The sequence below is a fragment of the Chroicocephalus ridibundus genome, chromosome 3, assembly GCF_963924245.1.
Source record: "Chroicocephalus ridibundus chromosome 3, bChrRid1.1, whole genome shotgun sequence".
NCBI lineage: Eukaryota > Metazoa > Chordata > Aves > Charadriiformes > Laridae > Chroicocephalus > Chroicocephalus ridibundus.
Genome location: NC_086286.1, coordinates 50,013,680 through 50,302,037, shown reverse-complemented (window position 1 = coordinate 50,302,037; position 288,358 = coordinate 50,013,680). Strand labels below are relative to the sequence as shown.

At 39.1% G+C, this 288,358-nt stretch overlaps 5 protein-coding genes across 8 annotated transcripts; 2 read left to right on the top strand and 3 right to left on the bottom strand.

Annotated features, from left to right (window-relative positions):
- Positions 1-93,989: 93,989 nt before the first annotated feature.
- On the bottom strand, positions 93,990-217,628 carry WDR27 (WD repeat domain 27). Its single transcript, XM_063331032.1, has 24 exons — positions 217,446-217,628; positions 216,429-216,570; positions 213,957-214,081; positions 213,338-213,451; positions 211,267-211,318; positions 210,383-210,456; positions 209,380-209,494; positions 208,954-209,086; positions 205,237-205,340; positions 204,727-204,794; positions 203,649-203,782; positions 201,551-201,627; positions 199,881-199,959; positions 199,272-199,343; positions 197,951-198,054; positions 194,964-195,053; positions 189,032-189,153; positions 188,304-188,437; positions 182,112-182,209; positions 181,689-181,810; positions 177,914-178,011; positions 165,012-165,114; positions 149,226-149,324; positions 93,990-94,637 (listed from the first exon to the last, which is right to left on the bottom strand). The coding sequence occupies exons 1-24, from the start codon at positions 217,626-217,628 to the stop codon at positions 94,590-94,592; spliced, it is 2,490 nt and encodes an 829-aa protein (XP_063187102.1). The 3' UTR covers positions 93,990-94,589.
- Positions 217,629-222,873: 5,245 nt separating this feature from the next.
- C3H6orf120 (chromosome 3 C6orf120 homolog) lies at positions 222,874-226,742 on the top strand. Of its 2 annotated transcripts, none has more exons than XM_063329111.1 (2): positions 222,874-222,956; positions 224,950-226,742. In XM_063329111.1, exon 2 carries the CDS (start codon positions 224,995-224,997, stop codon positions 225,550-225,552), a length of 558 nt encoding a protein of 185 aa, XP_063185181.1. In that variant the 5' UTR covers positions 222,874-222,956; positions 224,950-224,994; the 3' UTR covers positions 225,553-226,742. The 2 variants fall into 2 exon arrangements, with proteins under 2 accessions (XP_063185181.1, XP_063185182.1); XM_063329112.1 differs by lacking the exon at positions 222,874-222,956 and adding an exon at positions 223,015-223,264.
- Positions 226,743-226,831: 89 nt separating this feature from the next.
- PHF10 (PHD finger protein 10) lies at positions 226,832-246,099 on the bottom strand. 3 transcript variants are annotated; one of them, XM_063329108.1, is made up of 12 exons: positions 245,432-246,099; positions 242,973-243,079; positions 242,273-242,403; positions 241,410-241,487; positions 239,903-240,036; positions 239,645-239,794; positions 238,325-238,434; positions 236,358-236,511; positions 233,770-233,925; positions 228,916-229,024; positions 228,443-228,631; positions 226,832-226,965 (listed from the first exon to the last, which is right to left on the bottom strand). In XM_063329108.1, the coding sequence occupies exons 1-12, from the start codon at positions 245,930-245,932 to the stop codon at positions 226,880-226,882; spliced, it is 1,905 nt and encodes a 634-aa protein (XP_063185178.1). In that variant the 5' UTR covers positions 245,933-246,099; the 3' UTR covers positions 226,832-226,879. The 3 variants fall into 3 exon arrangements, with proteins under 3 accessions (XP_063185178.1, XP_063185177.1, XP_063185179.1); XM_063329107.1 differs by having other exon boundaries at positions 241,410-241,493; positions 245,432-246,095; XM_063329109.1 differs by lacking the exon at positions 233,770-233,925 and having other exon boundaries at positions 241,410-241,493; positions 245,432-246,096.
- A 684-nt stretch (positions 246,100-246,783) lies between these two features.
- On the bottom strand, positions 246,784-250,705 carry DYNLT2 (dynein light chain Tctex-type 2). Its single transcript, XM_063329110.1, has 4 exons — positions 250,447-250,705; positions 249,669-249,875; positions 248,682-248,840; positions 246,784-247,359 (listed from the first exon to the last, which is right to left on the bottom strand). Exons 1-4 carry the CDS (start codon positions 250,531-250,533, stop codon positions 247,249-247,251), a joined length of 564 nt encoding a protein of 187 aa, XP_063185180.1. The 5' UTR covers positions 250,534-250,705; the 3' UTR covers positions 246,784-247,248.
- Positions 250,706-250,851: 146 nt separating this feature from the next.
- Positions 250,852-269,255, top strand: ERMARD (ER membrane associated RNA degradation). Its single transcript, XM_063329106.1, is given in 18 exon segments — positions 250,852-251,061; positions 251,999-252,167; positions 253,286-253,425; positions 253,932-254,033; positions 255,861-255,950; positions 256,441-256,538; positions 257,133-257,269; positions 258,581-258,695; positions 259,281-259,383; positions 259,832-259,861; positions 260,380-260,448; positions 261,260-261,430; positions 262,345-262,428; positions 263,876-263,955; positions 264,756-264,884; positions 266,348-266,557; positions 267,113-267,226; positions 267,901-269,255. Coding segments are annotated over 17 exon segments (2,001 nt in total). The 5' UTR covers positions 250,852-251,061; the 3' UTR covers positions 268,061-269,255.
- Positions 269,256-288,358: the final 19,103 nt, after the last annotated feature.

Below are 288,358 nucleotides of genomic sequence, written 5' to 3'. Positions count from 1 at the left end.
TCTCCACAAACATTTGTTGCAGACTTTACAGTTCTTGCAAGTTGTTAGCTTTTTATTTATTTACTTATTTAGTTCTTTGTAATTAGTTCTATGTTTCACTCTATTCAAGAACTAATTGACTTCACATCAGTCAAAAGACTATAAGGAAACTGTAATTTGTTCCCCTTCCTACAAAACATACTTTTCCTATTTCGATCCATGTTTTCTGGCAATCACTAATCAAGGGTGATATAATTCAATCTATGTATGGTTTACTGATATAAAAAGTCATGCTTATTTATTTACCTTACAGCAGTTAACTGCATTTCTCCCTAGTGATACTATTTTCTTAACATTTCTTCATTTTCCTTTCCATGAATGCTCACAATGATATCCTGGAAATGGGTGCACAGGAATGGACTGATATTCACCAAACGAAGAGGGACATTAATATTTATTATTGTCTTGCAGTTTTTTAGTTAGTTATTTTATGTTTTGAGAAGATTCATTTCTAGGAAACCACACGAGAACAAAGCTGGTTCTACTTCAAGAAAAGTTCTGCTGACCAGAAGCTGTCTTATTTTTCTCTCAGCTAACCACATAAGGCATCTTAAATTTGCATGGCAATTTGCATGGTTCATAACATTAAGGAAGAAAAAAGTGAAGTTGATGGTTGTGGCAGTTTTGCAATTCGGTACATTTTTTGCAGAGGTGGGGATGAGTCTGTGTTCATGTCACTGGTGGTGGATGTGTTGCCTGCATGTTGCTGAGGTTTGCATGGTGTTCTATTGATGCATTTCTGTAAGCATAAGCGTGTGACTGTTCAAAGATGTGTCCCTCACTACAATATCCCGGGAAGCTACCTCTACCTGCTTGATTAGAGGCGCTGAAGTTCAGACCCAGCTTGGGTAAAAATGTGTAGCTTTACTTCTATTTGTTTTGGTTAATCATATAATGCATGTTAATCCTGTTATCAGACACCCCTTGTTCAAATACAGCAGAATGCCTTTCATTTGTCTTTTCATTTGGATTAAATACATTTTTCTCAAAACTAAAAAAGCAAACAAGCAATTCTTCAATTAATTTGAATTGTACTTATTCCTCACTCTTCTGCCCCCCAAATCCCCAATGAAGGTGACATTTAACAGTTGCTAGAAAAATACAGAAAATCTGGATTCAAGTCTTGATATCCCTTACAGGTGTAATCCCTTGCATAATTATCAAACTCCATTCAGAAAACATCTAGAAACCAGGTCAATAATGACCTTCGGACAATGTCATGTCCAAGGTAGCTTGCAACCTACTTATCTGCCAGCCTGGATGGCTCTTCATTCAAAAGTCCAGCTCTTGTAGCACTCCTCGTTTCCTGCAGGTTAACTAATAATTCTCCATTTGCCACTGGGCTTAATGTTTTGCTAACAACTACAGAATTAGATATTTTGCATTTTCCTTCTCTACAAGGTCTATCTTAGCATAAAAGGTACCATGAGCTTCCTTTGGTAAATCCACCTTGCTTTTATCCAGTTTTTCTCCGGATCTTCACTTATTCTTGCTTCAATATTTACTCTAATGTCTTTGAGCATTATTGAGATATGATTTGTTCTGTCTTCTCCTTTATGAAATATATTTATATTAATTTTCCCCAGATCTGTCCCAGATCTTTCCCCTCATCTGTCCCAGATGAGACAGATTCACTCAAATTACTTGCTACTGTGTTTGGAGCCTCCCATGCCAGTTCCTTCAGGGTCCTAGTACAGAGCTTATTTGATGACGTATATTTTGAGCATGTCTGAGTCTGGGAGTCTGAGCTTTTCTTCCTCCTCGGGTATTCTCATCCTTTTTCAATACATTTTATCCCTTTTTCCTTTTCCTTTGCTTATATTATTTTATTTCTTTTTTTTATTCCTTGTATTCAAAATCGATGTATATTTTTTGAAATATGAACACCAGAAATGATACAGCTTTCCAGTCAAATGAGTGATAAAAGTATCTTCCCTGTTCTACTAAGTATTTGCCTATGTATGTGTGCCCAAGCTTTACATGCTTTTTCATAATCCTAATGTAGTCTTGGATGCGTTGTTCAAGTAATTATCAAGAGTTATTAATACCTATTTTCTCACATTTCATTGAATTAAAATACATGTTCTTAAGGGAGGCCACCTCAAATTTTTGTGTAATCTGAAAACCTCAGCAGTTTTAGTATATTGTTTCAGGTACATACAACTACAGAACATAGCTGTATTGAGAAAGCCCCTTGTAGGACCTCTCTGCATTGCTGACTCTTCAGCCACCCACAGTGAAGAACTTTCACTTACAACTATTACTACAACTACAACAGTTACTATGCTCTATTTACAATGGCTTTGTATCTATGACGGATCTATGTTGAAAATATTCTAGGGAAAATAACTGACAAACATTTGATATACATGCCAGCAGAAGACTTTAAATTTTGCTCAGAAAAACATTTCATTATTTTCTTGATCCTGCTGTCAAGGAAAATTAAATTTCTGTCCTTGAGCTAATGAAAAAAGTCTAAAACATACAACATTGCTGAAAGTATATGTTATGATCTGAAAGAAAATCAGGAAAAAACAAAAACCTTTTTCATTAAAGATCTTCCTAGTGTTTGGCAAGATCCACTCCTTTCTACCACATCTGTAATATTTCTTACTTCCTCATGGAACTATTTATTTCATAGATTAGTCATGCCTGAGGGTGGTTTTATATTTTGAGGTGCAAGATGCCCTGAAAATCTAAATAATTTTAATCATGTACTGTTACACCTGTTACACACTTATCAAGAGGAGGTGCTGATGGCTCTGTGTACACATAGATATTCTTGTCTCTGGCTAAAATGGAACTTGCTGTATAAGGAAAGCTATAGGCTTGAATAAGAAATGCCCATATAGAAAATAAGAAGAGAACATCTTTTCGTACTAGCTTTCCTACTAAATTTCTGATTAAGTGCTCTCAGTACTGAGATAGAAAAAGTCAACCATGTTTTTCTTTCGAAGTAAATACTGTAACTTTGGTAAATACTTCTGTTCAATTTTACAAATGCTTTTTTAGATTAGCTGTTGTTCAGCTTCTTCCTTCCTTTGGGCCCCAGAATTACTATGGCAGATTGATGTACTTAAGGATGGCAGAGGGAGGTATCCAACTATCACCCTGTGCATCCCGACAGAACTGAAGACCTTTTTACATAAAGCTGGCTATGTATCTTTATTTATTCTTTCAAACATCCAAAATCATACTAAAATGTCATTGTCTCACACATTCAAAAGCAACTAGCAATTGGGCCTCTGCTTTTTAATCAACTCAACACACCTTCAGAATTGTTAGTTCCTAAAGAATAAGTCTATGGAGATGTAATTACATAATTTGTGAGAAACAGGCTTTTATGTGGGGTTATTTTTCAATTTCTTTATAGAACTTGGGAGGGCAAGTGATATTCCTGCCACTGAATGTTCCCTGCGTCAACCTCTTTGACTAAGAACTGTAGCTATAACTTTCATTAAGTTATACCCATGTGAGTCCCTTGAGGCCACATTCTTATGTATAATGAGAAGCCTTTTTCAATATAATAAACAAAGTTTGTGTTTTCAAATTCGGTGAAAGGTTATTAGATGTTTACAAGTTGTTTCTTTTTTGCACCATCACAGATAGTTAACTAAGTCCTGATTTGTGTCCTTTATTAAATTCCTCAGTGCTCTCTTGTTATGATTTTCTCAGATTCATTTCCAGTATATGTAAATTAGTGGAATATTTGGAGCTTGAATAGCTGCGTGTACATTTTGTGTGCCAAAATTAGATTGAGGTTCTTTGTTTGCTGGAAATCAAGTTTTTAGTAATTAACAAAAACCTAACTGCCTGGCCTTTGTTTAGAATTACCATTTCAGCCTCTTGGATTGTAAAGTAAAGCTACACACCACCTATAAAAGAGTGGATTTCACTCTGTAAATGGAAATGGTGCAATCTCTTTAGCCAACCTGGGGTTCCTTGTAGGGGTATATGGACTATGGAGTAGGATACATTCAGTGAATTACTGCTTCCAGTCTCTTAAACCACCTTCTGAAGGGAGCTGATGCGTGGCACATAACCAGAGGACGAGGTTATTTGCACCACATGGCCTAAGTGGCTCTTACAGAGTTGCTTTTTAATGCTGAAGTGTAAGCTTGCCTTTTCACCCTGCTTTCTCCTCAGAGGTGTGCATCAGTCCAGTGTGAACAGGATGTAAATTTGGGTTATGTGTCTGTTGTTGTGTGTCACTTAAAAGACTGCTATGAGATGATTTGCAGATTGACAGCTGTAACATGTCACAGAGAAACAGTAACAATTGAGCTTACAGGGGTTGTAGTTCAAATAAATTTGAAGGACATCTGGTTAATGATGTCAGTGGTGTAGCCATAGGTATACAAGTTGTTCAGTGACCGTTGCTACTATCTCAGTTATGAGGGCGTCTGTCATCTTTCTTTTAAACATACAATAGCTGGATGTTCTGCTCCTGGTAGGCCACAGTCTGACCTTATCATATAAATCTGCAGTGATTAGTTCTGCCAGGAAAATCAGTAGCTTCCAACTGCCTTAGACATATGGCTTCCAAAAGTCAGATCTATGTAAGAATGGCTGTGGTGCCGCAGAAGAAAATGATCTCAGATTATTGTTGGAAAAAAGAGAATGAAAACTCTTTTCTGAGGTTTGGCCTGGTTAGAATGCTGATTTTCTTAGAAATTCAGTCCCAGTTATAATTAAAACGTCATCAGACTTCTGCATCATAGAAGTCTGTGTAAGGTTGAACACACAGCCAAAAGGAAATGTGTTTAAAAGCTTTCATAACACAAAGCCAGCCCAAGACCTTCTTTGATCTTTACTGGATTGCTTTATAGACAACCTATTTCACAACTACATTTAGTCATCTGCCTTTATGATAGAAAGCAGATTTGGTGTACGGTTCTGCATTGTAAAAGTAGTAAGCAGGTCATGGCACAGGATCATGGAACAGTGTCATCTTATGGACATTCCCTGTTTAGGTCCATTCTGCACCGTCATGACAACTTACAAAGATGTGAAAGAGCACCCTTTCCCAGGTAAATTTTAAAAAAGTGGTGGTGGTGGGTTTTTTTCTTATTTCCACAGGGAAAAGGAGAAGGTCCACAAGGAGAATTTTAAAACTAATAGGATTGTGCTTGCTAAGAAAGAAAAAACGTCAAGTAGGAAAGTGAGTTTCCTACTTGAATTTTGGAATTTTGGAAAATTCCAGTTGTGATGGGTTGAGAGCCAACTATAAAAATATGTATTTTTCTCACTTAACTCAGAAGCTGGTTATACAAGTCTTTCTGTGGTCAACACAGAGACACAGGCATTTCCAGAGGATGACTCTTCCCCTCCTAAAAGCAAGTCTAAAATGAACAAGATCCAGAGGTGCTTACCAAAGACCAAAATGAACAAAACATGCCTTTAAAGGTTACAGTGACAGTAAATGACTGAGATGTCAGAGTTCACACATTGTTCTGATAAGCCTGAACATTTTTTCCTTAAGTGTTACTATCTATCTAACCTTTCCAAGGTCCCTTTGGCCTTTCCTGCTTAAAGTCTCTATGAGTCCACAATTTGTTCTTTGACTAGGAAGTTGTTACCTGGCCTCACAATCCAATGTGTAGCCAAATGTGGAAAATGCAGATACGGAAAAGTAACAGTGAAGACAAAGAAAAGTGAGTACTTGAAGTCTCACAGTGAATGAATGAGGACATTGAGCCCATTACACAGAAACAGGGGAAGGTAGAATGTGCTGAATTCACATATAGAACTGGATGTTAAGTCAATGCTGGACTCATAAAAACCAGATTCTGAAAGGGAGTTAATTTCTTATTGAACTTCCAAGCTCTATAACAGCAAGACAAACCCATGAGATAGTCAAGCTGGTAGGGTAAAAAGAACAAATTATTCTAGCTCTTGTACCATGCTTCATTATTTAGAGGTTCCCAAAGTGATATAAGACCTATTGAAAATACCCAGAAATTCCTTCATGTCAAACAACATTTACCCACAGGCTGGATCATCAGAACAGACTTCTGCCAGACATTGCAGAGACAGTGGGAAAAGCAGTGGCTGAATAATGACTCAGGCTTTGGACAAGGATGGTCCAACACTTTCCTACAGGTTTCACATGTACCTCTTGGGAGCCATGGACTCGGACATTTAAAAGTTCAGTTCTGCAGTGAGGGTGTTAAATTATCTGTAAGTATTCTCTATCAAGGCAGCTTCTCTCTTAGGTTAGATAATATGAAGAAATTCTTTACTGTCAGGGTGGTGAGGCACTGGAACAGGTTGCCCAGAGAAGCTGTGGATGCTCCATCCCTGGAAGTGTTCAAGGCCAGGCTGGATGAGGCTTTGAGCAACCTGGTCTAGCGGGAGGTGTCCCTGCCCATGGCAGGGCGGTTGGAACTAGATGATCTTTAAGGTCCCTTCCAACCCAAGTTGGAACTTCTGTGATCCTATGATTCTATTATTTCTTCTTCTCTTGCTACTATACTTCTCTGTCTTTCTTCTGTCTAGCCCTCTCCCCTTATTTGACCCCTATATGTGACACAAATCACAAGGTGTCCTTTCTGCCTTCATCTCTCTTGTCTAGTCCCCAGATCCCCTTTCTTGCTATCTCCTGACCAACGCTGCTTTCCCACACTCCTGACTCCCCTGATCTGCTCTTCAAAGTAACTCCCAAACTGCATTTTTGACATTTCCAAGTTGAGCTACTTCCTGTTTTAATTGAATTTTGAAATTTTATTCCAAAAATGAAGACACAAATTCCTCTAAATTACTTTTATGTATGAGTTGGGGATATCAGATGTAAGATGTCCTCATTCCAACCTCAGAAACAACCTTCCTAACTATTTTTTCTGAAAATCCCTAAAAAATGAGCTCTGAGACAGCCTCAAAACCAGAAAATTTTAGTTTAGAGTATTAGCATGGGAAAAACTTGAAAGCTAATAAAAAGAGAATCAGATAGCCTTAACACAGAGATGTTGATATCTGCACTGCCTGTAACATTCCTGTCATGTATATAGCAGTTGTTACTGGATGCCTTGGGATAATCCACAAGTATCAGATTAACTACGCTACCAAATATTAAGCAAACAGAAGAGATTTATGTCAGTAGGAAATACAAGTTGACCCTCACCATGTAGGAATGTTCTTAGGATGGGAGGATCAAGGAATTTTTCCTAGTCTGACCAAGATCTGTTGAGTGATTATTCTAATAAGAAATTTCTCTCTAAATCTCTGACTAGTCCAAAGGGTTTGAAGTTAAGTATGGTTGAACAGAGAAAAAAATCTTTTAATTCTGTACTGATTAAAAAATTAATTTGAATTCACTTTATGGACATATACAAACTGAAATGGCATCACTACAGTTTTCTGAAATTTAAAGCAAGAAAGAAAAATCTCAATAAATATACAGTTCATGTTTCAAGCAGGCAACAGGAAGATAAAATGTGATGCTCACTGTATAAACTTCTAAAAGTAGAAGGGAGTCTTGTGGGAAAACTGGAATATTCCAGAGAAGTGGCATGCAAAATAAAAAAAAAAAATTCTCACAAAGTGTAGCTGATCCTTTATATTTTTCAGGAAAATTTTGCATGTCTGACATTTTCATGTCAGTTCGATGTATCCAATTTATGTTAAGAATGTTGGGCTAAGAGTAAAATCTATGGGGAAATGCCTGATGCTTCTTGCACCACAAACATATAAGATTTTTTTGTTAGTTCTTTCACCCATGAAACTTGAGGACTCTCAAATGGCAACTGCTGAATTGTATCCTAGAGACACGCATGAAAAGAACTCCTCAACTTAAACGAATGGCCATAAGTAACTCCTCATTACATCTGCATTTGGAAAGGATTGTGAAGAGGTCACTAAACTGTACATCAAACTGGGAAGTCTTGCCAGGAAAACATGCATTTCTGGAGTTGACATGGCAGCATGCAGTGTCTCAGCATTATAGTAAATGGAACAAATTCTGATGTCCATACTCAGTTTTTAATCATTCTTTACTCAAAAATGTCGCAGAATTAAATGGGAACAGTGCCAGAATAAAGACTGAGTTACAGCTGGGATTGACAGCGGTTTACTGTTTCAAAGATGACTATTCCAAGTACTCCCAAATTCACATATAACCCTGACTGTTTGGAAAAATGTTGGTCTCCTGAGGCTGCAAGGCAGGGTTGGTGTCCCAGGTTCAAGGCTATTTAAACAATCGATTCCAGAGTGTCTCCTTCCTGTACCCATGAAGAAGCACGCAAAGCCACTTGATCCTTTGTTTTATACATACAACTAAGGCTCAAACTTTGGCTCAACCTTTTCCAAAATGAACAAAGAGCTTTTGGATACGTCTCAAGCATATAACAGCCATGGCCTTTTAGGCAAACAGGTAGTGGGAAGGGGTTCACATACAAAATTTCTCAAGGTTTAAGTTAGAAGCTCAAAGCCAGCCAGGAAAATGAGCTGAAAGAAGCATCACGTAAATGTTGAGGCTTAGTGTCTGTTGAGGAACAAAGGAGCTCCACATATGCTCTAACTCAGAGCCTGCGAGGCTGAGAGAGACATGTTGCTCCCTGTGACGTTAAGATAAATTTCATGTCTGGGGCCTCTGGAGAACCTGTGCTATTCCTGCCTCCTGCCTAATGGGGTTCCTCCGGCAAGTTTCATGTAGGCATGTACAACTGCACATGAAGTGTGTACATCTGTGTCCTGAGCCACGGGTCACCCAGACTGGGCAATGACCGAAATGTGTGATGCCTAATTTCTGGCCTGCAAGCTGGATTTCTCTTCCAAGGAAATGAGAAAATTAGAATGCAGGAGGTCATAAGGAAGGGCCTAGAACTTGCATGGATCTCGTCCTGATGCTGTGTTCAATTATATGTGCACTCAGAGCTGAAAGCTTGGAGCATACAAAGATCTCATACTGTAGCTATAACCCCAGACATCAATAATTTTGGATGTAAAAGACAATTTCAACGTGCTTGAGAAACCATATACAGGTTCCAGTTTTATTTTAGGAATACTTTCCAAGGAAATTAATGCTGACATAGTAGCTAGGATTATACTGGCATACTTCCTGACCAACAGAGCTGAGTATAAACAAAGCACAGCAAATCACCAGGTTGTGTGGGTATGGGGTCCCTCATACCGATCCTGTACAATGAGCTCTTCATAACGCTTCCAGATGCTTTCTTGGGTCAGAGTGAATGTATAGGGGACATCAGTATGAGCAGGGTGCTCAGGAGCAGGGACAGAGAAGGTGTACAGGGCAAGAGGGTGCTCCAGAGGCTGAAGAGAAGGTGGGTAGCTTGATTGCATTTCCTTGCTTTCAGAAGGTGAAGTTTGTATTACACTGAGTAGTAGCTTTTGTGTTCTAAGCTCTGTATTAACAAAGTTCATAGAAATTTCCTGAAAATGTAGGTAAGACCATGAAAATTTAACACTGTACCTCCTCCATGGTTTTTTAGAAGTCTCTTGGAGGAAGTTTGATATTCTAAGACATTTCCAGAAAAGCGTATCATTCGTTTCTGAATTCTAACCAGTCACACAGCCACTGAAGAAAATTCATATTCAGACTCCCATGGCTCTTTCAAGTCCACCTCATTTAAAAATTACAAACAATGGAAAGTTAAAAGTCTGCAAATAGTCAGACTACAGCAACCCCCTGGGTGTTATGTAATGCATATTTTAATTGAGAAAAAAATGGTATTGATATTTATCATAACTCTATGTTTATATATTGTGGTTAGCCAACTGTGAAAAATATCTCCATCAGCTATTTCCTTTCTCTGTCACGGTTTGTAAAAAGCCTTCTGGAATATTTTAGAGAAGAAATATGAAACTACTTTTTTACGTATTCCATTAGAACTATTATTCCAGTCCAAGAAGGTGGTGGGGTATAAGTTGAATGGGGAGTAAGCTTAGCTAGTCAAATGTTGGTTGGTTTGTGTCAGATATCTTGGACAAAATCTTGACAGCTTTGCAGAAAAAAACCATGCATATACGAAAAAACAGACTGGTGGAGGAATTAAAGATTTGAAGCATTCTCCATAGTACATAGGAGCTCTACTACCGGTGGTGCAGCCATCTTTGGCTGATGAAGAAGAAAGTGCATAATGCAAGCAGATTTTTTTCATTGACTAGCTTTTTGGATTTAGCACAAAGAACAGTCTTGACTGACATGCGGTGATTGATACTATACATGACGGCAATAAAACTCCCTTCACTTTCTCCTCTCTCTCTGCATGAGTGATGACTGTAATGACTCTGTCTTTGTTCTTTTGTTCACTCCTTGAATTGCTACTTGCAGTTGCCAAGTTGCTTTGCACCTGATTTGTCAAAAGAAAATCTTCTCCTCTACCACTCACTCAAACCTAGCAAAGGAAATTATCTGAGATTGGTTTCCAGAGGAACACAGAGTCCTCACAGCCTGTGTGTTATTTCCTTGCCCTCTTCCCTTACCTGTTATATTTTTCATATTGCTCCTGATCCCATTTCCTCTCCCAGTTCACCATGTCATGGTGGTGGATCTAATTAAATGTTCGGACTGAGAGGGGTGTGCCTGGCATGAAATAAAATAATGCTTTTGGATCTGCACATCTGCAACATAGCATTTATTTTACTTCTCATTAAATATGTCAGAGTCTGTAAAGCGCTTTTTTTGACTTTGAGAGGACTCCCCTGTTGGGAAAATGACAATATGCAGAAATGACACTTGCAGCTTCTCAGCTCTCCCCAGATGAGATCCTTCTCATAGTAACGTGAGAGGCAGGGTTTCCAGATGTCACTGTCTCCGAAGGAAATAAGAGCTTCCGCTTTACATGACCCGCACAATGTGTTTCACTTCAATGCACACGACTATGCCAGGAGTGCAGTATCACATCAGCTGTGTATCCCACAGCCTTGGGGATGACAAAATATAGGACTATAAAGAAAATCTGTAGTGGGTGAAGTACAGTTCAGTGGTTCAATTCATGTTATACTGAATCTCAGCATTTGAAATCAATTAAGGAATGACTGATTATATCTAAACCCTGGATACCCTTTCCAAGAAAAACCAAAATAGTTCATTAAAAAAATACCTGTGCTCTCTAAAGCTGGCAAGTGAAGAAATGTTCCCTGCTACAGCAAATGCAGATATGCACAAAGATATGTGACTGCCGTCTACTAGGTGACCTGAAGAGTGTACAGAAAAAGCGCAATTTGTGCTTAGGATGAACTCAGCTAAAACTGTCCACATCAACTTACATGTCAAATGGGGCATTTGCACATTTAAGTGCTACATTTAGTTGTAAAATTACAGTAAATACATGCAGGCGTTTTTTGTTCAAGTCACTGAATTTGCAAACAGCTAGGAGAAGGTGAATCTTCCCGATTCAGACCTTCAGTACAACTTGATTTGACTTTTCTCTGGTGACTGTTGGTTTACTGCAACTGAGGAATAGACCTGATGTGCATTTCAGCAAAAAGTACAGATTTGTTTCCTACAAAGCAGTACATAGTTTCAATTACGGCACAATCGTATCTCCATATTCTACTTAGCATGATCTAAATATTTACTCAGCACATCCCTCTGAGCCCATTTGGAGAGTTAGCCCACAAGCATGGTCTTCAGAGGGCAGATTTTCTCCATTTCGTGCCCAGATTCAAGGGTACTTTCGTCACTTAACAAAAGGTTTCCTGGCTTTTGAAAAGACTGGAGGTTTAAATGTGTCCAAAACCCTTTTTGCTCTCCTTTTGGGTCAGTCACTGAAATGAGATTGAGCCCACGACGTTGGCATGCACTTGCATAGTGAATATTGAGGTCCCTATGGGACATAAACAGGAACCAGCAGTTATTGATATATAAACCAGCATGCTACAGGTGCCTAGAGTAACTGCAGTAGCCTTCTGTGATACTGGATAAAGTTACTTCTATATTTCCAGCTGTTTACTCTGTCAAAGTTTTGTGCATAGAATAATTTTAAAGGGTATACAGAGCTGTGGAAAGTACATTAAGAAAGCAGCATCTTCTCAAGTACCCTCCTGCCTATGCACTAGTGAAAAGACCATTGCAATACTTTCCTCCATTTTCCTTTCTTCGTCTGTTCTTGGTTCTTCTATCTGTAGTTACCACATTGCCCTGTATGTGATTTACACCCAAATTCTGTCTTTTCCAAACACACAAAAGGAAAACGTTACAGGTTGGGGCTGTTATTTGAGGAGGACTTGAACATGCTGATAATTGGAGCAGTTTTCAGACACTTGCAAAGGGAGAGGAGTATGCAGGGGAGAAGGAGGGATAAAGTAACGAGAAGGCTATATAGGATAGAAATGTACAGGGACAAAAGAGGAACTATTTTCAAAAACAGGACAAAATATGTCGTTCTTCACCAGCCACAGAAATTTCCCTGTCACTTTCCCAAAGAAGCTGTTCTGGCTCCTGCAATCCTGAGATTCAGCTGGTTGTGACCTAGGAGTTTCCTTCCCAGCCATCTGGAAAGGCTGGGACTTGGGTTCCTCTATAGTGCTGATGGTGACTGAAAGGGAAGGTGGGTTATACAAACTTATCTCTTTATATAATTATAAGATTTGCAGCACAAAAAACACCGGGTGCTCTGTGCAGATTGAATTCAGCACAAAGAGCATGATGTTTCCCTAAAGTGATGATCTACACCAGAAATCCAAAAAGTTGTGCAGAAAAGGAAAGGTTTAGGAACTGGAGAAAGAAAAATGCAGAGAGGAGAGAAAAAGTAAGCCACTAGAAGTGGAAAAAAACATTAATAAAATAAGTGCTGTAAAGAGATTTATTTGCTATGCATTACTCAAGAAATGTATTTCTCTGGCCTACTGGAAAAGCAATGTCATTTTTGGATGGCGGTGATGTTCTACCTGAGTCAACCTGGTATGTACTATAACCCCCTATTTTGAGAAATGCCATGTGAGGAAGTGAAGACTTCGTCATTTATGTAGACTTGGAAAGGAAGTTATAAAAACCATTCTTTCCACTCAGATTTTTGTTAAATGGAATAAGGCTCCCTGTCTCTTACTGGCTCAGTCAGATAAGCATTCAGCTGAAATCACATTATTTCACAGACCTCCATCTCAACAGAAGCCAATCTCCTCATGGGCCGTTTGCCATACTGTTGACCATATAATTCAAATAAGGCACAAGCACCAAACAGCGATGAAACAGAGAAAGAGGATTCAATGAAAGACAATGAAATAACTAACCATGTCCTATTTGAGGAATTATCAGCAAGGAGTTTCTCGGCATGGTGCTAGGGACATTGCTGTGCTACAGAAGATACTTTCTACCAGGTGAAGAGCCTAGACTGGTATTTTAGTAATTACATGGTAGCAGCACTACCAAATTTCAGTGGAAAGGACAGAGGAAAAACATGGATCCAATTTTCCACTTAGATGCAGAAAGGTGGACTTACAGAGGTCCTTCACTTCCAGGTATGATGGACAGACAGAAACTGTCTTTACTGTCATAATAGGAAATGCCTCTAGAACCAAAACAGTCTTTCACGCAAAAGAAATGGTCATTATTATATGCCAACTTAAATTTCGCCGCAGGTGTATTTAACTTACTAGTTTAGTTTTTTCTCTGCTGTATTAAGAGATCCAGTTCCTAGGGCTTTTCGGAAGAGAGGAGAGAGATTCTTATTTCTTCTTTTCCTACTGTTTCTCTTTTTCAACAGTTCATGAGGGAATAGAAAAGAGCTACTTCCGTGGGAAGCAGGGGGCAGTAGCTGTTTCTGAGAACATTTCTGTGTTTTATAGAAACCGATAAATGAAACAACTCAATCAAATAAATAAACAAATAAACTCTCCCTCACAACTCTGCTAGATTATACTGAGTGGCAGTCATGCAGAGGGTAAAGGCATGTCTTTATAAAGGGGTTAGTCTTTTATAAAATATACAAAATATACAAATGAATTGAGACCTGCTTGTGGAATTTGTTATTGTTTAAAAAAAATAAAAATAAAGTCCTTGTGCTTGAGGGAAAGAAGTAATTAGACGCAGCTTTTCACAGCAACAGCCACATAGATCAAATACCCATGTAGATCAGGGCCACTGCACATTGCTAGAATGCTCAAGTCAGCAGTACAGTGCCTGTGGCTTCCCTCATGTGTCTACCAAGAAATAGGGGGACCGTGAATGGTGTCATAAAGTGAGTAAAGTGAAGAAATGAAAAGCAAGTATTTCCAGTTTTGAGAAGTAAATTCTGGAGAGACAAAATAAAGATTTCTTGCACAACTGTAATATGTCTTGGGGAAAAAATCCTCTTGAAACCACAGGTTTTTTCCCCTCAGAAACCTTTTACTAAAAATAAAAAAAAAAAAAAAGAACATTCCTAAGTCTGGAAAAAAACATTTAACCTTTCTAAACATAAATCATCATCTCCCCCCACCTCGTTCCTCCAGCGCAGAGCACCTGCTTTTGCTTTGTCCGGCTCTGGCTGCATATTAAAGCTACTGAGTTTTCCTAGAGAAGGAATGTGTCTTCTCTGCAAACTGCCCTGCAGTCAGCAGTGGGTTTGGAAGAGAAACCTAATCTCTGAGAATCTCCAGAGGGCAAACCGATTTCCTAAATCGCATACGTCTAAGTAGTGGAATTGCTATAAAAACCAAGTTGGTTTTTGTGTTTGGTTTGGTTGTGGTTTCGGTTGGTTTTTTTTATTATTCTACTGTAAGTTGCATTGAGGAACCCCCTCACCCCCTCACTGTGAGTTTGCGGAAGGGAGGCACCGCTGGAAGTGGAGCAGCAATGGCGAGGCCAGTGGGGTGCGCAGTGCCGTGATAAAATGTCTCACTGCCACGTGGATGCCTCTCTTCCCATCTAAGCCAAGCACAGGGACAGGCAAGACAGGCAAAGGTACAAAACAGAGAAGCACCTCAGGGTGGTGACTGAAAACTGCCCATTCGTCTCCCAAAGCATTGAAACTTCAGATGCCGCCTGCACCACAGCAGTCCTCTCCCAGCCCTGCTTTTAAATAAAGTGTAAAACTGGAGCATGCTGCCATCACCAATGGCCCAATTCTGCTGCCTATAAGACCAGAGGGGAGCTTGATGAATTTTGTTATTCCTATGGCTGTCTATAAAATCTGTCTGCATCCAGGCTAAAGGCGCTTTTTTGTGTAGCTATTGCAGAATAGCCATGGTGCTTAAATATCACAGGTTTTCTCATCCCCCATACCCTACAGACAATCCTGAGTCCCCACACCTTTCCAGTTCATCTGTCTTCCAGAGAGGAAGACATGGCAACAAACACAGAGCCTGGGAAGCAGAGTTTGCTCATTTCTTTCTTGCTGTTTATGAGGATCTGCTCATAAACTTCTCCAGTACTTTTTAATTTGTAGTATTTAATTACAGAAAGGAGAAACACCAGCTCTTTTTCACTCTGTTGTACTGTGTGCCCTTTTGTACGCACAATTTCATAATTCAAAGCAAGAGGAGAGCTCTGGAGCACAACTCTCTCCATCCTCCTTCAGCTTTGTAATGGACGTGTGTTTTTTGCTCTTCACTTCCTAAGTCACTCTTCTTTAATATGACTGTCATGCTCCACCCCAGAGTTGCATGCTAGCAATACCTGGAGTGCAGATGCCCCAATATGAACAATATTTCATGATTTTGCCTACGAAGTGCACATTTAAATGATGTGATAGGCTACAGTAACTTTAAATGATGAATTTCTGTTAGTTTAATTACACTAGATCTCCATTTTTTTTTTCCTTTTTTTCCTCCCACCTTATATTCCACTTCAGGAAAGCACATAAGCCAATAAATAACAACCTGACTAGATTTATTGTTTTCAACAGGGCTACACATGTGCATGACATTTAACATATGCCCAAGCACTTAGCTAAAGCAGCTTTAACAGCAAAATCATAATTACTGTCAAAACCCTGTGTTTCACTTAGAATTGTGTATTTTTAACTGTGATTCTTTTAGTTGAGGGTTAGCATTTTCTAGGGGAAAGGACAAATATCTGTGTAATTTCTAAGCACATCTCCTGTCTGTCCAGCAACAAAATACAGAGTTTGATTGGAGAAAATTCTTTTAAGTAGGTGTTTCCACACTTCCAACCTCTCAAATTGCAGCCCTACAAGGGAGGCAGAGACCTGCCAGCTCAGCACGTTCATGCATCCACCTTTGTCCACTGCTTTGTAGTATCAAGATATGTTGTCCCATCAGATGTGCACCTGCCAAGTCGGATACAGCACCCCAGTGCCAACTGATATTGTGATCAAGGAAAGGTCTACAAAAAATGCAGATTGATGAAATACCAAAAGCATATAGTGTCAGGTACAGAAGCACACACACTCCCTTATGTCCCTACTGTTTATTTAAAAGAAAAGTTAAAGTTCTAAGAAAATCCCTTGTTCTACGTATCTTTTTCTTTATGACACTGTTCAGTGTGTCGGTGCTCAGGTTTCCTTGTATGTATAAAATAAATACAAAAGAGGGGAGAAGCTGGCGTAGCTAAAGTTAATGAAAGAACGGCCAAACTGCCATGCATTTCAGTACAGTGAGGAATGCAAGCAATGTTTATAATATGAATGCAAAATACTTTCCAAAGTTGATAGCGCTATTCTACTGTTACAACTTAAAAGACATAAGCCACACCATGGGTTCTTCAGCGCTTTTAAGCAATAGTATTAGAAAAGAGAATTGCTAAAACCAAAAAGAAGATTAAAGGCATCTGACTGAATATTTTTGTCATTTGCTTTCCTTGATGCATATGCTTTATCAAGCTTTCAAGGTCAATGTGTTAATTTACGCTGCACTGTGTAGTACATTTATACTATCTGAACTTTAGTTCTCATATTCTGCAAGCTAATAGAAATTATGCCATTACACATTTCCACTGTGCTTTTATATACCGATTGCAAAAAGATCTGCTCTATTCTTCTGTTTCAGTCGGTGACATAATTATCTTGTCCCATAGTCTCTTTAAATACTTAGAAATTGAAATAGCAGATTAAGGTTTCTCATACTGTAAGGTCTTCTGAGTCTTATTTACCATGAGCATTTTCAAGAAAAGAAAGAAAGGGAGAACAAACTATTGTTTGATCTTTTCCCCAGACGTATTTTTTCCCAACCAGACTCCAAATGTTTTATGGCTATTGTGTCAGCCCATCACTTTGCTTTGTGGGTAATTAAGTCATTACAATAACACGTTATGTTACCGTACACCAAGGCAAAAATGCCTGCCTTCTATCAGGAAACTGTAAAAGGCCAGATGTTTCTAAGAGTTCAAGCAGAATCACGGAGCTATCACTAATCACTGGGTTTGTTTGTGTAGGAGAAAGTGAACCCATGAAGTCAATGTGAAACTTCCTATATGGTTAATCCAACTCCATAAATTAAGCTACAGCTTATCTTTCGAACCTAAAGTGACAGTTTTCTGGTGGGGAGGGGCGGGGGAGGGTGGGGGGGGGGGGGGAGGAAAGAAAGAAAAAAAGAAGCTAGGCAGAGATCAGAAGTATCTGTGGCTTTCAAGTCAATCCTATCAGATCTGTGTACTGCCAGATCACTCAGACATATATATTCAATGAAAAATCAGTCCTGGGCACACAATCAATTGTATTTCAGCCCAAGTACTCAGGACACAGGATACAGACTGCATGCCAGCTTTATGTTTTTAAGCCAACAGTGTGCCAGCTGTGGGAGACGGATGATATTTGTTTTGGCATAAAACTTGAATGATTTAGACAGGCAACAGTTGATATAACATTATACATGGAAGGACAAAGTTAAATGACTGAATTTTTTTTGATTCATTTGAATCAGAAAAATGAACCCATACCAGGTTATTACTTTGCATCCTGTGGTCTCAGCATTTATTAATTAGAAACCCTAGAGGCAGTTTATCGCTGGCGAGAAAGCTCATGGATTCTAAAGGGAGTGAAACAGCTGAGCTTTGGAGCACTGGTTGCTTACCACCTAGGAGGTAGAAGTCAGCAAGGCTTTTTGGAAACTTCTAAGAAATGAGCTCTCACTCATCTCCACTGTAGTTTAGGATGAATATTACAACACAAACTCCAGCTTCGAACTACCATTTGTGTTCCTTTTTAATTAATTTATCTTTTAAATGATACGTTACGATGTTGGGCAAAGAACAGCAAGGATACAGTAGCATGAATTCAAAGTGTCGTAGGGAAATATCACAAAAAGAATTGGTTTCTACATTGCTGTTAACAGATACGTGTGTTTACCCTAGGGAAACAATTTAGATCCTCAAGGACTTTGGATTAAGTTCTGCAGAATTTATAGAACAAACTAACAAGGTACATGCATATAAGTAAATATCTTGAATATACACATTTATCAGAAGAAGAAAAGAAAAAGGAAGGCTTACTCTGAAAGCAGCTGCTTCTCAAAAAGTTGCAAGATAGTTCCCTAGTATCCCTTCCCTAGCCAGAGCTCCAAAATAGTTGCTCAAAAGCCATTTCTCTTCATACATGTGTATCTGATTACTAATGCACAGTATTTTCCTGTGACTAAAATATATGAATTACTTTATTTTATGCAGTAAATAATTCCACGTGTACCAAAATATTACATTTCCAAGCATGCAGTTGAGTCAATACTGTAATTAATTCAAGAATAAAGGATGTTAAGGTTACAAACATTCTCATTTTTCCCAAACGTGTTTTTTGTTGATTAGTGGAAGGAAGAGATGTTTTGCTTTCAGTCAGATAACATGAAAATGACAGTGACACCTGGATCGCAGTAGCTCCTCTGATTTCAGATAGAAGAGTGTTTTTCAGTCTATCAATTGCTGCTCTTCTCAGTCGCAAATTAAATTTTGATGATAGGCAAAAGCTCTTGAATGACAGCTGCCTTTGGATATGAACGTAGCAGAAACTGGTAGTCACTGCTACCTGTGGGGAAAATGTCTTTTCCCTAGTAGCTGTATTGCTGTTTCTGATTTCTGACCAAATCAAAGACTCCTGTAATCTAGCAGTAGATGCCATATGGGGAGCTCAGATTTTGTCTTCTCATGTGGTAGGATGTCCCAGTTTCACAAACATTAGACTGGAGCAGGAGCTGTGAATTCTGAGCCCAGTTCCTGGTGAGCTCAGAAGCATAACTTCATTTTTTTCCTTTCTCGTGTTATACACTGGACTCAACAATACCATTAGTGGAACCATAATGTTCAAGCAAGGCAGTGGGTTTTGCTTTGTATGCAGATGATTTCAGTGGTGAGGTGTCCCTCTTGTTCCCACTTCATGTTGGCATCTTCCCCTTAATACCTGAAACCTTGTCCCAATGGGTTGCCAATGCTGCAAGGCAGTTAGCAATGGCTGGAGTAAGAAGCTAAGGACCAAGCAAGCCCCCCAAGTGCACAGGGGCCAGAAGCCTTGGTCAACACTTATGGAGAAAATTAAAAGGCACGTGGAGGATGTTACCTCCAGCCTCCTCTGTCCATCGGTATGAGATGCTCCCAGGTTTTCCTGCATGTCCGCATATCCTGGCTCTCCAGCTAGTGTCTTAAGAGAAGAAAGACAGAGTAAGTCAGCAAATTGGTACCAGATTCAGATGAGACAATAGCACAGGAACTTCCCGAGTCTTGACCTTAAGTGGCCAGCAGCCTTTTCTTTCCCACACTCATTTGGTGGCTACTGTGGCTGCGCCTTGTGGATGGAGCTTGGCCACAGAGCACTGCTTGAGGAGCCCTGCCCATGGCACTCAGCTATCTGAAACCGCCTGCCTTGCACATTGCACCTAAATTTATCTCACTCTTTGCCAATAAAATGCCTCACACACCTAAGGCATTGTAGAAGCAGTAATACTATATATGTTCCTGTTGATAGAAAGATTGCTATTACCTGTTCAAGGGGAGTCCTTGTTGGGACTTGTCCTGAGCATACTCCTACCAGGGGTTCAGCTTGTAGAGACAGGGCTGGCTGGCCCATGGCAGGAGCTGCTGCAAGGAAAGAGCTGGAAAATGCCTTGGCCTGAGCTGGACCCCCTTCCTCTGGGTACTGCCCCATCTGAGATTCCCACCCTCAGCCGAGATTCCCACCCTCAGCCTTACTGGGACTTCCTGCAGCCATGTCTGACCCTGGTTCACCTCACTGGGCCCAAATCCTGACACCCTCCCACCCGCAGACCAATGTCTTGGCCCAGCCTCAGTCTGTCCCCATGGAGGTGCCTGATGCCCAGGGCTGGGGCTGCCACGGTGCCCCCATGGCTGTCCAGCTCCTGGCTGGGGGTGGGATGGGCCCCGGCTGCCGGATCCTGCCCTCATGGACCCCCATGGGCAGCCCCCACCGCCCCCGGGACTGTCCTCTCTTGCTCAGCTGTGCTCCTGCTTTGGCTCTGGATGTTGCCTAGTCCCTTACTGGCAATTTCAGACCATTTTTCACTGGCATCCATTATAATTCTGCCAGGCCATATTAAATAGCACATGCTTGCCTGACTCTCCCAAAGGAAACAATAGCATTATTTATTCATCTTAATACAGAGATATCTTTAAGGAAAGAAATACAAACCCCAAAATGATCACAAGTGAAATACTTGGCAGTGACAGAGATAACCCTGTACTTATCAGAGAGTAGTTTCAAGATGTGCTTTTCAAAGTAGAGACAGCCAGCAGAAATCAGGAAGGGGACTGCCATGTTTCTCAGCAAATAGATGATGAGTGGAACTGGACGGGGCTCAGAAAACGAGAAGTGTTGACTGCTTACAAAGCACACTTCGTTCGCTGTGACTGATTGCACAGTGTCATCGTTTGGATTAGGTGAGCAGGAATGCGAGACTGGCCTAAAAACTTTTTTAGTCATGTTGGAAAAAATGCACATAACGATGAATATTAACCACACATCTCTGGAAACTTTTTTCAGCATCCTCAGATTACTTGAATTGCAGGCTTTTGAGCAACTTGTGGTCCTCCTATGATTCTTCTAAAACATTCCAGGCAATGCTTGCATTTATAATTTATTGTTAGATAAAAAGGCAGCTACAGATTCAGATCAACTGTCTTGAAATCCTGTAGCAGTAGGGAAGAAGGACTTTAGAAAGCAGAATTGGTGTCGCAGGTCTCATTAAACACCAGCAGTATCCATGCTTATTCTGAGTTCTCCTGTTGTTCAACTACTTTGTGGGCCTAAAATGGGACATAAATTCAAAACTGTGATTGCAAAAACCTCTGCTCCAGTTGCTACCCAACCTTCTAGGCAGGCAAACTACAGAAGCTAACTCTAAAACTTCCTAGGGAGCTCAGATGTCCCTTAGGAAGTGTGTAAGACTGTTGGGGTATCTCAGTGCCTGGCTCACTGGGATGAGAATAAAAATAATAGATGTTTCTTTGTTTAAAAAGCTTAAGAACCTTAAGGGCTCAACTCTTTTACTTTGGTAAAGCATGCATACCAAAATTCTCCTTAAAATACGCAACAGGGGTTGCTACTTTCTTTTAAAACCAATCTCTTTTATATAATATCCTGGGTATTTAAAAAAAAAAACAAACCAAACAACCAAACAACAAAAAAAAATACAATCCCAAAAGCAAAAACAAGGTACATGGAAGATTTGGGTTTAGTCTCTTCCACTACATATAAAGATTGAAATCCTGCAGCGAGGATCCTAACCGCTGACCTAGGACAGTAGGTGGGCAAGAGGTGGAGTGCTGTGGCTGTGGAGGGGAGAGGAATCCTCCACTACCCACTACCGTCCCACCATTTCCTTCAGAACCTGTTCCCCAAACAATCTGAATCTTCATGCTGAAAACAAACCATGCAAAAGGGACATAGTTCTGCACTCCAGTGAACTGGGAACTGATCAGTGGAAAAGGACCTGTGGTTTGGTTCTTATTGCAATAACTGTTTATTAAGCATTTGAAAAGATGATTATTGGATGACATGAACAAATAAATGGCTCTCAGCACAGGAGGACAAAGCACTTCGGGGACTCCACTGTGGGTCAGTGTGACATTTTGTCATTTAACTTTTGTTAAGAGTCTCTCTTTAAGGCTGATTAGAGATCTACCTTTTAAGTAAGAGCTGACGTAATGTTCCAGGCAAAAGAATATCAAAGTTTCTATAAATATAACAAATGACCAGGACCTCAGTCTATCTCCTGATACAGTAGCATTGGCACAGTAGGAGCTGAGGGGATACCACACTGACTTGTTCTTGGGATAATATCAAGTAATGAAATGCTGACAGATCTATGAGGGATAAAAGTGAGCCTGTTTCATCTATTTTCATTGCCCAAACTATTAAAATTCCACAGAGTGAATGACTAGTATTAATGGAGCAATTATAAGTGATAAATGGAACAATAAGGCTGACGTCAATGCTCGTACCACAGTTTATATATTCAACTTCACAAGAAATGTTGCGGTACTGTTCTTTTCCAATGGGAAAAATAAATAATAATAATAATAATAATAATAATACCAAAAAACATTCAAAAATAAAACAAAATAGAAGAAAGCAGAGAAAAACAAGCAAAGGAACCTTATGTCCTTTCTCGCAGAGCATGCCAACATGACAGGTGTAATGTGTCATGCAGCACCTACCAGAGAGCTGTATTTTAGAGTTGAAGAAGAAAAGGGGTAATGGTTTCCTTAGAAAAAGATTCTTGTAGAGAACATATTATAAATTATAAAAAACCCTATAAAACTGAATTCTTAGTCTACTTGTTGAACTTGTCTGAAGTTATTGTGCAAACTCTTTCTAATGAAGTTTGTGGCTTGCTGACTAATTTCCCAACATTGCTTTTTATTGCTGTTACTGAAGTCTCCACAAAAGAAAAGTTAAAAACGTATTTTCTCTGTGATTGTAACAAATCCTTAACAGATACTGACAACCACACAAATCTTTCACTTAAGGAAAGATGAGTGTTACAAGGTCTGTTAATGTAGACTGAGAGAGTGGAATTCATCTCCTGCCTTAACTGTCTAAAAGTGAATGCTTAGACTCTGCCTATATGCAAGAGATAAACAGTGAAATCTCCAAAGGGTAACTCTCTCACCTATTTCAGACATCAAACTCAGGACAGGTTGAATCATCCTCTGGAGATATTTATCTGTTGCACTGAGAGTATGGAGAGCCTATACAAGTAGTCTGGGCCAGATGTTTAATTTTTAAATGGCTAAAGTTATATTCAACTAATCCCATCCAGAATGTCTATCAGTTTTGTTTGGCATCAGATTAGGGTCATGCTAGTGTATCTGTAAAAACAGTATCCATATAACATTCCAATATATCTATCACACAGAAATCTTTTCTTTATCAAAACTGAAGTGAAATAACTTCTCAAAGTAATTTAAGCGCTTCCAGTCACACCTCTTTTTTTGCTATGTCTGCCATGACTTCCACTATGAATCAAATTCAAAGAACACAAGTCAGGAGAGGTCTTTGCTGATTTCAAAATAATCTCAGTCAAAGGTCACCTCAAGTTTTCAATGCTGTTCTGATTTTTTTTCCCTTGAATTATTTTTTTTCTTGACTTCCTCTGCGCTGAGTATATTCGTTTCATATGTTCCATACTCCACGCTGTCCTCTCTTGTTGAATCATAGTTGAATATTCTGCCCCATCTTTAGCTTTTCCTGTCTTCAAGGATCTTAAATCATAGCTAAAGTCAGTGCAGTAGCTCCTTACCCAACAGCTCTGATCCCTATGTGTGTCCCAAATTATATTTGCTTACTTTACTGAAAAATACATGTTTTAACACTCTGGGAAAGATTGCTTAAAGATTTTATAGGTCTATAAGAGTAGTGAACCAATTTTCCAGTAGTAATCCATGGAGTTGCTATAAAAGATAGTATGAAAGGAATTCTTTAAGATTTTTTTTCCCCAGAAACTATGAAACAGAAATTAATAGAAGCCAAAGAGGAATAAAGAGCTGTAAAGTAGCAATTCAAAATGTAATTTTTCTCTCAGCAGCAGAAAACAGGAAAAGGAGCAAACAAGGGTTCTTCAACTTTGCTCATAAGTTTTGTCTTATTTGGACCTCAGTGCAAGTTTGCATGTCTTTAAGAATTTACATACCCTCCTTGAGGTCAATAAAACTATTCATGTTCCTGCATTCACATATATACTGTGGAATGGATGATTTTGTTCTGTGTTTTTATTAACGCTCAGCACAAGTTGCTCTGATCTCTTCAAGGATTGCCATGTGATGAGATAATGAATGTATCATTCACAAATATTTTTTGGTTCCACAATAACTGGTTGATAGATTTGATTTGCATATTTGACTTGTGGTGGTTATCATTTTGGAAAACATCACAAACATATGAAGGCTCTTGGTAGTAACTACATACTTGGAAAGCTAGAAGTGCAAGCCAGCTAGTGTCACAAAGAAGTGAAAAGACTTTTCAAATGGTTCCAGTCACAGATAACCAAATTTTTTTATTGTAACTTTTCAATCCACTAATCCGTGACAGATGTCAGCTACGCTGCTTAATTTTGCTGTCAGCCAAGATAAATATTTTTGGGATGAGCTTCGCAGAACAGAGGAACAGAAAATTGTTTGGAAATATTATGAAACTAGAAAATAAAAGATGATTAAACAAATCTCGGTCTTTTGAAACATGTTCAAAGATAAGATCCAAAAATAAGCATGTAAGAACACAAATTATCATTGATGTCCTTAGCTCCAAGATAAAGAAATAAGCACCCTCCCTAGCTTCCTGAGGTGCCTAAAGGCCACAGACGCCTACATTTTTTTCCACAGATGTTCCTTAAGTACCTCAGTGGTGCTGCTTTCCCTGTGCAGAAGGGCTGCCGCCTTTGCCTGGGCTGAGCATTGAGGCAGCTCACCCGCTGTAGAGACTATGGCACACTAGCAAAGTGTCCTACCTCCTACCTCCCCAGACCTTCCTCATCCAATGCACAATGACAGAACCAAATCCAGAGAAACACATTGGAGATGGGGTGGTAGCCATGGACATTTTGACCATAAAAGATGGCTGGAAGAGGAAAGCACGGATATTCTTATGATTCACAAGGGACAGGGAAGCCCGGCCTAAGTTTCCTCCCCAGGAATTCAGATTAACATCTCCTGCTGCTCTGAGGAGTGCTCTAACTAGCTGGGCACACACTGAGAGAACACTTCCCAGAGCTGCTGTCAAAACCTGTGAGCACAAGATTTACGGGGTAAGAAGGAGAGCAGTCAGAAGGGAACCCTATCCCAAAGCCTAGCATGGCCAGAGTACTCAAATAGGATGGCAAGACTGGGGTGGAAACACACGGTTGTAAGTTTTAAAAATGGAGGCAGGGAGGACAGACAAAATTCTACCTTTAGCTGGATTGTTGTAAAGCCAGATTGTTACTGGCATGTCTAAGATGTTTTTTTCCACTGCACTTAGTCCAGATGATCATTTTCAAAGAGGAAGAACACATAAGTAAAATTAATGAAATCACAAAGTAACATCACAAGATTGCCAGTGAGAACTGGGAGGAAGCTGGTAGTGTGTGGATCTACAATTAACTTGTGCAGTGACGCAGAACAAATACTTAGTTGACATGTTACAAATAATGAATGCATTTTGCATTACTGGTCTGGCTTTGAAGAATTTTTCCTGACTATATTTTGGCCTAAGAGTATCAGCTGATATATCATTTGTTTTCTTTGGCTCTAATGATGCTGTTGATTACATCATGGTGGAACTCGGACTATATTATGCTTATGAAGTTGAATGTTACGGCACTCGGGTGCATTGGCTTAGTATTTGATGTGCGTACACATACAACTGCTCATAGGGAAACGGTTATGAGGCATGACTGAAATGTCAGCAATAAATAAAAATACCGGTGACTTATCTGGCTCCTTTAGTGATAAGGAACATGGGAAAAGAAAACCATACAGTTAACATGAGGGCTTACTCATACCTGTTTAGAATTATTATTCTGTTTTGATCATTAGTTCTTTGTATTTCTCCTGCTTCCATCCTATAAGATCTGGCACAGTCTGCACTTGCAAATGCAAATCATTTAAATCATAGTCTCATGAACCTTCCATTTCAAGTCTGCAAAGCTGATGCTGCTGGGTACGTTCTCAGCATTGAAATTTCTCAGGTCCGATTCAAAATCAAACTTCTAAGGCTTGCAGAAATGCTGATAAATTCCTATGTGTAAAAGGGGATGTGTGTGTTTGAGTATTCCATTCATGTTTTATAATTTCCTTGCTTATTTCTGTCTATTTTTGAAGTGCTAAAGGGTCTTGATCATAGCCAGTTAACCAGAAACAGAACAAGACGAATCCTATGCCAAAGATATATATATAATGTTTAATATTGCAATGAAAGATAAGATAGATATAGAAGAGCTTAAGCGAAGAACCGGATGATATTAATCACCCTGTTGGCTGAGGACATGTCAAGTTTTTTGCAGGTATTGTCAAAGGAGAATCCGAGGGAAACACTTAAAGGAAAGCAACAATTTGGCTTTTAGAGAGGTCCTCCCAAGGGAAAGCACTAACATGCAAAAAGGAAGAACTAACATCCTCTGTGAAATAAACCTAACAGGGGAAGAGGCCAGGCTTCATTAGAAGCAGGAATAGAACTTTACAGCAATGATCTTCATTGCTGTCAAAAATGACAATGGGAAAGAAGATTGGCCATGAAGGGCCTGAAAAGGGAAGATACGAAGGCTACATTTGATAGAAAATGGAAACAGAAGCCAGTAAAGGGACGGATTCCATTTGTCTAGGTTGGGAAAGAAAAGAAAAAAAAAAAAAAAGGATATTGTATTAATTTAGGTGGGAAACGAAGTTTTAATTTGAGGGTTAGGCAAGCTTATAAAAGAGCAGTATCCTAGAGAAGATAAACAGAAAGAAACTGCAAGGCTTAGATGTAATCTGTGTACAAGGAACCAGTAAGGGGTCTGAATAAAGACAATGAGCTGGCTACATACCCCAGTAACCAGCGGTGTCGTGATGCTGTCCACAGGCTACGGAAGAGGCAGCGGGAGAGGACAGAGGGCACGACTGACTCCTTGGTCTTGTAACAGTTTTATTCTGTCATTCCATCCATTCTTCTAGTACAATAACTAGATAAAGCTTAGTAGATTAAAATCTGATGTTTGGGAAATGGCAAGAAAAGTATAGCTTTTACATGAAGCGTTCCAGTTAAACGGTTCTATTTCTGCTTTCTGAAAGCTCACAGGTATGTGATTAACAGAAGCTAGAAGTCATCTATTCCTGGAAGTACTTTTCTACTAAAACAATAAATGGCAAGATGATATTTTATGGCAGTATTAATCAAAATAAAAAACTGCATAATTTTGGTTTATAGTCTGGTCATTCCAAACCTATTAATCTCCTGTTCTGTTGTTAAATGCAATTATTATCTGAAGAGAAGTAATTTGAACAAAATGTTCTGACAGATTTCTGCTAATCATGTCCAGAAATCTCACAATGTTCCAAAAAGGTGTTTTCCATAATGCTGGTGAAAATGTCACGTGTTCTTCAATGTTCCTATAATTTTGTTTCACAGAGTCACCTTCTCTGATGCGGCCTGCAGGAGAATTCATTTGTGCCTCATCTCACCTGCATTTCTGTACAGGTGTTTTTGAACCTAGTAAGCACATTGCCAATGTTTGGACCATGAACATAAAAGCTATATTTAAACTTTGTCTTGTTTAAGGACATTTCAGAACACATGTTTAGTCTAATTTTAAACATGAATATTCAAACTCTTCCAAAGCCTTTTGAGATCAGTTCCAGTCTTTTTCCTCACTTTCTAAATCAGTGCAAGCAAAACATTGCACATTTTTTGCTTTCCTCTTTCAGTAGTGTCTCTTCAATAAGATATTGAAATAAAGCATAGTAGACTGACATTTGTCAGCCTTCATACTGGTGCGCTTAGGGTGAAAATGTATTATTTTCCCCAAAGCTGCTACAGAATGCCAGACAGCTACAACCTTGAAGCTACCTCCTAGCCTCAAGTGTTGCTCATGAAGGAGAATGTTGACCTCCTGAATTAGTCCAAGCCTGAGACAAATTTATGACAGGACAATCAACATAATATGCTTTACAATGCTCAGACTCACTGCTTTGTATACTACCTGCCACATTTGTCACATAAAAAAACACCCCAAAACACAAAAGCAAAAGTGGCATCTTATCCTCTACTCCATATATCAAATATTCAAATGCATTCATGTATCTTTTACGTCCAGCCAAACTGAAACTTAAGAAAATCATGGTTGTTTCTTATACTGAATTTTGAATTTATATGTAAACAAACTATTCTTGGATTACAATTACTTTAGAAGGAATCTGACAAAAAATGTATACAGTTTTTACTCATTAAGTGTGATACTGAATAACAGATTCTAAACCTAAGGATAAAAACTAAATGGTAGAGTTACTTTCGAGTTAAATATGTACTGTATAATTTTGAGTTAAATATGTATTATATACTACAGAATTTTTTGGGTTGATTTCTAGGAGGAACCTAGTCACACAATTTTTTGAAAGCAAGTATCAGGTAAAAAAGGTCCCAACAAAAATCTTCAACTAGGAACACCTACTTAGTTGCAGATGAATCGAGGGCAGTGTAAAACAACTGAAAAATCCAAAGCAATCTCTCTTTAGAAATTTTATTTCCACCACATTCAGTCTGAAGTCAGTGCTGAAGACGTACATGCACTTTGAAAGGATGCTGTGAAAAAAATTGTGTAATGATGTGATATGTCTAGCATGAGGTAAGGAAAAATATGGCATAGGAAAATTATAGAAGCCAGGGTCTTCAAGCATCTGGCCAGTTCGCTATTCTGCATTCTCTGAGAATGAGCTGAGCATTTTCCATTTTTAAAATGTTAAGTCTACAAGTTAATTGAGTAAGTAACTTTCAAGTACTATAAAACAAAATTAATAATTCCACCTTTCTGTTCCAAGTCCCAGTAGAGATCAGGTAGTTAAGTATTCATGTAAGCTGAAGGTGTCATTCAGCCACTAAAAGTTTCAACCAGCTTGCTTACACTCACTTCACAAAAACATACAGTTAATAATAACAGCACATTATGTAGGTTTATGATATATAATTTATCTAGAGCTCAACTCCTAAATAATTAGCATCTATTATTATCTGTGCACAAAGTTCCTTATTGAAATATTTTAGTGTAATTCTACAGACTGAATCATCTGTTTTACAACCACAGCTCTCCATAGCTGCAAAATCTGTTCTATGATCAACTTTTCATTATTCAGTTGCTTAAAATGCTGAATCTTATATCATTTGGTGTCCACTCAGCTATATGTGTATGCGTAGTGGGAAAATAGTGAGCAGTTCTGAATTTGAACTCAGTCTTGCCTCATTAAGTATAGATAGTTCCAGGTCTTAACAATCATTTTGCTCACATTGCACATACAAGCTACAGCTGCCAAGTCTTTGGACAATGCTAATTTTTATCTGGAATGCTTTTAGAAGCTTCACCAACCAAACAGAGCATATAGTGCAACCCTCATGTCATGGTTTAGCCCCAGCCGACAGCAAAGAACCACGTGGCTGCTCGCTCGCTCCTGCCTGCCCTGGTGGGATGGGGAGGAGAATCGGAAGGAAAAAGGCAAAATTCGTGGGTTGGGATAAAGACAGTTTAACGGAACAGCAAAGGAAGAAAAAACCCCCAACAATAATATTGATAAAAGAATATACAAAAATGTGATTAATGCACAACTATCATCAACCGGAACCCAAAATGCCCAGACCACTCCTGAGCACTGACTTCTTGTCCCCTGGCCAGCTACCCCAGCTGTATACTGAGCGTGGCATCTCACAGTATCAAAATACCCCTTTGGCTAGTTTGGGACAGCCATTCCAGCTGTGTCTTGTCCCAACTTCTTGTGAAAATTAACCCTATACCCGCTGGAACGAGGACACCCCACTTCAGGCATTTATTAAAGGATTCATTTAATTGACTATTAATTTTCTGCTATAAAGCCACTTGGTGTTTGCTGTAATGCCTGCTTCAACAAACTGCTGTTTTAGCAGAGCAGTGACATAATTCAAAGGTCCAAGTTTCTGTGTTAACAGTAGGAAAAAAGAGGAATTGACAAATTTTACTAAAACCACCAAGCTGGAGGCTCTGGGAAGGAATTCTAGAAGTGTGTTTATTTCGCGGCGTTAATTATTGACAATTCTTTCTGTAGAATTGCTAGCCTTGCTTAGAAATCAGTTATTTCTCATTTGCAAAACCATTCAGATACCAGATAGTGCCTTCATTAAGTAGCTACAGATTCCATGGTACTTTTTCTGGGTTTTGTTTTGGAGATTTTTTGCAAATAGTTTAAATTCTTGTGGTACCACTGATAAGCATTGATGAATTGGAGTAGTGCCACCTATAGAAAATCAGGAAAATGTCAGAAGGCAGCTACAGTGACTAACCTGAGGCACATCTGTTCAAGGCAATGGTAGTCTCGTTGCTTTCATGGGAGGCAGTGCTTAGATTTGTGCAAGGAAAAAAGAAAATTAAGACCTACTTTCTTCCAGGAAAATAAAAGGAGGGGGGAGGCAAAGTCAAAAGACTCAAAGCTTGGTGCAGGGCAAGAACCAACAATGCTCTTAAGCAGTTGAGATGTGAAAAAAACCAAACCTTTTTGTGTGATGTATGCTGTGCTTTTGAGAATACTTAGATCCTCTCTCTGAGCCTCAGTGACTAGATTGGCTGGATCTGTGCACAAGTCAGCTAGAGAGTTGTGAATTCTACACAAGTTTCCTACATCACTCCAAAGAAAAACAACTTCCTCTAGAATTATTTTTATTTTGGCCTGGGTTTCAGTTAATTACTGAACATTATGAAAAACATTCCTTTAGCAAGCTAACACAATGAAGAGGGCACACGCGCTGTAAATCAGTGGTGTCAGGTTATATGCACATGAGGCCTAGGGGAAGTCAAACACACAGAAATGAGCGTGAGTTCTCATAATGTTAAGATCTGGCATGCTTAGTTTGCTTTTGTTTTCAAAAAAAAGAGCCCAGCTAATAAATGCCATGGATAGTTTTTTTTCTTTACAGCCACTAAGTACATATTGGGGACTGAGTTTCATCTTGCAGAGAAGACAGCATTGCTTTGAACAAATAAGAAGGAACACCTAATCCTTAGTGGTCTAGACAACAGTATCTTTATACATATGCTGTGCTTTATTTGCAGCATTCCCTGGTATTCTTCCAAGAAATGTAATTTCGTGAAGATTCATCTCAGAAGACTGGCTACTCCCTCCTCCCCATGCATTCCATATGGTGTTTTCTGGGCTGCCTAGGATATGTTAGTCCTTAAATACCAAAACAAAACACAAATATAAACCTCTGTGTGGCCTCCACTAGCATTTTTTGACTGTTGGTTGAAACTGCTGATAAGTACAGCTAGTTGACCTAATTGGCTCACAAGATGTGCTTTTACTCTGGTGGAACGACAGTGAAATTGCTGCATAAGTTAATTAATTCATCTTGCAATTTAGAAGCTTTCCAAAAGAAAGTACGTAAAATCCTGGGCAGATTCAAATATAGTCATAAGAAGAAGGGACCCCTGGAGGTCGTCTTGTCCAACCCTCCCTGCTCAAGCAGGGGCACCTAGAGCCAGTTGCCCAGATGGCTTCTGAATATCTCCAAGGATGGAGACTCCACAACCCCTCTCTCAGCAACCCGCGCCAGTGCTCAGTCACCCTCATGGTGAAAAAGCCTTTCCTAATGTTCTCCTTTTTCTTATTCTCCTTTTTCTTCTTTTTTAAAAAGAGGCTTTTAATGACACTTAGCTAAGTTGTGTGGGCAAAAAAACCCCGGAGAATCAAAGTTTTTCCAATAGATTGAATTTAAAAGTGCTCATGAATTTCCAACAGAGCTGTGATCAATAAATGTCACCAGTTAAATATATCCTGTGGGTCTTGGACATACATTACCTCTGACAAGGCAATTAATCATTTTTCCTTTACAGTATTACTACACTGAAGTAGGATCTGCTGCTTCATTTGCATAAATGGTGGAGGAAACCAAGAAACAAAGTGACTGAAAGCAGTAACAGAAGAGCCCTTCCCGGATCCCCAGGTGAAGTTAAGAAACAGTCTTCATATTGCATTTTGGTGCATTTGAATTTAAGTGAAGTAAGTAATTTATGCTAGCAATTTTACTAACCTCAATAAATTTCTCTTCAAATAGAATGCAAATTTTGTGGCATTAATAGGTGAGCTAGAGATACAGAGTCCTAGAAACACATGGAAGTCAGAGTAGAAGAAAAAGCCACACAGTGTACTGTACTCCTTCAAGTAGGTTTTTACTTGAGAAGACATTTCTTTATTAATAAAATGCATTTGATGTGTGGGCCTTTAACAGATGTACACTTTTCAAAACTTAATAAATCATAGACTGTGGTTTTCCAAAAATGCCGTTCCACCCACTCTCCTGTTCAGAGAAGACTGCAACAAATGACAGGCCTTTCCTTTAAGGTTCTCTGATTCATGGTCTGTCAAAACAACGGGTAAAAAAATTCCACAGCTGAGGATCTTTCTTTGAGACTCCTCAGGTCCCTCTGATTTTCCTTGAGAAGACTCAGATGTAGTGACACAGGAAGAAAGAGGTGCACATTCAGCAAGGAGCAGGTTTTATAGGCCAACATCAACTACTTGAATTGGGCACAGAAATGAATGAAAGGTCATACAGCTAGTAAGGCAATTGACTAAAAAACAGCTAAAGTTTGTTGGAAGCTGTTTTTCTTTATAGAAGCTGTAAGTGTTGAACGTTTTCCTCATCAAATGAAAAGATGATGCCTTTGCTTTATTCAATGTACTATTTGTAGACGTGAAATTATAAGTGTATATAGAAACTATGGCAGAGGCATGTGGTATAAAAGATCCTCTAGGACTATTCATACACATATCCAGGACCATGCACAATTACTGTAATTAGTTTTAACACAATATTAATAAAAGACTATTTAACATATGACTATAATACAGTGCAGTACATAAGAAACAAATGTTTCACCATAGCTTTGAGCATCTTAGACTGAGAAGACTGACTAGAGAAGGGTTTACCTGAGGGCCAAAGAGGTGCAGGAAAGATATTGAGATTCTCGAGTGACTTCAAAGAAGGGCAACGAAGCTGGTGAAGGGTCTAGAGCACAAGTTTTATGAGGAGCAGCTGAGGGAGCTGGGGTTGTTTAGCCTGGAGAAAAGGAGGCTGAGGGGAGACCTTCTCGCTCTCTACAACTACCTGAAAGGAGGTTGTAGCGAGGTGGAGGTCGGTCTCTTCTCCCAAGTGACAAGCAATAGGACAAGAGGAAATGGCCTCAAATTGTGCCAGGGGAGGTTTAGATTGGATATTAGGAAAAATTTCTACACTGAAAGGGTTATTAAGCATTGGAACAGACTGCCCAGGGAAGTGGTGGAATCATCATCCCTGGAGGCATTTAAAAGATGGGTAGACGTAGTACTTAGAGATATAGTTTAGTGATATTTTTTGTAAGTGTTAGGTTGATAGTTGGACTCAATCATCTGAAAGGTCCCTTCCAACCAAGGCAATTCTATGATTCTATAAGCCTTCAAAGCAAATGGCTTCCATATGATGCATGTGCCTGTACCACTTGGTGGGGAAAATACTGCTGCTGCCTGTCCTGAGCAGCACTCCAACTACATCCTGCCCTGACTCATTTTTGGGTCTTTGTTCCAGCCCCTCTAGATGTATTAGGAGAAAATAATATTGCTGCTGGGGATGAACCCCACATTCTGCAGGGCCTCTGCTTCACAGTCATTCATGAATGCTAACTGGCAAGCACGGAAAAAATCAGTACTAAAGGTCAAAAAAGTCATTTGGGAAAGTATGGTATTATGTGGCATTCTAAAATGATTTGTGTTAGCTTTCTTATTTTTGCCATGAAGTGTTTTTACTAGTACTGCCACTAACAACAGCAACAAAGCCTTAGTCTTTTAAATCTGCACTTCCCCCATAGTGTTTTTTTTCTTTGTGGAATAGAATCTCCCTCAGCTTTAGTGAACCATCCTGATATACAGAGCAATCATGTCATTTTGAATCGATATCAATGTAATTCAGACCAGAATGTGGCACGTAACATAAATATTTAACCTGTCCCAAACCAAGACACCTCTAAACAGTCCTGCTGGCCTTGCATACAAATACCAAAAAAAAAAAAAAAAAAAAAAAAGAGTTTTCGGGTAAAAACTCAATTCAAGCCTCATTTCAACATTTCAAGTGTCATTCCTTGCAGAAAATATTGCTGGGAGAGAATAAGGCCAGAAGATCTGTGCACAATGTATGGTCCTCAGCTGCCCTAATGGCAGCACAGAGAACACGCCGGGGTCACACTCCCGGCAGTAACCCCAAAAGCAAGTGTCCCTTGAACAGTCAGTTACTCAGCCTTATTATGAAGGGTGAGTGTTGCCAGGTCTCGCTACCTAAACTTGTTTCGACCAGAAGAGCCCGGTGAAGCAGATAATGAATGAGGAGCAGGAGCAGGTACGAGCTGTTATTACAGAGAATTAAAGAGTCCCTTGGAAGTGATGGGCCAGCAAGAAGAATTCTGCTTGAATCCAAAGTTCAATAGAGGACCTGGTTCAAGTACCAGAAGTTCTCAGTATGCAGGACTTGTTGTTACTAGGGTAACAGGGTCTCTGTACTATTCCAATTTGGCTGCCTCCACACTGTCTTTAATTTCTTCTCAGAAAGGCAGTTTCCCTCCAAACATTTTTGTCTCCAGATGTAAGCTAAGGCTGCTGATTTAATTTTTCCAGAGGTGGCATATCGTCTTAGTCACTCATATGAACTCCTATTTCAACAGACATTTTTGGGGACAAAGTGCACCCTGTACTGACTTTCTGTAGAAAAATGTCAAAAAGCATGGAAAAATTAAAGTACAACCATAGAGCTTATAAAAACACAGTCCAAAGAGTCAGACTGATGGAGGGGCGGGTAGTAAATTCACAGGATTTTTGGGTCTGCTCAGCTACAAAAGGAGAAAGCATGAAAAGAAGATTAATCATGCTGCACAAAATGGGTAGTTCTTGGATCAGTGTAAGACAGGAACAAAGGTAGCAGCAGCCTCATGGCCCAACACTTCAGGCAGAAACGCACGGAAGTTTGGCAGGAAACTGAGGCAATTTCCACTTAATGCCTAACAGAAGCCATCTCTGGCTACGTCCAGAAAGCCTTCAGCTTCTGAGGGACTCTCCTTTCAGTGGCTTCATGAAATGCATCAACAGTTTTCAGTGTTGGACTTCATTGCAAGTCCAATTTATTTTTAGCTAGCACTTATTTTCTTTGCCTTACATTCCTTTTATAAAGTAAGTTATATGGAGGTACAGTCACTGGCGTCCTTTAGAGTGTTAAAATAAGAGTTACTATGAAAAGCAGGCTGTATATTTCTAATCATACAACTGCTTTACATTATAAGGATGTATATCAGGGAATATTTGGCATTTTTAAACACCAGGCTTCCATAACATCTGAAATAATTTCATTTTATGGTGACTAACAAATTAAGAGACCACGATAAAAAACTTTCTTGATTGAATGTTTTCTTTTTATTCTTATTAGAAGAATTAGACTTGAAAAAAAAGTAAATTGCACCACATGCAAAAATAATTGTGTGCAGACTTGATCTAAATATATCAATGCACAGGTAGGTATAGACAGAACTGTGCACTTTCGTGTCTACGAACATCTGCTTTGCAAACATGTGCGGTTGCTAATGTACATGTAAGCAAGTGACAGCATATTTCTCCATCTCTGTTGCAGCAAAATGAGTCTCTGCTAATTGTACATGCTGTGCTAGCTTCACAGCCTCTATATAGCTTTTATTTCCCTCACTCGCACACAGTACACATAATTTCATATGGTGTCAAGACATGCAGGTTTGTCAACTATATATTACACATCCACCTGCAATTTCTCAGTAAGGAAAATTTTCCTAAAAATGCCTAGAGTCTAAAAGCAAAGCAGTAGAAAAGCTCAATACATAAAAATAAAAAGTTGCTGCTAAATCAGCAAATTTGAGCCAGTAATCTTTTAAAAATAAGAACAATTCTGGGATATCAAAATGGCATATGCCTAATCTGCTAGGCACTGGTGGAGGTTGCTGACACAATACTTGAAGTATGGTTATGGACATTTTCTTTCCTCTTTCCTGTAGACTACACCATTATGGAGATAATAAATTTCAAAAATATTTGCTGTCATGAGAATGTCTCTCTCCCACTGTTCCTTTGGCAAACTAGAAGTGGCAGAAAGAAAATAGCTTGCTGGCAGTATAAGTGCAGTCTTCATTTATAGAAGAATAATTTGGAACATTTGTCAAAAAATCTGTAAGAGGCAATACTTAAGGGCAACTTGATGATGAGCTGAGTTATGCTCTCAGTTGCACTGATGGAAGTCAGGAGAATTTTTTTTCTGTAATGAAGTTACTCCCTCTTTACACGAGTAGAGATTGCTGAAGTGGGTGTAAGCAGAGTGGCAGGCAGCAGTCTCTGCATCAGCCCGTCTTGTGTATTTGGGCTATGGCACATGCAAATCTGGCCAGTTTCAATTACATGGCTTCATCTACCGAAGTCGTGGCAAAGGATTAGAACATGGCTGTACTGCCTGGCAACAGCAAAAAGAAAATAAATAAAAAAATAGAAATCATGCCAAAGTAAAGAGTAGGTAGTCCCAGTGTTTAGCTTCTAGTGCAAGGCCCTTGGCCCCTGCAATTGTCTCATAACCAGCCCACTGTACTGTCAGAAAATCTGGATAAGTAACTGAGAGCAGCAGATTTTATCTGTTTCTACCATTTTACCATTTTAATAAAGGTATGTTTTTTTAAAAAAATCTAATTATAATTTCTCCAGAAGATATGTTGATCAAAATGCTAATTTTAACTGGTTATAGTCAGGAAACTGCTGAAATCTAGATAAATAATGGAAGGACAAATAATCTCACTGTAGTAATTGTTCTGATTTGAGAAGGGTTTTGCTTTTATTTCATTAAGTCAGAGAAGTCTCCATTTGAAAATTTATATGCCTCCCTCTCCCTTCCTTTCACTCCACACACTGTATGTGGCCAATCTCGTATTCCTCAGAAAATCTAGCAGACTGCAAGTGCTAGCGCTGTGCCAGTATTTGCAGAGGAGCAAGAAAAATGGTCAGCTAATGTGACAACTATCTTAGACACAAAAAAAGGAAGAAGCTTATAAAACACACCTGAAAAGGACCTCAGGTGGTCTATTCCCCTGCCTTGAGGCAAGATGAACGTTAGCGAGGCCAGCTAGTATCAACTTTCATGCACAAGGCCGAATACATCAAAAGCGTATGCAAAGGTCTGGGTTTCTACTGACATTTTTCTCAAGTCTAGGGCTAGGAACCCAGGTGAGCAGTTTTAAAAAAGGTGTTTTCTTCCTAACACAATCCATCTTAAAATGCGGCTCATAGGTGCAGAAAGCTGGTACCCTGAATTTCCAGAAGACTTGGTCACAGTACAATCCAAAAAGATCTAAAGGACAGGAACTGAATCCAAACTGTGGTCAGTACTGAGAAGAGGCAGTTCAGATAAAAGTCACAAAAAAAGGTTAAGGGATAGAAAAGGGGATTTGTTATGAGAGATGAGAAACATTTCATAAATTTGTCTTTGCAAAAGAAACTCGACAGGTGCCTTGTTTGTCCTAGGTATAAAGTCTATATAAGGAGAAAATATGAAGTACAAGAATATAACACAGGAGAGAAAGCAATGACAGAAAAACAATGCCTGATGACTGAGGTCAGCCAAGTGCAATTGAGAAAGAAGTCGTAATTGCTCTGGTTTTAGCAACCGGAATAAAGCACCAAGGAATTCTCGACTCTTCATGCTTCCAGCTTCAAACTTTCCATCTTTCTAAAAGCTGCTTTCACCAAACAGAAATTATTAGACTCACTTCAAGGCCAGCAGAAAGTGATACAGTGAAATTTGATCTACCGTGATCTTATGCTTAAGACCTAATTGTTCAGCTTCCATTAAATTTTGTGGCTCTCAGGCATAACATAAGGAATGGATAGCATTTAGATTGAATGCCTCCATAGGAAACCAGATGCCACAGACAATATTGCTGGTAATCCTTTCTGGTGCTAAAACAACTCCTACTGCACACCCTGCCCTCCTGGGATGTGCTATCCTTAAGACAGTAATTTTATGAAATAGAACTTTGATCTATGTTGTGTCTGACATTATTCCAATTATCTTGCCAAATTCCAAGTGTGAGTAAACGCAGTCTTCACCTTTAGCCTCACAGCTTCTGCTGGAAAAGACTTCCTCACTTCTTGTCCTATGCAGCATTCTATGAGGAAATGCATTTGTAAAACAGTGCAAAATACAGTAAAAAATATAAGTTTTATATATAGCATAGATCTATTCTGAGCAGGAGAGGTATCATTCTGACCTTAAATTATTTTTCAAATACAAATATGCCCTTTAAATAGATAGCTAAATGTTGACTTAAAAACAGCGGAAAGATTCTCATTAGCTTTCCTGAGCACGGTATCGAACTTAAATACAGGCCAGGTAGCCAGTGAAGTGCTGTATATGCTAGGTACCCACAGGCAGATATTTAGATTTTGGCTTTCTATTCAACTATTAACACTATCTAGAGATTTTCTTCACGGCTGACTCATACTGATAAAAAGCCATCTACTGGATTTAAGGGCAGTCATCCACTGCTGTTTATGCACACTGCTTTAACCCAAAGTGGACATTATATGGATTACAGAAATACAAATAACACCTGATTAAACAAATTCAAAGAATATGGAGTGTTGATGGATAGAGACAGAGTTGCAATCATATGTGACCTCAGCTGAGAAGGCGTATGAGGATCAGAAACCCAGTTCCTGCAACATGTCTAGGGTGAGGATCAGCTTTGAGACCACTTGGAATAGACTTCTTTTCCACATCACGCCAGTGAAATATTCCCCAGGGGAATGGGAGGGGAAGAAAGAGGGGATGGAGAAGCTAATACGTCAGCATTTTGGGTCGTTCACTTTCAAACACCACCACCACAAACACACCACCAATCCAAAATCAGAGTGATGGTTTCTACTCTGTACTAGTAAACTACTGAGAGAAATGGGAGACCAGTGGTGTAAAATTTACTGCAACTCCTAGGTCTTGCACAGCAGTATCTTAATAGCGTTCTTGATTGTTAATAACCCCCTTTTCCAACTTTCAGCTCCCTCATCCTACCCTACCACCATCTTCGTTACGAACACATTAAAGCAGCTGTACAGAAATAGGCAAGGTTGCAGCTGGAGGTGCAGGCAGGTGAGAGTAGCCAGCCAGGGAAAGCAGTGGAATTGATGTAACTTTTGTTTGCTTAAAAGTTTCAAGCACTGTAATGCTAATTGTGTGGTAACAAGATGTGCTAAGTCCTTACTCACCCACAGCTGTTAATATGCTGGAGACATTTTTCTCCCCGCTGAAACCGCTGAGAGGTATGCTGGGCACGAGGCTCCAGAGCCAGGAACAATTCTCATCGCTGATGTAGTTACAGCCAGGTGCCACAGACCTGCCCCCAGCAAGATGCTAGCTGGGTTTGAATTTTTGGGATTCTTTTTTGTTAGTACACATACGATCTCCTGTCCTGAGCCTCATAACAGAGAGGAAATAATTGGCATACTCTTGCCAATGGTAGCCGATTTTCAAAAACACCAGTGAGGGAAAGAAAGTGTTTTGAAGCTCTCTTCAATCATGATGCTTGATCCAGTTGCTGCTGTTCAAAGAACTGTAAAAAGCACAATATAAGATGCTCCAGAATTTCCCAGGGCTAGACAATGCAATAAAAAGCAATTCCACAGGTAATAGAAATCTTAACCAGAGCATTTCAGAGCTGTAGTGCTCAGATTCCCTTCCCTTTCTGTTTAGCTGTGTAGAACAGACCTTTTTTTCTCTTGAAGATCAGGGTTAAAGTATGAAAATGTTCAGAACCACTGGTAACATTGGTTTACAGAGCTGCTTACATTTAAACAAAAAGGGAGAAAGTGATTCAGCAAACCGTTTGGGACAGCCCTGAGTATTGCCTGCTGCAGATCTTAGGGCTGGTTGAACTGATGAGCTATTCTTTTCTGCCTTCAAACACTGCTAGTGAAATTCTTTGCCTAAGGGAGGAAAAAAAGGTTTCACTTATTTTTACAGTAGAGATTTAGAGGTGTTCCTGACGTGAGGAAGCTGCCAATTTTAGACAGAAGTGCCCTAAATCTGGCAAGAGTTGTGCAAATTTCTCTGCACGCAGCAGGGCCCTAACACCTCTCTCCTGACCTCTACAAGACCCCTCTGAACCTGTTCTCAAGGCGTTCCTGAGGAGACAGGCAAACGTGATGTATTACGTGCATTTGCAAAGGACCAGATTGATGTGACCACCAAAGGAATGTTTCCTTTGCTGGAAGAACTGTCTTTCACAAGAGATTTTCTGTTCCTTTTCAAGTTGTTTTTCAAGTATTATTATTATCATTAGTATGTAATGAATGTTCTACATAGAATCATAGAATCATGTTCAAATATGCACCATATTTATTAGTTTCTGGCTGAGGTTATCATGAATTCTTTGAATTTCCTGTTACGTTTCATCTATTCATTAGAAAAAGGCAGATGCAGGTTTCTTATGTCTAGTATGCACAGGAAAATCCTAAAGTTATTTCCCCAGAGCAAAGGATTTTTCATTCATGGGATAAAACACAGGTAGAAAAGTGTAACTTTTTGTTCAGTCTGTCTCAAAAACCTGTAAAATTAAATCACTAGATACTATATTATCCTCATATGAAGATATAAGCCATTACCATTACTCTGGAGAAACTGAGTCATGAGACCTGCACTGTTCTGTCCCCCCACATAAACCTCCAAATATAGAGGCATAAGAAATTAAAACTATTTCAAATTAATATTTAAACAAAAGTTTTCAAGGTTTCTTTATAAAAAACTAAGTACCAAAAAAGAACACAAACGCAATTTTCATCTGTATTTACATTAACGATTAGCACATGGTATACTCCACCCTTGTCTTGCTCACACGAGTCCCATTGTCAGTCCCTTGATTCTCAGTTTACATTAGATGTAGCTAAAACCCAAGGTGGGGCTGCAAATCTGGCTCTAGTCCCATAGATCTTTCCTGTTGTGCTTTTCGTATTTTGAAAATTAAGCAACTGCACATATTTTCCCTTTAATTTTAAATATATTTAATTTTGTGCTTAAATGGACAAAGGGGGTTTGTGCAATTAAGTTGTGTTTGAAGGGAGCTTGATACATCATCAGTACCAAAGATCAGGCCCATAAATACTGCAGCAAAGATGGCATCCTCCAGCCAATTAGCAAGTCATTGCAGCTGGTTTGATTTAGAGTCTTCCAGAGGAAGAGATCCTGGCTCCTTGTAAAAGGAGATGTGAACAAAGTGAAGGAACTGGCATCCACTGACCTCCATGAATACCCATTTCTGTGCAACAACAACAAAAAAAATTATGGGACTCATTCTCTGAAGCTACCAGCTGAGCATTAAAAATAATTAATTCCTGACTTTATTTTTCCACAAAGAAACTGCAAATCTCAAAGAGGAATGGAAACACACAAGTAAGAAAAGGAAGTGTTTGCAGAGCAACTTTTCCAAAATTGCCCGCCATTGGAGAAAAAAAATGCAAACTTAAAAATGCAAACAAGTTTATCTAGAAAGGAAAAGAATAAAATAAATTCTGAAGTGAATACTAGGAGCTTGGATTTTCATCCACTTAAAATTATTCATAACATTTTTTTTAATTCTCTATGCCTATAGTGCAGTCCCGTTGAGCATATTCCTGTTAGCATTATATTTTCATGTGCTCCCTAGCATTTCTAGGTGCCATATAGACAAATAACAGGCACATATCCTTTCACTTTCCTCTGTTGCAGCTTTTTCCCCTACTCAACCAGAGAAGCGAATAGGACCAGGTCATAAATAGAAAGTGATGGAGCATGAATGTTTTGCAGAAAGCTGATTGGAAAAGGACGTTTTCCTTCTAACAATATTCATACCTCTGGGTAATTTGGAACAACACTTTTTTTTTTTTTTTGGCATACCACGTTAGACATTTTGTTTTTTATTATATTTTTCACTGAAACTAGAAACAGCTGCTGTCTGATGTCGGCTGGTATATGTGGTAGTAGTGTGGGTGGAGGAAGAGATTTCTTTTCCCTCATGAGAAAGACACAACTTTGGAAAGTATGAGGTTACGGAAAAGTGTTAGCAGGTGATATAAAACATTTCTATGGTTTACATACGTTAAAGAACATAGATCCAAATTGCCTCTGAATGATTCCAGTTGTCGCATCTTTAAAGTACAAAGGTTTGATAACCACAACAGTGATTAGCAGAGCAAAAGAATCTATTTTCTTTGAAATTATAATCCCCGGGGAAGGATGCTTGGCAAACACTTTTTTGGGCTACGGCAACCAACACTTGCCCCTCTGACATTCCAAAGCCACCGAGTGGAACAGGAGAATAAAAGCAGCAAGGGCCTAGCTGTCCATCACTCCCTTGTAATTATACCTCTGGCTTTTTCATTTCTCTTCTCAAAGCAGGAGTATTTTTGGAAGTACCACTTAGTTATTTTCAAGTATTTTTGAGCATTGTACCACAACACAAGCTTTCCCTGAGTTAGTTAATCATATATAATGTTCCTTCAGAAGCTCCCTGAAAATCATAAATGGAAGTTTACCCATCTAAGTGTAAACAGGCGACGTGCCTTCCAAACACACACTCATCAGTTCCTATGTCCCCACACTCAAGTGCACAGCCCCAGCGATTCAGGCTGAGACCTTACAATACCTGGGCAGTCAGGCAGCTGCACCCCAGCCAGCAGCCCGGACACGTGCCACAGTAAAGCCATGACAAGGAGCAGTGGGCAGGGAGCAACTGCTCACTCCTTCTTCCACTACAAGAAACTCTAAGTGACAGGTCCAGAAAGCCAAAGAAAGGGTTGGTGGGGTTTTTTTCACACAGTGTGTAATTTTACTGTGGAACTGTTGGTTGTTGCAAAGTCTACATGTGTTCAAAGTTGATCAAAGTAATGAAAGAAAAAGCTATCAAGGGTCATCAAATACAAAGCCTCCATCTACAAGTGAGGAAGTTTGTAAGACACAGGCTACTGGGGGCTAGAAGAGCATTTGGGGGAAATATGGATGCATTTATATTTTATATTCTTCGCTCCACTTCTGCTTTCAGCCGCTGTCAGAGACAGCTTACAGGATACTGATGAGCCTTTGCTTGGACCCAGTACGTAACATCCTTATGGTCTTATGTCATTTAATACGGCACAGAACCTGGAAAGGCCTTTGTAGACCAACATAGGATGGGCCATGGGGACAGCTATCCTAACAAGGTCTAAGACCTCAAATATTGAAAGTTCTCTTAAAGAAGGAAGCATGTTTGGGATGAGAGAGCTGGTGGATACTCTCTTTCATTATTTCTTTCTTTGCCTTTGGAGGGATAGGCTTCCTGTGTTATTCTCTCCTTGCCATTTCTCCATGTGCCTTGGCAGACAGACCTCAATCTTCTTTTGCAAGGCAGCCTTGCAGGACAGACTAGACTGTGGCCTTTTCATGCTAATTAGAGCCAAATGTTACAAGCATGGAGGGACAGGAAATTTAGAGAGCTTCTGTGGAAGTGTCAGCACGGGCTTTCTTGATGTTTCTTGTCTTTTGCTGGGTCTTTGCCCAAGTCTGCAGGCAGCCTAGGTCTAATTCCCAGTCTCAGAGCACCTAGTTTCAGAGCATTGCAAGTGCACCAAAACAGGTTCCCTTCAGTATGAGTCCTGGATGTTTTTACATGGCACCACAGACACAGGAATGCTGCTCTCTGGGTTGAATATGAGGACCTGTTCTTTTCATGTGTAGGTAAAGAAAGCAAATTACTATTTCTCTGTCTTGAACAATGTAAAAGTCTGACTCCTGCTGGGACTGGAGTTATGCACTGCAGGCTGTTATACATCCTATATGACCTGATTAATTGCCCTTAGGGACCTCTGCTATGGTGCCTCTCCATGGACATCCACAAAAGCCTTCAAACGGGCTGGCATTATGCCCCCTGAGTGCAGCTGAGTTCAACTGGGATCACCCCAGGCTTGTGACCTCCCTCGGAAAGAGAAGCCCCTGCTTCAGTGCCAGGGAATAACGTTAAGGAGACCAGGGACACACTCCTCTGTGCAAGCCTCCAGGCAGGTGTGCACCACCAGGCGGGCTGTGAAATACAGGTTGTAGCCCAGATTGGCCTTGGAGAAACAGCATGGAGGACTGCAGAAACTCAGCCCCTGGCCAGCCTTCCCTCCTGCATTTTGCCAAAAGTTGTGGAAAGCGCAAGGCAGTCCGTTCACTTTGTGTAGAGCTACACAACGTGGCCGTGAGGTCAGCGAGAAGTAAGCAAAGGGCATCTCCGTGAGCCGTTTAGAAAACCTGGGTGATTGCACAACCTCAGTTCAACAGACGTATATCTCACAAATATTTGTATATTTATTCTAGTTAGTTTTCCCTTAAGGAAATGCAATCTTCCTTTAATCCGTACCCTATAATTTCTCATGCCGAGCTCTCCTGAAGTGAACATACAGCTGTGTGCCAGTGACTAAAGACTAAGTAGAAACTAATTTCAGGGTTTGGCCCATGGTGATTTTAAGAAGTCACACCTGGGCTGGGACTTTGGGTGCCAAGATTTTATCCTGGAGCAAATTTTTACAGCCAAGTTTGAAAGCCCTGAAAATGAGAAGAGAGGGGAATGTTATAATGGAAAGGCTGGCATAACATCAACTGCTGTAGAGCAGCCCAAGAAGTTGATGAGGCCGAGAGTTAGAAGTGAATCTGCCAACTTTCACTCTGTTCAAATAAGGTAAGTTGTGCTAAAACGTTTGACTGCTTTAAAAAAAATAAAATAAAGTTGCCTTCACCTCTTCAGAAAGCTACCAGTTATAAAAAAAAACAGTCCAAAATGATGCAAATACGCTTTCAATTAAACTCTGCTTTGTTTTCTTTGTGCCACGTGCTTTTTCTGATCAGTAGAATGGGATGTGGGAAACTACCTTTAAAATGAATTTAACTGTTCCTGGCTTGAAATTCGGGCTCTACCTATCCAGAAAAAGGCGGTATCGTCTGGGCCATTCCCCAACAATAGAGTGGCGGCAGGCTAAATATAACCACGCTTACAGTCCCAGAACTGGCATCTAACACCAGGGGCTTACAATAACACTGGAGCTGCTGCTGCTCCAGCAACAGCCGAGGCAAGGGGAGGGAAAGCTCTGTTTGTTTTTCAGCCGGGACCTCATTCTTCGCTCAGCTGTTTGCTATTAGGGCTGGAGCAGTAGCAGTGAGAAATTCATTGCTGCTTGGTCTCTGAATCCTGACACAGTAACAGCACAGATCCAACTAGCCAAATCCACAAAGGATCAAGGGAAGGGGAAAAAGAGAGCAACAAACTTTTGAGTGCTTGCCGTCTCGCTTTCATAGCACCTTTCATCCCCAAGGAACCTATTTACTGAGGGTCAGACTCTGCCCCATTCCTGCAGAGGTGCGTATTAGTGAGTGCTGGAAGCGGTACAAGGAATTTCCTCTCACCCTGCTCCTCCACCCTGCTGGTGCAACCTGTGTGATTGGGAGGTATTCCCATCAGCACGAGGGCCGCGGTGTCCCTCCAGCTGTCACCTGCGCTGCGCCTCATGCCAGATCCCCTCCCCTGCCTGGCTGGGAGGAGAGAAGAGGGACAAAGCGGAGTGAAATGATGGGGAAGCAGGAGTGTTCCCAGCATGGACTTGCAGCTCTCTGCTCCTTAGAAGGGCACAAAATTAAGCACTAACTTGGTTAAACTCATCCTGATACTCCGGCAGCTTCGGACCCAATTCTGCTTGCGCTGACGCAAGTGTAAATGGAGGTGAATTAAACTGGAAATATCTTTTGATATCTTGTTTTGGCTGAACAAAGGGAGAATTGGGCTCATCTTACCAGCACATGTCTATTTAGATTAGTGGCATCACTAACATGCCCCAGTGCTGGGGGTGAGGACTCAGCCCCTCTGGCATTTAGTGGAGAACACAGACTCCGTAAGGGCGACACAGGCTGGGTGAAATGCAGAGGGTCCTTTCCGAGACAACTGCTCCAGACCATTTGCTACTTTGGAAAACTAAAATTGCTATCTGCGACTTGCTTTTGTGCAGTAGGTAAGTGCTGCCACAGCGAATTGCTATGTTTCAGAGCAGGCTTCCCTGCCGCTGCGGAGAGCAGTGAGAGCTTTCGGCTTCTCACAGAGGAGAGCGCTGGAGGAGGAGCCTTGGCTTGGGGTCCCTGGGTACAAAGGGTGATTTCTGCTAGTCCCGCTCTAAAGCACTGCAGATGAATGACGGCTGCTGGATGCAGACAGCATGGACGAGAGTTCGTGCTTAGAAGCCAGTCACAGCAGTGGAGCTGATTTGCTTTCATTCTTCTGCAGCCTATTTATGTTTGAAAATAAAAATGGTATGTAAGAACACAGGCGCTTTTCTGCCAGTATAGCTGCTTCCCCTTCTGGGGACTCCGTGCTGTCTGGCTTGTGAGCTAAGCGATAAGATTCCCAGGGCTGGGAATTTTGTTTTGCATTTCATTGCCTCCTCGTCCTGTTGACATAATGATCTCATATGCAAAAACAAATCACCCCCTGACCTCAGCGTAACAAACTGAATGCGATACTTGACACGTGGGCTCTGAGACTGTCTGCCTGCTTTCTCCTGCCGCCCTACAGTAAAAGGGTCTGTTTCCTGCTATCTGCAGCCTGCAAACTCCAGTACAGTTGGGGCTATTGCCAACTGTCACCTGTGAGCCTATCCCTCCCAGCCGTGCTTTCTGATTACACCAAATGAATCAAGTATGTCCCCATAGGCTGATGAACTAGACACAGAGGAATTCTTGAGTACATTAAAAAAAAAAAAAACCAGGCAGCAAATGATTGCCTTTGTACAGAGAAAATCTGTATTACTCACTAAGAAGCAAAGCCATCACAAGATCTGTGTCAGTATACATAACCAAGGCTGACTGTAAAGGGCACACGTGCAGTGTAAGCAGTATGAACAGAAACTCCTTGATACTCAACACACTTGGGAGAGAACCCCGCGTGCTCTGCCACACCACCTTAGATCAGGTCTTGTGCTTACACCAAAACCCGAACTCCCTGCTAAGTCAAACTGTGCATGCTATGTGTTGGCTTGCATCCTAGCCCAGATCTGGATGGATCTAGCTGGCTTAGCTCTTGACGAAAATCAGGTGGGGACCACCTTCAGCTTGAGCGTTTCCCCTCCCAGGCAGGAGAGCCGATGCCTCTTTCAGTGATATGAAAGAAGCAGCAAAAAAGAAAGATTCACAGCTGTCGAAGCATCAGTCACTCACCCCATGGGACCTCATGGCACACCATGTTTACTTCTTCTTCTTTGTTAAGTATCTGCTAAACATGTAGCTGTTCAGGACTGGCTGTTCTCAGAAGCATACCCAGTACATACAGGAAAACTAGTACATCCAACTGGACCAGTTGAAACCATGAGGTTTTGATCTGATTTTTGGTAGTGCCTGAAGACCATTTGCAATGGGTACCTGAAAAGTAATTAAGAAATGCATGGCTGCTCACAGGTTTACACTACATTGCACTGGCGGTCAGGGACTCTACTTACAGCAGAAAACTTCAGTAGCACATCTGCTGAAGAACCGGGAACCACGGCTGTACAGGGCCGCACTCCCAACCTGTGGACATGCAAGTCTTGAGCTGCGCCTGTAGCTACCTCATTGAACGGACCGGTGTCAGCCTGGATTGTGACACCCTTATTCACTTTAAAGAAAGAAACAACTCGACCAGTGAGAAAGGGGAACAGAAGAGAGACCACACCCTGTGTCACACTCTATATAGAGCATTACTACAATAATATAATGAATAAGAACCCTAGCTAATCAGTTATTCCATCCCTATCAGAAACAGTTACATTTGAATCTCTGATAACAAGTCCAGTGTGCATCTATGAAGTTCAGATCATCTGACGCTCTTTTAATGCTAACACCTGTCCGGAGTCCTGTGTGACTTTTTGGCATGAAATCATGAAAACTCCCAACAATGGATGATGGTCAGGTGACTCAGGGCTTTCTTGCAGAGTTACTCACCTTTATTTTGCCCTCGACACCTGAATTGCTCAGTACTGAATTAGCTTTTCAATAGACTTTTATTCCAACAGTTACAGTATTCATTTCACCCCTGAGAAATAACTGGAGCTTACTGTGCTAAGGCACATCTGGTATGAACCTCATTAATCTTGAAGCAGTATGGTGTATGCCTAGCACAATTTTGGCACTGTGAAAGAAGGAAATAAGAACGTTCCTTCAGAAGCTGTGAACACCTGGTATTCTACACAGGTTGCTATAGAAAGCATAGGCCACCTTAGCAGTACACTTACAGATCGAGCATCATAGCAGCCATCTTGACTTATTTTGCAGGGGAAAAAAAAGAAAAGACTTCTCCATCTGCTGAGTGATGTGTCTTCACTGGTCCTCAGTTGCTTCTGCATGGTATCTACAAGTCCACTGTCTTCTATGAAGGCTTTGTCTGAGTTACAAATTACTTACCCCATAAAATCAGCTGCAAACACTGAAGAAGAATTCATTTCAAATACATAAAGACTTCACAGGACCTCCGAGGACATTCATTGAATTTTCTTTCAGCAGCTTCTGTAACTGACACAACCATACAACCATATGCCAGCATTCCTCACTTGCTCACTCCGTAACGAAAATCAAATCTTGTATTCATCCTTCCACTACTATATTTGGTGTGGTAAAAAGTAGTTTCCACCTTGTTAGAATATGAAAACCAGAGAAAGAAAATGCCTTTGTAAACACTTGAAACTATCACTGCCTTCACTAGAGAGAGCGAGCAAAATCTGTGCTTTTGAAAACACCGCTTGAATCTTTGAATTTCTTCAAAACCATTAACTAATTAATTCCTCTGAAGGTCTTTATGCTGATACTCATCACCTCTAGTTTATACCTGAGCAAGTGAAGCTAGAGAGATTTGCCCAGTCACATCTGAGCTGCTCACCTCAGCTTTGTCCTCTTAGCCTACTTCCTCCTTCCATTCCCTATTTCAATATGCATGAGTTGAATACAACCCTAAATCACGGTGACAGTGACTTTCTTCAATGTTTTGGAGGCAGGGTTCAGTTGTGCCAACTAATCGTCTCTTACAACCTAAGAGTGCCATTTAAACGTATAGTACCATGTGTGAGTAAAGATGGCACAGTGTGATTTAAAGTTTAGCTTAAGGAACATGCCAAATTCTTGAACTCCAAGCATGTGCTTACATGAAATAGTCCCTTACTTTTTGATTTCAGTGGGATGTGTCAAAGGTGAAGGTACTATGACTAAAGTCAGACAAAAATCCAGTCACGTGTAACTGGATTTTAAAGAAAAGATTGCCTACTGTTCTGATGACATTACCTCTGGTGTTGCTGCACATGCTTAGAGGTTCTTAGCACTCAGCTGCTGTTCAGTATTTGAGGAAATACTGCAATTTATTCCCCCAGTGACCACATGCGTATATCTGAAGCAGCAATATTTTGGCAAGACCAAGCTATGCTTTGGGAATCAGGCAGTAGTGTTCTACCTCAGGTGCCTGAGCTAGAGAGGTTTATGTGTCTGCCCTTTTATTGCCTCTCTTCAAGAATACGAACACACAATACAATTAACACTAGTTCTATCAGTTAAAATAAAAGTGCTGCTAAACTGGTTTAGCCCTCAAGGGGAAATCAAGCTGCAATCCCCCCCAAATGTGCTAGTATTTTGTGCTTATTACATCAAATAATGTTAGGAAATGCATAATCCAAGGGAAATAAAAAGCAAAGCTGATAAATTAACCTATATTTTGGATTATGTCAATGAGTTTCAACAACAAAAAGAAAGAACTCCAGAGCAGCCCTACCTGCATCACTCTCAGACTCCCTTTCAATTTTTCCTTGCCTCAGGCACCTACTGTCTGGCCACAGTAGACTTGGTCAGCAATGTTTTGGCTCCTGCACCAAACCAGCTGATGTAGCCATGTCTTAGCATCAGACAATTTACACAGCTTTGGGTATGGGCCTGCTTACTCCGGGCTTGGTGGGCAGCAGTAAGCAGAGGGCAACTTAATTGCTCCTGAGGGAAAGCAGCCACATGCTGTTCTTCCTCTGACAAGCAGGCAGCTTTACCAACTCTTAGCCTTTTATTCTGAGTCAAGGAACTTTTCTTGCATTTCACAAATGTTGGTGTTTATTTCAAGCCTTACAGACAAGGATGGTATGAATTTATTTTTCCCACAAAGCTTCTCACTCTTATAGCTGCAGAGAAAAGCTGAAGAGTTTGACGTAGTTAAAACTTAAATTCCAAAAGACGAAAGGGCAATAAAGCAAACCCAAATGGGTTTATTTGAAGCTCAAGGTTTTTAGGACAGTCACATCATTTTTGGGAAGCTTAACTTAATGCAGGGAAAGGGAGGACATTTGCATGCTTGGGATTGGAGGTCATAGAGCAATGGTCTACAGCAGAGCAGCACACGCATGGTACCGCTCCTTTCTGCCCCAGGGCTCCCACGGCAGCACACCGACCACACACAGCCCAGACAGTGCTTGTCAGGGGCCAACAAACAACAGCCCAAGAGCAAGACTTCCCTCTGCCTTCAGCTGCTAGACCAGAGACGGAGGAGCAAGTAGGAACTGTTTCCTACTGTCACCTTCCCTTCAAGGAGACAGCTGCAATGCCTGCTGAGATGGGAACAAGGCCTGGGGAGCCAGCACACCCTCCCCACGCCCAGTAAGCTTCCCAGTAATGTGGCACACAGTGTGCGGGGAAAGTCTTGACTAGTGCAATCTGTTCGTTCACAGCATTATTAAGCCTAAAGGCCATACGAAGTCTCCAGTTCCTGGTACTTTAGTGAGACTACAAATAAAGGGAAACGATCTTACTTACCACCTGGTAAATCAGCTGTCCTTTCCTTTCGGGAAAAAAAAAAAAAAAAAAAAAGAAAGAAAAAAAGCTGCTGTTCGCTTTACTGTAGCAATAGGCAAAGTTAATTTACTGTCTTCCTCCCTCCAGGGCACTGTCTGCCAGAGAGCAGATCTGAGAGGGTCCCTAAGCAGAGCTGCTATGTGAGGAATCCCGACCAGCAGAAAAAAGAAAAACAGGACACAGAAAGTGCCTTATTCCAGGGCAACACTCTCCTGGTTCCTGTTGCTGGTGAAACCACCTCCTCTGCCCAAAACCAGCGTGGCTCACAGGCCGTTTTGATGCAGGTCACTTCATAAACTCCCCCAGACCACCATTAAATACGGGTTGCTTTATTTAGTGCTGTGTGTGTTTGTGACTGAGAATGGCAGTGGGTTCACAGCCACGGAGCCAGAATACGACCCTGCCCATGAGAGCAGGAGGTATTCTTGAAACGCAGTTTTGTGTAGCAGCTTTGCAGCACACGGACAGATGCACAAGATGATCAGGCCACCAAGGAAGGAGCTGATGCTCATTCCTTGGTCTGCAACAAGGATCAATAAGAAAATAAAAATAATCGAGCTCTCTTCACTGTCTCCCTTGTTCCTCCACTTGGATCCTGTGGAGCCTCAAAGGTTTCCGCACTTGTTCAGGACCCAGACACGTACTGCAAACCCAGCCCCTTCGGTTGCATGTTTGGAGGGGGAAGTACTTTGTGCTTCCTTTTAGTCCCAGGGGAGAGATCTTTCCTATTTTATGGTTCCGTTTCAGTCTACATATATATAAGCTCTCTAGCTCTCACCCTTCAAAGGTGAATTCATCCTCAGCTCCACAGTGAAAATCTGGGAGATGTCCTTGGCCCCTGGCCATTTACCAGCAGAAGAGAATTGGGAATTACAAGGGCTTTTAAGAGCCCATACTAAAGTATTTCCTGTAGCCAGAATGCAGAGATTATTATCAGGATGCTCAGCCCCTTTCTTGGCCCCAAAGACCCTCTGAAATTTCACTTCGTCCTCTTTCAGGACCATCAGATCCCAAAGTTGGAAAACCTTTTGGAAATTTCTCTTTCAAATTTCAGTTAGGGATGATAGAAACCCACTCCCTGCTCCCAGACACATCTCCCTCTGTGCAGAGAAAATGTCTAAGCTGCTCAGACTTCACCCAGACCCCTTCATGGATTAAACAGGATGCTTCCCCTTCGCACATACAGCCTCCTTTGATCTTTCTCCCTGGCAAACGGCTGCCAAACTGTTCTGCAGTGCCATCTAGTGAGACAGACACATTTTCACAGAGCTTCTCACTGAGCGTGGGCACATCAATCATTCCTACCATGCTTTTTATTTTTTCACTAAGGCTTCTCTTTCCTTCCCGTACAAACCCACTCCTGCATGTTTTGGTGTTCAGAGTCCAGCCAGACCAGCTCTTTCCTTCTAATATGAGGCCAAAGTCTTGACAGAGCAGTTTTCCAGCCTACCAAGAGTGACACTGCCGAAAGTGAATGGCAGCTTTGCAGTCTGCAACAGATTAAATGGGTGTAGATGGCATCTCCTGCCCTTCAAGAAAACCTGGAAATGGGAAGTTAAGAAAGATATGTGTGAACGCAGTCTTCCATGCTGGGGATGGTGCGCAGGTGGTAAGGAGACAGACATTGGTTGCACGAAGAGAATGACCAGCTAGGTAAGGGAATTGAGCAGGGAGGTGGGAAGAAGGCAAGGGATCATTTGGGGAAGGGAAAACTGGGATTGCAAAGAGGATGGAGCTGAGGAGCAAGAGGACAGGAGGTGTTGCAGAAGAGGACATGGAGACACAGCAAAGCAAGACGCGAACACCATGTTATGGGTGCCTGCTCAGGGAGGCAGGATGAAGAAGAAGGAATGAAATTAGCAGAAGAGCCGAATGAAGGAGAGTAAGACTGGAAACAGTAGGCATAGACAATATAGTGAGGCAATGGGAGACAAAAGCAGTGGAGACACACAAATCTGCTGTGGCTCAGCTAGGAAGTTGTAACAGAAAGTGGAAATGGCCAGGCCTGAGCAGCAGCACTGAGAAGCTAACAGCAAGCTAGGATTGGGCTGGATGTTCAGGGGGATTTGCTGAGGATGGGGCCAAGCATCAAAATTAAGAGTTGAATGATGACTATGCATATGTGCCAATATTTTGGTTTTCAGTTTATTTAGAGACTTAAGAAATTGAATGTATACATGTGAAGTGCATGCATGCACAAACCTTACATTACATTATTAATATATATTATAAATTAATATATAATATAAACGCTATCTTATACTGCAGGCTTAAAGCTCCAGTTCTGAGCTCTCCAAAATTTGTAACTGTTGGATAGGGTTGCCTATAATTCCTAATTCATCACATGCCTTTAAATGACTAGATGTTTTCCCTAGACAGAAGTCAAGACGGTGTAGTAAGAGACTTGTCTATAAAAGACTGTGCCTGCCTTTTTGTAGGCAGAAGATTTCAGGAGAGGATGAGCTCATGGCTAAGGCAGCTGAACGATGCCACAGAGCCGGACTCTATCTCTTCCAATCCCCCAGTACACCCAGGGGACACATCCAGTCTTTTAAGACAGACTTTTCTCAGGTGGTGCTCAATGTGTGCTCTTTGCTTTGGGGGTGCCAGACTGGAGATCTATGAATGTGGTTTGCAGAAAGGCAGAGACATAAAGCCATAAATAACGTCATGAAGAATTCCCACACTGAATCACCGCTCACGACTATACCATAAAACCAGCCTGGCCGGAGGGCACATATACGCCAAGAAAACCATCAGCTTGCACAATGGCAGTTTCTGGCTTTCTCATGTGTTGCCAACCAATTTCCACAAGCCCAAGCACAACTCTACTTTTTCAGAAGGTACATGTCCCTGTGGTCTGATCTGCCATTATTTTTCATGTAGTTTTACGGGGCTAGTAGTCAAAGTACTAATAAATGTAACAGCATGTAAACTGATCTTTTAATAAAACTGCAGTTATTGGGGGGAAAAATCTTTGTCAGATTTCAGAATAGTTGCATTTTCCATTTTGCTTGGACAGAAATGTGAAGTGGTGGCTGCACTGAGGAAGAAGAAAGCAGCCTCTTAGAACCCTTAACTATATCTCCAAGCACCTGAAAGAATACCACAATCACTCCCTGTTTTCAGTTCAGTAAGGGTAGGAACTTAGTGTACTTCTAAGTAGCAAAAGCGAAAAAAAATATGAAAGGAAGAAAAGCCACAATAAACTCATCGGGTATTTTCCATCCTGCAGGGCTGGCTTTTCAGTATTTACATTACAGAATATACAGCTACTAGAATTACTGTGTCCTATTCCAGAGAAGCTTCCGGAAACCAAATTATTTAGTGGCTAGGCATGAACGCTAACCCCATCATTTGAAACACAAGCTAATAATATAGAAGTTTATTCTACCCAAGGGTATGTGTATCCATCATACTTGAGACACATTCTTCTGTAGGATAGATTCAGCTTGATAGGCATGTTTACAAAGGCTTTCTTCCTAGGATAATTGGACGATTTTGGTTTTGGGGAATAGAGACATTTGAAAAGTATTCTAGTATAGTGTAAAACACTCCAGAGATCTGGCTACAAAGAGTTGAGGCCTGAGGAAATGAGCAAAACTCAGAAAGGAGAAATGAAATCATCAGTCTCAAATGGCCAAGAGGCCTGCTTGGGTAGGCTGTGGTTGTCACTAAAAGAACCATGGTGGACATAGCTGGTCCTTCTTGCCTATATTATACAAGGCTCAAGACCACCGGCCATTTGTAATGCATAAGCTCACCAGGCTTCCCTCTGATTTTCCCAAGAAACCCTTCCTGTGGAGCAATAAAGACCTGTCAGTGAAATCCCCAGGGCTTGTAAAGTCTTTACAGCTGACGTGGCAGCCAACAGCCTGGAGGGCAGCGTGAAATCCCTGGATAGTAGACTTTGCTATTGCAATATAACATTTAACTCCTCGGCTCCAAAACATAATTCACCACCAACATACGAGGTCAAGCACGACAGCTAGGTTTACACAACAGTGGAGATACACTGCTTCCTGCATGTTCCTCTCTGCCTACTGCCCGTAATGACAGTCCGAGTTGGTATCTTTAGCAGATACCAACTGATTTGTCCTGTAAAAGTTTTCTTCCCACAGTTTAAAACTATGAAAAGATGCATTCATTTACCATATTTGCCCATGTATTTTTGTGTCTGTATTTTTTTCTCAGAAGTATGCTGAGGGCTTCTATTCACAAACCACCCGTAATCCGTTACTCACAACTAACCAAAACCAGACACGTTACATGTGCTAGTTTTACCAGAAAGTCAGGGGTCAGGTTGGACTGGGTCACCACGCTGCTGCACTGAGCCCTTTTACAAATAAAATAATAATAATAATTTTAAGAAACCCAGCTGTCTAATGTCCATTTGCAGAAGTGGAGAGGCGTCCCAGCTTGCAAGAGCTTCCTTTTATGCTATGTCTGGTTCAGACCGAGTCTTCATGACAGCACAAGGAGTGTCGGAGTGCCATAGCTACATCTCCTGCCTGAGGAGCGCGGCCTGTTTCTAAGGGGTCTGGCCCCCAAACCACCCTCAGCACATCTGAGGAATCTAGGTCAACATGTTTCATATCCAAACTTCTTATACGAAAGTCCCTTTTTTATGTAATCATAAACCTGAGAGCAAGGGAAACAGTGATCAGAGCCAAGTCACAAGAAACAAAAGCATCGTTACAGTGGGAGGAGACAGGGAGGAGGCAGGGGAAGGCAATGGGCAGCACAGGGGGGACTGTAAGGAGTGGCCGCTTGGTTTGGAGGAATAATGCAGGAAGGAAGCTGGAGGGGGTATTAGATCTCTTTCTTTCTGTGCCGAAGTGGCAGGTGTCCTTTCCCTGAGAGGCTCTGGAATAACGATGCTTCCCAGATATTAACGTGTTATGGTTTGGGGGCTCTGAAAACAAAAAGCATTTTTTTCCTTGGTATCAAAAACATCAGTGTCCCTCTGCTTTCTCCTGTGAAGTTCAGAGTAAAATTCATGTTTGCAAAGTTTAAAATAGACGGTCTTTCCCCACACATCTGTTTCTACTTAGGAGAAAATAACATCAGGGGAAAGGATACTTTCCTTGCATTTTCTTTAAATCTTACCCCCATTCCTCCTACCCCAAAGACCACGTTTGCTGGTTTCATCCTTGCAAAGAGATTTTCCGCAGCCCTGACTGTCACAGGAGCAGGCAGCTACTACAGAACTACTGACAAAGTGTGTCACCGGTGTAAGAATGTTTACCCTGGTTAGGAAGAAGTTTGGGGGTTTCATGTTCATTGTGCCAGCAGTCCAAAATATATCTGAGGCAAGGTCACCTAGTAATATGCCCAGGTAATGTCTTTCTTGATGTCTTTGCCTGTTTACCAGGAAGAAATGTGAGCTGGCCCCTAATTTAGCTTTCAAGAGTATCAAAGTTATGTTCAGAGGCCAGCAGGATTGTAAGAAGGCGTCAATCACAGAATCATAGAATGGTGGGGTTGGAAGGGACCTCTGGAGATCATCTAGTCCAACCCGAACTACCCACAGACAAGGTTAGAAACCATTAAGTGCCAAAACCTACAGCTGAAGAGTAACTTAATTGTCTACTACCAGGAACAGGCTATGGCCCTCAGAGTTGACTAACCACAAACAGAAATAACAATGTGAGGATTTACAAAAGTGTGAAGTTGTAAAAAAAGAGGGGGAGCGGTAACCAGTCACACAGCTTAAACTGTACATTATGGGTCTATAAATACCCAATAATCCTTAACAGGTGCTGTACTCTCATTTGGAGCACCCCAAAATCAGTCACTGAACACCAGGGAAACTTTTAAAGAGTTTCTTCCGAGTGGGCAATTGCACCAAACTAATAACAGCTACTAACTCCAGTAGGAGCACAGGACTAGTTCTAGCCAAACATATCCTCCAACTTCACAAGTACATAGATGCAAATATCCACTCTGAAACAAGCCACGGGTAAAACTGTCAAAGAGTGCTACCTCAAGGGCAAGAATCCCCATGGATACAAAGATTCCCGAAAAAATGGTTTGGCACTAAGAAGACGAGTGTTTTTGCAAAGGCAGAACGCCTGTAAGGGCTTGCTTTGTGGTGGAAAGTGTGCCGTACCAGCAGAGAGGGAAAGAGGGGAGACAAGCCTGCTGCAAAACCTCATCCTGCATCTTGTCATACTCTGAAATGTAGATTTTCATATAAAACAAAGATGATGATCCCAGAGTGTGAGTTTAGCAAGTGACTCTCCTACCAGTAAAAAGCTTTTCGGTAAGATCACCTGTCACACAAGGAGTCAAAGGCCTCAAAGTCTGAGAAAGGCAAGGTTAGCAGAGAAAAACACCATCAGTGCTAGAATTCCATCAACTATATTGAAAAAAACCCAACCATTACAGACAGACGGTAGTTTTATTAAGTTACAAGTTGTCTCTTAGCATCACGTTACTATCTTCTGGATGATTTATGTTGTCCTAGGAAAACTCTGGTGTGCAAAATGTTCAATCAAAATGCATGAGTTCAGTCATTTCTCTGAGCCTGGCACAAACAAAGGTGTTTTATGCCAAGTGGACATAACCAGGCAAGTTCTTTGACATTCCTACTGCAATAAGTAATTGTTATTATTCCAGCTTTATATATGACAATAGCTTTCTTGTCTCCTTAGATAAGAAAGAGCCATCATTTGCTAGGCCTGGAAGGGCGCGCATTGTACCTCAGAGAAGAACAACTTAATAGAATTAATTTTAGCACACATGCTTCAGAGTTTGGTCAGCACAACAGTATGTTCACTTCACTTCATGATGTGAATGAATCCTCAATGCAATAAACTTGTTTTAAAGCGAAAATGTTAATCTTTTGAGGCCTTACATTGGGTTTTGTTGCAGTTATTAATGAGTTTTTGTTAAGGCAAAAGCCAGATGCTGCAAGTGACCCCAGCCCGCATTAGATATCCCAATAAACAAGGCAATTGAGAAAAGTGGCAGAGAAGACATTCAGATGGTAAGAAGAGAGCAACGGTAGCCTGGAACAATAATGTCACTTGTCCAAAATTATTTGGCAGGGACAGGTTTCATATATGTTGTTGTATCATTACAGCAGAACCTATTAAAGGCCAATTTCAGTGCGTGGGGAATGAGTCATCACTGAACAGCCTCCATTGCACAGATCCTCGTAACTTTTCTTTAGAGATGCACTAGCAATTGCGTTGCCTAGAGCAGCTCTCTGAATTGCAGCAGGTTTGCCTTTAACTTAGTTTTGTCTTTAACGTAATTTGTGTAGGACTTTTCATATCCACGAAAAGGAAAGAAATATTAGGAGAGAAGGGACTTTTTTTTACTCTTTGAAGATATTGGTTGTCTCAAGCTGGACTGCTGGAACAAGGCCGCAGAAGAAGGATTAACAGGTTTGGTGTTGCAGAGGTAACCACAGATCTGATGTCTCTCACATAGCCAGACCTCCTTTTGTATAATTTTTTAGAACATGCCTTCTTGGGGAAGCAACATTTACATGTTTCTTCCATGTGAACTTATATTTTCAGGACTGTTCTAGCTGGGAGCATCCAGAATTTCCTGCAGTAGTTAATCCTACTCTCAGGGAAGCAAGAGGGAATTCACCCCAATATCTTTGTGAGCAGGAAAGCTGTATTCCTGTAGAAGAATGTTTTCTGGTGACAGAAGAATTTAACAGAGCTCAGATTTTGTCTGATCGCCAATCAGACATTCAAATTAGTTACACGGAATAATTAAAATTACCACCACAAAAAAAAGGCAAAAATTAAAACATAAATCCTTTAGGTCTTAGCCAGCCTTGTAGTACTGTGGATGACACCTGCCTTCATCAAGGCTATTTGTGCCCTTCTCTGGAGCATCTGGTGCTGGCTGTGGACTGAAACTACACATGGGGTCACATGGATTTGGGATGTAGTTCAATTCAGCGACTTCCATGTTACGTTTAGAAAGATGGGTAGTTCCTTTCGCTGTGCAGATATTTGTTAATCAAAGAGGAGAGACATCCCCCTGAAAGAACTACCACAATCCCCATTTAACACTCCTCACTTTTGAAAGCAGAGCATCCCAACACTGGTGATTTGCACCTGGACTCCCCCTGCTATTAAAAGAAGAAATATCAGGACACCAAGTTACCTTATAACCAGAGGCACTGATAACTGTTCTCCAGAGAGCACCTTTGCTACCAAACCCTGCCTGTGAGAGCAGCTGGTACTCTCGTCATCAGGGCCCCAGATGCAAAAGGCGTCCGCTGAAAACAGCAGGCCTTCAGCTTTAATCTGTCCCATCTTTATGCAATGCAAGGGTTTGACCGCCAGAAAGCAAAAAACACTTTAGTCTACCAAAAAGTATCTCTTGCAGTTATAAGGAACAGATAATACCTCTTAGGAAGAAAATGTTTCCTTTCAACAGATCTGGGCATAACTGTCCAAACATGTTTTACCTGGAAGGCATTTTTTCTTTTTTTTTTTTTTTTTACCATTTCTGTCAGAACAATACATTTCGTTTCTTTGGCCTCTTCTTTTAAGAAAATTCCATGTCTGTGGAGAGTGTCTCAACAAGCTGGAAAGATAGATTTGGCATCAGACCAATGGCAGGGTGAGAAGGTCTGCAGTTTGCCTAACAAAAGATTTTTCATTAGACACAAACCATCTTCACCCTCCAAATGCTGTGTCCATCACATATCTTGCAAATTCACATTTCTCTTTCTTTTCTCCTTTCAGGAAAAAAAGCAAAACCAGAATCACAGGCCCAACAACAAAAATACGGCTAAAAGCAGCAGCAATTGAGCAGTGCAATTGAGAAGATCACCCTCCTCCAAGTGAGGCATGAGCACAAGCTGCTGCGACTTCTTTGACAGCTCACCTGCAAGGCTGATCCGTGTTCCTCTTTCCTCGTGCCGCTGGCATGAGACCTGAGCCCAGCATCTCTCCCAAGAAGAAGAGCTGAGGAGGAGGAGATGTGCAGAAGGGGAGGAGGACACTCCTTTGCTGATGGGGCAGAGAGGCTTGTCTGACAGCACTGGAGCCCAGCAGACTCAATGGGCATGCAGGAAACTCCCACAAGTAGCCCCTGGTCTTGTACGCCCAGGGAGGTGCAGGAAAGCCAGAGTCCTCCTGCCATGCAGAGGAGCCACCGCCTCCTGTTTTACAGATCCTGCCATTGCTATGAAGACAGGGTCTGCTTCTTAAGTGCCAGTTTATTCCTGGCTTGTAAAGTTGCATGGCACAATTACAATTTATATACTAGCTGTGTATTTAAATGTTTTCCTATTACCATGTTAAAACTATCATTCTGGAGGATCTTCTTCACTTTTCTCCTCCTCACAAGTGTGATCACTTCTCACGAGCGATCCTAAGCAAAACTGCAATTGTGCGAGAGGGACTTGAGAGCTAACAAAGAGCACGGAGAAGAAAAGCAAGGCCAGAACACTTTGCATCCATCCTCAGCTTCCTCTAGGAAAGCATAAAGCCTAGTGAATGCACAGAGACACTTCCAGCAGCCCCAAGTCCCTCTTATTTAGTCCTACACAGTTACGTGCTAAAAAAAAAAACAAAACAAAACACTTCAGTGGGTGCTTTGCAAATGTTACTTGGGAGGGGAACATCACAGGACAGCTAGTGGAAGACTATGAGCTGTTTGCTACTTCTCTCCTTACAACACACGATGCTGCGTAAGTCTGCCCGAGGCTCAGACCCACACAGCCCTCCTGAGTTTCCCTGGTAGGGACCATGTTTGGTCTCACTTGTGCACAGATGTGGTGCATAAAGGAGCCACTGCAGGTCACCTGGTATTAATTTTTGGTGAGATCAGAATCTGACCTGATACAGCCTTCGTGTGTGTGTGTGTTTATTTCTGTTTGCATCCTTTCAACAGGCGTTTCTAGCTACACCCGCAATGGATGACTGCAAACATTCTTCTCACATGACTGGTGCATTGTAATTTCTGTAGCTCTCTGGTGCAGTATTTTGTTTTTTAGGATTGTAGCCCTTCCCCAGACTTTTACATCCCATTACAAAGGAGAGTAAAGGTTCACTGGCTGGATTTCCAAAAAGGCGGACAAATTTATTACCACTAATAATACTTTCAGCTACAAAATTAAATCAGCTGAGCAGCCAAAGCTTCTGACCGAGGTAGAAGGATCCCACGTTTGGGACTATTCTCTTGCTCTGTGTAACACATCAGCAGTCCCCCAGGCAGAGCTCAGTCTCCTCTGGCCACGAACACGAGAGGGGGAGCGTGCTGATGGCTCAGCAAGCTGGCTCCTTGCAGGCGTTTAGGGCTCCCCTGCCACCTGAGAGCCTAGAAGGACATGGGGACAAGGAGGGCAAGGCAAGGGGGAAAGAACAGTGTGGGAGAAACAAATCTCAGGTCCCTGGACACCATGAGCAATTGCTCCTGGAGGGCAGGGGTGGGGAGGGCTTGGGTCATCTGAAAGGACAACCAGCTGTGTTGGCTCCAGGTGCAAACCAGATGATAATTGGGGGAAAAACGATTTACAGGGAAATAGGTGGCTGTGATGTCACAGCATGCCATTGCCCTTTTTCGTTTGGCATGTCTGTTTCTTCCTCTGCAGCACCGAGTACCGGCAACTGCTGAAAGATGAGGAAGGTTTCCTGCAATGGCAAAAATGGCTTTCTGCCGGGGAGCTTTCTGCTCCCCAGTCCCTCATCCACCACTCACAGCTGTCCCCAGGCTGAAGCTCACCAACCCTCAAGCCTTTCCCCTCCCCCTCTCCTCCCAAAAGAGCTTCTTTTTGGGTAGGGGCATGTCAGTGGTCACAGCCAGAAGGACATCCCACAGGTAGCTTGAGCTGCATGCCTGAAGGGGTGGCAAGCTGTGGCACATGAGCAGGAATGAACCTCCTGTGATGTGGTACAGCCAAGGGATCATCTTATCTTGTCTTCATACCAGCGGAAAATTTAACACATAACACCACCCGGGAAATTCTGGTCTTCTCTACCACACATCGAGCACAGGATCCATTCACAACCTTCAGAAATATCCTCTTTATGCGTATCTTCCTCCAAAAGCCATTTCTGGCAAAGCTTGCCTTGCCTTGCCTTGCCACACCACCAGCTCTGGAAGGACTTTAACCTTACAGAAAATGCGTTCATAAATGTCATTCATTGGCTTTTTTTCTCCCCTCTCAATTTCACTACATTTTATATTGCAGTTAAATACTTTAAAAATTGTGCTTACTGTGTGAGTACATAAGAGTTTTAAACAAAACTTCTGTGATGTTATACAGCATCTGATTGTCCCATTAGAGTATACAAAGTATTATTAATATCTTCTAATTAAACATACCCACTGATGGTTCATCACTTAAGTGAAAAATAAGCTTTAAGCCAAAGAACGTTTGCTGTAAGATTCAGAGTTGCTTTCCTTTCCCTCTTCCTGGAGGGTGAAAGTATTTAAAACCATCTATAGATCAAGTTTATAATGGGAACATTAGAGTTTTATTGTGCTCCTGGAAGGAGATAGGAGCCAGGCTAAATCCAGGGTATCAGTAGCAATTTTGGACTAATTCCAATTTGTGCACATCTTGAGAGTCTATCTGTTAGAGATGGGTAACGTTCATAGCTCAATCGTAGACATTTTCTATTAATATTAATCTGTTTCTGCTTATGACTCAGAGTGCTTTGCTGCCAGAATGCACTGAAAAACCCCAAAAGACAGTGACAATGAGTGCATTCATTACGTTAGCAGAGAAGGCGAGGCGGGGGGGGGGCGCGGGGGGAATGGTAAACTCATTTTACAAATTGAAGTTATAGCTATTTATTGAGTCATTTTATTGTTTGTCTCGCCGCATTACCTCACTGGATTCTCTGCTGAGCTTCATGCTGAGAGACAGTCCATGCCCTCGGGGGCCTTCCCAGCCCAGCCAGGCACCGAGACCCCCCAGGGGAGGACACCCTCAGAGTAACTTCTCCCATGGGGCTCAGACAGGGCGGCAGGGTCTGAGCAGGAGCCCCATCTCAGCCCAGGAGCTCGCAGACAGCGTTCACGTGTCCCACAGGCTGCTTCAAAGGGGTAGGTGTCCCCAGGAGAGGAGCAGGAGCTGCTCTCACCCAGGGTGGTACCTCTCAGAACCAAAAGAAGGGAAAAAGGATGGAGCCTCTGACTCCACCTACAAGCCTCATCGTCCTCCCCGGAGGACCTCTCCCTCATTTACTTGTTAGAGACAATTCCAGACCTGTCCCTGCAGTGAGCATGAAGGGAAAAATGAAAATAAAACTGTTGGACATCAGCAAGTAATGTCTCCTTCGTTTCTGGACACACCTCATCTGAAGGAGCAGGATCTCTCAAGCAAGCCTCAAAGCATTACGGATGTCAGGAGAAGCAAAAGAAATTCGTTTCTACCTTTTAGAGGCAGAGTGGACTGCCTGAGACTCTGTTTCCCATTCTTCTATGGCAGGATTTGTTTTATTCATCCCAAGGGCCCGGGCACAGAGTGGCCCCATGCAGGAAGAGAGATGTCAAGCTCTAACAGGATTTCTATGGTGGGTCTATTTTCCCTGCCCCAATCAGACATTTCTTCCTGCAAGTCCTGAAATAAGAAATCTGTCCCCAGGCCTATACAACAAAAGCTGCCCTCTGCACCTTCTTTCTCATTTACTTTCCCCGCTGGGTTTTATAAACTTGGCACCTTGATCCCTCCTTTAAGCCTTCCACAGTGACAGGTAGACACCTCCCAAGAACTTCCTCAGCTCAACAAATTTTCATAACTTTGAAGATTAAAAATATATATGTAGGAAAGAAGAAAAAAAAAGGGGTCCAAACAAATTCCAAAATACAGCACAGAATCATTCAGATATTAACTGAAATATAAGTAAATAAAGCAAATAAATGTGTCCAATTGACCCGAGAGGCTGGTTGGTTACACAACCTTCAAAACAAAGGACTGGGCTGAGGATTTCAATGTGTTTCTCTGAGTCATAAGTGTATCAGGCTCCCTGAGAAAGGCCAGCCAAAGGAGATCACTCTCAGTCTTCCCTTCTGCTTCATTCCATTGACCATAAACAATTCCCGTACATGTTCTTAACTGGTACAAAATAACAGGAATTGGATCTGGTTCACAGGGAGCACACCAGCGTCCCATAATCCTCATTGCTGCCTCCCTCCTGTCAAGTTCATTTATCTCAGCATGGCTGTTCTGCTGCGTTCTGTTTCTATTTATATGACTTCTTTTTTTCCCCCTAAATCACTCGTTGCATTGATCCAGATATTTGGGAAATAGCAGATTATTTTAAAAATATATAATTACATATATTTTTAAAATGTCCTCTTCAAGATAGCATGACATTTGCAAATGGCTCCCGTCCTCATCTTTTAGCTGACTGACTTGGCTTCCCAGAGAGTACCAGGAAAGGCCAGGCTGGGTACTGGCAGTCTGTCATCCTTGGAGACAGGCCTTTGCACACGTCAGATCCTTACGGCTGCTGGGATGCACTGCACCTAGTTCCCAAACTGTAGCTCATGGACCATCATGCCTTCACCACCAACTTGCTGAAAATTATTTGATCACAAAGATTAGATGAACTTCTCCTTACTTCCAACTTCTAGGTCTCACTGGGAGAAACTAGAAATATCATTATTTATTAAATGCCCAAATATTATTCATTTTCTATGCTAGCTATACTTGTTATATATTATATATATATAAAATATATTTTTTTTTCTATACTAGCTATACTTTTTTAGTAAAAAAGAAACTAAAAAGATTCACATTGCAATTTGCCTGCAGTTCAAAAATTTGGCATGAATGTGTAAGCTGTAAAGATGTCAGTGTGGTACAGCTGTATGTGTTCATCTGCAGGTGAAAACCCAAAGGCTGTCAGACAAGCAGAGAGATAAGCAGTTGAGAACATAATCTGTACATGGTTTTAACTAGATTTGACACTAGTTCTTAGGCTGTAAATTACTTTATGCTACAAACCGCACATACATGAGTTATTTGCTTGGTGATCAGCCTTTTTTTTTTTTTTAGTTGGAAATGTGCAATATGAGGTTGGAGTAATTTTTGTGAAAGAGTCTGTCTTTCTTGATTAAAATCCTTGCTTATTGGAACTTTTCTCACTGGTCCTAGCCACCGACCAAGCTTGGTCTGAACTCTCTGCCTGATGTGCCTTAAAAATTGGAAGAGGCTAAAAAGAAGCCAACAAAGCTGCTTTCTCCATTTCTGCCCTGAAAAAAATAAGCAGCATGTAGTCTCACTACGGTGCTTACACTGTACGAGGCCAACAAAATGCTTCCCTGGTTAACCCCTCTCCCAAAAGCACAGCCAGTCTCATTTTGTGCAAATGCTGCCATCGACAGCAGAGCGTGCCCGGCTGTGCCCGTGCCTCCTGCGGGGCTCAGGGCAAGGCTCTCCTTTCCTTTCCATCTTCTCACGCGATGGAACTCGCACCTGGGCAGTGGGTTTCCTGCAGAAAACGAAATACCCATGTCCCAGGCACTCTGATGCAAAGCCAACCAGGACAAGACTCAGCTCTCAGTGCAGCCTTGGGAACGCAACTCCACTCATTCGCAGCCCCAGTTAAGGTAGGAGGTGGCACTCTTGACTATATCCCCCAAACTGAAATAGATGCCACCTCCCACTTTTAGGATCAGTGCTCCTTCATGACGTGAGGTTGAACTGCAAGGGCAATTGCATCCATTTCCCAGCTTCATCGCGGGCATTGCACGGCTGAGGTGTCTGTGGGTCGTGCGATTCAGTGGAATAATTCCTTAAGCCAGTGTTGAGAGAGTGGGGCTTGTTCGCTGTCTTTCTATACAGCAAATAACGCAGCCTGTCAACAGGCAACAGCACTGTTCAGTGTCCTAGAGATTCCCTTACACTGCTTCGTTTGTATTGACTCTCCCTGGGCTGCAGCAGCAGCACCTGCTGCATTTACAACGTACGCTTTCACTTCCTACCGCAGGGGCAAGAAATCTCACCACAAGGACACACACATCCATCTGCCCCATGTAAATAAATCCCAAGTTCAGATGCAAGTCTTGACTGCAGGGATCTTTGTTCCCTGAGTTCAGCTCTACTTCCGCTTCCACAGAGCATTTCCTAGTGGAGGAAAGTTATCATGCCAGCCCCTTTGGATTTATTTTTATTAGAGCTTATGCAGAGCTACTGATCTGTCAGGCTTCCCCTCTGCTGAGGAGAGGAGAATAGGGATGGCACATACTCACAGTTCGTACAGCAACGGACCCTGAGCAGCAACAGCTAGGCCAGAAATAACTCTTGCTTTCTAGCAAGAGTCTCGGGGACAGACATGCAAGCTGACTGATTAGTTTCCGTTTTTCTTTCTGTCTCCACAGCAAAAAGAAAAGTAGAAACCTTCATCACACACGTATGCAATGAGACCAGAGGTCAGCACGGACACTTGATGTGGTTTCAAAACTGCAGTAGCAGTTCCCCAAGGTCTATCCTACTTGGCAGGCAATATTTTTTTCCTGCATGAAATAAAACCAGATACGAACCCGGGATTTCTACTTGGTACAAAGGAGAAACAGTGTACCACACAGTTCATTATCTGCAGTTGATCAAGACCCACCCACCTGGAGTTCTGACTGACCTTCAGGTGGGTTTTTCCCCCTTGCTGACTGGAAAAAAGAAACATCATAAATCTCTCCTGAAACGGTCTTCTGACAGGATTTACGACCCAATTGCGCCAACTGTAGTGGTCAGTTGAGCATTTAACTTTGTACCTTCCAAATCATGGAGTCTTTCCCCACCACACTGTCACCCAGCATTCCCAATTCTATGATCACATCGAATTACCTACACCACAATGGAGGTATCTGCAGGTGGAGCTGTAAAAATCAGTTCTCAATGGGAAACAATAGCAACTTCTCACTCCAAGCAATATGCAAATAAAAATGACTGTTTTCCACAAGCTTTCTTGAAGGATTTACAACTGGTTTGAATTCTTTTCAGCTTTTCATTTCAGAAAATATTTCTCCTATTTATAAAGAAGAAAATATTTTTGATTCATTTTCCAGTATACTCTAGTTTCAAATATTATATTATTAGGATGGAATTAAGCAGTACAAAAGAAATGTGCACTGACCCCATTTTGGAAATGCAAAATGATACAATAAAAAATACAAAAAATACAAAAAATATAGTGTTTTTTAATGTGGAGCATTTGGATGATTGGCGAAAAGGGACCACTATATCACCACAGTTGACAGAAGGCACTAAACGTTCTGAACAGCTTCTAGGTCTTCAAATACTTTCTTTAGTTGCAGAACAGTCTCAGAGAATGGATTAAAAACATTCATCCCAAATTAAGAAGGCAAATATGAACAACACAGTCCTCTTCAGATTGCCCCAACCTGTTCAGCAATATGTAAGACAGACAGAATCTTGTGCAGATCTCAGAGTCTTTGGCATGTCCCCTAACAGCTATCTGCACTAGATGCGCTCCCATCACCCAAAGTAGAGGAGTTTCAGGACACAGAAACTTCCAGCTTTGCTATTTTCCTGGAAAACACAAGCTTCTATTTGCACTTTTACCAAAGATGAACAAACAAAAGAAATGGCATCTTACACTGAACTGAAAACAATCCATGACCTCTGCCTGAATTTCTTTAGCCTCATCTGCTTTGTGTCTTGCAAATCTTATGAAGTCTTTTTGATTCTGAGCGTGTGGCGGATATCCAGGGTGCCTCTCATCCCAGAACACCCAGTTGTGTGCTCTGAAGGATCAGCCAACGGCAATAGTGATATTGCCTCACTCTTCAGGGAACAGCACAAACATGCCTCTCTAGGATTCTCCTTGCAGAAGTTGCAGCTTGACATTCCTGGTGCATACGAATTGTCAGGGAAACAGAGGTATCTAAACAAATAAGCCAAAGTTTGGATTTTTCACAAATATTTTTAAAAAGATGACAATTATATTTTGAGTGCAAAGGAAAAGATGATAGAATCATAGAATCATAGAATGTGTTGGGTTGGAAGGGACCTTTAAAGGTCATCTAGTCCAACCCCGCTGCAGTGAGCAGGGACATCTTCAACTAGATCAGGTTGCTCAGAGCCCCATCAAGCCTGGCCTTGAATGTCTCCAGGGATGGGGCCTCCAAGATAGCTCCTCCAAAGATAGCTCCTTCCTGACTTCTCCATAGCCCCAGGTCACAGACAACAAGCAGATTCTCTCTTTTGACATTGTATTGACAGATTTCATTCTGGTCTGCAAACAGGAGATTTGACATTGAGGGGAAGGAGGGTCTGTCCCGCAGCCCCACCACATCTGAAGTTGAAATTCGCCTTTTGTTCATCCAGCTCTTACAAAATCAAAGACAACAGATGTAGGGAGTGCTTTGCAACCCAACAATGGTTAAGATGTAAACATCCACAGGTTCTGAACTGTAATATATGTTCTAGCTTGCTTGTGGCCTGGAAAATCAACACATTTGACCACAGTAGTGCTCAGCAGCTGGTTGCTGGATTACAGCTGGAAGCCTACAGCTCAAAAGTGTTATCTAGAACATAGTGGTAAACAGAAGGGTTTGTTATAAATGTATGAGTAGCCAAAAGGTCAAAAAGGAAGTACAAGAACAATGGGAGAGAATAAAAACGTTAATTCAGTTATTTACTCTGCTAAGTCAGAAAGGAAAACTTGAACTAGACATTTGGGTTGCTACTTGCTATAGAGCACATCCAAAGTGAATGAAAGAGCTCTCAGCTTTAGCAGCACAATGTTTATGAGAAAAATACTTTCTTAGACGCTGAGAAAAAGTAATACTTTTCTTTAGAGAGTTCCTTGTCAGGAATCCTCCAGAATTGGTGACAATGTCCAGTGCATCTGTCTCCGCTTAGGGTTGGGTTCATCACACCAAGCTTTGGGTCTCAAAAACACAGACATCCAGTCTAAGTTAGTTATCCACAGACAACGCAGAGTGCTAGACATCTTCCCAGAATAGCTCATTTCACTGGTCTTAGCCATCTACCTCTGTCCAAAAAACTCAAAAAATCATCTTAAAGATGATTTTGAGAGCCATCAGCATATTCAGGTGCTCAACATCTATTTGGGGGCATAGGAATGTTAAATATTCCCTAGGCTATGCCTGGACTACCAGCAGACTCCCTTTGAGCAGGCTGGAGGGAAACAGCAGAGGCTTGTTGCAGAAGAGCATGAAGTCTAAGAAAACAACTGTGACACATCATCAGGCCTGTATATGAGTGTTTGCAGTCATTTTTCTTTAAGCCGAAACAGCGTTTCTTGTACAAAGTAATCTCATGGTATTCTACACAAACTGATCATGTGTCCCCTGTTGTCCCCAAAAGAGAGCTACAAATGCTAACCACCACTCTCTTCCAATACAATACACATATGAGTGATACCAGACTAGAAGAGGTTGGTGGTAGAGTAACTTCAGAGACCTGCCTTATCAACAGCAGAGCAGATATAACAGGGATAAGGGATTCCTTCTCCCATTAAGGCAGGAAGGGAGGGGAAAAAAAGAGAAACTGCTCATTGCTGAATCTTGGGAACCTGTCATTTTCATATAAATTCTGTAAAAAAAATTTTTTGAAATGTAAACACAGGCAATGAAAGCAAGTCATCATATGCCCTCATCTCTAAATAAGCTCTGATCAATCAGTAAGGACAGAACACAGGTGGAGCGAGCTAATGAGGTTATAGTCAAAGGCACCAAAGGGACTTTACTGGTATCTCACAGTATCATAAATGGGTGAAATTGTTCTGTTTGCTAGTTTGCAAACTAAGAGGATTACTAGGCTGTTGTCAGTAAGCAGAGGTCTGAATAATAAATCATTTCACTGAAGACTTCCAACTCATTTTCCTGCATGCTGGGGAGGGAATGGCTCTCAGTGTATTGGATAAAAGCTCTCAATAACGGGTAGGTTTTCTTACCGGGAGGTACGCTGTACAAATCTTCTCCAAATGTAAAGGGAGACAAAACAGAAAGGAGTTGAACAAAGCTGGAGGAAAAAGAAAGGAGAAGACAAACCAGAAGCACAGATTTTTTTTCTTTGATTTGCTATTTGTTTGGCTTTTTCAAATGAATTAAAAGATCGTGAAAATGTCCTACAAGAAAACTATACCAGCATATACACAGCAAACTCATGGAAATATATAAAAGTGAAGGCACATTGTAATAACTGCAACCTTTTAAAGACTCTTTCTATAGAGTCATTTCAGTAGGTACAGAGTTATTTCAGTAGATAAACTGCAGAACCATCTAGTACAGTATATTCAGCTTTATTAACTTATGGAAAAATCCTCTGGAATGTAGTAAGATTGAAGCCCAAATGGTCCAATAGAAATTACTTTCTCCAACACTTGTATCCCTCCTATACAATTCTATAAATTGATTTTTAAATTCTGTAGGAAGACTATTACTCTATTAAAATCTATCATATTTTTTCCATAAGGGCTACGTGCAGGAGTGCTTACAGAAAATATTCCCGCGTTCTCCTGCAGCAAAAAATCTCCAGCAAAACCTGTGACCTTCTATATATCCATTTGTTAATACTCAATTGATTGATACTAGAGAAGAGAGAACTTTCCTTTTCTTTGGACTTAATGGTATTTGGAAAGAGACCCCCTGCAATCCATCCAACAGGGCTCAGTGATGTGAGAAAGGAGACCACTAACACATCGGTGCTCTGTAATATTGGAAGGGAGACCCCCTTTTGCACTGAGTTAGTGCCTGGAAAATCTGCTCCCCTTATGCTTTTTCCATGTGATTTGCTGGAGCTCACTCTTGCTCCATTGCTGGGAAGGCCAGGACATATCCCCTGGCAGTTTTTAAAACTTTTATAAACTGGAAAGTATTTTGCTGGCTTGAACTTTGCTTGCCTAGGATCTATGAAAGATGCTGCTGTTATTGTTGGGGTGTTAGTTGAGTTAAATTGTGTTATTCCCTCCTGTTCAACGGGGTGGTTTGATTTATTTTCAAAGCTGTGTTATTTACCTCAGGATTAATTAATTCAATTCCCAATTGCTTATTTGTGCTTCATCCCTTTGGTTCATTCCGGTATGTGCAGGAAGTTAGTGGTGGGGGGAAGGGGAAAAAAAAGTATTGTTCCAGCTTGGTTTCCAATTTGTTATTTCAGTCTAGGTGAGAGGGCCAACCTGCATTGATTCAAATACCTGCAAGGTGAGAGAGAGATGGGTGTTCTGGTGCCGAGAAAGCAAGACCTTTTGCTGGGCAGAGTTTTTCTTAATAGCAGCTGCATTTTCAGCATCCTTGAAATCTGAGGAAGCCATGTATAGGGATCCTCAACGCTTCAGGTGAAACAAAACTGCGGGGCTGCGATAAGAACGTGCACGTGTTAAATGTTAGTCCAGTGGGACATCATGGTGTTTGTTCTGAGGTGATGAGCTGGGCCTCCCTGAACTTTCACTGGATGAAATATTGACATGAAATCCTGGAAATGCGCGCGTTTGTGTATGCACAGAGAGGATGGGGAAGAGGAAGCATTCTTAAGTATCCTTCCAGTTTACATAAAAATCACGTAAAGATCTGAAAATTAGTATAAAGTTCAGATCTTAGAGTCATTTACCATTCAGTGTGTTTAAAAATTTGCCAACAATTCACTCGCTTACTTATTTGGCTGCTTGCCTATGAAATTCACTGTGGAAGGATTTAAACAAAGATTTTAATGGAAATGGGAGACCAAGTCAAGACTATATTCCTGTGCTGCTGAGGAAATATGTCTTGAATAAAGTGAACATAATATTTAGTGTGCCTGGAATGTTTAGTTTTAAACTATAGTTTTAAGCTGGTGATTTGTGTACTTTGAACTCTATAATGGAAATAATACCAACCACTGGTTTGGGTAAAACTAAATCCTGGGATGGCTTTTGTCTCAATGATTCATTCTTCCATTAAAGACAAAGTTATCCTGTCGGAAAGCAATCACACTGGAAAACCGTATGGGGAGTACAAGCGAGTCTCCCTAAATCAAACTCAAAAGTTTCCTGAAAGCCATAAAGTACTATGAAAACATCAGTTTGGATGTTTTTATTTATCTGCCTACTTATATCACTCTTATTTTATCTGCACTTAGCTGCAGATAGATACACAGAACGTGTTATGAAATACCACGGTTAGTTCCTACCATCAGCATTAACAAAGACTTGAAGTTAGGAAAAAAGCAAACAAACACGTAACACAGGTTGATCTGTGCCAGTAATTGACATGTGAATCTGCTAAGGAGGAGTCACTGGGACCTTACCACACCATTACACAGAAGAGAAAACAGGTGGGAGTAATCCCAGAGTTTTCCTGGCCCAGTCAGGTTGGAAGTACCAATCTGCTCCTGAACAACTCCAATCTGCTCGTCAGCTGCCCTGTGGTCCTCTGCTGCCTCTTCAAAGCATCCAGCCAGTTGATCCCAAGGTTCCACATCAATGACGTGCTCTCCCGGTGTGCTCCATCGGCTGTTGTCTGACACAAGGGCATGATATGTGCTTGGTATCAGTGGCAGCAAAGTACCTTGGGACTGGCATATTAAGAAGAACTTTTGGAAAGGTCATTTTAATCTGTGTCAAAATAGAGTGCTTGGAATAGCCACGGCTTGGACAAAAATAGATTTCAACTGTATTCTTCAACTGTGGCATTTTTAAGAGGCATGGACCCGAGTTATATGATTCTGATCTCTGGGCTCATAAAAACATAGAAAAGGTAGGGTGAATCATGGTGAAATATTCTCTGGCCTGGTCTGAAATAGCTCAGATGATTGCCAATGTAGCTGGAATGGATCTCAACGGTTTTGTTTTTCCTCATCAAAATAAGCACATGTGCTCAGCTCTGTATATAGCACATGGATGGCAAACCCACAGGGCATGGGCAGATGGGCAAGAATACTGGGATGTCTGTGCAGAGAGAAGGCACTCATTGAATTAGCTGGATTTCTGTAGATGTAAACAGACCTTGCTAAGCAACATAAAATAACTAATGAGCCATAGTTCAGTGAGAATCATTGGCAGAATGGCATTGCCTCTGGCTTAATTTTTTGTTATGAAATTATAGTAAGTCAATGAATTTGCAAACTTTATTTTCAGTACCTTCTCTCTGGGCAAAAATTAACTCTTCCTCTTCTCTATGGGTTTTGCTCCCTCCTCATACCACAACGCTCCCTCATTTTTTATCCTGTCTAAAACCAACATTGCCTAACACAGTACTCCTGGAAAACTTTCTCATCAGGTTGAAAGTAGAGCAGAAATTTGGGCGGATGGGGAGAATACAGTTCAGTATTGACCCCCAAAATGTGTTGCTGAGTGCAGTAGTTGTTTATTATTGGCTTTTTGACCGACAGCGAGGAATGAAGGGCTAAGTCTTGAACTATTCCTTTCTTCAGGAATGACCCTCTGAATTGCAGGTACAGCATACTGCATTACAACAGCACCTGCAGGCTTATTGACAGTAAAACGATCCATGTTTCAAAATTAGCCTATTTATTTTTGCATGGGAAACTGTATGATGTGTAACACTCGCTGACTTTGGCACGGGGGCTCTGGCAGACCACCAGCACGCTCTGCTCTATCTCATCCACAGAACAGAAGTAAAGCCCTGCTGAGATCTGAAGTTATTGATCCACTTCTCAGACAGAGATCGTTTTCTGGAGAATGACTAGATTCTCAGTGAAAGAAAGGGTAAATCATGTCTTCACTAGTGTAATTCTGAGCTACAGAACAAATTCCTCAAGGATAAGTTTCATTTTTCACAGAAACAATTTAAACCAGCAGCATGTACTTACTATTTAACAATTCCTTAAAATAAGCCTATCATTAGGAGGTGGCAAACACGGTCTGGTTCTCAATGTTTATTCCCAGTTCTGACCAAAAATGTCCCTGTGGGCATGCTGCACAGAAATCAAAACCCATTAAGTGCCTGTAAAATGGTTGCAACTGGAGAAAAAGCTAACACTCAGCTAAGTTTTTAAAATAACAGCACTTCATGAAAATAGGTTGTAAGTGGCTTTAAGAACTCTGACCATTTCTGTTGTCAAGAGCGCTGTAAAAATTAAATTTACTTTCCAAATACCCAACATAAGAAAAGAATAAAGCAGATGGCACTAGTGTCTCACCTGTGCTAGAAAAAAAAAAAAAAACAGAAACCATGAGCACAAGTCTGGTTTCCAACAGTAACCCAATAAAATCCCAGTATAAGGGCTATTAAAAACTTACCATCCTCCTATGAAGGGCACTGCTCAACAGAGGACCCCCAAAGTAGATATATCAGCATATACTGTACCCATGACATCATAGATTGCAACACCCAGTTTGGAAATTGAAGAGGACCGTGTTTCTCCGCAACTCCAAAACACACACTTGAATATTCAAGGATGCTTTGCACTAAGACAAAACTAATTCAGGCCCAAGGCTCCACAGCAAGTCTGAAGCCTCCCAGGCTCTCAACATTGAAATATATGCACCATCTCCTCTAAAGGGCTTGAAACGCTGGCCATCCCAAACATGTATCTTTCCTCACTTCCCCCAAGGTTCTGCATCCCTTTCTCCTGAATTCACCCCTCCACGTAACTGCAATCTCAAGGAGGAGAATGGACTCCTATTAGGATTGTTTCTTCCAGTATCACCTCCCAAATCCAATTAACATTGCTTGTCCAGGTGGAAAGCCCAGATCTACAATTTCCCCATGAGTTTAAACTCGCTGTCAAGCACAAGTTTGGCATCTGATTCTCTGTTTAAAAGAAAGTGCATAGCATTGATTCAGGAATTACTCAACACTCAATAAATCCTCTACTGCTTGATTTACCTTTAATAATAAATTGGGTCGAGTCATGACTTATGAGGCAACGAACTGCCAACTGCAAAATACCCATCCCAAGGGCACCTCTGGGTTTGAAACACTCGCTAGGCCTCTACTTTATTCAAGCAAACTTTTTGGATGTCTCTGAGCTCCTAACTGACTCTCACAACTCTGTCGCTTTAAGAAATGACCACCTCTGTACCTAAATCAGCCTTTCCAGACCCACCACCCTAGACAGGAATGGTGGATGGGGGCAGAGGAAGACCTCTGGCGTTTTTGCTGGTCCTCTGCAGTCCAGTGGTCTTTTAACTCTTGAATGACAAAAAGATTAAAATGTATGCAGATGGCTCACAACTCCCTTGTCTGTCTTACCTGCTGGACACTTCCCAGGACGTGGAGTTCAGAGTTGGTGACAAATTGTTCCTTATCTACCACTTTGACTATATTAACAGAAGAATGAAGAACAAGTCGGTGGTTATTGTTTAAGGTTTTTTCCAGAGTTTACTAACTGCTTCCTTATGAAGGACCTGAGTGAAGCAACATGGCCAAGCACCTTCCCCACAGCAACAGAGCTAAGCTGCACTTAAACGCAGTCTGGGAGGCAAGTAATTCAGGCCCCATAGTGCTGTTGTGGAGGAGGTCCTTTTCCCCCACTCCTTTCACTTGATTCACCCCTAGTTCTGACAGAGGCATCCCAGCTTGGTGACTCCATGAGATGAAGAACCCACCACTTCCCTTAATAGCTTTCCTGATACACTGTTAAAAAACATATGGCCACAGATTCTTGTTATCTTTTCTTGCATGGATTAAAAAAAAATTTAGTACTTTCTTTCCCCTAGACATAAAGATATTAAAATAGAGCAACCAAGGCCCATTTTCTTTTTTGATAATATAAATAGTTGAAGCACTTTAAATACTTCGATATGAATAATTTCTCCATCTCTTCAATTGTTTCTGGTTTTCTTTTTTACATTATCTCTCTAATTTTTTCCTTTTTCTTGATGACTGGTTGACAGCAGCATTGACTCTTTAATGTCTGACATGTTCAAAGCAAAATGACTCTGCTGCTCTCCTAGGTCTCCTCAGCTGTGTCACAGCTTTGTGTTGCAAGTTAATCATCGTCTATAAGTCCACTATGAGCCATTTTCCAGCTGCCATATTCTCATTTTTGTGTATGACTGCCAGTTCTGCTCCAGTGGCTAATTTTATCTATTGTTATTTTATTTTTCCTCCTTCATGTTACGGTTACATGGAAGATTGCCAGCTCTACAATGGCTCACTGGAGAGCACCCTTTGAAATAATTAATTTGACAATGATTCTCTAGTGACAATTGCTTTTTTCATTGTGTTTTGTGAGATTCACCTCACACATAATCTTCAATCCATTTAAAACGTGCTGTTACTATGCAGTGCTAATTTCAAATATCATGCTATAGTAAGCAAATTTCTTTACAAAGTCTAAATGCACTCTATTGTGCAGCTCTTTTGCATTAGTCATTAGAAAGCTCATCAAAGATATATGCTTTCGCTCAACAATAACTTTTCATGCATTATGCTGTCATGATTTATAACCCCTTTTTTTAACCATCATTTGATATCTGTATCAATTTGTCTGTTATTTTACCCAAAGCCTAATTCAGATCAAGTATTTTTCATCTGAACATGGTGTAGTACTTTTCTTAAATATTGGCAGAACATTAGCACACTTAAATTTTCAGAAATGTCCTCAGTTTTCAAAGATTTATTTAAAGTTAGTATCAGGAAGCCAAAGATATTCTCAGCTTTAGGATTTCTAGACAGAAGTTATCTGGGTCTGATAGTATAAGAATGTAATAAAAACATATTGACTTCTGTCTATTTTCTTCTCTTACAATTACTGCTTATTATATTTTTTCTTTTTAATTGGTGCTGTGAGTTTGCCACTGTACCATGGTTTTAGGCCAGAGACATCGTTTTTTCTCTGATGGCAGAAGTAAGCCTTGTAGTCATCTCAAACCTCTTTAGGGACTACAGACATGTCACTTCTAAAACTACCCTCCTGCTCAGCAACACTCCGTTCATCCCACAGGGGAGCTGGGTGTAGGACGCAATGACCTCAGAGAGCATGTTCCATTGTTTTCGTGACATTAAGGGGACCTTTGCCCGTTCAAATTTGAGGGCTTTAGGATGGAAAAGTTTCATTTTTATTTCTTGCTCCGTTAACATTGGAGCTTTTTGTATGTAAGTATTAGTATTCATCATTGCCCAGCTGATATTTATGTATTGAATGAGTCATGCACCCACTGCAGCTCTTGTATTTGCCTGGTTGAACAGTTTGCTGAGGAGTTAATAGACAGGAGGATCAGCTTTTTTACAGCTCCGACATTCTTAGATAGTCTGATGTTGATAGGAAACAATGGCTTTGTGGATCAAGGCCCCAGTCATTTTATTTATGTTTTCCTTTATTGTTTTTAAATGTAATATAAGATTTTAAATGACATTTAGGCTCTTGAGCCTAATCTGCTATTGCTTTATATAGTATGGCTCATGCAAGAGCAGCCATTAAATAGAACTTTATTCATAATTCAGAGTTCTAATTCCATAATTTTTATCAGTATTATTTTACATACTCGAAAGATGCCGCTACAAGGATGCCGCTTGCGAGATCAGCTTATGCCTTCAATCACAAAAGGACAACAATGAAAATCAGCCTCCTTGTGAAGGCAAACATGCATTTTCAACTGACTATCAACATTAAGAGGAACTCGGCAAAGATGCCTCAGAATGGAACGAAAATTTCTAAAGAGAAGAGAATCATCTCAAACGTGCATTATAGATAAATTCGCTAACCAACACCGTGTCCCTGTAAGGAAACATCCAGCTGCTCCAAGGGAATGCAACAGCATGTATGCTGAGGGTGCTGACCGTCAAGGTTGTCAGAACCACTTAAAACAATGTGGGAAGGAAACCAGCAAGGAAGAAATAATAATCATGGTGAAAAAGTGATAAATAATTGGGAAAAAAATTATTCACACTGAAAACTGCTATATTTCAGGACACCCTTTGCAAAGCAGATTGGTGAGTGCAGTGATTACCATAGTGAAGGAGATATATCGTACCAAAGGGAACCCTGAAGCCCTTTCCCTTGAGCGTCTCCATCTGACTCTGGAATGGTCCCACTCAGCCATGAATAAAACTGGTGCCATCTTTTTCTAGCCCCAACACTAGTCGTCCTCAATGCATATGCATGTCTTTACAGCTAACTTTGACCAATGTTAGCTTGAGCAACGGCTTGACCAATGGCTTGCAAAACAGTCAGACTCTATATTAAGTAACCAGTCAGTGTAGGTCTGCTTAGATTAATGTATTGGGCAAACATAAGCCTGGCACCCTTTCAAAATGTGGCTTCACAACTCCTAATTATCCCTCTTGTAAGTCATGTGGCCTCACAGGCCCTTCTCCATGCATGGCTGCCTGCTCTATGCTTCGCAAAACACCACCGTTTCTCTGCCTTGCTTGACATTTTTGTCCCTCTTTTGGTCCTCTTGGACTCATGCTTTCAACTCCCACTCCTGTCCTTGCATCCCTCAAGCAGAATAAGACTTTTCTCTAAAAAATCAGCACCCGGAGACTGGTGTGGAAAACACCTTCACCCCCTCCCATCACTTCTGGTACCACGGCGCGCCTGTGGCCCATTCCTTTCGCCGAGGCTCGCCCTGGCTCTGAGCCTGCACCAGGAGCATGGCTCTGGGAAGGACCTGGCAGCCACACAGACCTGAGCAGCCTGACAGGGCAAAGCCCCCTTTAGCTTTTGGCTGTAGATGCCATGCTTCGCATGAACACAGACAGAGTTCCTTTGTTTCAGGAGCTAAGGACTTGGCAGACAAGATAAAACCTCTCAGATAAAGAACTCATGTCAGTCTCCACTTGGCTGTTTCTGAGATTTCTGGATGTCTTGGCAAACTTCAGCCCTCTCCTCAGGACCTGGAAAGCAGCTTTTTAACTTTGTAGTACAACCTGCTTTGTTTCCACAGGTTGCCAGTGACCTAATCATGGTGCAGGCTAGTATAAATCTCTGACCTGGCCGGCACGTTACTGCAGCCTGCCAATTACATGTCTGCACTTCATACGCGGCTTTATGCATTTGAACATTTTACACTGAAATGGGGACCTCCAGACTTTACCCAGTGAACTGGAAAGTTCTGGGCAAATTGATCTGCTGCCTCACCTGCAGCCTGGATTTCACTTTCGGAGCCAAAACCCAGAGATGGGTTTCTGTCCATCTGATAACTCTTAATTCAGACCAGGCCCCAGAAGACGCCCAGCAACACTCCTGTGGGTTGCTGACTGCAACCAAGAGCGAAGCAGCCCTTTCAGTGCTTTTTAGACAATCAAATGTTTACAATTACTCAGTTTGATTAACAGCTGCAGCCACGCTCCACCCAGCTCAGCTTACAAAAATTACACAACGTGTCCTGTTTACAGCTTTAGCTGAATGAAGGCGGGAAAGATAAAAGATTTGCTTTATAAACTACTGATACATTGCCTAAATCTGGCTCAGGAATCAAAATATCAACAGCTGTGGCGCGTGGGATTTTTAATTCCTGGACAAACCATCACGGCTGTTTTCACGGTGACATGGCCAATTCACAGCCCGTAGCCCTGCAGCAGAGATACCATTAGAGTAAGGCAGCTTGTGAATCGGCTGGAGGGAGAATAATGAACCTGAGATTCTCCCTCAGCCTCTGCTACAGATTTGCTGTGTAAATGAAATAGCTCTGCTCCTCCGTTTGCACCTCTGTGGAGGAACTAAACCACTAAACCGCCACAGTGAGGTCGAGTAAAGGACTTAATGATTCTCCAGAGCATTTTGAAGGCAGGTACCTGAAAGCATCACAGCAGGCAGATTAATAGAAACATAATTAGAGAATAAGAACAGGATTTGTGAATGATAATACCATAATCAGAAACCGATGAGTATTCCAAAAATATTTTTGTAAACTTCAGGATTTTATTTTGTAGCATCCGTCTTTTTTCGTGGTCAGCCAGCAACAGACTACCACAGAAGCAGCTCTTCATCTAGTACTTGTTTATTCCTGCTAAAACCCATATGTGAATCGGACAGGGAGACTTCTATGTCAGAACAAGAACTCACTATTTGTACTGGAAGACATAAAAGCCACATAAATTTAATTTTTCACCCAATCTAGCGACTGAAATAGCTGCAGGTGACTTGGTTTATCAGTCACACGTGCCGTCCACATAGTCAAACATGTTGTTTACGTACATACACAAGTAATAAAAAAACCCAAAACAACACAAACTTTACAATGCCTATATTTAAATAGAGACACTTGAGAATAAATAATTAACAAAGCGAGGACAAGAGCTTGCGTACAAATTATTGTGTAAATCCTGCTAACCCAGCTTCCATTAGAAAACATGCAGCAAAGCTTCCACACTGTGCTCCGGGTGTTAAATACGCCTGGGGAGACGGCAACCTGCCCTGGAAAGGAGAAGGGTGAGCCTGGGGTTCTGGGCGCAGGCAGGCGCAGAGCAGCGCTCAGCAGCCAGGACTCCTGTGTAGCCATCCAGGCAGTTACTCCCGCCTCGGAGAAGGAAGTCTGATACGCTTTTCCCTCCTGATGGGAGTTTCAGTAGCTTTGTGCGCTTACTAATAGCATGTCTGTCAGACCCTGGCTGCCATCCAGGAGAGATCTTCCCTCCTTCCCTACCCTCTGCCCCACGCCTGTCCCCAGGCACCTCAGAGGACCTGCCTGGACCCCTGTGCCAATCATGTCACTCCTGCCATCGAGCGTCTCCACTCTGGTGGAAAGCAGCAGAGCCCACGCTCCTGCTGGTCCGGACCTGAAAAGAGCTGCCCTAGGCAGAGCAAGCAGGGAAAGAAAACTGCTGGTGACCCCTGCCACCATCCACCCCTACCTGAGCAAATAAAAGGTTTACTAGTTGCCAAGAGTGGGGTCCAAGCAAAGGGGAACAAAGAAACTCCTCACGAAGGAGCCAAAATGGTATGAGGATGCAGGCTTGAAAAGTCTGTGGCTGGCACCAAAGTCTGTGGCGAACACCAACAGTATTTCTGAGGATTTGTACAAACCAAAACAAGCTATTCTTGCCTCATCATTCATTTATTATCTCAGGAAGGAATAAAAAATCAGAATAAAAGTATCATGCAAAACAGAATGAAAAAAAGAAAACATTTTCAATGTTACTTCAATATGTAAAGATCCTGTGCTTCAGTCTGGCTTATTAGATCAGTGATACAAAGTGGAGTTCAATGTTATGAATATATTTATGTATATTTTTGCTAATAAAGATCCTACACACTGCTGTCAGTAACACATTAAGCTGAAAGGAAAAAAAAATCCCATTAGGGCCCTCATATTTGCGTATGTGTCTCTCTGTTCTTGAAGAGACGTTGCCAGAGAACACAACTGGGGAATCACGAGTCAACAATCTTTTATATTCACATAATGTCCTTTGGGATTGTGTACGTTCTAGCACAAAGCCATATGGTATGTGATCATGGAGAATCGTTACTATTATATACGGCCATGATTTTGTTGTGATGGATAAACTGAGCATTGTTTGCATAGCGAGCACCATCGAGTCCACATTTCAAGCCAAGTGGCTAAACAAAGCAGTACCGTTTCCCATATGTTATGTGAACTTCATTATCACCCTTCACATTTGGAACTGGAGGTGACATTCTTTTTTGCATGCATTGCTTTTTTGGCATTTCGTATTTAAATCTTCAAAAAGAATGTCATAGCAAAAAAATTTAGGAGGATCTCTTCTCACCAGCCTCAGAGGGCAGAGTCTCAAGAAACAGGATAATGTCCCAAGCAGAGGGAGCAAAACCCCACTGTTCCAATAAGGTGCAATGCAAGAATATGCGTATGGCAACACTGATCCATTGTGCTTTGCCAAAAATTGCTTTTGGGGCAATTCTTACGTGACCTATCAGGTCCGGCTGTGCTGTGCAGCATGATGCCTTTGAGTTCAGACACAGCGCACCCAGCCAGCCTGACCACTCGGTGTTAGACTGACTGTCAGTACCAAAGTTCAAACAAAACCTTTTAATCATTTTGCTGTCTGGAGCTCCGGCACAGACGCAGTGGAGAATGAGAGGGAGGGGAACAGCAGGCTGTGGGAGAAAGAGCGAGCCAGGGTGTCCCCGTGTTATCCTAATCCATGAATATACTTTGTTCCCTTCTGGTCTTTTGCAGTGGTTTACATCACAGTAGTCCTGAATTTTGCATCAACCAAGTGTACCTGTGCCAGACTGCATGCAGGGGAGTTATGAGCATGACTGTTTTGTTTGCTGAAATGATTCCAAAGCATGCAAGGTGCCTGGAAGAAACACCCACAGGGCTGCTACTGCTGTATAGAACAGTTAAAACGAACGCAGAAGAGTTGACTGGGCTTGGAGGAACAGCCTGTGCCCATTAATATTGTTTGATTCATCAATAAGCCACACACACTTCTGGGTCGTTCACTTAAATACATTTCTCCTCTGTGAGACACAGAGGTGGGTCTTAGTGGCTTCTGTCTTAAGGCAACCTCAGTGAAGTGAAAGAAGTGGCCGGGCAATCCTGAAGCTCCCTGGCACACAGATACCTTTCTGCAAGTTCCCTCTGCCCACCAAAAATCTATTCAGTCTGGAAAGAAAGAATTTAAAGCAATTAAAACTTCCTGGGAGAGAAATTTCAACCAATTTAAAATAGAACCTGACAATAATCAATGCCACAGTATGCCGAGTTCAACACACACAATACATACAGTACCGGCAAGTACCAGTCTCTAGTTAACACTCTGGTTGCCTTGAGGACAGGGAGTTCAACAGACCCAAGAATTTTAACTCTTCTTATCTCTGCATTTGTACCAGTATAAAAATTCACATCACGTGAGTATCTCCGCACTATGAGCATCACTTGCTTGAAAATTATTGAGAAACCCAAACATCAGACTTACGTGTACTCGTCCTGTAGATAAGATTGGAAATAGAAAATCTGTGTGGTTGGAAACTTTAAAAGCTCTCAAGAAGAATATTATTTCATATTTCAGATTGCGTTTGAAAATCATGTCAGTAGAGACCTACTGCTTTTATTTTCCTAACAAAGTAATATTGAACATTTTACCTCTTAATTTGGATTTTCAAAGGTCCTCCAGTGCAAGAAAGTGTCTAAATGGAAGTATAAGGCTGTAGACTAGGACTTGAAATAAGTTTTTTCCTTCCTATTTAAAGATATGGCCAAGGCTATGAATAAATCATTCCTGGATTTGATCGCTACTTACAAACAAAATTGGCTTTTCATCCAAGAAGCGCACACCACAAAAACAATCAAGCCCAAAGAATTAATATTCATACGTAACTTACTCCTCATTTCTGAGGTACAAACAAATCCCTCTCAGCCACCTACTGAGCTACCCAGAAGAAGAAATGGCACCGGAATTTCTTTATTGCACTTGCAGGAAACATGAGCTGCTTTTTTGGGAACTGCATGTGCGTCAGTACTGCCACAACCCTACTCCTTAGGTGGCAGAAGTTGTCAAACCTAACAAATATGAGTCATTTTGAATGTAGCCCTTAACTTAGCTGACAAAGCCCTTAGGTAGCATTTAGGCCAGGGCAACTAAGTCAAGCTGGAGTCTGAAATGTTTTTATCCTTCCAAAAGGCTGTTTTGTCCTCTTAGCTAAGCATTAAAAGCATTTTCCAGACTCCCTGTGACTAGTTATACACAGTAATGCAGTAGTATTTCATGCTTACCTTGCTCATCACAGAATTATAGTGAGCCGAGGGTGGAAGGGACCTCTGGAGATCTAGTCCACCCTCCATGCTCAAGCAGGGTCTCCTAAAGCAGCTTGCACAGGATCTTGACCCATAAGCTCTTGACTGGATCCCGACTCATCCCAAGGCAGAGTTCCATGCATTCCAACTGCCCTCTCATCTGTAAAGCAGGACAAATCTCAGGCCCTAATGCATGAATTGTGTTTTCCAGCCCAGAGGAAGAGCCTTTGTTTTTGCATAGGAGAGATTTCTGAATTGGATCTGAGAGGATGTCCACAGGGGCAGGTCTCCCACCATATTGCCTGGAAACTACATCTGGGTAGAACTGGAGGACTTGGGACACGTAGCAGACATCCCACAGACCTGTCACAGCCTTATCCCAATTAACATTGCAGGCAGAGACCCTGCCCTCTCACAGACCATCAGGGCACCGTGTCAGTGCTATGGCTGATGTTTCCCAAAGGCCTGGCTCTCTGGTGCACGAAGTGTGGCTGAGCAAGCTCTGTAAATCCCTTGGTCTGCGATCTCCTGGTAGAAACACAGGAGCCCCTTACGAGCAGATCCTGGAATAACATCGGTGACAGGTCTTGATGGCAAGCGTTGACTTTAAAACTGCAGCTGGACGCAAGGAAGGCCTCTCCCACCTCCTGCTTTGTTCAGCAAAACAAAGTCAATACAATTTGAAGCTGTGGTTCTGCTATTAAATTCAGGCCGCTCGAACACAAAGTGATCTACCAGGTCTGGCAGCCGTCCAGGGGGTTGCACCGAGCAAATACACTTCTCGTAGTCTGAATGTGCCTGGAGATCCCGTGTGGTTGCTGTGCATTAGGACGCAATCTGAATCTACTACTTTCACTGGGATTTTGCCAGTTGGTCTAGTCGCAACCTCATCTTCTGATTGAAACTTTCATTAAAATGAAAAATGATTTAACAGACAATGATTTATGGGACAAAAATGTGAACAATGCAATCTTTTGCTCTCCTGCAAAATACAACATGGAAGCGAGAACAGGCTGATGAGCGTAGGCTATTCCCAGCCTGGAAATTCAGGATTTCAGTCCATCTAAGAGAACACTAGTGGTAAGGAAGGCAATTAACTTATTAAAATAGCATACGGATCAGCAGGTTTTTTACTCTGAAAGGGCAGGGTGGCAGGAGTTTTTCTAGGCTGGATTTGCAGGCAGGTCCTGTCAGAGCAAATGGGCACTCTAGTTCCTACCCCCTTAACATCCTGTACATTTCTGGAGTTTGTTGATACAGGACAGGTAACTAGACCTGGTGGAAGTTTTTCCATAGAGACAATTTTCCACGGGAAAAGGCCGATACTGTGGCAACTTCAGGAAGAAACTTGACACATTTCTGGCAGAGGACTGGCTGCTTATTTGTCAATTCAGCCCACCTATGCTTCGCACTCCAGGTTTCTCTCTACATGTCCTGGTGGGCTGGCTGTTTGAGGTCTTCACCTCTCTTCTTTTGCTCAGGCTCTCCAAGAAGATGCCAGAGATCTGGAGGCCTTTGGTTTTCCAGATGCTAGAGGCTACTCCAAGCTGAATAAGCAGCTCACCAGTTCCCCAAGCTTTTTTCCCTTATCCTATGGGCCAGCCCAGCAGGCAAGCAACGGGCTCCATGGCAAGTTCTCTCCCCATTCAGCAATTTGGATTCTCAGGTTCCCAGGCTCTGCTGTTTCCTGCCCTGCTTGGGAGCAGGCGTAGCTCTTCACTGGCTCCTAGAGCTCACCTGGGATTTTGTGGGTTCCCTTCCCAGGTATCTGACTTGTCAACTAACCATCTTCCCATGATTTCTCCTATCTTAAAGAGCAAGACAGTGTGGAGGCAGGAGCAGCAAGAAAAGCAGAACATTTCATTTTTTGTCTCATGAAGTAGAATTTCCTGGAAATCCCCCCATGTTGGGAAATAAACCCCAAAGTCTGCCCTTTGACATTTTGTCCTCGTTCAAAACAAAGCCCTTTTTACAACACAGCAACATTTCCCAGGAAGAGAGTCTCATTTTGCCAGCACCACGGATGGGCCATTTGTTAATTTAATGTCAGATGGGAGGCAGATACACATTCCCTCTCCTCTGAAGTGTGCCCACAAAGGAAGGGCGAGGGAAGCAGAGCTAAATGTGGCTGCAACTTTGAATTTCTTCAGAGCTCTATTCCTCAAGGAAAAAATGCCAAGGATGAGTTCTGGGGTCTCAGGCATTTCATTTGTGCCTTTTTTTTTTTTCTTTGCTCAAAATAGAGGCTAGAAGAGGCCTTTTTGCAGTGAATGGCAAATTGCAAAAACAGAGGAGGACAAGCATCTAGAGGAAGGGTTAAGAGACCAAGGAAAGCTCAGAATGTCTTTTTCTGACATTACTTTTGAATCCAGACTTTTATGTTAAGAAGTTTTTCCAACTGAATATTAGTGAAGTGGTTAGGAGTGGAAAGGAAGTGCCTGTAGCAACTAATTTCATTTTATTTATTCCTTTTTATAGAAACATCTCTTTTCTATCACACAGAAGGCCAATTTTATGGGGAAGACTCTTCAGTGGGTTACCTGACATTAGGGATCCGTGAGCCTGGAGTCCGTACCTTTAGCAAAAAATCCTTTCTGATTTGGCTGTGGTTTTTGCTATCATATAAGGCCTTGGTAACGCTAATTAGATCAAAACAAATACCTAAAATTAACCACTTAACCAGGCTCATTTTCTGGGTATCATTTCCTCTGCTCCATTTAGAGAACATACAGGGTGTATATGTTTCTAATGAATCTTAGGGAAGGTTGGAACTTGAAGCTCTTGTATCTTTCACATAATTTGGCAACCTACTGGAAAGGAATTTGGAAAAAGCACTACAAGAGGAAACCTCACCCTTCCTAGAGGTTTCCCTCTGGGAGAAAGCTACTTCCCTTCCTAATTACATTTTGTATAGGTGTCTTCTTAGGTAATGTATTAACTACATACAATCAATATGAAATGCATAGGGATGTTGCTGGGTGTTAGTTACAGTTGTCATTTATTAACTTTAAAATGTTTTTCCAGTCTGCCTGCCAAAGGACTATGTAGGATGATGATGTTGTGCCTATACTATGACATATATAAAGGGTGTGCAACTTCATTACCCTTAGTGAGTGTCCACACTTTGAAGAAAAACGCCTTAAATCTCCAGCCTCCTCCACCCAAACTATATTTGTTTTTACATCATCCTTATAGTCTTCATTTTAATCACTGTATATTAGATTATTCTGATTGTTCTCAGCATGCAGATCATTTTAGAAGGTGCTTAAGAGAGATAACAAAGAGGATTATTTGTATTAAGGTACTGACTGGCAATCTGGAAAGTGCAAAAGCATAAAACATTTCTGAAGAAGAATAATAAAAGCACATTGGTGTGTCTCTTGAATGAAACCTGAAATGATATTTTTACAACTATCTTATTACACGACTTTGTTTTCTTAAGCAATTTCAGTATAGCTTACTATCATGAAATCAAAAAACTGCAGTGGATGAAAAAGCATTGGGATGAGTGAACGAAAAAAAACCTCTACTACTTGGTTAGGACAGAAGAAGGTAATTTGCATTTATTGGATCCCACGGCTCCACATCGTGCTTCACTTGAATATATTCTCTGTTATGACTTCATGGGTGGGAGCAAAGAGGGAAGAATGGGTAAAAGGAAACTCGCCACCATGTCAAACCACTGATCACAGTGGTTTCAGCTAGAGGAGGGAAAAAAGCTCCTTCCAACTGAATTTTTCATAGCCCAGGATCACACATGGTGGAAGGCGTTCAATTCATTTTTTCAGCTTCTATTTCCTTTCCTCAAGACGTCTTTTTATCTACAATTGTGGAGAGCGTGTTTTATACTCATTAGGCCAAGCTCGCCCCTGGTGTAACCCTAGCCAAGTGTGTGGAGTTGGGCCAGGAACACTTTCAGCCTCTGGTCTCCTCCTTTCTGGGATCGTTACCACCTGAAGCCGGCATCCTCCCCCGAGGCATGGCTCTCGGGGCAGCTAGTCAGCGTGCACAGATGTGAGGCAATGCTCTCTGCCCAGGGATTGGTAGCCGCCTGTGAGTCCTGTCTACAAATTGGTAAAATGAGATACCTCTGGGTGTTGTGGGAGAGTAAACTACATACAGACGTCTCTCGCTTCCAAAAGGAGAGCTTAAATGGCAAGTTTAGGGGCAGGTGCTGCCCTGGGAAAGCAAAAAGTGATTAATCCAGGCATTTTGGCAGATCTCTGAGTAATAGCATGGAAGCAGATCCACAGCTACATTACTATGTGCTGTTATTTTTCACAGCTCACGTTGCAAATCGGCTCTAGGATGGGTTTGCCATTACAGACTCCACAAACAAATGGGAAGTACTCAACAAGTACTCCAGTGAACCCTGAATTTGGGCCTGAATTTAAGCTAGAGCTGTCTTTTTTTATTCACTCTCTCACTGCAGCTTAAAATAATGGATGGAATGTGCCACAAAGATTTGGCAGCATGTAAGCTTACTCCCTGTAGGAGGAGAGCACAGCCCGCCTGTCCCATCGCAGTCCTCAAGCAGAAACATGCTGGATGATGCTTTGTAGATGATTAGAAGTCTTCTTTCATGTAGAGACTAAAAAAGTTTTGGATTATACAGGGCTTTAAGACTAATAAGGCTCAGAACTTTGAAATCCTCTCTTTTTTTAAAATTAAAACAAGGCGCAGCAAAATCAGGTTAACTTTTATCCTTCACTTTTATTGCTATTAATTGCCACATGAAAAGCCTGAAACAATGGGGAATATGCTTACTTCAGATAGTCTGCATTTTTCCTCTGGCCTTAAGAAAATTGTATAATTATTTTCTTCTGTCAATTCAAATGCTCAGAGAAATATTTTGCAATAATATCCAAGCTCCCTGTACTTGACACAGCTCATGAGAGAAACAGCAGCCGGGAGCCTCCAGTAGGTCCCCTCAAATGGCCAGTCCTGCAGTGGTACATGGTAGCTTTTACATGAAAGCTGCATTTAAAAAAAAATCAGAAAATGCTACCTTGAAGAATAGAGTAGTAACTCCTTTTTCTTTTTTCCTGTCCCTTTCCAGAAGATGCAAATTCCCTGAGTCTGAATGAACACAGACAAACTGCAGTGTTTGGTGCTACATTAATACAAGGCCTTTGGAGGGAAGAAAAGTCAGAGATTAAACTCATCTTAATAGTGTCAGTGCAAATGAGGAACGGCTCTTTGAAAATGAACGCAGATATTAGATGTAAAACAAAAGTGAAGTCATTGTGGCTAACGTGTCTAGTCCAAGTGTCAATTGCCTTTCTCATGGTAGGAACCTCCTTGAACCTAACAGGAGGGTCAGGCCAACAAATTGTTTCAAAGCTCATGCCTTCGGATAAAACTAAAATCTATGCATATACGTATGAGCATGATTGAGGGTTTATTATGGCAGGGGACTAATGCATTTACACAAAGTCCTGATGAGTGAAGGAACAAGAAATTTGTACTGTGACACAGTAATGATGACATTCACATGTTGTTGACGTTAACAACATCCATGCTTGTAACAATGTTGACACTTTTACATCAGTAAAAGTGCAAGTGCCTTGCCTTCACTGGATTGCTAGAATAAGGCGGTAATTTCAGCTAATTATCTCACTCAATGTCTTCTCCCCCTGCCCCCATCTACAGTAAGTGAAATAAAAATAACACCTTCCTTGGCAGTGAATATATAACCTAGGAGTGAAGTCTGCAGGGAACTGACTTCCTCCACCCTCCAGAATCATTACTTATTCAATTTACAGACAATAATAAATTAGGAGGGGCTGGAGGCACTGGGGAGCACAGGACCAGAATTCAACGTGATGTTGGCCACTTGGAAAAATGAGCTGAAATTATGTTGGATCCAGAAAAGCCGGGGGGTGAACATGAGTCCATGCTACCACACAGCTGTAGGCAAACCCAACACCACAGTGGAACGTCAGATTAGGAGTGCCATATCTAAGATGCACTGAGCCACGTCTTCAGTTTACACAGCACTGACATAGCACGTAGTGGTGTAACCTTCTGGGACCACGGCATTTCCAGAAAGAGGAACCCAGGACTGGAGAAAGTACAGAAAAAAAAAAAAACACACGAAAAATTAAGAGGTCTAGAAAAAAATGACCTATGAAGATGGATTGAAAGACCTGTCTTTGTTTAGACTAGAAAAGAGAAGTCTGAGGGGAGGCATGTTAACAATTGCCAAGTACGTAGAACGTTGCTACCAACAGAAGGTAATGAATTATCCCCTGTGCCTAATGGATTAAGACAGAGAGCAATTGCACCAAGGGGATTTCTGACCTGGGTAAACTGTGGAATCTCTGTCACCAGAGGTTTAGAGGAACAGTTTAGACAAACATCTGTCAAGAATGATTTAAAAGTAGCTGCTTTGGGCTAGTAGGTGGGTCTTCAGAGGTGACTTCTCAAGGGTTCATTTTTCTTCTGTGACTGGAAGACAGGATCAACATAATTGCCACATTATCTTAAATACTTTTCTGCTCAGAACATATTTTTGTCCAGCAACAAACAAAGCAAAACAAACGTCAACAAATCACAAACTCTCTCTTGTTTGAACAGAAGAGAAGGAATGAGTTCATTTGTTTTCATTAACTAAGACAGTGCAAATGTTTCATTGTGGGCCATTTAACTTTGGCCACAACATAAAATTAATCTGGCAATTTTTAATCTGGGAATGGTATTTATATGACTTTATGTTAGATCAAATTAATCATACCTATAATTCTGCTCATTCATTTACTGTGTGTACAGTCCAGTACCTTCCTTTTAGCAACATTCATCTTTCATGAAAATATATATAAGAAAGGCCTTCAGCTAAACACTACCTTTTGGATTAAGGTATTTTTTCAAGTAAAGATACCATATTTACATCAAAACTATAAAGAGTTAACATAGAACTTACTTGCCATCAGTAAATTCTGTAGGCTTCCTCAGGTCTATCCAGCTTTCAGAGTTTACACCATTCCATCACCAAAAATTTCTTATTAATGGAAGTATACCATTCTCCCTTGAAAGTTATTAAAATATGTGAGACAGAGTCTACTCCCAGCAGCACCGTGTTCATAAAAGTAAGCAGAATTACTTGTGCTTCACCAAAGTGCAGAATTCCAAAGAGCAGAATTTAGCTTAAGTGATCATTGGAATACTGGTGGGTAGAAGTCCAATTTAGACAATAACATAAAAAGTAGTATCTCCCAGACCAACATCTTACTATCCTTAAATAAGATTACTCTTTTAAACCTGCAATGATTTCAAGGAAGGTACTATGTTAGTCTTCGATTTCTGTTGGTATGTATTTTAGAACTGTCGCTCATGCACTGAAGCAAAGCATCCTAAATTATATTAATAGGCATTTCATACCACATCACTACATTTTTATTTGTCAGTCACACCCCAACATTTTTTTTTGAAAATTTTTTATGCAATTTTTATTTATATACTTTCTTCCTGCAATGAAATACCATAAGACAAACAGATCTTTTCATTGTTTAAAAGGGAAAATATGATTACAACATGGTTTTGAAAAGATAATTGGGTATGATTAAATGAAGTAATAATGGAAGGGAGAAAAGAATAAATGGCACTAACTACCACTAGATATTCCAGGAGTATTTCACTATATATTTAAATGTCATCATCACGTATAATGGAAAGCAATATAGTCTTGAAGAATGCATCCAAAGAGCACTTCTTTCACGGTGAATTAAGGAAATGGAAAAGGCCAAGGGAAAGCAGAGCTCATTCATGGGTTTGCTCTTCCCCTCCTTCTGACAGTGCAACCCAAACTTGTCCATCTCTCCTTTTATTCTACACAGAAAAATGGGTAGTACCTGATATTTTGCAAACCACTTACTCCCGAACGGTTTTTAACAGGATCCACTTCAGAACAGTGCTGCCAGCCCCCCTGTGCTTTCTGACCTCCAGAGCACCAGACCAAACTGCTGTGTAAAACCATTTTAAGAATTCTGCAACATTTGGTAGATGTTCAGCTGGGAAAGCCCCCCACATAACAGCACACAGAAAGTCACAAAACCACTACTCCTCTCCCCAATATACAGGACATTCGAAGACAAAGACATAATGACACAGCAAATATTTAATGAAACTGCACTATTCTTCTGCCAACTGCTTTCCTCACATATTGCCACATATTCCTTCAAAGCCAGACTTCTAATTTTCATGAGATATTTGAGAGCTATACTATAGTCACTTTTTTCCCAAAACAGTCTGAAAGCATAATTGAAATTCCTCACAATGGCCTATTAAATATTTACACTTACAGTTGTCTGTGTCAATTTTTTATAGCTGAAATAGGCTATCCACCTTAGCTAACCAGGAACTATTCCTATCTGCTTTTAGAACTGTCTCATTTCAAATAGTCTTCCCTTTATGCCAGAAACTGAAAATATAAACTGTCAGGTTTGCCTGTTTAAAACCAAAGGTATAGTGCTTCTGTGGGTACAGCGTGGGTACCCATGTAATCCATAAAAATAACCCACATTATGTACCCCAAGAGTAATCTTTTATGACTCTTCAGTAATTATGTATAGTCTCCTGTGTTCTTTCATCAAACAGATCTCAGAACGAAAGCCTAGTGATTATGAAAATTTTATATATAATATTATAAGATGGTAGCACTACCGACAACTTTTTTTTCTTCCTATTTGCCATTAGAAAACCTGCTTTCAAGCATTTGACTTCACCAAACTTAAAGTATGTCAGCTAAAGTTTTCCATTCTCAAAACCACAAGCATTCAAGCATTTCTGAGGACCTGGGGTGGGGATGGGGTGGAGTGGGGTTTTTTTTTGAACATATGAAAAAATTGTAGGGAATTTCCATTTGAAAAGTTCTAATGCCTGTGTGGTAGGGCAAATTCTCTCACCCCGTGCAGGAAAAAGGGGTTAACAAATTTTTGGGCTACCAAAGAGCTGCACATCTGCAAGTCCAGAACAGATGAAAGTCCCTATTCAGCACGGATTGACGATGCTGTGGTCATGCCCCCAAAGGGCTGTCCAGCAAAAGTCCTTGATGATGAAAGTAACCAGAAAGCACCAGACAGATGAGTCTCACTTTAGGGAAAGAGAGATATAACACTAGATTTGGAAGAAGAGCTCCTCCTTCACAGATCAAACTAGCCCAAGATTAAGAGGGGGATTTGGGATACACGCTGGCTGACTGGGGACTGACAACTGTTAGTCCTTCTAGGACTCCTAGGTAGGAGATCTAGAAAATGGAAGCCTTTCTTTTTTACTTCAGTCCCATGGGGACTGTGCCAACCTCCATGCTTGCAGCAAGGATGCAGAGTTTTTCTGAGTGTATCCTCTGCCTTGACTCTTCAGAATGTTATTATTCTGGTTTTAAAATGTGGCATTTTTAAAAAAAATAATAGTAATAATTACAGTTCACACCTCCTCAGCAGATGTTACAAACTCTACAGAGTTGGTCACTACTAAGCAAGTTGCAACCTAGGGCTCAGGAACACTTTCCTTGAAAATACAGCCATAGGCCATGCTGTTTTTCTGTATTTGAATAGCGACTCTTGGTGTGGAGTTTAGAGCACGCAGATGAGAAAGTTAGCTAAATGAAGTCTGAAGAAGACCATCCTGAAGATCCCTGTGGTGGAGATAAAAATTCCAACCTTGCTGATAATTCATGAGCGTAGTGTACCCGTGTGCGGCCACAGCACAGAAGGTGATCTCTCGGTTAATCTGATCTTGAACTGAAAACGTATTCAGGTGGGTTATTCCACATTTGCTTTGATCATTGCAGGCCCGATTCTGATATTCAGACTCCTGATGAGCATGCTCTAGCTGCACTGCACTCCTACAGTTATTGACGAGACTGTTGTGTTGAGGAAGATATCTGAATTTAATCCATAGAGACAGTATATGATTTTGCATACCAAAACACAGCTAAAGACTTTCCAAAAGAATATTTGCTATGGAAATTAATCAACTTATAGAAGTATCTTGATTTACTCATACTAAATATTATACGTACAAATTGGGGATGCCTATTAAATACAACATTCTTTACAGTACTGAAAGTGATCTGGCCATACTGATTGATGTTAAAGTGGTGGTGGGAATTCCATTTTTTCCATTTATTTTTTTTAAAGCAATCTGATTAATGAAGTTTAGTGATTCTGTTCTGGCAAATTTAACTGAAATGGCAGCGCAATTTTGCAAAGAAAAGAAAAAATACGTCTCCTTCCACGAGCCACATACATGCTCTCTACTCTTATCTAGAGTCAATGAACACTTAGAATGCCTACTTTTATAAAAACAGTTGTCTAACAAATCTTTTCTAAGATCAGGATAAATAAACTAGGAAGAATACAAGAAATTAACATTTTTTCCCATAACTTTATTTTCATACTACTTAACTTTGTTTTGCAAATATTTAAACAGTTATTAAATGACAGAAATAGTTTCTTTACATTTAAAGCTGTTTCAATAGTATCAATAAAGTAGTATTTTAAAGAGAAGATCTTTCTCACGTACTCCCTAAGAAATTTACAGAATGTAGCATAAAGGATAAACCACTAAAATTCTGCCTTCAAACAACATCGATGCTAATTCCAGTAACCCCAAATAAGTATAACAGAAGGACTCTCGTGGCATTTCAGAAAGACATACAATTCTTCTCTCTTTCAGATTAATTTAAATATTTGGCAGACCTGGCTTTAAAAATGGAACAGTTGTTATTTTAACTGCATTTTCAATCTCGAGTAAAGAGGTCCCAGCCTAGCAAAGCACTACAGAATACACCTAACTATGAGCACCCAAAAAGTTCTCTGAAAGCCACTTCTGTGGTAATTTGCCAGAATGAAGTCAGAATGAGTAGTCTCTTTCTTTTCTTGATCTTTTGCCATTATTTTTGCAATACAGGTAACAGAGTGTACAATGGAAGAACTTTGAGAACAGCTTGAGGAACTTTCAGAAAACAAAGTCAGAAGAAAACTGTAGTTCAGAAGGGAATATTATGCTGCTTGCCTGTGGCCAGTTACCAGTCTCCTTTCTCTCAGCAAGTTGTTCTTTCTCAGGGCACCAGGGCCAAAGCTTCACAGGCTGGGAAATATCAGGGTAGAAACAATTGGAGTTTGCCATCCAAGGTGGCTGTGGTGAGCTGCAGTTCAAAAGAAAAGAACATATGGCTTTAATAAAGATCTTTCCAGTGAGTGAAGTTTGCTTTAGCACAACAGACTGAATGAAGATCATTAAGAAGATATTTAAATTACTTCTATGTTAACAGGTCCAGGTTTCATTTCAAATAAGGAACAACTTAACGTATAGGCTCTTCTCAACCAAGCTAATCTGAAAATTCCATTTAACTTAGATTTTTCTTTTCCAACTATTTTTAAATTTGTGTCAACATCTGCTAACACATCAACAGTTTGTAAAGCCAACGCACATATTTAAACCACACAGAAAGTCAAACAGACTTCGCTGTGTGTGATTCAAGAAGGGAGCATGGAAGAAATAAGAAAGACCTGGAATACATGAAGATGGAAAATACTATGAATTGAATCAGGCATACCAACAAATGCAGTTTTCTGATTTTTATTGGTGTTAAATGTAGTATAAGAATTCCCTTTGTAAGAAAGTATGTTAAAGAAGGCCACAAACCTTTAGGAAGAGGCAAGCCTCAAAGACATGCATAAAGAGTCTTCAACTGCATTAGCTTTCTTTTACCAGTCTCACAAAATCTAAATTATAAAACAAAACCAAATACTATTTCCTGCAATTACTTCTACAAACAAGCCCTTCAAAACCTGCTGTAGCTCAGAAACTGATGATCTACAAATGGCATCTTTTATTCATGATGTTTACTCCTTGCATATTAGGATTTACAGTTATTCACACCAGTGACAAAAATCTGAAGAGCTGGAACAAAAAAAAAAAAAAAAAAAAAAAATGTATCTCATGTTCTAACCGATGGATCTGGTTAACTTTTCTCATCCTTATTTTTCTTGATCTGGCCTTTGTTTGACATGTTTACTCATTTGTTTTCTTCCTTTGGATAAAGTGACTCTGTGGTCAATAAATTATCTTCTTGGCTTTATATTCCCTCCTTCAACATCTACAATGGCGAATTCTTTTAATCTCTCACAACCGTTATCTCCCAAGACAGTGAATTTGTTCACTTATTTTCTTCTCTCTCACTATCACTTATGCAATCTTAAAGTACAGACTACCCAGAACTGTCCAATCTAATTCCTCCAACTGTATTTTTTACAGCTATCCAAGATTATTACATCTTTCCAAAGACTTCTATTAGCTCCTTATCTACCTCTGTAACTTATTATTGGAAAGATGATATATCTACGAAATATCTAAGTAAAGTATCTTTTCTAACTTTCCGTAGTCATTTATCGTGTGAGAAGAAAAAGAAAATGCTTTTATTACTATTTCATTTTGTCACAAAACAACTGACCTAACTGAGAAATCAGAGATGGATTCTATTCTAACTGAAGATTGATTAGTATACAGGAGATAATATAGAAACTTTGTTTAGTTTTCAATTGAAAATAAAATAATTTTAAACAAACTGAATTTTTACAAGTCCCAAGGAGGTCATCTGGTCCATCTTCCTGCTCTAGGTGCTACCACAGAAAACATTAGAAGAGATTAGCTATGGCTTTTTCTGGCTAAATCTTGAAAAACTACAAGGAAATTTCACAATTTGTTCCAGTGTTGCACTGCCCTCCTAGTGCCTTTTTTTTCCTAATGGCCAACCTGAACCTCAAAAACTGCAATGTGTGGTCAATCCCTGTCCTGGTTTGAGGTCTTGTCATTGGCCAATCCGGCCCAAACCACGACAATCCCTCTTGTCATATCCTCTGACACTACTGAAACACTGCTTGGCTTCCACCTGCTAAATGTAAATGTATTCCCTACACTACTATTACATTCTTCATCCAGAGTCCTTCTGTTTTTGTTATCCATTAAAAATGATCTTTCTATTCTGTCTAACCACCTTCCACACTTTTGCCAACACTAAACCACAGAATCATTGAAACACTGACTGAATTAAAAATGCCCACCTTCTGGCTTTCAGTTTGCTCCTTGTTGATCATATGCTCTAAACCACTGATTGTCTCACAAGTCCTCCTCCTTCCTTTCTCATGCTTTTTCAAACTGCTTTCCTTGGCAATAGATAAGAGGCTGCCCTTTGATTGCTTCATTCTTCCGAGAAGTGTTACACTTGGTATCTTGCCATGGACAAACGGAATATACCCTATATACAGAGCCAGCATTATTTTTTTTTAGTCCAAACTACGTTTAAAAGGCTAATTGGAATGAAAAACTTATTAGACATTTAAAATGACACTTGTAATCCAAAAATTACCTAAGTATTGCAGAAAATTTCATCAAAAATAGAATTTTTGATAGGTTCAGTGAGTCACTAGCAGCCTGAGTTCTGCCCTTGGAGATCCTGAGTTCTTCCTTGGGAGGAGTACAGTGTTGATGGTAAGGATTTTCTTCCTTCTCAGACTGGGGTTCCCTTGGGTTACATTTAGACATTACAAGGGTTAATGTAGACTAGCTCTACTCTAGTCCCATGAATTGAAAGTGTTGGCACACTGAGTGCATTCCTGGAGTTCATCTTTTGGTTTGAATTGATCAGAGATAAATCCAATTCACATCCTCAGTGAGTGTACAGTAATGAGAAGCAAAGTTGGATAAGTAGAGACAAGGGAGATTCACTTCAAAGGCTCGTTTCTGATCCAAACTGATTTGCTAATACGCATTCACAGGGAGGCCTGTTTAGCCTTCGGGTTTTAAAATAAATTTCTGTGCCTGATTGCTAACAAAGCATTTTCACTTGTAAAAGTGGCATACTTCAGAAGTCACTGAAGATAAATTTTAGTTAATAGCGCATTACTAATACAATAACAGTACAAAGTTAACTGCAATCTGCATCAACATAGATCAAAAGAGCTACTAAAAATCTGACCCGTAGGACCCTTGAAATTATTGAATTTTTACACTTAAGAGCTATCAAAATTGATCAAGAAAGAATGTGCTCAGCTGCACTTAGAATCCATAGAAATTTAAGATTTTAAGGAAAACAATTGTTTCACTTATGCCAATATTACATTTCCAAATAGTGCAAGCATGTAACTTTATTCAAACCCCTCAGCTCCCAAACATGCTACTCCAAAATTGTGTTTTAAATTATATTTGAAATCTCTATAGTAGTCAAGTCAATATACTTCTTAAAATAAAAAAATAATAATAATTCTGTCATACTATTACATATTCAAATTTTGGCATCAGTTCTGTGAATAATGTGAAACCTATGTACAGGTTTCCTATGGGATGAACACTAGAACATTATGGAATATTAGAAGGCATATGAAAGCATGAACTATTTTTCATATCAATGGATATATGAGCAGTGAAGAAAAGACCTTCAAGTAGGGCAGGGAAGAAAGCGTAGGTTTTGTGCATTTTAGAGCTTTTTACAGAAGCTTCAAGATTTAGAAAGCATCTATGACATCTGATCCCAGAAAGGGGTGAGAACAAGTTCTTGAACACAGTCCTCTACTTGATAGATTGCAGAAGATATAAAAGTTTACCGCAACAAAGTTAAAACAGTGACATGCAGTGTTGGAAGGCTGTCAGTTGACTAACAATTAATTTAAAGACATTGCCTACTGAATTTCCTTTTACAACAACACAGTATATATTTTTTTTAGAATTATCTTTTGGGGGTGGGAAATATGCTTCTGTAGTGATGCCACATAAAAAAAAATGTGCTGTAAATTAGAGACCTGGGGTTTTGTAAGCCACAAACACTAACAGTTGGCTTTGAAGAGAAACGCATATAACAAATATTTTGTTCTAATATTTCACACAGCAAGCTTACGTGTATATGGGGCTTCAAGATATATTGTACTTTAGGACACAATAACAATCAAAGGAATTCCAGCTAGTTTCACATTACAGGCACATAATATGATTTTGCTTTCTCTTAATTAGTATAAAGATATACATATGCATAATATGCAAGTAGAGATAAAAATCTTGAAAAGTTCCACTAGCTGCACAGCAAAAAGTATCACCTCACCAAAAATCCCATATCTCAGCAGACCAGATGGGAATGTAGTTTTTAGGGGTTTATTATTTTTAGTTTTCATTATACAAACCATTCTTTGAAAACAGTAGGGCACATGTAGAACCAAAACTGTCAGAAGCAGACAATGTGGACCAATATGTCTCTATAAAGTTATCCCTCGAGCTTCAAAAAGATAAAGAATTCTTCAGTCAAGCTGTTATTTACAATTTATAGGAATTGCTGCCACAAATCGTATTTTCAAAGTAGCAATCACTGTTTTGGGAAGCATTTGTTTACGGTTTGGCTAGTCAGTTACTCTTACTGTTCCCTTCATTTTCTTATGTGGCATATATCGATATGATAGAAAAAGTGATCAAAGCAGAAATCAAAGTATAACATACTGAGTTATTATTTAGTAATACTTGCATATGAGACTGGATAAATATTTATGTATAAATAGCCTAAATGCCGTTGAAGCACCAATTGCAACTACAACTTTTCCACAACAGCCTGCGACTGCTGACTGACCACTATGGAAGCTTAGAGCCTTTCTGCATTCCACCATGTACTTGAGAGGCAAAATAAGCATACCAAGTTAGATGAATACACACATTTTCTAACTTAACTTACACTTTTTTACATCTGCTTTTGAATGTCCTAGTGGCTTCTTTGCATTATAGACTTTAGTTCAAGAACATCTTTTTAGCATTGTTCGGACTCCTCTTCCACTTGTTGCAGAGGCTTGCTATTACCTGTGCTTCAATACACCAAAATCTAACTTCACAAGAAATACACGCTTTCCAAAGGAAATGCTAATTCATTACACAGCTATCAAACAGCACACACAGCACACAGTAAGTTAAGGGTTTAAAATAATTGTCTGTAGCCTTCTGGTCTATTGAATTAGCATGTTTTGAAATTCATCGTATGAAACTGCTTCCCAACCACCACATTTATTGTGCTACGCAGTAATAAACAGTAAACAATGGTGAAATTAAATTAAAAGTGCCTCTTATTTTTTCCCCTCGAGTGATTTTGTATAAATAACTTACATACAAAATCAGTATCTGTAAAAGCTAATCATTGATCTTTCATGGAACCAAGAAGCGCTAAGCCAGAGCCCAACACATACTGAATTGTTCTGATTACAAGCTCACCATTTCTGTCCTTCTAAAAGAAAGATTTAAAAAAAAACAAAACCAAAAACACCTCACCAAATTTATCTGCAATTGCAACTGAGCATCACTCCCATCCTGCAGCACAGTGTCCCACCCACCCCAGTCACCCCTACGCTACTGGCACAGCTGGTGCCACTGTACCACGGTGGGCAGGACTGGGCACAGAAGGTGCACCAGCAAGTGGCACTGCCGGCACTGGCAGCAGCCCCTGCTGGAGGAAGTGGCAGGGACTTCCTCGTGTAGGAACTAGGGATGGATGAGTATCAACAGTCAGAGCAGCAGAGACAGGTCTAAAGAACTAATGGTAAAAGTGAAAGCTGTTTTTCTTTCATTTCAAACCTAAAAAAAATACCTGGTTCATTTATATGTATAATCAACTTGGAGTCACATTGATATAGCAAGTTTTGGAGGTTTTTTGAGACTCTTTAAGCATTTAATTTTATTCATTCTCCATTTTTTTCATATCATCTCCAAAAGCAGAGATTAAACTAAAGACTTCAACCTTCTCTACACTATTCAGAGTGTCACAGACTTCTCTTATCCATGCCTTTTTCACTCCGGATAACCAAACACACGATAACCTCTCAATGTGGCTTCAAGTGTAAACTGCACAGAAGTCAAGATAACCAAATATCATCTCAGCAAGTATTTATTTTGAAAATGAACATGAAATTAGTCACACGGATAAAATATAGATAGAACTCGCTTCTCTCTATTGCCATGCAGCAGTATTATGAGCTAATCAGCTAATTATGAGAATTAGAAAAAAAAGGCACTGCTCAATGCATTTGAAGCGTGGTACACAAGAAACACCATCTTGTATTCCACATATTACAGTAGACAAACATTACTCACTGATACAATAAATCTCAATTCCAGGCCATTGGCAACAAGCCACATTCCAAATCAGTGCTGTAAATCCTTCAGGAGTTTGACCACTGTTATTTTTAAAACTGTAAACTTTAAATGCCAATGGAAATCTTTATGTGCCAAGACCCTTTAAAAACTTACAAATTTGAATTAACTCAGAACTAAATGCAGATCAGAAATAAAACTGTAACTGTAATGATTTTTAAAATCAACTAAGTATACATTTGCATTTATTTTTTATATGATATACATATAAATCCTTATACAGTATTCTAAAACTCCAGATTCTCAATCAATACTGGTCAGACCTAGACTCATATATATTTTAGGAAACAACTCAGATCTCTCTTCAATGGATATAGTCAACGTCTCTTACAATGGATGTTTGTTTTCATCACCTTTGAATGGATAGATACAATCTCTGAATTTACTAGCGGCAAACTCACAGCTGCAATATAAAACTGTCAGAAAGCAAATGATGTGGCTGAAATGAAATTGACAGGAACACCACTAAATGCTAGTGCTTATCAAAGACAATGAAATCACCAATACTGTAGTACTTAGTGGTGCTCCTGAATTTTGCATTGGTTTGACAGCTAGCAACAATCAAGAGCAACAGGAAAAGGAGACATTATGGAACTGATTTTTATTATATTTTTCCTGTTCAGATAGTGGTGTCTAAAGCGATGTAGAATTCACCCCTGAAGCTCTACAGTATATGAAGGCTTTACCAAGTCTGGTTTTGTGGTTTAACTCAAGATCAGAAGACATGTTAGTAGCACTTTGAAAAGATTTGTTTTCTTGAAAGATGATTGCTTAATTTGACAGCTACACTCTAAGCATTCAATCAGTTAGATCAAACCCACATGTTTTTTTGTAGACAGAAGACAGAAGTTTGTATTGTTGAAGATAACTGTCCTATTGCAGAAAAGAAATGACATCTGAGGAGAAAATACAAAAAACAGATTAGCAGCTTTTAATCATAATTCCTTGAGGTGTGGCATACACACACATGATCATATAAGGGGTAAGTACATGTAGTGTCATTCAAGAGCTGAGGACTTTTCTGTCTTCTTAGTACCCATAGATGATACACTCACATTTTCCCTCCCTTTATGCTCAGCGCATGGATAGGGCAGATTGAGTACATTGCTCTATTTCTGTTTCCCTTAAACACAGAATCCATATCTCAGATTTCCAGACAGAAATCACTGAAGAATGGAAGACTGCCAGAAAGTGAATTCAAGCATGTCTAAAAAAAAAAATCCCATGTGGCTTAATCAGAAGGTTTGACACTTTATCTGGAATCCACCTCATGTAACTTTTACTGTCTCTAATATCTATATTTGATATGTCTTGCATATCAGAGATGGCTTGTGTATCTAGAGGAACTCAAGTTCAGAGGCCACCATGAATAAGACATTAAAACAGTTGTTAAACGGGTCACTGATGATGTATATATAGATGTATATATAGACATGTTCTTGATAGGGCTTGGGCCTTAAAAAGGAGAAAGTCTTTTCTAGCATTGGTAGGAAGGATAATTGTAACAAAAGGAAATTATTCAACGCATTGAATAACAGGCAAACAATGCCTCAGAATTGGTAAGCTGGAGCTGTAGGGAGGCCAAAGAATAAATAGATTTTTCCAGAAAATCTATATGTGCAGAACGCCATAAGAAAACATATGAATAATGTAACACCATTTACAGTATTTTCACCAGTCACTCAAGAAAATCAACCAGAAATGTTTAAAGAAAAAGATAATTGAATGCAACATGGAGAGGTCATCTAACTCAGCTTCCTACTGAATCTTCATAGCAAAACCTGATTTTTAAAACCTCTAATTTTAATTTGTAATTTTCTCTCCAAATAAAATATTCCAGAAACACAGATCTGAAAGAAAGGGATCTTAATATTATGGCCTCATCTGGGCTTCTTGTCATTTAAAGTTCTTAAAATTGTTAAAACAAATACATACTTTGGCAAAGCCAAACCATGTGAACATATTTATCTGAAATTTCTGTCCAGATTTCTCAGTGTGTTTATTCAAGTATGTTTATTTGGAGCAGAGGAATATATATACTAGAGCAAAGATCCACCTAGCTAGACTCCATCTTGCAGTCTTCTTCAAGAGTGCTATAAACAAATATCTAGGAGAGAGCGAGATACTCTCACAGCTTGAATGTAGGTGCCCCTACATTCAATGTTAGAGAACCTAACACTAGGACATAACCTAATGTTAGGTGTACAGATGGACTCAGTGATCATAAGGGTCTTTTCCAACCTAAATCATTCTATGACTTCCTGAGACAGATACAATTTCTATATATTTGTTAATGTAGTCCAGAGTTAACTCTAGTGGTCTCCCTCACCATGAAACAGTCATTCTTAGTATGTAAGATCTGATCTCTGCATATAAGGTAATGGACCTTCCTGCCCTCAGCGATTTATCGTTAACACGGACAGTTAACGGACACGGACAGTGCCATCCTGGTCTTGTTAGGATATAAGTCCAATACTCTTTTCTTCCTATACAGGCCGGAAATTTCAGCCTGTGCAGGACTCATTGTTGAGGTTTACCAATTTGTCTCTCTTCTACGCTGTCTTTAACATAAAGCATACCTCCACTGCCAGCAAGGTTTAGTCTATGTTCCCCATACGTTTTGTAACCTTGTACTGGAGTGTTTCACTGATTACCCTTCTTCCACCAAATTTGTGATAGGCCAAACAGATCACCTAGGGCTGCCTTCACCCAGTGCTGACCATTCCATTTTCCCATCTTATTTCTTAGGATTTCTGCAAATGTATCGCTAATTCTGTTCTTGGCAGCCTAAGTTCTACTTTCTACCTGATTATTCCTACCCTCTGACATATCTGTGAGAATACAGAATTTCTGCATCTTGATCTTTCACAGCAGTGTCATCCCAAACCCAACCTGAAGTTTTAAAACCTTTGTTCCCTTATGATTCAGATTAAGTTCATATCTTCTGTACAGATGTTGCTGGAATCTCCTAGAAAATTTACCTAAGATATCATATTTTTAAATGTATTACTCATTTCAGCACGTGCACCTCTCTGCTGTCAGCTTTTAGTATTATTTGCATGCTCAAAAAAAGCAAAATTCTCATCTATATCTAACATGACATTTTTATAGGCAAGTAAAACCAGTAATTCCCAATAAGTATTTTCATCTGTGAAATGCGCTTGACCAAAAAAATAATATTTGAAGCAATCTTAAATCTATCTTCTTGCTTCTATACTGACATTCAGAAATCTTTTTCATTTAGATACGATATAGATGAAGGAATAAGCTACCCCAAATAACTACAAAATCCTGTAACGGATCTCATTTTTTTGACTTTGCCTTCTCAAACGTAGATAAGAATCTGTGTAAGTATAGAAAAATCCTCAATCAGCAAGGTAATAAAAACATATTAAATAGCCTCATCTAAAACAATATAATCCACTTCATATTTTTCTGCCTGTAGAGCTAACGAAGAAACAAATACACGACAGAAGGTAGTAATAATGCTTATACCACGACTGGAAGATAGGTCAACACCACAGCAACGCATATGGTCTGAGGATTGATGCGATGCAGAATAGGATTTTATGGAAAGCTCTGCACATTTTCCAGCTTTAACATATAAGCCAACACTTGTTAAGTCCAGCAAAAGAGTTTCCTCTAACTTCAAGGGGCATTGAATCAAATCTTAATGTTAAAAGCCAATAACTGGAACAACACATTAATTTAGAGTTACTCTTTACAACTCTCAGCGATCAGAAAATCTAGTTTCACTGCTTGCTACTATACTATTAATGACAATTTACATAGGCCCCCAAATGCTGTTTTTCTTTTAATAGGCCATATTAAATATTTCCATTCCAGAAAGCATGCCATTTTGGCAGTAGACCCGCATGTGTGCAGAGAACTAAGACAAATTAGTGGTAAATATTCCTTACACAATTAAATACATATCAATATATCAAATACCAGCTGCTAGAATACAAATGAAAGCAGACAACTTAAAAAATAACTGAAAATAAAAATAAGTCAGACATAATACAAGGATGGGGTAAGCAGTGGCGACATTGGAGAATGGTTCAATAAACATAACATTCATGTTTTAAGCACTCTCATGTATGAAGTGCTGTTTGACAGGAGAACTACTGGGAGAGTGTCTCTCATAAAATTTGTATCATGAACCTAAATAAATTATTTTTTCCCTTCCTTAGACTGAGTTTTGCTCACTACAGATGTTCTCTTTCTCCAAACGTTTTATTTTTTAACGAAATCATTATAGTGGCTTGGGCTTTATGACATCATACCTGTTTTCATGTCAAAAATAATTACCAGTTTTGTTATTGATTTCATAGCAAGCAGAAAGCTGAAGTGTAAAATAGTTACTTTAAAAACCCCAAACATTTTAGCAATAAAAAGTGAACTTAGGAAAGGGGTCATTAAGAACAACTGTATTTTCAGACAATCCTTTATTTATTAAATTTTGTTCCAGCATAAAGTTCTGTCTCAACAGACACTCCATCCTGGTGGTCTAACACCTTGGGGGACTGCTCACAGAATGTATGGAGCCTGACACTTCGAAGCAGCTAATTCTGTTTCAGGTTAGCATTTATCAAACACAGTGTACTACTCACTTCAAAACGGGGGCGGGGGACTCACTCTGCTAATGGGAATGTGTTTGTACTGTGTAAAGAAAAATCACAAATAGCAATAATGAGGAAAGCGATGTGGGATTAGAGGATGAACTACACTCTTCTATTCCAGAAATGATACACCCAAGACAGCGTCAAGGTATTGAAGCACAGCAATAAAGAAAAGTGCAATTCGTTACTCTGTATGTTTCGTGATTAAAAGGGAAAGCTCTCTACAGGCCACATCTCTTGTAACAAGAGAACACCACACTTCCCATACTTAAAGAGGTATTTAAGTTTTAAATATTATCATTTTAGACTCCTAGCTTAGTCCCTTTGGAATTGCTGATATCATTGTTAAACAATTTCCAGAATAAAATATACATTTTTGATTTGTCATTTTTGTAATTACAAGCCAACAGCAACGGAAGTACTTAAATACGCTATATATAAATTCTTAAAGTAGTCTTCCATCAGAATTATCCAGTCCTTTCAAATGCACATCTCAGCTTTTTCACTTTTAATTGAAATCATATATTGAGGTATTGCTCAGTTTATCTACAAGAAAGAAAAAAATATTTTTCTGATAAATTTTCTTCGACTTATTTAGATCCAGAATAAAATAAGGAGAAAGTCTAGACTGGATAGGTCTCACACATTATGAAACTACATACATAGGAGATCAATAAGGAAGAACTAGAAGCAACAAAACACAGGAAAGTCAAAGAAATTTAATCTTTTTCTGGGTTAAGCAACAGAGAAGAGGAGCTGAACATAATAAATATTGATGAGAGTATTCGAGCTAAAAAAATAGAAGAAATTTCCAAACAAGAATGAGCCATTTATGTCTAATCTATGCTCACAACAGTGGTTCAGGCAAACCACTGCTGCTTTCCAATGCATTCAACATTAAATTTCTAAACTGGCCCCCGTGTCTAAGGCAGGCATTTTATCGCTTAGTATAATAAAGGCAAAACTCCAGCAAATTTCCTGGGGACAGGACTGTAATTAAGATCTTTAACTTACAGTACCTATATGTAAGTCACTTCATCAGTTGTTCTGACTTCCTTCACAAGACTACAGATGTACAGAAAGCCAACAGGAACTTCAGAGGACTTAATCTCCCTGGAGGTATTTAAAAGACTGGCAGACGTGGTGCTTAGAGACATGGTTTAGTGACAGTTTTTGTCACTGTTAGGTTGATAGTTGGACTCGATGATCTGAAAGGTCCCTTCCAACCTAGACAATTCTATGATTCTATGAATTATAATATACTTCCACTAGACTAATAGCAAATTTCCTATTATTTTGACTTGTTTGAAAAACAGAGCTGAGGTAGCTTCAGAAGCAAAAGAGGAAACACATCTCAGACAACAAAATCTTATAGTAAGGACATTTCTAATTTCTGCAGACTGCAAGGTTTCAATACAGCTTGGCCAGTATTCCATACAGCTCCCACATCCCTGGGGACCCACGCAGGGGCTCTTGCCCTCCCTCACTGAGATGGTGGGATACCCCATCTTATGGTGTGCCCAGCCCCAAATTGCGTTATAGTCCACACTGATTCTTATAGCAGAGGACAAATGTGCCACCTGGTTTCTGACCATGTGTCTGACTGTAGCACAGCAACACAGCAATCCAGCCTGATCTGGGAATCCACGCACAGTGCGGCTAATTCACGCTTGAGGGACCCACTGGCAAACTTAGCCTAGATCAAGCGTTTCCGGAGGGCATAGAGAAAGTTGCATAGTGATACCGATGCTTGAGACACAGTAGCTGCAGATAGCATAAAAAGAAGCAAAATTGTTTCCCTCATCATGTGAGAATTGACAGGAGTGATGTTTTGGTTTTACTCTCAGTGATGCACTTCGTGACATATTATCCTACACATATTATTTCTAAAATTGCCAGATACAGAAATATGGTTCTTGGCCTCCTTATACACAGATGTTCATCCCTCCTTGGCAAAGACTAGCTTGTGTTTGCATCGAGTCTATTGGAGTCAAATAAGAGACACCTTTTCTTGAGGTCAGTAAAGCATTTTTTGAAATGCAATGCCCAAAACTGGCTACAGTGTCCCATGTGATGACTTCATAGCACTTATGTAGATTGGACAAACTGTAAAAATTCGTTGATGTCTCACATTAATGTGATGTCATTCCTCATTCACTTAGTACAAAACTTGGCAACAGGAGGTATGACTTCACATGCCAATTACATCCATATTCTAAGAAGTTTTCTAATTTACCTTAATTAGGGGTATCGTGCCACTCACTTCAAGATATTTCAATTTTATTTCCAACACAGATAAAGTAATTTCTATTTCTATGCCTCATCACCACTACTAATTCTTCTTTGGCTCCCATCCTCTTTCCATTGTGTCAACATCAATGAGAAATTAACAGAATTCTTTTATTCTTTTTGGTTATACTACGTAATCTTCATCTTGTTGTAATCCTCACAACATCTCACATATTTCCTTGCTTCTTTTCATATTTATAGCTAAATATAATTTTATTTTTGCAATATTGGGACTTTTTTCAAAATCTAATTTACCTTGACTTTTCACAGAACCATAGAATAGTTTGGGTTGGAAGGGACCTTTAAAGGTCAGCTAGTCCAGCTCCCCAGCAATGAGCGGGGACATCTTCAATTAGATCAGGTTGCCCAGAGCCCCACCCAACCTGACCTTGACTATTTTCAGGAATGGGGCACCTACCACTTCTCTGGGAAACCTGTTCCATGCTTCACCACCCTCATTGTAAAAAATTCCTTCCTTCTACCCAGTCTAAATCTAGTCTCTTTTAGTTTAAGACTACTGTTACCCCTTGTCCTATCACAACAGGTCCTGTGAAAAAGTTTGTCCCTGTCTTTCTTGTAAGCCCCCTTTAAGTACTGGAAGGCCGCAATAAGGTCTCCCCAGAGCCTCTTCTTCTCCAGCCTGAACAACCCCACCTCGCTCAGCCTGTTCTCCTAGGAGAGGTGCTCCAGCCCTCTGATCATTTTTGTGGCCCTCCTCTGCACCCGCTCCAACAGGTCCATGTCTTTCATGTGCTGAGGGCTCCAGAGCTGAAGTGGGGTATCACCAGAGTGGAGCAGAAGGACAGAATCACCTCCCTTGAACCTGCTGGCCATGGTTCTTTCGATGCAGCCCAGGATAGGTTGACTTTCTGGGCTGCAAGCACACATTGCCATCTCATGTCCAGCTTTTCATCCACCAGTAGCACCCACGCTTGTCTTTTAAATCCTCTGTATGTTATTAATGTCTTATAGATAAATATGTGCCAACAGGTACTGGTCATTCAGGAAAGATAAAAGTAATTTGTTTGCCTTAGAGGGAGGAGGTCATCAGAGATCTTTGCTGGTCAAAAAGGCAATATTAACCAATAATAATAATAACAACAGCTAGCTGATATGCTCATAAAGACAGGTTGCACAAACTGAGTAAGATTTCAAAGGCTCCTCAAATCCTAAAGAAACATAATGGGTCTTGTTCTGAACAGATTTTCTTAGGCAATTTTACCTCTGGCTTATCCTTTCATTTTGTGGTTGACTTCTGAACAGCAGGTGTTGCCATCAGTCCCGAGGGACACAGCAGTTCTGGTCTTCTTGCACTATCAGCTTGCATCCCCCAGACATGAAATGAAGCTCATAATATACAGTTTAAAAAATATCAGGTTGTTACTACTGCTTTTTTAGGCATGCTGCTTCACTGATCTCAGTTATGGGAGTCTCTAAGATAATCAAAGCAGCGCATAAGCCCATCACCAGCCAATATAAAGCCAGAAGAGGAAAAGTAAATCTTTTAACACCAAAAGCTTTGGTAGTGCCGCCTTGCTCTGTATGATATGATGTCCCCAAGGGAATGGAGTTCGAGAAAAAAGCGAAAAAGGAGAGAAGAGTCTCTCAACAGAGTAACCTGTTGCACTGCACACACAGTTTACAAACAAACATGCGAAGAGAAAGAAGAAAGAGAAAAGAGAGCCAAGATGTGCAGAAAAGAATGGTACTGGCCATGCCCTTGACCCAGGACAATATGTGCCCTTTATTGAAAAGACCAGCTTACAAAGTCTCTGCCCTCAAGTGCTAATGGGACGCCCACCCACCTTGTGAATGTAGTTACATTCTCTCATTGGAAAAAAAGGCAACATACCGTGAACATTTCCTCTTCTATTATAACGTTGCTTTTATAACCTGGTAAAATCATGCCATACACTAACAATGCATGTTTATATGGGCATATATGCATGAGTTCATACCCATGCACATATATAAAGTTTATTTTTACTTTTTTCAGACTTCAGAAGTTTTATGTCCTGACTGTGTTTCACATGAAGAACACCTCAGAGCCTTTCTTACTGAACTCACAAAGGTTCATAAAGCTGCATTTAAACAAGTGTGCTATGTTAATATTACCATGTCTTTATAAATACACATCAATTAACATATAAAAACACACAACACAATGTAAAATACAGCTGGTTTACCTCAGGATATTATGCTAAGGGAATTAAAAATGTCTTACTTCACTGCTTCACGTACATAAAAGCGACAGAATGATTATATCGTTCCATTGTTAAAATAACACAACCTAAAGCTTTTTGCTTTCTGATAAAAAGGTGAAGAATGTCCATGTTCCTGTATGGAACATGGAATAAAAAGTATATTCTAGATCAAGAAATGTTGATCTGTTTCATATACTATCAAGATCCATTCTGTAACTAAAAGCTTTTCTGTCCCTACACCTCCAATTAGAAGCCTGTTCCAGGTCCCCACTCCTTTGATTATTGGTCAGGAAACTAGGAACGAGTTTTTAAGTTTTTCCATGACTGCTGTTTCTAAGGAATCCTTTTATAAAGTGTCATGGCTGGACTAAGAATTCTACTAAGAATTACACATATTCCACATTCCACAGTATGTCACAATTCTGTATAATTCTTCTTTCCTTGTAGTTTCCTTGCTCAAGTTCTGTGCAACAGACACGAATTTGTACAAATCAGAGGACAGCTGCTTATGTGGTGGTTAATTTTTTCAGCCACGCATCCACACGTATCTCTTACCTATTCCACTTTAAATGTAGGGCACTATAATAAAGGGCTTGTCATAATTACAGCATATTGAAGGTAATTTTGAAGCTGTCAGATTGCTGTCAAGTTGCCCAGAGAGACATCATTGGAGATACTCAAAAACTGACTGGACATGGTCCTCCTGAGCAGCCTGCTCTGGGTGGCCCTGCTTGAGCAGGAGTGTTGCACTAGCTGACCTCCAGATGTCGCTTACAACCTCAACCATTCTGTGATTCTCTCATATCAGAATAGCGAAGGGATCTGAAGATACTGCATGATGAACAACAACAAAGAGTGCAATGAAGTAGAGTACGTTATTGGCCTTGATCATTATTATATAAGAAAGAAAGATGCCAAGGTCAGTCAAACTCTTGGGTACATTAAAGCAAAATTCAACTAAATTCAAAAGAAAGAAAATATATAATTAGTGGTATGAATATGTGTAATAAACCATTTTTTAATGTAGAAAACACTTTTACTATATTCTTACAATAGCAATTTTTGAAAGTCTGCAAAATACACCTAGAACTCATATGGCTGGACAAATGATCAGGAATGGTTTCCAGATCATTTTGTTTAATGACAGGTTTGAAACAACTTAAGTGTAATCTCAGACATTCTTCAAAAGACTGCCTTAATCTTTGAGGCTGCTAATGTTTGCATGACATCATTGTCATTACAATCCTGTCTCTTCACTCCATAACGAGAAAAACTGAGGGAAACATGAAAAAGAGTTTTTACTAGCGTCCTACTCAGGTGTATTATTTCAAATTCCACTTCAAAATCTGGACATTAGCTCACAGCAAAATACACTAAAAACCCCAAATTCTTTCATGCAAACCTATCCACACAAGCATAGTCAGGCAGTCCCCTTCGAAGTAGTTGTTTTATACCCCTAATTATCCCTGATACACCAGAGGAATGCATTTTTCTTCCTAAAAATAGAGCATGTATCAGAACTTAACAGGCTCACGTCTTCTTTTATTATTCCACATTCAAGTGAACATGTTATTTAGAGTATATTCCTTTTTTCTTTTTTTTTTCCTCAAAATCCTGACATACTCATATAACTTCTGCATTTAAAATAGTCACTTCATCATGAAACAATGTATCACAAGAGAAAGACAACTATCAAAAGAGTAAACCTTCTGTATGAAGGAACTTCTATGACTTCTCGCATTCAACATTTTCAAAACAAAGTGCAAGAGTGAATGGAAATTTTCAAGATGATTCATCTTGGGTAGTGTTGTTTCTATCCCCACAGGGTATTCACAAAATTTCTGCAACTGGCATAAAGTCCATGTGTTACAAAAGCTGTGAGAAAGAGCAACATTTTTATAAAAAGTACGTGTTAACTACTGGTCACATAAGCACAAAACAGCCTGATGAAGTTATCTGTGACTGGCAGATCTAGACGGATTGAAAATAACTGCAAGTGGATGTACTTCTTCAGGATACCAACATATACAGTTAAAATTGTCACCACAGTTTAAAACATTTTAAAAGATACAAAATCTCTTATTCATATAAAATCATAGAATCGCCTAGGTTGGAAGGGACCTTTCAGATCACCTAGTCCAACCATCAACCTAACTCTGACAAAAACCATCACTAAACCATATCTCTAAGCACTATGTCTACCCGTCTTTTAAATACCTCCAGGGATGGTGACTCAACCACTTCTCTGGGCAGCCTGTTCCAATGCTTAATAACCCTTTCAGTGTGAAAATTTTTCCGAATATCCAGTCCAAACCTCCCCTGGTGCGACTTGAGATCGTTTCCTCTTGTCCTATCACCTGTTAGAATCACCATTCTCTCAGATTACTTTTCAAAATGAAAGGGATATAAAAGCAGACATATCACTAAAACATTTAGCAGTTAACCACAGTGACAAGAGGCATCCTAAATTTTGTCAGGTTTTAGTTTACTTCTGGGTTAACAACTTAAATAAAGAAAATAAACAGTGATTCATTAGTAATCTTATACGCTCATACCAAAAAATTTGCTGAGATGTAGTAAGTCTATTTAAAAACGTAATTTATACTAAAAATAACACTAATGTAATTTTGAAGAACATTAAATTAATGAAAATGTTAATCAATCTCAGTTCTGCCCTGCCTCTACCAAATACAGTATGATATTTTTATGTAAGTTACATTTACTAAAGCCTCTTATATAGTTACTAATGACTTTTAAGCAGACTAAGTAATAGACATGTATTCCAAAATTTGTGAAAGTACAGTGATTAAATAAAAAAATTCCAGATGCCCATTCTTCCGGCCTAAAATGCTAGACGTGAAGGAAATGTATATTTGCATCTTCCATAAACATACGTATACAACACAGTTTAACCTGAGATTAACATGTAACTTTATACATGAACCACAGAATTGTACCTTCCTCATCAAAGTCATGGAAATGTAATTCCATAAAAAAATCATTGCACTAGTATTATACTATCACTTTCCCAAAAAAAGAAACAGAAGGCCCAGGGAGATTCCACTGTGGTCAAAAAATACTTCTGGAAGCAACTACTAAATGTAATTCTTAAAATGAACCTTGAAGGAAAGGAGAAGCCAAATGTGTTTTCCATGTATAATGAAGTACAGTTGTTGGCAGTCAAAAAACATAAAACATATTGAGACTTCACCACACGAAAAAAGTATCTTCCCACTACTTACTGACACATTGCAACAGTTCGTACATGAAAGTGTCCAGGTAGCTCATTAGTAACAGTGTGAACGTGCCTTTATAGTCTCTACAGACAACATTCTCAGAGTCATGGGCTATTGTCACTTGGAATCTAACACGCTAAAAAGCGTGGATGAGCCCTAAATCTGAGTGCTCTCCTGCCTTTAAAATGGGCAAGCCCACTTGTCAAAGAACGGAAGATGATGTTTTACAGTGCAGGCAGCTACAAAAATCTGTGGCAGGATTAGCCATATGGCATGAATTTTCCATTCATGACCACTACAGTATGCATAACCATCTTGTGGCGAGGGAGCACACATTGCACATTTGCCATCCCACAGATTATTATTCTAAAATTTTTGAAACAGACTTATATTTTGAGATCATTATTGTTGACGTTAGTAATTACAAGAAGCATTCCAAAACACAAAGTTTTAATGGTAAAATAGAGCATCAAATATCAAATGAAAAGAAAAACCATGAATACATAAATGTAGATCGTTCTTGTTAAGTCAAATTTCTCAGAGTACAAATGCCATTTATCCGAAGTCAACAAAGGCTGCCTCTGTCTTTTCTGATAGAGTGCAATGTATTCATTTAGCTAGAAAACACTAGAACTTTAGATGAAAGCTCAAATTAATGATTCACAAGTAATTTCAAAATTATGCACACCAGGATGCACTGATTCCTCTTGCTTACAGGCATTCTCTACGTCTGTTATCCTATAAGAGTACAGGTCACGATGCCTCCCTAGCGATCACCGGTATGCTAAGAGGACAAGATAGCTTACCAGCCTGTGCACTGAATTGCCAATGGGACTTGGTCAACCATGTAGTAGCCACATCTTCTCTCTTGTATTGCTTGGGTGAAACAACTGACCCATCTAATGCATTTTCTGGGACCACACATAGCTCTTTTCCTGAAGAGCAGTGAAAAGCAGTTCCATTCTCCAGAACCAGCCTCATGGAACCCTGCCTACCACCAGCTCATGAGTATCTTCAAGCCTGAGCTAAACTAGTCAGATTAGGAGATAGGTCTAAATCCCCTTTTTAATACCACTGTGTGTACTCAGGATACTTTTGGTTTTCATCAGGAAAACCAAAAACTTCATGACCAAGTGCAAACCCAGCCTTTTGGTGCCTTCATTATCCAATTTGAAAACAGGGATAAGACGACCTTTCTACTACCTAAGGCTGCTGTGAAGGCAGGTAGAGTGAAAAAAAATGGTATATCACCCAAAATACCACAAGCAAGCAAGAAGGAGAATTTCCATGTGTTATATAGGTCAAGATATTTTTAAAAGTATTGTTTTCCTAAATTTATAAATACATTCCTAGTTCCATAATATAAAATAGAATATGAAAAAAAAAATTTAGTCTTGTCTTTTGATGAAATTTAATTTTAAAAAGAAATTTTTAAGATTATTGCAACCTTGTGCAGATTCATCTTTAAATCTTTTAAATCCATGCTGTAAATCTGAGTGATATTTAAATATAAATGTCGCTTCAGAAGTCTTCTATTCCTATGCAAAATATGAGATGAGCGTGTACATATTTTTTTTCCTTGTAACCTTGCACTGTTATTAAGAGTGGGTCATCACGTCTGGAATACTCTTCACTTCTTCCCCCACAAAAGAAAGAAGGAATAGAAAGAAAGCATGAACTGATTTTTCTTTTCACTTTACATTTTAACTTTGTTATGTTAGGAAGTTTAATGTTTCTGACAATAAACTGAAATAAAGCCATCAAAGGTGCAATTTCTAGATTCCTCACCATTCTGATTTGACTATGAAACACTAGGCTCTACATGTGGACTTACTTATTTCATAATATGAAGATTATTTATAAACAAATTATTTAATGTTGTTTGCTGCCATTTGGGAAATAAGGACTATATTTCAAGTTCCTACAAATTACACACTTTGTTGTCTGTTGGTTCCTCATTAACTTGATCTTTTGGACCCCATATGAAATATAAATATACCACACTGAAAAACTGCAATGAATGTATCCCAGTTATGCAATTTGAAAAGGGTTCATATGTACGGGGAAGGAGGAAAAGAGGCATGATTAGAAGGCATACTACGTACTGAGTTTATAAACTGCCCTGAAATAAAATTCTCAGAACAGAAGATTGCTACTCAATTGACACATTCCTCAGATGTGACTTCAGTGCACCCAATTCTGGATATCCCAGTACTCGGCACATGAAGGACTGAGTGGCTTGCCAGACTATTACGAACAAATAGCTTTTACTAGCCAGACACTAGATCAACAATCAGAAAGGATAATCTGAACCAAATTCCATGTCAAAAGCCCAGGGACTTAAAATACAAGCATGTACAGAAGTATCACTAAGACAAAGACTCATATATCAAATTTGTTATATTATAAGAGAAAAATCAAATACTTTTTGTAGGGCATATTTCATTTCTAAAAGAAAACTTTATTGTTATACTGTAGTGGGAAAATTAATTATTTAATACAGAAAGCTAAAATCTTACCATCCATAATCCCTCTGAACTAAAAAAAAAAAATATGAATGATCAGTTTGGTTCTCTATACACCTTATTAATTCTTTGATATTTTGTACAGTTTTCTGTTCTTTTCAAACTAAGATGCTACAGACTCACTGAATTACATTTTTCTACTTTAATGTAATTTCTATTATCAATGAATTGTTTATCGTATAGTAACGAGGGAAAGAATATTAATGTGAACATCATGTAAAATATCTGTGTAAAAATTATAAATAAATCAAAATATGATCACTTAAATTTTATGTCATCTATCATTTCATTGGCAAGTACGCAGATTCCTACATATGCTTTTGACTACAATCCTACAAAATATGAAAGCCCCTAAATATGCAACATGGTAAACATTCTCTATAGCTAACAAGTGACACGGTGAACACAAAATATTAATATTATTTTAATTTTCAGAGCACTGAATATTTACCAATTTCTGTTAACTTTTCAAAATTGTAAAGATGGAGAAATATTCTGCAGTCAAAAATGCAATGCCACATTGCAATTTGGAACAAAAAAATTACTAAAATAATATACACTCACAAAATACTCAGAACACTAACAGAAGAAGACTAACCAGGGTTAGTTTCCTGGAAATTCTTAGCTCACAAAAGAAAAACAGAAGAGAAATTAGATTAATAGCTTTCTTAAAATGTGTTTTTCCTAAGTGCATGATTTGTACAGCCAAATGAGAATTTTAAATGTAGCATGTCAAGTAACAAGCTCACTCAGTGTGCTGTACCTCAAATACACATATAAAAACATTTGCATTAAGTAACTCGGGAGGGCGGTTAGAACATACACATTAAATTTAAACGCAAGTTTTAAAACAACTGCAAGTCTTATAAGGAGAAGTCTGTTATTTACATTGTAACAGAAACAAAAACAAAGAACTTCAAGGCATGAAATTTAAGGCATGGCTATACTGTGAAATGGACCATGGTGCTGTTACCTTGTGTCAACAGAAAATCAAAGCAACATGTCCATATGGTTTAGTACAGCACTGTGCAGTCTTACTTGTGTGAGTTCACAGTCCATGTAGCCATGTTAGTTTGGAATCACCTTCCAATAAGACTGACAAGGGTTATTATCTCATCTACAGTGTTGGAATAAAACAGCTAAACCGTCCCAGGCCACAAGCTGGCTTGCCAGGACGCTATTGATGAGTTTAAGTCTGGCGTGAATAAAGCAAGGCTGCATTCTTCATGCACACCTACATAAATATGTCCTTACTGCTATCAGGACTTCAGTCTTTACTGATAAAGGGTGGCCATTTATCAGTAACACTAAAGTGGAGTAGTCTACACAGACATTCACAGTCTGAGTACACACAGTCAAGCATCTTGGACTGGGATATCTGTAAGGTTTGCACTCCCCTGTTCCCCGTCCTGCTGTCTGAACATGAGATAAAAGTCATAGAGAGTGCCCCAGCTTTTTGGTTACAAACACAACCTCTCCCTTTGAAAAATGACTTCAAAACCAAAGGCAAGGAATGTAGCTGTGAATACGTAAAACACTTTGCTAAGAATGCCCCCCAGTTTTTAAGGAAACAATCTTCAGGTGATTATCCTTGCATACTCATGCTCTGGGTGACCCCAAGCAGTATCACTCCTAGCCTAACTGATTAGACAAACTCAGAGATACTAGAAGGACATATTCACTTTAGCAGTGGCATAATTTTTAATAAAAACATGGGTCGATCTGCAGGCAGCAAGTGTACACATCACTAGCTTCGAAACATTTCCAGAATCTTCTTGGGAGTCCCTTTGGCTTGAGCTGACAGTTTTCTCCAGGACCTTCACAGCGAATATGCATAAAGCTGTCACTACTTGGGAGAAGAACTTAGTGAAAGCCTGAAGAATAATCATAGCAGGAAAACAAAATGATATGCAATAGTTCTTTTCAAAAAGCCTGGACCTATGTATTTTTCCAGGGAAGATAATGGTTACCAAAAGGTCATTTTCATTAAAAGATGAAGATACTAGGTTACAGACATAAAGGTTCACAGCAAGTTGATATCCCTTTCTGTGATATGGTCCCTAGAAGGAGAAAAAGTCAATTGCTCAAAGAAGTTAAGGATGTCAGCATATGAAAAAACTAAATACTCTTCCACAAAAGTAGCAAGCAGAGACTGATGCTAAGTGCATCTTCACACAGTTCATGGAATTCCTCATGCTGAAGGGGGAAGAAATGGGTCTTTCGGGATTGAAAAGCATCTGATTACGTGCAACATTAGAATGCCAGTCCACTACACTACACATTTGCAGGATCCTTTCTCTTATTAATTATCTGACAAGTAAACTTGCTTTAACCCTCAGTCATACAATATTTCTGTAGTCTGGAGCAGATTTATCAAGTTTGTGCGGAAGCTTCATTCCAAGCCATTAGACAAGTCTGTCACCAAAGTTGAAGACGCAGCTGGTAAGCGGAATAGGTCCTCAAATCAAGAGTTATCATTCTTGTGAAGTAATTTTCTTGGAAACATTCTGCCTTGCTTTCCTCTGTATTTACAGTACTAGAGGAAAGCAGTTTGAAAAAGCAGAAACAAAAGGACATGTATTAGAGCCTCAGATAAAGACAAAAGATAGATCCAGCAGGATGATGAGACAAACAGTAGAGAGAATGTCAGAGTTTTTTCTGCTACTTCTGTCTAATTCAGGGTTTGGGTATCCAAACACTTAGCTGTATGTGTTCTTCCTTTAAAACCAAAGAGTGGAATCGGATGCCCAAAACAGAGGCACAGGTTAATCTCAAACAGTTCATGTAGGAGATGATAGAAAGACCAATAATGAAAGAAAATGACAAAATTAACACTAAAATGTCAACACAAGCAACATAAACCAAAAACCAGTAACTAATGTAGGAGATGAACATGCAGAACATAACTAAAGCACTACAGCAGAAGAGCTTCGCCTCCACTGGATAGTTAAGAAGAGAGGTGATACATTCTCTGAGAGTTTCGAACGGCAGACAATGGAAGATTAGGAACACGTCCTTTGGTATTGCAGAGGCTACAGAAGTCTGGGGTCTTGTTTGCTGACAAGGTTTGCACACATCTAATTCTGTCAAGTTAATTAGCAGATACTTAGAGGTGCATGAAAATTCCTGGAAATCAGTCCCACTGCACCTGTGTGGATTACTTACACAGAAAATAATTACAAGAATCTTCACACATTCAAGATTTCAACATTTCCTTGAATAAGTTCTGAAAACAACTATTGTACATGCACCTTTCCACAAAGAAAACGGTGTTATTTTTAGTATTTGGGTTCCCCATTTATTATGTTATATAACATCATGACTGTGGCTGTAGGTACTATTCTAGCAGGCTTTGCTACTATTTATTATAATTTCATGACAGCCTCTGGACACGGTACTGCTCCAAATGAAACAGATGGCTGTTTCGACTAATGTCAATCAGAGTAAGGTCTATAGTTTCAATCCTGTACTTTGAGCACACAAAACATGAAAGCACCCTTGCTTGTATTTTGAAATCACTGTAAAATTAAGTACAACTACAATGATTAGCCTTTTAAACAAAGATCTACATTTAGAAAGAGATCCTGTCTCCAAATATCAAGATTTTTCACCATACATATTGTAGAATGTCTGATTTAGGCCAATCAAACCTCAACTCTTGGCCTGAAAAGTAGACTCCACAGCCAAATAAAATAGCACTGTGGATCTGTTATTAACATTTGACAAAAATTTGTCAAACCCAGAGTTTTCAATCCTGTGAGTGTATTTTGTACTCTAAAGGACTGAAATTCCTTGAATAATTAATTAATCTATCTTCCAGTTTTTCTCTAAATTTTAACAAATATTAGAAAATGGCTCTGGTGTAAATTAATAATATGCTATTTCTTTTTAAATTAGAACACTTACTAAAACAATTTCCTCCCCAGAACTCCAAGATTTAAAACTGTATTTTTCAAGTTATAAGTCTGGAAAATTGGATCTGTTCACTGAAGTATGTTTGACACTACTATTACTATTTGTCCATCCTTAGCACAGTAATCCAGATAATCCTTTTCATTTTACATGTAAATAACATGAGAATTCACTGTTCCGTACCACAAACTTTTTCCTATATGGCTATTAGAGCAAAATTCAATTTGTGTTTAATTATTACTATTCTTGGTGAAACGTATTTCCTTTCTAATTTCATTGTCTTGCAAATGCAAGGCATATCTCATTTTTATTCACCTCATATTTACTGGGTATTTGTTAGTATTTTTTCATTACTCTTGCTTGTTTCAAGAATTTTTCACTTTATAAAAATATATATCCGTTCTACCCTTCTCAGCACCTTAAAGCTTTGTAGTAAACTTGTGCGTGAATACAATTTTTCTTTTTTTTTCTTCTAGATTCTCTTATACTTCTGTTTCTTTTTTGTTACATTTGGTGAGTCTAATTGTATACAATTTTGTATTTACTTCTATTATGTTTTACTGATGTGCTAAATTGCTAATATTCCTTTTGAAGAATAATTTTAAGTCAAATCACTGTCAAATATATTCCACTATATTCCAGAGAACAAAACAGGGAGAAATCTTAATCTTATTACATATTTTCCTAGCAGATGTATTTCCTTCAGGAACGAAAGATTTTGCAAATGGAAACAAGTTTTTTGTTTTTTGTTTTTTTTTTTTTTAAATTGCCAGTGTAAAGGTAAGAACATTAAACTGCCAAGGTATGAAAGTACGCACAATGCTAACACCTCACCTTTCAAAAGTACCTTTTGAATAAACACAAGCAACCAGATTAATAATATGTTCCACATAAAAGTGTAGAGTAGGATGGTGCAATCAGCCTTCTGGGAATCTAGTATTTCATACAGGAGAATAAGTATAACTATTTCTATAACCACAACTATACATAAAGTATAACTATTTTGACATGTAATTATCCAAACATTTATTAATGGTATAAGCTAACACTAGTAAGAATTGTATCCATAAAGCAAATCCTTTCCTTTGGTTCTTATTTCATTTGAAAAAGTCAAAACTTAAAGAAGTTGTAAGACTGATGGAACACTTCGGAACAGCATATCCTAGAGTTGCCATCATACCTATACAGTTTAATCCATAAGGAATACTGTAATGCCCTACATAGCAAATAATAAGAAAAACCAAACGTTTTTTAACAGGCTCAAACTGGTTTATGTTAAAATTGTGAGGAAAGCATTCTAGAGACTTTTAAAGAAGATGACTCTACTCCATCCTCTTCCCCAAAAGCATAAATTTCACAGCACTTTGCATAATGATACATAATACCAAAAAAGATTAAATAGAGACCATTTGTAAAGATCTCTGCATATTCCATAAAGGGATACCTCTTCTACCTTTATGAGGACAGATCTCAAACACAAATTCTACTAAAGATAAAATATGGATTACCAGGAATTTCAATAGCACAACCCAAGAAACTCCTGCCCTAATGACAGATAAAGTTTGTTTAGTATGTATACAGGATCTAGGAACGTCAGTCTAACCCAGACCTGGCTAACTGTGCTGCTGCAGTTGAGCAGATGAACAGAACACCTTTAACTGTAGGAACTGTCAACAGGTGTTTCAATTAACATTCTGAGAATTTTCTTTGTTTTTCATGTGGTTACTACCTTGGCTAAATAATTCTACTTTTCTAGCATGAAATTTCATGTCTGTAATCCCCATTGGTTCTTTCTGAACCATTTTTATTCCTCCACAGTACTTTCCAACTTTTGTCTTCCTTTTCTTTTCCCCTACTGCAATGCTTGCCTCCTTGAGACTTGAGAAATTTCTCTTCTGTTCTCCTTCCCTTGCCTCGGAGGCCTAGTCTCACACATTAACTTATTTCCTTTATTCTCTCCATTACTTATTAACATATCAATGTCATCTGGCTCTTCCTCCTTCCAGTGTAAACTTTCCTTAGTTCGTGTGTCCTTAAAAGGCCTGCTGTTGTCCACAGTTGTTTCTCCAGCTACAGATCACTTCTCATTTACTTAATAACAAAGAACATGCTGTTGTAGTCAGGTTTTGCGTGGTTTTTTTTCCAGTCGTCTTCTCTGATGTACCTTTTGCCCTTGAATTTCATTGAAATGATTCCTGACAATCCTTCTAATGACCTGTTCCTAGCCATAACTGAGAATAAATAAGTTTATTGCTTCCATCTATCAAGCTGCCTTCAATACAGCTGACAATGCTTTTCCTGGAGTCTAGATCTCTCTTGGCTTCCTTGATTCTTCCCTGTTCGCATTCTCTTCCTGCTTCATTGGTCCTTCAGAAGAGCATTCTCATTCCCAGTCAATTCCCTATAACATCTCGCAGAAGTCTGCCCTTACTTTTCTCTTTCCCTCCCCCACTTTTTACATCTTAGCTTCAGATAATGTCAAACTACTGTTTCTCTATGCGTGATTCACAGTTAAACCTGTATTCTAGACCTCACCTATCTATCACCTAGATAGCTCTCCTCACCTATCTAATGATTCACCATCATTTCAAGTCCAAAAACATTAGAACACGGATTCTCATTTCTCTTTCACTGGAATTTTTGTTCAAACCTTCTTCGTCATTGTACACAGCAACTTGTTACTGGGACAGATAAACTGGAGATCATCTGCAGTTTCTATTTCCTTCTACATCATCATATCTAGGTTATGTTTCAGTCCTATAAATTCTTTCTGCTTAAGATCTCAAGGATCTGGTCTTCCATATTCTTTTAAACAGATAAAACATTTATTTAAATCTAGGTCTCATTGCTAAAATGAGACCTATTGCTTTTTCCTCAGCTTGCTCATTGCTTTCATCATTCCTTTCCTTCATTATTCTCACCCCTTGATTCAAAACAAAAATGAGAAGTCCATCACTTTGACCATGCCACCACCTTCCCTTTTTAATGCATCAGACTGAAGCTAGTTGTTTTCACTACCAAATTTGCAAAGTCTGCCTCTAAATCAAGCTTTGAGCACCTTGCTTACACAGGAGAACAACTCATCTGTATCAGGCATCTCTACAATGAATAATTCATTAGTCTGCCCTTCTATTTAAAAGAACAAACCAGTTATTGCAGAATGCTGCAAAGAGTTTATTAGTGCTACACTGATATATTTTGACATTCACAGACAGAAATTAATCTGATTTATTCAAAATTCAATTAATACCTAAAAAGGAATAATCAGAAAGATGATTTTGAATGCCAAAGAAAATTACTCCTGAAAAAATATAAACATAATTGTAATAATCTTTGAGGTTTACTCTTATGGTAATACAAAGAAAGAAAAAATATGCATGTAAGGTATACTGTTAGTTTTCCAGAATATTAATTCTTGCAGGTTGTTAATAGAAAATGTCAATGTTGAGTGAAGCTCTTTCACAGCATGACCAAAGACTCCATATAGACTTAGAGACAGAACAGTCTGGAGAAATTCTTATATGTTTACTGTGAGCAGCACAATGAGGACTCACAGACAAATGGAAAAAAATGACTGTGATTTAAAAATACAAAGCGACAGACAGATATTATTCTTTAATATCACAATTCTTTAAATTGAAAAGATTTACTAGTTTCAAAACATTTGATCTACAGCTATATCATTATTCTTTATATAACTTTTCAGTTAAAAAAAAAAAGACCATATTACATCAGCTATAATATATGCCTTGCATGTCTCCAAAAAATAGCCTAAAATGGGCATTCAACACGAATTGCTAATGCCAAACACAGATTAAGTTTCTTTGGAACTTGGAATATTTAGCTTTGGTCATGCTGAATGTGGGTCTGATGTGAAATTCCAATACTCACAGTTGCCACACATTGACCATAGAATCCCTCTATAGCACAATCTACAACAAGGCTTGGTAAGCAATATCTGAATTTTCTTTAACTGCATGCTGTGGCAAGAAACTTTCTGAATCAAGCAGACAAACAATGGACACTCATGAAGTCATTTCTTTAAAAATATATATGTTCTTACCTTGTTGTAAACTCTCTGGCTCATCTGTTGGATGGTTAGAAAATTCCCTATCACCGGTCCCAAAGAAATACGTCTTTAATAAATGTCTGAAATTAACCATCAAAATGGTTATTCTGTCCACCTTTTTCTTATGGCTCCCTTTGTTTTGTTTCCCTTGCTACTCTTTCCTAATCTACACTTAATTCACTCACTCACTTCTCTTCAGGTCCACTGCTGACTCAGCACTCGTGCAGTTTTCAAAGTTCCTTGCAGACCAAATGCTACGCAGAAGCCTAGATGGTGAGTATATTGCTGGCAATCTCACTGCCCTGTCAAAGCTTTTGACAAGCATGCAGCTCTTGACACATAACAATTTCTTGAGAACATCGCAATTCATCAGTTTTCCGTTATTATAATTTTTAGAAAGGAAGTCGTTAAAAACAAAGCAGCAAAGATGGCAGTAACAGTTTGGCATTGTTGCAGATACTTTTATGATTGATCATGTTCTGACACTTGATATAAGGCAAAGAGCAAAAGTAGAGATTGTTGATTACATCAGCCTGCCATTCATTATTCATCCTCAGTATCCATGGTCCATATGAGACACGTGAGCCATTCTGCAGATACTGCGCTTTCTGAAAAACTTGTTAGCATGGTATTTTTTAAAAACCCACTAGTGAACTGAGAAGAGACTTTAAGAACAGTCCTTGAAATATTTAGAATGCTGCACCTCAATGTCACAGGCAAGATTAATATTAAGCTGATTTTCAATAGGGACAGTTATGATCATCAGAAGCTGTATTGATAACTAAGCCAATATATACTTTTCAAACTGTGTTTGACAGCATTCGCAATGACTTACAAAATCGCGTATCAATGCTGAATTTCCAAAGCAAAGCAGCTTTCAAGCCAAAGTTATGCATTGTCCAACAGAGCCATCAACCAATAAGAGACCATTCGAAATTATGATGGAGCAGCTCTGATAAGAACACATCAAAATCAAAAAGTGCTGCCAACAGTTCTGCAAGATTTAATTATCCCCGGACTGTCCACCTCAGCATGGTATCAGATCATATATGGGATCTAGCTGTGTAAAAATATTTTTTCAGCTGTGCTGACAGGAAAAGATTGCTGCCTAAATTAACTTCCCATTTAGAAACGTTAAAATGTAAAAGCACAAATAGATCATTAATTTGCTGTCATTTTCTGCAATCCCATGAAAGATTTCTCTGCCATTACCTATCAGAAAAAAGGTTTTAATTTGCCCAAAGAATTAATTAATTTTTAAAAACTACCTGCATTTCTAAATAGCATGAAGGAATAAATGTCTTCAATGCCAAGTGACAATATTTATAGCACCACAATTATAAGCATGATGTAACTGCAGCCACAAATGGTTAAAGGTACACAACTACACATGATAAACAACAACTTTCCTAACGTGCTTAGATCTATGAGGCTGATTTCACTGTAGATTAGGTCAACGCTTTCAGGATCTGTAATGGAACTGGACCATTAATAAGCTAGATAACAATTTATTAATAATAATACTATAATAAGCTTATTAATAAGTTTATATGCTCGTAATGTGCCTCCTACAAAGAATGTTAGTTAACAAGACTGCATTCTCCCCTCCCCACTTCACCATCTTCAGTCAGAGACATGTATTTTTGCTGAAAAGAAACATTCAAATGCCACGTAAGAACTCTGGACATGCCTGAACATCTTAGTTTGGTAATACTAGTTATACTTGAAGCTTTCTTCAGAATAAGATGGTGAATTCTAGATTTTTTGAAGATCTGTTTGAACATGGATATATACAGAAAGTCTTACTTATTCATGTACCAAAAAACAGTGACACGAATTCAAAAACCGAAAAGGGACAGTTTACGAGGATTGACCATACCATCCAGGAAATCAACTGTGAAATCAATCTGTTGCGAGACTACAGTTGGTTTACGGCTCACATTAGGTATTATGGAATCAAAAGAAACCAAGAGACAATTTTTCTGAATTCTTCATCAAGCAAACTTGCAGTAAATCCAATCATATTGTCAAGTTTGCACTTGCAAAGTCATTGTAGGGATGGCTGCTCGCTTTGACCTTGGAACAATCTTTCATTTTTGCAGCCTCATTAGCTATGGATTTCTCAACCACAAATGACAAAAGAAAACAACCCTAATTACAGCTAAAAGAAAGACTTCGCTAGTCTGTTTCTATTCTCATACTATCAGAGAAGTAGGGGGATAAAAACAAATAGAGACATGTTGTAGATTTCAATAACTAAACAGACTGGCTTATACGTTTGCACAACCAACCATAAAATTATCAACAGCTCATTCCTAACTGACCATTAGGTCACTTTGTGTGCCAGAATTGACTAATACTAATGCAGTAAAGTTTACTGTTTCTTTCTTCATGATCCTTTTTTTCCCCCACAAAATTAAGCAGCATAAAGAATCATAGAATAGTTTGGGTTGGTAGGGACCTTTAAAGGTCAGCTAGTCCAGCGCCCCTGCAATGAGCAGGGACATCTTCATCTAGATCAGGTTGCCCAGAGCACCATCCAACCTCACCTTGAAAGTTTCCAGGGATGAGGCATCTACCACCTCTCTGGGTAACTTGTTCCACTGTTTCACCACCCTCGTAAAAAAATTCTTCTTTTATCTAGTCTAAATCTTCCCTCTTTTAGTTTAAGACCGTTACCCCTTGACCTATTGCAACAGGCCCTACTAAAAAGTTTGTCCCCATCTTTCCTGTAGGCCCCCTTTAAGTACTAGAAGGGGGAGACCACTATAAGGTCTCCTCAGAGCCTTCTCTTCTCCAGGCTGAACAACCCCAACTCTTTCAGCCTGTCCTCACAGGAGATGTGCTCCAGCCCTCTGATCATTTTTGTGGCCCTCCTCTGGACCTGTTCCAACCTGTCTTTCTTGTGCTGAGGGCCCCAGAGCTGGACACAGTACTCCAGACGGGGTCTCAGCAGAGCTGAGGAGGAGAACAGAATCACCTCCCTCAACCTACTGGCCACACTTCTTTTGATGTAGCCGAGGATACAGTTGGCTTTCTGGGCAGCAAGCACACATTGCCAGCTCATGCCCAGCTTTTCAATCACCAGTACTCCCAAGTCCTTCTCAGCAAGGCTGCTCTCAATTCTTTCACCCCCCAGTCTGTATTGATACCAGGGGTTGCCCTAACCCAGGTGTAGGACCCTGCACTCAGCCTCATAAGGTTCACATGGGCCCACTTCTCAAGCCTGTCCAGGTCCCTCTGGATGGCATCCCATCCATCATGCCAAGTTTGTTGTACTTATGCAACATGATGTAGTAGAAACTAAACGTAAAGCATCTATTTCGTGCTGCTGAAGTATTCATATTGTTCAAGACAGGAACAAGCACACAAAAAGTGCAAATAAGTCTTTTTCCTCACTTTTTACTTAAAAAATATCAAAACATATTTTTTTGAGAGTTGAGAAGGAAAACATTTTAGTAATTTGTCCAAAGAACAAAAAATGTCAGAAATTAATAAACTGATGTGCTAAAATGAAAACATTCCCAAACTCTAGCATGATTCAATCCTAATAGTGGTTTATAGCAACACACTTTTTCTGTTTTTCTTCATTTTGTTTCACTTAACATTTTTTTTTTGCTATTGTAGCACTGGCATTTTATAAAAAGACAGACATAAGACTATGTCTTTTTATAAACAGACATAGTTTGTTTGTTTTACAGTCTGCATTAATGCAGAATTTAATGCAGAATAAACATATATTACCCAGACTACTGTAAAGGAAAAAAAATGGCTACTTTGCTGATTTGTAGTGGCTAAAATTTACAGTTTACCGTCTCTGACATAAATATGTTAATATAAACCAGTAAGAATGGATAAATGCACTGACTTATGGGGAATATATGGAAGGCATTGAAACCATTTGCAATAGCACCACTGATATTTTAAACAAAAGGAGCTGTGCTACTGGAGGTAGTGTCATTCTTAAGAAACCGTCAACAAGAAGGAACTCTGCTCTAATAAGAAAGTAATCAAAGTGATTCACTCCCATACTAAGCCCATGTAATTCGAATCAAAGTTTTCCTACAGCAGTTTGGCACACAAATGCCCTTCAACTTCAAGGTCTGGAAAAATTCTGTGGTTTAGCAAGAGAGCAGCACAAGGGTCCAACTGTATACAGTATTACGAAGTGAAACTGTATTCTTTCAGAAGAATGCAACTATATTAATTAATATAAAGAGTTTATCTGTTTTTAAAAATATTACAGGATGTAAAATCAGACATTCTGATCTTTCATTACTCTACCACAATCCAGTAACTATACCTGCCTCTGTAGTTATAAATTTAGAATCATAAACTGATTTTCTTCACTGAAAAATAAAAAGCCAGTTAACCAAAATATGCCTTAAAACGAGACTGTGACCTATCAGACCATTTCATATGGAGTTATTATGCATGTAGAATCTTCTTTTTCTACAATGTCTCTCTCCTTCCCAGTGGAGTGGCTGTCACAAGGTTAGCCATGCTTAGCAGAACTGAATGGAGAGCACATCGAGAAACAGAGAGCACTACTCCCATTCTAGCCACAGTGTCTTCCTGAAATTAAACCTCCCAGGAAACACTTGGACCACCCATGATACATGCTATTTAAGAACTATTTGTTATTGATGGACTCTCCCAGACTGCCAACATATTATGACCACCCATTGTGGGTTTACTTGAGGAATGTGACTCAGGCCATTCCACAAAAACAGTAAGAGCCTCCATGAGTTGAGCTAAAGTACTAAAAGCTCAAACACTGAATAAAAGATTTCACAAATGAATAAATGATACCTAAATAACTGGCTTAAGAGTAGGTTACAGTCCCATCCTCAAAAAGTATCTGTAAGCTCTCAGAAGCCTAAATCACTTGAGTGTTTTTATATCCTGCTATTTAGTCCATAAGCCAACATCTGTAGCAGATACCTTACACTCTTATGTATGAAATCCTGGAAAAGTACAAAAACCTCTGATACATTAATATGGGTTGCATATTCTTGCAATCTACTTAGCTTTCCAGACTCCAGTATTACTATTAATAAAGTGCCACTGTTGTCTTGCGAACATCTCTCTCATGAATAATGCCGTATGACCTACTCTATATCTTCACTCCAAAATTACATTTCCTACAGAATATTGTCCCTAGCACCTACTGTATAAATCTCAGTCACTTTTATATTCTCTTAGTTTTAAGTATAGCAGTATATTTTTACTTTTAAATCGTTCCAATTTTTAAAGTCCAGAAATTTGTTAACTTAGAAGCAGAGTGGAAAAGAACATGTAACAAGAGTATGCACAGTGGATATGGTTTGAATATTGTCCATTAATTACCTGTAAGTTAAGTTTAGCTCTTAGGAAGCCCTTCATTCTAGGTCTTGAGTATAATTCTGATGGACTATCTCATTTGTTCTCCTTTTGAACTGTGAGGCCATACTTTGTGCCGAACAGGCACAAAAGAGCAAACATTTAATATATAAAATAATGTCAGAAAACAAGGTATATATATAGCTAAGTTGAAAGGCACTATGCCATCTAATATATAATATTCTACTAAATTAAAGTAAGTGATTTTCAATACTGCTTTTCATACTCTACTTATTGGCACTACTTCTTTGGAACCACTGCACATTAAAACTCTGAAAATAACTCAATGGAACAGGAAATGTTTACAGAAGTGGGAGCTTAAAAACTATGACTGTTTTTCACTTCAGCCGTAAGCACTATGACAGGCTCGCCAGGTATAGTGATGTCAGTCAAATGGATTCCAGACCTGATATCGTATATTTACAAAATTATTTCATGAAATAAATAAAAATCTCCTGTTTCTTTACAATTTCCCATGTAGCACAACAGGTCACAGAAAAAACCTCTCTCTTTTCTAGTACAAGTTTAATTATGTAATTAAGCGGATGTATTAATATTGGTTTTCTTTAACTTGCTCCTGGAGAATCACAGAACAGCCTCTTTGCCTCCAGATTTGATCATGGTCTCTTTTGCTTGCATTTCCTTTTTGAAGAGGCCAAAAATGCAAGCTCTAGTCCAGGGAATTACATTAGCGTTCCTTGCATGCAAACAGGAGATAATATAGCTCATTTCATGGTTTAAAATTCCCTTACATTGGTCAATTTTTATTGGTTATATAATAAGCATATTTTTATGAAAAGTTAATAGTGATTTGCCTTTTAAAAAAAATGGCAGAAAGAACAATTTCTGCCATTCTAACACACATCCCAGTTCCTTAATACTCAATGTTATCATTCCATCCGAGTGACTTAGATAACAACTGATTTTATTAATTCAGTATTACTTCCTTTCTTCAAGGTTTTATTTTCCTCTGGATGGTGCTCATCCTCTGTGGCTGAGAGATTTATAATGTGTATATGTGCCTGGATGATATAGCCTGGGACTCAAAACAGATTTTGTTTCTGAATTAGTCGTCCCCATATCTGTTTACCCACAGAAAGTAAGTTCATTTTATTATTGGGTAATCCACCTTTTCCTCAGGAAAATATTTTGCAGATCATAGCAAATTCAAAAGCCAAACCATGATCTTAAATGACATACTGCATATTTAAAGATTTTCAAGAGAAAAGGATATTCTGTTTAAAAATAATAAAGGCATATAACTCACACTTACAGAAAGTTGAATCGTATTTATTCCATACAGACCTTTGTATCACTTATAGGAGTATTTAAATAACGTACTTAACTTTCATAAGGGACCTTATTATTTACAAGATATCTTAAAACACTGTGTTTCCATGTCTAAAGTAAAAGTAAGAGGAGCTGTTCAAGTCATGGGATAGCAATGCTTGCATAACACTTGGTAAGTGTTGGGAAAACCAGCTAAACCTGCCAGACTAGCAGCTTCCCAATGGAGAGTGTATCATATTCTGCAGTGCAAACAAAACATTTTGAAGTTGAGTCATTTGTAGAAAGAATTTGTTCCAACTTTCAATTATAGAGTAAATCTGAAATTTGGAAAGAGAATCCACCTAGAAGTGAAAAACACTTCGCTCATAAGTATCATAATATAACTGTGTACGCACATTATTGATGGGAGAACCTCAAAGTTTCATTTCAGAGCAGATATCAACATTTCAGATGCAAGCTGGAATCTATTCAAAACTTTCAGACCAAGTATAGTTTACAAAGAAAACAGAACATACTTCACACTACAAATACAGTATTCTGCAAGGCAGAGAAGGAATTTTGGAAATCCTTATAAATTTTGTAATGAATCACAGCTTAGGTGTCCCTCATTAGGTATTTTTTAACCTCAAGATGATATTTAACTAAAACAGCCCAATGAAAAAGTTCTTTTTCCCAATCAGCATTATTTTGTCATTATTATTACTTGACAGTAAGTAAACTACAAATGACAGATATTTATAGGCACCTATTGTTATCATTAACGTATTCCTCTAGATTTTAGACTGCTTCTTAAGCAAAACCAAAAAATGTATTTCTTAATTTTGTATCAGACTTCGTATTAAAAGAGCCCTGAAAATAAAGTGGAAGGAATGCAACTTCAGCTAGAATCACAGGAGAAAATGTTATGTGCTCCAAATACAATAAAATGCTGCCAGACGTAGTGTGACATTTGGTTTACTGTACAAATTCTTGGAAGTTCTCAAGATTCATCTGCAGGTTCTGTATCCGCTATTCTTAAGAAATTTTAACACAAATACGTACACTTGAAAGAGTAACCTTCATGTCATACTCTCCATACAGTAATCTTACTTTATGCCTTTTCTTAGAATGACAGCTCTACGATTTCCGTTTTCCTTTTGATTATTATATTATTTCTTATATTTGGCATTATACATGTATAAAAAAACCCTTGAACTTAGGAAAGTTAGCTAAAATCTGATAATTGGAATCAGATGTTGCTTTTCACTACTGCAGGCTTCTCACCCCCAGTGTTCTGTCCAAATTCAAATCGGGCAATTAAATGCCAGTTATCCTGTTCTACAAAGGCTCCTATACTACACTCATCATCACATCTCAAACCTAGAATTTTAATTGTAAAAAACATAATCTCCTTCTGCAGTGGCACATGTTACAATTTAATGTGAGCTATTTTAAACCAGTGAAGACCAGGTGGTGGCTTTAGGATGAAAACAGGCAAAGGAGAAATTTTAACAGGCATCTGGAAAGCTTTGGAATAGCCTGCACAAAACGCAGTTATTTTGTTTGGCCAGCAGGTAGGTGAGGAGGGTTCATGAAACAGGTAAGGAGAGAGGAGGTAAGTGCACAAGGCTTGCACTAATAAGCTCTGAGGGACAAGAGCTAGCTCTCTACAGGGTCATTCAGATGACTTTGCACTGCAGTTCTCAGAGACTGAGGTTTTGGAGAAAAATTAGGTTTCAGCGAAGCGCAAGACATGAGTTATCTCTATGCAAATAATAAGCTAATAAGCTAACATGGAGCAATATGGAGTTTTACACAGATTTTGCAGGGCTGCTGCAGAGACAAAGCTAGTAAAGGCTAATGGACTCAAGCTGCCTACATATGATCACTATCTGTACCAGAATCCCCCGCCCATAATAAAAAGTGTCCATATTATATATAGTTTTTCATTGCCTACAGTACACCAGAGCTTACAGAACTAGGGGAGAAACTGGTGTGGAAAGGCTGGCTTTCAAAACTTTTGAACTGCAGTAGATACACAGTAACAATTTTCTCTGTGGAGTCCATCCCTCATCCTGAGTGATATGCTATCAGCATACAAGTAATTTTACTTTGAACGCTTTTACTAGTGAAGGATATTTTCATATTGATAGTAGACCTACTAATTTTCACCTTTCTCATGAAGTTTCTGAATGCTAAAATATCTCCAGCAAATTTCCATGTCCTGAAAGGTCCCACTTAATTTTTTTTCAAATGTTTAAAAGAATAGAAAAACCAAAACACAAAGCAACAAAAAACAAAGTTGAGTGAAAACAGAACAGCATGATGGAAGACAGAAAAGAAGGAGCTTCCTTAAATCCTTGGATCATCTGCATACTTTATGCCTGCAAATACTATAATTTACAGACTTGTGCTGCCACTCAGGAAACTTCATATCACGTAATTGCAAGGTCTATTCCTAACAAATACTGTTGAATTATGATCATGAATTTTGGGTACATACTGTGAGACCATGGATGATTCCTTCTTGTCTATAATCAAGGAAAAAATAAATCTATTTCTACTATATACATACATTTACAATTTGAGATTTAAAACTATGATTAGTTTATCTCTTTTTGGATACACTAATAAAAAGCCTTTGCCTGAAATTTATCTCAGCATGATGCTGAGAAACAAGATTCATATTCCACTAACCAGTTTTTAAGAGATGTGTTATTAAAAGGTGCACAACAAAGTAATTCTATTTCTCATTTGTTTCAAGAATTTGTATTTTATTAGATTAAATTTGAAAGTAAACAACATAACATATTTTAAGCATATGAATTAAACTGTTCAGTCTAATCAAGGCCGAATTTCGTTAAAGTAAAAAAGCCAAGCAATGGGGTTTTTCTAAGGTTTTTCTGGTACTAACAATTAAATTCAACGTAGAATTTCACAGCTTTCACAGTTTAACAGAAAGTGCTTCTTTCATTAATTTTAAATGCATTATTGATGTGTCTAGTTATAAGGGATATGGTGCACATAGATGATATATACACGCATTCAGACGTATATAGATACAGAACAATTCCAGATCCTCCTTCAGGATTTAGTTATCCTTGCCATTTGTCAAAGTCTCTGCCTCACAGCAATTCTACTTCCCTTGACTAAGTTAAGTAATTTTCAAAATGGAAGCTTGAGTTTCAATCTTGTTAAGAATAAGCAAAAGCCTTCACTTTGTCCCAAAAATTCTAGATTTTAAAAAAAAAAAAAAAAAAAATAGTCCTTTCTTCCTTAACTATTTTTGATGCAAAAATGATTCCTCCACTTCAGTAAGACACAAGATACAGGCTTCATGAGAGCAAAATCTATGTAACCAAGCCAACGGAAAAAAAAAGTCTCTCTCGGCTTGTAAGCTAATTTCTATCTTAAATAAATTTGTACTAAGTAATTCATCACAAGGAAAAAATAGATTTTAACACATTATTTGGATTCAGAAAAGACCACTAAAATACAAAGATTTGACGTGTCTGCATTATCTGTAAGAATAATGGAACAATCTGAAGATTAATAGGCTATTTAAGGAATCTAAGCAATAGAAACACGCGTAAGAAAATATGGAAAACTCTCTGTCCTTTTAGTTATTAGGTTCACTGAGTGGACCTAGAAGGCACCTAGTCTAGCAGCCAACTTGGATTTCAGTGAACAGTTAATGAAATTAAAGACCTTTTTTTTTTTTCCAGAATATGACCAACATATTTTTGTGAAGTACGCTGAAATATCAGAAATATTTTCTTGCTCTTTTTTTAGTACTTAATGGACACATCATGATCTCAGAATCCTCTGTGTATAATTCTAGGATTAAGTAAGCAAAAATAAGAAACTTGCCCAAAGATTTTTATATGTATATACCTAATTATTATAAGGTCTAGTAGATTCTTCAGATATAATGTATAGATCATCTGGTGGTGGTGATGACAGCCTACTTGAAAAATAATGAAATCTAGTGGTTTTTCTCCAAAAATCTTGTATGAAACCCACAGGGAGGTGGATTTTTTTGTGTGTCACTGGGATAAAATGCAGACTAAAATGTTATCAAAGGGAAGTTTCTGAGTCATTTAAAACATACTATACACTCATAACAAGACAGGAAAAGACTCCAAGATTTCTGCTTCCGAAAATGAGAACAGAGCAATGATTCAAAATTCCACACTCTGCACAGATACTTTCACTTGCACTCTATAGACAGATAAGTTTCAAATCATACTTTAAGATCATAAGAACTACTGGACTTCAGTTGTTTTTTCTCCAGATTCTGCCTTAAAAAGTATATAATCTCTGGAAGTGGTGATAGTATTGCAAAGGTCTGTAGTTCTTCTTACAACAAGCAGGACACCTAGTTCTAATGCTAAGGTTGTAAAACAGTGGTACAAATGTAGAGTTCTTTCTAGTATTGCTGTTACTGAGAGCATTTCTCCTGTGACAGAAATAATGGGATAACATCTGAATCAAGCTGAGCATTCAAAAAAAAATAAAGGAAAAAAGCTTGAGGTGCAGAATTAACAATATTAGGATACCACAAAGATGATGCTGCTCTTAAGAGAATTAGTTAGATGCTGTCCATACTATCCACTGTTATGACCCATAAAAAAAGCCCTGTTTTCAGGTTTAGAAAAAAAACTAGGGAAAAATTAATAGCTGTAAAATAAGTAAGACAAACTTTGAAAATAAATGGCCGTGTTTCTTAGCAGCATCATAACAGAGTACTTCACTTTTACTCCAATAGATGGTGGAGAATATTAATTGTGGAAAACAATAATGAGTTAATTTTTTTTTTTTTGAAAAGTGGAGCAGAGCCTAATTCTTAGGGAGGCTAGGGTGGAAGGAAGAAATCAGGACAGCAGAAAAAAGAGGGACTCTGGCAATTTTGTATAAAGAGCTCAGGTATCACAGTAACTAGAATAATGAAATTGTTGGCTATATGTGTTGGCTAAACATATGATATAGACATTTTTCAATGACATCATAACCACATATATGAGGTTTCAGTTGTTTTCTTTATGACATAATCAAAGATATGATATAACTTTATTCAGATCACCAGCAAAATATTTATTTAATGTGTAACTGTAAAATAAAAACTAAGCTATTAAATTCAAATATATATGTGACTTTGCCTTTGGGCTGGGGAAAATATGTTAAGTACCTCACCCAGTCTTTTCAGTTTATGGAACTTCTATATCTCATATAATTTCTAAACATCAGAAAGATCACAGAGATTTTCTCTGCATATAGATTATACAAATTACTATACTGGGTCAGACTAGCCCACTGTCCTGCCTCTGACAGTGTTCCAAAATGGATGTCCAGGAAATGAGAATATAGAAAAGAATTAACTTTTTATAATACCAAGATATAATATAAGAATAGACTAAGTATATCATCCCTAACATTCTGCTTGTAGAACTTGAAATGTAGGTAAATTTCATAGAAAAGGGTATCTCTATGTATTTTAATTTACCTTTAACGGATTTCTCAGCCATTAATCGGTCTAGTCTTCCTTTGAAACAAAACAGACTTTCAGCGTTCACAGCATCCCATGGAAAGGTATTCCAAAGATTAATTACATGTTATGGAAAATCATCTTCCATTTCTTTTTAGCCTATGACAGGTTATCTTCACATGACATTCATTAATTCTGTATTGGAAGATGAACAAGCATTCCTTATTCATCCCCTGCAGGCTACAAAATTTACTCATGTTTTTTTAAAAATCTCATATAACACCTCAGAGTTGCTTCTTTTCTGGGCTGAAGAACCTTTACTCTAGTTAGTTGTTTCCTCTGTTAAAGCTATTCCACACCTTTGATCAACTTGGTCAGTCTTTTCTGAAACTTTTTCAATTCTATTAAATGTTTTTTGAGGTTGACAAATCAGACCTTGCACAGAGACTGCCATGTATTTATATAATGACATGATGATATCTCTGTTCTGCTTTCCATTTAATTCTTAACAATTCCTAACACTTTTTCGTTTACTCACTGCTACTGAATACTAAACTGATGCTTACACACATCTATTGAACCCTAGGATCTTGTTCTAGATCTGTAGTAGCTGTCTCGATAAGCCCATCAGTTTATAAAGTTGGGGTGTTTTTCTCCGCACCATGTGCATCACTTTTCTAAAACAGAATATTAGTGAAACCAGCACTCTTTTTTTTTGCCCCAGACTCTAGTAATACTTACTGCCTAGTTGGATTTGTGAGATGTCTGTTGCATCTGTTCTTATTCAGGATATTTACTATCTTATCTATCTGTCCCGGCTTGTAGGTGGAAGACTTACACTAATTTTAAACAAATAATTTGAATGGTGTATATTTCAGAACTTCACTAATTAATAACTTGAGGCTGTAGTTCCCCAGACATATCTGTAGTGCCAATTACCCAATGATAACCATCACCACCTTTCTCCCCTCACCTTAAACATTTGTTCCTATCCCTATGTCGCATGTCATCCTAAAGACTTGGCTGCAAGGTAAATTGGATCAAGGCACTGATCTAGGCGGAAAAACAAAAAATTGCCAAAGGATGGTTTTATGCTGACAGGGCCTCTTCTATGTTCTAAACTCTACACATTTTAGGCTCAGGAATAAAATATGAGAACACTGATATTTATTTCCATGGCTTTAGGCTAAATATTTTTTCTAAATTATTTAAAATATTCACACACAAATCTTTGACAATCAGTTTTTAAATGTTAGCAGTTTTTCAAGTGATAACGTATTTAATATAAAGCAATTCTTTCCTATTTGTGTTTGATTCTTTCAATCTTTCTTAGTTCTGGAATGAATGAATGAATAAATGAATGTTTCCTGAGAATAACATCTAACATATCTCTTTGCTTTTATTTCTCTTTACTGAAGCATTATCTGGAAATGTTCCTTTTAGAGTTAATGTTCCACGATCATTATGTTGTTTTCCAAGCAACTTGCTGAGGACTTGTCTCCAAAATATAATTGCACTAACCTCTGAAATAAATTAAGCATTGGTGAAATACTTAATCAGTGGTTTTTAATGTTTTATAGAATACAATAAAATATTTTCAGCTGGAAGGAACCTATAATGATCACCTAGTCCAACCGCCTGACCACTTCAGGGCTGAACAAAAATTAAAGCATGGTATTAAAGGGCACTGCCCAAATGCCCCTTAAAAACTGACAGGCATGAGGCATTGACCACCTCTCCAGGAAACCTGTTCCAGTGTTTCACCACGCTCTCTGTTGAAGAAATGTTTGCTCATGTCAAGTCCAAAGCTCCCTGACAGGCACAGCTTTGAGCCATTCCCATGCATCCTGCCACTGGATACCAGGGAGAAGAGTTCAGTGCTTCCCTGTCCAGTTCTCCTCCTACCAGTGATAAAAGGCTTGTGATCGCTTCCAATGTCTTTTAAACTGCAAACACTGCACAAAGCGTTCATGTATGAGCTTTGCTATTCTACCTGGCCACTCTCAACACAGAAACTACGGGAATTAGAAAAAAGTTCAAATCTATAGCACAAAGAGTTGCTAAGACGTAATAGATTTCAGGTTGAACATCTGGAGAAAATATTTTCTTTTATCCTTGAGAGATTATTTGGAACACGTAGAAGGTAGCTCCCCTCCAAAGGTATATAACCAAAAAGTGAAAAGCACACTACCAGCTAAGTGATTAAAAGACAGATATACAAGGAAGAAAAACAGAAATTTAGAAAAGAAGTTATTGCACTCTTATATTGACAATCTTGCTGAAAACTTAATTTTTGGTGAACTTCATCCTGTTATCAGCTTCTACATAGAGAAAAATTGCTAGTATTGAGAAACAGTTGAATGGATACAATTCTTGGGCATAACAGAGTCTAATTTCTTCACTCATGGCACTATTGCTTACAACAGTAATTTCACTGATCTCAGTGAAACCATTCACGTAAATAACTACACACAACTGGAGGAGGAAACAATGTTAATGAAACCAGATGTCGTACTGAAAGCTAGTATTAATATAAATTAAAAGTGAAGAGCCAGATTCTTCCCTGAGTCTGATGACCTGAAGTCAGTGTTAGAAAACACGGGAAGACTGCAGGTAGTCAACACGTTGTTATTCTGTTTTGATTTACATTAACTTCAACCCCATTACTCAACCCCATATTGAGTAAATATAAATTAGAATTGCACCTTCTCTCTTGAGAACACAATCTTAGTGAGATTTTATACAGAAAAGTGTCAGAGTAGCGAAGCAAACGGCCTGCCAGACCACCTCCTCAGCATTTTCCATCTGCATTGCCTTCTGCCTAGTACACACACCTTTTTGTCACAGTCATAGAATAATTTACACAGGATCTAGTTTCCCTACCAGATCATCAACAATGTAAGGATAAAGATCTAAGGATATCAAATATCCAACTTTACATCCCATACTTTTTAAAACACAGACGGTATTGTTAATGATTTTCTCCTTCTGTTAATTAAATGTTCTGTAATATGACAGAGGGCAATTAATAAACAAGGAGCAGAAACTCTAGGAAACTGCAAGAGAACACTAGTCAGCTATATGATGCAACGCTTCAAGAATTGTACCCCAGTTTCTTTTACAATGCATTTTTTACTAAGTTCATAGCTTAGATTATTGCATGGCAGATATCAACTAAGCAGAAATGTTTCATATTTTTTTTGTGGGATAAGACAGGATAAAATGAGAACCTTATAAGAAAATAAATGACGGACACTTTCCTGAGATCTTAATAAAATTAACTAAAACATTATCTAATGTAACATCAATCTGACTTATAAAGAATCCTAAATGTACATTTTGTCTCAAGTAATTCCCTTATAATTGGAAGTTATATCACATTTCTGTTTCTTCCACTCTCCCTGCTTCCAGTAATAACACGCAAGGAGCCAGTGTTCTGTTTAGCTTCTCTGGGAAACCAGAAGTGAAACTACTGAAGCCACTGATACAAGCTGGGCTAGAATTTCATGCTACTGCCATCATCCTCTGACGATCCTTCCTTCAGAGTCCTCATCTGAATTAAAAAGTGGTTCACTTGCTTTCAGGTAAAAGAATGACACACATACTGAGGTGACACTTTAAAAGTGCAGCTGCAGCAAACTGCAGCTTTACCATTTATCTTTCTCCAGACCTAACGTCTTTCTTCAATGCACAGTATAGGTCACTCACTACCTGGTCAAAGGCAAAAAAGACAGTGGCAAGAGTCAGTGTGACTCTTTCCAGATCTTCTTAGCAGAGGAGCTGAAATGAAGGTCATAAGTGTTGGAATAAGTCCCGGGGGTGGGGCGGGGCAGGACAGGGCAAGGCATGGCATGGCAGTGGGAAAATGATCTATTTCTTTCAAGAAAGGTTCTTCAATCAGTAAGCAACTAGCTGGACAGAATACAGATACAGTTCCATAAAAAAAAAAAAAAAACATGTCATGGGATGTCTCGGCTACTATGATATTCCGGACAAAAAAGATACATTGTGACTGAATTATGAAAGAGCATAGATCAACCAATCCCTTCAGATTACAATGCCAGCATTTTAATGCGTGAATTACCATAATTGTTAAACATCTCAAGTACTACTTTTCAGAAATACAGTGGCTAGGAACGATGGTGATTCCAGCTGTTGAATTATTTCTACGGCATAAGAAAAAGGATCACAGGATCCCCTTATCAGCATCTACTCTTTCCTGCCTACTCCAGCACCCGTCACAGGCCTGAAGGGAAGAAGGCAAAGCAGAACTCCCCCCCCACCGCTACCAAATCAGCTCACAGGCAAAACTTGTTAGGGTGTACAGAATCGAGCACTTCTGAGCCTGCTGTACTAGTTTATGCAGTGGACTGGAAGAAAAGAAGCATAAAAGGCAGCTTTAAAGAATTTCTCCTTCCCGCCTTCCCCACACTATGCTGTACACAGTTCAGATACAGCCAGGAGCTGGGACAAAATGCTTGGTGGGGCTATATTATACTCCATTGGACAGCTGGAATCATTTTATGTTGCTATTTTAATTTGAGACAGAAGTCGCGTCTGTTTTTCTTTTCATATTTAATCTGTTAGCTAAGACTTAGCTTTCCCTTTTCCAAAAGCTCATCTAGAATGCAGTTTATTCCATACTTCATTTTCCTTGTATTTCATCTAGTTGTATTTTTGCTTTGTTATACATTCCCTACACATTTATATGATAATTGCCAATCAATTTGGCCCTAAGTTTCTTAAAGACCATGTAAGAAGGGAGAATCTTCTTGCAATGCAAATGCTTGACTTTGAATCGAATTGGGGGAAGAAGCTTTGTACACGTTCTACATGAAAGCCCAGGAATTTTAGAACTGAAACCTCCCCCAGAATCATTTCTAGCATCAGAAAATATTCAACTGAATTCTATCAATATTATTTGTTGAGCAAGAGAGATGCACGATAGAGACACTTTTCAAGATGGCAAGAAAAAGAAATGAGATACCTTAAGGACAGCTTCCTAGAGGCCTATGTAAATAATTAAATCTAATTCCCACTTCTATACAAGAAACAGAGTTGAACTCCTAATGATTAGTCCTTCAGTTCTTCCTGTTTGCCAAAGCCTTCTCCGGTTCAGCTTCTCAGGACAGAGGAGGACACTGTATTCAAAGTACACTTCACAAAATATTTTTCTACGTACCCTTTCATGGAGCATGAAAAGTAGATGCTCATGTGCTTATCCCTTTCAATATTGTGTTATTGGCTCCTGGAAGATAGTTGTGTACTGTGTGAAGGCAGCAAGACAGGGTTTGTTATCTGGCAGTGTCTGTTCATGTCCTTTGAAAAGCAGTTTTTTCTGAGGCATTAAGCACACTGATTTTCAGAACCGTTAAGTCAAGAGCAACCTCTGGTTCTCAGCAACTCTGAAAACCCAGCCATGGGCACTCACTTTTGCTATCTTTTTCAGAAAAAAAGGCTTAACTAAAAGTGAAGAAACTGCGATTCTTAACCTTGCAGCTATCTTCTCATACTTTTCTCTGCAGGGCTTTCACTCCCTTCCTCTAGGCACTCTCATCTCTCCAACATCACCACTTCTCTCCACACGTATACTCTTTTCCTCCAGTTCTTACAGTTAGTCTCCACGATTCCCTCTTCACTCTCATTTTCTATCTGATGGTTTCCAAGAAACTGTCTGTTCTCCAAATTATCCCCGTGGCTACAGTTAGTGCTTTTCCTTCCTACTCCCAGCCAATCCTCTCTGTTTCCAGTCCACAAGGGACCCCTGCCCTCCCTGTCTACATAGTTGGTAAACAGAATTCACATTGAACAGCTGAGTAATCAATTGTTTAGTACCCTTTAGTACCCTTTCAACCTAGTAGTGCCATTCAATAAAATATCTGCACTTGTAAGAAGTACAGTACAGGTTTTATGACAAACGTGCTATGAATTGAGAAGCTTGCCACTGCAAGCATATTTATCTAAAATCATGTGGTGTACAGCTGTTGTTTGCTGGCAACGCACTTAGAACCGCTGGAGCATCCCGTGATTAAACTGAATTATATCGTTCTTTCTAGCTCACAAAAAGCTTTTTTTCTTTCTTTTGTAAAACCTGCCATCCTTCTTCAGAGTTGTCATATGTACTTAAAAGAATTTATTTGGTATAAACAATTTTTTCCACTAAAAAACATCCACTTCTATATTAATTGGCACACACCATTACTGGGTTTTGTTAGAAACCGCAGAAGAAATGGCCTTCCTGCTATAGGCAGAAACATGTATGTGCAGTGAGGAACTCCCATTCTGAATTCTCAGGGACTGGAATAAACTCAGTAGGACTATCTGCTGTGTCACACTAAGAGGTTCTCCACAGGCTCAACCACCCTTGTAGCAGGAGTGTGGTACAACCCAAAGCTCTACATTCTTTTCATCAAAGCAGTTTTTAAAAAGGCAAGGGACAAGATTTGCAAGTGTAACCAGTGACTTAAAGGCAGCAGCCAAATAAGGCACTATAAGAAACCAAGTCCAGTTTGAGAATCTCCCAAAGGTGGGTAAAGCTGAAGCCCCTCTTTTCCCCCAAGCCACTTAGACTAGGACTAAATTTATGATAAAAGACAAACTGTATTTCTGTGCTTTGGATGAATTTCTCAATCCATTTAACCGTTCAATGCTGAATGGTTATGCAATCCTCTAAATTTGAAGAGCACCTCATAGATTATTAAGAAGTTATGGGCTTGTAAACTACACAACTGCATTAGTCGGTGACTGCTAACAATTTTTTTAAAAAGCACTGTCTTACATAAAAAAAAACCCCAAAGGTCTCACTCTCTGTTACAGTGATTCATTTGCTCCACAGCACTCAGGGTGCTGTTACCTTTCGCAGAGATCTTTTTACTCTAGTGTTTGGCCCAGTGAATCCAACTTCTTCCTACAAGTCTTAGAGTCCTACAAGAATAAGAAAGGGCACATGCAGCTGCCTTTGCCTACTTTGCATGAATGTCTTGGTTACCATTTACAAGTTGATCAAACTGGAACAGCCGTTAGCTCATGAGAGTTAAGAAAAATTGTATCAACTGCCATCCCATTTTATTTTTTTTTTACAATTAATACCATGATAATAAATCTGTACGCTTAAGGATAAAAGAAAATGGATATTAAACATGATGGTGAATGAAAATAAAATGTTAATAAAATTTAGTCAGACTGCTATTTCAGTAAATTGGATAGAAAAATTAAACTGATATATTCATTAAATTTAAGGGATACCCACTCCAAATCCTCACTCAATTCACTGAGATTACACAAATGAGAGTACACAAATTTGGCTAAGAGTTCAAGGAGAAGACAAGGAGAGAAATACAGTTGTCCTGGTCCGAGTCAACCTCAGAAAGCATGTATATGAGGTCAGCAGCAGGCTTTTTCTTTTTAACGCAGCTGTCTTCTTTGGCTGGATGAGGGTAAAGGAAATAACTTCTCACCAGACACAAACTGCAGTACAGTCTTTGGCAAAGACAATCCTCATACAAAGCCTGCATTTCTGCACACTACTGCTCATAAAGAAAACTGATGAAGTTTCTTCCTCAGCAGCTTAAAGTAGTACGTAGGAAGAGAACGGATTTGTGAAATGAGTGAAGAGTTAAAGACTTGATATTAAGACATACAAGGAAATGCTGGAAAAACATTAAAATGGTCTCCTCTTCACAATCTTCTCTGATTTTAATCACCCAATTTTAATCACATTCTGCAACAGAATGTCCTCAGCCAAGCCAGTTGACTGACTGCATTATATATCCCCAGCTCATTAAAAGAATGAAGTAAAATATGCTAGCTTAAACCACTGCAGTTGCAAACATGCTTTGTTTAACATCTACAATGGCATACAAGAACAAACTTCAAAATAGCAGCACAGCAGATGCTCGAAGGCGTCTACAGTAGAAAGGCCTACAGTAAAAAAGACTTCTACAGTAGAATAAGTGGGTTTGTGAATTCTTGTATTCAATAAAAAAGTAACAATTCAGTAGTCCATTTCTGATCAAAAAGAGCATCTCTTTTCTTCTCCTTTACCAGTAATTCCTAAGCAGGACATTATGGCATTTAGAGAATTCAATTTTTTAAGCAAATTAACTGTAGTTGTTTAACACGCATAGTACAGGTACATTTAGTTCAGCAATCTGTGAATTTCCTAAAATTCCAGGAAAGTGCCTTTTCTGAGATGAATAGTAACCTATTCGCATAAGCCTATTCCTTCTGAAGCTACTTAAAATCCAAAATAAAATAACAAATCTTCAGATTTTTACCAGGTGTCCTTTTCCACAAATATGCTCACATCCCTATTCTCAATGTCTGGCTTTCTCAGGCTTCAGTAAACCATTTCTAGCCTTTATAGATTTAGATTATCTCAGAAAGTACAAGACAATCTCTGTCCATTGGCTGCTACTGAGTTGCCAGATTTTAATTTGTGAGCTATCTGCCTTCAAAATATGTCCTGATTGCCTTCCTCAGACTTCATTCTCAAGCCTTTTCATTGCTGCTTCCTCACTGCTTTATTGTTCATTATGAGAACACTCACACTCCCAGACACACTCTCTCTGAAGTTTTTCTGACGTGACTACAGCTTCCCCTTAGATGTCCAAGCTAGCTTACTTTCCATCTTCTGCTTCTACTTCTTTCATGAGTATTAAAGGCTGTTCCATCCAAGGGCCATAAATAAGACAAAGGATTATACCAAATAATTTTCCAACAAATGTCTATAGAAAACTTTTTAAAATCTTTAAAATTTTTAAAGCTACTCTAGCCTTCCAGCAGAATTCGGAAATTTAAAATACATTTCAGAGAAGCAAAAGAAAAACTAGAATTTTTAGAATTTGATGGCATTTTCTCACCTTTGAATTTGATCTGCTGGAATGGAAGATCAGAAAAGCTGACATCTGGCTGCTTATTCCTCTCAGAGACAAAATCACAGGAGAAAGAAAAAAACCCAACCAAATTCCATTTATGTCTACTTTTGATGTATTTGTGGATTATGAGAGGAAGTAATTGGGCCAAAGAGTACGGTCAAAAGTACCACGTGAAAGAGCTTTCCTGAGTTCAGTGAGATCATATTAGAGGTCAAGCTGGTCACAGGTTTTAAATCCACATGATTTAGTCTATGACAAGATAGTCCTGAGTCCTAAGTAAGACTATTGTGCTGGAAAAAATGTGCTCCAGGTAGCGACGAGACAAGACTAATTAAATACTAAAGCCAAAACTCAGCAAATTTAGTCTGAAGTCTGAAAAAGCAAATTTAGTCTTTTAAGTTTGAAAAAGAATTTTCCATATCACTACAAAAGCTACCTTCATTGTGGAAAACTTTATGATTAATGGTGAACGAAAATCACAAAAGAATGGAGTTTTCATACAAATTGTTCTAAACTGAAATCTCCAGATGTGACCACCAGGAAAAAATATACTTTTTAAGTAGCTGGTAAAACATGATAACTCGTATTTCCAGACATATCCAAAACCACCTGTAGCAAATTCTGACTGAAGTGGTGTGTTTAGTGCTAAACTGTATTACTATCTGAGAGATCCACAAGCAAACTTCCTTACTAGTGACATTAAATATGTCTCCCTTCAAGCAGGTCAGCAGAAAATCAATAGGAAACTTTCAATGGCTCCCACACAAATCTAGCTGTGAAAGAGATTTCCAGACCCCTACTATGCATTTAACTTTCTCCAGCTGCCAAGTAATGCATTTATGGTCAGTTATTGTCTAACCTAATGTGCCACAACATAATAATACCTGAAACTAATACAGCTAATATAGCTGTACTTCTAAACATAAAATCAGACTTATAAATTAATGCAAAAAATATATATTCTATTGAGTAACAACATGAATTAATACCTTCTACACATGTAAATTAGATATTTTACTGATAAAGAGGCCACAAGTTGAACTTACATGGTAATCAAGAGATGTTAATGTTTTCTACGTGACAATTTTAAATTGCTGTGCCTTCAGTGACAAGAGATTTCTGGAGCATGTACATTATCACAAAATCAGAGAATAAATTCAAGTTGCACGGACTCTGGGAAACCTTATCATCCAGCCTACTCGAAGTAAGGTCAACGCTGAACTCAGACCAGGATGCTGAGGACTTTTTCAATTATAGATTAGTTTTGGGTTGTGTTTTTTCCCTCTGTAAGTTATCTCTCAGTATCTCAGTTGGTTGGTCATATCAAACTGTCCTATATTTACTTCCTTTAAATCTATAGACAAACAGAATGGAACAGATTTCACGTATTTCATCCAATGCAAATTACATTTTTTATTTTTTGTCAAATGCCATACATTTACTTATTGAGTATGTGTTTATACATGTGTAACTTTCAGACAGGTAGCCACCTGAGGACTTCAGGAAATCACCTCATCCAACCTTCTACTCAAAATAAGGTCAATGCTGAACTCAGATCAGGTTGCTCAGGGCTTGTTCTATTAAAGTGTAGTTTGGGGTGGGTTTTTTTTTCTCTCTCTAAGCTACCTATCAGTATATCAGTGGAGTGGTAGCAATTTCAAGGTCATGACTCTGGCAGCAAAAATAACTTCCAGTTCAGTATATTGGCTCAGAGCTTAGATCTTTTCTTCTTTTCTGCCCTTTATTTTTTAAGTAACTACCAACGATGACAATAAAATGCTAGAGTGTACTTGGATGGTTTTGCACACAGTGTTCACCCAAGTTGTACAAAGATGAAACCAACTACACTAACGCCACCAAAAACCAACAGATGACAATAGTGTCCCCATTTGCTTTTATCCTACTTCAAAAACATTTAAAAGAGAGATGATTTATTGTCCCCATATTTGGAAGATAAGACTCCCACTGCATTTTAACTGAGATTGACTCAAATGTGTTATAGTTAGTAGTTATTATGGTTAAACACTATAATGTCCCTTAATGTCTATTCCCTAAAACAGACTGAAATTCAATGCATAGTTTTGGTAAGATTAATACTTTTCCCTACATAGGTTTTAAACAAGGAGAGCAAACCAGGAAGTTACAATGAGAAGCTAAAGCTCAGAAATCATCTTTAGAATAAACCTAAGATAAATGTAAAGATTCTATCTTTTATACATCGTTCCAGAATACCATATGATGAAAGCAACAATGCCCCCCGTCAGTAAAAAAAAAAAAAAAAAAAAATCACTATTATACACACACAGGGTTTTTCGCCTCTTTTCTGGAAGAGGAACATCATTTATGCAAGTGAGAGTTATAATAATGGTTGGAAGAAACTACCTCATGGACAGGTGCTGGGCAAGCAACCACTGAACTGGAGTGCTGCCAGTACACCTCACTCTTGGCTGGATCTTTCCACAGCAGAAAGCTTAGCCGTAATGTTTGAATTTCACTCGTCAGCCACTTCCTTTTTTACCCCTTACTCCTTCCCCTGCCAGTGTTTCCCTTTGAATGCAATCAGGCTTTGTGCAGAAGTTATTCAGAACCCAGTATAATTCTTAACTGTATTCATTCAAACTTTGGATGAAACAAGAATAGTATCAACTTCAAATCCCAAACTGATGGTAGCAGTAGGTATAAAAATCTTCCAGTGCTGGAAACTTTAGCTGCCTAATACAAAGTCTTTCTCTCAAGCCCTGGGATTATTCTTTTCTGATTCATTTGTGGTTTTCTTCTTCTCCACTCTATAAGCTTTCCATTGCATTTCTTAGCTTCTTCTCCTAGTGCCTTTGAATGTAACTTCATGCTAAATCCTATATTGGAAAGCCCAGGTTATTATTTTTGGTTCTGCAACTCCCCCAAAAATATTTATTTAGAAAGCATTTTGGAGTGCTTATTATACAGAACAACTTGGTTAACAGAATTTACATTTCAGCCTAATCCTTCAAAGGAGCAGTTTCTGAACATTCCTTGCTTTTAGGTAAACCGTTCCTGATAACATCAGCTCCAAAATCTTCCCCCAGAATCATATCTTTAGGGAAATTTGTCAGATGGTTCAAATCCACAGCTTTTGCTTCTCAGCAAAGAGCTCTTCAAGAATTTGGCTCCTAAACATAATGCTAAATTGACGGTGTGATGTTTCATATAGTTCAATATTAAAGGCTTTGTGCCCTAAGACACACTTTCGGAGTAAAACCAGTCTGGCTTGGATTCACAGCCAATGTTTATTTTACACCATTTACAGATTCTACCCCCTGATCAACAACTGATTTGCCTGAATTTAGTTACTTCAAAGTCTTGATTCATAGTATCTGCATAATATCTAGAAGCAACTGAGCTTCTAGACTTTTAACAACTAAACTCTAATAAGACATTTTTCACCAAAATGCACTCCAACAGCTGGACCACAGATCAAGATGCTGCAAGACTACAGTCAGCTCTACTCTTCAGTATATAACATCTTTTTTGAAGAACTGTGTTCAGTACTAAACCTGTAACTAGTCTTAATCTGGGTGCAAAATTTAATAAACTGTACCATTTCATTGAATTTATCATTGCTGAATCCAAAGAGCAGAAATACATAACAATTTCTCACTTCAAACAACATACACTCAAGGAATAAAACTTCCAGAAATTCTAAAATCACAGAAATTCTAGCGTCTTTGTCTACAAATGGAAGGAGATAAGTAAATATGACAATACTCCCACATGTAAAGAAGTTATACTTACTCCATAAATATTTTTAATAGTAGCAAGTATAACCAGTGTTGAGGAGGTAGTGACTTAAAGATGAGCTACCGTGCACTCTTTTATATATAGTGACCATTGTCATCTCTTTAAAGTATGAAGCGTAGAAAGTAGAAAGATTCAATGCAGTTTCAATGCATGAAAAAAAAGGTTTCAAGAAGGATTTAAAACTGTATACGAAGAATTCAAGTAATAAACTAGCTGTAGGGAAGCTCTGGTTTCAAGATAAAACTTAGAAAACAGACCCCTGTGTATATATTGCTGCATTATAATTAAACCATTACATTGAAACATAATGCTGTTAATTCAGCATAGTATTAATGATTAGTAAAAAAAAAAATAGGAACTGTCATTGCATAATGGCTAACTTCTTTGGAGTACTTTTTACCTATAGATATCTGAAAGGCTCAAAACACAACAGTAACAGTTTTTCAAAACAGTGTCATAAAGCTATTTAATTTTTTATTCTGACACAGCACATTTAAATTAACATTGCTTTTTAAATCTTTCAGGACTTTGAGTAATTATGGCAGGCCTCAGCCCCTTGTTGCTTCCCTGCCCTTACTTATTTCTTTTAAATTCTCTGAATTAGGAGTAGTCTACTCAGGTAATTTGAGGAAGAATGTACATTTTCCCAACATTCAACAAGTACAGGTTCGCAATAGTTCCCATGGCAGAACTCTTCTTGGCAGGCAGTTAGTCAGAGCATTTGTCTCTGTAGCATGCAGCATTTTGCATTAGTTTATAATTGACACAATAACCACAATATAGTTGGAAGAAGGTGAACAGCCTTACAGCTGCACAGCATATTGGCAGGTAAACAGAAGAGCAGTATAAAGCAAGTTTACAGTGAAGAGTTTACATTTTTTAATTACAAAGAGAGAAAAAAGCAATGACTTACCTGTGGAGATGAGGGACTAAAAGTCACATTGATGACAGAGTCTGTGTGTCCTCCCAGTTTATGTGAAAAAGTGCTTGAATGCATTTCATATATGTAAGCCTAAAAAACAATGAGATTGTATTTTCACTTTAAAGAAATACATCACATTCTGGAAGCACTAGGTTATAGTATAGGAGGACTAAAGATTCGGCCTACAGAGAATTTAGAAAATTTCCATAATAGCTAAACAGATATAGAAGTTACCAACATCTTAGAATTTATTTCTATCATTCAGGATAATTTAACAAATGCTTACGTTAACTCAAACAAAAAAAAAATATTTAGAAAGTCATGCAATCTTTTCCCCTTAAACAACTAAACATTAGGTATATTTCAAGTAGGCAAGTAAAAAAATTACCCTTTTCGAAAAATATTTTTAAGGGTGTTCTCCAGAATTTAAACCCTTTAAGTATATATGTTTGTTGCTACATTAAATAAAATTTTTCAGTTTTTAATTTAACAGCATAGAATTCAATAACAAATCAATAATATTACAAGTGATTATGAATGACAAAAAGCATACTGCCTGCCTTTGCTTCTCAAATGAAAAAGGGAGAAGTGCTTTCCAAGCAGTAAAATAAATTTAGTAGCAAAATAATTATATTCTTATTCGTGCAGCCTCAAATAATGAAACAGTTCCAGTGCAAAAGTGCATTAAGAAACCAATCCAAAATCCAGTGAAAGCCATAGACATACTGATATTATGAAAACAGTTAGACTGTGATACTAAATTAGCATTACCTTACATAAACAAAACAGAAAATATTTTAAAATAAATCCTGTAGTATAAATCCTCCACGTAAGAAACACTTGTGAGAGTCACGTGCAGTAATATAGTATTGTTTTAGACTATGCCTTATCTAGTAAAAATAACAATTATTTGCAGGATATAATCAGACAGTATGCATACACAAGGCATATCAGAAAAGACACATAACACATGTAGAAAATATGCAGACTTATTTGGTACATTATAAAGAAAACGTTTATCTCAAAAGAAAGAATAAACTGCAAAGCATGCAAAAAAATAGCCAAAGATGATAATCCAAACTTTACAGTTTCAACAAAACATTAAAATGTTCTATTGCCTTTACTAAATCTCTGCAGTTAAAAGTCTGAACATGAAACTCAGAGCACAGCGTAACATAAACTAAACCAAACTATGCATAGGCACCAATATAAAGATGTACTACTCTGTGGCTTGTCTTAAGTTCTCTGTTGATAGTACCCTAAAATGAGTTCAATGAGTCAGACCCAAGGCAGCAGAGTTTTCCCTAGCGGACAGCAAACTACTACGAGATACAGGTCCCCAAAACTTGTGGACTCAGTTGACAGTCTTCCCAATTTATTAAAAGATTCATGGAATAACGCAGGACCTGAAAAAACTCTTAATGCCTCACTCAGAAAACAATTCTTACCAGCCAACTCCAAAGACTCTCTAGTCCAAACCAGCACTGAAGATACACTGGATAGTCCTCAGTGTAAAATATTCCATTCATGACCATATTCACTGAGAAGCAAACCAAGAGGCCTGCTGTAAATCTACTTAATTGCATCCAGTTTATATACCTCACATATTCTGGATTCAGTCCAGGATATGGAATTAAAACTATCTACCAGCATAAATGAAGTACATAAAATCAGACAGAAACGTAGGCCGTACCACAGCTACTGTGACTTATACCACCTGGGACATGATCAATTTGCAAGGGAACAGATAGGTAAGGGGAACTCAAACAAGATAAAAGTGATATAATGAAGAAGGCATTCTGATGTGTCTGTAGACATGAAATTATTTTCTCTGATGGGAAGTACAAGAACATATATTAGTAAATTCAGCTTAAACACAGGACAACTCGAGTTCTTGCTTTTCCCACACAAAAAGACCACAATTGCTGTTTGTAAGTATCTCCAGCTAGTCATAGAATTCCTCTTTATTGACATAAAAATATTAAAAGGTAGTCTTGGTTATTTACTTTACATTCCAAACAGATTACAATATTGCCAAGTAATTAGGCTTAAACAGAGAAAGTTTCAGAGGTCTAACATAATAGTACCCTTCAAAATTTCCCTTATTCTTTAGGGCTACATCCCTCCGTTTTCCTCCTTCCATACTGGCTCTCCATTTTCACTCTGATGATACTATACCATGACTCAACTGGTATCAAACTTACCAGATGCTGCCACCCATGTGCTGTCACAGTACCCGAAACATTGTGTTTTCTTGATAGCCAAGCTCTGTCACACTGTATATCACCTGGCCCTACTGTCCAGACTTCCCTCAGGACTCTGTTCTAAAAACAGAGCGCTAGCAACAACCTTTTTACTCCAGCAAGGATGAGATGTAGCGACTGCAGTCAGGTTGTACTTCACCACCACAGTGCCAGAGCAGACTACAGTGGCCATGCTCACATTATTACTGGAAATCTGGAAGTCTGAAGAAAACGAGAGAGGAGATGCTGTACAAGTCCATATTCCAAGGAGACTCCAGAAAGGAAGGGACTACGCTGAGAGGAGAGCAAGAAGGAATACAAGCTGTACTGCAGACCCCAGAAGAGGATGCTCCTCTGCATCCAACTGATTGAAGAAAGAGAGTATTCATGATAACAGGAAGAAATCATTCTTACTAAACAGCCCCACAAAATCCTGTGGACCTCTTGTCAAAATGGTTCAATAGTATCTCCAATACTCAGTAACACCATGACACCTGTTAGGCGTTTGTATCATGAAAGATTCAAATCCTATTTCTTGTAGTTATTATATGCATGTCCATACCCTTTGGAACCTTTGGGAATGACCAAAATAGGACAAATACATCACATTTCTTAACACATTACAGAGCTTTATGAGATACAAGAATTTAAACAGAATAAAACTGAATGAGGACAAATACATCACATTTCTTAACACATTACAGAGCTTTGAGATACAAGAATTTAAACAGAATAAAACTGAATGAGGAAAATACTGGAGAGAATAAAATCAATTCTAAAATTAAGGTGTTTGGTATTGGTAGCATAAGTCCTCTGGACTCCGCACAACTGACACACAGGGAACTAGTAAAATAGGTTCACAAAACTCCTATTGCAAACATGTATTTCTCTTCACGAGCGAATTACTCTGCATTTGCAAGTTTTTGGAATGCCTGCATCGGTTCTTCTGCATATACTAAGACCAATCTTTGGCAGAGAGGTATAAGCAGCAGACAGGACTATGCTTTCTGTCACTCACCATCTTTTCTCTTCCTGACCCCAAATTGTCTTACTGTCGCTTTTCTTTTTCTCTTCAAGCCTATTCTCCTCCCTCATGGAAATAGGCACAAAAAAGAGGCAAAGTTAAGGACAGCAAGAGTCAAAAGCACAAAATGCTCCGAATCACAGATCTACAAATGCATTCCAATAATTTCCGAGACAAGAAGAAACATGGCTCCATGTTTTAACAAAGAGAACATAGCACAGAGAGCGATAGTTAGTGAAGCTGAAAATTTTCCATCATAATCTAGTGGTTTACATAACTTTGCCAAACTTACCCAATAAAAATTAATTTTCCATTCCAGGTTCTCAGTTTAATTTGGGGAGGAGCACATTCATTTTTGGCTTAATCTCTACGTCCCAATTCCTCTCTGTAAAATAGGCGTGATAATATTTCACTGCTTTTTTTGAAGACAAATCCAATGTTTGCGAAACCCAGGTATTCTAGCAATTTATGCTCTTCCACGCAGTTCTTAAATCAACTATCTGGCTCATACATTTCTTTCAAAATTGCTATGAAGCAGTTGTGCAGCTTCAGTAGGATCTAGCAAGTGTGTATTCAGTTGTCTAAAAAGAGACGTAAGTTAATCACACTTCTGAACCTAAAAAGCATTCAAACTCTTACCTCCCACCTTTCAAGAAAAGCTTCTACGCCCTAAGCTAGAGGTTAGGCTGGGGACGCATTGCTCTTCTGCATTGTCACATTGTGTAACAAGATTCACTGGGTCAGAGAAAAGCAATGACAAGCAAGTACAGATAGAAGTGCCCCTGTAGCTAACCACGGAAGCATTCATCAGCATGACCTTTACTCTGATCTTTACTACAGAGAATACTTTCATATTGAACAGCTGCTACAGCCAGAACATGGCTAGGAACACAACTTTCCCACTGTACTTCATTCCTACAATTCTATCCTAACAGAAACAGTGCTAAGCTTCCTTCTGATACTGTATTTCTAGCCCAACAAATCTGAAATATTTAGGTGTCATGGTTCAGCTTCAACAGAAAACATGACAGAGTCCCTGACTACATCCCAGAACAGTTTATTATTTTGTGGTAGCTATCATCTTCTCTTCCAATAACTGTGCTTTTAAGGAAAGTAATAGCAAATATTTAAAATCAGAGTGATTTTCACATGTAACACAATAAATTGTGATTAAAAGAAAACCATCACCATAAAGAATGTATAAAAACACCTTCCATTTAAGTAACTCCAGTCACAGATATTTAAGCTAGTCAGTGATAGTCTAAATTCTGAGAATAAAAGTTAACTTGGTGCAAGATTGAAAATAAACTTTTCAGTACATTTATTTTTAACTTGAATAAAAAAAAAAAAACACAGAAAAACCAACAACAACCCAAAGGAAATTGTATTTCAACAGACATGACATTCAGGTATTCCTAAGAAGGGGAACAACTCCAGTATAAACATTCTCCTACTGTAGTCTGCCATCATTCTAGTTTTACTACATTTCTGATGTCATTCAAATTGTTTTTCTACTCTATACTTACTAGATCTTTTTAGCATATTCTTCTCTACAGAAAAAAAGAACAGTAAGTGAATTATAAATGATATCATAATACTAGCCACAGGGAAAAAAAAGGTTTAAAATATGAATTCAATGACAGAGGAAGAACAGATTTTCAGCAAACCAAATGTAATAAAAAAAGAAAGCAAAACAGCCTAGGAAGTACTCAGCAATACCAAAAATGCATATGTGCATATAATCTGTTATAGACTTTAGCCAAAGTCAATCCCTTTTTTTTATATTAAGACCAATTTCTTGTAATAAAAATACTGATTCAGTAGATATTGGTATTTCCTTTCCATTCTTGTCCAAGGGTCAGCCAAAAGTAAAAATCATTTACCTGTACCAATAGCTTCCAAACAAGTTTCCTGCACCCATAAGCACATACTTACTTGTGTTTCCTTTCACTTGAAGTTTGAAGAAAATTTGGAGTAGTCAGTTTTCATTAACCCACAGTTAGAGAGTGTATTTAGTGCCTTATATGTCCATACAAGCTTGTACTTTCTTCTTTAATTTGAAGCAAGAGACAGAGAAGGGTGAAGGTCCTTCCTTGAGGGGAAGAATTTGTATCCAAATGGAAAACTACTTAATTCAACTGCATTGGTAGAGAGAGTGTGCTAAATAAATTGACTCTTTATCTGCAGAGCTTCACTATAAATTCTTTCCTCTGTTTTCTTATACACTGTCTTCAAAGCAAACTTGTTCCCATCTGTTCCCACAGCCCCCTAGCCCAACCCACGGCCATATGCATTAGAGTCAAACTACTTACACTTCTACTCCCTCCTGGGAAGGGAGAGGGAAGAAAATCAGAAAAGGAAACAAAGCATAACAGAAGAATTCTCCTTGCTATCACCTCTTGCACAGGGACCAGAAAAGCAATATCAGTTTCGAGAAAAACCCTTTGTAACTGCTGTGGCTTTAAACTAGAGCACATATTTTAAAAACACATCGGGGGGCGGGGAGAAAAAATACTGCTATATAAAATACCTAGTTTGACCTTATGTAAACAGAGATTTTTGTTCCTCAGAAGTTTTGCATGGATTGGCCAAAGTCATCCCTTTCCAGTAACTATTTTTTCTAATATTTCAAATCAGCTACAGAAGATGGAAGTGTTAAAGCCTCTTGATAGAAAAATAAATAAATATTCTTACTTACACTTTTACGAAAGGTATCTGGATTTATTCCAGACTCCATTAGTCTCCATTTGCCTCCATTAGTGACATGAAATATAATGAATGCTCCCAAACTACATGATAGTACTTTATGCCTGAAATATTTAATGCCTTCTTTGCTTCAGTCTTTAATAGTAAGACCAGTTGTTCTCTGGGTACCCAGCCCCCCCAAGCTGGAAGACAGAGAGAGGGAGCAGAGTGAATCCCCCATAATCCAAGGGGAAATTGTTAGCAACCTGCTAACGACTTAGATACACACACGTCTATGGGGCTGGATGTGATCCACCCGAGGGTACTGAGGGAGCTGGCAGCTGTACTCACCCAGACACTTTCCATCATTTATCAGCAGTCCTGGCTAAATGGGGAGGTCCCAGTTGACCGGAAGATACCAAATGTGAACACCCACCTACAAGAAGGGGCAGAAGGAGGATCTGGGGAACTACAGGCCTGTCAGTCTGACCTCAGCGCCAAGGAAGGTTATGGAACAGACCATCTTGAGGGCCATCACGCGGCACATAAAGCACAACCAGGCAATCGGGCCCAGTCAGCACGGGTTTATGAAATGCAGGTCTGGCCTGACTAACCTGATCTCCTCCTACAACAAGGTGAGCTGTTTAGTGGATGAAGGAAAGGCTGCGGATGTTGTTTACCTAGACTTTAGAAAAGCCTTTGAGACCGTTTCCCACAGCATTCTCCTGGAGAAACTGGCTGCTTATGGCTTAGATGGGTATACGCTTCACTGGGTGAAAAACTGGATGGCTGGTCAGGCCCAAAGAGTTGTGGTGAATGGATTTAAATCCAGTTGGTGGCCAGTCGCAAGTGGTGTTCTCTAGGCCTCAGTTACGTGTAATATCTTTATCAATGATCTGTATGAGGGGATCGAGTGACCCCTCGGTAAGTTTACAGACACCACCAAGTTGAGTGGGAGTGTTGATCTGCTTAAGGGTAGGAAGGCTTTACAGAGGGACCTGGACAAGCTGGATCAATGGACCGAGGCCAACGGTATGAGGTTCAACAAGATGAAGTGCCGGGTCCTACTCTTGGATCACAACAACCCCATGCAACACTACAGGCTTGGGGAAGAGTGGCTGGAAAGCTGCCTGGCAGAAAAGGACCTGGGGGTGTTGGTCAACAGCCAGCTGAATATGAGCCGGCAGTGTGGCCAGGTGGCCAGGAATGTCTGCAGCATCCTGGCTTGTACTAGAAATAGTGTGACCAGCAGGACTAGGGAAGTGATCATCCCCCTGTACTCAGCACTGGTGAGGCCCCACCTTGAGTACAGTGTTCAGTTTTGGGCCTCTCACTCACTACAAGACAGACATTGAGGTGCTGGAGTGTGTTCAAAGAAGGGCAGCAAAGCTGATGAGGGCTCTGAAGCACAAGTCTTATGAGGAGCGGCTGAGGGAACACGTTGTTCAGCCTGAGAAAAGGAGGCTGAGGGGAGACCTTATTGCTCTCTACAACTACCTGAATAGAGGTTGTAGAGAGGTGGGGGCTGGTCTCTTCTCCCAGGTAACAAGCAATAGGACATGAGGAAATGTCTGTAAATTGCACCAGGGGAGGTTTAGATTGGATATTAGGTAAAATTTCTTTACAGAAAGGGCTGTCAAGCATTGGAAGAGGCTGACCAGAGAAGTGGTTGAGTCGCCATCCCTGCATGTATTTTAAGAGCCATGTAGGTCTAGTGCTGAGGGACATGGCTTGGTAGTAGTAGTAGTAACTTGGCAGTGCTAAGTTAACAGTTGGACTTGATGGTCTTAAAAGTCTCTTCCAACAATGAAGATTCTATGATAAAATTCTCTGGTTGGCACTCCACCGTCCCCAGTCTACACTGGGGGACATCTCCCACTCAACCATGTATTTTTCCTCAAGCTGAAAAATCACCTGAACGACTTATGAAAAACAATGACAAAATGAAAAACAATCAGCCTGAAGCAGACACCCAGCACAGAAAGCTTCAGCCAAAAATGTTCTCAATTATAAGGAACTGAAAACAGAATTATAGTGGAAAGTGTTAGACTACCTTGACTATAGGCATCCGTGCCAAATCCACACATAATAAAACAGACTTCACAAGTATCCTAAGCACTGATTAATGCTCTTCAGTCCCAAGGTATCTTATACACTTGCCGCATGGCAGCATGGTAAGTCTATTCACACTGTCATGAAAACGTTGAGTACAACATGCCCTCTCAGAGTCCCTTCCCCTTCTAATACCACTTATGGAGGTCGTCTTTGTGGTAGTCACAGGAAACTGACCACTACAGTAAGATTCCTGTTTCCATCTGAGTTCCTTCAATGTAACTACAAAAGGAGTAACAGTGAAAATTCACAATACTCTATTATTAAAACAGCGAATATTATCAAGATCAGTCATCTTTCAAGATGCAGGGGATACTTTTCAAATGTATCAGCATGCAGTTATAGCTAACACACTTTTGAATTTTTCTCATTAAAAAAGTTTAAATAAACAGATCTTAACCATATCTCAGATTTGCCTCTGTAAACCACCCTTCTTAGAAGCTTTCAATTTATATTTTTCCTGATTCTGGTTTATATTTAATTAGCCAATTTGAAAACCTCACATATACCATTGGTTTTATTTGTCTGCCTGTGGAAATTCTGTTGCACCAAACACTGCCGTAGTTAGGTTGCTTTTAGTATTATAACATACTTAGGTTTGACAGGGTGCAGAATTATTACTTGAAGATTTTGTTCTAAGAAAATTTACCTCACCTCTCATTTTGAAGCAGCATGGTTGGATCACATGCACTCTGGAAATGCCTCTTTTCTGACTGCTGCTAAGACTTTCTTCTGTATTAGCTGTACCAATAATTGCATTCCCTGTTTGTGTATTGGTGTTGACTGTTTGACAGAAATACTGAAAGATTCAGATGATGCAGAGGATCTTCATTCAGATGTTTAGACATAACAGGGAATTTCATTAGCTTTACAACGGATTACCCCATCTTAATAAATTTGCAAGCAGAATGCAATCAACTAGTAGTTTTACAGGCATATGTACAAATACACAAAATTCAACTGCTGTCAGAGTTGTAGACAAAGAAGTACACACATAGAAAACACAAGCCCTGTGGGTAAAAATCTTCACATATCCATTTTAGCACCTCACTGCTGCATGCACACCAAAATGAACTGTCAGTGTTGATATATACTAAAAGATATTGGTTAAAATTTGGTTAAAATATTAAAAGATACTTGGGTGTTCATATCTACATCGGCCTAAAAGCCAACCACACGACCAAAGAATCCAAGAAACTGAGGTTCAAGAGTAACACAAAGTTGTGTTCTTTGGAAAGGAATAGATTTTCTCCAGCAATAGCTGGCAGAGAGGTAGTCGCAGTCCCTATCATTCATTCTCTGCCATGGATTTCCTTCTGCCAAGCAATGTCAGTCCTGTTTTTTCCACAGTAAACATTACTCACGCTGTTTTCTCCAGATGTTTTCTCTTAAAGCCTATCTTAGTTAATCGATATGGACATATAAAATAAAACTTGAACAACATATAATTGGGATACCAATGACACTGAAAATCAAAACACCCCAGATAGTCCCTGCCACTACTTCATATAATTGTCGTAGTGTCGTGGTTTAGCCTCAGACAGCAACAAAGAACCACGTGCCGCTTCCCGGGGCCTTCCCAATACAGGAAGAATTGGAAGAAAAAGGCAAAACTCATGGGTTGAGACAAAGGCAGTTTAACAGAACAGCAAAGGGAACAAGAAAACAACAATAACACGGATAGAGGAATATACAAACACGGTTACGGAACCGCCGCTCCCCGACCGGACCCGGGACCCCCCAGCCCGCTCCAAGCGGCGCCTTCCTGCCCCCTCCCCCGGCAGCTGAGGGTGGGCATGGCTCACATGGCATGGGATACCTCTCCTGGGGAGAATTAACCCTGTCCCCGCCGGAACCAGGACACATAGTTTGGACTGGGTTGGCCAATGACAAGACAACAGATGCTCTCCTCCACCTCTCGCTCCAAAGAGAAGAGAGATAAAGAGAGTTATGAGTTTAGAAAAAAACTAAACTACTTTACTGAAACATTAATAATAAAATTAAAAATGAAATAATGAAATATATACAAATATACACAAAACCACCTCAAGCTCCCAGGGAGATGTCACTGGCAGGCACTGGGGATGTTCCAGACTAGACTCAGTGACAAAAAGGAACTGGCACACACTAACCGGGATCAAAAGGCATATGAGCCGATAGGGTCCTCCTCAGACGCGTGTTATTGAAGAAAGAGGTCCACTGGAGAAGAACCCTTGGAGAAGAGCCAACTAAGAAAAGCCAACCTGATCTGTTTCATTGCTCAGCTTTTATACTGAGCATGGCAGACGGGATGGAACACCCTATTGGTCATTCTGGGTCACCTGACCTGTCCACCGGTGCAACCCCTCCACAGGGTAGACAACCAAGTCAGCTGACCCTGGTTGCCACAGCAACAAGTGTAAGCAACAGCCTCTCTCACTGAACAGAAAATTGCCTCTGCTTCACCCCGAACCAGAACAATAATACATTATGTTCAGCAAACCTTCCGGTACAAAGTGTAGACCAAGACAATAATTACTGGACAACACCACTATCAGACATTTCTAAAAGTAATTTTCCAGTAAAAAGAATATCCTCCTATTTTTCCAAACCCAGTATTAAAAACACTACAGCATACTCTATTGTATCAAAGATAGCTATTTTAAACATCAGTGATACCTCCAAGATACACTTCCATGAGATAATGAATCATAGAATCATCACAGAATGTGTTGGGTTGGAAGGGACCTTTAAAGGTCATCTAGTCCAACCCCAATGAACTAAACATTCTGAACTATTAGTATGTCCTATCTCCTCCATCTACATACATCCATACCAAAACATCTTTCTCAACCCTCTGCCTCTTCTCTCATCTGTAGTCTTTTATCTTCCATTCATTAGTACCTAAAAAGGTCTAGTGAAATTGAGGTCTCAAAGGGAGAGTAGACAATCACATAATTTTGTCATTTATATTTTGGGGTTCTTGGGGTGGTTTTCTCTTTGCTATCTAGATCATTTTATACAATTTTGTACCTAATCAGATACAGTTTTTAAGCTTATCACACTACAGACACACAAGGGTGGAAGTATTTCGTATAAGATCAGAGTAACTGACTACAGTGGTAATAACTTGAGATAGGCCTCATCTAAAGTACTCTTTTAAAGAGAAAAGGACAGAAGAAAGATACCATTGCTAATCTCCACTTTATAAGTTAGAACTGAGCCACAGAAAGACTAATATGACTGATAATGTATTTATGGTAGTTAAGAAATAGATCATAAACTCCTACGGCAATGATTACATTAGGAAGTAGTGCAGAGCAAGAGGAGCAGATGTACAGAACAGTGCTGGCAGCACAACCTCCAAATATGTTTTCATGCTTTACTTCAGGCTATCTTATCTCCGATTCTGTGAACTGAACACTATTAGGATATAGAGAGCATTCAATTTGCTCAAGGAGTTGCTCTTCCACTTCAGCCTCACCTGAAATGAATTGATCTGCATGATCCAAGATGCCTTTGTGTTACAAATCAAAGCATAGTAAATGGGGAGGACCGGGAGATGTGCTTTAAGAAGGGGTGTATACACACCTTATCCAAACTAAAAAGCAGTGCAGAGTGGTGTACTCACTCTGCACTAGTACACTGCAATTCATACACTCGAGGAAATAAGGGTAAAAACTTTAAAAATTTAAACTACTCCAAATTATAGAGCTTCTTTCACTATGGCTTTTCAAAGGCAAAATATATGTGGCCAAGTAGAGTAGATGATGAGTTTAACAGATGTCAGCATTGCATTTTGAATGTATTTATGAGTGGCAAAATAAGAAATGTTTCTAAAGCTACCCATCTTGATGTAAGACCAGATAAAAATAAAACTAAGAGTACTGTTCTGTAATACGTACTTTTCTTGTCCCTATCAAAGAAGTTATGCATCTAATCCAATAGGGAAAGTCATAAAGATATTATGTGATTTGAGACAGTGAATTTTATAACTAAATAAATATCTGGTAGCAAAACATTAAAGTATATTGTTTAGCAGGACTGACATGCTATTTGGAATATCAACCTCTGTAATTATTTAAAAAAGTAAGGTGTCAACTATAAACAAGTTCTACAGTTTGTATTATGTCAGATGCAGAACCTTGTATCTGAAAACAACTGAATCTGCAAGCACCCTCAGGTCCAGGTTTACATCCAGCCGCCACTCACAGGTTGCAGAATTCTTTGGACATGCCCCCTGACCAGTATGTTGCCAGCATCACTTGGATAATGGGAATTTACTCTAAAACCAATTTTGCACAAATGGGATTAACAAGTGGTTAGTACGCTGGTGTTATGTATAAGCATCAAATTGCCTTATCCTGTCTCCAATTACTCTTTTTAGTGTTGATGCTCTCTGGAAAAGAAGAAACAATCTTCCTACTCTATCTGGCTTTGGTGCCTTCACAGTTCGAAGGCATAAATTTAATTCTGGATTTAGAATGTGTTTCAGAAACAACGTTGTAGGCAAAATCCTATACTTTCATAAAAAGCATAAACAAAATGGAAGACAATTTCATACGTTACCCATGGATTTTGGTTATTGATGTAGCAACCTGTTATGCTGAAAAAACTTCTGTGTTGGGCTCACAGTTCCCACTGTCTGACCCAAGGCTTTGGCATTTGACATGGACACAGAGGTTTACGTTAGCAAATACCATTTCAGCACTAGGGTCAAAATGTGCCCCTTAAAGTCTACAGTTCAAAGAGAACTAGCAAGAATGAATCTGAAAACAATTAAAGAGACAAATCTTTATTTCTGCATTCCCTACTTCATTTCTGGAAACTTGGAATTTATTGAGAGCCCTAAGGTCTTCAAAGACAAAAAGAAGAACCTAATTAGACATGAAGTAAAACAGCTAACTAGAACTACATGGAGCACAGGAGAAGATTTGCTATTTCTATTTTAAAAACTAGCGTTTCACACTCTCCAGATATTTTTGTCCTTTTAGACTAAGATTTCTTTGGTCAATAAACGTTTAGGTAAACATTTCTGTACAGAGACCAGGAAAATAGAAATCTAAACCAAATTAGAGTATTTGTCCAACATCCTTAATACTATTGTCTTACAGTCAGAAACCTCAAACTGTCCACTTGTAAAATGATTAGAACTTAAAATATTATGTGTATTCAGTTAAGAAAAAGTCAACCCATGTCTCTTGTACCTTAGGCTATTTAAGGTGAAGAGAAGATCTGATATTAGAAATTATAACTTTCCAGGTTTTCTAATCACAATGAATTATGGTAAGGATAATCACAGCTCATAACGAGGATACTGTGGGTACCTGCTTTGATCAGACTGCCAGATCCTACACACGTCTTGACAAAGGTTCCCTTAAAGAAGTTGGAGTAATCAATTAGGGGAACACTTTCAACCCATGATTTACAGTATTTACAAATCTCATGCTAACACACACAAAAGCAGTTCAAATAAAAACAACTGGCTACGTCAGACACACAGAAGCTATCCCAAGCTGATCTCATATAAAATAGGTCATATGCTTTGTAAGTAGAGAAAAGGCAGACAGAATTTGCATCTCTTTGTTTACAATAACATATTTTGGGTTTCTGATTCTATGCCCTGTAGGATTATGGTTTTGATTTTGCTATTAATCAATGCAGCCAACGTATCCCCCTGTCAAACACTTCAGATATTGTGAAATATAAAAGGCAGTTTAGGATTAATGTCTCTCAACTATATTCCAATTCTGCCTCTTTTGGCTTTAAAATCAATCGTATTTGTCAACCACAGGGTGCAAGCATTGCACTTGATAAATTAAACTCCAAGTTGATTGAAGATGCAGTTGCTGGTCAGTGGAAAATTACATAACTTATTTCCAGAATGTGTTATTCAAGATAACACTTCGTATTCACACTGCTGAATTTTTATGCAGCTTATTGAATTCCAGTGGACATTCACTCATAGAATACAATCTGCAAAAATATGTGGCTTCTTGATACTCCTAAAACTGTTCCAGTTGCACATCAGTCCATCTGTCAGGATATTATTAGTTTAACAATATGAATGGACTATTCAGTGCCATGTTCAATTTTCTTTTTCAAAAGGAAATACAGAACTATATCCAGTCTCAAGATTTCAAAGAGAAGCAGCCTCCTAAAAATGCCCCCAAACTGTATTTTATCCTAGCAGTATAGTTGTAGCAAGAGTCCGAAACTTGACTCAGTTTTCCTGAGGGGACAACAAGAACAATGAAATTTTTCTACAGACATACAATGCAAATTATGTAAAATTCCAACCCAGGAGCCACACTAAAAAATATTGACTGGCACTGTGCCCACCAGGGACCACATGTCAACCGGAGCAGGATGCATTCCAGCTATTCAGCTTCCTGCGATGAGCAACCACGTGCCAGGAATTTGGAGTAAGGGCAAAATTGAGCAACCATGTGCCAAGAATTTAGAATAAGGGCAAAATCATGCTCCGTGCCTTTCTTTTTTCGCATCAGCAGTAATTACAACCAATAGCCTTAATGCAAAAGAGAAGACAAAAGGTCTTGTGACTGCACCTCTTTTTATACTATTCAACCTTAATGGGTAATCTTGACTAAATATATCACATACGTCATGAGCCGAGATCAGTATTAGATGCATTTTGTTTCAAAGACAAAGCAAAAAGCATTTCTTTTGTATTGCAAACTACATTTTGAAATGCAAAGTACCAGAAACTTGAAAAATATATTTTATCATGGAAATGTCAAGAACACATTAGCTACTGCCAAACCTCCAGCAATCTGCCAATAAAATCTCTAACCTTCATACATGATTGCAGTCAGTATTTCAAAACTAGCCACACAACAGTAAATTCCTCTTGTTCTAAATTTGACCAGAAACCCTGCGTCATAGTCCTGATGAGTCACCTAGAAAGACCTAGAAGAAAGTTAAACAACTTTCCTACCCAGCTGTTTTGAAAGCATGTGTTTACAATGAACCCAGCCCAGTTTCAAAGGCCTATACTACAAGCTAGCAATCATCTCTCTCTCAGCAAACACCAAGAAAAACATTGTGCCAACAATGCAGGACTTACTGAATTAAAATTAGGTGCATACTCAAAAAGGTGCTAATACACTTTTTTTCAGGACGCTTTGCTAAGTGTAATAATTTAAATACAGTTGACATTGAATGAGAAGAGAACATGTCTGGGGAGGAAACACACAATCAAATTTACATCATAAATTATGAAAAGTTCTAATTACAGTTGAATGACTTTTCATTTTGTATTCAGCTGACTGGTTCATAAGAAACCAGTAATGAAAGATTCATCACCTTGTATTTAGGAGCTTAAGCAAATTAATGTGTAGTGGCTACATAGTCCTAGTAGTCAGATACGTACACGCTACATAAAGATGTGCTACAGCGGATACTATTCTTCTCATCTTTGATGGCACGTGACAATTCAGAGTCAAGCACTGTGAAATTTTTTAAAAACAAGCTTTTAACAATTACTTTGAGCACTAAGATTTGGTTGTTCAAGGATTTTTCAGGCAAAATGAAGAACATAGAGATCAGGAATCATATGTAACAGCTATATATAAATAAAGTACATGAAAGTATGATAGGCCTCAGTTTTGCACATTAAGCTGAATCCTACAAACACACATAAAAAGATTACTTTGTGTACAATATGAGTAGCTCCTGTAGTTTAGGAGGAAAATAAGAAAAAACATTACTTACACATTTGTCATCTGATCCACTGGCTATAAACCGTCCACAAGGAGATACTGCAATTCCACATGGATAGCAGTGGCTACTGTGCCCTTCAAAACGACGTTCACACCTTCAGGGAAATTTCAGTCTTATTAACAACAACTGAAAACTAGATCTTTTACTGCCATTTTCATTAAATCCTGCTGAAGTCTCATCCTTTTTTCTTAGTCTACAAATTTACTAAGGCAAATCCGCAAATTAAATTTTAAGTATCTCTGCAGTAGGATTTTGACAAAACCGAAAGACATTAAAGAATATTAACAACTAAAAATAAATTGAACACACAAAACTACACCAGGACAATGCCCAAAACCATGCTTTCGCCTTGTTCAGTTTACAAAGATAGAAACATCATTAGTATTTAGAAATGAGGAGCTGTGATGCCTACCATAAAGCTACCCCTAGTCAACCATCTCAGCAGGGAAAACAAACTCCCTTGCATTAAAGGAAGGGCGTTGTGAAAGCCAGTCTGCTTTGTGAAGCTTTAGAAATCTCCCTCAAGCAATTTATATCAAATGAAGATCCGGTATGTGGAATCGTAACATAAATAATTATTGCTTGCTTTTCTTATACCCAAATCTGGATATTTTTTCTGTCTTGCTCTATTTACATTCCTACTCGATGCACTAATTTATTGTATCTTGCAAATTCAAGAAACGCAATATCCAAATGACATTCCAAACTGATTAATCTAGCTCTGTAGATAACTTCTTACCTATCTGTGTTAATACACTCTAAAGGAATTAATTAATTTCCTGCGTTTCATGTTAATAATGCAAGGTGCATTGTGGAGCAAGTTTTTGATAGCTGAGCACAATTGTCCCATTTAAAAATAATTTTTTTTAATGAGATGAAGATTAATATCCACCTAAAATATTCCATGGTTGTAAAGAACTGTGATAGCTTTTTAATCACGGCAAAACTAAGGAAAAAGTAGTATTTAGAATTGCTTCAATGTTAAAAGACATTTTAATACAAGTTTCAACGCCATTCAGAATTATCATTTATATGATAATTTCTCAGCTTCATTTTTGTATTCACGAGGTATCATTTCAAAACAGACAAACCAGAATAATCTGTATTCTTCTTTTGTCTTTATTATGAATGCTATCAACCTGCCCTTCTCCTTACGAAACAAATTCATATACTTAACCATAATACGGCTGTTGCACATTCTTTTTTTTTTTTTTTTTTTGTATGATAGATCCAGGAACAAATTTGGAAGAGTAACATCTCCTGCCAAAACCTGTGATATACACTCTTTCCTGGTCAGTGAAATCACAGACACTGTGTTAATTTGATTGACTGAACGCACATGTGAATCTCTAAATTTTTATACCCCGGTGTTCTGTTTTAGACATTCTTGTATGTGTAAGAATGCACTGAATACCAAGTTGATTTTGTTTACCCAGGTGAAACTGGCATAGTTAAAAACATTACTTCGTGACTGCTCCAATGGCTATCACTTAGTAAATCATAAAAAAGACACTTTTGAATGCATGAAAATACATCATTTTACAGACCCTAACACTGAACTTTCACAGACAGTATATACTTGGCTGAATTTCTATATAAGAAAACTACTGATATCAATGGACATTTTGTGTATACAGTAACCAGACCTTCCACCACAGGCTAGTTCTACCCTAAAACTGTTGTAAAAAATTCAATTTAAGAGAACACTACAGTTCAAAGAGAAGTAACTCATAAACACAGTCAATTACTGTGCCTAAGATGTGAAAACATTCTTCAACTTCAGTTTGCATATAGCTCTTGTATGAGTATTCAGAGACTTCCAATAACCAATGGCCACATTTGGGCCACTGAATAACGTACCTCTATTCAAGCTTCCTATTGACAGTAAAGGAGAACGCTAACTACTTCAGTCTCCTCTCAAATGAGTCATTCTAACATATATGAGTCCAAAGTTTAGGCAATGGGGGACAAGTCACAGAATACATTTATACTTTTAAAATACTTTACTTTTTGCAAGGTAACTTAAAAGAAAACATAAAGGGTAGCACATGCTTCCCATACCATAACATTCATAGAATCATATGACTGAGGTTGGAAGGCACCTCTGGAGGTCATCTTATCCAACTTCTCTGCTTACCTAGAGCTGATTGCCGAGGACCATGTCAAGACAGGTTTTGAATATCTCCAAGGTGCGAAACTTCACAATCTCATTGGGCAACCTGTGCCAGTGGTCAGTTACTAGAAACTGCTTTCCAGAATTAGTTGTTCCACCAACTTCCCAGGGATTAAGGTGAGGCTGACCAGTCTGTAGTTCCCTGAGATCTCCTTCTTGCCCTTTTTGAAGATAGGAGTGATAGGAGTGACATTTCTTTTTCTTCAGTCCTCAGACGCCTCTCCTCATCACCATGACCATTTGAAGATAATTATGAGTGGTCTCACAATGACGTCTGCCATCAATGAGCTGAAGGCAGGCTTTAATGAAGACAGAGCTAGGCTCTTTTCAGTGGTGTCCAGTGAAAGGACAAGAGGCACTGGGCAAAAACTGAAATACAGAAAGGAGGCTCTGTCTGATCAAGAAACACTTTTTTACTGTGAGGTTGACTAAGCACTGGCACAGGCTGCCCAGAGAAGTTGTAGAATCTCCCTCCTTAAAGATATTCAAAAGACATCTGGACGTAGGCATGGACTGTAGGTGACCCTGCTTGAGCACTCCAAAGGTGCCTTCCAACCACGATCACTATGTGATTCTGAGATTAAGCATCAAAGGCATTATTGTAACTTTGGGCAAGCCTTTTCTTCAAATATCTTATGCAGACAGAAATAAAAATGAAGCATGATGTGCTTCATCTGTCTGCTGTTCCTCTTCATAGTCAGATGTGGCATTGCAAGATTTTGCCCTCAGTTAGGCTCCTACCAAACATTTTTTGTAGTGTAGAGTAGATCTCTCCTACAGCTCAGCCTCAATCATGTTTTTTCTTGTCTCTGTCAGAGTCCCAATTGCATTGTTTGTGAATTTCAGAGTTCCCCGAACAATACAGTCCTCCTCAGTGCCTTTTCCCATTGTCACATATGGACAATGTTCATAAAAACGTTTGAAGAAAAAGTTTCTTTATAATCTTATACTTGTAAGATACAACGGCATCCCATGAGAAAAATAAACAAAATTGATATATCCTCTGTCCCTCCTAAATATGCCTTCAGGATCACCATTCTTCCTTAAGTAGAGCACTGGCTATCAGGATTAGTTCTCAGTGCTTAAGACCTTGTTCTCAGGGCCTGTAAAAGTTAACTTCCTCAATGAGGTGTTTCTTCTTCACAGAAAAGTCTCCTAATAAATCACTGCAAACAACTTCCTTTCAAAAGACTTTGACTCCTCTGCATCTGTGAGCAATAACTCAATTACTCCACCTATAAATGGGTGCATAAGAACTAACAGGGTTCCAAGGCTATCACTGATCTTTTCTCTGCTATCCCACAGCAATATAAAGCAATGTCTGAGTCATAGGACAGTGCCACTTTCCCTTGTGCTAATACGGCCACAGTAATAGCTAACATCCTGGATTCTGTTTTCTTATTTGTTTTCCTCTTCATCTTTTCCATTATAATCAGGATGTATGCTCTATTACAAGTACAGCTACTTCTCCACCCCATCAAAATCCTACTCTAAAAAGACATTTTAAAAAACTGATTCTAGTTAAACTTTCCACAGAATCCAGTAGAAACTTTGTTATGTGATCTATTAACTCCAGATATCTCCTGGTATCACAGCAATAGAAAAAAGTGGATAAAAAATCCTAGAATAAATAAATAGGTACTATGTGCATAATTTATCTTATTTTAGGAGTTCTCTTATTTCAGGCTTTTTTTTTCCTCCTGGTTTGTTTTTGTAGGGGTTTTTTTTGTTTTTTTTTTTTTTAAGTAGCAACAGGTGGTGATCAAACTTATTTTGGATATTGCAAGCTTTACGTGGCCAACTGGCATGCTGTCCAGCCTCCTAAGAATTCTTTTCTGGTCAGAGCTTTTCAGGGGTTACCATGACAAACATCTGGTAATTGCATGGGACAGCAAACAGCCAAGTTTTCCCTATGTTCTCCATTGTACAGCTTTTAGTCTACACTCCAAAATATGTATCTTTTTATGTCGCAAACAACTTGCAGAGTATTAGGAAAAAAAAATGCAACAGGTTTTCTGTCTTTGTAAAGAAAGATACCAGAGTGGTGCATGTCTTTATAAATCAGAGAATACTCTCACAAATAAGTATTTTATTGTACTTACTGCATTTTAAAAAAATGTTGACTGCAAACCAAAGTTTGATTTTTTTTAACCACTTTTCCTTGTGTTCTGTTACTTTGTCCCAGTGCTCTGGTATTTGTTCAGAGACCCTTCAGTATCAGCAGATCCATTGAGGATCTACAAAATTCAAGTATAACTTGACTATAGTAGTAGCTACCTTAGATATTCTGTACACATGGGCTTCATTTTAAACACACACCAAACCCTTCACATAGAAGCTCAGCATGTTTTCACCAACAGCGTCCAGCAGGGACCACATGTTCCCCATCCTGTATACTTTCACGCATCCCCAGTCACAAACTTGGAGGAACTCCAACCACTGCTTTATCCCCTCTTGCCTCACAATCCAGATAACAAGACTCAAACCTCCAGGGACAAAAAGATGGCAAATCATAGGATCCTCACATTCAGAAGAGACCAAGAAGTAATGAAATTGTGAGTATGTGTACCTTTGTATCTTGCTCAGGATGATGTAAGTAGTTAGTTCACAGTGGAGATGCAAACTGAAAAGTATCTGGAAATTGAAGGGCCATTCTGACCCTAAGGCTCTCAGAGTGTAATTGTTAGAAAATGTATGAGATGAGTTCCATGTGGCTGCAGGAATTTTACTAAAATATGTTGCCAGGGGAGCTTATGATCTAGTTTCACAGGATCATACTACTAGTTGGAGATACTACCTTAATGTCTAAAACTATCTTTATACAATTGGCAAATCTTTTCAGAGGCTGAAAGAAGGTGAAACTGATTTTTCCCTGGGATCATGCATCAAAGCATTATCATGCATCTGAGTATTCTGCAGAAGAAATTCAGTGTGTCCAAGTAGTCCAATATTCTTCAAATATCTTCACTGTGGTCCAATAAGCACCCACTGACTTTTTTCCAGAGAGAGATGAGGAATGGCTATTTCAGCAGCAAACAGCATTAGAGCAGCTGAACTTCTATTCTTCAACTGTTCAGACTGTGAGTCAGAGGCAGGCTGTTCCTGCCACCAGAGGTGTTAGTGTGGTGGTGGTTGGGAGCTCCCCCCAACACTTTGCCCTGCAATCTCATTACCTGCAACAGTAATCTAGCAGCTGTCACATCTACCTCCCCATACCTACCACAGTAGCAACCCAGACCTCTAAATTGGGCAGTAATAACTTTTCCCTGCTCTCCTCACCTCTGGGTAGATGATGAGCACATCTGACAGCATAGAACAACTGTCCCATTCCTTCCTTTTAAATTAATTCCCAATGTCAGCTGTTATTGTGCATCCTGCTCTCTTATTCAACATTACATCAGTTCTCCCAGCAAGTTGCACATCTCTATATTTCTGTGGCAAGTAGAGAAAAGCAAATACTAATTTCATAGAATCACAGTCACATCATGGTTGAGGTTGGAAGGCAGCTCTGGAGGTCATCTTATCCAACCTCCCTGCTCGCATAGAGCCAGTGTGGCTTCCCCAGTGCTAAACAGAGGGGAAGCATCACCTCCCTCAACCCGCTGGCAACACTCCTCCTGATGCAGCCCAGGACATCATTAGTCTTCTTTCCTACAAGGCCACATTTCTGGCTCAAGTTCAACTTGGTGTCTGCCAGGACCCCCAGATCTTTTCCACAAAGCTGCTTTCCAGCTAATCATCCCCCACTCCCAGCATATATTGGTGCCTGGGGGGTTGCACTTGGTGCCAAGGGCGCTTCGCACTTCCTCGTGTTGAACTTTATGAGGCTTCTGTCAGCCCATTTCTCCAGACTGTTGAGGTCCTTTTGTATGGCAACACAACCCTCAGTTTTGTCTCACCAGTAAACTTGCTACACTTTGCTCCATCATCCAGATAGTTAATGAAGATGCTGAACTGGATTAGAACCAGTACTGATCCCTGGGGTACACTGCTAGTTACTGGCCTCCAACTAGACTTCACGCTACTGATCACCACCCTCTGAGGCTCCCATTCAGACAGTTTTCAATCCACCTCACTGCCTGCTCATCCAGCCCATACTTGAACCTGTAAATAGTTTCCAGGATTAACTGCTCCATCACGTTCCCAGGGATTGAAGTGAGGCTGACCAGCCTGTAGTTCCGTAGTCCTCCTTTTTGCCCTCTCTGAAGGGCCTCGCTCCTCAGAAATTTTTAGAAACTATGTCTTCTTGGTCAGCTAAAGATAGGAACAATTACTGAATAGATATTGTATGACAACATATAAAAATCACCCAACCTGCACCTACCAAGACAATTTGTATCTTGCTTCATCTCATATTCCGCCAACCACTAAGTGTCTCAGATTGAGAAGTCTGCTGTTGATGCAGATATTCTTCCTTCAAAGGGAAGGCAATGGCCGATAGGAGCAGACAGAGAATATTTTTTCATGTCTTCGAAGATGAAAATGCCTATAAAAAGCAGCCTAGGGAGCACTAGCAACCAGGAGCACCATGAACAGAGTAGGCAAACCGAGCATGGCGCATAAGCCAGGGCCTGGCACGGCAGTTTTGCAGAAAGGTGCCTCTTCGAAGGAGGGCCATTCCCCTGTCTGAGTGGGAGACTTGACCAGCAAACAGGCACCATTCTGTGACCATCTGCACAGGTCAAGGGCACTCATCCTACCTGACCCTCAAGGCAGAATGGTGGGCACTCGTCTGAGAGCAAAGGCTGCAGCCCTGGCTTGGGGGTCTGCACCATCTACCCCAGTGGTGGACGATGACTCCACCAAATGGAGCTGCTGAAGTGAGAAGCTGCAGTGCAGACCTCAGATTGCAGGAGGAGCCTAGATCTTTCTCCTGGGGCAGAGATAGGTAGCACACCTGCCTGCAAAAGGTGTGCCCAGGTGGAGGACCTCCTGCCACAGGTGGCTGAGCTGCAGGAGGCAGTGAGGAGGCTGCATCGCATCAGAAAGGCCATGAAGGAGTTAGATAGCTTGTTCCAAGCACAGTCTGCAGTGGATCTACAGCCAAACAACCAGAAACTCCCCCATCGGCACACACAGAAGGGAAGGGGGCCAGTAACGCAGAACAGAAGCTTGCAATAGCAAGGACCAGCAGGAGGAAGAGACTTACTCTGAAGCCTGAGGTGCCCTTGCAGAACTGCTTCACCAGTCACACCAGGAGAGACACTGGAACTGAATAAGGCAGACCAGTCGGCTCTCCATATAACAACCAGCACAACTAAGAAAATGCAGCAGGTGATAGTAGTAGGTGACTCTCTTCTGAAGGGTACGGAGGCATCCATTTGCTGACCTGACCCACTTTCTAGAGCCCCCTGCTGCTTACTAGGGGCTCGTATCAGGGATGTCATCAGGAGACTACCAAGCCTTGTACAGTCCACTGACTATTATTATTAAGTGTCCAGAGGAGGGCCACAAAGATGATCAGAGGGCTGGAGCTCCTATGAAGATGGCCTGGGAGAGCTGGGGCTATTCAGCCTGGAAAGGAGAATAGCGTCTGGGAAGACCTTATTGCAACCTTTCAGTACCTACAGGGGCCTACGGAAAGATGAAGAGGGTCTCTATCATGGAGAACAGTGATAGGATGAAGGGTAATGAGGGGCTTTAAACTGAAAGAAGGTAGATTTAGATTAGATATTAGGAAGAAATTCTTTACTGTGAGGGTGGTGAGGCACTGGAACAGTTTGCCCAGAAAAGGTGTGGATGTCCGATCCCTGTAAGCGTTCAAGGCCAGACTGGATGGGGCTTTGAGTAACCTGGTCTAGTGGGAGGTGTCCCTGCCCATGACAGGGGTTTGGAACTAGGTGGTCTTTAAGGTCCCTTCCAACCCAAACAGTTCTATGATTCTATGAAAAGATCTGAGTGTATGGGATCTGGGATAACCTCTGCAAAATCAGTAAATCTTTATTCAATTATTCACATAGCTTGAATTATGAGCATATTCATATGCTGATTGTGCTCACAATCTAGCAAATTCATCAGTGCATGGCTTCCCTGCACAGAGGGGAATAACCTTGGATTATCTTAATCTGTTTATATAATACATTACAGAGCTGTGTAAGTACTACCTATGTTACTATCCCTTTCAGAAGTGAAAGGAATTACTTTAAAGTTAGGAGTATTGCTTAGAATGTTAATCAGCTTTTGAGTTCCAATTAACTACAAGGATTACATGCTTGATAATTACCAGGACCAACTTATCACTTTTTTTTTTGAGCAGAAAAAAACCCAAAACATCACAAGGCATTCCTTAGTGTACATTTTGCAGGCCTATGCACATTACATGAGAAATAAATATAATGGTGGATATGCAAAAGCAGGGCTGCTATAAAAGGGAAAGTGAGTGAGAAGCCAATGGTGATCATGGTGCAGTGTTCTCATCAACCATGACACCATCCTACCATATCTGAATAGGGTGGTCAGAGTAGCGTGCTGGTAACAAGGCCCATTGACAGTCCCAGAAAAAGTGAGGTCATTAACCAGGTCCAGCATCCGTCCTGGGAGTCCAGTCAGGAGCAGCAAGAGATGGACCCAGATTCAGGGCTGTAGGCAAGACTGCAACATTGGTCTGCCAGAAACAGAACTCAAGGCAAACTACCTAGAAGGTCAGTCAGGGTCCATAAAAAAACAAGGCTGGAGCAGGACTTGAGACAGGTACACCAACAACATAGTTCAGGCAAAGACTAAATGTCCAGGACGGAGTCTAAATGGAGTACCTGAAGCATTTAACAAAGCAAAGAGGGCAATGCTTTGAATTGATAGTTTCCTCCTAACATAATGAATGAAAGGAACTTAATTTCTTCTGGATGCTTTAATGCATCGAATGATCTAATCTACAAGTGGGAGGTAACAAGAAATTGAAGGGATCCAGACTGGTAAAACAGAATTAAAAACTATCATGTGAAGCTTAAGTTACATATGAACATGTTAAAGCAGCTGGTATTTAGTCTAGTATGTTATTTTGGGTTGTTATGCATTTACTGTGTAAGGGAATGGAATTTTCCTTAATTCCTAAGTTTCTACACTCTTTATATGCATTGGTTTTACAGCACTAGGATGCCAAAATATATGTCTTTCACTGCCCTATATGTTCATGAACATAGTCACTAAAACCAGGCAGGACTGACAGATAAAGAGGCTTAGTGTATTGGAATTTTCTGATATATCTAGCCTGAGTGATCTATAAGACTCACCAATTTGTGTTATTCCAATCCAGACTTTCCCAAAAGATTAAAATGGTGGAGACAATAGGTACAGATCCCTATGAATCATTGCTAGATTCCTGACTTCAGAAAGAGTTGTGATGTCTCTAAATTGCATTCAACAGAGAGACAGCAGAATGAGGTAGAATGGTAAAGTTTCTTGTGTTTTACGGACAACTAGGAGTCTACAGTGTTTCATCATTAAGAACACTTAAACTCCTTCAAAAAATGTAAGCATGCATCAGCCTTTGTACCTCCTGATCATTAAATACTTGTCTGACACTTTCTTGGTCATCCTGAAGCTGGTAACTGTATTGTTCTTCTCATTCTGATCCCCATTGCACCTCAGTCTAACTCCTACGTTCACTGCTTCCACCTTGGATCCGAGAGAAAGTATTTTTACTTATTCTCCAAGTAGCCATTCTTTTAGACAAGATAGAATTAAATTGCTCTTCACAATGTATTGGAAGTTGGTCAAAGGTCAGAACCTTACCATGATGCATGTATTCACAAAGCCTCATAGTTTATTATCCAAACCTGGAAGAAGAGTAGCCAGAGTTAGTTCTTCTTCCAGAAAGATTTATTCTCCTTGGTTCTTTATTTGTAAGTCTGCTTTGTAGATTTTCTGGAGCTTTTCTTAGCTACAGTTACAAATGAGGAGAATGCAGGAGAAGTACAAAAATATTCAGAATCTTCAGATGAAACTTTACAAATCCATGCATTTCAAAGCAAATGAAGAAAGAGTCTGAGTAAATCCAAAAGTCACTAGCAGTGTCCAAGATTCCCTCATTTATTGGCAAGATGATCTGGCTGTGTGAGGTTGGCTGACAACATCAGAAAGTTAAAATGCCTTTTCTTGTGCCACCTTCAGAGGAACCCATAAGACTTTCTGGCACTCTCTGAAGCAATCTTGGAATGCCTCCAGATCATCAATAGTGAAACAGACAGACAGATTCACAGCTTTATCTAGTAAGGATGATGAAAATGCAAGTGGCAAAATACTCTCATCAACTTCGAGAACAAAAGTAAAGATAAATTAAAAGAATTTTCACTGGGAAAAATGTAGTTTGATAATACAGACTGAATGGAAAAATTCTTGTGGAACTCAGAGAAAGAAAAATAAATCAGTATATTCAAAAACCTATAAAGCTGCAGGCCAGGATAACCTCTCTGAAGATTTACTCTAAGCAAAGATCAAAAATGAACCTGAGCATTCTGCTATGATACACCAGTCAATTATAAGAAAAGGAATGCATGTCAGAATAATAATAAAAAAAAGAACCATCATCAAAGAAAATGAATAAAAGATATAACTGAGAGTCCCAGAAAAATTGTGCAGAGTTACTCTGAAAATTGTTTCCCATGATTTCAACTGCAGCTTTCAAGAGGACCATGCTGGAGGGTTTTTTTCCTAATTAATTAGAATGTCATACTTTACAGTATTATTAAATAAAGTAACAATGGATAGAACTCAACAAGGGTAACAAGCAGATTAAACAAAAAAGTTTTCACTGTAGATGTCTAGGGCAAATATTTAGAATAAAAACAACAAACCATAAAGTTGAGATCTTGCAGTTAGTGTTACTACTCACAATACTGCAAAGAGTATAAATGAGAAGGTGGACTTACCTTTGCTATATTTCAAGAACACTGGACAAAGATTTCACTAAACAAACCCTATTCTGGCAAACCCAAAGCAGAAATAAAGAGAGGTCATTCCAGAGGGACCATTTGAAACACAGTAATGGCTGATGCACCAACTTTACAAATCAACAACTTTAAGAGATTAAAGGTACTGGCCCATCATAAGATTGTTTAGGAACTAGTCTCTCCTGTAAGCACCCAACAGCGCAAGGGATGGACTGGATTTGATTGGACAAGACCTATGAACAAAAAAAAACAGCAAAAGTTTTCAGTCTGTGTAACTGTATAGTAGACCTAACACTTCAGTGGAGACTTGTTCCAAGTTCAGATAGAGTTTTCCAAACTCAGCCATTTCAAATTTATTTATGTGAAAAACACCTGGTGAACACATTAGGAAAAAGTGAACAGATTTCTTCCTTATGAGAACTCAAGAATAGATTTTAAAATACAGAAGACTCAGTCTCTGGTATGAGCAAAGAGAGAATTTAATTTTTAAAAACAGGATTTTTTTTTCCCCTAAATTCTACTAGCAAGTGAAAAATAATGATATATTTTCTTTATTTCTTCTCCACAGCAGTTACTAACATTGATCACTGTGTAATGTGTAACAAATACATATACATAGTACCTAAGAAGCGCCCTTAAAATATGTGTCAATAAGGACTTGAATTACTTTTTTGAAGTTTGGCTAATAGAACTCAGTGGCCTCTAGAATACAACTACTTTGCCAAATTAAATATAGAGCAAGAACATACATAAATTATTCCCCTCTTCCCAAGACATATTCATTTAATTGATTGCCCAGATTTTACACTTTAACTATTTTACCATTCACCTGCTCTACTTACATTAGTATTTAGAAACAAAGAGACAGATAAGTGATCTGTGAAAAGCTTTCTACTTTTTCATTACTCCTCAGCAACACAGTTTGAGCAGCTTATTAGAAAAACATAAGAAGGTAACAGATTCCAACCTAGTAGTCTCTAGTTTCATTACTTTCTGACATTGAGTGCAGGTAATGCAGCAATGGTTTTGGCAAGAACATACATGCCCCCTATAGGTTTAATGTATTCTTACCACAGAAAGATGGGAAAAAATGAAAGGATCATTAAGCATTTCCTAAATAGCAAATTCAGTACCAAAAAAGTTATATTACATCTTTCAATAAATCTATGTTTACATACACACAAAGAAAATATGAAATTATTCTTTAAAACTTACATATCCTCCCTGTCTAAACCTCTTTTATTTTAAACATAATTCTTTTATCATGCACAGAGGTTGCCACAAGTATTTCCTCTCTTGAGCAACGTTCCCTCCCTGACACTCTCTCCCTTTGTCCCACAGATTTTTCAAGTACAACACAAAGTGTTTTAGAAAAAGTGTAGCATTTTTATTTTATGATATTACTCAAATTTATAGCACTACATACATGATTTGTAATAATGTTGTTACAATTACATTTGATTTTAAAAGCTGGATCATAAATTTTACCTACGTTAGCAGTTATGACATGCTGGTTTGGAAATACCATTAGCATTCAGTTCAATATACTGTTTTATATATACAATTAGATCTACAAAGGTAGGTAAGACACGTGTGATAAATCTTGACCATTTAATGGCTTCCACATAGCTAACTACAACTGAGGAACCAGCATTTTTTTTGGTCTCTTAAAATTAGTAAATTCCAATTAGCCTTTAATTTTCATTTTTAAAGGCCTGACTGTAGATCTTATTCCACATCCAAATTTCTACTGGTATATCACAAGAAGTATGAAAATTCTGAATAAAGGTAAAGCATGGCTTTTTATTCCAAGGTACTTAATTCAGCCTTACCTCAATGTTCTTAAATCCCACAGTTTGATGCCATCACCAGCAGCTGTGGTCATGAAAAGATTGTAAGCTTCGGGTTGCTGAGCACTGAATGATGACCCCTGTAAAATATGAAATACATTTCAGATAACTATTCTCACACTGCTAAATATTTATAGAATCATAGAATATGAGTTAAAAATAGGAAGTCTTTCTAAGTCTGTTACTTCATTTAATTTAAAGATTTTTAGAATCATTCTTTGTACTAAAGCAGAAGTCCCAGCCTTCTGCGAGTAAGCTTTACTGATGCTGCTCTCTTCACTTCCCCGCATCCTTTTCCTCCCTCATGGCCATTACCTTCCCAAACCTAGTTTCTTCCAGTCCTTGTATCTGTCTCCTCTGGACCCTTGCAAGAGACTGAGGTTCAAGGAGGTGAGAAGGGAGGACATAATCAGGGAAAAGGACCTCTGGGAAAAGCAGTAATCTACATGGTCATGGACGACTGGAACAGTATGGGGCAGGAGGGGAGGATTCTACTAGAGTACAGAATTAAGTAAGAGGAGGAGGAGAAAGGAAAGAGGTTATAGGAGGTGGAGAAGTGAAGACTCACAGCTGCAGAAACAGAGCACCTCTAATGATATAGAGAGATACAGCCTAGCTTCAACCGGTGAAATAGGTTTGGAGATGTAAACTGGTCAAGTGGCACAGGATCAGAGGAACAGGCTTCAGCCACAGATTGGTTATTCTGGAGCTCCAGCAGACTGTCAGGAAGCTTGAGGCAGTAGAGTCATCACAGAGGTTGCAAATGAGAAAGGGAGAAGAGTGACACAATAGAAGACAAGCTGGAAGGCCCATCTCGTTGTTGCCACTGTTCTTGTCTCCAGGGAAGAGGGAGAAGAGTCAGTAAGAATGGGCAGAACCACCACTAGATTCACACCTCACCTGAAAAGAAGGACCACTGCAGCAATTTGCTAGCCTACAATAGCAAACACTCCATGTACTTATTCTATATATGTACACTGTATGAATACATACTCTATGTTCACCTGCAATATTTCACAAAGTGTTAACAAGAACAGAGATTACCTTCCATAATTCAAGGTGCAGATAAGGGACAAGTTTTCATTAACTGTACTGACATCTGTAGAGAGGCTGCGGAATTAATATCTCAGGCAAGGATACGGTCTGATTTTACAACCTAATTACAGTCAGGAATATTCAAAACATTCCTACTAAAGAAAGATAAGCTGTGGCAAGTAATGATTCAGTAGGGTGGTTTATCATCTTCAACATACCATTACTGGATCAGGGCTTCATCACACTGATAACTGCCACTGCAACAAGGGATCTGTTATACTCTACTAAACGTAAAGTGATGATTCTGAGCACCTATGGTCATTAGAGTACTGGGGGAGGGAGCTGGGGGGAGGGGAATGGTCGCAGGAGCTGTACTCAATGATTTTAGCAGATTTCAACAGGAACAACTATAAATAATTCTACTCTGGCTTCATCGTAATTACTGCATGTTTTGATAAGCAAAACAAACATTTCTTGATTCTTGAGAGACAGAAGACATCTACATTAATTTTATTTAATAGGCCACAGAGAGACATTTTCAAAATAATACAAGAGAGTAAGGCGACCAGTTCTTAGATTCAGCTGTTATTTAAATGTTTGAATGTCCCTCTGAACATTTCCCTATAGCACATTCTAAATTTCTGTAGTGTCATGCACATTTTCTGTACCTTTACAGAAACACTGATTTAGCAGCAACTTATATGCATATACAAGTAATATGACAAGTTTATTCAATTTTCACTCCCAGTCTATGTTTCTTGATTAACACAGTCATAGCAATACTTATTATCATCTTCTAAATATATTTTCAAAGTACTAAAATTCTAAAAGGAAACAGGAATTACAGACACCCATTAAAATGGGTGTCACACTCCATGATCTTCTAAGAGATATACTTTATAACAGTCAGTGCAGCCAAATCTTCTATATCTATATATTAATTCTTTTTGCAATATTTCCTGCGAAACTGTTCTGGAGGAAGATTCAGAATACTGTTCTATTATACATCAGACAATGTCTGCTGTGAAGAGAACATATTGCAAGTGATATAATAAGCTTAAATCAAGTACACTGCAGGTTGAGATAAATTTCACATATTGACAATTCCTACAAACAATCTCTAGAACTGACCAAAAGAACAATTTAAAAATCAAAGTCATTACATTGCAAATTATATATACTTGCTTACAGCTGCTGATGTCCAAACCCAGAAATAATAGAATGTCATGCTGTTCACCTATGTTTCTAGAATATATTATGTATTTAATAATTTGCTAACAGGTTTCTCCTACACTTAAACAGAACATATCCTGCTTAGTGTTTTGCAAGACCTTCCAAATAGATTTTATTTATTTATTTATTTAAAGAACAAATCTCCTGATCATCCCCACTTACTACTGTCCAGGTAGCATCATGAAGCAGTCTTGGAATATGGGAACTGATTTGCATGGACCTAAACCAGAAAATGCACTTCAAGAATATATATATTGCAATCACTAATGAGCATTCAGTCCTCAAGATGAGACTAAGGCTAGTCCAAAGGAAAGCCTTCACAAATTTTGTTATGTAGGTACTGGATCTGCAGTATCAACTGTTTCACTCCACAGATTTGTTTCTATTGCACTACCCCTCATCACTAGCTAAACCTTAGTTTCCAATGTGTTCCGTACTTTAAACAGGATGTAATTTACACACAGCATTCTGCATATTTTTATAAGTCTATAAAATATTTTAGCATATTATCTTAATGTAATTGCACTGAGTTATATTTACTCTAATACAGCTTTAAACTATACACCTGTAACAAAGTAGCTGATGTGTAATTTTCCTATTGATTTATCTAAAATATTAATTTTATATAACTGAAAAAATGGAGAACCTTGATCTATAATTTTCCCCCAAAATGATCAATTTTATTTGCTATACTACATACCTCTAGTTTTTTTCCCCAAGTGAACAGCTGCCCACAGCTTTAAATTTTTTCTTGATTAAATAACCTGAAGCCACTAAGCTGACCAAGCAAAAAGAAAAGCCAGAACTTTAAGCCTATATGTGTTACAAATAGTACTGAAATAGTTTGCACTATTTTAAGTATTTTACCAGATCACATCTCTCAGGAAAACCCACAAAGAGTTATACAAAAGTAGTAATAAGAAATTGTTTTAAACCCACAGAAGCAAGGACTTTCCAACTGGAAATGAAGAACCATACTCAACCAAACCCAACACAGTGGGCATTCCAGCATGTATGGTATCATAAGACTTCCGAACATTCAAATCAATCTTCAAGTAAAAAAAAAAACAGATGAAGCATGAGGGGGTTTAAATAATTTATTCTATTGCAGTACTGAGCGATTTTTTTTAGTTGCTGTTTCTGAAGTTTCAGAATAAATTAGACGGGTTCAGATTCAACTTTAGGAGAGAACAGTTACATAAGGAAAAGTTCTTGCTGAACTACAGTATTACAGTCTGGCACAAGTAAGGTAAAGGGTAATATACGCTTCCCCGATAGCAAGCTTGTTTAGTTGTTCTGACTGCTCCCTGCTTTCCACTAGAGAAAATACGAGATCTGGGTGCCTTTATCACACAGACTTATGACCTTGCCTATCCTTTCCAACATATTGAAAACTCTATTGATTACTATCAATTATATTTTTAGCCTCCAATTTCTTTGTTGGTGGAGTTGTACTGGTACTACAAATAAAATTCAATAAAGCATATACCTTATTTTGGCAGATCTGATAGACTGATCTAGTATGAGCTTCTGGTATCACTGCTGTGCTGCAGCCTGCATTGAGGTCAAAAACTTCCAGTGCTCGGTTGCTGCCAGCTGTAAGCACAATATCTGTACAGTTCTCTGTTAAAGTTAAACTGATCTAAAGGAATAAAAACATATAGATAGACAAAAAGAAAGATAAATAGGTATCAAGACTCGGTTCCATTAAGTGCTCTATGAGCAGCATCAAAAATCTTGCAGTACTAAAAAGTTTATGTCCACGGCTGAAGTTCAACTTCGCAAAAAATACAACATTTTTAGTCCAATAGAAAAAGAGTAATAAAGAATCAAATGCTAATTACTTTAACCAGTTATTTCCATGTAATTAAGTCCAAAGAACAATAAAGAAAATAAGAAATACAAAGGATACAAGAGTAGAAATCATTTACTGCTGAAAGGCTGGTAATCTCCATTGTTGAAGCCATGGGAAATTTCTGTACCAATTTGCAAACACTTCTCTGTTTGTATCTGCAAAAAATATCAAATGAATGCTAGTGTTAGCGAAATAAATTATGATCTGTGGCCACCAGTAAACTCCCATTGGAATCACAAAGCAAACCAAAATGCTTTCTTTCATTATTAAATATTAAAGCTGCAGACCTTTTGACTCGTTACTGAACTCTATTAAAAAACTTGGTAACAAAACTCATTTGGAAGAAAAGAAACATGTATTTGTAAGATAGATCTTTCCACCAACGTGAAATACTAAAATAATCCTGTATGTACATTGAAAATGTCAAGTACCTATGATCAAAAACCAGAAATACCAGTACTTTCCATATAGCACTTCATGTGCTGATTATAGGGTCAATAAGAAAGAAAATGTGGAGAAACCAGTGAGGAAAGAATAATTTCTACTTAGGTGGGAACAGAACAAGGGGCTGATCACACACTATCAAAGAAATTTAGCTTCCCAACATACAGTGGACTACTCAAGGTCCTGTGGGATGTCTGCCAGCTCCATGCAGATGTTGCAGACGTACTGAGTCCTCTAAAATGACTTCAGATTTATTTATATCACACAAGGCAAAACTGTGTTGTGATTTAGTCTGACTAGATTCTTTCCGTTTACTGAAATATATCAGCACTGCCAACATGGATCTGATCTTAAATCCACCAAAGTCAACAGAAAACATTCCTCCATTGATATGGATATGCTGGGCAAGAAGAGTATGACTTCCATAGAAGTCACCTAAGGAATATAAACAGAGTTGTTAATAACTGTCCTGGGTCTGGTTGGGGTGCAGTTAATTTTCTTCATAGTAGCTTGTATAGTGCTGTTTTACATTTGTGAATGAAACAGTGTTGATAACACACCAGGGTTTTATCTTACCTGTTTATCTATCTGTTATGGCTGAACAGTGTCTGCATAGCATTAAGATATCCTCTATTTCTCACTGTGCCCCCAGGGTGAATAGGCTGGGGGAGTGCGAGAGGTCAGATGGAGACATAGCCACGACCACTTACATGAATTATCCAAAGAGATATTCCATAATGTATAATACCAAGCTCAGCAATAAAACTTGGGGGGGGGGGGGGGGGCGGGTTTTAAAGTAGCCATCGCTTAGAGACTGGCTGAGCATTGGTCTGCTGGTGGAAGCTAGTGAGTGATTACTTTTGTATCGCTTGGGGTTTTTTTTCTTCGCTTGTTAAACAGTCTTTATCTCATCCCATGAGTTTTCCTCACCTTTGCCCTTCCAACTCTCACCCCCATGCCACTGGGGGAGAGCGAGTGAGCAACTGTGTGGGGGCTTAGCTGCCAGCAAAGTTCAATGTACCTCAATAACTCAAAATTTCTACATAATATTCTAAAAGCAGGCACTTCTATGCAGTAAAATAATTCCAATGTAACTGTTATACTTCCCTTTTTGCATGTCTGTCTAAAGACAATACAAAAGTTCACATGTGACACACTTATAGGAATAATTACTGTTTCTTTCCGACAATGCTAAAAGTTTGCAGAACAGATCATTTGACAAAAGCAATACATTTATCAGCTGGATCATTTCAAAAGAAAAATGGTTAATGATTTGCTTTTGCCTTTCTTTGTCACTCTTAAACAATGATCTGCTGAGCTTTTCCAGGTAGACATTAGAGCTACCTCAGCGGTGATGGTGAAGCAGAAGGTAAACTGAAGTATTTTGCAATTTAATCCAAGATCCATTTCTGGATTCCGGAAGTATTTTATTCAATTAAACTACAAGAATAAACTGTTCTAGACTTCAGGAACAACTGATTTATCTCCATTTTGGGGTAAAGATATCCAAGCTAACTTTAAACAAGCTGAACAATCTAATGAAGGCAGCATGAAGCTTCCTCTGGTCTAATTTACCCTGCTAGAAGAGGCTTAATGAAACAGATTGCTCCCAAATGCAAGAACAATTGTTTTGAATTAGCTGAAGTATCTCTCTTCTACAGTACAATCTGCTACATAGCTAAACACGTGACAGGGTGTTTCCCAGATGGTAGAATTTCACCTAGAAAGCAAATCTTCAACCAACAATAAACTGAGATTTGTCAAGTACAAGTTAGGAGAAAACTGAACCAAAGTAACAAAGGAAAAAAAAAAAAAAAGAAGAAGAAAAAAAAAGAGGAACTTTACTATATTTAAGACCTTATATTTTTTGGACACAATGCATTTGCCACATGTCCTATAGACATTCAAGTCAAAGTGCAAGTCAACTAGAATTCAGCCAGGCATTGTGGACACACTCAGCTAGAGACTGTACGTTAGTTCTTGCCTTTTAGAGATTACAGTTTATATAACAACTTGGGTTACCTTTTTATTGCTTTACTAATACCTCCATAAACTAAGAATTAACAGGCAACACAGAAGGTAGGTAATCAGGTTGTTGAAGAAAGGTATTACATAATTCAAACAGACACAAAACAAAAGCTTAAATGCCTCTCACGTGTAATATACAAGAACAGACTTTGAGAATAAAAATGTATGTTGAAACATAAGCAAAAGTGCAAAATCTACATCTTAAGTTAACATAATTTCCTGTTTGCTATAGAAGAGATTGTTCTATATCTTACAAAGGGCTTGTTCTTGAGGAATTAATCAGATTAATTAATCCAGTAAAGGCCAGAAGGTGTTGTAATGTTTATCAAGATAAACATGTGAAGAGCACACAAAGGAAAAGTTTTAAAGTTGTAATATCTAATCAGTAAGGTGCGTTTAACAAAATAACCGTGCTTTTGTCTGCAGAAAAACAACAGATTTTTGTGAATATAACACGGGTTACTTTGTAAGTAAGAAGAAGAAGATAATAACAAATAAGATAAGAAATCTTCGAAAGGAAAGATTTTTATTTTCCTATCAGAAGCAAGTTCCGAAAACAAGATTATATACAACTAGATCAAGAACTCTATCTCAGATCTGACCACTTTCCATGGATAAATTTGACAGTCTGTCATTAGCAAAGATAATTCCTTTGTTGCAAGATTTCCAATAGGAACACACTGTCACAAACAGTTGTGAGGTTGTTTTCAGCTATTACAAAATGCTACAAGCCCGAGAAAATGATGCACAGGTAAAGACCAAGAGTGTGAAGTGAATATAAGCAAAATTCCATCGCATAAGTCAACTGGACAGGCTACTGTAGCATAAATGCACCCTAAATTTGTCTAAATTAGACCAACACCTCCTCAAGCCACAGTAAGGCTTGTTGATAGAGGCAAAGAAATGGATGAACAGTATCTCCTTACTGCATTTTTTCCAGGTCTCCAATTCTATGCACAGCACATAATCTCAGCTGACAATCCTAGAGATCACGTATCCAAATAAAGTCATATTTGTTTGATATACTCAAAACTACAATTCCATCCTCCTTTAATGTCTTCAATCGTTATAACTCTGACAACAGTGTAAGTGACCAGCCTCTGTCATCTCTTATATCCCACATACTTGGTATATAAGATAGATCCCAAGTATACATCTTGGGATAAGGTATGGGCATGTAATAATTTTTGGGGCATACATTTACAATATATAGTTATTTTCCGCAGAATGGTATATCTTCAGAAATAAAATATAAAACCAGATTTTAAGATACAAACACTTCCTGCAAAGATTGAGAGACTGATGTGTCCTTCACTGAAAGCGTTTTTCAGGGTACAGTAGAAATATTTTGATGACACACAAAAAAACTTCAATGCATGGAAGTGTGTTACTATGCTAAAACCAGAAGATGAATAGGCATCTAAATAAAACTGCCAAAAACCCCCAAAACCAGCTTGATGTGGATCTGACTTTTAAAATTTCAAGAACATGGCTACACGTGACAAAGTCGAAAGTAATTGACAGACCACAATCATCATCAGTATAACAGATCATAAGGTTTCAGGCTATTAAAAACATATTTATATGCACTGTAAAAAATTATCTTCAAACAGTAGTCCCATTATACCTTTCCAGACACAGCCTGGAGTTCAGTAAAGTAAGAAAACCAGTTACATGAAAAGGAAAAGAATCACTTCATCTTCTGGAATGCTTAGAATTCATCATAACTGAAAAATATTCTCTCTTACACTACAGAGGAGAGTGGATGTCATTCACTGACCCGACGTAATGAATCTTAGGCATAAGAAAAGATAAACATGGGAAAATTAAAAGCATTTAGAGATGGTTGCTGTTAGAATGTTGTTATGAGTTATGTACTTCTCATCTAGTTTCCATTCTCAAAGGAACCAAGCTGCTGGATCAGGTCTGTGCAACCCATTTACTTAAGAAGTTGAACATTAACTTTCCAGAAGTACCTGAAATGAACACTCTCTTATGTATCATTAGCATGCTAAGTTTTAAACCCACTTACCATGCTTTTGCTTTATCCATCTATAATATGTCCTGGTATAGTTTCTCATTTCATCAGAGTAGATATTTTATCATTACTTCCCTTACTGTATGTATGATTACTACAACCAGCTATAAATATAAAGGCTTTAAAATGCATTGTTTCTGTTACTGGAACACAATTTTATCCTGTTAAACTCATTTCAAATTGCTCATGCTGATATTTAAAACAATACATAAAACCATAAAAGTGAGATAACAATTCATAGATGTTTTGTTCAGCTCAAATTCTTACGTGACTTAAAAGTAATTAAGAATTAAAAAAAATAAACTGAGAAGCAAATCGTTACACTTCATATCAGTATGCACAACTGCTGATGAGAGTGGAAATTCAATAGTTAGCAATTTTGGAAAAGGTAAATACATTTTTTTAGGTTGTGAATCATTTTGAGACTAATCATAGAAGCAGAAGTCAGGAGATCTCTATTCTGTTCCCAGAACTGCAATAAATCTCCTCTATGGCATTTGTAAATTAGGATATATTTAAATAAGCCAATAAGGAATATAACATTTTTTTTTCTTATTTCCACTTCTCAGTTTCACCTTTAAAACAGAATCACTATTTAACCATTTAATTAAGTTGCTGTGATGCTTAGTTAAGACTTACAAGGAGCTCTTTGGAAACTCTGCACAGAGAAACAGTGATATGATTTCTCATTGTACCTTCTTCACCCCTGAAATGCAGTAGCAATCTATTGGTTAGCCAGACTGCATTGCCACATCCTTCTAATTAAGGGTATAAAGCGTGATTTGGGGTTAGATCGAGCACCTTTTTGAATCAGTTCTATGCAAGCATTCTTCCAAATTTGACTCAGAAGGCAGGATTAAAGAGTTGTGAGAAACAAAAGGCGTGATGCAGTATTCCATAAAAGAAAGAAATGCTGGGAAATGAACTCAAAATATAAAGTCATAATATCAGACAAAGAAAAATATATCTTCAAGAGTTTTTTAAATGCTATTACATCTAAACATATACATATATACATTCATATATATATATTATAATAAAGTTTTATATACACAAATTCTGCTGGAAACCAGCAAAATAAAATGAAGAGCAGAGAAACTTAGTAAAAGGATACAGGGACAGTTTTAGTTCTAATTATAAACTAAAAGAACAGAAAAGGTATATCAGACACTTAATAAAAGAATTGATTCCACATCAGAAGGAAGGATGCCTAACAATGAAGAAATATAGGGACAAAATAGGATAATAAGAAAAGTAATTAAGTACAATAAAAGAGTTGGAAAGTCAGTGGCAATTATGAGAGTGATCTACTTCTACTTGACAGAGAAGGAAGAAAACAGGCACAGCATGTTGGAGCCTCTGAAAGGAAAAGTACATAGAAATATTCCCATGAGAGAAAGAATTGCAACAGCTTCTCAAATGTAATTTTGTACATTAATTCACACTAAGATGTAACCAGGCAGAAGGTAAAGCTCAGAATGTCCCAAATGGTAACAGTAATAGTAAAACTGTATTTGCACCAGATAAGGTATGCACTATAAAAAATTATTTGACATTTCAATTATTTTTCTATTATGCCAGAACTGAAATATTTTTACAATTAGTTTTTACTATTTGTTCAATTTTTTTCTTCTGTTAATATTCTTGCCCTCTACCCCATACCGCCTCACAACCCAAAAAATCTCAGATCAAACAGTACAAGTACTTTCACTGGACTATTAATGAGAAATTTTACTCACCGTTTGAGGTCATCCTTGGTTGTGTCTAGATGGAAACTTAATAGATGAAATTCAGATCCACAACACAGCAATATAAATGCATCTATAAAATAAAACTGCGCAAAGCGTACAGTCTTAAGGAACTTCTCTTTGCCCTAAAATACAAAGTAAATTATTAAGAACGCATTTGAAGACACTGAATATTTTTTGTCTGAGATTCCTGGTGTTAAAGCATAGTCTCCTTGGTATCCTAACCATAACGCAGGAGGTTAATCTACTACATAGTGGCCCTTCCTACTTTTCACATCTATTAAACTCAAACTAAAGTCTTAGTTCCACTTAAAGTAGTTGTCAGTAAAGCTTATAGTATTTCTAGTCAGTTGAATCTAATACAATCTGTCTTCATACTCTAAACTTACATTTGAATGGGGGAGTAATTATACAGGCAAGCAGAACTGAGACAATGAAAATAGAATACACAGAGCAGACAATAAAACCAAAACTTTCAGACATGCCTGCTAGTTTTGTCTACCAAGACTGGATATTTTCTTTTCATAAATTGTCATGATAAAAGCCCATTTTGAAGTCAACGGAGGTCACCCAGATCATAGTATCCGTTTGAATCACCACCACTCAGTAACTCTGAAAATCAGGCCATATGTTCCTTCTACAGAACTGCTAAAATAGAAGTAGGTAAAAATGCAAAACACCATCCCCTGTGAACCAAACTGACAAGAGTTTATAATTACCAGAATTAAGGCAGGTTCATTCTTGCAGACTGACCAGACCCTTAAAGTTCTGTCTTCTGATGCAGAAACTAACCACTTCTTGTCGTGACTCCAGCCAACAGAGTTAACTGCACCATCATGACCTAATAAAAATCATAATGGAAATATCATAAAGCTTATTTCTTGCATTTATACATTTCTCTAGAGTTAATACTATTTTTTAATATAATTATACACAATATTAAAGCAAATTTTAAATAGTGGCTTCAAATGCTTGGATTAAAACTGGTAACAGTAAACCAGTTACTGATTTTTTCTTCCACCAAAAACTATAGAAAAATGCCTCATTAATAATTAAGATTCACTAAATTAAATAAGGTTAGAGAAATACCAAGTTATTCTACCTGAAATCTCATACGCATTTGCATGACATTGCATCTGTTGCTGTAAGGGAGTTTGTAAGAAAATGTTATAACAAATATACAAGACACATTTATCTTTTACAGACATTCACATTCTAAAAGAATAAAAACTAGTATCTAAATTTTCTTCAGCTTTTGTCAATTCAGATTTGACTCAACTAGAACTATAAAATAGTTCTAAACAAATATATAACAAAGAAACAAACTTCCTTTAAGTAAACAACAAAAACACATTCACAGCACTTTACTGTCACAGTAATATTAAAAAATTCTATCTCCACACCAAACTGAATCGGAAGCACAGAAGTGGTTATAAGGTTGTTGTTAAAAGTAAGTCTTTCTGCTAAGTTGTATTTCTGATCTTTTTCATTAAATACTGACTGTCTCAGAGCGAAGTGCTGAATTGGATTAAAATTATTCCAAATTGTGGCAAAAAACTCCACAGAAAATAGAAGTTTGACAATCAGCTCCTAATGTTTCTAAGGTCTGGAAACAATGTCTTCTGATGGACAGAGGTCCAAACATTAGTCTGAAGAAGACTACCCAAAGAGGGATATTGAGGCAACAGAATGAAGAAAACAACCATCACTGACAACATGGCTACCAAATATTTCAAAGTGCAGCTGGGATGGTGAAGGTCCAGAGCCCTGTGACTTGCTACTGTACCCAAGTGGCAAAATAGGATGGTCATCATGCAAGACCACAGCTCTCTGCATCTGATTGTTAGCCAGTATTCGGCTCACGGAGAGGTCCAAAACCTGGCATCTAGCCCAGTGTTGATGAACATGTCCTATTTCACTCTGACTAATAAGCTGTCCTGAGTGTTTCATTCTAGATGGCTTCATCTCTGCTCATCTCTAACAACAGAGGGTTGAAAGTCCAGAAAACCTGAAGTTGCCACACTGGAGCTTTTAAAGACTGGTTTATTTTTTGTCATGGGCCTGCAAGAAATGTACTGGTGCAGGAAGATTCATCCCAGAGAAAAATCCTGAATCCCAGGATGGTTACTCTAGCATTGAAGGCCTTCAAGATCTGAGTCAGGCTTCATATGAACTTCATTTTGGATGCTTAACTTCAAGTGCTTAGAAACTGATTTTACAGAGCTGCAAAGTGGCATATATTCTAGAAGAAGACAATGTAATTGATTAGATGCTGCTTTAAAAGGAAGGAAGGCAAGGCTAATGAGATCCAGAAGGATTTTATCACATAATGCAATAAAGGAACTCACCGCAAATAAGTACTTATTGTAGAAGTCCCAGCAACAGAACACCTGTCTTTGACGAAGTTCAGTGTGTTAAAACACAAAATATAAGCAGGTACAAAAGAATGACCAATCTAATTTATCTACAGATGATGACAATTCTGACCCTAGTTTTTGAAAGTTATTGGAAGAGCATTTTCAAGAAATATCCTTGAAATTCAATTTAAAAAAAGATACAGTGTTACTCAAAAAAATCTGAGTATTATATTAGAATGAAATTTTATATTAAACATGACCCAGAAAACACTTAAGACCTTGCAAATAGTTGCAATATTTTATTTTATCCATTGGGCTTTTATTACTGAGCTAGCTGGTTTTTGTAAAAACACAATGAACGTTGCACTACAGCAGCTTCTGCAAGACCGTCTCATTAGATTAAAAAAATGTAACTACCTGTTTAAAAATCATAGTTTAAAGTATTATCATCTCCAGTTAATAGAAACAGACTTTCCAGTTTGGTGTCACACAGTTAAAAACAAATTGGAAAACTACAAGGAAAGAACTTCAAAAGCCAGAAACATCATCCAGAAGCTAAAATTATTAATTTGATCTAAAATTATATTGAAGGTGATCAAAAAGGTCAAAACAGAAGAAAATATGTCAAACAAAATTAACAAACTTTGGCCCGCATTATTCTAATTTTTCCAGATGAAGTCTGCTGAATTTCACCTATACTTAAAAAATTCAAAGTTCTTATGCTGCCCTCTTGTGCACATTCTCTCTTTAGTCAACTGAAGTTTTATATAAAAAAAAAAAATTGACTGCTTTAAATTACAGAAAGGCTAATCAATTTATCTCAGCAATTACAATCTTCTTCGATAACCTATATCTATAAAAAGGCTTCTAAACAAGATATTTTAATTCTCAGTTACCAAAGACCTGTAGAATTTTCACCAGAAAACTGCATAGGTACTGGATAAGTATATATGTAATTACTACACTTATTTTATTCTCAGCACAAAGATTTATTTGCAGGCTTTGGTTTTGTAAAACCATTTGGAATCCTTGAATTATCTGCATTAAAGAAAACAAAAACAACTTACCAGAATACACAAAACAGTTTTCCAAAGTGGTAAGGAACATGAGAAACTTTAGGAAAATCTGAGGTTTGGAAAATTGGAAGAACCATGCAAAAAGCGTAAGAATCTCTGCATTCCAGATCCCCCAATCCCAAAGCACAGTGAAGGAGATGCCAGCTGGCTTGCAAGAGGCCAGTAAGCTTCAAAACAGGCATTACTCAGGGTTCCCCAGTCCTGAAGCACATTGAGAAGTTTTGAAAAATACTTCTTCAAAGAGGCCCTGCTGGCTGTAACTCTTTTAAAGCTGGCCAATATTACCTGCACTTCACTACAGGACACAGACACCTGAAGAGCCAACACTGAAGAGGAATGCAGAACTACTTAAAAGTGTAACTGAGCACTTCAGGGAACAAAAACGAATAAATTAGGCTTATAGCAAAATAGCTGTTGTTATACCACTCCTCTCTGATGGTGCATTATAAAAATAAGATTTTTGATAATCAGCTATATTCAGATGTTAATGCTGCCTTGAAATTTTTTAACAGAAGAGATATTGCCATTTCTTGAAAAAGGAAAGTTTTACGTTACCATTGATTGCAGCTCTGAATAAGAGCAATGCTTCATGGGTTTTAATGAAAATACTTTTATTATGACACTTCAAAACCAAAGGCATTTAAAGTAGAAAATAAACAGGTGATTTCATGATAATCTGAACTGTACAGAAGAATTACATGAATGAAATAAGCACGTAACTGATGGTTTATGGTTCCTACTCCCCTATAGTACAGTATCTGACAATTTCACATTTATGTTCCCTTTGAAAAGAACTACCTGCACAAGTTGCATTCTTATGTTACCTATACTTTTCAGACTATGCATCATAAAAAAGACATAGAATAAAGAACAAAAGGTACCAGTGAAATAAATTAGACAGTAGAGCAAAACCTAAGAAAACGAATAGAACAAAGCCAATTGTCAGAAGAAGAATTTAGTAATAAATCAAAAAAATTTTCAAGCAAGAAAAAGAACTAGTACTTGACACCTTAACTACTGTAACCAGAAAAAGCTTCTCTGTAGTATCATGAAGTTTGTTGCAGGTTACTCTTCTCATCACAGTAAATTAGCCTGCATTTGCAGACTACTGCAGTATTTTAGGGAGCTCTGAATGTTGAATTAGCACAGGAATTTGAATTCTGTATGTTAAGCAACACATCTTAAAATACATCTTATAAAATCATAATATTTAATTTTACTTCATAGAAAAACAAAGCCTTTTGTTAATGTGTCAAAACCTAAATACTGTTTCCTTCATGATTTACAGAGTAACATAAACGATTTTCTTTCAAATTTAGAAACCTCTAAATTCTAAACTTTTTTCCCCTGCTTTCAATGAATTTTTTTCTTATTAAAATCTATGTTTTCTTTTATTGCCTGTATCAAACCATTCCTTTGATATTATTTAGTATATAGCAAATATATGGCCGTATGGCTGCAACAAAGTCAATGAAATTCGTATCTTCTCCTCAGAGGAAACAAAGATAAAACCCAGCTACTACCAGTCCAAAATCAATGAAGCCTGAATAAAAACAAACTCCAGTGAAAAAAACATCCAAAAAAGAGTATTTCACAGGATTCAAATGTCACTTTCTGCAGCACATAATCTCTATATACATTGAAGTAAAAACAGCCTAACTTCTTGATAGTGGCTCACATAAAGAGAAGCTGGATTTGTGATGCAAAAGACAAACTGCAAAGAACAGCTACAGAACACATACTGTACAATGATCATTTATAGCCTCATGGAATAATTTTGCAATATTTGTGTGCTACTTTATGTTCAGCTTAGCCCTGCTATCAAAAAAAAAAAAAGGCTTTAAAGTTCCTGAAAATCATTTACATCTTACCTTCTTCCAATTACTTAAGAAAGATGTCTTAATAATCTGAAGAAACACTGAATTCCCTGAGAACAAATTTGTTAAACTACTGTGTAACAAATACTGTAGCAGTACTGTATCATTATTTTTACAGATGTTTGTAACAAGTACAGGAAGGAAATACAGAACTTTTATCTCTTTTGGTTAATTACATTTTTAGAAATCCTGACCTTCTAAAACAATGTTTAATATATTCCAGAAACATGGTGTCCCTTTGGACAAAATCACTGCTTTTATTCCAGTGCTACCTAAAGAACAAACCTATGACAATAATACATCAATAAAACCTCAAGACACTATTCCTCCCTGCAGTTTATGTAACTTGCACTATGCATTTGCTCAAATTAGTCAGTGATACATGAAGCAAATTTTTTTTAAAGTTTATGAACTTGCTATTGTGTAAAAAAAAAGACCTCACTACCCTGCCCACAAGGCATATTTTCATCAATTTTCTCACAAAGAGAAAAATATCAATAATGTTACCTCCATTAGTTGTCACAGTGCCACAGTTGCTTCCACAAAATAAAATGAAAATTACTCAAAAAAACCCCCAGTTTTCAGAAATCAGTTATCAGAGATTTTTACTTAGAAATAATTTTCTACAATAACTTTAAATAGTCTACTTTTATACTTGCTAAGGCCTGCTAGTAAATAACAGTCCTCTTCCATTATGAAGTTCCACAGTAAATCAGTCCTGCTATATGAATTTTAAATCATAACATTTACTACTATTACAAATTTAACAGACAAACAGTTCTTATAGAAATTTAGAATTCATTTTTTTTAAGGCTCATTTGCAATTTTAAGTAATGCACATATGTTTGCACATGCAAACATTTTTGCAGATATGGATTTCTCCATAGGAATAGTCCCTTTTTTTTAAAATAGTTGTTCTTTAGAAGTCTGGAGCTACAAACCAAACACATTTGTTGCCAAGTCATTGCAGTCAATTTTTTAGTTAATAATCTGTTACAATATATTACTGCAATATACATATGCATTGTCATTATAGTATATTGTCTTTATTGTTTCTATTTCACTATCGTAATATACATATGCAATGCAGATTGCAATATATATCATGACACACTACTATTTACCTCCCAGAAAACTGAGAAATGGGAAAACCTGGTAGGCAGTTTAATTCCATAACAAAAATTAACCAACCAGAGAAATAACTCTACATTTTGAATCAGCAGTATTCCCTTTCACCCATTCTTCTCAAGGCGATGAAATCGGAATCTTTTAATTACTATGCTATTTCAGGTTAAAATCAATTATGTACTATTTCTTTCATAATTTAATTCATAAATTTACCTGCAAAAACATTATATGTATTGGTGAGGTTGGAATTGAATATCAGTACAGCCTTGTCAGCCAGGCCACAAGCCAGCATCTCTCCATCCCCTGTAAAGAAGAGCGTCTAATGATTTATATTTGAAAGCAACAAGGACCTAATATGCTGTTTCTTTTAATAATAAAAATCACACATGTCACTACAACAAAACACACACCAAAAATTCATATTTTCTATGTATTTTGTATGAACATCACAAACTCATATGGCAAAATTTGGTATGAATTTTTACACAACTAATTTCTTGTCCTGATATATTCTCAAAACAGTTATTCATCACAAGGTAGAAATTAACTTTTCACAAAAATAGTGCTACAAAATTTAAGTGCAGAATTTTTTAGCAGTCATTTAAATCTATTCCCTTACACTAATTTTTTTATATTTTCTTATTAAAATTATATCATCTTTTCTTATATATTAGAATGAAAAGCACGTATTAGTCATTCTGGATCACTTCTCAAAGACGATGAATTTCCTTCATAAGGTACTCCTAAAAACTATCCAAGTTCATTCAGATTGTTCATTTACATTAGTAATCAGTGAGGGGCACACAGTGACAGGATAGACTCCCTTAATGTCTACATAATGGCAGTGATTCGTGAAATCTAACTGCTCAAAAACTTTTCCTGAAAAAATTAAAAGTAAAAAGAGCAGATAAATGAACGAATGGGAAAAAATAAGACATGGTGGAGCAAGAGAAGATAGCAGTGAAAGTAAGGAAATGAAGCGCAGAATTCAAATCAGTGCTACTAGGTTCACTGTGAAAAGTATTTTTAAAAAGGTACCACCTGAACACCCCCTTTATACACCTCCTGAGCATGTTTACAAAGGGAGAGGAAATTAAAGTCATGCTTGACTCACCAACATTAGACATTGCTATCCATTGTCCAAGAACCATCTACATTGCAGGTTCAGAATACTATGTTCCACAACACATCTTTTTCCCACATTATGGCAATATAAACAGATAAGAGATCCATATTTCTAATCTCTGAGAGTCATCTGCTATAAACTACTTTTAAGTGGGACACACAATGGGGTACATGTATATGCTAAGAAGAGGCATTCCAGAAACTTTTTTCATTACCAGTTAAATGCACCAGTATACTAAACTGGCAAAGAACTACTTTATGAAAATATTTTTCATTTTATCTGAAAAGCAGTATTTCAGTCGACTTTTTCTCCAGGTACTAGTAATTGCACATACTGGATAATGCTGTTAAATATTTTCATCACAAAAATAAGATAAGTAGTCCTGGACAAAATATTCCAAAAAATGCATGCCCCACAAACTCAAAAGTATGAAGTCTTTGAGGTAAAGGGTGGTGCTCTTCTGCAGATTTCCCCCACTCTTCCTAAAGTTTTGACAGTATGGATTTTCAGCATGAGAGCTACTTGGTAAGTATATCTGGTCAGTGATATAAAGTAAGACATACATACATAATTAACAATACATAAACCTTCTTGTGCATACAGAAAGAGAGAAAATAATTTTGCATAGAATTTTGGAGGCTTGTTTAACGGAACATCATCTCAAATCCTGAAGAAAACTGTTTTCTAACAGATCCACAAGTTGTAACTCATAACACTTCCAATACTACAAAAGGATGTTTGATAAATCTAAGGTGTGCATTAACTTAGTAATGCAACTTTAAAACCTCTTAAGTTTTACTTAAGTTTTCTATTTAATTTTCTTTCAACTATGTTTAAAGATGCACATAATATTAATTATTGTAATTCATACTTCACAAAGATCACTTGAAATACTGCTCCAAGCTTCAATTCCAAGTTGCAAATTTGCAACCCAAAAGATAGTGTAAAGCTAGGAACCATCTGGTCAACACAGACTACAACAATAACAGAACACCCTTTAAAACCTTACAATAACATGATTTTTTTACTCCAAGAAAAAAAATCTCTGCAAGTTTTGCTAAACCTTGTTTTGCTAAACTGTGGTTGCTTAAGCCCGTGTGTGCATGCGTGTGTGTGCGAGAGACAGAGATAAAGACAGAAACAGAGAAAGATGTTCCTTCTTCTGTGTAAGTCAAAGAGGATTTGTACTTAAAATGTATTATCGAAACTATAGCAAAGCTTTTCTTTGCTAAAAAAGAACATTTAGTTTTAAGTGCACATAACATTCCTAGAAATAAGCTCTCTGCAACCATTTTCTTTCAGTAGCCATGAAAATAATTTCTTCCCGTTCTCTAGGGAACACAGAGATGGCTGGAATATATTTTAGAAAAGTTACTGATTGTGTCTAATTCCTTTTATTTCTGGAAGATGAAAGTTGTGCTTGTCCCCAAAATATTTATAAAGATATACGTTTTAAAATACTTTGGAAGTATTGTGGTTTGCAGAGTGTACATTGACATAATTATATACTTGCTAATACATTTGACTGGTAATCTAAGTTGTTTCTGTATATTTATATGGATTGGAAATGACTAAATCTATTACAAGGCTCACTTCTCCAAAGCCATGAAGCATTTCTTTAGGTTATATGGAAGAATTCTTTTTTTATATTTTAATATATAAAGTGGAATAATCTTTACATAAGAAATAGGAGTATTTTGATTATTTTTAAACAGAACTTCAGCTTTTAATACACCCTAATGACACTAAGTAAATGTCTCAGAAAATAAATTCCTTAGTGAAAGACTACTGATTAGACTACTAATATTCAAGTTCTAGTGGGAAAGTCATACAATAAATCCAAAAGGATAGAAGATGTAAAATCAGAGAAGAATTAGAATCCTTTTGCATACGTGTTAGCAGCTTGCATGGTTTTGCAAGTTAAAAAATTATGATCAAACATATATGATATTGCCAGAAAGTTTTCTGGGAATTTACCTAGTAAATACCTGGTCTTAATAAAGCATGTCACACAAATTTTGGTTTTCTTTCTGCACAGTGATGCAACAGTACATTTTATAAAGCCTGTACATACCAGAATACTCAATGCAACAAATTGGGGTTGGTTTACATGTAACAGATATCTCTTTCTCATATTTGACTGGAGGATAGCTTTCCAATGGATATTCTTTATTTTTTCTTCAAAGAAGGAAAAAAGAGAAAGAGAGGAAAAATATTAAGATATTTAAGCCCATGATACATTTTCATTGCAATTATGAAATACATGTGCTTTGGGAGCTATTCTAAACATCTTTATATAAATATTTCCTGGAAAACTTATGCTAAATCCAAAATAAGAGGCAGAATGAATTTTAAATTGTCATACCTAAATTACTCCTATCACCAACCGTTATGAATTCATAAGATCAAGAGTTAATATGGACTTGTACATATAAATGAAACTTAAGTTGCATACCTATCTAATAAAAATATTTAAAGAATGCAAACTCTACCTTGTTGTGGCAATATGCGGTATGAAAAATATCTCTGTATGTAAAAATAAGAATTACACTGATAACCTATTTAACAAGATACAAAAAAAAAACCAGACAAAACTTGAAGTACTAAGTAGCTTAATCTATCATAAAATAGCGCAAACCAATCTAGAAATTATCTGAAGTGCTCACCTGAAGGCTTGCCTATGTGTGCAAGGATTACAAAAATTTAGTCTTGAGCTATTAATTGTTTACAAAATGGTTTTATAAAAAGAGAAAAATGATGGATTTAATCATTCTTAAATTTTATGTTTGTACTTCATAGAACAGACTCTATATAATTATAATAATGAGAAAAAAATGTGTGTAAAATACTGCACCAAGAAACATGAAAGTGCCAGCTCTAAAAAAACATTAATTCTTTGTGTCCACAGTGATGATGAATCCACTGTCCAATAGTACCGTTATGCATACTCTGTTTAAATCCATTAGAGTAAGCTTGCATTAGCTTAAGATAACATGATTTTAGGGGTGAGTGAGGCACATGATCTGAAAACACTAAGTCTCCCTGTGCCACATTCAGTTATTTTTCTGACTAGAATTCCAGCTTAAGAACGTCGGGACTATGCTTCCAACCATATTTAGCATCTGTTCTTCTTCCTACCAACAAAAACCTAAGAAAATAGATGTGTGTATTTTCTTTTATGTGTAAGACTTACTCAAATTTAATTGATAGTCTGATAATCTGAATCACTTGCTGCAGTCATTTTATAGCAAATTTACAAAGCCTTTTAGTTTCAGTTATACTCCTAACTAAAAAGTTCCAATGAGAGAAGCAGCTGCAAACTATATTTCCAATATAACTGTATTCATCTTAATTTTAATTTGTTCCTCTTCTAATGGAGTTGCTAGATTACCTACTGTTTACAAGTGGTCTTCCACTTTGATACCTCTTTTTTCTTCAGGTTATTATTTGGAGAAAACATGGTCATTCTACAAGAGAGAACACAGACTCTTCTATATGTAACATTAAATGTTTCATGACAGAAATAGTTTCTTTCAAACAAAAAACAATCCTACTTCCTTCTTACTATTTATGTCTACTAGTAATGTCAGTAGGTAAGATAACGTACACATTGACAACAAGATAACTTTCTAATGATCTAACGCTCAAGTTTGCACCTAAGTTTTGCTTTGTGTGAATTATTTGTTGGATAATGTATTCTGAAGGTCAAAATCCATTCATATAAAGTTCTCAAACATTTCTTTTTGCAAACTGAAGAAACAAAAAGAGTTTAATTGTATGAAAGAGACAGGATGCCTAATATAGGTTTTGAAAAGATGTTGAACAGTGACCAGAAGCTATGAGGATTTTGTTTTACAACATATTTTAAAAATTATTTTCTTTGATAATATCATATCTGTTTTTCACGGGTCATTGATTTCACAGTCATGAGACTATATGGCTCTATTATGTGACAAAATATCACATACCAATAAAAGAGGCAAAATAGTAATGTATCTACTCACTGTGGTGCTGCTGTATAACCTGATGATTTAATTTTATTATGGAAAACCAATGGCTGATCTTTCACTGTGCTTTTCACTCCTATAGCAAAATAATTTAATTTTCATTAAAACGTTTTTTTAACACTATATTCTTAGAGTTAAGGTAGACAGTGAAGCTGACACAGTAGAAATATTTGGTGTCTCCTTATGTCACAAAACACATTTATGACCAATCACCCTAAAATAATGATTACTGAGAAAAGGAAAGAAATATGAATTGTTACATTGCATAACATCTGTCCTCCAATAATATCGATGAGTAGGAACTTCTTTAAACTTTGAATTAACAAGAATATTGTTCTGAGGAACTTGTTTCATCATTGATTCACAAGTGTGTTTTGCAGTTGCCTATTTTATGCTTAGACTTTATATGCACTAGCTATAATATATTCACACTTTATATTTGGAATATGGAATACATTTACAGATCATTAACAAACTGGTTAGTGGTTAGAGAAATGTTTGGGTTTTCATGTGTTTTAAGTCATTAACAATGTCTGCATTCACACTGCTGTACTAAGAAGCCTGAAGGGCAGCCTCCAGCCCAAAATTAAATATGAGCATTTCATAGCAGCAGAAACAACCTAATTAAATAAATGGTGTAAAGGGGGAAATTTTGTCGATATTCCCAGGAAAAATCTTCAGGTGCATTGGGAGTCATCTCCTGGGCACATTTACCTATGCCGAGGACAGAAGCTCCTTCAGCTCCCACCAGCTATCCCTTCTCTTCATGTAGCGATGACGCAGAAAAGGGTCCTTCTTGGGAAGCTCCCAGTACCACTCACCATCAGAGATCATATGATTTCCTTACAGCACCTAATCTGTCTGAGTGCGGCGTGTCACCAAGGGTAGTACAGACATAGGTGCTGGATGTCCAAAGCAGCCTGGAATTCTAGCTACAACGCTGCAGATGCACTCTTGGAATATCATACAACACTAAAGGTACATACTTTGACATTCTAACAGGCCCAACAAATTCATCAATATAATAAAAATAGATTATTTCTACGTGTATACAGCTACTAATATTTTTATATCTTTCCTAAACAAAAGGTGATGATGAAATATTATTTTGCAGGTATTTTTTAGACTTTGCTTTACTATTGCTAAGCAAAGAAGCTACAAGTGCTTCAACAGCAACTGCAAGTCAGACCTTTTTTTTTTTTCACACAGTAGAACATTGAGGCAAAAATTAACTTCCTAAACTTTCGGGTATTGACAAAAGACTATTCAGGACAACAAAATTAACCAAAACAGGAAACTAAAATTAAGAAAGAAATGGCAAATTATACAGAAAAAAATATATCGCATGCTATGGAAAAAGAATGACTTACAAAAAATGTAAACATTCTACACTACTAAACTCTCTGAAAATCCACAGAAAGTTCTCACAGGATTGTTTTTAGAAGACAAAAAATACCATATTACCATCATTTTCACTACAAATACAGATGTAGGATATGAAATACTATTAGAAGGATAAAATCCTTCCTACTAAAGTAAAAATATCGTGCAATATATAAAACAGAAATAAATATATTGATTGTATTAGGCACCACCCAATTGTGAGTTAATTACTGTTATTAGAAATATAACTTTATTAATTAATTTCAAGATTGGTTTATACTTACCAAATGTTTTACTAGAAGGTTCTTTCGAGTTTTTCTTTAAACCTTTACACAATGGAGAATTTGTCAATAAAGAACACCTAAGTTATAAAACCAAGCACAAAAATCAATCAATGCAATGGAAAAGCATCAGATTAGGAAAAAGCGTCAAGACTTTTTAGATATTTATATGCATGTTTGTATATGTCATACCAGTGAGATTTTCATAAATACAAATCAGGCATAGCAGATCAGTTATCAGCTCAGATACCCAGCAGCACAGATAAGCCTTGGCCCTGACTAGATTCACAGACCATTGTATTTACATGTTAAATCCCATTCCTGTGAATAATAACTGATGATTTTATTACAAGCACATGTTGTGTTTCTCACAGCATTCTCCTGGAGAAACATGGCTTGGATGGGTGTACTCTTCACTGGGTGACAGACTGGCTGGCTGGCTGGCCAGGCTCTAAGAGTGGTGGTGAATGGAGTTAAATCCAGTTAGCGTCTGGGCACAAGTGGTGTTCCCCAGGGCTCAATACTGGGGCCAGTTGTCTTTAATATCTTTATCAATGATCTGGACAAGGGGATCAAGTGCACCCTCAGTAAATTTGCAGACAACATGAAGTTGCAACAGGGCCAAATACCACGTCCTGCTCTTGGGTCAAAACAACCCCATGCAACACTACAGGCTTGGGGAAGAGTGGCTGGAAAGCTGCCTGGCAGAAAAGGACCTGGGGGTGTTGGTCGACAGCCAGCTGAATATGAGCCAGCAGCGTGCCCAGGTGGCCAAGAAGGTCAACAGCACCCTGGCCTGTATCAGGAATGATACAGGTAAGTAGGATGGTGAGCAGGACTAGGGTGAGTAGGAGTGAGTGAGTAGGTGACTAAGGAAGTGATCATCCTCCTGTACTCAGCACTGGTGAGGCCACACCTCGAATACTGTGTTCCATTTTGGGCCTCTCACTACAAGAAAGCCGCTGAGGTGCTGGAGCGAGTCCAGAGAAGGGAAACAAAGCTGGTGAGGGCTCTAGAGCACAAGTCTTATGAGAAGCAGCTAAGGGAACTGGGGTTGTTTAGCCTGGAGAAAAGGAGGCTGAGGGGAGACCTTATTGCTCTCTACAACTACCTGAAAGGAGGCTGTAGGGAAGTGGGGATCCATCTCTTGTGTCAGGTAACAAGCGACAGAACAAGACAAAATGCCTCAAGTTTCCCCAGGGGAGGTTTAGATTGGATATTAGGAAAAATTTCTTCACCAAAGGGATTGTGAAGCATTCAAACAGGCTGCCCAGGGAAGTGGTTGAATCACCATCCCTAGAGGTATTTAAAAGACATGTAGATGTGGCACTTAGGGACATGGTTTATTGGTGGAGCTGGCAATGTTAAATTAATGGTTGGACTTGATGACCTAAAAGGTCTTTTCCAACCTAAATGATTCTATGATTCTATGATTCTAACAATCTGGATGAAGGAGCAGAGTGTACCCTCACCATGTTTGTTGATGACACAAAACTGAGAAGAGTATCTGATACACCAGAAGTTTGTGCTGCCATCCAGACAGACATCCACAGGGTGGAGAAATGGGCTGACAGCAACCTCATGAAGTTCAACAGTGGGAAGTGCAAAGTCCTGCACCTGGGGAGGCACAACCCTATGCACCAGTACATGGCTGTCAGGAAGACAAGGTCAGGCCATGTGCCATCTGCCCAGTGAAAGGACAAGAGGCAATGGGCACAAACTGAAATACAGGAGGTCCAGGAGGTCCTCTCTGAACACTAGGAAACACTTTCTTACTTGTGAGAGTGACTGAGCATTGACACAGGCTGCCCAGAGACAATATGGAGTCTCCCTCACTGGAAATATTCAAAAGGACATGGTGCTGGGCAACTGGCTCTAGGTGGCCTTGCTTGAGGTGGGCGGCTGGACAAGAAGTCTGGCAGAGGTGCCTTACAATCTCAATCACTCTTTGATTCTGTGATTTCTCCCACTCAATACAACTAAAACATGATCCCATGTCAACAAATGGCACTGTACAAAACCATCTGATGCACTTCAGTGTCAGGAAAACTAACACATAATCCAACTCAGAGGAAAGAAAACATTTAAAGTTATTCTGTACCTGGCAATAACCGATAGACTTTTTTTGTTTCTACTTAGTAGAAAATCAGTCTGCTGAGTTCTCACCAATGCAGCAAGGTTAACTTCCAACACAGCAATAATATCTTCAAACATTGAGGTGATCAAGCATAAAACCTGCAGCAATTATACCATAAAATAACACTCCATTTACTTCATAATTTAAGCTCCAGCACTGAAGCATTTATAATGGAAAATTAAATCACTTTGTGTCATTTATGAAAATTAGTCAAAAATATCCATGGATTTAGTCTTGCAGAGCATTAAGCAGCAAAAAGTGGTTAATGCTATCCTTCAAAAATAGGCTTATGTTGCTTAAATATGTGTCTTAATAGACTTGCATATGTAACAGTCACAGAAATTCCAATACCTTCTACAATATATATATTTCTGCAGTTAAGAGTTGTGAGAAAAGAAGCACACATGGAAGAAAGACTGGTTTCAGAGACATGCTGAGAACATGCTAAGAACTGAATTTAAAACAAAATCCTTCTTTAAAACAAAACTCTGCTATGTTAAATATGTAGAAAGACCTAGATTCAGCTCACTTCTATAGGAAAACTGTAACATAAAAAATGGAGTATACAAAAAAGAATGCCTTTCACTTCCTTAAAAGCGCTTAGTGACTTTCCACAGAAATTTTCTCACAACTCAAATAGTCTGCACAGATTTCTTGGAAGGATTCAGAAGCAGTTCATCCTAGCATTTGTTTGAGAAACGAAGCATAACAATGCTTGTATCTTTTTTCCCTGAAAAGATTGCCTCTGCTCCCCCAATGGTCATTCTTGACATCCAAAGTACACACTGAACACTATAAAAAACAATTCACGTTTTGCTTATTAGTCACTTTGGACAGTACACAAACTGTGAGAGCTTTAAAACCACCCATGTATGTAAACTAGTAGATTCCATAAAGAAGAATCAACCTTCTCCAGAGAAACTACTGTGTAATTCACCCCAAGCAAAATAAATGCAAAATTAAACAAAATGCATAATTAATACTTATTGAAAATAACTGGAAATGTAAACATTCGTTAAATCAATGTTTACTGTATAATTACCTTTCCATTAACTGCCTTCCGTGTTATTGCACATGATCCAGCAAACCGAATGCTGAGGTCACTGTAATCTTTGCCAAAAAGAACATAGTGCTATAAAATTGAGTTTGCATTTCAAAAGAAAAAACTATCACTAAGACAGGAAAAAAAAATTACTCATACTAATTTGACACCACTATAATCCACCGTCTTCAGTATATATATCCTAGCTTACCCCCACATTGTAAAGTAGGACTAGAATAACATTCCTTGTATTAACACTCATAAACTGCAAAATCAGATAAAAATTCATTGCTAGCCACTACAGAAACCTAGTGTCAACACATCTTCTGAGACAAGTCAGTAATGGCAGAAAAACACATAAAAATTAATTAGAAAAAAAAAACATTTTAAAAAACCCACTTAGGTTTTACTGTATTCTGCTGTTTCACAAACTAATTCTTATACTATTTATATCAGATAACAAAGGTAAGCAATCACATTATGGTGTAGTCAGATGTTTTATTATCATACCTTTGTAAGATAAAAAACCTTCTAATTCAAAGTTTGCCAAATTAATTATTAGCAAGCCAGTAGAGCTTCCTATCCAAAAATAGTTAGTACTCAGGGCAGAAGATCTATTAAAAAAGGAGAAAAAATTAACTGAGTATGATAAAGAAGCTTTCCTTATTACTATCCAAAACACAGCAATTGGGTTTTCTTAATACTTGTTACCCATTCCCAGAACAATAATAATAAACCACAACCCCAAAAAAAGATTTTAAATTTACGGATTTTTTTTAAAAATCTGCAGCTCAAACTAAAAAGTTTCAATCAAACGTTGAAGTTTTGAAAGCTAAGAACAGAACACACAATCCTTGATTTTATGTAAGTGCTCATAGCAAGTCTAAAACAGCATAGGAAACACTTTTCTTCAAAAATAACTTATGTTTGTAACACAAAGATGCTGTAAAGCACTGTATACACAAAAGCTGAATTCAAACAAAGGCGCAAATCCACGTATATTCTTACTTTTATCACCTGTAATATGAACACACAAAAAGCAGTGAAATTTAAGGTGTGTTTGTACATAGTTAAAGTACAAGAAAAAAAACAGCAAAAATTAAGGGGGAAAAAACAGACGAGCCTTGAATGTCTGTCTCAGTCTGTGCTTAGTGGCAGTAGTATTGCAGTTAGGTAATGAAATCCAGTCTTTGCAAACACCACAGGGTAGACCAACTGGTTACAGTTTCAGTCAACACCCTCACAGAAGAAAAATGTTATCAAGCATAAGATCATTATAACAAAATAACGGTTGTCGTCCTCGAACAGAAAATGTTTTGATGCCATAGTTAATAAAAACGGACATTATGGTCAATGTCTTCATTTCAGCTGGGACAGACTTAATTTTCTTCCTACTAGCTGCTGTGTCTTGGATTTATACTGAAAATAACTATGAGATAACATGTATTGGTTTAGTTGTTGCTAAGTAATGTTTGTATTAAGTCAAGGACTTTTTCAGCTTCCCATAGAAGCTGAGAAGGAGCACAAACAGGACAAGGTGGCGAAAGGAATATTCCATACCATAGATGTCATGCACAGTATATAAATGGTGGCTAGCTGGGGAGCAGGAATCCACGATCGCTGCTCAGGACAGGCTGGGCAATCAAACATCGGGTGGTGAGAGCAATTGCATTGTATCACTTTATTTTGTATAATTTTTTACTATTATTATTTATTATTAATAATTTATTATTATTATTTTATTTTTATTATTTTCTCTTCCATTACTGTGCCATTAAACTGTCTCCACCTCAACCCATGAGTGTTTTTCATCCTTTTTCTCCCTCTTCTCCCTGCCCTTCTCGGGGGAATGGGGGGGTGAAGTGAGGGTGAGGGGAGTGAATGGCTGCATGGTCCCAGTTGCTGGCTGGAGTTAAACCACAACATTTTAATACATTTTCCAAATAAGAGTGCATAGACTTACTGGATTGATTTGTAAGGTCAGAGTACAAGAGTTGAAATAAGGGTATGTAAAAATATAAAGCTGAAACTTGGCATGAAAAGACTCACCACAGTGGCTAAGTATTTTTTTATAGAAAAAAAAAAAAAACACAACAAAACAGAAACAGTCAAATACTCTAAAAATCAGATAGGGGAAGACAGTTTCAGTTGTGGTTTGTGACATTTTTATGTGCTCTGTATAATTTTATTTGTGGTTTGCACTACTTTCATGCACGGCAGTAAGAGACTGATTTAATTTGTGAATTCTTTGAATTATTTATAAAGAAGTGGCACTATCAAGTTATTATGAACGATGATGTCAACCAATATATACAGGAAGTTGATCTCACACCCACTTTAAAATAATAAAATGCCATCCACTGTGAAGAAATTACTCAATGTCAAAAAGCTTAGGGAGATATGAGGCCGGTAATTTTTTGCATATCAGTCTTGCAAAAAAGTTTCATTGTTGCATTTCATTGCAGGCAGAAAAAATGGTAAATCAGGGATTCCTCAGTTGTTCAGACAAATCTGAACCACCTGCTAAAACCAGCACATGGTAATTTAAAAATTAAACAGAAAAATACCTCTAAATACAAAACTCTAAACCCAAAAATATAATGGAACTGGATTAATAGTAATAATTTAATGGTCATGGTTGTTTATAAGCAGAACAAAACCTCCAACTGTGATGAAATAGCTGAAAGCATAAATAGTCCTTAGATGTACAATGCCAGGCAGTATCAGGCGAGTACAGGAAGTGATGTTATCTCAATTCAGAAAATTATTTCAATTAACCTATTACTGTGGATCCATTTCAGGAAACCATATCCAAAAAGGGCATTGAAAAAGAAATGCGATTGAATTTCAGGAAAAGTTCAAAAGCAAATGTTAAAAATATTACATGCCTTACACATGCCTTACACAAGGTGCAAATTATTTTATCCAGGAGTGTAGAGATAACTTATTCATGACCCATAATTTGCTATGCAAGGAGGGAACTTGATAGTAGCTGGTTCTAGACTATCAAAATAAAAAACATACTAAGAGCCAACAACTGTACATGAAAAGAGGTTAACTCAATTTAGAAATAAAATGGAATGAGTCAGTTGCTGTAACAACTCAATTAAAGACATCTTTAAAGATGTGCTGTAGTTCAAATCAAACCTATAGCTTTGATGAAGACAAAGTTTTGTTGATTTGAGAGTGGTATTATACAAGCAAAAAGACTAACTGACTGTAATAATTAATCTTCTGGCCTTGGAGTTCTGACATTCCATTAAAGTATGTCTGAGATGTACATTTTTAAAATCACCATTTCCTTCCTTTCAATGGTAGTCCTTCTGAAAATGCAAGCATCATGAAAATAACTGTTAAGAAGTATTGCAATTTGACATAAAGACAAACAAAATGATCCAAGACTGCTGGGTATTTTTCTTCCCTGTTTATCAAAAATTGTTTCTATATGTAACCAGAAGATTAATCAGTTATACCTGTGTAACCCACCATAGGCAAAGGGTTGAACAAGAGTTTCTTAAAACATGATATGGCCAATAAATTTCTCCAAATGACAATTATAAATAACAACAACAAAAAAGTTGTTCTATAAAACAGTTCTTGTGGCAGTATCCTGAGTGGATCCCCAGGCGCCTTATAATATGGTTAAATATTTCTTCAGGAAAGAAATGCAATATAAGTATTAATTTAGGCCTCTCTCCTCTACCTGGCCAACCAATTTCATGGAAAGGAGTAAAAACACCATGCTTTGAAATGTCTGTCTCTCTGACAGAAGTTTGGCTAGAACAGGTTATGTAGTTCAGAAGTTATTTAAATTTGGAAGGCAAACTGACACAGGCACACAGTGACTGCATCCGACTTACTTCCTTAGGAAAGCAAACTTCGGCCAAATAAATTTGGCCTTTTCATTCTAATTGGCTTCTTGATTATTTTTTTAATTGATCTTCCTTGATCAATTGGAATCAATAGATGCTAAAATGGCTATTCCCAATGCCAATTTTGTAAAATAATTTTTCAGACTAGAAACCAGTTTTAACTTTGGATCAGTTTGTGTATATTATCTGTCTAAGAGTAGGCTACCAAAACTTGCAGATCACTAAACACGTTCTTTGATTTTCCTACTGCATTTTTAAAAAAATAGTAAGTTGCAGTGAAAATAATCCAAGAACCAATAGGAACTCCTAGGAATAGATTCCAGACAAATACTTAGCAGCATTTTAAAGGACTTACATGTTTTCTTCATTACGGAAACATATTAAGAAGTCACAGTGTTCAATTAAGAGGACAGGCAATGATGTTTCCACTGATCCTTCTGGTCTCATGTTGTTTGTTTTGCAGAGCTTGGAAGTATTTTGCCCTTCACCTAGGAAAGACAGACAACAATACTAGCTATAAAAACAAAAAAATATGGGAAACAGATAGGATTTAAGAAAGAATTAGAAGTAGTAAAGTAGCATGAACTAAGACCACACTCAAGAAGTTTCTTTTTTAAATAATATAAATAATAAATCATATCGGCTTCAATAAGAATTCTATGGTACAGTCTGAGACTCACAACTCTACCACTTATAATTATCATAGTATAAAAAGCACACCATCAGTAGCCAATAACAACTAGAATATACCATAAACAGCAATCTAGAAGCACTGTGCTACCTGTTTTTTTTCCAGATTTCCACACTTTATTACAGAATTTCTCTTGCTCTTTCTTTAAGTTGATAAGTGCTACACAACGGTAATTATGACCGCTGATTAAACTGAAGATCCAAAGCTGCAAGAAAAAGAAAAAGCAATTGCAATAACCTTTTGACACTAACTATAAAGCTTGCATGAATACAAACTAAAGGTCCAATATTTAAAACTGTTGGTATAACTAATGAATTTTTGTATCTGGAACCTCATTTTGGACCAGAAATTCAATTATATGCATTTCTAAGAGTATCAAAGCATATATTCAGTATTAGCCATTATCCGTTTGAACTGCACATCTAATTCCCACAGGTTTATGTCTTGGAAAAAACTCCTCATAGACTATTTCCCACAATTAAAAGTCACAGGTAACCTGCATGTAATTGCTCACTGAGTCATGTACATGAATTTAATTTATACCTTTCTCTTTTCACGCACCACTATAGTTAAATCTTTAATTTTCTTCACAATTCACTGAACGGTAACACTGAAGAAAAACAGCTGGAAAATTTCATGTAAACATATTCTTAACATTAAATTAAAGACGACGGACGTGAACTGCCTATTCACCATTATCACATTTTGATTAGAATTCCAACATGCTGAAATCATAGTCTCTTCCACTTATTGTCATGTGTTTCATTCCTTGGCCAAAATAGGAGAATCCTATTTTTCACCTTTTTTCTTTTAAACCAGACATATTTATAGCCTCTCAGTGTACTCTTCTCATATAATCACTGATTGTCCTTTTAGAAACTTTCCTGGTTTTCAGAAAAAAGTTTCCATTTTGTGATAGAGGTCTTATATACCATATATGGCTTACGCTCAAAGAACTGAATTATGCTTACTAAAATAACTGTTTTAGCAGTTCAAAACATGTATGCAGATTGTGAAACTTTTTTATACACAGATACATCAATAGCAGTTGACTGTTTTGACATAGAGACTAAGTTTAATGGCCAATTCTTACCTGTCCCTCAGCACATCCAGTGATAATCTGTTTATTTTCTTCATCAATTAGCAGACTTAACAAAGGAAATGCTGCTTCAAAAAAGATAAAATTATTTCCAGAGTAGACATAAATCAGATACTTAATTATAATACATGATTCAAAATTGAATCCTCCTATTCGTAAAGGATGGAGAAAAAAAACCTTACTGCAATTATTAGGGTTTCACAATGTTTTGTGTGCCTTAGCTTTTGTGTTGCTCAGGGCCTTCCATTTGCAGGTCTGTGGCCTGCCTTTCACCCAAGTTGCCATGGCAGTCGTTTTCTGCAGCCTTTCACCCAAGCTGCTGTGGCATGGTTTTAGTTTTCCCTTGTTATTCCCATGCTGTTAGTCTCATGGCCTTGCACCTGCAAACCCTGATATTGCGGTTAAGGCAGGTTTTCAAGGGAAGCAATTGCCACAGGCAACCAGGGAGGAATCACCCCTTCTTCTCCTTTCCTACCATGTGGCTTTAGCTTTTAGTTTACACAAATTCATCCAATAATATGTATGCACAAAGCTTAACAACCAATCTCCATGCAGCTTGTTTCCCCAAAATGTGCTCCGATCACCACTAACAGCACCACAAGCAAGAACAACCAAAGGGGAGTTTGAGCAGGTCCTGTTGAAAACAATATAGTTCCTGAAGGAAAAACGCTATTGGAGGGCGGGTCCCTGCTGCACTGGGGACAATGCTTGCCTTCCTCCTTACTACTGGCTTTAAAGGATAATATGTTAACTACTACCTGTCTACTAGAATTATTTTCACTAAATCAACTAAATACTTCTATAATAATTCTATATTATTGTTTAGGGAGAGAGTGTATTTTTGCTATGAAAAAGTATGTATAAAAAAGAAAACTTACGCGTTAATACTCCTGACTGATATATTAACTGGCCGGTAGAATAGTTCCACACCTTTAGAGAAAAAAAAAAAAAGATAGGCACCTACTTAGATCTTTAAAGGAAAACAGAAACTTCAATGGCCATCATGTGGTGAAAACAGAGAAATGCAGCCATTGAAAGCGATGCAACATGGTAAAGGATTTTTTTCCAGCATTTTTTTCTAACTATGTAGGGCTTTGTTTAATTGATAAGTATCCATAGTGAAAAAGGTGAAACTCACCTGGTATGGATACACAACGTAATTAGAAGTACTTATTATCTTTTCTTAGGTTCATCTCTTGGTAACTTAAGCTAAATTAATGAAGACATACTTGAACTGGTTCTAGATTTCATACAGGGAACTTGCATAGCTTCACAATTTTCATACTAGGGTCTGGGATAAGAGGTCATTATTAATAACAATAATACTTACTATGATCTATAGACCCACATATAACTCAACTTTCATTATTAACATGACCGTTTCTAAGTGATGCATTTTATGCTTAATAGTTGATTAAAAAAGGTAAATAAACCCAAATTTTTCCTCTCATGTTGTTACTTCTATGAGCTTTCATCTCCACAAGTAATTCCACTATATTTATCATTGCTATTACAGCTGGAATTGAAAAAATCTCAGCCAGACAGTCAATCCCTGCCTTCTGAACATGGTTGTGAGCCTCTATTTAGCTCCCAAGCTTTTCTCATTATTCATGTCTCATTTCTCTCTGAATGTAAACATCATTCTTCCAAAAAGCTGTTTCCTAAGATCTTGCTTCACAAATTTATCTGAAGAGATTCTCATCTGTTTCAATTCTTTGGCCAACTAAAAGGGCTAGGGGAGAACAAGGTTTTGGACACTGCAAGTCCCGCAGTCACAGGAGCCAACTATCATAGACTCCAGTACGGCTGCCCTCAGAGAATTACCTCTGATCTGCAGAATCAGGCAGAGAAAATAAAACTTGAAGACTTACTTACTAAATTACTTGAGAAACTTGCAAAATATTTTCATTTGATTGTCATTTTAGTCCAACATTTATCGAGGTTAAAAAAAAAAAAAAATAACAACAACCCCTCCCCAAACTTATTTATTCGGATTTTGTATAATTTATCAAGTCTTCATTAAGAAGCATATAGATCTTTTCCTTTAGTCATTTTTACCTTAGTCATTTTACTATTTAATTTCTTAGATCAACATAAACTAAATAAGAAGCAATCAAACAGAAAGTCAGAATTATTAATATTTCCTAAAATTCCAATTAAATATTCGCTTTTTTTTTTCAAGACCAGGACAAAAAATCAAAATCACATTGTCTCCAGAACAGACAGTTACATAAAAATTGAATTTAGGAAAGACAAACAAACAAACAAAACCCCCAGCCTTTGATATAGTAAACTTTAATTTTACTTTAGCTTGTAGAACCAAAATGTTGGGCTATGTTTAGAATCATATAGAGGACAATCAGTAGTAGACTAAACTGTATCTAATCAAGGTACCCACCCAGTATCTCCTGGAAGATACCTTGGGTTCACTTAAGCTCTTTTTTTCCCCTTACTGTCTAAGTTGTCTTCAATTGTTGTCACGTACAGCAGCAGCAATCCATGGTGTCATTGTATAAGATGTCTGGCAAAAAATCCTACCAGTATGCAATTACCCAGCCACTACATGCAATAGCCCAAAATTCCCAAAAGGGAAAATTGCAATCGGTGTCAGCAGACTCAAAGTGAAATGCTTTCATTCAGTTCAGCATACCTGAAATTACAACCAAACTGATCAAAATATTTTATTTCCATTTGACAGATGATAATAATCACCAAAGTTAACACTTCACTGTACAAAGTTTTGAATATACAAACCCTGCATTACTCTTTTAAAAAAGAGTAATTAATTTTTACAATAATTTCCCAAGCAACTTTAAGAATAATGTCCTGATCTCTGTAAAGTCAAAGATTTTTTGCTTAATCTTCAGAAAATATTTAAAGGGAAAAAAACCTACTTCACATATTCACTAAATTATATTTTTTTAAGGTGCAGCTCTACAGTTTTCTTGCCTTAAAGGTTCTGTCTTCTGACACTGATACAAGCATACTTTTCTCCCATGTGCAAAACTCAGCAGCAGTCACTGGTGCCAAGTGGCCATCCAATTCAGCTAGTATAACTTCATTCTGTAATTAGTCAAGTAAAAATAAAATCAGATTAGATTTCAAACTAAAAATTATAATTATTTAATAGTTAGTTAATAATTAATTAATTAATAATTAATAATAATTAATAACTGTTGCTAAAAATTGCCAGTTTTGGATACAAAATATTAATTCAATGTGATTTTTCTTATGGAAACTGTAGACCCTGTATATCTTCCTGCTGGCAAAACCACTACACATTACATTTGCTTCTTCAGAATGAACGACATAGGAGTAATTTTTCAGATGTCCTCAGAATATTTTCTTCTTCTAAGTTATTGAGATAGTGTTTCATTTCAACTTTTTTAATATGTTCTTCTATGTGGTATATGATTCTATGATCAAGCATTAGTTCATACTTTTCACCTCTATGAGAAAAATGAATGCTTTTGCTTAATTATACCAACATTTCTGTATCATGATTTTATTTGAAAGTGAATAAGTTAAAGAAATACCAGCACCATGGCTACAAAGAATGGTATCTCACCTTTGCACTTAACATGTAGATCCATTTTCCAGCACATACTGCCACTTGTTGGTCATCTGGACTAAATCTTACATGAAGCACCATTCCCAAAAGAGTTCCTATAACAATTCCTCGAGGTGTTAACCCTGCAGCAATTTTATCGTGAATAAGACTCAATGAAATATAAAACTCTGGTGCAGTGAGATTCTTAGAAACTTTGCATAGCAGTTATCTAACCACAGAGCTCTCCCAGTTTCTGTCAGGAAGATGTACAGAACAACCCACAGTTTAATTATACCAGGCTATTGGAAAGCAAAGCACAGAACTATGCACAAGCAAGATTCCTCCATCTGCCTTGTTGCCTAGATATGATCTGGTACTCTTTGAGATACTAACAATAAGTGTGACCATCAAATCATACTTCCATTGAAAACTGCCATGGATACAATTTTTTAGAGTAGGCTGATGTGCCCAAGGAACCCAGTAGTGCTACATTCATTTTGGAGGCAAGAAATCCTGACTGAAGCCCAGCAAAACAGGCGTTTGAAAAATACTTCTTCCAGGAGAATATCCCAGCCACTCAGCCATCAAGCACGGGGGACTTTCCTTCTCTTGGTTTTAATTCTGCTGTGGGAAAGGGCTGAAAGAGGAAGTACGCCACTAAATACAATTACAGAGTCAGATGGTAAGACTAGCTTTGAGAACAGGCTCATGTTTTACTTCATTCTGGTCATCTCACTGGCTCAAGCAGGCGTGCTTCTGCAGATCCCTATTTTATGTTACCACCTTTAACTATGTGAGGAGATTTTGGACATCTCATTAAATTTTAGGATTTCATAGGCAACAAATTAACTAGGATACAGGCACAACAACGATACATGTCCTTTCCTAGGTTTTATCCCAGATGCTGTAGAGTGCTTCTACAATTGATTATTGTGTCAAGATCTACCAAGATGGAGAGATGGATGACACAAAGAACTCCCTAACTACCTTGATACAGTTGATAAGAATATGGTCAGAGAAAACATGCCAAGACTGTGCAGAGCACGTTTTGGGGAGGGAAAGACTACACAGCATCTGCGAAAGTGCCTGTGGATAGAGAGGAAAAGCGAAAGAGAGGGCAGCAGAAGATAATCTGGCTCTCAAATGTCTTTGTATAAAAGCTACACATATTCTGTCTGCTACTAACTGTCTATTTCTAACTTCCATTTTTCTCTATGTTACTCTTACATGGGTTAAAATGTAATAATGACATTTATTATAAAACCACTTAAAATGTTCACTTTTCTTTACAACATTAATTTTCATAATATGTAGATTTGCAAATTCATTGTGGAGTAGTATACAAGAGACAACTCCCACACATTAAATCATAGGCAAATACCTACCCACAGATAAGAGGGAGGAAACTTCTAATAGTGTTGGACAATGCCATATGACTCTCAATATTGACACCAAAGGGTGACTGAAATATCTCTCAATTACCATGTCATAACAATACATTTTGGACAAAGTGTCATTGGGACTCCAGTGAGTCGTGACTCCAGGGGTCTTACTCCCTTTCTTTCTATTATTCCTCTACTTTCCAATTGATTTAAGCTCAAAGAGGAGTTAGCACTGGTCCCTAGAAGCCAACACCATTGGTTGAGGCTCCAAACCAAGATGGTGGTCAGGATACTGGAACTTCTGCTTTCTTTGTGTTAGATCATCATAACACTCTTTCACTCGTGCACTATCCTCCCAAATCAGATACTTGCCTTGCTCCTCCATACACATGACAATAGTGTTCCAAACAGAGGCAGAAGGAGAGACAGGACCAGACAAAGCAGGATGTAAAACACTAGTTCTACACATATTCCAGAATAAGTAGCATTTAGTTATTTTGGCATTTCATGCTTAGTTATGCAGTGCTGCTATAGTTAAAAATTTTGCTGTGCCTTTTATTCCACTGTAGTACAACTTAACTGCCTTTGCAGTGCTTCTCTGCGTTTCCCCCGAGGTTGCCCGCACTCGCCCCCACCCGCACAGCACCTTGGCCAGCTCCCGGGGCCGCACGCTCGCCCCCCGCATCCCCGGCCCCGCACCACGTCGCCGCGGGGGTGTGCCCCCGGGCGCTGCGGGCCAGTGGGCTCTCGGGAGCGCGGCGGTTGTTAATGCCCGGTTTTCTGGGAAGGTATGATGACCAGACTGCCTGGACTACGGGCCTGATTCAGCTTGGCGTTGCCAAAGACGAGCAACAGAAATAAAGCAGTATTGGTCACTGTTAGGGCTGATGAATCTGAGTGGCTAACGCATGCTACGCAGAAATAACAACCTTTTTATAGCAGTAGTAGTGGAAGAAAAGGAGGTGTTGGGGAGTTGTCTTCTAAGATGGCCATTGCTCAGAGACTGGCTGGGCATTGGTCTGCCTGTAAGAGGTGGTGAGTGATTGCCTTTGCATTGCTTCCTTTTATATATACGTAATATGTATATGTTATATAAATAATATTCTACCTTCTTGCACTTTCTGTGTGCATTCGTCAAGATTCCACACTATCACACGTTCACGAGAAGCAGAGCAGACAAGTAGTGGGTTGGGTTTACTTCCAAATGACACCGCAGAAATTGAGTAATGATGTCCTGACAAACGTAATGGCTGACAAATGCAGATAAAGAAGAGATAAATGAGTCACTTCAAACTCAGATTATGAACAATACAAAATTACAAATGGATAACATCATTACCAAAACAACTATTTTTTCTTTATTGTTTCAAAATCACTTAACTACTATGTAGTTGTACTGGGTCTGTCTGGTATGGAGTTAACTTTGTTCATAGCATCTTGCACAGTGCAGAGCTTTGCATTTTGTGACAAAAACAGTGTTGATAACACACCAATGTTTTGGCTGTTGCCAAAGAGTGCATGCACAGCATCAAGGCTTTCTCTTTTTCCCACTCTGTGCCGCCCCACCCCACCCCCAGCGAATAGGCTGGAGGTGCACAAGAGACTCAACAGGGACAGAGCCAGGACAGCTGGCCTGAAATGGCAAAGGGATATTCCCTACCATATGATGTTGTGCTCAGCAATAAAACTGGGGTATTGGATGAAGGTATTGGGGGACTGAGGGGTTGTGTTCTTGAAGCCTGGCTGGGGACTGGTCCGCTTGTATGTGGTCATGAGTGATTGCGTTTGTATCACTTCTTTTTTCCTCTGTCATTCACTCGTTAAATTATCTTTATCTTGACCCATGAGTTCTTCTCACTTTTGCCTATCTGATTTTCTCCTTCGCCTCGCTGGGAAGGAGTGAGGAGGAGACTGGGTGGTGGTTTAGCTGCCAGCCAGGGTCAACCCACCACAACAGTTTACATTAGTCTCATCTCAGTAACAATGCTCATAACAAATGCTAATGTCTTCCCAGCATTAAAGCGAAACCTGACACTCCTATGCTATCCCCGAATATTTTTTTTATATCTTCCTTTTTGTCTCCTTCTGAAATAACAGCCTATAAAGAGACATCTTTTGGGTTTACCTGAGCAGTCGCTGTATTCCAGATGCATAACTCGTTGCAGTTCAAAGGGAAAGCATAGTGATGGTGACTACACGCCAGCTGAACAAGGGACTCCGACAGTTTGGATTTAAACAAGTGTTTTTCGCAGACCACGTCAGGACTGCAGTTTCCTTCAGCAGAACAGCGGTCCCCGCCGCTTTCCATCCTGCGGCTGACACGGGCCCCGCGGCGAAGCCCCAGAGGGGACCGGCTTCGCCTCACCGGCTGCGTCCTTACCGCCTGACAGCGCGGGGGTGCCCGGGACACACAGCCCGCCGCGGGGAGACGCGTAGGGGGCCGCCCGGCTCCGCGGCTCCCGCTCTTATCCGGCCCCACAGCCCGGCCCCGCCGACGGGTGGCCGAGCGGGACAAACCCCCGCCTCGCCCGCCGAGCGCGGCGGCAGCGTGGCGGCCGCCTTCCCCTCAGGGCCCCGCGCGGCCCGGCCGCTCTCCCGCCCGCAGCAGCTGGGCAACGGCTGAGCGCGAGCATAACGGCTCGCCCGCGCCGCCTGCGGGCGCCCAGCGCAGCGCAGGCCCCAGCCATCGGCAACAGCCGCTTGCGGCCGTTGTCCCTGCCTCCAAAACGTGGCGTCGGCGCCAAGGGGCCTTTGCCCTCCTCAACCGAACCCTGGGCTGCATAGAAAGCAGGGCGGCCAGCAGGTCGAGGGCGGCCATTCTCTCCCCTCGACTCCTCCCTCATGAAACCCCACCTGGAGCGCTACGGCCAGCTCTGGGACCACAGCACAAGACTGACACGAGTATGTGGGAGCGAGTCCACAGGAGGGCCCGAAACACCTCTCCTATGAAGAAAGGCCGAAAGGATTGGGGTTGTTCACCCTGGAGAAGAGAAGGCTCCGGGGAGATCTTATTGTGGCCTTTCAATACTTAAAGGCGGCTTATAAGATGGAGAGAGACTTTTTACCAAGGCCTGTAGGGACAGGACAAAGGGAAATTGTTTTTAACTGAATGAGGGTAGATTTAAATTGGACATAAGGAGGTAATTTTTTACGATGAGGGTGGTGAGGCACTGGAACAGGTTGCCCAGAGAAGTTGTGGATGTCATTGGAAGTGTTCAGGGTCGGGTTGGATGGGGCTCTGAACAACCTGGTCCAGTGGAAGATGTCCCTACCACTGTATTGAGCACCAGCTGCATAGAGGTAACTCAATGCACTGCATGTGACAGTATTTCTTTTCTGAACTGTGACTCATGGCTGAAAATACTTGAGAAAAAAATTATAGTAATGTGCTGATGACAATTTTCATGAGTGGTACAGTCATGAATGTGTTATGACAGTTTATTCATTAGTAAAGAATGATACATGCTGATACAGGAAAAGGGTTGTTCAGGCAGGCAAACTCGTTCAGAACTTGTTCTGAAACATGCTGTGTCCTTGCCTGTAATTGTTTCTAGGCAGTTCAGTACGCTTTTTTTTCCCAATGCTTTCCACTGTATTTTATTTTCTGTAGTTTCTGTTCTTTGTGAATAGAGAAGGACTGATGGGTCATGTGACAGTTAGAGGCTGTCTTGGGCATAGCGACAAAAGTTTTGATTCTTGGAGAGGTAAAGTGGGGGGTCAGCAGAACTGCTACCTTGGACTTCCAGAGGGCAGACTTTTACCTGTTTAAGAGACTGCTTGACAGAGTCCCTTGGGAGGCGGTCCTGAAGGGCAAAGGAGTAAGGCTGGACAGTCTTCAAGAATAAAATCCTAAAGGCACAGGAGCAGGCCGTCTCCATGTGCTGGAAGACAAGCCGGTGGGGAAGAAGACTGACCTGGCTGAACAGAGAGTTTTGGCTGAAACTCAGGGGGGAAAAAGTGAGCTTATGACCTTTGGAAGAAGGGGCAGACAACTCAGGAGGACTACAAGGAGGTCATGAAGTTAAGCAGGGAGAAAATTAGAAGGGCCAGTTCCCAAATAGAACTTAATCTGTCTACTGCCATAAAAGACAATAAATATGTTTCTATAAATACATTAGTAACAAAAGGAGGGCTAAGGAGAACCTCTGTTCTCTATTGGATGCGGGGGCAAACATAGTGGCAGAGGATGAGGAAAAGGGTGAGGTACGTAATGCTGCCTTTGCCTCAGTCTTTAATACTAAGACCAGTTGTTCTCTGGGTACCCAGCCCCCCAGGCTGGAAGACAGGGACAGGGAGCAGAGTGAACCCCCCCATAATCCAAGGGGAAATGGTTACCAACCTGCTAACCACTTGGACACGCACACATTTATGGGGCTGGATGGGATCCACCCGAGGGAGCTGGCAGAAGTGCTCACCAAGCCAACTTACATCATTTATCAGCAGTCCTGGCTAAACCGGGGACGCCCCAGAAGACTGGAGGTTAGCAAATGTGACACCTGTCTACAAGAAGGGCTAGAAGGTCTGACCTTGGTGCCAGGGAAGGTTATGGAGCAGATTATCTTGAGCGTCATCATGTGGCACGTACAGGACAACCAGGCGATCAGGTCAGCATGTGCTTATGAAAGGCAGGTCCTGCTTGACTAACCTGATCTATGACAAGGTAACGCACTTAGTGGATGAGGGAAAGGCTGTGGATGTTGTCTTCCTAGACTTTAGTAAGGCCTTTGACACTGTTTCCCACTTTTTCCTGGAGAAACTGGCTGCTCATGGCTTAGACAGGTGTACTCTTTGCTGGGTGAAAGACTGGCTGGCTGGCCGGGCCCAAAGAGTGCTGGTGAATGGAGTTAAAGCCACCAGTTAGCAGCTGGGCACAAGTGGTGTTCCCCAGGGCTCAGTATTGGGGACAGTTCTGTTTAATGTCTTTATCAGTGATCTGGATGAGGGGATCGAGTGCACCCTCAGTAAGTTTGCAAACGACACCAAGTTGGGTGGGAGTGTTGATCTGCTTGAGCGTAGGAAGAATCTACAGAGGGATCTGGAGGCTGGATCAATGGGCCAAGGCCAATGGTATGAGGTTCATCAAGGCCAAGTATCAGGTCCTACACTTGGGGCACAACAACCCCATGCAGTGCTACAGGCTTGGGGAAGAGTGGCTGGAAAGCTGTCCGTCAGAAAAGGACCCGGGCATGTTGGTCGACAGCTGGCTGAATGTGAGCCAGCAGTGTGCCTGGGTGGCCAAGAAGGCCAACAGCATCCTGGCTTGTATTAGAAATAGCGTGGCCAGCAGGACTAGTGAAGTGATCATCCCCCTGTACTCGGCACCGGTGAGGCTGCACCTTGGTTTTGGGCCCCTCACTACAAAAAAGCCATTGAGGCACTGGAGCGAGTCCAGAGAAGGGAAACAAAGCTGGTGAATGGTCTAGAGCACAAGTGTTATGAGGAGCAGCTGAGGGAGCTGGGGTTGTTTAGTCTGGAGAAAAGGAGGCTGAGGGGAGACCTTATCGCTCTCTGCAACTACCTGAAAGGAGGTTGTAGCGAGGTGGGCATCGGTCTCTTCTCCCAAGTTACAAGTGACAGGATGGGAGGAAACGGCCTCCAGTTGTGCCAGGGGAGGTTTAGATTGGACAGTAGGAAAAATTTCTTCACAGAAGGGGTTATCAAGCATTGGAAGAGGCTGCCCAGGGAAGTGGTTCAGTCACCATCCCTGGATGTGTATTCTAAAAGATATGTAGATGTGGTGCTGAGGGGCATGGTTTAGTAGTAACTTGTCAGTGCTAAGTTAGTGGTTGGAATCAATGATCTAAAGGTCTTTTCCAACCAAAACAATTCTGTGATTCTATGGTTCATCTTTCAATGTTTTTTGCTACAGTACTTTCAATAACCTACTCTCCCTAACAACTAGGGAACTAGTAGAAATCCAAGCAAGTATTGGAGATCTTGGACCAATTTCTTGACTGTTCAAACAGGATTTAGAGCACCAACTGCTTTTCTGCAGCTGGACCCTGAGCCAGTAACGTCCATCTGATGGAGACCAATTCAGAGAGGTGTGGACCACCACTGCTTTTTGCCCTTGCAACTGGTGTTACTGCTTCTCAGTGGCTGAGACGCTACTCATCCAGCAACACGACAAGAAGCAGATTCCTGCCCTGTTGGGACAAGGTGACACTTGCATGGGAACACTGGTGACATCTAAGTGTGCAGTGAGAAATGTATACCACACCACACCCCCATGAAACATACCTCCTGGCAATGTCCTGTTTCTATGCAACACAATGCTAAAAGACCTTGGCTCCAGTGTGTTCCCACAGCTTGGGTATCCACCCATTTCAAATGGAACTGACAGCCACATGGATAAAATACTGTTGAAATTTTCAGGCATTTTAGGGAAACACCAGTTCTTTATCATGTCATGCTTCTGTGTTCAATAGTGTATTTATATTGGTCTCGATATTCAGTCACATACAAACTTTAAATAATAGAGATTTATCAGCTTTAATATTTTAATGTGTTTTAAGCCGTTGATAAGCCTGTTTATAAGATTGAAATTTATTTTAATAAAGCTCAAATTTAACACAATCCACATTTGGCGGGTTTATGCAGCCTATTTGTTTGGGGTAGGAATGAACCAAACAAGTTACGTTGGTTTTATGAAATTAGAGAGCTATGAAGACAGAACATTAGCTCATTCTGTGAATACAGGACCCTTGGGGTACACACACAGATCCTCTTGAAATACAGTCAGCGCAGATTTGTTTTTCAATTTCAATCCTTCGGTCTTGCTTACAATTTTAAAGAGCTCCGTCAATTTAAGGTAACTTTGTTGAAACCAATGCGTACTCAAAAGCAATGATTTTTGTTTTTTCTCTTCACACCGTGTTTCTCTGTTCTGTGATCTTAGGCGAAACTTATGCTGATAGTCACATAAACCGTTACCAACTGTTGAAGGGCAACCTATCCTCCAGTAAATGTATTACATCCAGTTTCAGCGCAGATAAAATCAGACTTCTCTCATTTTAGGACTCCATAGTGAAAAACGCCTGACACGTAGAGAAATCTACATATTCAGCCACTCGACGCCTCACCATCCCCCTCAAACGTGTCATCCTTAACTCAGAATTTACAACTAACCGAATCTTATTTTTCTGGATTTACAGGTGCCTGGTCCTCTGAAGCCGTGCTTCCCCCCCCCCCGCCCCGCGCCCCAACAAACACATCCCCTCTGACAACACAGCAAACCCTTCCCCGGCCATAGTCCAGGTACCTCCTGCGGGCCCCGGCCGCCCGCCCCGGCAGACCCCCACTCCAGGCGTTCCCTGAAGCAAGAGCACGCAGTGGAAGCCCCCGCCCCCGCTTTTGGCCGTTAATAATATACCCCCCGCACCCCCGAATTCCGCCATTCGGCGGAATTCGGGGGTGCGGGGGGTATATTATTAACGGCCAAAAGCGAGGCCCTGCGGCGGCCGAAGCCGCCGCGGTCCGTGTGGGGAAGGGGTGTTCCGCGTTGCCATGACGACGACGCCAACTCTCGCGAGAGTTGGGGGTGCCCGGCCCACCCCGCCCCGCCCCGCCCCGCCCCGGGGGAGGGGTGCGGGCAGGGGCGGGACAGCGGCGGCGGGAGAGCTCGGCGGTAACGACGGTGAGTGGCGTCCCCCCACCCCCTTCACAGCCCCCTCCCCTCAGCCGCTGGCGGGTCCGGTGCCGCTCCCGGGGTGTGCGGGGAGGGGGACGGCTCGGCCCGGCGCTCTGCCGGCTCCTTCAGGGGCGGCCTCGGCGCCCGCCGCGCTGCCTCCGGGGCCAGGCCGGGCCCGCCTCAGCCCGCCCCTGGGGAGGGGCTTGGCCGCGGCGTCCCCCCCCTCCACCGGCTGCGCACGTCGGCGAAGCCTGGTGCTCTGCTTCCCCCGGGTCGTGGCCTCGCCGCTGCCGGAGCCCAGCGGCGGGTCGGAGGTGAGCCGTGCCCCGGCCCTCAGTCGGCGGGGGTGACGCCGGAATCGCTGCCGTGCCCGGCGAGGGCGGCAGAGTCCGTTGGTGTCCCTGGGAGCCGGCCGTGCCCCCAGCGGCTGTCCCGCCGGCGGGGAGGGAGGGAGGGAGGGAGTCGGCGGGGGCGGTGGTGGCTCTGTCCAAGGTCTCCTGAAATCCCTTCCCCTTCCAAGTGCCGTGCCAGCGCCAAGAACGCTTTCGTTCGTCCCTCGGTAACTTAATAATTTTCTGCTCAGATGTGGAGCTCTTCCTGTTCCTCTGCTCGGATATTTCATCGCCGCTTCGATTTAAAAGTGGCAGAGAGTGGGTTCCCTGATAGAGGGAGACGAGAAGCAGAAGAGTATTTTTTTTCTGTCGCTGTGGAAGGGCTTTTGTCGGTCTGGCAGGTTCTGCGAATGCCATGCTTCCTTCTTTTATGCTGTCTTTGCAGAATTGTGGCCTTGTATTGTAGAGGCCTCTGGGGCAGAAAAATGGGGACTACAGAAATACTTGTACGTTTTTTCCCTAGATCTGTTTAACTGTAAAACCTCTAAGTGACATCTCAGTGGAAGTCATGCAGTTTGTTTTGATGCTAACAGGGTACAAAACAACTTACTGGTAGCTTTCATGTGGAAGGTAATTGTAGTGTCCTTATGGAAGGAATGAGGGGATGAGAATCTACCTCTTAAAGTGTGTGTGCCTCCTATACTTGACTGTGATTTGCATGTCAAGTTCAGTCAGCTATATGATTTGGAAGCCTTCAGCAAGGTTCGGAGCTTGCTTCTTTGTACACACGCACTTGGTGCAACTGTTCTTCAAAGGATGGGCAGGCTGCAGGCACGCTCGCTGAGGCTGCCTGACTGGGAGCGTGCACCAAGGAGAGAAAGGTACAAGAGCCTTAATCTCACAGCAGTCCTTTCCCGCTCCCCCTTGCCCTGGTAACTTCAACCTTCTGTTTTGTAAGCAAGTTCTGTAAAGAACTGAGCGTTTGTGCCGTAACAAAATCTTCAGGAAAGAAAATGCATTTTTTTTCAGGGAAAATATGCGAAGTTTAGTCCCAGAAACAATCCACACAGCAGAAGCATAAATGAATGTATTACCTCACTAGATAATTTGGCTTTATTTCCAACTCCATTCCCAGTGGAAGTCAGGATGCATACTGCTTCATGCATACATCCAGATTTGCACCTTTACTGTCTTCTGAAGTGAAGAGGAGAGGACAGCAGAACAAATAGGATGCCATAAATACCTGATACAAAGTTAAGCTTCTTCAAGCACGCGAAAGCCTTCTTTTTTAACTGTTTTTTTAAACTGAGGCTAAAATCAGTATTGGGTTTCATCTCTTCTGGGTGTTTGTCAAATTTGGCATGTATGCAGGTAGAATGAAACTAAAGTCTCTGTGTCAGTTCTGGATGAAAGAACACCAGCTTGATTATTTTCTGTTTAACTTGTTTTAAGAAATTCAAGCCATTTTAATCCTACAGCACTCTGAATCTTGGCAATGGGTTTTGTTACTATTAAAAAAGAAGAAAAGTTAATGAACATACTTCATTGAAGTTGCTTGTATTTGTATGGACTAGTGGGGCTTTCTAAAAATTATCAAATTAAAAAAAATAATCAATTCCTTCCAGGAATGGAATATGATAAAATCTGAATTATGTTTGTATTCACAGGATAGTGTTCGAGACGTGGGAAGAGTCTGGATATAGTTTAAGACCATGGCAGTGCGCTGGAGAAGAATCCTGGTAATATTTGTGGCAGCTCAAGTACTATTTGTGGTAAATGCCTTTGAGGAAGAGGATGTACCTGAAGAATGGATTCTTCTTCACGTTGTTCAAGGTCAAATCGGAGCAGGAAACTACAGCTATTTGAGACTAAATCACGAGGGAAAGATAGTACTTCAGATGCGGAGTTTAAAAGGTGATGCAGACTTGTACGTATCTGACATGACGCTTCACCCCAGCTTTGACGAATATGAGTTACAGTCTGTAACTTGCGGCCAAGATGTTGTCCATGTACCCGCACACTTCCGCCGCCCAGTGGGAATAGGGATTTATGGTCATCCCTCTCACCTGGAGAGCGAATTTGAAATGAAAGTATACTACGATCGAACAGTTGTACAGTACCCCTTTGGCGAGGCTTCTTACAACCCCGAGGAGATGGAGGCAAACCAGAAATACTCACAGTCTACAGAAGATGAGTTTCAGGATGGGGAATCTGTTTTCTGGACTATACTTTTTGGAATCTTGAAATTAATACTTGAAATTCTTTTTTAAATGGATACACATTGGACTAAATCACGCTTCAGCCTGTGAAATTGAACACAAATGACTTGCTGTAATATTTAATACTCTTTGTTATGTTTCCTGAAGAGGTATTCAGGTTACTTTTCCTAAACCAGAAAGGAATCGGGGGAAAAAGCCATATTTTAATTTTATATTGTAAATCCTCCCCATATGTAAAATGAGCAGCAAGCATAGTATTTGCAGTGTTCTTCAGAGATCAGGGCTTAAAAATGAATGTACAGTTGGGTTCTTGTTAAATTCACTTTAAACAGGTGCTTAGGAAAATCAGCTCCAAGTCAGTATTTTCTATTGTTGTTATAAAGAAAAGTAAAATAATGAAGTACTGCACTTCAGTGCCCCCTCTCAATTTAGAGCATATTTAAAATCTACTCCTTTTCTGAGCAAGTATTTCCAGTGTAAAAATAATTAGCAATGGCTTTTGAGTGTATATGAGGCGAGGAGCCTAGGGTAAAGGAAGGAAAAACCAATCAATCACCTAAGGGGCTAGATGATCTGTATTTTGACTGCTTGTGCTCCGCATCGAGTCAGCCGTCTGTCAAGCAGAGGTCTGTCCAGTCACTCATCACCTCTGCAAATCCATGACCTGGATCAAGCGCGTGTTACCTCTTCACTATTACTGCAGGGAGTGCAAGCCTTCAGCTGTTGTTGTCAATACGACATTTCCATTCCTCGTTAAAAAGCAACGCAGCATATAGTATCTTCAACTTGAGAGGTGTTTTCTTACACCTCCCTTTATAGCTTTTTGTGATTGATCTTTTTAGTACATCTTTATGAATAAGTCATTAGCTTGCAAGGAAAATTTCTGGTGAAACGAATTTGCAGTATGTTGTATGAAGGTCAGGTCCTGCCCGCTCTTCCTTGAAAGTTAGTTTTTCCAGGAGTATTTTTTTGCTTTGGTCGAGTCTTTCAGAATAACCAGTTGCTATGCAAATAGCGTATGTTGAAATTGCTCTGTAACTTTCCTTTCACAGAGCTTACTGATGAGTGCACTGAAATAAACAAGTACGATACTATCATTTTATACAAACGGTGCACGTACAATTTAAATTTCATTACTGAAAGCCTTCTCTTTCTGAGAGGGAATTTGGCTTGTCTGTCTCTATCTAGACACCTGACAGAACATTATCAGTGACTTTTATCACAAAAAAATCATTATATAGCCAAAATTAAAAGTTTATTTGGTAAAAAGGAAAAAAAAAAGTGGTATTGTTCCTCTTAGAGTGGTTGGTTAAATAGCACCAAAGTATCACTTTAATTTGTGCAGTTAAGTTTTGAACAGCAAGTTTTTGGGGTTTTTTTAGCCCTCCTTGCTGTTTTTCCCCCTTCTTCCTCCTCTTCGGGGTACGGGAGAGTCTTTCTGACAACAATCACAAATCCAGCGACCTAAGAAAAGAAAGTTATCAATTATTGGGAAACTTCCTTTGTTACTCACTCACGCACCTTCCACCATTCTACTAATAGGTGCTCATCTATTTGCAGTACTGCCTTTGATATAAAGAACCAGTGCTTTTCTTTAAAATGTAGGCATCTTTTCTAAAAGGTATAGAAGGCAGCATATAAAATTTGCCCTCCATTGCAGACTCATTACATGTAACAGCTGGTTACACTAATCTTTGTGGACCTCCAGAAGTGCCAGCACTGCTAAGGCGGTGGTTATTAGGAAAGAACTTGACAAACTATGCTTGAGTTTGTGAGTTACATTTTCATGTGAATGACCACAGCTAGAGGTCATGGGAGCTGAGCAGAAATGAACGGCAGTTTGGGAATGCTGCTTTTGTGCCACAGGTACGGGGTCCCGCTCCCCAAACCAGCATCAGTTCTTTCGGTGCAGTCAGGCAGCGCAGGTTAAACTGCTGGCAGGGGTTCATCGCCAGACCTTGTACTAAAAACTCATTTACTGAGGGAACAGTAAAGGGTTGAGCATAGAAGCATTTAACTGTTTATATTACAACAGCTGGAATCATAGAGGCTGCTTTGGTAATCTTATAGTTTTGTAGGCATATAATCTATTTTGTTTAGATTCTGTCCTTAGGTCAGCCTCAAAGTTAAATCGGCCACCGAACCTGCACTGAAGTGACCGCTAGCACCAGTGCTTCCCAAAAGGGGACTGTACAGTGTATTTGAAGTACTGTAGTTACAGCCAATACTGTCCCTGCAGAACTTGCAGCCACTGAACTAACTTGCCATGGACTTGATACTACATGAAAAGCAACAGTACTACCAGTTGTTTATAAGTCTGAAGCTTTCTTTACACTGCCTCGACTTGGCCAGGAGATACAAGTGACCAGGAAATCAAAAGGTACAGGCTGCCTGGCATCTAAGGTACTTCACTTCCAGCTTTGATGTTTAAGAAAAAAAAAAAAAAAGAAGGAAGGGGTTTTAAAAGGTGTTTACAAATATTAAATTCAGCATACTTTTTAATTTAGAAACTGAAATAATAGCACAAACACTTTACTGATGTGAAAGTTATACTCCAGCAATATGCAGCAATAAAACCTCTTTACAGGTTTCCTTTATGAAAAGAGGTAATTATTCTCAGTATTCTGTGGATATCGAAAAAAACCAAAACACCAACAACCTAGTTCTGAGTGAGTCTGTTTGGATTCTGTTGTAAAAGCCAATTATATTTCCTGTACAGGAATAGCCAGGTTAAACTGTGCACAACCAAATATACAGAAATAAAGCTTATTAAAAAAATTGGGTCCTGCAGTGTGAATGCTTTCCTACGCTGTTGCTTACTCCTACCCTTCACACTTGTTTTAAACTATTCTTTCAAAAGCAATGCATAAATTAATTCTGACAGAAAAAGCCCAGGACTCAGAAGAGGTGGGAAGGGAACAATTAACTCTTACTTTATTACCTGAAGGGATAGCGTCAAGCCCCACACAAAAAGTGTGATAACCACGGTCACACACATCACAGAACATCATTTCTTCTTCGTGGTGAGGCTGCCCACATATAATGCATGTTTTACACTCCATACATTGCCAAGGATAAGTCTTAATCATAGCAACAAGCTCCGGGGTCATATCAAGGCAAGAAGGGTGGCCTAGATTAAAACCAATATTATTACTTTTGCATCTGAAACGAAACGTAAAATGAGTTAGACTGTTTGCTTTTTCAGAAGCTGAAGCTTAGCTCACCTCCTGGAGAGATCCCACAGCGCACTGAGTGTGCTAGTACACGAAACATTAAATAGAGATGGAGTCTTAACGAAGGACAGAAAAGGCAACTGGACTGTTGGTAGACAGCTGTAGTACACTAAGTATTTCCACAAAAAGATCCGTCAAGCAAACTCCCTTAGGAATCCGCTTAGTGTATGCAGATACTTACCACTGTTGTCACACTGGGAGCAATGTATAAGAGCTTCAGCTTTTCCTTTCTTGTTGGACTCCTTACCCTTCAGACAAATTCCACATATAGCATTTGGAATGGCCTTTGGCTGGAAGGGTAGAAGAGGGCTATAAATTCATTCCAGAAGAATTTACAGATTTAACAGGAAATGTCATATATCTCCTTAACTCTTAAAATTAATGAACTATCTGTTATGATGGGTGAACCTTAAAACATATGACAATAATTGATGAGCAGCAGCACTGGAAAAAATCATAGATTAACTACATAGAATTTTGCATTTGGCACACGTAGTGAGTTACATGAAAATCAAATTGGAGCAAAAGCACGTACTCGCTTCTTCCTATGAATTCATCGACTAAAATTCCCCTCGATGTAAATTAAACGTGACATTGCATTAAAAATTTCAGTATTTTTTTTTCCATTATAGAGTACTTCTTTATGAATCTCCATGCAGATCTCCTGTTTATGAAAGAAATTAAATACAATTTTCCATTTGCATTACATTTGTCCCTAAATATAGAAAATGAATTACAAAAGCAACAATCTTGATTTCTGGATCTTCAGTTTCAAAATATCTGGTTAGCTATGCTGAACACGGCTATCTGTTTTACAATTCTTTCTTGTATCCAGTCATAATCGCCGTAAGAAGTACGCACCCTTGCATTTAACTACAGTTTGACATTCACCATCTTTCCCAGTGACCATCTGGAGTGTATTTGGGTCCATGAAATCCATTTAAAAGGTGAGAGAAAAACAGCAGAGGCTGCTACAGCGAGCAACATTTGTGTATGTATTCTGTGTCCCAACCCAGAGATACACCAACAGTTTCATCCCGATGAGAACCAAGGAAGAGGGTAAGGCATTACGAATTTCAGAAACATTTCAGTAGTTATATTGTTGAGCTTTGACCTCTGCATAATGAAATTAGTGAGAAATGCCGTTAAAATTAATCTAGTACTGACTGATGTTAAATTGACTAGCGCCAGAGTTTCTAAAATTGTTGCTGCAAAGATGCAGCTAATAGAGGGAGTTCAAGGCTTATCTAGCCTGTTTTCTAAGTAACCGAATGTCTTATCAATAAGCAAGGAGAGTTCAGTCAACTACCAAGCACCGAAGGTGGGAGAAGAATGAAGTTTCGTTTTAAAATAAATTTAAAAAGTGGAAACAGAACTCTCTCTCTCTCTATATATATATATATATATATATGAGAAAACAAATTACCATGATCTTTTGAAATGCAAGTTATCTTTAAGTGTGTCTATTTCCTCAGTTTTTTTCCTAGCACCTAGCAAGTTATTATCTTCACTCATTTTTAAGTAGTCAGGACGCATCGCTTTAAGTTTTCTGAAGTTTTCAATCTGCTTTTTATGTTAAAACATGGCTACAATCTGCTTCAAACTGCCTGGTCTAAAGAGTTTTATTTAAGAAAACAGAACACCATACCAGATGTTTAGAGGTAACTTCCTTCAAAAGATGACAGAGGCATTCATACAGGCTTTTTTTTGCTTATTTATTTTAAAAAAGCAGAGTCAACCTGTTTTATACATAAATATAATAAAACAATAAAAGAAGTCTAACATTCACAAACATCTCTACAAAATAATAAATATAATGGAAGCAAAACCACACAAACTCTTTTACCGTTACCTATTCTACATGTCCTACATGTATACCTTTATACCCTGCTCCTCCCAACAAAAGCGGCACATGCTTAAACCTCATCCGTGTTGCAGCATTTACCCTTCTGTTGTCTAGGCTACATTCTAATTTTTTTTAATTGTGGTTTCATCTATTTCTAAGTAAACCAAGCCTTTCTAGAATAGCAAGTGCACTTTTCTAATTAGACTTTTAGTTTTTTATGGATTTGTATTTTACTGCCTTTAATATACAGCAGCAGACTCCCTTGTACTCCAGCAAATCTAAAGTGAGCTGCTTTTCGGTCACTGTACCTGCATTAGGGTATGTGCAGTTAACACTCAGATACACATAATTCTAATTACACACTGATATAGATGCATTTATTAACAATGCTTCCATCTATTCTTACTTCACTAAATTGTGTTCATTACATATCGTGCATGTTGGGGGGGTGAGAATCACAGCCTATTAATAATAAAGTTCCAACAGTATGGAAGTATTTTTACAAAAATGAAAAAAAAAAAATGCAAGACTATTCACATTTCAAAACAGTTCAAGTTCTACCACCATACATGGCTTTTAGAAACGCTATGAAGAAAAGGCTATCAAATCCAAATGGGAAGTCATAATATCCCATCTGATTAGAGTAAATTTTGCTTTCTATGTCCTCATCTTATTGGGATGAGGAAGGGAGAGAAAATTAATGCAGGGTCAAAATGACGACTGCCTGCTCTGTAAGTTTTCACTTCCATGCTGCTGTGCTGCAGGTCTCAAAGTAAGCGTTCCAACTACACCTTTTTTATAACATCCTATTCTGAATGCAAAGTGTTCTATTTTCATATACAGTGACCCGAAACAGAAGTGTTGTAAAATATAGTTTCTCAATACATTTCAGTTTTATGTGCAAAAAAACTCCTGTACTTTTAACAGTACCCTGTGTGTGCAATTGTAGTAGCCAGTCCTGCAGCAACAAAGACTCACTACTTGTAACATGAGAAAATGTAAAACACACGCTAACCGTTCTTTGTTAAAGAACTGACAATAAAAATGGCTCCATATAAAATACATTATTTCTTTTACTCAAAAATAACTCAGTGGAAATGTGTGAAACCTGTAATACTCATTGTGTGGCTATAACTATACATTTGCATGTTGATGCCATAGCAATCATCCTTCAATTTTAACTACATGTAACCAAAAGATTACTGTCCTACAAAAATAGTCAAATATTAGAGAACAATACAGAACAAAAGTATTACAAAGATTTAGAATTCACAGGGACAACATTTTAAATCAGTTAAGCCTTCAGCTCAAAGTGCCTTAACGTTTAGGCACATACGGTATACCATTACCTGGTGTTCTTGTAGACTAACAAACAAGAATCTTCCTGTCTTACCAGTTAAAACAGCTCATGTTAATTTGGTTTACTGAAAGCATTTAGACGTTCCCACGAACAAGAAAGCCAATCCTCTCACCCTCCCAACACAACATCACCGCCTTTGACTTACGCTGACATTGCAAAGATGTGGCGCTGTAAGTTTACAGTAATACTAACACAATTGGTCATCTTGAAGCAATGAGTAATTGCTCCAGGAATCCATTTTCAAAATGCAATGCTGTATCCTACCATTACTCTTCTACAATTAGAAGTCCATTGGTTCTCTCCCTATGCATTCATAAGGCCATTAAACAGATTGGACTAATCAAACACTCAGGCATTTCACGGCTACGTGAAACTTCTGTAAACCAGTGGCACACGATCTCTAGTGTCAAGTTTAACAAAGCTAAAAAAAAATATTTCAAGCTCCATCTTTGGATTTCATGTTCATGGGAATATTGGTATGCATTCTGTGTCTACAACAATTTGCAAAGTTACATATAAAAAAATATACATATGGTACCACAGTCTAAATCTCCATAGTTTGCATATTTCTTAGTAAGTTCCTGAACAGAGAAAATGCAACTGGAGATTGCTATCTGTTATGAACTTGTACAGATGTATGTATGTATGTAGAGAAAATTTATCAAAGCTGTCCAATTCTTGCAGAAATTAGCTTCTTAAGGTAAGTTACAATTTATTTACTGTTAACTTGGTAAATACAGACAGTAAATATTTATGAATGTAAAACGCAAGCCATCAACAGCTCACTTTTTCCGAGAGTTTCTCAATATGTACAATCTTGTCACTGACAAAAAAGTTTCTTTTCCATAACCTCTCTTAACAAGCATTCCTGATTGCTAAATACTAAACCGTGTCTTAATGTAGTGTTTTCCCTCTTTATGCGTCTATTCCTGCTCCCGTGCAAGTCAATGGAAAATTCTCACTTCTTTCAGTGGAACAAGACTAGGCAATAATGTGCTTTGAAAGTGTTATACCACATTCATTCCTCTCTTAGTATGCAGAATAATAACACATAAATAATGCATGTCAATTCCCATTTCTTCTGAAAAGTATTTTTACCTTAATCTTATTTTTATCTTAATTTTTGAAATTATTATACAATAATACTGATGATTTGGGTCTTAGGTTTGGCAATCACTGCTTGACAGCTGAAATGTCTTAACATCCTCACCAAATTTTTAGTGTGGATAAAAGCATATTGCCCACAAACATTTCTATATAGCATGAACTACATAAAAAGCTATTTTTCATATACTGTTAAAGTGGTTACGTAGTGTTGCCTATACAACTGTAGTAAGCTTCTTGCCTTCCACCCTATACATTGTAACAACTCAGGATGAAAGACTGTATTTAAAATGAATGTCATAACGGTATGTTCAACCACGTAGCCGCACTTTACAGCGCTGATCTCTTGGTATGCTACCATACTAAACAGTAGAAAAAAAAAAGTGGATACTGAACGCTCGTTTTGAACTGGCAAGTCATTCTGACTGCTGCGTTAAGGCAGCCAGAAAGATGCAGAGTTCCAATGATAAATCCACAATGGGTATTTCTAGTGTTGCTGCCTGGGAATCTGAGAAATTAACAGAGGCCGCTGTACAGCTAGGGTAAAGGAAAGCCCCACGTGAAATAAAAGCAAAAAGGAAGTAAGGAAGCAAACAGATGGAGCACACAACAGGAGAGCAGCTAGTGAAGAACAGCAAGCAGAAGTTCCATATTACTGAAAAAACAAGTATTTCGGGGAGAGGTTGGTCAGTAAAGAAGTTCAGTCAGGGGCTTTTTTCTTCTACCTTGTACCCAGGAACTGATTTGGATAATACAGAACGTTTGGAACCATCTTTTCTTGGAGTAGCACTTTTGTCTCTTGTTTTTTGTCTTCCCTGAAAAGAATCCTCCTGGTTGTCTGTGGCGCAATCACCTTCAGATACATTGCCAGACGAATTGTCCTATAATAAAAATACCATAGCTATATTTTTTATTTTTCGGATAGACAGACAAGTCTCTCCTATGCCCCTTAGAGCCAACTAAGATAAGAGGAGGATACATCTTTCCTTCTGCAAAAGCATGGGGTACATCACAATCTAGAACATCTTTGCTCATAATCTTCATTATCTATTATTTCTCATGCTAAGAGACTGGCATCAGCAATAGCAGTCAGATTTTCCAGTTGTTTTGATACCAGAGTGAGGAGCACAACAGTGTAATTCTTTGAACCGTTTTCCTTTAAAAGTCAGCAAGAAATCCACTATATGCAAGATGTTGTTTACAAAGTAAAGGGCCAGCAAAAAGTTAGAAGTGCCCTTGCCATGCATTTAAAGTGTACTACCAAATAGCACTGCCTTGAGCTAAACATGTGAAGGTTTTTTATGCCACCCTCATCTACTATTTTCACCAGGAGCAATCTAAATATTTCATTTGGATTGCAGCAGAATGCCATCAAAGGCAAAACACACTTCAACATTTAATACAGAACCAAACAACAGAATTTATGCTGCAGTTAAAGCATTTTATTTTTTTTGAGGAATGGGGAGGCAAGAAAGAGGGGAAGAGGTTCAAAGAGGGTGAGAAATCAATGTAAGCATAATTAAGAGCAGCAGCACAAGATTCTTCTCAGAAAAGTGTTAATAAAGGCCTCCAAAAAGCTCCAGAAGAAAGCAATACAATTAATCACATTTATTACAATAAAACCCAAAAGGCCAAATAACAACGGTGCCCTACAGTAAAAGGCACTCTGTGCAAACAAAATAGTAATCAGCCTATGCCCCAGAGCCTAAAATCAAAACAGACAAAACAGACACAGGGCAAAGGGAGGAGTATAACACAAAAGCAAAGCAAACTATATGGGAACAAGAAATGGTACGTTTCACCAGTATTTTAGGGGAAGGGTTATTTAGGACAGTCAATTAAAACACTACAGAACAGGAAAATTGCTACCTGACTCCAACAATGGGGAGGGTGAAAAAGGAAAAAGCATAAAGCATACTGCAGGACTCACCAGGGAGACCTGACGAATGGTGGGTAGCCCAAAACTCAGGAAAAGAGGCCTGACAACTGCCCGCTTCTGTGTTCAACAGGTATTTTTCCCAAACAATATGCCTCAATGACTAGCAAAGAACCCCTGCTGCCATAGCCAAACCCACTTCACAGGAATCTCCTTTTAAATTTTCCCTGCACTTTTCCAACACAAAGACATTTCCCCTTCCGCATACTGCCACAAAAAAGACTTCTGAACTTCTGTGAAAAATTAAAGGATAGTCTGCTTGGTCCAGTTACTTTACCATTAAGGGGAACGGAAGTCAGTGGAAAAGGGAACTGGGAAGAAATGGTTAAAGACCAACTGTAAAAAAGCTGGAGTATGACTAAACCAAAATTTTGACTTGATATGTAGCATGCTGAGTTTATATGATTTATTTTTCTCCAGAAAAACACAAGCAGAAAGGGTGTATTAACAAGTATGTCTCTCTCCCTTGTTAGTCTACAAACTGACCCCTTCCTTTCTTCCTCAGTTATTTTATGAATATTCAAACAAAATAAATGTTTATACGGCAAAATTTAGCATTATGCATACCCACCATCTAACATGTTCGTCAACTGAACTTGAAACTGTTAAATGCACCTGTGATTTTACATTCTATTTCTCTTGAAATTAGGGTTAAACTTCTGGAAAATGGTTGTCACCAACATACTAACTATACCAATATATCAATGGTTCACTTGTACTCAGACAGCTCAACTGTTATTGAGCACTTAAAACACTATCCAGGTAGGTAGGTGAAAGTTTCTCTTAACTTCCAGTAACAGATAATTTTGCTTTTGCATAAATAGGGAGAACATAAACATCTTTTTAAAGATGTATTGTAACACAAAAACCCAGTGCTTTTTACCTTCTCTTTGAATTGGAATGAAGTAGCTATTTCTGTATTGAGTATTTTCTGCTCCTACATCACGAAAATAAAAAGTTATCAGGCTATCAACACCTTTGCTTTAGTGACAGATTCTGTAGGACTTAAATACCAAAATATGCTGTGACCTGAACTACAGCGTTCATTCCCCTCAGAAACGGTAGCAACTTCCCATTGGGAATAAGGGCATAATGAAGAGCTATGGTGGGGAAGATCCTTCAAGATTTCTTTAAAAATAAGGAAGAAAGGGCCTGAAATTTCAAATACTTGTTTGGTTTACTCTAAAAATGGATCAAACAGAAAGCTGGAGAGCAATGTTATAAAATAAAGAGAGGTACTAAAAAAGGGAGCACACTTTTAGTTTAAGATTCTCCTTCATTTTGTAAATGTTAGAGATTCTACTAAGAAACTACAGAAACTAACAAAAGTGAAAGAAAAGGACTTTTTTGTTAAAAAATACTTTCAATTTGTCTCACCGAATTGCCTTTGGTTTTCCGTTTTTCATCACCTCGCCCTTCCTCCGCATCATCTGAATCTCCATCACTGTCTAATGCAGGCAGCTCTGGATCCAAAGGAGGTTCGTAAAGAGCTGTGTTTAATGGCAAGTAACGAAGTTCATCTGGAGAGTATCTAAAGTTATTAAATAAATAAATAAAAAGAATTCATGTGTACTTTATGCATAAATACTAAGTCACAGAGCATACAAGGACTTCAATGAGAAAAAGTAAGAAAAACTCCCTTTTTTCAAGAAGGCATATAAAAACATGCAGTTCTGCTAACACAGGAAACATATTAATTTCTCCTCCAATATGTGATACCATCTAGTACTTGTCTTCTTTGTACAGCAGATATTTGTGGAACACAGGAGAGTATATTTGCAATGTTCCGAACCTACATAATCATAAAAGGCTATGGAACCCCTAAAAAGCTTTAACCCTTCCAAATTACCATGCCCAATGTATACATCTTGTTTATGACCATGCAGTGCCCACAGAGCATGTGCACAACAATTCTAACCTGGGGCACATAAATAGCGAGGGTCCAAAGCAAAGTAAGTATCTTTAAACTAGAGTAGGATAGGTTTAGATTAGACATTAGGAAGAAGCTCTTTACAATGAGGGTGGTGAGACACTGGAACTGGTTGCCCAGAGAAGCTGTGGATGCCCCATGCCTGGAGACATTCAAGGCCAGGCTTGATGAGGCTCTGAGCAACCTGATCTAGTTAAAGATGTCCCTGCTTACTGCAGGGGGGTAGGACTAGATGACCTTTAAAGATCCCTTCCAACCCAACACATTCTATGATTCTAATCAATATAGCTATATGTCTGAGTTCCTTGATCATTGAAGGAGAACAAAAAATGCATACAAAAATAAAATTTCAGAAGAATGTGAAGTTCTAATCACATTGCTTATAGCCAAGTACAGCTTAACACATGCAATCCCACCCTTTTTTTAAAAAAAAAACCAAAACAACTTTAAATACCAGGACAAAGGTGAAAGTCCTTTTACTATTAAGGACAAGCATTGTAAGGAGTGTATTATTTTGACTCATATTTGAAAGGTTGTGTCCTTTGTTAAGAAGGACAAGCAGTTTCACTTGCAGCTTGTAAGAGCGAAATAAGCAAGATATCTAGTATTTTTAATTCAATTCATTTAATAAAATTGAATTCCTTCAAGAATATCCTGTAACATGTAAATTTGGGGTGGGCTGTATGCACACACACTAGAATGAGCAAGGCATATGTAGATAAAGACCTTCTCTATAGAAAACTATGTCACGTATAGGATGAGTACCAGCTTTGTTGTACAGATGGTAAAACTTCAGCAACAATTTTCAAATCAGTATCTATTTGTCAAATGGGAGCATGCCACCAGGTACAGTCTTAAATTTGTTTAGACAGTCAAGTACACATATTTTCATGAAACATAAAGATCCAACTAGCAATATCTTTCTCTCTCACCCATCCAACATTAAACTTAGCCCACAAGACCAATCAAATTATTTTTTTTTTTGCTAAATTAAAAGCTTTCTGAAAATTTTAAAAACAGACAGTAACGCTGTCACACAAAAAACATGTGATCGCAAGCCAGCATTACAACACTTCAATATAGACATTAATCTTAGCACACATGCAGAGGCAGATGATAAGTGAACACATGAGAGGGGCAGGAGTGAAATCAATGTCTCCTTTTACCACAGTAAATATCTGAGCAGGCCAAATCTCAGGCACTCCAATATATCAGCGGAGACAGTACTCTTGCAGCCAGTAATGTTTTGTTGACAAAAGCTGTCACACTATGCTTCTATTAGACTAGCAAGTGTCTCAAACATGAAATTAATTCAAAACCTTACAGTAAATACACTGAAATGTTCTCTGTCTGCTAGATGTAGAGAAAGTAGATCAGTGCAAGAGAATCAGCAGTTAGGATGCTTTTAAAATACCTTTTGTAGTACTCCTGGAACTGGCCGGGTATGAGAGCCACTGGATAAGGACTAACCTTTGTTCTCTCTGTAGGTAAGATTTTGTATTTTCCTTGAGGGACCTGGATAATCTGTATTGTTTAATACAAAACAATGACGTTTTTGTTTCATGTACAAACTTTTGAGCCTTTCTCACCATCTACCCCCCAAATATTTTTTAACTAGCCAGTTTTATTGAGTTGGAACAGCTACCTGAGTTCTCCCATGGGAAATTCAAGTCATTAAAACATGCGGAGATCCCACTCAAAAAACAGTATTACAGATTAAGTCCAATCACTAAGTATCTAGTGAACTGAACAAATATTAGGTAGGGCTAGTTCTAACAGTATATTATATAAAATAATTTAAAAATTAAAATCTAACAATTGAAACAGTAAACATTAACTTCTGTAACTGGCATTTTTAGCATGAATTATCATTTTTGGTCCATACCAGTAGAGGGTAGCAAGAACATGTCCATCTAATTTGAAAACAGGCTGCACTATTAAAAAAAAAAAATCCATTAAATAAATGAATTTCCATACAATTATATGGAAAGGAGAAGCTTACACAGAAGCCTTCTTTCCCTTAGAAAGAAATAAAACTAATTATCCACTATCTTGCCACTAACATGGTTCAATACCAGAAAAATGTAAACTTTCCATAATAAACTACCACGTAATAATGTACATAGAGAAAATTTTTGCTTTACTGTCTTTACACAAGCAGAATAGTCCTGCTTCAAAATGCCAGCTAATTCAATTTTTTTTTAAATCAGGCACAGAAGCATGAAATTTATCTAATAAAAAAATAATATGTCCCCTAACAAAAACAAGGGCATAACATTGACAGGCAGCACTCTCTTAGAGGATAAATAGTTTACTTTTTTACCCTACGTACTGTTCTGGCAAAATTTTGGAGGTGTTCCAAAAAAGAATTAGGCACTTACAGGAATAGATAAAATAGCAACAGAAGCTTCTTAGTAACCTAAACTTCCCTCTTAGTTTATGCTACTACCAGCAGGTTAAAGACATGACAACAAAGCAACACTGAAATTTTTAAAGCTTCCCGAGACATGTATTTTCAAGTTAAAAAAAAAAAAAAAGTTTTCGCATTAAATATATTTGAGATTATTTTTTTTAGCAGTATTACCCATCTAATAGCAGTAAGTTCCTACATGACTGAAACAAGATTAATCAAACTCCTTGATAATAAAATAGTTAAAACGGTACCAAAACCAACTTTACTAAAACAAGCAAGGAGCTACCTATTGATATTGGTAAGAAATTTAAATCTTCCTACATGTGTCTGTAAATCAAAATAGGCTCGTCTTTCTTCCATCCGCTCTCGGTTTAAATTGCTGTTGAACTCTGCAGCTTTCTTGGCAGCTTTTTTAATATATTCTGGAACTTTACTGGCTTCTACTTTCTGTGTGTTCTGCTGCTGCATTTGCTGGAATAAAAACAATTTTATTAATTCATATACATTTCATTATCAGTTTGAGAACAGCCTTTTCTTATATGCCACATTACAGATCTGGTTCACGTATACACTACTTACAGAGTACTCTTTATAATGATCTGTTATTCGCTGACGTTCTTTCTCTTGCAGTATAACAGAATACTCAGCATGTTTGGCAGGGTATTCTTTAATCATAAGATCAATTACTTCATCACTACGCAAAGCTGTTAGACCTAAAATAGATAAATGCAATAATGATGCTATCTCGCAAAACTAACCGTAGGTTATTTATATCCCACAATGATGAACTCAAGTTTTTAAGCAGCTAAAGACAACAACCTGCTGTGCACAATGCTTTTCTCTCTCTCTCAAGTAGGAGTGAACTTGTGCTGTTCAGCTCCCAAGGCTGATGAGGAGTTTGCTTCTACGCAAGGAGGCGAGGCTCATTTTTTTTTCGTGCTTAACACCTACTAAACTCCCCTGTGAGGCAGAACCTTTGTTCTAAGTGGGACCTGGTTAACTGTTAATTTCAGTTTCCAATATTGGTGAAGTGTTAGTTTAACTAACTTGCAGAACCTTAACTGAAATTATGAGATTTACATAACCTCCCCATGCAAATCAAGGAAGAACCACTGTGAGGGCAATATGGAGCAGCAAACTGCACACAGGCTCCTGACTCACAATTAAAGCATTTGAGATTCAGAAGTCGGAATGCCTCCGTTTGCAGCTACAATGCAGAACTCCTCCTTTAAGGGTTCCAACACAACTAATTCCCAAACGCTGACAATAGATGGAGGTTGACTTATGTTATTATAAATACAACCTTAAAAAATAGGGATAGTTAAACTCAGTGCACATCTCTACTGGATATGAGGCAGAATATAGTATTTTGCTGCTATTGATAAAAATTAGACACTGTTCTCTCCCACATATTTAAGTTAAAAAATAAACAAAAAAAAAAAAGAAATCAAGAGAGCTGGGAGGTGAGAAATAAGGTAGCATACCAAAGACTGTTACTATATAAAATGACATTACATTTGCACAAACCCATGATACACAGAAAAAAAATGTGACAGGTGTAATTTAATCTCTAACACGCTTCAAGTAACGTGTATTAGCAGAGGAAGAAAAAAATACTTCAAGCTCTTTCGACATAAGCCGCATCAATGATATCATTCCAAGTACATTAAAGTGCTTTAATACACACCCTTCTAACTTCTTACATATAAGCTAAACCATGTAAGACATACTAATGTTTGCTGAGTTCCAACTAACTCAGCAAAACAAGACTGATGTTCTTTTCAATTTGAAAAATTATGGTGTTCTCTTTTCTAGAAGGATAAAAAGGTTTTAAAAGTTAATTTACAACATAGAAGGGATGTTGCTAAGTAATTAGAATAGGTCCAAAATTTATTTTTTTATAATAAATCTGGAATACTGATACCTCATGGCCAATTTACACAAATTAGTAATACACCGGTTTTCATTTCAGAATTTATGTTTTCAGTTGAGAGTGATGCAACTCTTCTCTACCAAACCGAATCACATTTTCAGTGCATCATATTTTTAACACCATAACAAGGAATCTAACAATTTGCCCTCTTACCTAGTGTGCACTGAGTTTCTGTGATAACATTTAGTTCTCTGAGGTAGAGTTTCTCCTTGTGAGATAGATCTCGTCTTTCTAAATCTCCAAAGAACACAAAAAACAGCAATAAAAATGTGCACAGTTACTCAAACTCCCCCATATACAGTGTCAAAGTATTTTGACAATTTTATTTCCAGGCAGCGAGTGTATTATACTGCTATTCCTATAAACATGAAAATTTTATAAATTGATTTTAGATTTAATATACACTGTAGGGACATTGTTAATTTTTCTGAGTACTCTGCCTGTAGTTATGATTTACAGAAATACCGAGAAAACCTGACATATGAGTTTGGATGCAGAAAACACTATCGAGCACTGAAGGTATATCCATTTTTTCTTTTAATATGCCTTTTAAAAATAAATTCCATGACAGAAGAACCAGATTTGACAATTCTGAATAATGAAGGCTCAAATCCTAGAACTTCCCCAATTCATTTTATAAAATCGTTCCACAGTGTAGAAATGTTGCCACAATTCAGGAAACTGAATATAGAGATATAACGATATTGTAAGAAATCACCAACGAAATACTTATAAAATTGAGGCCAGTTTTCAAAAGGTGCTTGCTGATCTAAATCCCAAATCAGACTTGTTTACAGATTTTCAGTAAGTCTTAAACTACTTTGAAAACCATAGGATACATTTTCAATATGCCAATAACAAAAATAAAAAGTACAACATACATAACTCAGGTCTGCTTTTGCCATGGTCTTTTTTTTTAATCAGTTGGCTCATGCTATAGTGGGAGAGGCACAGATTACATCCAAACTGTATAAAGACAAAGATTTTTAGAAAAAAAAAACTTTAAAAATAAATACCTGGATATTTTCTTTTAAAGGAAGTCACACCCAAATATTCACTGACTTGCTCCTGAAGCATATAGTATTCTCCTGTTTCATCTGGTGGCCACTTGTATTCTATCAAATTTTCAGCAGGAAAATAGCTGTACCTAAGAACAATGTTAGAACAAATAAAAAAAAAAATCCTTAAAAGGGATACTTACATTCCTAGAAATTCAGTAATTCCTATATATATGTCAATGAACAACATCTATGAAGTCAGACAAGCGCTTCAGAACACCGCATCCTGTTAACCCATTTCAAAGTCACTTTGTTACACCCAACTTCATGTAGATTTCTCCAAACCAGCATCCATCAATGGGCTGAGGGCCAGAACACGAAGAAAGAGATATTCATGATAGTGGCCAGGACACCAGGAAAGGCAGGTACTACAGTGTTAACATTCATTCAAAAAATATGTGATGTTTTAAAAACATGTAAGCTGTGCTTCTGATTGTAAATTAGACGCAGCACGTTTTGTGTTGTTTTAAAATAAAATGTCTTAAAAAATGCTGGGAGAAAGAGACAGCTAGCTACTCACAGGACATTGCCTGAATTCAGAATTCAGAAACACACATGAAGAATATACAAGCAAAGAAAGAAGAGATAATACTTAAGCATATCAAACAATACGATAAGACTAACAATGAAAAGTGGGAATTGTAAAAACTGGTATTACCCAAGGTCTTGACTAGAAGTTTCACAGCTCCGAGAACTGTCCCCTGAGCCCATACGTCGTCTTTTGGATGGCTGGCTGCCATCATTGGAATTTTCTTCTGTGTCATCCTGAAATAAAAATGAAGATAAACATTAAAAAAATTAAAGGAGCATTCAGCAGATAATGTAAAACGTCAAAAAATACTGCAAGGCAACCCACAGTTTAAATATACCTGAACTACTGAGCTATTTAATAATACTCTTTACAAACAACTCATAGGACAATTTACGTAGTAAATTATTCTTTGCTACAAACTAGCTGCACGACACATCGTGGCACAGAAGGAGAACTGGGTAGTTTCTCACCTGTTGCACAGGTGGAGCACTGAACAGACAGAGCTGTGGCTTTGACCACCAAGTTCATCGTTCTTGACGTAAACTACCTATGGCACCAGCACAGCCAGACAGCTGTGGATCCTGCAAACTACCCTCTTTGGTGACAGTCAGGGACAAGGCTAATTCACTTAATCAGCTAGTTCTCAAAAGCAACAGCAAGGGCTGAGCAAAAACACCAAGCCCCTGCTGAGAGCTGATGCTTATAAAATCAAGGAAAATATTACCAAAAGCAACACAGGAGTTTACAGACAGGACATACAATTAAAATAAAAGGAATGGTATACGGTTTATAAAAAGATTACAGAAGGCAGAAGTGTTCAAGTCAATTGACTACTGTCACCAATAGCAGAGCCAAGAACAAAACAGCTCTTTAAGAATCTGAAACTCTAAAGTGTAGTACGACAGAGTCATGTTTCATAACTTTTGTGAAAAGTTTAAGAAAGAATTAACCTGTCAGAAATAAATGGATCAAGCCCATTTATATTTACTTATTAAATAATGACAAGAACAACTACTAGGCCTACCTTAGCTAATGTCTTTCATTCTAGTATGTTTTACATATCATATCACTTGACTTACCATTTAAAGCGATTTCAGCAAATGAGAATACATTACTTTTGTTATACAACATTTCATAGTACCATAATCAAGACAGGCCACAGGGAAAAAGCACTTGTCTCCTGTATTTTTGGTTTATTTCATATTTTTCACAATTCTTTACATTTTTTTTTTCTTTCTTGTGGAGTAGCAAGAAGAGTATGTTTCATACAATAACAAAAACTGAAAAGCAAATTTAACGAAGTTGCGCTTTCTTAATGCGGCTATACTTAAAGAATCAGGTAAGCAGCATCTCCACTAATATTACTAGTAATCCTATTTCCTAGTATTGCTGACAATACCCTGTACAATCCAAGTAGCCGTCCCCAATCAAAACAGTATCAGACTAAGAGTATTTTGTGACACAGCTATGTCTCATCAGTAGTTCATCCCTACTTCCCACAAGGAACATTAATGCACTCCAAACCTCAACAAAAACATGAACAGGGCCAAAGCCATGCTTTGCTATGCCAAACCTACCAAGACTTCGAAACTTTTTTTAAAAGACAGATCTCAACCTGACAGTTAGGAGGAAGTGCTACATGTCAGTTTCTCCTTTTGCTTTGAAATTTCCTTTTATTAAACCCAGTACTGTTAAAAAGTCTAAGCACCCATACCACAGGAGCGATGAACGTCCTCCATTTCCATCTTTGCTTTCTTATTTGCTGAAAACTTCAGCAAATCCAAACACACAGGCTCACAGACTAAAACACTTGAAGAAATGAGATGGTTTGTCACAGAGGACTTTGCAGAAAAAGTGAAAACATTTGCACTGCAATCTAAGACATGCTGTAGTTCAAACACTCTTACTGTAGCAAAAATAATATTTAGGGACAGTCTTGTGGCTTTCTTTACATGGAAAGTCAAACATTGCCAAAAAAGCCCCTTCTTCCCCTGAAAACGCGTTTCTGTAAAAAGCCTGTTAGTCCTTAAGAAACAAAGTTACATGACCAATTGCTGGTAGGTCTACCAACTACCAGATGTACGTAACGATCTTTTATTATGTAATCGGAAAGCGTGAATTACCAAGATGCCTTTCAAAAAGTAACTGCCAGCCTGCGCCCGGGCGAGTGGGCAGAGACAGCAGCAAGTACGCGGTGGTGCCACAAGCAGCGCCCGGGAATCGCGGGTACGGTGTCGCAGGGCCCAGGCAGAAGACCCTGCGACTCCAACCCAAACTTTGCTGCGTGCGACGCCGGGACGCCGCCAGCGCTACGGAACGAGCCTCCGCCCCGCTCCCGCCAAAGGACTTTTTAGGAAGGTGGACGACCCCCGGGCACCCAGCGGGGCCTCCACCTCCCCAGACAGCCCCGGACCCGCACCCGAAGTTCGGCCCGAGGGGCGGGAGGCCGCCCGGCTCCCCGGGGCGGCGTGAGGCGAGCCCGTGTTGGGAAGGGGGGGGCCGGGCAAGGCCTCCCGCCGCGGCGGCTTGTTGCGCCACCGCCCCAGGCCGCCGCGCTGGGCCCCGCGGCCGCCGCCCGCTCTCACCTTCAAGGACTGGGCGCCGGGCGTGGCCGGGTCGCTGTCGCAGAGGCGCGGGGACAGGACGGCCGCCATGACCGCCGCGGGGGCCGCCGCCGCCGGCTGGGCCAGGAGAAGCGCCGCCGCCGCCGCGCGACCCGGCCTCGCGCCGCGCCCGGCTCCGCCCCCCCTCCCCCTGCGGGGGGTGGCGGCAACGGCCCCTACCGGCCAGCCCGCGCACGAGCGCGGCGGCTCGCGCAGCTCCTGCTCCGCCCCCCTCCGGGCAGCCCGCGGCGACCCCGGCCCGCGCCGCCGGACCGGCAGCCGGCCCGCACCGCCCACAGCGCCGCCGCGCGGGCCCGGCGCCGCCGTCGCCCCGCCAACCGCGCCAGCGCCGCTGCCGCGCCCTCCTCCTCCTCCTGCTCCTCCCGCCGCCGCCGCTCGGGCGGCTCCGCGGCCCGGCCGCGATCGCGGAGCCGAGCCGCCGCGGTATCGCTTGGGCAGCAGCGCCGGGCGGAGGGGCAGCATCCCCCCGCGGTGGTGAGCGCCGAGCGCCGCCGCTGACCGGCGCGGGAGCTAGCACCCAGCAGGGCCGGGCCGCTCCGCCGCCAGGCTCCCGTCTCCGGGAACGTCAGCCGGGGACGAGCTACGTTTGTGAACCACCAGCCCCCGCAGGAGGGGTGTAGGGGGGCGGGGGGCGCACTCGGAGGAGCCGGCAAGGAGGGCGCTCGGAGCCGGCCCTCCCGCCGTTACGGCCGGGCGAAGGCGGAGCGTGGGCTCCCCCCCCCCCCCTCCCCCAGCAGCAGAGACCCTCGTCCCGCCGGCGGCGGGGCGGCGCGGCGCGCGCCCCCGGTGACACGCGTGCGCGCAGCCGGGGCTCCGCGGCGGCGAGCGGACCCCTCCTCGGCGAACAAAGCGCGGAGCCGCCCCCGGCGGGAGCTCCCCCCGCCGCTCCAGACCCGCTCCGAGCCCACCCGGCCCAGCGGCGCTCGCAGGCGGCACCACCCCACGCCCCCGACGCTCGTTTCCATCGCTGAACAATGCACCGGACACGGTTTCCACACACGGCAGTTCCAAAAGCAGACGTCTACGTGCTTCACAGGCACGCCGGGGGCTTACTCTTCAAAATCTCATCATTACGGCCCTTGCCAATTACGGCCCAGTCATCAATGGCCTCATTACCGATCCCGTCATCATCCTCCCACCGTTGACATCACTCGACTGAAACGATCAAACACACCCCATCCAGCGCCCAGCCACCAGCCCCAAGGCAGGTGACATTTAATGCCATCTGAAGGCCCAGGGAAGCTGGAGGCTGAACTCACACTTCATTCGAGGCAAACCACTAGAAATTTGCACAAATTGTGCAAAAGGGCGCTTCCCTCCTGACCATGTTTCTACACAAACCAGCATTGCAACAAAGATACACCTAGAAAATACAAAAAGGACGCTGCCTTTTCTTACAAAGGGCGTGCTTTTAAGAATACCAATACCTGCAGTTTATTGTAAACATTCATTAACAACTCCAGGCATGCAACAGACAACCAACATTCATAATTTTGCAAAGTTTGGCCTTACACCAGCTGCTTCAGCTTCCACAGCAGAGTGTTACAACAGATGAAGCCCATATGTACTCAACCATACGCATTTTACAAGCATTTTTTTGGGTTTGTGTGTGGTTTTTTTTTAACAGAGAAAAATGAGCAAAATTATCTCAACTCTATGTTGATTTCAATGTGCCAACAGCAGTAGGACAAAAGTTACTACTAAAATAATGACATTCTGAAAATTTTCAAATATACCAGGTACCGTGATGCACAAAACCAGGTGTGGCTTTTGGAGCATTAGTCATAATAACAAGCCATTACCAAAGCCAGTGCAATAAATGTTCCCGTCTCACATTTAGCTGAAACCCAAGTATCTCTTTGAACATCCCAGACCCATCTGCTGGCAACCTAAAGGAAAGAAAAGAAAAAGCTATTTGTGAATCTATATACTATTTTATATTTTTTTAAAAGAACACACAGCATTATATAAATACTGATATAATTGCATTATGAGAGTTACAAGTAGTAACAACTGCAAAATTACAGTGAAAATGAACAAGTCCTATTAGATGTTAAAATATATGTTCTTGCTTCACTGTAAAGCTTCCACCCTGTTAGATCCAAAAATCTCTACACCAAAAACTCAGTTCTCTCTCATGTTCACCTGTTAGCACTTTAGTGTACTGTAACGGCAACCCTTCAAAAACAAAGTGAATAGACATTAGTTTTGGGAACAGATACAGCTAAGAAGTCACGTCACTGACTCCTCCACTGCCAACTTACACAGTCCACTTGTGACCATTTACTGGGCTCTCAGCTTTTTTTTCTTTTTTTTTTTTGATAAAACTGTTTTCAAAGCTAAAATGTGTGAATTGACTGCTGGAATAAACATATTCCTCAGGAGAAAAAAGTTAACCTGGACCATTTCAGTAATCCATTTATAACCTACAGCTCCTCAATCAAAGTACAACTTCACAGGCAGCACGTACTGTGAGACAGCACCAGAAAAGTAGGTAGACCCAGGCCCGTCCCAGACTGGCTTCATTACTGAAGGTGTGGACCCTTCAAACATTGTTTCACTAAAAGCAGGTATGGTTTCACCAGGTTTTAAGAGCTGATGATGAACGCTCCTAAATGGAAGTGCTGTCTGACACTTGGGAGGATACCTGAAAGTGTTCTGAATGCCAATGAGACTTTGCAATACATGTACATTTATATACAACATGGGAAAGTCTAAATACTTTTATTTTGGGTGTGCCAAATTCAGTTCAGTAATGTTATTTTGTAGTCCCAGGAGCATCTGTTTGGTGGCAGCTACAGTTAAAACCCAATCCCTTTCCTTGCCACCCCTTCCTTTCATGTCACCCCACTCTACAACTGTGCAGCATTTTGCACTGAACGTGACAACCCAACTGGAGATCAAAGTACACTGGAAAAAGAAAGAGAAAACTCATGGCAGTCATGCAATCGTACTGGCACAGCACAAAGCGGAAATAACCGGTTGACAGGGAAGAGCAGCACGGGCTGCTTACCACTGTTACGGAACTCAGAAAAGAAGACAATCTTCACCAGGGCTAGGTAGAATCACACCAGTACCTTAAATTGTCACCTGGCATACTACTCCCCATAAAGAACCCAAAGGCTTCGAGACCACCTCAAACTACTTAAGCTGCTAAACGTGGATGAATTTTAAAATTGCAAAAGATATTATGAAAAATAGGTTTGCTCACATTTATTGCCTGACCTGCCTTTTCCACCATTAGTACTGATACCACGTACTTATAACGGTCAAAGTCCAATGCCTTCACAGCCTTTAATATTTCTTCTGAGATTGAAGCACACAAGGAGGGACTAGAAGCTCCATCGTATTTGGCTTCTTGAAGTCTATTCTATCAAAAACATTTTTGAAAGATCTTAGTTTCCATCCTAGTAGCCTTTTGCAAAAATCCTTTTAGTCATTTCCACAAGAATATCAGAAGAATTAATGAGCAGAATAGTCAATATAGATGATACCCTCAAACAGCAAAGGCTGCGCTACTTTTACTCTAAAATGTTTTATCTATTTTTTCACAGTGACAAACACATCCAGAAAAATCTCCATTTAACAAACCGGAGTGTATTCTTCTTCACCATCATCTAGGCTTGGTCCACTGGAAAACAGTACTACAAACACTTGCTCCAAATATCCAAGGCATGTCTTCAAGACAGCAGAATTACAAGAGTCGGTTGTAACTATTCAAGCTATCACTAACAGCTACTACAAATGAGGGATTGTTCTCCCTCATTTTTGCATGTGGCAGTCAGACTGTCAAGGATACCAAGTATATTTTACGCAGGTCATGTGATATTAGTAGAACTAATTGAAGGAGCAGAATTCCACAAATTCAAGGTCGGCATCTTTGGATAACTGTGTATTTTGCAGATTAGGGCACTTGGAACTGAGCTATAGCTCAATTTGATTTAGAAATGAGTAAGAGTTTGAGAAGCTTCAGCTCCATCTTAAGAGCACATGCTCAGTGGCAACCTTCCACAGGGCCTTCTGCATGTGTCAAAACGGAGCACGTTCACATTACATTTGTGTGCCAAACCTTGAAGTTTGCAAAGATTTACACATACGCTTAAGTTTATGCAACTTACACTGTTCAATTAATATAATCTTTGAAAGACAAGCTACTTTTGCAATGAAATTAGACAAACAATTTTAAAAAATACTATACCGTTAGTATCGCTTGAGCTTTGTCTCTTACTAAATAATCTCGAACTTTATTACGTGGCTCCAATCTGTATGTATTAGCATATCTTATCTTTGTTCTATTAGCTTTGAATGCCAATAGCTTAGCTTTCATTGAATCACTAAAATGCTCTTCTTCCAGTGGAACCATACCTAAAGCTTCATAATGTGATTGTTTCCTTTTTCCTTTCATCTGTGCAAGACAATAAAAAAAAAGTCCACATCACGTATCAGTATTTTAGCATTTAGCAGTCTCTAAATAATACTTTATGGTGTACAGTTAAAAGGAAAAAATCCTGTTAGTCTGGGAATATGTTACAAAAAAAACAGAAAAGCTAGAAAATGGGCATATTCCTCTGGCTGTTGTGACATTATCACTTCGACTGAAAACACAGAACAGTGGTTAACTTCTGCGCAATTTTAACTTCTTTTCCACCAAAATCCACATGAAGTTTGCATGTAAACTCCGTCAATCGGACACACCAGGCTAGCGCTTTGAGTCCACTCCGTTTTCCAAGTAAAGCCACACAGATATTAACATATGGGTCCGATCCCTCAAGCCGCCACCCCCCGCCCCCCAACCCAACGCGCGCTACGGCCACGCGACGGGCGCGCGGTGCCGCCGTTGTGGCCGTTACCGCCGCCCTCACACCCGTTCTCTTCCCTCCCGGCCCGGTCGGGGGACGCCGCCAGCACCGGCCTCCAGCAGCTAAACCCCTCCGGGTCTCCCCTGCCATGCCGCCCCCGCCCCGGCGGCCGCTCACGCCGTCTTTATCGAACAGGCTCTGGCGCCGCTTTCCTCCCTCCAGGCTGGCGGCGGGGAGCTTCGGCATTTTGGAGCGCTTCTCCATGGCCCAGCGGCGCCCAGCGCCGCGCCGCCCGAGGGGAGGCGGGCGGGCGGACACAGCCGCCTGCCTTCTCCTCGCCTCCCTCCGCCGGCAGCCGCCGCCTTGGCGCTCCGCGCGCGAGAAGCAGCCGCGTGCCAGAGCAGCGCTCTTCCCGCGCGAGCCAGGCGTGACGCCACGCGCCGGCACAGCGTCGTGACGTAGAGCAGGCAGGCCCGGAGGTAACGGCGGCGGGTCGCCATAGCGGGGCGGGGCGGTGGCTTCCGTGAGCTGGCGGAGGGGGGAGGATCGGGGCCGCTGGGTCGTGGGTTGCTGCCGCCCCCCGGGGCTGCGCGGTCGCCCGCGGAGCCCACTGACTCTGGTGTGGCGGGGGCGGGGGCAGCGGCCGCCCTGCCGCTGGAAGCCCGGGGCTTGGTCACGTACTTTCCCCGGAAAAGTCATCTACCTGCGCCTCGTCTGCTCTGTTTCAGGCAATAAAGGGTGTCTGTGGTAGTTCGAGTTTTGCTCTGACAGTGAAACGCCGGGGACCTCAAGGTGAAAGACTGAATTACATGTTTTAAGGACATTTTATATTTTTCTTTAGTAGCAGATAGGGTACTCCTGATGGCAGCTAATAGCCATTCCTCATAGGAACTGTCATACTCGCGCTGTGCTGTTACCCATATAAATATGCAGTCTCTCCTTGAAGCCATGAATTCAGAAATTAGGTACTGTCAAGGTCAATTCCACTACCTAATTAAAGAGGAAAAAAGTGGTTTATGTTTAACTTTAATGGAATCTTTTAATATTTGTTGTGATACTTCATTTTCAAACGATTTGTCTGTCCTTTCTGTTTGATTAAAGAGGAAGCGTGACTTTTTTTACTATATCAGAAGCATTTTCCTCCTTGTTAGCATGAGCAGTTCTATCTTTTAAAATTCTTTAATTTCAATGTGTGCTTCTGAATCAGTCTGTCTTTCTCTTTAGTCTAATGTGCACATAACATTTATGGTTAGATTCTTCTACCGTTACTACCATTTTAGTTTGCACAGAATTCACATGCTTCCACCTCCCCCGCACCCCGCCCCACCAATGATTTTACTGGTCATAAGGACTGAAGCTCTTGGTTTTACTTGAAGTAGCCTCAGTTTCCCTGCAAGCACGGAGATTAGACAGAGCAGTTATAGATAATCTGGGATCTTTTGCTTCAGTCTATCTTGGCATCAGTAGATATGACCATTCAGAACTATACCATCCTGGCATTATGCAAATAGAGCAATTCTTCCCCTCAGTTTTCCACAAGGTGATTCTGCTCAGAGGGTTCCTTTCATCATATGCATAGGTGAAAGTTTCATTGCAAAATTTAACAACTTGTTTACAGATGCTGTATTACTATCTGTATATCTGTGCTTATGAGTATGCTTTAATAATCATTTTCTTTGTTCTCATGTACTTTCTTAATGCAAGAACTCCCTTTTTTTGTGTGTTCTAGATGGCGCTGTCAGATTCAGTCACTACTTGTCTTTCTCCACCTGTGCATTATGTGATTTGCAAACTTGGATTTGAGAAGACAGACACCTATGATATTAATAATATTGTATCTGAAAATGGTGAAGTATGTTGGCAAGCTGTTACGGAGCATGTGTGTTACCTTAAATCAGGTTGGTGTTTACCTGTTGTAGTAGCGATACATTTAAGTCTGATGCAGAATCTCAGTATAGTTCATAGCAATCATAGCTCAGTTATAACATTTTATTACAGCAGAGCGTTATTGCTGCAGGTTAGAGTACATACAGTTCATATCTACAAGGAACTTAAAATTTTTCATCTGCATTTTGTATTTTGTTATTACTGGCTCCTAAGATTCATGTGATCTGTGCTACATATATAGCTCCTCTTTGCTTCCTCATTCATCTGGGTTCCCAGCTTCATGTGCCTGTACATAAGAGGTTCGGTTCTGCTTCTCTCATAATTGCTTTCTTCTGTGTTCTTTATATCTCTTTTTGCAGTAAATATACAACACTCTGGGACCATCAGTATTCCTATTGTTGCTTCTGGTTTTGTTTCCCCAACTTTAGCTCATACAGAAGTACTGTTTGGTTTCCCTTCTGTATGTAAAACAGTTTACAATTGTTTTTTTAACCAAAACAAAGTATTTATGCCCTGATGAACTCATTGAATTGTACTTTGCAAAATGGCATCATGCAAACTCTTATTAATTTCCGGAGATGGTAAAATGATACATGATTCTGCCTCAAGCAATATATTTCAGTAAATCAGAAGAATTTATTTTCCTATAAAAGTGTCCCACCAAAGAGAAGCAGTGATACCACTCTGGAAGGTACGACATCCATCTGCGTTCTTTAAAGGGTGTAAGTGGTGCAACTTCACCGATCCCTCTGAGTTTGCACTAGCTTCCATCTTGAATATGTGGAATTTATGTACTCTAGTAGGTTCTTCCCACTTCAACAACACCAGAACATCATAATCCTCTTTAATTCCATATTTTCTTGCATTAAATTGTTTGGGGTTTTTTTTGATTTGGAGAAGGTACTTGATCTTATCTAGTTTCACACTGTACTTTTACTTTTCTATATCTTATATGTGTGGTCTTTTGGACAGTAAATTGTAGTGTATTAGTTGTGTTAAAACAATCTGGATAAAATTCTCGGTGCTAATTATGTACACAAGCTGTAGCAGTTTTTAATCCTTGTGATTTTTAAAATATTGGACCTTCGGGATATTGGCACTCTAATCATCTTCTGTTTTTCAATTTAAGATCAAAGTGTGGATTATATTGAAAGCATACGATCATTAGGACCGGTATGTGAATCTGTTAATTTGCACTTCAAATCTCTGACCAAGGAGCAATTTGTAATTCAGTATGCATTATGGTTCCGCTGGACAAACTGCTCAGAGGTATGGAAACATCTGTTGACACTTTGTGTTTTGGCACATGAACCCTCTGTGGAAGTTTAATGTGGAAGATATCAATGAACCAAAATGCTTAGAATTTGTAACTAATTGTCCTTCTCTGATACATAGTTGCTTCTAATTTTCCCGACTTTGTAATTAGATTGCATGGAAATTATTACAAGAAGACCTGAGGGCCTGTTTTAACCTAACATGGTGGGATTTTGGTTTTCTAATAATCTGTGCTTAATATCAAGTTTTAAAGTCTAAAGTTAGTGTTGATAATTTTTATAGATGTAAGGCACTAGATATATTGCAACTAAAAATACAAGAGGTGCTCTAGGGAAGTTTCTTTCCAGGTATCTACATTTTTATCTCTTTGGCGTGGTTTTCTTTCTACATTTGCGTAGCAACTATCACGGAGGAATATTTAGGTTTGTCTGTGCTTTTGACAATTTGATTTCTCCTTTCAAATATTTAACACAACATTCTTCCTCTCCCCCATCACACAGTTATTTCTTGAAGTATTTGATGTTCTACAATATACGCAAACTACAGAAGTTGCTCTTGGCTTAATGAAACTAACATCATGCTTGGAGCGAGCCTTGGGTGATGTAAGTGCTAGCATGAGGAGTCTTGCAGATTTGGTTATATAAGACGAGAATGACCTCTTGGATTTAATTGCATGTTGAAAAAGTGAGATTACCCTGTACTGTAGTAGTATGCTAATAGCCCGGCTGCATTTTGGGTTGGACAGATGTTCTTTTCTGGATCCAGTTGTGCAAATGGAAGCATCTTCTGGGGCTCCTTCACCTGTGCTGATAGAGTTGCTTGTGTGAGTGCTGTTATTAACCAGTTTCATTAAAAAAGAGCAAAGTTTGTTTAATCAGTGTATATATAGTAGGTCTTTGTTACTCTGATTTAACTGAAACAGGGAGCAGCATACCTTCCGCAGAAAATCTGATGATGTAGAAACTTCTGTGAGGAGAGGCAGGAGCACGCAGCTGGAAATGGGCTGCTAGGATGACTTCTTTCCTCAGAGCTCTGTTTGCAGAGTGTACATCTGTTTCAGTGCTTCGGCATGATTCTTGTGCTGCAAAAACATCTAGAAGTCAGCTAACAACTTAAATTCTTGACCTAACTGATCAGCTGGGTAGATTTGGGATCCATCCTGTAGTCCTGAACGTTTGTCTTGTTAACGTGTTCCTTCTTGCCTTTACCTTGTAATAGTTATTAAAGGCATGCACTCTTGTTGTGCTTAAAGAGTTCGTGCTTAAAGTGTTATGCTGCAGGAGTTCAATGACTGGCATGAGGGAAGCAGAGGGTATGTGATATGACTTAGACTTAAGAATTCTGACTGGTATTAAGAAACTTGTGTCGTGAATCCTTTTTGTGTCGTGAATCCTTTTTGTGTCGTGAATCCTTTTTGTGTCGTGAATCCTTGTTGATGGAACATGAATTAGGCTATGGTTCAACATTTGGTGATAGCACTGCTTAAGTTTGTTCAGTCAGTCTTCACAGCCATCTGCCGGTATTCTATATGTTATGTGAGTGCAAATATTGGAAGGCCTAGTAGCAAGCTAGATTAATGAACTGGTCCGGGTACCTTTCCACCTTTTTCCCCTACTTCCATTTTTGTTTTTCAGTTCTATCGGTTCCTAGGTCAGCTTCACTGCATGACTACACAAACAGATGCCACCACTACTTATGGGCATGCAGGTTAGGGAGAAGGGAGCAACAGCTGTTTTAAGAGGCTTTGGTGCTAGGTCGTATTGCCCACAGATAAGATAATATAGCTGGTTGTTAAAACTCTAGGAGGACCTCTGGAGAAGTAAATGCCAGAGAAAGAACAGTGGGCTAATTCACACCTAGACAAACAAATTTGCCCATGAGTGGGGTGAGGTGTTAAGTTTTGAAGTAACGAAAAATTATGAAAGACTGGAAAAAAATGCCAGGGAGAATAGAAAGAATGGAAGGCTTCATAGCAGTTGAGACTAGAGATGCTGAGATTGCCCCACTAGGATAAAATCTAGTTTAAGGAACATCCAGAATCAGAAGACAAACCACAAGTCTCCTTGGTTTAACATGACAGACACTGTAGATTTCTAGGGTAAGAATGAAGTATGGTGTCCTGGGTAGAGTTTATTCCCTTAATTATGTGTTCTTGTTGTGCTTTCCTTTTTTTTTTTTTTTTTTTTTTTTTGGAAGAGAAGAGCAGTATGCATACAGACACTGTGGAAAGCCTAACTATGCGAACATTAAGTAGGATATCCACTGTTTCCTGATATATTCCATAAATTTTAACATTTTGTGGGTTTTGTTTGATTAGTGTTTTTACAATAATGAAAATGGTTACTGGGTGAAATAGTCAAGTTGTATGTTTGAAATACAAAGAATTATACTGAATTACTTATGTTATCTGTTTTGCTTTTTTTTGATAGGTCTATTTACTGATTGGTAAAGATTGCCCTTTCCTTCTGAGAGACTTGCTTGCTTCTGAGCAGCTTGCAGTTGTCTTTGGACAAGCTGTAGTAAGTGCATAGTTTTGAAATAAGTAATAAATACTGAGCTGGTTTTCTTCTTGCCAAATGGCAGGTTTCCAGGCATAACCATTGCTTGCACAGAACAAGAGTTTGTAAATTCTGTAATGTATTGGAAAACTTTTCATTTTACATGTTACAGTCTGGGGGTTATATGGCAAAAATAGTGAATATTGTAAATGGAAATATTTTTTAAGGCAAGCTCATAAGTTCTTATTTGCTTTTGTAGATGAAAAACCTACATACATAAAATTTCACATATCTTTCAAGGGGGTAAGCAAACTACAGAGTTGTCCACCTCTTTCTGAGTTACTGGGAATTGCAAATAATGAGTTGCTGTTAGTGTGGCAAGCTGTGGCCAGTCATTTTGACAGTAGGCATTGTAGTTTCTCAATAACTTCTGAAATTTTCTGTCAGGGAAAGATACAAGGTAATAAATAATAGATTTCTTCATGCAATAATCACTTTGTTTATTAATTAGATGAATGTACTGAGAGTATTCATTGGATCTCCATATGGTCTGAATCTTCGTAATGTTTTGTGGCATGGTTTTGCATCCCCACAAGAAATTCCTGCAAAGTAAGTTACCAAAAAAAAAATCCCATTTTCTTACTAGTCAGACTTGAGAGTGCTTGAAAAGCTGCTAGTAAAACTTATTGCTCTTATTGAAAAAAAAAATTTAAAAAAAGAAAAATATCCAAAGACCTCTGACAGTATCCTGACAGTTTTCCTCTGCTGCTGCTGCTTCTTTTGGAAAGGGATTTCCATAGAATACTTCAGCCATTATAAAGCTCATCAGTTTTAGGACCATTGGTTTTTTTACTAGCAGGAAAAGCGAGAAAGCTTAAGGTCTTTTTTTTGAAACGCGGTTCCTTGTCTATCAGGGCAGTCAGGAATAACTCAGAACAAAAGGCAGAGGAATGGGGTAGGAGAAGGAGCAACAACAGCCAATGTAGAATACAGTGATGCTTTTTTCCTGATTCTGCATTGTTTTTTCATGCTTGTGAATGCAATTAATTATTAAGTGCCCCTGCTCAAAAGAGATGTGGAGCATAGGCTTTGGATGTTCTTTGAAAAAAAACAACCCGCCTTTTGTCCCCGGCCCACAAATGTTGATTCTTTGCAGGTTTTAGTTGTATAAGCTTTTCTAATATATTATGGTATTCTCCCTAGATATTGTGCTATGCTGCTTTTTTTAACTGCAGGATTGGGTCAGTTGTTACAGACGTATCTTCTGCAAACTAAATGCATTTTAGTACATTGACCTTACGTGATCTTTGTTAGCTTAGAGGAGCTTGATGTATTTCCAGGCAAGTATTAAACCATGAGCAATTTTTTATTATGCTATATTTACGACTGTTCCATTGTCAAAAAGTGCTGTTGAAAATAGTGCATTTTCCACAGTTCTAAAATTGAATCTTAACTAAGATGCCTGTATACACTCTCATTAGATAAATCAATCATACTTGTGGGACAACTTTTTAATATGTAGGTGGTTCCACTGACTATTGAATCAAAAAATACAGAGTTCTAAAATAATTATAACACATTGAAACGTTTAACTTCACTGCTTCTAAAAGACTTCAACTGTATGTTCCAGTTTTTTGATGATGAGAGTTCATTTCAAGTAATAGTCATCTAGTTTGCCTTTACAAAGTCTAAATCTTTCCAAAATCAGTGTGTTCCAACTGTAAGGGTCCCAGCAGGAGTGACCTGCATTTGACAGGGAAGGTAGTGCTAAAACAGAGTAAAGGATGTTGACACATCTTCAGTACACATATGCTTGTCTCAGGGGAGGACCTGAAGTGTCAGTAAAATCTTCTCATCTCCCTGGCTGCGGGCCTTACTTGGTTTATTCCTACTATTTTTAAAGCAACAACAGCAATGGGGGATCTTGGTGTCAATGGTGGTCATGGCCAATTTGTGCTATGTAATCAATTTGCCGGTGGAACATCTGTTCACGGAACTGAGACAGGGCTTCTGGGAACCAAATCAAGCTGATAACATTCCAATCATCAAGTAGTATAAATGCCGTAGCTGTTGAATTGCTTCAAAAAAACACCTACTGCAATCAAGTTGCACTCGCAATTTTAAGCTTTCTCTTGGATAAGATATTTATAAGTGAATTCATAAGTGTGAGTTTCATTATATGGTAGCATTGAAGTATGAAGTGTTAATTTATTATGCTGGATGTCAGCACAGAAAATTGTTAAAGTAGGAACAATGTGCTCATGTTCAAATGTTCATACCATTTACCTAATTGAAATGACTAATATATATTACAGTCTTTTTAAGGATTTGAAGTAGGTGGAGAACAACTCAACAGAAGCTGGGTCCAGTTGCTGTGTAGTCTTTTAGTCTCAGTAAAAAGCAGCCACAATTTTTTAATTGTCTTTATTCTGTTAATTTTATGTTATCACTAAAAATGCAATCTTATAAACGCAATTTCTTATCGTAAATGTAGTTACCATTGTATTTGCATAGTTAAAATAAATTGGGTAACTTTTAAGTCTCCCTTTAAAAATGCTGAAATAATCCTGTATTCTCAGTGAAATATTAAGAATGAATTAGTAAATCATAGATTGTATGTATTTTATCAATGTTGTTTTGCTAACTTGCAGATCTCAATCATGAAATGCTTTCCATAGCTGAAGAGCTAGTAAAACTGTCCAGTTTTGTATTAAAAACAATGTTACCATTTTGGATGGATGCTTTAACAGCTTTCAAGCAAAGCAGGTAACAGTCGTTTTGGGTTTTTTAAAAATATTTTTTAACAGAATATAAAAAGAATATATTCTGTATTTATAGCATAATAGCAGCATTTGTAGATTCCAAAGCTTTTTGCTGTTGTAAAACTGTTGCTTAAGAACATATAGTTATGCATTGTTACGGTGATCTTTCAGAAAGTTTGTAGATTTCATGCTTTATTTTGTGCCACCTAGGATTATAAACTATATTTTGAAATCTAAAAAGAACTATTGCAGATGTAGCCAAAAGGAGAGCTTTACAAAGCAAGTGGAAACAAATCTTCAGATATTGACATTTGGATTAAAAAAAAAACCAAATTACATTGTTTTGTCTTCCTCTCCCCTGCTCCACCTTTTTGTAAGTTATTCTCATCTCTGAGCTGGTTTGAATTCAGTGGTCAGTTTCTGTTGGGCACAGGTAGTGATTTATTGTTTATTTACAAAGTGCATTACAAAGGAATTTTGTTCTGGGTTGTTTGGCCTGAGAGTGTAACTCTGGGATGGCTCTATTTTCCATTTGGATTAGATTTATAAGGGGGGAAAACCCCTTTGGGTATCTCTGTTATTTTTTCAGGTATGCTGACTGTGTGATTCTCTTACTTCCTCAGCTGGAAGTTGGACTTAGATTGCTCTTCACTACAACTAATAAGTGTCCAAACCGTTTGCTAACAGCTGAGGTAAAATTTCTGTCTAAAGTCAATTATGATTTAGGGCTAACAATATTTGCAAAGTATTTATTCTAGAAGCATAGTGTCTAAACATTTACAGATTTTCCCCCAAGATTTTTCAATCAGTTGTGGAACATTATTTACAAATTTCCAGCAGACTTTCATGAATGTCTCTTATCTTTTTGTAAAGATGTCTGCCAGTAAAAGAGGTCTGAAAAAGTACTTGAAGGTTAGTGTTCAGAAACACTAGTTTAGGGTGGAAAGTAGATCATGTTATATTTATTTTAAAAAACTTGGCACAAAATCCAACAGCCCCTTTTTTCACTTGTAAGGGGTTGGTTTTGCTACTCCTACACCTCTGGTTCTCATGCAAATGAATAAATATAAGTTTGGTATGCATGTCTAGTTAATTGGTTTTGCTTGAAAATCAAATAATATTCATTGTCTTTTTTTCTAGCCTTCTACTCTCTACACCACTTTTGATGAGGTAATTTGGATTTTTATTTTTTTTTTAAATATGTGTCAGTGCCAGAATTTAAAAACATGCATGTTTTCCATTACTGGAGACTAGAAAGCACTTTCTTTTGTTGGATAAGATATTATTTCTGATTTTTTCCCAAATAGAAGATGACGGACAGTAAACATTTTAAATTTGGAGTCCCTCAGAAAAATATAAAAATTAATACAAATTTTAATGGACAGACTTTAATTTCTTCTGAATGTTTTTATCTTGAAATTCTTCATCTCGTAGAAGCAAACATTCTGTCATTTTTCATAGATTCAGTTATTCAAAATAAATACAAATAAACATTGCAAGCAGAAATCCTCAAATTTTACAACTCATTAATTATCTCAAATGGTCTGTGAGTAATAATTAGGCACATTGATTCTTGAGTGGCAGAAGTAATCGCTTAAATTTTGAGGAACTAATTGCTTTAGTTGGTGTTTTTTCTTTGATTGTTTGGCTTTCAGTAATAAGTTTCTTTTCACATTACTTTTTTCTAGATGCTAGCAAAGCATTTGGATAATGAAGAAGTCAACCAGCTTCCTGCAGTTCTTGAGGAACCTACCATGGCAAGTGTTTTGAAAGTTTTTTTTTGTTGTTTTTGTTTGTTTTTTTTTCCCTTGTTGTTGTTTGGTTTGATTTATATTTAATAATGTATTTGTGATAGTACCAAATACTCATTTATTTCACATAGCTTATCTCCAGCAGCTTAGAACCAGAAGCTTGTTACCTTTTTTCATTGTGAAGGATACAAAGTAGTACCTGATAAGCAATATTGGGTTAGGATATAAGACTATCTGAAATATAGAAGTCTCAGAGATATTTGTCTTTAGACTTCTGAAGATCAGCTGAATGGGGCAGAGGAAAAATGGATGCCTCATACAGGGAAAATTAAAACTTATTTCTGATTGCCTCTGAGACACTTCTTACACTACCTGGGCAGATAGCACAAAGACATATCTGCAAACCTACCAGAGCACATCCTGCATCTTGCCACCCAAACAGATAGTGAACATGAAAACTAGGGGCGTTCAATTTAGAGGCCTTTTGAGACTGTAGGGGAGACCTGAGTTTATTGTCCTTTTGCCAGAGGCAGTGGGGCTGTGGAGGACTTGGGACACAAAGCTGAAGGAAATCTGTTGTTACCTCTCATGAAATAGCATGTATGTTAGTTTTGAATTTCCTCAGAAGCTACCAAGAGTTGCCTTTTTTTTTTTATTTTGCTACTAGCATAGTTTGCATTTTTTTTTCTGACCATCTAAATGCCCTTTTCCTATAGACATGATCACATACTTATCTTTCAGAGGTATTCTATACACTGACTATATTGCATTCTATGTATACAGTAGAATTCTATACACTTCGTGTATGTTTCCACAGGAATTTCTTTGGGATTTCTTGAATCACCAGGAGGGTCCACGTATAAGAGATCGTTTAAGCCATGGAGAGATCAATCTAGAAGCATTTCCCAGAAAAGTAGCTAATCAGATAGTTGCACTTGCAATTACTCTCCTCTGCAGATTCTCAGATGAGGACATGTTTGCTTTTAAGGTAGGGACCAATATTATGCTCTCAGAAGATTTTTTTCAGGAGTTTTGGATGGCAAATCTGATTTTAGAGATTTCTGATTCAGAGAGAGATTATGACTGAATCTTGATAGCAGCTTTTTGTGGAAATGCAGTATTCCTCCAAGTAAAAAATTGTGAAAGTATGTTTTTTCTAGTTTTGTAGTGAAATAAGTACAGAATTTTTTGCAAAAGATTACCCTTTCTTATTGCACCTTAATTCGTTTGCTTAACCACTCCTTATTGACATGGTTGATCCATAAATTATAGTGGTTCCACTGAATTTTATTTGTCAAATTTTGTCCGTACCTAGCACATTTATCTGCTGAATTATTGGAAAGGTATGTAGAACAGCCGTAGCTCAGTCACTGAGCTATGTAATATTTGAGATTTTCTTTCTCTGAGACACTATAAATAATGACGGCTCACTAACAGAGGTGTGATTTGTATCCACACTCTATACTGTGAATTTGTGAACACTTTTTGTCTAGCAATACAGGTTTCTCAACATTAGCAATTATTATATTTGCTCCCCCCAGTATTCTGTGAATATTTAGGATTACTTCTTTCAATATCATACAGCAGCCTGTGAGATAAATCTTCCATTTATTAGTTGAAGCTCTTTTTAGTTTCTCAAGATATATTGCATGCTGCTGCATTAAGAGAGTACTTGGTTGCTTTTCTGTCAGCTGCTGTCAGGTTTCATAGTTAAAATGTGTCAAAGAAATTAAGCTTTAAACACTGACTGCGCTGATTACTGCTTTCAGCCCTCAGACATTTGGAAGACATTGACTTTAGTACTCTAGGTGGCTTCCATAAAGTAGTTATAAGTCTAGGTCTGCATACGATTAGGACAATTTAAAGAAACTTTTGTCTGTTGTCCATGATTTTGTAAATCAGGAACACATGGTCATAAAACCACTGATGAACTGTGCAAGTTGCTACCGTTCTCGATTTCATCCAATTTCCCGACTCAAGAAACAGGTAGGTACTTCCCACTGTGAAAGCATTTTGGTCCTTAAAATTGTAAATCCTTAAAATTGGTATAATTGTTGTGTTCATGCTTTGATTGCCCTAAAAAGTTAAAATCTTACTTTTTTTTTTAAATGAGCTTTTTAGTTTTATCTTTTGGACTTTACAGGAATTTACAGTTGCTAAAATGAGATGTAATTAAGCACAGTCCTTTTGATGTAATTGGTGTTTGTGCCCTTGTGCTGGTTTTGGCTGTGGTAGAGTTAATTTTCTTCATAGTAGCTGGTATGGGGCTATGATTTGGATTTGCGCTGGAAACAGTGTTCATAATACAGGGATGTTTTCGCTATTGCTGAGCAGTGCTTACACAGAGTCACGGCCTTTTCTGCTCCTCTCACCAACCCACCAGCGAGGCTGGGGGTGCACAAAAAGTTGGGAGAACACACAGCTGGGACAGCCGACCACAACTCTCCAAAGGGATATTTTGTACCATATGATGTCATGTTCAGCAATAAAACTAGGGGGAAAGTTGGCAGGGGGCTGCTGCTTGGGGACTGGCTGGGCATCAGTCAGTTCCTGGTGAGCAGTTGGTTTTATTTGCATCACTTGTCTTTCTTGACTTTTATTTCTCTGTCTTATTTTCCTTTTAATTACAATTTTTTTATTATTTTTTTATTATTATCATTGATAACAATTATTATTTTATTTCAATTATTAAACCATTCTCATCTCAACCCATGTGTTTTCTCATTTTTACCCTTCCAATTCTCTTCTCCCATCCTCCTGCAGGAGCGAGCAAGCAGCTGTGTGGTGCTTAGTTGCCAGCTGGGGTTAAACAATGACAGTCCTCGGTCACTGAATAGCTTTATTCTTACCTGAATGTTTGCTGTTCTGTAGCTTTCTTAATCTTCTTGTTCTTTCTTATGTCAGGAACACTCTGTTTGGTCACGTCTCTAGGAATCTTGGATTAGGGTGTAACTAAAGTTTTTCTTGTATAAAAGCCAGCTGATTAAGATTCTGTCATTGTAGTAAAATGTGCTTTCAAGTGTCGTGGTAGTTCTCTGCCAGTCAGTTTACGATTTATTGAACTGTTTGAAGATGTTCTTCTATTGATTTGAGATTGCAGTAGACATACTTAGTACTTTTAATTTTTGACAGCATTCAAACCGTGTATTACAAAAGTCATGTCAGTTAATTTTTTATTAAAAAGAAAATGGAAGAAAGAATAGTAAATTAGTTTATTCAGGTGATGTTTTAGCATGAAAGTGTACATCAAGACTTTGTGCCCTAACATAAACCTTAACAATTGATGTCAGCTTATGCAATCACAACTACTGAACAAGTAACTTACGACCTGTTGCAGTTTTTTTCTAAAATAGCCACTAAGAAAATTAAAATATGTTGTCCTGTCTGTCAAAAGTTACACTTTCCATAACATTTTTCATGGTACATTTTTAAGGTGCTGGAATGTATGAAGAGCATTCACTTATGGCCTGAATTGCCAACAGTGCCTGAGGAACACGTTGAAACAACTAAAGGGTATGTACGTGCTATTGAAAAAAAGATAATTCTCAAAATAGTTACGAAGAATGGGATTTGAGATGGTGACATGTCTCTTCAAATAAATTACCAGGAAGATGATAGACACCAGAGGGGTTGTGAGAAGATCCCTTTGATCTTTTTAGCTTAATCTATGCTACATACATCAGTACAAATACTATAAAAACTAACAACAGTGTGCTAACTTGAAGGGAATGAGAAGACATATGAAACATACAAAGGTGTTAGTGGCTCCATATTTTATTTTTGAAGAGATGCTGAAGGGGCAGTTAGGAAGTTAAAACAGAGCTTGAGTCCATGACAATAAAAAAAAGAAAAAGAAAAGATGGCTCACCAGATGAAAACCAGAAAATAATTTCTTATTCTGAAAAGGGCTTGGTTACCAAATCAGTGGAAGACTTTGCTTGTAACATTCTCTTGTTATTTGAAAAGGAGAAAGTCATTAATATCACTGGAGGAAACTGTACTTGTTTAGAGCTGAGAGGTGAAAATTCAATGCATCTAGCACATACTAATATGCTGCAGGATTTTGATGAATGAATAGAGGATTAAGGGTGGTTCAGAAAACTATTGAGACTGAGAAAAGGTTGGGTTTAGTTGGAGAAAGAAAATCATGCTTATAAGGTGGAGGGAAAAGAACCATAATATCAGAGAGTGAGAGTGGACATTGAATACACTGCTATCCGAAAAATATGCTTCCTGATGTATGCCGTTAGAGAAATAATAAGTGCTACACAGTTTTATCATCTCAAATCTTAATTTTTTCTTTTGTTTTTAAGGTTGGAAGGAAACACTGAAGCTAGTACTTTAATTTTGATGATGTCTGAAATTTTATCTCGGCTACAGCGATATATGCCCCAGAATTGCTATAGTTCAGATGATCCCATCAATAGTGTCCTAACAGAGAGGTGAGTTTGATGTTCTCCTGGCTCCTGCTGTCGGCTTCTACATGCAGCCCAATACAAGAACTCTCAAGCCTAAGTTACTCATTTCCCTGATTTTAGAACAATGCTTGAAATGTTGCATGCACTTTTCTAATGTTGCTTCTGATTTAATCTAAAGAATTTAAGAATGCAGCTGAACATCATCTTCAAAATTAAGATGAGACATTGTAAATTTGGGGCATTATTACAATGGAGCTTTTACTTGGAAATTAACATGATAAAAATAATCATTTTTCAGATTGGGAAAGCAAAACGGTTTAAATATTTATGTACTGACTAGATTAAGTTGGGTTTAATCTGTTTTGTGTGCTAAAAATGCATCAGAAATTAGTTTTCATGTACTTGGTGTCACAACTGTGTGTGGCATTTAAAATAGTAATATGTCACTACATAATTCTGTTCTTACCTGTTAAGGCCCCAAAATAGAAGATGTCTTGTTATACTTGTTGTCAGACTTGGAGATGTGTTAGTTCAGTTATATCTGACTTGGAATAATGATCAATGGCACTCTTACAGCAGTCTTAAGAGTCCCATGACTGAATGAATATGTCGGAACAAAAATCTCCTAATCGAACCCATTAGGCGTGGGCAGAATAGTGCAAAGAGGATTCTACCTGTCACTTTACTTACATAGCGTGTGCGCCTTCTGTTTCCTACCTGTCTGCACTTTTTTCATGTATGAAAAAGAAGCCTAATTACTAAAGTATTAAACCATTTTTAGTGTTTTCTGACTTTATTGCTTTTTGTGTTTAATGTTTTGCTGTCTCAGAGATAGTTTGAGCATGAGGGAGATTAAGAAACATTTCTATAAGAACAGAGTGTTTAAAGTGATGTGTGACACATTAGGTTAGCAGATTAGAATATGACAGCAGAAATATACTTGGGTGCTTTAACAAAGCATAATCTGGTGTGGTGTTGATTAAAACAATGACCTCACCACCTGCATTTCACAAAATGTGAAGTCTGCTTCTTGTTCTGCCCAGAAGAAAGACCACACACTAATGGGAGTACTCATTAATACCATTTGTTTGAGTGAGTTTTATTATGGTGGATGTTAATTCATTGTGAATTGAACTATGGTGGGAGGCTTCAATGACAACCCTGCTGTGATTTTATGTGTTCACTGTATCATTTCAGCCAGGCAGTTTTGTTTATTGTGGTTGTATTTCTTTGATCTGAAATGGAAAACATATTCAGCAGCAGCAGTTTTGCATTTATATTCAGTAAAGTAATGGACAACACAATCACTACCCCTACTACATAGATCCTTGCTTTTTTTTTTTTTCAGTCATGAGGTTGAGAGTAATCTGTTTTCAGGTTTTCTGAGTTAAAACATTATGAATCAAACCACACCAAATATGAAATGCATTTCATGTTAAATCCAGCTAACAAAAGGTTGAAATTAACAATTCCTTCCTGTTTTGGAGGCTGCTGATTGCACTATGTGATACTTATATTTGCACACTTTATTCGCCGCGACCTGTTCTGGAAATAGTGGTGGTACTCCGTAAAATAAGCACACAGTGCCATCAAGTGTCTGAACAAGTTATTGCCAGCACTGAGTTGAGATACAAACAGTGGATGAACAAGACTCTACGTTCTCGCCAGAGGCATAACTATCTACGCATGTTGAACAGGTTGGCTGATGGTTTTTCTTTACTTTGTGGTTAGGTTTATGAGAGTGTGGCTGCATGCTGCTGTTGCTAGCTTTCAGTGGATTGTCTTCCAAGTTTAAAGTCAAGCAGTGTTCATGTGTTCTTGTTAACCATTTCAGAGTTGTCAACTCAATTCTTGTCCAGGTTATGTTCCTAAAAATGTTAATCGTATTATTTAAGAAACATAAATTAAACTGACAAGTGACAATACGTATTTGCAATTCAGTTGAACTCCACTTTATTTGTTATCTACGGAGTAATGGCTGCTGGTGAGGTTTCCTTTGGAATCTTAACTGTATGTGTTTCTTTTTTTTTCCTTGTTTTGAGGTCTCATAATTTATAGTCTTCATTTATAATTTTGATATTTACTCTGCTCTTTGCTGGAAGACATTTCATAATCTTCTTTTTGCCTCAACTATGCAATATACAGCTATTTTGTATGAATGCAGAAGTCTGAAGAATTTTTTTATATTAATGATTTCTATTGACTTTGGGTTTAGTTTTTTTTTATTTTAAAATATTTTTGCTTATTTCTAGCATTAAATTTTTGTCTCCGGTGCTGCGACTCATCTTAGTGTTGATTACTCTGGAACTAGTCAACATTCATTTGGTTTGTAAGAAGAATCCTTTTGATTATCAGCAGTATCTAAAGTGAGTATATAAGATTTACATCATGAAAATAGGAAGTTTTACACATTCCTTTTTGATCCGTAATATAAATCCTGTAGAGAAAAGAATAAAAAGGAACAGCATGACTTTTAATACATTGTTGTCCTTCTTTCTGTCATTATTGTCATCGTTATATCTCAGACAACGTTCACCCAAGAACTAAAATAACTTAGTTGAAAATATATGGTCCAGATATTAAATATTTAATTTTTATTAGACTCTTCCTTAGGATAGATAGAGAACTATCACACACTCAAAAATATTAATACATAAAAGCTGTATTTAATATGTTGGTAACGTTGCTCCTTGTGTGTCAATTAACAGCTGGTTGGATATCATAGGCGTTGTGAAATATTTGACTGAGAAAGGAAAGGAAGCCATTTGGGGAAAATTATATCACACATTTTATCACCGCATTCTTCCTATGGCAGTGTTTAATTGCAGTTCTGAAAATCATCGCTTCTTACTGTGAGAATGAGGGAGTGGTTCTCTTCCAGAAGTAGAAGAAACCATAATGTATTGATCATCCTGAGGGAGATTTGGAAATCTGGAGACATTACCAGCTTTAAATCAGGCATTGAGATATTTTTCTTTATTTCTTTTTTTCTTTCTATATCCTTTAATGAGTTTTTCTTCTCTGATTTTATTTCTTGTAGGTTTTTGAAATCAGTCTTGCAGTATACTGAGAACTTGGTGACGTATACAAGCTCTGAGAAAAACAAGTGGGATGAAACCATGGAGCTTACAAACAAGGCTTTGATAAAAATAAGGGAAATCTGTGACAGAAAGCTAATGTTAATGCAGCTAGCTACATAAATTAAATGGGTTTAAGATTATTTGGACATTGTTATACCTAAAGAGTAATGGAGTCCTCAAATTTCACATGTCTAATTCAAAGAAAAACTTCATTGTCAAATTTTTGATGCAAGATTTAGTCTTTTTGTTAGTAGGTGGGGTTTGAGATTGGAGTTGAATGATCAAGCTTCCAAAGAATGGAGTGTTTGCCAAATCCAGTGAAAAAGATTTACTGTAAGCTAAATCAGGATGATGCAAGTTCTACTTTAAGTATATTGTGTGTTTTGTAGATTGATTTTATTTTTTTTGTACTTTTCTATTATACTGGAAATATCTAAGAAAAGAGTGTGAATAAAAGCTCTGGAAAATTTTAAAATCGAAAAAGTAATTTTTTACTTTGAAATATACTGGAAATAATGTCAGACACCGTGATCAACATGATAAGAAATGTTGAACATTTAGCACAAAGTAGTGCTCATTGGCAGCTGTGGTTGTTGTTATTAGTTCAAAACAGAGTCAGATCTTGCAGTGAGGTAGAGTTGGTAATACGGTAACCAGCTGTTTATATACCAGGATTTAAAGGAGGTAGGGGGGAATAACTTTTGCATAACATGTGTTTGTTTTGTTCAATTTCATCTGCTCATTCCCAACACATATCTAGCCAGTTAGTGAGTTAATTTCATGCAGATTAAATATGAAAACTCACATGCATATGCTCACAGACATGTGCTTATTGCGGTTCAAAAATTTATTCTCTTGTTGCACACAACATTCATTTGAATAATTTATTTTTTTTCAACATAAATTCTCCCCTTTTCTCATCCCCAAAGAGTAGAATTTCAAAGGAATGCATCAGTTGAAGAACTGATTCACAGAAAGACCACCAGTCTCTATCCATTTGCTTCCTCCTGTTGAGAGTAAAACAAGAGGGTAATGTCTGGAGAATGTTTGACTCTACAAAGGATTTAGAGATTCAAGTTACATTTTAATAAGATTCTTTGCAATGTTTCCTGACTGGAAATCACAGTGAGAGAATTATTAGTTCAGTTTATTCATTGTGGGGGATGGATATCAACTAAGATCATATTGTATTCTTCATGCTACTCTTGCAATACATTGTGCGTGCCTGAAACTTAACTATGTCACTTTCCAAGTTTTTTTGTTACTATGGAACTGAATGATGTGAAGAAATGTGAAGCAGATAAAAAATGATTAAAACTGGGAATAGAGAATAATGCATCAAATGAGTCACAGTCTGAAATTTCGGCTTTTTTTTAACACCTGAGTTGGCAAATCCTAATTATATTTTTGAAGACTTATTTTGTACCCGTAGGCTTTGCTCAGATGTGTTAACTCTGCTAAGCGTAGCTTGGCAGTGACATTTATGATGACACTTGCTTTGATGATGATAAGTATTGTAAGGCAAAAAATTTGTTTGAGCTTTACATATTTATTATAAGAGAGAGATCAAGAAATTAAAACACGGAGTCATGGTTTAAAAGTATATAAACAGCTGACACACTTTCTCCTTTTGAAAGTATGTTCCTGTACTGAAAAGCACCTTATAAACTATAGATGTTTATTTTCAACATCATAAGTTCTCCTTTTGTTCCTATGTTTAAACTTTGCTATAATGATCTTGCATGCGATTCTCTTCATATACTTTTACCTAAGATGGAGCATGTTGACAGTTTTTCCTTTACTAATTAGTGCCATAGATGTTATTTGCTGCTTTCTGTCTGCACTAAGAAACATGATGGACTTCTGGCCGTTTTGTCAAAGATGCTTTTCCAGTTTGTTTTCCTACCTCTGCAGCTCTCTGATGGGAACGCTGCTACCGTCTATTTTTAAACAAATCTGTAACAGACTGGGACAATCCAATTTATTCTGACTTAATGCTGTCATTTGCCAGTAGAGCTGCATGTGGGGCTTATGGTTTCTTCCTGCTGTTAAAAGACTTGCAGAATAGAGCTGCAGAATTCTCTATATTCTACAATGCACGCTGAAGAACAAATGGCAAGAGACATGATAAAGATCATGGGGTTTGTCCTTTATCAGTTACTTGAAATGACTTCTCCACCTCAGTTATTCATCTTTGCCATCTGTTTGGAGTCACTTTGAGTTTTAAGACATTAGAAAAAATCTTGACTCTGAACTTTTAGTATTCCTGAGAGCAAAAGCAGCTTGGAATAACCAAATAAATCCAGTGGGTACACACATGAGTAATGCTGACAAAACACATCACATTTAAATGCAAGTGTTCTGATTTTTGTTGTCCTAAAGGGAATTAATTCTGGAGCTCAGCTGTCCGAAACTGCATAGTCATCCATTAAGCATTCAAGTAGTTGTTTAGTCTTTTTTCAAAATTCTTTCATTCTTGAAAGTTCAAATATCTAGAATTGTACCAAAGAATGTTTTCTCGCAAGTGTGGTATTTCATCCAAGTATTGCTTGGATTTGTTTTAATTGTTGGTCTTGCTCCCTGAGGTCTGCATTTTCCTGGAGCTACTATTCACTCAATGAATCTATACAGACATAGATGTGGAAGCTGCAGCATCCTGTGGGGAAAGTGGTTGAAATATTTTGTTTACCTGGATAATGCTGAGGAGGGAGTGATGATTATTTAGTCAGTTCTTCCGAGCTCAATTAATCAGTTTGTATGTGTGTGAGTATGTGTTTTAATTAAAAATAGCTGAGAATTTGTTTCTAATACTCTCTGATCTTACAAGCTAATGTTAGGCATCCCAAATCAAAGAATTTATGACAGAAGTTTTGAAAACATGGAAAAAAGTCCATCTTTTTGGCTGTCATTGGAATTCCTTTGCATTTTCTTGAATATCCCACCTAAATGAGAGGAGGAACATCTTTAATAATTTTAGATTTTCAGTAGTGAGAAGCAGTTCCTCTGCCTGCCTTTCACCTCAAGGGGAGTTTTCAGGTGAGAGATCGTATTAAATAATAAGAAATGGAATGCTCGTCATTCAAATTGGAATGGATAGAGTTTTCAAGGAAGAGTAGAGATCCTTTGCTGCTTACATTAGAACTAGTGAAAATGAATGTTGTAGGAAGTTCTCTGAATCCATTGTTTCCATCATTATATGAATGTTTTTGTTCATATGCATAAACATTTGAAGAAAAGCCAATCTCTGAAATAATTATGTTGTAGTTGTGTGAACATTTATGGGTTTTGGTACCTTCTAAGGACCATCAAGATGAACAAGAAGTTTACTGAGGTAAAGAAATTTACTGAGGTAAAAACACAATGAAGCATCAATTATGGTAGGCGTCTGTTTGTGGAAACAAAGCTTGTCCATTATTTTCTCTCTGTCGTTCTCTACTGCCCTCCGAAATGACAGGAGGGGTTAGAAATGGAACCATGTGTTCTTATACAAGTGTAGCACAAGCGGCTAAAAATACTTAAAACCTTTTTGGGGTTGTCATCACGTGCATTATACAGAAAATTTTTGTGTAAGAGAGAGAGTAACAAATTTGATTTACTTTATCTTTTAATACTTACCATCTAGCTGTGTTCAAGCAGCGTGATAGTCTTTGAAGTGAACACGTGGTGGCAGTGTTCGGTAATTCAAAACTGAATTGCATCCTGACTACTTTCTTATCCCCTAGAACGTGTATAAAGAAATCAAGTTTTCTTCTGATTTCGTCAGCTTTGTTATATATGTCTTTAATGGTGGCCGTTGCTTCTGGTGCAACTTTTTTTCTCTCATTTGTTTCAGATCACTTCTGGGGAAATGGAAAACCTCTGAAAAAATGTTTTGCAAACAGCGTTTTAATAATTAGATAGAGGCTCATCACTTTTCAAATTTGCCAGAAGTTCATCAACTCCCCCTCCCCTCAGGTAGTTTAAGAGAATGAGTTCTCTGATTTTAATATAGTTTATTTTAATAAATTATTGTGTATTACAAAATATAAAAGGTATTGACATTCCTAAAAGAAAAAAAAAATCCAGATTGTCCTTTGTTAATTGCTGTGATATCATGAAAAATATTATCTCAAAAGAAAAATGTATCTTTTGAACAAAAATAATAATTGTCAAGGAATGTGTTTATCGAGAAAATTGCTCTGAGGTCTCAGCCTTATTGCTGTGGGTAATGATTTTTCAGTCCGTTAAAACCAAAATGTGTTATTCATATGCCACCCTGTGAAGAAGATATAGTTGAGCATTGCTTGTTGGGTGGCCTTTGAAAACCTTGTCCACAGTAGCACTTTCAAACCATGCAGAGAGGTTGCAGTTTTTCATTCACATGAAGTAATTTTTGTACGCTGTGAAATCTTGTGTAGAAATGTTGGAACATCCCCAGCAGAGCTTGTTTTTGCCTTATACGACATTAGTGCATCTGGTCCGTGTATGGTGTATCACCTTTTTTTCATAAATTGGTCTGCAGATGCAGAGCAGATTCAGGGCTGGCGTAAACTGTTCCTGTCCCATCTACTTCAGTGCAGATCCTTTACTCCACTGAGGATCCTCCCCGTGCTGTTTGGGTTTCCCTTGAAGTGGATTGGTTCCTATCTGTGCTTCTTTTTCAGGCTAGTGTATTTTCAGGGGACTGAAAGAAATAGCTATGTATTTCAGATAAAATTGCTGTATAGTGAAGCCTAATTAATTTAGTGGCTTACTTTGCAGGGAAGGGGGTATGGTGCGTGGGACTTCACAGCCGTACCGAATTCTGAATTCTTTAATATTTTTGTGTTTCAGAAAGAACTTCATCTAGAGTGGAAATCAGTTTTCTTTTTGAGGCTTTTTCGGGGGCAATGCTATAGGTTAGTTCACCTGATTTTCACTTTTTAAAAATTTTCAATGATAAATGCAGATCTGTTATTTAAGAATTCTTTTAAGCCATATAGATTTTCAGATAGAAACTGGCTGAAAAGAAAATGCCTGTTGTTTGCCTTCCCTGGGCCCCAGGCAATAGGATGTAAATATGGGTAGTGAATACTGTGTGAGATCAAACTGGCATTTTTTTTCTGAAGGTGAGAATCCGAGACAATATACACAATTAAAGCCAACAGCCTTGCCTACCGAAAAGAGTCCATGCCTTCTGGCATTCTCCACTGAATACCTCCTCTGTTCCTCTCCCATGTATATGCATCTCACAGTTTCTCTACCCAAAAAAAAAAAAAAAAAAAAGCTTAGTAGAACCAGCCAGCGCCAGTTTGTTTTCCATGTTTTCTTTTCTCTGTAAGGGATTAGTTGTAGTAACAGATTTCATGTGCCAGAAAGTGGGTGAACATTAACTATTTTGTCATGCACTGATCCTTCCCACACAGCCCTGCAAAATTTGAAATGCAGGAATGGTTATTCATTAACATTTCTTTGTGTCTACAGGAAGTACATTTACTATGTAAACATGTTTTATATAGAACATACAGCTGTTTTGAACGAGCACTCAATGAAACATAAGAGTACAGTGCCTACACTGCCACTTCAGAAATCCTGAGATACCACAGCATTGTGTTTTGGAAGAGCGAACACACAAAGGATTTGCCTGGAAAAATGAATGGTGGAAGTTTTTTTAAAAAAATAATCTTTCCTTTCATTTGTTTGATTGTTTTGTATCAGAAATGCGTGGACCTGAACTATTGACGTGCAGTCAATATTTAGAAGTGCGATGGGTGGGGATGTGTTTCTGAAGTCCCTTATGCTGATTTTAGTAGAGATCCGATTAGAGAAGGAAAATTCAAGCACCATCAGATAGTCCATTTTTAATAGACTGCAGAGTATATTGCCACCAGGAAAAAAACTTACAGAGTGGAGGAAATGTGCCTAGAATAGCTAGAAGAATCATGGGCCTCTTGTCCTGAGAATGTGAGTCTCAAATCTGGGAGGAGCTTTATCAATAATGCCACGTCCTTGTGTAATAGGTGGCATTGTGCCTGATTCATCACTCTGCGAGCACCTGCACTAGCTAAACACCACCTTGAGCGCATTTTGTGGAGTTTTCTGAAAACATGAGGAACAATTCTACCTCCCAGAAACAGCAGTCAAACTGAGTGGTTTGGCTGGGCTGTTGCCTGTCGGTGGCTGAAGCGGTTTTGCCCCTTCAGAGCTGTAGCATGGGGTATTTACCAAGGCGCTTCTCAAACAGGCTGTACACTGTAGGCTCTCCCATGTAAAGTTTACCGTTCCTAGGGACCACAGGACCGACTAGCACAGGTGTGCTGTGGAGGGGGGTTATGTAGTGCGTACCAAGCCCTTAGACAGCTCTCCACTGCACGAGGGGGTAGATGCTGAGGTACCCACGTTAGCCAGGGACTGCGGGCTGGTGCACTGTGGTTTTATGTTTGACCTTTATCTGAGGTAATCCTTGCTCAGAAAAGCCTGAGAAGGGGATCTTGCTTGTCTAACCAGTCCTATGCGCAACCTTCTAGGTGTAACTTCTATTAAAGGTTAAGGAAGGGGAGGGTTTCTAATTGTTTTAATGGAAAAATAATAATACTCTTAAACTCACAGGACAGTAGAATGATAGGAGGTGACAATTAGATGAGCTCATAAATTTTGGACCAATGGCATCTGTGCAAAAGCGGAAGGTTAATTCTACGCAGTTGCTAAAGAAAAAAGTAACCAAAAAAAAAAAAAAAGCTGCAGTTGACCCTTCGGGATATAATGCACTTGTGTCAACATGGACTCTGCCCAAACATTGTTCTGCTGTGGAAGCAGCTGGATGCCCTGCCCTCTGGTTTATATAGCGCCAAAGGGAGGGGGTAAGGAAGATGAGGTGAGGGAAGAGGGAGGGGGAAAAAGAGGCAGGAGGGAAGATAAAGCAAACCCAGCTCAGCTCTTCAGCACCGCGCTCTGAACTGAAAATGTCTGGCGGCTGGCCCTCCCAGCAATTATTCCTTGATATTTAGGGATCTGCGTCAGCAGAGAAAGAGTGTCCACCTCAAAGTCATAGGCATTGTTACAAGGAGGCAATTTTTCTGCTTCCTTTACAAATATTTTTCTTTGGAAGGGTAGGCGGAGATGGGGAAAGTGGGGCAGGGGGGAGTGTAATAGCATTTCTGTCTGGCCAGTTATATTCAAGGTCTAATTTATAGTATTCCATGTAGCACGATGGTGTCATTTTAATGGTGTATTAACACTGAAGTCTGGAATATTTATTTGGTTGAAAAATGCATCTGATACTAAATACATCCCTGGGGAGATGGCTGTGGGATGATTACAGAACTGATGGCCATCAAATTGATAGCATTTCTCTGTCCTCCTGAGTCTTCTGCTGTAAAAGTGGGACAGGGCGTTTTCTGGGTAAGAATAATGGTCTCTGTGCCGTCCTCAGGGGCAGATGTGGCCCAGCACCTGCGCTCTGGATCCAGGAAAGACAGAGCTGCTACACAATTATCTTCCAGTTTGCTGTTAATTTCTATTCAGATTAATCAGCAGTTGCTTGACATGAGGAATCACATTGTGAGCTTTAAAGCTTTACCACACACCATTATTGTTTATTTATTTACAATCTATTATTCATGCTAGAAATACTGGCCAGTTTAACCTGATTTGTAATCTTCCTTCCTTCCTTCCTTTTTTTTTTTTTTTTTTTGGCTGAAGTCTCCTATGTGATTTGCATATGTATAAAGCTGGGGGAGCTATTGTTGGGTTGGGTTGGATTTTTTTGGTTGACTATCTGTATCAGGTAATGTGAGATAGTGCCTAATAGAGATTCTTAGAATCCCTCACTTTAAACCAGGTTAATGTACTGAAGAAAGAGAGACGTTACTGATCTCAGGAGAGGGACCTGAGCAGTACAACTGCATTTTGTTTATTATTTGCACTGTGTCTGTGACTGGATGTCCTGAGTGAGATTATAAATCATCTGGACCGAACCATATTTCTCAGTTTCATTGTGTGATGTACAGCGAGCAACCACCTCTGCAAATACATGTACTCGATTCACAGACATTAATTTAACCTGGACTGTGTCAAAGCTATGCTATGGATATTTTGATATTTTATTTTCGTTGACATTCAAGCAAGGTGCAGTCCTGTCTGTGGGAAAGACAGGACGCATGACGGAAGGAGCCCTGCATCCCTGCATCTGCAGCACAATAATCTATAGCTGTGGCTTCTGCGGGCTTATAGGAAACTGGGTGTGAGCGTGAATGCGCTGATCGTGTACGTTGGTGGGTCTGTGACGATGGGGATTCGCTTGCCAACACCCTTGCTGAATGGCAGGGATTGCAGCTGTTAGCAATCAAGAGGAAGCTATCGTTTCCTTTTGACTTTTACAGACTGGCCTAATATAAGTTCTATTTATTCAGGTGTTTTTATCCAAATTTTCCAAAGATCCTGAGTTTGACCTTTGTATTTGTACTTTCCTCTCCAATTAGTGAAAATCTTTTAGAAGTGTCAAGGATGGGACTAGAAGGGGGCCTCCTAGGTGCTGTATGCTGCCGTCACAGCCAACCAGGTCGCGCACTATCTTTTTCAGCTGTAACAAATACCAGAAATCATTTGTCTCTCCTAGTCTTTTATTTGCTGTACTGCTGTATCAGAACCTTGTTGAGATTGCCTAGAAACCCTCTTCTAGTGTCCAATTTTTTCCACGGCCCATTCGTGTTCATTTGTTGTTGTGCCAGTATTGTCCCCTTATTGGGTAGCTCTTCTCTCTATCTAATGTTTACACATCACTTTGATGTATTTATAAGGAACCATATGCTTTCTCAGTCTTCATATTGTAGGCTAAACAAGCTGAACCTCATAAAATAGATTCGTTATTTCCTGGATATACCCAGTAGCCTTTCCCTGCACCTGTTCTGGTTTCAGTTCCTCATCCATGGGACCAGTCTTGCACAACCCTCCCATACTTGCAGATGAGGTTGCACCACCATCTAGTATAATGGCAGAAATATCGGCCCGCCTGCCTGCACTGGCTTTTCTTTGCATGCTACGCACTAGGACCATATCTACCTTTGCAACGTCTCCTGTTCAGCGGTCATGATTGTTCTATGATCATCTAATAAATAAAGGTCTTTTTCCTCTCGGTCTTCCTTAAGTGGGCATGCAGGTTTTGGTTTTTTTGCTCTGGAAAAATGCCATGTATTTATTTAGATCTCCCTTGCCCCTTCCCCACTTGGAATATTTGTTAAAAATATTGCCACTGATCTTACAGCTTCCTATGATGCAGTTTTTTCAGGATCCTACTCAGTCCCTTTCTTAGTTTACAGCTTTTTAGGATAAGTGGCTTCCACCTCCACAGCCTCCTTCCCTTTAGCCATCCTACCTTTGCTTCCATCTTTTACATTGCCCTCTCTCCCAAGGCCTGCTGGTGAAGCTTTCATATAGATTTCAGGTCATGCTAGAATATTTGTGATGTCTTTAACCTCAGAAGAGCCTAATTTTCTGTGGTTTTCATGGTATTTAATGCCTCAATTTTTTTACTTTGTTTTGTTGGGTAAGGTCGAGGTCGGATCAGCTGGAATAATTTCTACTTTGGTGGCACACCCTAATGTGACTTCTTCAGAGGCCAGTCCCAGTTTCCAGTATTTATCTGATCTTTGCTTAATATGATACACTTTTCAAGGTGATCATTCATCCACATCTGCCCTTGGCCAGAGGTTTGACATTTCACGGAAATTTTGTCTTGAAGACATTCCAGGTTTCTTCTGAAATCCAGGTCAATGAGATTTTCAACCCAATTCACTACACTAACTCATCCCATTAAATTCTAAAATTTAATTAAATCCCCAAATTTAATTCCCATCGCTATATCCCATGGTACAGAGGCACAAACGAGAAATTTGTGTTGATTCTGTATCATAGAATGGTTAGAGTTGGAAGATCATCTAGTTACAACCCCCCTCCCATGGGCAGGGACACCTTCCCCTAGACCAGGTTGCTCAAAGCCTCATCCTTGAACACCTCCAGGGATGGGGCATCCACAACTTCTCCGGGCAACCTGTTCCAGTGCCTCACCACTCTCACAGCAAAGATTTTCTTCCTAATATCTAACCTAATTTTACCCTCTTTCAGTGTAAAACCATTACCCCTTGTCCTATTGCTCCACTCCCTGATAAAGAGTCCCTCCCCATCTTTCCTGTAGGCCTCCTTTAGGTACTGGAAGACCGCTATAAGGTCTCCCTGAAGCCTTCTCTTCTCCAGACTGAACAACCCCAACTCTCTCAGCCTGTCCTCACAGGAGAGATGCTCCAGCCCTCGGATCATCTTCGTGGCCCTCTGCTGGACCCATTCCAACAGGGCTGTGTCCTTCTTATGTTGGGGGCTCCAGAGCTGGATGCGGTACTCCGGGTGGGGTCTCACGAGAGCAGAGTAGAGGGGCAGAATCACCTCCCCTGACCTGCTGACCTGCTGTAACAGCCTCTAGAGCATGTTTGATTTTAGCCCAGCACCCTTCTCATGGGTAAGGTGAATGGGTAATGGAGCTTGTCTGCTGCTGCCATGCACCAGTGCCCCGAGCGGGGCAGGTGCTCCCGCGCCAGTGATGATGTGCAGATGCAGGGCCGGGTGCTCGCTCGAAGAGGGACAGACACCCACCGTTGGCTCTGTCTCACTCCTGCAGCGGCATGTTTGAACAAGAAACAATAACACGCTCAGTAATGGCGCGAGTAAAGTTTTACAAGGAGAGCAGGTGTGCCTGCTTGAAAGATAAACTCTTCCCCCATGCGACGATAAGATAAATGATCTGAATCTTGTGATTTAGTTAATGTTTCTGTCTTCAGCCTGCTGTGTACACAGCACCCTGCTGGATAAGCTGCCCAGAACTGTGTGCCTCTGTATGCACAGAGCTATAATAGCCAGCAATATGACTGTCTCACCTGGTGTCCTTAACAACACAGCCTTTAATCATTATACATCATTAATATGTGTTCCTTATTGTACAGTGCAGCAGCTACCTTGCATTAAAAAAAGGTCGGTGCCAGCATTAAATAACATCATTGGCTGTGACTGGAGGATCTTGTTTCACTGCTATTTCAGGCTGTCACATTTCTCTGGAGCAGTATTTAAATTATGTCTGAATTTAGGCAAATGTTTTTTGTTCAGTTGCCTTGAGAATTAGAATTAATCCATCTTTCTCACCAAGGGAAAATTCCTCCAGAGGCATCTTGCTCTTGTTTCACTGCTTATTGATTATCACTCCCAGTTTGCACGTTACTGGCTGTGCCGTTCCAGCTGCATTTGAATGAGTGAAAGAAAAGCCAGCTGGTGCTCTGTTGTTCTGATTTTTATATCAGCATTTTGGTTTCAAAGACATTTATCTAATCTTATTAACTGGCTTTACCAAGAGGATTTCCTCACAGACTTAACCGAGAGAAAACAAATAGGCAGCGAGGAGGGGGTGGTGGAGGACATCTTCTGTTACTCTGCACAGAAGCATGTTCTTACCTACTGGGAGAAAAAATAAATCAGGTTTGCCCTTGACTCAAATGCTGGCACATCCCGACTAAGGCAAAGCTCCTGAATTTCCCTTCTGTGAATGGCCCATAAGAAGGCAATGGGTGGAAAGAGAAGGCCAGAAGGCACAACCTGCTGCAAAGGGAAAGGCGGGCAGTGGGTCCATGCCCACACTCAGGGGGCCGCAGCCGGGGGGCTGAGGCCGTGTCGCTGGCATGTCCCTGCGCTCCTTTTCTAGTGAGAGCTCACTTGTTATGTGTGGGGCTTTTTGCATGTGACTAAGGGCCACATGTACACTCAGAGTGCAAAAATGAAACAGATTTAAGGAAATTAGTGCAAATGGTGCCTACACGTTTGGGATGTCTGAGGTTGAGGGTAGCAAGCATGCAGCCTAAGGTCCAAATTCCCAATGAGACACATGCACAGGTCACGATATTCAGAAATTCAGATTCTTATTAGACATAAAATATAGTAACATGAATGTACGAGCATGTGTATTTTGTTACAGGGTTCCTTAGGAATAGTTGCTGATAAAACAGGATTTCTACTACAAAGAATTTTATCTTTAGTCAGTCCTTTGTTAATTTAGCAACTCTCAGTTTCACCAAACAGGGGCTGTACCACGGGGGAATTCCTCTGATAAAAGGCACCTCAGAATCTGGAAGATTATCCAATTACAATTTAAAGAAACTTACAGCGAGGATGACTGACCAAAGAGAGACGACTCAGAGCTAGGAAAAGAGAACAAATGTGTGAGTGAAGGGGAGCTTCGCTTTCACCTCACTTTTTACCCATATGAGAATTATACCTGTCCCTATTTTTTGTGATGGGTGTAGTCAAATTCCCTGGTGTTGGGTATGGACTTGCTTGCTTTTCTTCCTTTCCTCTTCTCTTCTACTTCTCTCTCCCTCTTTTACTGTATGCAGACCTCATAGTTACAGGAAAAAATTACATTGATTCTTGAGGAATCTTTTTAGATTTACATGTGTTAGCAATGAGGGGCTCTTAACTTAAAAGCTCTGTTTGGGATAGCACTGGCAGGGAATAAAGGATGGCTGTTAGTCCCGGGCCGAGTCAGGGGACCAGTAGATGGCTGCTTCTCCCGGGAACAAAAAGAGGTTCCAGAGAGCCATTGCCTTGGAAATCCCACCAAGAACAAGATCATCCAGAGCTACTGGCTCTTCCTAGCTCTCTCTAGGTGCTGGGAATGGTCCACAGAGCAGACTGTGTTATCATGGCTGGAGGGAGAGCTGCATGATGATGCATTCCCATCCCATGCCCGTCACAGGTATTGCCATCCCTCAGCAGGCACACGAGTGCGCCCAACTGATTCAGAGGTGTTTGAGACCGACTGCAGATCAAGCCTGTTCACTCTTCCTTATTGCTAACAGCACCTGCCCGACTCACCCTTCGGCATGGCTGGGCAAACCTTATTGCAGCTTCAGTCTGCTCCAGCCACCTTCTGCGTCAGCCAGCGCAGCTGTGTGGCAGTGGAGCCTGGGCACAAGCTGGGAGCTCTGCCTTACACGCTGTAGCCTCTCCAGGGGCTGAAGGATGGCACGCTGGAGTGCGCCCACCTCCTTCCAGCCTGCAGAGCTGTTCGTCCCTGGCAGTCACAAGGAGCTCGCACCACCTCGTGCTCGGGTGTTTTTACAGAATGACATAAAGGGAGGAGAAGTCCTGAGGACTAATGGAAACATCGCACCCATTACTGAGGGCACATCTCTTAAAATTACATCAGTAAAAGAGCAAAATACAGGGCATCGGTGCATCTATCATGATGAAAAGCGGCATGGTTTTCCCCAGCGAACTTTTTCCCCTTTCTCCCATAGCACCTAGATTTCTGTAGGCTCAGCACCTGTCCTCATGGGGAGGCTGTAGCAAAATAAGTGCGTATACGTGAGGGCTGAATTTAAATCCATGCTCTGAATCAGCTCCTTAAATGGATGCCTTTATTTGTCTAAAAGAACCTTTTGGTCACTCCACCTAACCCACCTCCAGAACTGGCTAAATGCAGGCAGTGCTCGGTAGAAAATGCGTGTGTCCAAGCTAGAAGTTAATACAGAGCAGCCGCTCTGGGCTATTTCCCTCTTGTGTCCATGTTCTGAGATGAGAACAGCTTCTTGGTTCTCCAAGTCTTGCACTGTGCACCTGAAGTGGAAGATTTATTTATTGTGTGAACAGATTTGTTCCCTTCTCTATGCTAATTTAAAACACATTCAATCAAGCAGGGCCCCTTTGAAAATCTGGATGTGCAGCATGGTGATGGCTTTTGTTTTTAAGATCTGAGTCATTGTTTCCCAAGTCCCCATGACCTGAACCTAGGCTATCAAAAAGATCTTGACTGTACAGGATGAATAAAGCAGCCAGTGGTCATCTTTCTCCTGGTAAAATTGAGTTGGCTGTGCTAAGAATAAAGGTTGCATGCCCAGTAAAGCTTTGTTGGGGCATCCTCTGAAGATATGATAAAGACCACAGCAAACTTTTACTTCACCACTGACTAAGAAGCAAAGTTTCCTACCTGTGAGAAATTTTGGTGTGTTTGGGATTTAGTGTCATTCCAAAGTGAGCCAAAAACTGCCTGTAACCAAAATTTTCTCACAATGGGATCTCACAGCCCAGTAGCTCTGGGATCTCAGGAAGGGGACTTGCCTTTGCACTGTGAGCTGCAGATTCCCCACTTCTGAACCCCCAGCCCTTTCCAAAGCTGCATCCCCAGGGGTAGTCTGGGGCCACAGACAGACGGACACAGTACAAGCATGCAGAGGCACAGACAGGCTTTGCACCTGACCTAACATAGTGTTACAAACTGCGTAGCAGAACACTAGGGCTGAAGAAATAATAAGCACATTTATATGCCTTTGTTTTATTTCTATTTCTCATCCTTCTCAAGAGCTGGAAAAGTGTGAAGCTCTCTAAATTATTCAACTTCTTTTTCCAGTTGGTATTTTCCCTTCAGAATCCTGTCTAGGTAGACTTGTTCTCCCTGTCCTTAGAGGGTTCCCTGATTCAACTGAAATTCCTGCAAGAAAAGTGTGCCAGTATTTCCTCTTTTTCATCTGAAGCTTATTATTTAGTCGCTATTTAGGCAGTTTTGCATCCTTCTTCTTATTGCCAGCAGGCTGCTTTGCTTTGCTGCTTTTAATTTGCCTCTGTACAGCTGTACCCTGTTGAACTATTTCCTTGCTTAAGCGACCTCTAAATATTCCCAATCTTGGATCAGTGCAGCTAGTAAGTGACAGACTCTCCAGCAGAAAAGTCCTTCAGTTTCCACAGTAAAAGAAGGATTCCAGTGTTTTGCAATATTTTATGGCTTAACAGGGCCATCTGAACAGCCTAACTTCTACCATAATTCATAACATAGATAAACAGAATAATGTTATCTTGTGCCACCCGCAATATTAAAACTAATTTTTCCCCACTGATAAAAATAGACATAAATATACACTATATGTATAAAAGTCACACCCACTTACTGGAGATTGATGCCCATAACAAAGATTTACCTTCCCAAATTGCACTTTGAGAACTATCAGTTAATTTTTAATAAATGTAATCTAAGAGCTTTTATCTTTTATGTCCTAGTTTCTTAATTAAAATGCCATATGGCAGCAGGTGAAATGCTTTGTAAAAGAAATCTAAATCTCCTGTGTCATTATTTTGCCCTTATTAATCAAATGTGTGGTTCAACAGCTGTTGAGCATCCTCTGTACGATACTTTTTCTATATTTCATCATGGCAAAGTACCCTCATTCGGGCTTGAAATAACTACAGGAGTCAGAGCTTAGAAGGAGATTTCTAGCTTTATTCACAAGACATATTTCTGTTCTGTTCTGATTTTTTATTCATGTTGTGCAAGCGTCCAACCATGGTGGTTGTAATCCATAATCTTGGTTCTTCGCAGAGCATTCATTCAAAGTTTGCCAGTCACTTGGGAAACAACTGCAAGATGATTCCGCTATCAACATTTGGCAGAGATCTGTCCGCGTAGTAGTTTGGAAGAAGGACAAGTTCATAACTCTCACTTTTTTTCCCATGAAATATTGAACAAAATGATGACTTGGTGTAGATGAATGCTTATGCACACCTCCACAGCTGGATGGGAGCATCTGATTTAATGAATTTTTTTAATTAGTTCAGGTTCTGTGGACTTGACTGTATACCTAGACCACATGTTTCATCTCATCTAGCAAAGAAGTAAATGCCAGAATTCACGTCCAACTTCCCTTTTATAGAAATCTACCTTCGGTTCCAACTTAAATACCAAGTGTTGACTTCCTTCTGAAATTGGCTACTTCTATGAATTTCTCTCTAGGCTGTGGATATTTACAGTACCTTTCCTTTTCTTGAATACCTGTGTCTTAGAGACACTCAAAGGCACCCTAGTTTTCTAGGTGTGTATCCCCTCCCTTTTTCTTCCCTTGTTCCCAACCCTTCTGTCAAGCAGATACCCTGGGATCATGGGCTGTGGTCTCCACCGGCGGGAGCTGGAGGATGAGCTGCCCCCACCCCTCACCAGCATCGTCCCTCCCCTGGGGCTGGGGCTTCACCCCACACCCGTGCTTCCTTTAAGAATTTGCTTTTTGCGCTTGTGGGGAAGACAAAACCTAAAAACCAGCTGGCCAAAGGGCTGTTGGGCCAAAGGGCTGTTGGGTCAAATATTAATGAATAAGGACAGTAAGTCTTTCCAGAATTTTTCTTGGCTGTATCTCCCATTTCTTCTCTTCTCCATATCTCCATAGATATTTTCTGCATCATTTAACCTATTTTTTGATGCCATGTAAATCATTGTCCTGTCTCCTGCAGTAACTCCTTTGACGTGCCAGCTTGTTGTCAGAGTCTGAGGACAACCATTTGCCATAGAATGAGACAAGAGCATGGGTTAAGAGGAACTTGGTCGGTACCTGCCCTCGAGATAGTACCCTCCCTATTTCTTAGGTTATACAATCTTTCAGCTGTAAAGCAGAAGCTGTAACTTTAAGGTGTTTGTTGCAGCCAGTTTATCCAGCTGCCCACGGGTGATGCTTTTATACTCAAAGAGAAGTGGCTGTTGACTGTTATTCCTTGATGCAACTCTTGTCCGTCATCACTGTGTTATCTGAGCATGGCTACCACTCTGCATGAGCACTGAGAAATTTGAGCCTATTTTAGTGAAGTATTTGCCTCCTGTTCTGTATTCCCCAGCAGATGGAAAACTACAGATCCAGCTTTCCTGGAGAAAACATGTAACAACAAACAGCAGAGTTTTGCATGCTAAGGGTTCATAATTTCTGCAAATGATGGGTCCCCTGAACTTGGCTTTACAGGTCGCTAAATAATGATACAAGGTTTATGAGTGAAGACCCGCCTGAAACACAAGTGCATTGTGGATGCTTCTGTTTTCTGACTTTGAGTATGGTGGTGGATTTGTGGCTTTCTCTTCTGTGTAGAAAAAGAAGGAAACTGCACTAGTTTACATATGTGCACTCATAATTTGTGAGAAACCCAGATGTTAAAATGCTTGCATATCCCTGCATAAATAAACAGCAAATAAGAACAAGGTTTCTGAATTTAGGATGCTTTTTTAGTCCATGTTCTCGAAGGATTTTTCTTTTCTGACTGTAAAGCACAGTTTCTTTTGAAAAAAGAAAATCAACATGCACCATAAATGACAACTTGTTATGGATGTAAATATTAATTATACATTGAAATTCTGGAACTGTTTTTACTAGAAGCTTGTTAGCTTGTTAATTATCATAATTATCATACAAGGGGAAAGTGGAGAGAGAGAGAGGGAGACTGATTAGTGTTGGTAATTTGCCTCGTCCTTTCTGTGCTGTTGCCTTTTTTTTTTTTTTTCATTTTGGGAAAATTAATTCTGTGAAATTATCACTAGGGTGCTGTGTGCTCCGGGACACGTCTGTACGATGCAGCATTGTTCTGGCAGAATGCAGGCTTAATTCATGCTTGGCACCTTTCCTGTCCCTCTCCTCCTTGCCACGTTTGAGTCTGCCACTCTTGGGCAACGCCGTGTCGCACACTATTCTTCCCTCAAAATAAAACAGAAGCAAAAATAGGGGCAGACACACAGCGCTCCTGAAACCTCAGGCAAATATGGGCTGACAGAGGAATAAAGGGAAATGGTGGTGTTTTAACTACAATAGAATAGAGGGAAATTACCCCTAGGAGGCATAGGGCTGTTCGTGGATACCACTGGGAACCACAGCTGTCCTTAGTGTTTTTGAGTGGTCTGAGAGAAAGATTTCTCCTCTTCTAACCTTTACGGACTCTTGCTTTCTCTGCTTGCGCCTATACAGGTGGTACAGCCCTGGGCCCTCAGAGAGAAAAAAAACCCCAAAACCTCCTATATAAGATTTGCTCATAGAAGAGTTTTGATTAACGCTGAGGAAACAAAAAGTGGGTTTAAATATCTGGTTTTCATCTGGCAAAAATTTGCTCTTTGGGTTATTTAATGTTCTGTACTCCCTCTTGGGTTGCTCAGGGTATTGAGGAAAGATCTGGAGAAAGGTGGCTGTGAATCCACCAAATCTGCAAAGAATACAGAATTAGTCAAATTCTGAAAAGGCTGTGAGAAACTTCAGAGGCACCTAATCCAACTAGATGAATGGGTGACACGGTGTCAGACGAAGTTCAGCTCTGTTCAGACAAAGTGTTGCACACTGAAGGGGAGAAAAAAATGTGTGTGCTTATATGCCTTACAGGGCTCTCAATTACCTGCAGTGGCTTGGGAAAGGCAGCTGAGTGTCACTGTGGACGGTCCAATGATCATTTGGATGCAGAGCACAGCTCTAATTTATTGGTCAGGCAAGAAGTTAGGCTGCAAAAGGAATAGGATAGAGAACGATGTGTAAAATGCAAGCAATTAATAGTGTAAGTCGATGATGCATTCACATTTGGAATAACATATGCAGGACTGGTCATCCAATACTCCCAAGTTTCGCAAGAAGCCTGCACCAAAGCAAGAAAGAGTTCAGAGAAAGGTGACAGGAATGGCAAAGGACATGTGAAATCTCTCACGTGAGAAGAGACTGAAAAGACTGGACAGATTACCTTTAAAAAAGCTGAAAAAGAGGTGACATGATATAAATACTGTAAAGGCAGGTTGTGATATACAGCTAGCAAACACAAAGTCTGTTTGGCCTGTGTTACAATTCAGGAGCAAGAGAGAAATGAGTGAACTGAAGAAGTAGCCGTTTCAGAGCTGATTAAGAGCAGAAAAGATTTTGCACGCATATCATTGGCCTTGATGCCACCAGACGTCAGTTGCTAAGCCTGTAACAGCAAGTGGTTTGGCATGAGAGGAGCAGGCTTGCAGAGTGAGCTGGGGTGCTGGGGCCTCACCATCCATGCTATGTGCCTTCAGGGCTTTTATGCTGATCCCACAGACCGTCAGCAGCAGCTCATGAGTCGTGCTCCTTGGGTGTGTGTTGTGGTTTATTTTCATCTGATGCAAATGCACCAGATAGATAGAATTGAACACTCCACACTGTGAACCAAGGCGTGGTACATGGGGACCACGGGGAGAAATGATTCAAAAGCACACCTCAGATCCAAACTCCAATCTTAATGTAGATTCCCCTTTTGAGCCCAAGAACCTACTAAGACTCAAAATGGGGCTTGACTTTTATGATGTAAAAAGAATATCAGAATTATACTAAAGACATTTGGAAGCTGATAGCTATTTTATTTTACTTTACTTAATTTTATGCTCTTTTTATTTTTCATTAAGTGACAGGGAGGATGTAACATTTTGTGTTAAGGACCCAGGAAAACCCTCGTGATTTAATTCCGTGATGTCTCTTCAAATCTAGTCAATTATGGCATTAAATGAAATATTTAAGTATGTTTAATACAGACTATTTGATAAACTTGTGCGTCCTTAACATGAATTTATTTAGAGAAATTCCTAGGGTGCTTCTCGCGCTGCTGTTTCTTTATTGCTCCTGTCCACAGAGCAGACTCTGGAGTGGCCTTTGAAGTGAAAGCAGTCATAAGTTGCACCAAATCCAATAGGTGATTATTTTTTTTTAATTATTTTGCTGTTTTCAGGTTGTCAGAGATATTCAAGTCTTTCAAAGAACAACTAGAGCCAGGCTGAGGAGACCTTAAAGAATGAGCTGCAGGGCAAGGGGTAGGACAGTGGAGTGGGCTATATGAACATATAGGGTTTGAGGTGATTGCTGCCACCCGATCTAGTCCATCAAGACACACGCTAGGACAGCTCTTGTAAATGTTGCTAGAGTGGGAGCGATGCCATGCACCGAATACCCACAGCACAACAGACACCTCAGTGTCCGCACCGTAGGCGGCCCTCTAACACATTTGAAGACAGGTTCATGTTTGGAGGAGAACTGATTGCATTTCAGTTAACCTCACGGGCTCATGCAGTGACAGCTCTCCCGCCCTTAGACTTATTTAACTGGAGGTAGGCATTGCTATTCTTAATACAAATGGTATCAATTTGTTCCTTATTTAGATTTTGCCTAAATAATACTCTGAAACTGTCTACCAACTATCAGCTATCAAGCAGTCAACGGGACCAGGAGGGACAAGAAGTGTCTCAGCCCTGATTGCCAAGCCAGCACAGCAATTCAGGTGACAAGAGGTCTTGTTGGGAGAGTTCAGACCCGTGTTAGGACTCTGACAGGAAATGAAAAGTTTCCACTTACTGAAGAGGGCCTGAGATCTCCTGTGCTGGGTTTGGCTGGGTAATGCTGTGGGGACAGGGGACAGAGGGATGTGTCTGTGCCCAAGCTGCTGGGCGGTAGCCAGCCTGACAGCATGCCAGCATTTGTGTGGCGGTGGTGGTGGGGGGACACATTTTCCTTCATGTGTCTGCACCCACACCGGCACTGAGCAGGGTGGTAGGAGTGTGTGCACAGGGCAACCCCGCAGCTGCGGTGAGGTGCTGTGGGCATCCTGCGAGCCCCCCTGGCAAGCCCCAGGCCCACAGAGCCA

Bases quoted from the DNA above. Each gene is read 5' to 3' on its own strand.
- C3H6orf120 (XM_063329111.1), top strand. From the start codon at position 224,995: ATGGCAGTGCGCTGGAGAAGAATCCTGGTAATATTTGTGGCAGCTCAA.
- WDR27 (XM_063331032.1), bottom strand. From the start codon at position 217,628: ATGGAAAGCGGCGGGGACCGCTGTTCTGCTGAAGGAAACTGCAGTCCT. The intron at 204,795-205,236 runs GTATGATAATAA...TTTTTGGCAAAG, and splicing joins AGGTTTTTTATCTTACAAAG to ATTACAGTGACCTCAGCATT. The intron at 181,811-182,111 runs GTATCCTTTGTA...AGAACTGTACAG, and splicing joins AGTAAATGATTTCTACTCTT to ATATTGTGCTTACAGCTGGC.
- PHF10 (XM_063329107.1), bottom strand. From the start codon at position 245,932: ATGCTGCCCCTCCGCCCGGCGCTGCTGCCCAAGCGATACCGCGGCGGC. The intron at 243,080-245,431 runs GTGAGAGCGGGC...TTTTTATTTCAG, and splicing joins CCGGCGCCCAGTCCTTGAAG to GATGACACAGAAGAAAATTC. The intron at 233,926-236,357 runs GTGAGACAAATT...TTTTTATTATAG, and splicing joins GGAAAACCAAAGGCAATTCG to GACAATTCGTCTGGCAATGT.
- DYNLT2 (XM_063329110.1), bottom strand. From the start codon at position 250,533: ATGGAGAAGCGCTCCAAAATGCCGAAGCTCCCCGCCGCCAGCCTGGAG. The intron at 249,876-250,446 runs GTGAGCGGCCGC...TGTCTTGCACAG, and splicing joins GCCTGTTCGATAAAGACGGC to ATGAAAGGAAAAAGGAAACA. The intron at 247,360-248,681 runs GTGAGCAAACCT...TCTTTCCTTTAG, and splicing joins AGGCAGGTCAGGCAATAAAT to GTTGCCAGCAGATGGGTCTG.